Here is a 274,893-nt window from a genome sequence, read left to right on the forward strand (position 1 = left end):
ATGCCCAATCATTCCCCTTCCTGAACAGAGTCTCATTTCTCTCTGTAGTTATATGCTGCTCCCAGCAACCTTAATTCCCTATCCCAGAGTAGCCCTTCAGGTCACTAGCCCTCCCTTGGCAGAACCCTTTTTCCACTCCAGATGTCCCACCTCCTTTCCCAGTACTGGACTGACCATTTTGGAGACATGGTAGATGGTAAGGGGTTAAGAGGCAGCTGAGAAACTAGACAGTTCCCAAGAGGTTTTGAAACCAGCATTATGAACTATAATTTTATTCATACTGCTTAACCTCTCAGATTGCAAAAGCATATATCCAATATACTTATATAATAATAATTTTGAAAAGCCAACTATGGCTCTCCAGCACGTCCTTTCAGCGACCAGGAGGCACTGTTAGACTTCGCTCTCCTCCGTAGCAGTGCTGCTCCTGCAGTTCCCAGCGGGTGATGTCAAGGGCCTCATCTGTAGATCCTTGAAACAGGCGTGCAAATGTGCCTGGTGTAACAGTCTTTCAGCTGTCCCACTGGTTTTTTGGTAAGAAAAACAACATTCCTCTGCTGGCCACAAAACAAAACAAAACAAAACAAACAAACAAACAAACAAAAAACTTTACCTGTCATTGCACACAATCTTTACCACCAGGAAAGGGAAAACCTCCAGAGTTTTCTCCATTTGGCAGGAGATAAAGTTTTTGAAGCTGGAGGGCAACAGGCACCTGATTTTTAAACAAAGTTCTATGAGGCCAGAAGCTGGAAAGAGTGGCAGCCAAAAGGAATAGCTTTAGTGACAGGACTTGCTGGTCCTTAATTGCTTCACTACTAGAATGTGATGGAGTCTATACTGTTAGATTCACACAGTATTGGCAAACATGGATGGGGCTCTATGTGAATTATTGGAGGGAAAACCCACATGGATGATATGAATAAAATGACATATTGGATTATACCGGCACCTATTAAATTTTAAAGATTACAAATAAGAATAGTAGTGTTTGATTTTTTAAAAGCAAACAAGAGGGGCAGCTAGGTGGTGCGCTGGATAGAGTGCCAGCCCTGTAGTCAGGAGGACCTGAGTTTAAATCTGGCCTCAGACACTTGACTCTAGCTATGTGACCCTGGGCAAGTTACTTAACTCTGAATGCCTCACCAAAAGCAAAAAAGAAGTTTCAGAAAATATACAAAGGGTACATTGCTAGGTTCTCTTTTTATATCTGATACCCAGATGTGTTTTCAAAAATGTGGGTACTCCCCACTAGGGTTTGTTCCTCCAGATGAATTATTTTTTCTAGCTTAAAAATGTAATCCTTTGGAAGTTATTTGGTATGGCACACAATAAATCAATTAATTTAGGAAGCAATGTCATTTTATATGGCATGGCATACTCAAGAGCAATTAATACGTCTTTAAATTGTTTAAATCTGTTTATATTTCTATAAACAGTGTTTCATAGTTGTATTCATGTAGTTTCTGTGTATATCTTGATAGGTAGACTCCCAACTACATTCTGTGGTTATTTTGAATGGAATGTATCTATCTCTTGCTGCTGTGTTTTGCATCTAATGTAAGAAAAGCTGATGAAATATATCTTCCAATTTTTCTCATTATTATTTTAATTACTTTACTTTTTAGGTTCTCTAGACCATCACCCCATCTGCAGAAAGCATGTCTTTGTCTATATTTATTCCCTCAATTCTTTTCTTGTCATGTTGCTGTATTTAGCATTTTTAGAACTGTATAAAAAATAGTGGAGGCAATGGATATATTTAATTTACTGCTGATATTATTGAAAATACATCTAGCCTTTTTCCATTACATATAATTTTGGCACTTGATTTTAAACAGGTATTGCTTACCATATTAAGTAAAGGTCCTTTTATTCCTGTGCTTTCTAGTTTGTTTTTTTTTTTTAACAGAAACATGTTGAATTTTGTCAAAAAACTGTTTAAGTATCCACTGCTATAATCATGTGGTTTATTACTTTTTTACTGTTATTCATATGGACCATTTTGTTTGTAGTTTTCCTTATATTGAATCAGCCTTGCATTCCTCAAGGCATAAATCCACCTGTTCACATAATGTCTTATCTTTTAAAAATGACATTGTAGCATGTTTGCTAATATTTTGTTTACTATTTTTGCATTAATGTTTATTGGAGATACTGTTCTATCATTTTCTTTCTCTGCTTTGTTTCTCCTTAAGTTGGATATCAAGCAAGACCACGTTTATATCATAGAAAGAGTCTAGAAAGACCTTTTCCTTTTCTAATTTTGCAAACACTTTACATAATATTGGAATTTAATGTACTTTGAATGCTTGGTAGAATTCACTTGTAAATTCACCTGATACTGAACTTTTGTTTTGGTTTTTTTTTTCCTTTGAGAGTTCATTCATGGATTGTTCAACATCTTTTTCTGATATTGAGATATATTTGAATACCTGTTTCTTGTTATGCTAACCTGGGCAGTTTTATGTTTTTCATAAAAATTCATATAATTTATCCAAGTTATCAGTTTTAGTCTTTAATTGTTGTGAATACTTTTTATTTTTGCTACAATTTCTTTCTACCCTCTTTTTAAAGTGAAATTAGCTATTTTATTCCTTGTTTTAAACTTTTTGTTTCAATGATCAATTTTTCCCAAAATTATTAATCTCTCCCTGTTTCTAGAATTTTATAATTTTGCATTTAATTGGGTTCTTTAATGTGACATTTCTAATTCTTTTAGTTGCATAAGTAATTCACTTATCTTTCTATTGTTGACACAAGTGTTTAGAGATATAAATTTTCCTGTAAGGAATGAATTAGTTGTATCCTGAAAGTTTCTGGTATATTGTGTCACTGTTGTCATTTTCTGTGATGAAAATTTCTATGGTTTCAATGATTGGTACTTTGCCTCATCCATTGTTTAGGATCAAATTATTTTAGTTTCCAATTATTTTTAAGGCTTTCTTCAAAATCCCTTTAATGAATATACATTTTATGTATTGCGATCAGTAAAGGATATGCTTAATATTTGTGCTTTGTGAAGTTTTTATTCCTCAATATATTGCAAATTTTTGTAAAGGTGCCATGCCCTGCTAGGAAATATAAAAATTCTTTCTGGTCCATTTAGTAATTGCCAGAGTTCTATCATTTCTGACTTTTCTAAAGTTCTATTTAGGTTCTTACTTTCTTTCTTTCCTTTTTTTTTTGGTTATATTTGTGTATTATCGTAATTTTACTATTTCTTCCTATAGTTCAATTATGTTTTCCTTTAAATATTTATATACTATGCTACTTGGTGCATATATATTAAGCAGTAATATTAATTTGTTTAAGCATTACATAGTTTCCCTACTTGTCTCTTTGTTCAATTGCCTTTTTTTGGCAATGTACTGTAAGTTAGAATATGAGTCTTGGAGTTAGGAAGATCTGGATTCAAGTCTTGCCTCTGACACATTCTGTCACCACAGATTCAAGGAATTTAACCTCTAAAGTATTCCAGGCAATTCTCGAAGGTTATATGTGTTACAGATCAATTACCTGCCAATATAGGTGTAGGTTATTTCCAAATCAGAAGATTCCTACACTGACGAAATTACAGGTGTGGACCAAAACAACAACAATCAATTTTTTTTTCCCTTCCAAACATTTCATACCTCTCCTCTTTCAGATATATTGAGAACTAATTCCCAATGTCTTCAAAATTTTACCACCTTTTTCATGGACCTGTTCTTTGTAAACTTGGCTTAGTCTAGTTGCTCTTTCCATTTTGGTTTTATTTAATGTCATTCCTATATTTTCATGTAGTGCATCGGGGACTCTAGTATTAGAATCCAAATGAGGTAGGTTCTCTGTTATTCATGGAGAAAAAGTGTTGGCAGGTCTTTTCCTTTTTTTCATTTGTTGCCCGCTTTCCAGTTTCAGCCTTAAATTTTCTCAGGATGATCTGGTTTAATTGGATCTTTTACAGGTTCCTTTAAACTTATTTCTTTTTCTACCACTTCTTCAGAATGTGTTTGTTGAGAGAGAAAGGGAAAGAGAAACAGAGAGACAGAGACAGAGAGACAGAGACAGAGATTTGTTCATAATTTTCTCCATATGAGCTCACAAATTAGATATATTTTAAGCCAGTGTTAGAGTGATACCACCACCCTTGGCTAATGTATTTCTCCACTTGATAAGAAGACAAATTCTTTCCTCCCTAGGGCAGTTTCCAACATCTCCTTATTGTTAGGCTTCATTTATATTCATTAAATTTCCTTAGGAAAAGGTGTTAGTAGGTCTTGATGTCTGTTGTTTTATCCATTTCCTATTTTTTCAGCAATTACATATGATTTAAATATGCCAAGACAAAGATCTTTTCATTTTTTTTTTGTATTTTCTCATTTTTATTCTTTTATTTTGGCATTTATACCTTTGCAACAATAAGTTGATTGTTTGACTTTACATAGATAGTCAATTTAGAAAAACCTCCTGCTCAGGTAACCAGTTTTCCTAGGCTTGTGAAGACCTTGACTGGCGATTTTGGCATCATATTTCTTATCGCTTGGCCTTATCTCAAGTGCAAGCATGGTTACATCACAACTAACCAACTGTGAGTAGAAATCTCCCTTGCTCTGAGATATAACCAATTGTGAATAAATGTAACTGATTCAGGATTGACCATAACTATCAATTAATATAAAAGGATTGACCAACAAGTCACTAGGTGAAGATAAAGGAACAACCTAGCCTATCTACTTGGACCATCCAATGTAGAAGGGAGCTGGTCTGGAGCAGCTTTTTGAGTTAAACTCTTTGTAACACTTAAAGACTCCTCAGTGCCTTGATCTACAAAACACTTTGGCAGAGCAAAGGAGACAGGTTGACTTTAAGCAACAACCAGACCAACTGAGGTCCAACTTCTGAAATTCACTTGCAAATGTCTGGATCTAAGAAGGTCCAGCTTCTAGTCATTGCTTCAAATGGATGGAGATTAAATTTGAAATATTACTACTATTGCATTGAACTGTGAGTACCTATTACAAATTGGGTATAGAAACATTCTGGGAATGTGTCCCTGGGGAACAAGTCTCTAACAGAAAGAGTGCACACAGGAATACAAAAGCAAAGACATTCTCAAGGAGCTTAAATTCTAATGGAGAAGACAATACCCAGAGGTGAGTGGGGCTACAGGGATGTGACACATATCATCCAAGAACCATGGCAAAAATTGATTTGTTCGTGTTTCTAGAGCTGGAAGAACAGGAGGGAAATGTATTTCCACAAGCCAAGGTATCAAAATGGCATGGTAGTTGGCAAGGAGTAGAAAGCCAAAGAGTAGAAAGTGGAATGAAACATGGTGGCTGGGGTTTCCTTGAAAATGTGGTGGGGAGAGACAGTCACCCATCAGGACATAAGGGTCTCAGTGCAGAGATTTCCTCAGGGTAGCAAGGTGCTGGTGAGGCTTGGAAGAGATGGCTAGAAGGTCAGGGGCAAAATGTTGTGATATTACTGGGTTCACAGATGGTGAATGTTCCTGCAGAAGGGTCCCATGGTAATATCAGTAGTTTCCTAACAGTTAAGTTATAGTGCATTTCATTTTTCATGCTGTTATTTGGTGTTCACCAAGTCTATTGCCTCATAATTCTCTTAAAGTATTCAAGTTATATAATTGTGAAGCATCAGTGCAGCATATAAGCTCTTTCCCTTTCTTTTCTTACCCCTATCTCATGTTTTCCAACCTATTTCTTGCAGTTTTTCCCTATGCTCACCTTTGGACTGAAGTCAGAATAGAAAAGAATATGTTAATGTAACTTGGAGGGTTTAATTAAATTATCTGAAGAATTTCTCACCTATAAATCCTTTGCAGTTGGTCTCATAATCAGCAATTATCTTCATAGTGGTCTTAATGTTTTTTAAAAGAAAAAATTCTCTTTGAGTTTTTCCATCATCTTCATTTCCTAATATAGTTCTTCATTTCTTCCACTCTGACAGTCATCCCTTATAACAATGATAAAAGGGGGGAAAAAAACCCCCAAAACAGCTCAGCAATACTAACCAAGAAATGAAATAAATCTGATGTTATATGAAATGTTCATGGTGGTCTTTTTATAAATACTCATCATGACAAAGAGATGACCTTACTAGAGGCAGCTGGTGGTGCAGTGGAGAGGAGTTCCAGGCCTGGAGCCAGAAAGACCTGAGTTCAAACCTGGCTTCATTTAACTGTTGTCTGCCTTGGTTTCCTCATCTGTAAAATGGGGTTAATAATATTACCTACCTGCCAGAACTGTTGTGAAGATCAAATGAGATACTTGTAAAAAATATTTTACAAACCTTAAAGCATTATATAAATGCTATTATTATTGCTTCACAAAGTAATAGTAAATACTAATAACAGGTATAAGCTAAGCACTTATCAATGATGAAATCTATGTAAGATCTAGGATCCATGGAAATCTGCAAAAGCAAAAGGGGGCTGCAGAGAGCTGAAGCCCATTTTATAAAGTTTCTTCTTGATGAACCTCTCTGCTTAAGGGGTGATTTTTCTGAAAATATACATAATGTCACACTGAATCCATTCTAGCATGATATAAAGTAACAGAGTCTGTCAGTTTCAAATAACCTAAGCTCTCTTTCACACCAAAATATGGCATCTTTATAGTTTTTCTGGAATCTTTTTATACTTCATGTATCTAAAAACATCACCACCACAAAGCAACCCTTTAGAAACCACGAAGAAACAAGAGTATAACAAGGAGGGTGAGTCAATGCCATTGACAAACCCGTAAATTTATAGAAATGCTGCTTTTCATTTATTTAAATGGTTTAAATAGAGCATTGAACTAATTTGAACTTGAATCCAGCACTACATGGAACCGATTTGAGGGCACAAATCCCTAAACAAATAAAGATCTGGGGCTGGTTTGGCCATATCCAGAAAATCATATTCTGGGGGTGGGGTGGGGGGGTCTCCTTAATTATTTTCTTTCCTTTTAAAGCGTCCCCATGATTTTGAAGGAATGAACTTTCACCACATCCCCCTTATTTTGGTTATATTTTGAAAATCCTGCTCCAAAGGTGGAACAAATAAGGTACCCTCGCAATCTAATGGTTCTTCCCTTTCTTTCCCCTGCTCATTTCATTTATTCCTTGCACCCTAACACGGACCCCCAAGCTTGCTCCATTCCCAGTTACAAGTTTGAACAAGTGTGGAGGGGTAGTGGTTGGTGAGTCTGGCTGCACCCTGCTTTTCAGCAGTCTCCCGAGGTAAACTGAAGCAGGAAAAATCCTGTGTCCCATTCTTTCCCGGTACCGTTAGTGATCGCGGGGCTCCAGCTTGCTGGCCCCCCACCCCGCATCACGAAACCCGGACGTGGGTCGTCCCCCTCCCTCCTCCGCAGCCTCTTGGGGAAGCCCAGCAGGAGACAGCCGAGTTCGATCATTTTGCCTCCGCCGCCGTCCGGGCGCATGCGCCAAGCGCGCGCACGCGGCCCGACTCTGCACGAAACGCCCACAATCCCCCGCGAGGGCATGAGAACGCGCGCGTCGGCGCGGCGGGAAAGTTCTAAAATTACGGAGAAGGCTCCAGGTGTCGGCTTCCTTCGTTCCCTTCCCCCAAACAGTTGGAGCCTCCCCGGAGACGACCACCCGGTAAGCAAGGAGAGGGGAGGAAAAAGCTGGACTAAAGAAGTGACATTCTACGTTCCCACACCTCCCACCTCCTCCGCATCCACCGCTGACCTTTGTGGGGGGAGAAGGAGAGAGGTCACGCTCCAGACTTCACGCCACCCCCCCTTTCCACCCCCAGCTACTGGGCCTTGGGAGAGAGTGGGGCTGGGGAGGGAGAGAGGAGAGGAGGCTCGCGCTGGGGGCGGGGCCAACCTGCAGGAGGCGGGGCTGGAGGGGGAGGGCGGGCTCTCCGCTTGCTCATTGGACCCCGCTGGCTCATTGGGAAGTAGGGGTGTGAAGGTGGAGCGTTGATTGCATTTCTCTTCTGTGCCAGAGACTTATGCAAAGTGATCCATATTTTTTTCCTTTTACAATCCCTTTACCTTACAACTGTGGTTCCGTCCTATCACAGTGAAAAACGTGGCTGACGTATCTCTAGGCTGTTGAGAAAAAAATGTTCCTTCAGAGAGCAACAATTCTATTAAACATTTATTAAGCCTATGCCATATGCAAGACAGTGTAAATACCAGTTAAGTACCATGCTTTAATTGTCTTGTGAAAACCCTAAGGACTTGAGGACTTGAACCTAAGTATTGCCCTGGCAGCAGAATTCTATTAAAACAAATGCTTATTGAGTGCATGCTTCCCGGGCGTACAAAGACTGATGAGAGATGAAATTGGAACTCTGTAGTCCCCTCATATTATTGCAGGGCACCAGGAAAAAAAAAATAGTTCTTCCTCCCCCGAAAAAGAAGGTGGATTAGAGCAGAATTAAGGGGAGTCTGCGGGAATTCACCAGTGATGGTTCATGTCCAAGTCTCTGCCACCAGCAAAATTCCTTGCCAGAACCCACACTGCTGCTGGAGAGCTTCACTGAAATCTTTCATGGTTTTAGCTTGACCTTGTGTTAGATTTTAATCCATCTTAATTGTTGTGGCTTCAGGGCAATTTTTTTGGCCACCCAGCTGCAGCTGATTTTAGTCTTAAGTAATGTTTCGTTCTTTGAAAACTTTCTTAAAGAGGAAGGAAAGGAGGTTATATCTAAAAGAATTTATGCCATGTGTTGGGTTCAATTCTATAACTTTGAATGGAAAAATGTATCTAGTATGACTATTCATGTAACCTAAACCAAATTGATGTTTCAAAGCTATGTACTTTAAAAGCCTGGGAGGGTAAGACCTTTACACATACCTTGGAGGAAGGAAACAAGATTGCAATGTACCGTCCAAAAAATATCCAAGGAAGCACTTTAGTAAGATTTTATAATTTGGAATTTTAAGATTTATTTCTCCAAGTTACCATTAAGATCCTTTCCCCACGAGAAAATGCTGCCTGTGTATTATCTCCTTTGACAACAAATAAGAGGTTGCCTTTTTTAGAGAATTAATTATACTTAAATATTTTAAAATATTATGTACAATAGAACTTTTTTAAAAAGCATGTTGTCATATCCTACTTACTACTTTGAGAAATAATTATTATAGCTCTTGAAAAAAATTCACAATTGTTTTATTGGTGCACTAATAAATCATAAACGAGTCATTGTGGGGACTTGGAAAATATGTTACTGCCTATGTGTACATATTTTTGAAGAAAAGGAGTTCTTAAGCATTCTCAAATTTCAACAAATATTTCCCAGTAATGATTATAAAAATTTAATATTTATGAAAGCCAGCTACACGGAGACAGCGTTGTCTAGTACACAGCTGGATTATGTATGCTTCAAAAGGAGCTAAAAAGTTGATAGAGGTAAGCTCTCAAGTTAAGTTAGAAATCAGCAGAAAAGATTCTTATGTGATTTTTAGGCTAACATTTGTACATTCTGTAAATTTATGGCTCCTAATTAATGACATTAAAAAAAGAGGGAGATAATTTTTGGTATTTATTGAAAACATACTATAATTTTATAAAGAAAAATTTTAAATTATTTGAAAAAGTTTGAATTAATGTAACTGATTCTTTAGCACTTTATTAAACTTTCTAACTTCTTCATCATCCACAAAAGTTTTATGATGGTAATATATTGGAAGTGATCCTGAATTTCTTTGCTAGTAGACCACAGACTCTTGCAGATCCTACCAAACTAAAAAGATTTGTGTAAGGGCTTGGTGACTATCATTTCAGGACCAGCATAGATAACTTCATAGAACTTATTATTGTAAATTAATCACAGCAACTTATGAAACTGGCAGTATTGCAATATGTAATTTTTACTAGTAGTCAGAATACTCACACTGTTGAAATTATAGATATTTGTAATTATTAAAAGTACTTATAACTTATTCAGGCCTTGATTTAGGTGGATGGAGTGCAACCTTAGGAGTGGGTCAGTAACTATGGTTTTTTGTTTGTGCGCTCACCCAAGATTTCCCCTGGGAACATCAGAATTTGACTCGTGTCCCATTATCCTCAACAAAAAAAATGAGGGTCATGTTCTCAGCAAGCACTTGGACTAACAAGATATTCAACCCAGGACAGACTTTATTTCAGCCGGTAGAAAATGAAGAGTCCTCACAGCTGAACACCGAAACAGTCAAGATTTTCCTTTCTAGTCTAAAGAGCCCACCTCTCAGGACTCTATAAGTCTAGAAGACTTGTCAGATCTCCCCTGGCTCCCATTGCCCAGACTAGCAACAGAAAATCAGTCAAAAATAGGCAATTTTTACTAAATATCTACTCTGTTTGGCGATGTGCTAAGTGTCGTGTATACAAAGATAAAAGTGAAATAGCCCTTGCCCTCAAGGGAAATACATTTTAACAGACAACATGGAAAGCTGCATGTATGTGTTAAAAATAAATACGAGATAGTTTTGTAAAGAAGTCAACTGGCAGCTGGGGGGGTGGGATGGGGTAAGGAGGAATTAGGAAAGCCTTCTTGTATAAAGTGGTACAGTATTTAAGTTAAGTCTTGAAGGAAACCTTGACTGGAGTGAGGAAAGAGTGCCTCCCAGCGTGAGGTACAGCCTGTGCAAAGGTATCTGTGAGAGCAGCTTTAGGTCAGTAGGGCTGGACTGTGGAGTGTGTTGGGGGGAGCAATGATCGAGAAGACTGGAAAGGTAGGCTTTAATTGTCAAATAGAGGAGTTTATATTTGGTCCCAGAGTTAATAGGGAGCCACTAACATTTACTGAATAGTGAAGTAATAGGGACAGAACCTGTATTTTAGGAAATCACTTTGACAATTGTGCGGAGCATGGTTTAGAGTGGGGAGAGACTTGGCAAGGAAACCAGATAGGCCATTGCATTAACATAGGTGAGAGATTATTAAGCCTGAATGCCTGTGAATAGAGAGATAATTTGTGAGAGATATTGTAGACATAGAAATGATGAGATTTGGCAACCGATTGGGTATGTGGGATGAGAAAGCATGAGGATTAGAGGATGATGTAAAGATTTTTAAAAGTATTTAGGGTGTTTAGAGAGTTAAGCACGTATCTCACAGAGATCTGTAAATACTTCATAATAATCGTGTACCACTGTTCTGCCAACTGCCCCCATCCCAGGGGAAAGCACTCATAGTTGCTAGAGAGTTGACCCTTTCTGTTGACCAGCAGAGTCCACATAAATCACAGTATCAGTGAAGTACAAGGGCTAGATTTTTTCTTCAGGTGTGTGGTTCTTTTGTCCCTTGCTGCTCTTTAGCTTTAACTCCTGCTTAGTCCAGGAACTCCGCTGCTGTTTTCGGAGTCCTTTCCCCATAGTCTTCCATTGAACCTGAAAGGTACAGGAGCTCAGAACCGGAGAATTTGAGAGTTGGAAGTTGCAACAATCTATACTTACTCTACACGTGGTCATCCGGTCTCTGCTTGAAGACTTTCAAGAAGTGGGAATCTATTATCTCTTGAGGCAGCCTATTTCATTTTTGGACCTCTCTTTTGTTAGGAAGTTTTTTCTTATGTCAGACCTAAGTTTGCCTATTTTCAGTTCTACATGTTGTTCCTGATCCTGCCCCTTAGGGCCAAACAGAACAAGTGTACTTCCTCTTCCATGTGATGGTCCTTTAAATTCTTGAACAGAGTTACAGTTCCCCTGAGGATTTTTTTCTCCTGGCTAAATAGCTCCAGTTTCTTAAACCAATTCTTCTATTTTTTTTTTCAACTAATTTTCATACAACAATACACTCAGAGTCCTTCACCATCCTGTTTGCCTTCCTCTAGACACTCTTCGTTTTATCATTGTTCTGCTTAATTAAGGTGTCCAGAATTGAACATAATACTATAGATGAGTTCTGATGAGGGCAGAATATAGAGGGACTATTACCTACTTTATTCATGAAAACTATACCTCTCTTAGTGCAGCCCAAGATCAGCTCAACCTTTTTTATCTGCTCCATCACATTGCTGGCTTATTTTGAGCTTGCAATCCACTAAAACACCTAGACCCTTTTGGGCAAATTGCTGTTTGTCCAAATGTGTCTCTTCCTTCATCTTATATTTTGAAGTTGATTTTTTTTTGGTACCTATATAGGTCTTTATTTGTTTCCCTGTTGAATTTCATGTAATTAGATTAAGCCCAGTGCTCTAGTTTGTCAAGATCCTTTTGGATACTATACTCTGTCATCCATTGGATTACCTATTTGTCTCAGCTATTTGTTATCTGCAAATTTGATGAACGTTCCGTTTACGCCTTTATTCAAATAATTGATAAAAGAATTAAAAAACCCAGATTCCTGCTTTACCGCATTGGAGACTTGTCATGTGAACATTGAACCACTAAAGACTAGGCCATCTAACCAATTTTGAATTGTTCTCAATGTTCTCAATGTATTATCATTTGGCCCACATCTCTTCATCTTCTCCACAAGAATAATATGGCATAATTTATGAAAAGCTTTGGCAAAATCTAGGTAAACTATATTTATAGCAGTAGTGTCAAACTTACAGAAATGGGTCCCAGCTGCATAGTTACTTAGAAAACCATGAATTAACATTATCTATGTTTTATTGTATTTTTATTTATTTTGTTAAACATCTCCTATTTACAGTTTACACTTACATTTAAGGCAAGGAGTTTGACACCCTTCTGACCTATAGTATCTATCTCCCAATTTGTACGTTTAGTAATAATACTACTGAAATAGGAAACAAGGTAGTCTTTGATGAGCTACCTGTTTTGGTAATCACTGCTTTCCTTTCTGGATGTTGGTCAGTGATCTCTAGTGATCTGTTCTGGAATTTTTATAAAAATTGAACTCAGGCTTACTGTCTTTACTTTGAAGACTGTTCTTTTTCCTTTTTTGAAAATTAAGCCATCTGCCCTCCAATCTTGCGATGCTTCTGGCTTCTGTGAACTTTTAAAAAATCACTGACAGCTGCTCTGCATCCTCTCTGCAAGTTCTTCAATGCCTGAGGATGTTGTTTGTCTGGGCCAGATGACTTGCATTCATGAAGGGCAACTTGGTGATTCCTTAGGGTAGGCATTAACTCCCTTTCAGCCTTTTTTATCCTGCCATGTCTAGTTATTTTCTTTATCATTAGTCATTTTCTTTGTTAGAGAGAAACCAAATAAGAATGGAGCAGCTGTACCTTCTTTGTGTGACATTTAAAAAGTTTGAGAGACATAATTTCTAGGTAATTAAAAATTTTATTAATCATGCTAACAGTAATTAATAAAAGGGGTCAGTGACACTCTTGAATGCCAAAGACCCTTCCTGGAACCCAGTCAACCTTTATATGCCGTTGGAGGAGTGTGTGTTCCTGAGGGTGGCTGGCAGTTGACTCTGATTGGTTAATAAGTAATGAGAGAGAATGAATATTATGAGAGGTGGACCTATTCTAATGAGGGCCATGGGGATTTAGTCATGTCATTTACTTCCAAATTACCCGAAGCCTTGGGCAATCTAGTCTAAGAATTTCCCCCATTCAAACCCGGAGTAGAACGTTGGGGGCTTCCCTACCTGGGTGGGGTCTGAGCAAGATTGAGGAAAAAGTTAATCCAATCTCATTATCAGCAGTGTCTTTCAAATGCTAGCATGGCTTAGTAGAGAATAATGTTTCTGAGAGAGATAGTCCTGTGTCTCCCCAACATTAACAACTCTTTATTTAATAAACATTTCTCTCACTTGCCATCAGGTGTCATTAGCCTGTTTGTCCCAGGAAGAGGGCCCACCCCTTCTCTGAGTCTCCTTTTTCTCCCAGTATAGCTTTAAAAAGTCTTTTTTTGTTGTCCTTAGTTTCCTTTATTATCTTCAGCTCAATTCTGAGCTTTTGTGATCCTGATGCAATTTTTATAAGACTTGCTCTGGTTTTTTTTTTAACTCTCTTTCTTGTATGCTCTGGCCATCTTCTTGCATCTTTCCTGTTCCTGTCCTGCGCGCTGTGGACAAAACTCCATAACTCCTGCCTTGGGATACATGTTCCCCAGATTAGTGAGTGCCTCTCATATGTGGGCTGGCTGCAGCTATGCTTCAGTCTATATCTTGTTGCCATTCTCCATTGCTGCTCTGTGTGTACCCTTCTTTCCCACCTGCTCCTCTCTCTTGCCTTCTTTCTAGCTGTGGAACCCTAATCAAATCAATACTGCTATTGCTGTTAGCATGAATTTCAGTGTACTTTGATATAGCTCTGTTCACCATTTCTGTGACTTCCTGAACAAAAACTTCCCTCCCTAAACACCATTCCTCTATGTTTTCTCCCCTTATTAGAATGTAAACTTGTAGGAAGAAGAGACTATTTCATTTTTATGTTTGTATCCTTCCTAAAATCTAAGTTGGTTAATGAGTTCCCTGTGCATCCACACTTGTCTGTTACAGATTCAATGTTTCTTCCTCATTGGAATTGTTTCCCCTCTAGTCATTGGGATCCTAACTAACCTATCTTTCCTTTGAACTCTTTGAAATCTGCTTTTCTAAAATCTCTGTTGCATTTTATACTGTGCCTGAACTTCCTTTCCGCAATCACAGACTCCAGGAGGGAGTGGCCACTTACCCCCAGGATTCCCATCTTTCTACCTTGTGAAGATTGTAAAAATGAATTAGTAAAAGAATGTATTAACTGTCTTGACATGCTTGAGCTTCCTTACTATCCGGAAGAAGGTGAAGGCCTGGAAAACTCAGAACAAATCAATCAGAGCCGATCGCAACCATAACAACTAGTTCTTCACTGTTAGTGAGATAAGATTCATAATAGAATTTCCCCTTATTGGGAAAAGGGGTTCCTTTTCCTTTTGAAGGAAGAAATTGTCATTTAAGGCAATCAATCAGATAGTAATCACTATCAAAACAATCACCTGTCAAACAATAAGTGCCTGCTAGGTGCTAGACACGGTGTTAAGCACTGAGTATACAAAAAAGAGGCAAAAGACAGTTCCTGCTCCCTAGAAACTTACAATCTAATTGGTCATCATTATTAGCTGGGACCAGGAGGTTTGATGCAGGAACACTACTTCTTGGATTTATGCATCTGCCATTTTTTCCTTGAATACACAGTTACTTGGTGTTTATAGTTCTCTGGTACAAATAGGTCCTGGGAGGAACTTTTCTTCCTTCTAGGAAAGTTTTTGTGTGCTCCTGTGTGACTTCCCTTCTTTTCCTCCCCCTTTTCCTCTTCCTTAGTGTCCTGCCTTTAGTCAAGCCTCAAGTGTATAGCTGAGTTTGTATAAGTCATGAATCATGATGGGGCAATAAGTTTTCACCTTACTAAAGAGCTAACCTTGTCAAGGGAATTTCACACTTTATTAAGGAGATATCTCAATTCTAGAACAAAGCCCTCATGATGGGGACAATGAAGACTATACCTTGTATATGGAAATATCACCAGTGACTGAATGAATAAAAGGCCATTGGGTCCCAGGACAATGCCTGGGCACACACACTCTACATTTTGAAGTAACTTTTTCATGGAATCATAGATCTGGAAGGGATTTTGAAAAGTTATTTTTTAAAAAAAAATTCTTTTTTTTTGCATTGAATAGTATTTTATTTTATCCAATTACATGTAAAGATAGTTTTGGACATTCATTTTTGTAAGCTTTTGAGTTCCAAATTTTTTTCTCTCCTGAGATCCTTTCCCTCTCCCCTCCCGAAGAAAGCAAGCAATTTGATATAGGTTATACAGGTACAAACATGTTAAACATATTTCCACATTTGTCATGTTGTGAAATAAGAATCACAACAAAAGGGAGAAACCACAAGAAAGAAAAAACAAAAAAAAAGTGAAAATAGTATGCTTCGATTTGCATTCAGACTCCATAGTTCTTTCTCTGGGTGTGGATAGCATTTTCCATCATGAGTCTTTTGGAATTGTCTTGGATCATTGTACTGCTGAGAAGAGCTGTCTGTCATAGTTGAACATTGCTAGTGTTATTGTGTAAAATGTTCTCCTGGTTCTGCTCACTTCACACAGCATCAGTTCATGTAAGTCTTTCCAGGTTTTGAAAAGTCATTTCAAAGAATTTTAAAATCTCAGAATTGGAAGGGACCAATACCTGTATAAGATTCTTTTCTGTAAAGGAATTTTACAAGTTTTTAATCTAGCCTTTACTTGAAAACATCTTTAAGATAGATTATTCCACTTTTGGATAACTCTTATTTTAGGAAGTTTTTTTCCCCCTTAAATCTAAATTTGCCTCATTGAAATTTATACCCTTTGTTTCTAGTTCTTCTTTCTTGGGCCAGGTAGACCAAGTGTAATCCCTTTTTAGCTTGTTAATCTTTTATATCCTTGAAGACAGCTGTCCGATTCCTCAAGTCTTCTCTGGGCTAGTTTTCCCCAGTTGCTTCAGATGATATTTATTCAGCTGATTCATATGATCCTGAGGCTTTTAAAAAAATTTTAGTTACTAACCTTGGGTCAACTGATAAGCTTTCCAGTTTGTCATTGTATTTCCTAAAATTGAACATACTATTACATATGTGGCTTTGACTGGGGCAGAGTAGAGCGGCACTGTCAACTCTGTAGTTCCAGGTATTTTATCCATTTTACTGTCTGCAAACAAATTGCCTATAAAACTATTACATATAAAACCTATATATTACATACATGATATTAGCGTTAGTATTCAATTTTAAGAAACCTTGTGTAGCAGAACTTTGTCCTTTCTTTGATACTACATCCTAAGTAGCCTCTGTTGAACTCAGAAGATCTAGGTTTGAGTCCTTGTTCTGATGATTGCTAGCTATATGATCTTAAGCAATCCATTCAGTCTCTCTAAATGAAATTAAATTTCTCCTTAGTAAACTTGGAATAAGAATGATTTCACTACCTGCCTCATAGTCTTTGAAATGTGAGTGCTTGGTAAAGCTTAAAATATTTTAATAGTTCACATTTAAGTGTGAGTTTTAAAAAAAATTATAAAAAAGCTAAAGTTGCTGCAGAAATTATATTTTTTTAAAATGTAGTATATAGTTCTCTAACATGTCATATGAGCATTTTCTGTTTTCTTTAATGTCTTTCATTTTGGTGTATTTCTTTTTTTTTTTTTTTTGGTGAGGTAATTTGGGTTAAGTGACTTGCCCAGAGTCACGCAGCTGGTGAGTGTTATGGATTTGAACTTGGGACCTCCTGACTCCAGGGCCAGTGCTTTATCCACTGTGACACCTAGCTGCCCCGGTTTATTTCTTTTTTTAAATTCAATTTCTTTTTCAGTTCCAAATTCATTCCCTCTCCCACCCATTTAGAAAGCAATAAATACAGAGCCCATTCACACATGTGAAGTCATGCAAAGCATTTTTTGTATTAGACATGTTCTGAAAAAAAAAAAGTAAAAAAATATGCTTTGGTCTACACTATGAGTTCATCAGTTTTCTATCTGGAGGTGGATAGCATTTATATCATAAATTCTTTGGTGTTGTGGTGGATCATTGTATTGATCAGAGTTAAATCTTTAACAGTTGATTATCTTTATAATGATGTTACTATGTAGATTGTTCTGGTTCTGCTCACTTCACTTAGTATCAGTTCATATGAGTCTTCCCAGGTTTTTCTGAAACTATCCCCTTCATCATTTTTTACAGCATAATAGTATTCCATCACATTCATGTGCCATAGCTTGTTCAACCATTCCTCGATTCATGGGAATCCCCTCAGTTTCTAATTCTTTGCCATCACAAAAGGAGTTGTTATAAATATTTTTATATATGTATGGACCCATTTCCTTTTTGGGGTCTAGATCTGGTAGTGGTGTGGCTAGATCAAAGTATACTCAGTTTTACATCCCTTTGGGTATAGTTCCAATTTGTTCTCCAAAATGGTTGGACTAGTTCACACACAGTTCCACCAACAGTGCGTTAGTGCCTCTTTTCCCACATACCTTCTAACGGTTGTCATTTTCCTTTTCTGTTATGTGTTACATGAAATAATGTGTTACTAAATAGCATCAATGATCTCATTTTGCCCTTATCTACAATTTGTGAAATTAAGTTTTATCTTCTTACAAGTCACCTGATTTGGGGGAAATCATGAGACTACTTCCCCCTCCCAACTCAGAAAGTTCTGATCCTCTCTATCAATAAGAAGCAAGATGACTTAGTCCTTAAAGCCTATTTTTCACTCCCTTCAAGTGTATAAAGCTGTAAAAGCCAAAGTTCAGGGTCCTTATGCTGACCGAGAGCCTTGGACCCATTTTGTTTTTGCAATTGAATGCCCTGCTGAATAAATTGTTGTGTGGGTTAATCTTGAAATCTTTATTTCTCTGTAACAGTTTTGGCAAGCCAGCCAGGAGGATGTTACAAGTCTCTGTGTGATGTCTGGATCTTCTCTGGAGGAACCCAGTAGAATGCTGTCATAAGATTTTTACTGAGGGACTTCCTCAGCATAGGCCCACCCCATCATTAGTCCCTAAACTGTACCTTCAATGTGTGATTATGGGACTCTTATCTCTTGAGCATTCTTTTCTTTTGATCTGTTTGTTTCCCTCAGATCTTCTGGGTACTGTGGGGCACAAAATTCCAACCTGCAACAAAAGTCACTGAGACAGAGCTATGGGCACGGTCAGTCAATTTATTAGGAAGACTGAGGGTCTAAGACCTTGCTTATGGTCAGGGATCCCAATGTGCAGGGGCTAAGGTGTTTTGTAGACCTTGGGGAGTACCCTATTCTTTGGGTGGTTCCTTCTGGAGTGTGGAAACTCCTATGATTAGCTAATCTTCAGAAGTGGAGGGACTCCTATGATTGGCTAAGGCAATGTCCATCAATTACAACCACTTTGTCAGCAGGCCTTTCACAAGTCATTAGCTACAGGTCATCAAGTATCGGCTGTCAACTGCACGCTATCTCAGCAGGAACTTTCCAAAGGTCATAAGATCCTGTCAGCAAGGTCTTGGGCCTCCTTCAGGCCATTAAACACCAGTATTTGAACAGTAGTATCTTAGGGTCCAAGGAAGTTGTGATTTTGAAGCAAAGGTCACTCGGGAGTTGGTGGCAGATGAACAGGAGTGGAGAGGCAGAAGAATCTTATTTCAAGTACTACACTTGGAGAAATGTGCCTTATTTCAAGCACTGAACTTGGAGTGGGGGGGTGGGCAGGGTAGTACAGTAATTCAGTCCTTTGTTAAAGTTATTTTGTTGGTTCAGTCTTGTCTGACTCTTTGTGACTCTTTTTTGGGTTCTTAGCAGAGACACTGGAGTGGTTTGCCATTTTCTTCTCCAGCTCATTTTACAGATGAGGAAACTGAGGCAAGCAGGGTTAAGTGACATGCCTATGGTCACACAGCTAGTGTTTGAGGCTGGATTTGACCTCAGGTTTTCCACTGTGCCATTTAGCTGCCCAATTAAATCCTTTTAGTAAACCTAACTAAGCTGATAAATCATATGCAATTGATATAATCATCAATATATGGTGGATTAATCAATCATGACTCTTACTCTAACAGCATTAACTAATATAACTAACTCAAACTTAATCCTGTTCTGCATTACAATCTCTAATAACCATCAAATCACAATGAACTGGATAAATGTGGATTAAATTGAGTAGGGGTATCAAAATTATTTTCACAATAAGGACTTCCTGTATAAGCTTGGGACCACAATTAAGTGTTCCTCAAAGGGAACCCTTACTTTGGAGATCCCTGATCACTTGTACCTCTCCTTCTCTTCTTGGATCTGTCTCGGAGCCAAAATGGGAAACCGAGGACTCAAACCCTGTGCTCCCTCCTGGGATCCCCAACAAAATAGTTCTTGTGAGGAGTGGGCATCTTAAGGAGTGCATCTCCTGTAGAAATCACCACCAAAAAGGGGAAGCTTCCTTCAGTCTCTTAGTACCCCCTATGTTGAGAAGCAGAGGATGATGTCTCACCCATTACTGACTCCCTTATCCTACAGGGCATGATAGTCCCTTTCATGTCCCTTTGCAACACTCCTATTTTGCCGTAAAAAAGCCTAAGCTCAACCTAGTTGGGAAGATGGGAAGTCATAGCTCAATTTGTATAGGATCTCTGAGACAGTAATGCTTACGTGATTCCAGGACATCCTGTAGTCTCCAACCCTGCCACCATAGTATCCTCAGTCCCCTCCTCAACTCTGCTTTATGGTTGTAGATTTGTGCATTCTGGTGCACCCCCAACTCCCAGTACCTGTTTGCCTTCACCTGGAAGAATTGGGAATGGACCTGGACCACACTGTCACAAGGGTGTGTAGAGAGTCCCACCTCTTTTCTCAGATCCTTAAGGCAGATTTGAACTCTGTCACTGTGCTGGCAAGATCCATTCCTGTCCATTATGTGGACGACTATGCTTGCTTTCTCTGATGAGACTCCTTGTGAGTCTGAAAGTCTCCACTTGTTGAAGCAAATGGCAGAGAGAGGTCATAAGGTCTCTAAAGGTAGATTGCAGAGGTGCAAGTGTGAGGTTTACTACATAGACTTTCTATTGTCACAACTCTAGATGGATCTCTCCAAAAAGAATTTCAGCCCTCCAGACCTTTGCCTCCAAAGAACAAAGTGCCAAGTACATACTCTTCCAGGAGCTACTGTGGGCAGTGGGTGTAATATATCTGGAAGTCCTTTCCTTCTGCTTTGACAGCAGGAGGTGGGGTGAGCAGTACAACATAGAGCCCCTCCCAAGAGGACTTGGTTGAGTCAGTCCAAAAGAAAGTTTTAACCCAGCTTTGGTCATCTGGCTGAAACTTATGGAGGGTGTATTCTGTAGGTCCCAACTCTACTACTGCTCCTGCTACATGGAGTTCCTTCATGCAGGCTTGTAAGGCTTGGCTGTAGGAGGTCTCAGTTGTGACCGAGGCTGGGTTAAAACTTTCTTTTGGACACCCTTCTGAAGGTTGACTGCTGGCAGTGACACCTCACCCCTCTGCCCTTTTTCCAGGACTCATATTCGTGTTACTTCTCATCACTGTACTCTTGTTCTTCATCCTTGGTTGGACTTCTCCTGTCTGTGTTGGCTCTAAGCAATGAATTTCTCAAAACTTGGTTGCCCGGGTCCATGCAGTGACCAGGGAAGTCCTATACCGCCTTAATCTGATTGGACCTGAGAGGTGTTGGGTCTGCCACTACCTCCATGAAAATGGCCCAGCCCCTTGGAACATTGTGCATGTGTCAGAAAATGACATAGTACTTTATAACTGTGGCATCTTGAATACCTCCAGTCCCCTTTCCCCCCAACCTAGTCTGGTGATTCCTTTCGCTGTGACCCAATGCCAAGTATATTCCCCTAACTAAGTAATCAACAGCTACTCCAGTGAAGATCATTTTTTCTTCCCCACGCAATCCTCTGTGTCTGGTACGTGTGAGCAGCGTCTTTATAATCTATAGATCTCACATTGTTATTGTGCCCATCCACTCTAACCTTATCAGTTACACCTACTGTATTACCTGAGGTAATAGCTCTCGTGGGTCAGTCTACATGGGGGAAATGATAAAGATCTCTAGAGAGAATCTCACTATTGAGAATGTGTTGCCTGGTGGGTTGTTTCTATGTGGTTATTGTGTTGTTTACAGTGTGTTTGGGACTCACTTCAGCTCCTCTTCGACATTTGCGGATTTTCTGAAGCTTGTACTGTCTCCCAAAAAAGTATATTATTTTTCCAATCTCATATACATTGGACCTTGTCTTATCTCTAGCCCCCTTAGCCTAATGTTGTTCAGTTATGTCTGACTCTTCATGACCCTGTGGACCATACTGTCTGAGGTTTTCTTGGCAAAGATCCTGAAGTGGTTTGTCATTTCCTTCTCCAATAGATTAAGGCAAACAAAGGTTAAGTGACTTGCTTAGGGTCACAGCTAGTAAGTGTCTGAGGCCCCATTTAAACTCAGTTCTTCATAACTCCAGGCTCAATGCTTTATCCACTGAGCCATCTAACTGTGTCTTAGCCTAATAACTCCAGACCAATTCTTTGTATTTAGGGAACAGACATTTACTTGGCATTTACTTCACTCCCACTAGCCTGGTATGGATCCTGTGGGATTGCCTACCTAGTGCCCTCTGTTTGCACTTGTAACCACTCTACGGGCTCATGAGCCTGTTCCTCAGCTTGCAGTTTGAGTAACTGGTGGCATTGCCATAAGCTTAACACTGACTGCCTAAAAAACCCTGCTGTAGAACATGGGGGTGAGTCATTGTTTCTCTCTGTTGTCTGGGCAGTCTTGCCTTTTATAGGAGAACCAATATATGAGGAGTCCATAATAAATTTGTCCATGGAGATCAAAAAACTGGCTTCTGCATACTCCTTTTCCATTTCTAGCCTCCAAATTGAGAATGATTCCCTGGCAAAGTCATTCAGCAAAACTGTATGGTACTAGACCTCATGCCATCCTCTGAGGGAGGAGCATGTTCTATGATGAATCAGTCTTGCTGCTCATACATCACTAAGTCCCAAGACATACAGACTTCCCTACACACTTTACAAAAAGTAATTGAGGAATCCCACATTAGCAACTGAGGTTTGAGGTTCCTCCTGGTGGGATCCTTTGTCCTGGTTGTCTTGGTTATAATTAGAAGGTGTTGGGAAGAGCATTTTGTGAGTTTTGCTTTTTCTGCTTGTGCTCTGTGATTCTTTGCATTGCATGATTTGTTGCTTATCCCTAGTGACCAGATGATCCTTCCACCCCATTGCTTTGATGCCCCTTAAGCTCTGCCATTCCATCCAGAAATCCCTAATAGGTAAAGTTATTTAGGGGCAACTAGGTGGCACAGTGGATAGAGCGCCGGCCCTGGAGTCAGAAGGACCAGAGTTCAAATGTGGCCTCAGACACATAATACTCACTAGCTTTGTGACTCTGGGCAAGTCACTTAACGCCAATTGCCTCACCAAAAAAAAAAATAATAGATAAAGTGATTTAACTAAGTGATCCTGGGGGTTGAAAACCCTAGGATCAGAGGGGGCAAATTGTTGCTTTAAAATAGCATTAGTAACTGCATTTTGCCCTTGTCCACCCTTTTGTGAAATTGAGTTTCAGCTTCTTCTAAGTCAACTGATTTCAGGGAAATCGAAAGACTATCCCCCTAGTCCCAAAGTCCTAAACCTCTTCATCAATAAAAAACAAGGTGATGACTCAATCCCTACACCCTGTTTTTCTCTCCCTTCGACCATATTATAACTGTAGAAACCCAGGTTTAGGTTCCTTGTACAGACCTAGAGCCTTGGACCCGATTTATATTTGCGTTTGTATACCTTGCTGAATAAATCATTATCTAATTTAGTCTTGGAATCTTTATTTCTCTGTAATATCCGTTAACCAATCTGATGGTTGTGAGATGGTACATCAGAGTTATTTGTATTTCTCTAATTATTAGTGATTTAGAGCTTTTTTTTTTTTTTTCACTATTGATAGCTATGATTTCTTCTTTTGAAAACTTCATATCAGCTCAGATTCCTAAAATCTAGCCACTGCTGGGATTCTTATAAACTAGCCACTTAAAATCTAGCCAATAGCTTACTAATGTTCAGACTCCTTAAGAGTCTGCCCAATATGATGGATGTTCTAATAAACCTTGTCTTTGGCTGAAAGAAGGCTTGGGTCGAATTCTTTTGGGCAGGACCCCCGTGTTGTGATTTTGGGGTCCCAGGACCCTTGAACCCCTAAGCTGCATCATTTTGGTGGCCTGTATGGGGAAACTGCCTAACCCCAAGTTCTTCTCGAGCCAAGACTGGGAGGTGTGTAAGTCTCCTCTCCCTCCTTTCTTGCTCTACAGTTAGGGTTGCTCTCCAAGCACCAAGGCTTGGAGGTGCTTTTCTGGCAGACAGTTATAAGGCTGTCTCTCACCTGGTCTGATGCTTTCAGGCTCTTGGTCCACTGGGTCAGTTGAAGGCCATGGACCTGGGTACATCTTCTGCAGCATAGAGGACAAGGACCGATGCCCTATCCAGAAGTGTATGCTCAATTCTGTTAATTCCCTTGGTGCTAGGGAGTTGGGGTTGCTTTTTGGTTCCCTGAGGCTTACTTACTCCCTTCCCTCTGCACCTCTGAATCCTCCTTCATGAACGTTACAGGGAAAGTTAGAACAGCTAAAAATATCTTGGTAAATTTTGGAGGTTTAGTAATTGATCATTAAGAAGTTTTGAAACACCTCCTTACAACCCTGGTCACTCCTTTCTCCCACTCCCTTCCCTTGAGTCAAGAGGGTATGTTAACCCCACTCATAAGAGAAGAGAGTTTCACCCTTTACCCCTCACTTTTGATTTTGTCCTCCCCCACCTGGGAAAAGAAGGAGGGGTGAGAGGCAGCAGCTATAGTGTGGGCCCCACTGGCAATGGGCTTGGCCCCTAGGGCAACCTTTGCCTGGAAGCATCATCCAGGTTCAGCACATCCTGCCCAATGTAATGAAGCTAGCCTCCAAACTTGGGTAAGCATGCTCTTTTAGATTTGTAGTTTTAACTGTTAATGATGAGATGTTGATTCTCTGTGTAAAGTAATTTGGAAATGCATTTAACAAAACTGAAGTCACCTGATTGGTAATGAGTTTGTTTCAAGGTTCAAATTGGTGAACTTTCTGTATCAGTTATGTCAAGCAACTTTTCATAGATTGGTTACTACTAAAATAATTTAGCTATTGTTGGTTATTGTTTTAATGTGTAAACTAGCCAAAAAACTTGTTTGAGTTATGTATGGCTTGCTGAGAATTTGCAAGTGTATAGAAATCTCTAATGATTGGCTTTTTACATTAGGATAAATTTAAATTTGAGATGTAAATCCTGGAAAAATTTTTCCTAAGCTGTGATTAGTGAAACTTACTGTTTGAGGTAAAAGCTCATAGGATTTTATTTTGAGTTGTCTGATGGGTCATAATCCATCGTAATCAATAATCCACCATCTGAGAGAAATGCCACAAACTACTCAGAGAAGGTGATACTGGTGGGAAGTCAGCATTGGGAAAAGCTGAGAGGACAATTTTAGCCTTAGTCTAAGATGGGATCCTCCTGGCTCAGTTTCTCCATTATGTTCCTTTGAAAGGGAATGTTACCCACCTGGCTATTCCTGAGTCTGGCTATGAGGTGGATTGACACTGCATGGTTGGAAAACTGAATTATCTGAATCCAAACAGAGCTAAGGATGTTTAATCCTCTCAAAGTTGAGCCCTAAATCTAGTCCCTGCTTTATATCTGGGCCCTGCAGTTTTTTCTGTCAGATTTGTGTCTTCCAGACTGTGGGCCATTCACCTATACTTGGTAGCAAACAGCGAGTACGAGCCAATGTCCTCACATCATTTCCTGGATGCACCCTGTGCTCGGTTCCAGTCAACCTCCTCTTTGGAACCCCCTCGAGGCAGGGACAGCTCTGTGCCCCTTGCCAGCAGGAAGCAGTTTCAGAAGCCAAGACCTTCGCCCCTTACTCCAAAAGAATTTGGGTCCCATTTGTTTGAGAGGGGAATGATGAGGATGGGATCTAGACCCCAGAAAGGAAAAACCCTGGACTTTCCCACATGGCCAAATCTCTGGCATTAACCTTAGGCTATAATCCCATCATCTGGCCTTTCATTGCAGCTACACCCAATCTCCCCTCCATTGTCTTACCTCCCTATGGCCCCTGGACATTTCCTACCCTTAATCCTAGCTAGGCTCCATTCTCCTTTGGCCACCACGTCCCAGGAGTTCTGTTCACCCCAATTTACTGGCCACTCTTAGGTCCCTCTCATAATCTTTCTGTATATAAGGTTTACCTTGTCTCCATTAAAATGCTCAGTTTCCTAAAATCTAGCCACTGCTGGGATTCTTATAATCTAGCCACTGCTCAGATTCTTTCTAGCCAATAGTTTACTAATGTTCAGACTCCTTAAGAGTCTGCCCAATATGATGGGTCTTCTAATAAACCTTGTCTTTGACTGAACAAAAAATAAAAGAAAACTTCATATCCTTGAACTATTTGTCAATTGGGAAATGATTCATATTTTCTGTCAGTTTGGCTCATTTCCCTATATATTTGAAATATGAGGTCTTTATCAGAGAAACTTAATGTAAAAACTTTTCCTAGTTTCCTGTTTTTCTTAGTTGTGTGGGTTTTGTTTTGCAAAAACACTTTAATTTTATGTAACCAAAATTATCCATTTTATCTCCCGTGAACCTTTCTGTTCCTTGTTTGGTCATGAACTGTTTCCCTATCCATAGTTCTGACAGGTAATTTCTTCCTTGCTCCACTAATTTGTTTATATCTCCCTATCTAATTCATGTACCCATTTTTAGCTTATGGTATATGGTATGAGAGGTTGGTCTTTGTCTAGTTTTGGCCAGACTACTTTCCCGTTTTCCCAGCACTTTTTGTCAAATAGTGAGTTTTTGCCCTATAGGCTGGCGTCTTTGGGTTTACCAAACACCAGGTTACTGCGTGCATTTACTTCTGCATATTATATACCTCATCAGTTCTGTTGGCCAACCATTCTATTTCTTTTCCAATACCAAATTGTTTAGAAGATTACAGCTTTGTAGTTTAGTTTGAAATCTGATACTACTAGGCCCCTTTCCTTCACATTTTGTTTTTTTTATTTATTCCTTTTATAGGCTTGACCTTTTGTTCCACCAGATGAATTTCTTTTCCTTGCTCTATAAAGTCATTATTTGGTAGTTTGATTGGTATGGCAATAAATTAATTTAGGTAGCATCACTATTTTTATTATATTGGCTTTGCCTACCCATGAGGGTTGGTTTTGACACTTGGTAAGCAGCTTGCCTCTTTCTAATCTAGTCTGTCACCAATCTGCCAAGAGGTGAGGTGGGGAGAATCATATAGTTTCTTTCATAATTATTCTTAAGTTCTTAAACCTTTCACAATTTCCATTTACCATGTTGCAGTCATTGTATAAGTTATTCTCTTGGTTCTACTTACTTCATTCTGCATCAGTTTATCTAAGTCTTCTTTCTTTAATACCAACTTCATCTTGTAGACATTTTCTCCAAAGATAACAAAATATCATTTGGATTCAACAAGTGTAAAATTCTTATTAATAAGCTTTAAGAAAGAATTGAGAATGAAGGCCATGAACTTGAATCCGAAGGACAAATTAAATCAATAGAAGGTAGTGATATTTATAGTACCTTGGTCATTGCCAGGCAAAAAGACATTGAACGTAAGGCTGTCGAGGAGAAACCTGAGACTGTGTATGTTATAAGACTGGTTGACATCCTAAAGTTGTAGCTCAATGACAAGAACACATTTAGTGCCTGTGTGAGAGGCACTATGCATAGTCAATAGAGAGCTGCCCTTGTAGCCAGAAAGACCTGGGTTTAAGTGTTGTCTCTATTGTTTACTGGCTAAGTGACTATTAACCTCTCAAACAACTCTTTTAGAATACAAATTATAGTGAAAGTATGAGGAAGTGCTTCTCTAGGACATCTCTTGTGCAAGTAAAATCATAGGTCCATTTTATATCCTCCCTAGTACCTACCTATGTAATATCCATCTTAACATATGCTTTGGACACAGTAAATTGAATAACAAACCTAGAAGATGTCCAAAGAGAGACTTATATAATACCAACAAAATCAGGGTTCATCACACCAAGTCAGCATCAAAAAGGAGGAAGAAGACTGAAAGAATTTCTCAAAGAACATGATAAGCTGGTTAAAAATGTAGAGAAGTGCTTTTGGAGCAACTTCTAGAGATAGCTGGATGGCACAGCGAAAACCGCACTAGACCATTAGGAAGAACTGAGTTCAAATTTGACCTCAGACATTTGCTGGCTGTATGGGTAAGTTACTTAACTGCTGTCTGCTTTGGTTTCCTCATCTATGTAAAATGGGGATAATAATATTACCTACCTCCTAGAGTTGTTGTAAAGATAAAACAAGATACTAGTTGTAAAACACTTTGCAAACTCTAAGGCACTATAAAAATGCTATTATAATGATTTCACAAAGTAATAGTAAATACTCATAACAGATATAAGCCATATGTACTTTGTCAATTGTAATTAGATTATCTCTGGATGGAATCTCTGCAACATCTAGGATCTGTAGTGATTGAAGTTAAGGTAAACCGAGACAACAAAGTTCCATGTACTTTCAGCTTATTAGTAAGGCTAGCAGTTACCAATAAAGGGAGTCTTTAGCTCATCAGCAAGCCAAAAGACCATGTTTAAAAGACTTCTTATAGTTTAGGGAAAGTGGATAAAAACAGAACAGCAACTAGGCAGGACATAGGATTAAGTCATCTGGTTTCTAGTGGTAGAATGGATGAGATTTTCTTCCTTGCAGCTTATTTGTTGTGTCCACTGGTATCCCTGTAAGGATAGCCAGGAGTATAGAGATAACAGGTTTCCTTTAATTCAAGTAATTTATAGGGAAATTGAACTTTGAAACATAACTAAGAGAGGAAGACCAAACTTCTAAACTTGACTCAGAAACAAAGAAACATGACTTAAGCAGTTAAACAAAATGTTGGTGATTGGTACAGAATAGAATCAATTACAAAGTGGAACTATTTGATTTTCTCAGATGCAAGAGTAGAATAAAAAAGTGTTCCATATGAACTCAATCAAGAATATGTTGATAAAGAAATTGAACAAATGGCTCATTCTTATGGCTTTGTTAATATAAATGCATGAGTTCATGATAGTGATTCAAAATCAGGTCATTTCCATTAGGAAGTATAGGAAGATTATTTTTATAAAACTTGAACTTTTTTTTGATCAGTGTAGATGGTGCAGTGAAATGGAGGAAACTGTAATATATTTTTGCAGGTTACAGAAATTGTGCTTTTACCAGATACCAAAAAAACTTGATAAAGTAGCTAAAATTATACACTTTGACACTTATTATCTTTAATAAACTTCATGACAAATCCTTGTGCTACAAATATAAACCCCTAAACATCATCATTGAGAATGAAATTAAGAACTTCCTTACTAACATACACATTGCCCACAACTGCCCAGACTTAACACTGATCCATAAAATTTTTAAGAACAACGTAATCTCCAAGCTACATGGAATGAAAAGCTTTCCGAATATAGAGACCTAGAGGAAGAAATTAAAACCGTATGGGAACAGGATCCCTGTCATTTTTTCTGTTGCTAGAATTGTCTTTCAGTGAATCCAGAGAAGACTACTTTACTTTCCAATTCTCTTTTTCAGTGACAAAAACAATAATTTTATCCAGTTGCATAATAATTCTTAAAATCCTGTCCCCCTCCCTAAACCATTTAAAAGGAAACAAATACAAAACTTATTACAAATATGAAGTTTTTCTAATCAGATTTCTACACTAGCAATGTTCTTGGGGGGAAAAAACCAAGAAAAAGAAATTGAAAAAAATATGCCACAATCTGCAGATTGTTCTTTATCTGGAGGTGGATACCTTTTTTCATCATAGGTCCTTTAGAATTGTGGTGAGTCATCATGTTGATCAGAGTTACTAAATTTTTCACAGTTGATTATCTTTACAATATTGTTGTTCCTGTGTACTGGTTCTGCCCACTGTACTTTGCATCAATTCATGTAAGTCTTCCTAGGTTTTTCTGAAACCATTGCCTTCATCATTTCTTAGAGCACAATAGTATTCTATCACATTCATATGCTATAACTTGTTCAGCCATTCCCCAATTGATGGACGTCCCTTTAGTTTCTAATTCTTTGCTACCACAAAAGGAGTTGCTATAAATATTTTGTACATATGGGTCCTTTTCCTTTTTCTTTGATCTTTTTGGGATATAGACCTAATAGTGATATTGCTTGGTGAAAGATATGCACAATTTAATAGCTTTTTGAGTATAATTTTCTTTTGTTTTTTTTTTAATAATTTTAGCTTTTATTTAGTATTTTATTTTTCCCCAGTTGCATGTAAAAACAATTTTTAACATTCATTTTTAAAACTTTAAGTTCCAAATTATTTCCCTTCCTCGCTCCCCACCCTCTTTCTTTAAGAAGGCAAACAACTCGATATAGATTATATATGTAGTCATGCAAAACATCTATAATAGTCATGTTGTGGAAGAAAACATAGACAAAAAAATTAAAGAAAAATAAAGTTAAAAAGTATGTTTCAATCTGTATTCAGATACCATCAGCTCTTTCTCTGGAGATGGATAGCATTTTTCATCATAAGCCCTCCAGAGTTGTCTTGAATTGTTGTATTGCTGCGAATAGCTAAATTATTCACAGTTGGTCATCTTAACAGTATTGCCCTTACTTTGTACACAGTACATTTCATTTTGCATCAGCCTATGCAAGTGTTTCCAGGTTTCTCTGAGAGCATTTTGCTCATCATTTCTTATACTACAGTAGTACTCCATCATAATTACATACCACAATGTGTTCAGCCATTCCCCAATTGATGGGCATCCCCTCAGTTTCTAATTTTTTGCCCCCAGAAAAGGGCTGCTATAAATATTTTTGTACATATAGGCCCTTATCCTTTTTGTACATATAGATCCTTATCTCTTTTGGGATACAGACCTAGTAGTGTGGTATTGCTAGGTATTGCATGGTTTTATAGCCCTTTGAGCATAGTTCCAAATTGCTCTGCAGAATGGTTGAATCAGTTCACAACTCCACCAACAGTGCATAAAGTTTCATTTTTCCCACTTCCCCTCCCACATTTGCCATTTACCTTTAAATTATTAGCCAATCTAATAGGTATGAGGTAGTACCTCAGAATTGTTTTAATTTGCATTTCTCCAACCAATAGTGAGTTATTTTTTCATATCGTTATAGATAATTTCGATTACTTCATCTGAAAACTGATCTTATCTTTTGATCATTTATCAATTGGAGAATGGCTCTTATTTTTATAAATTTGACTCAGTTCTCTATATGTTTGAGAAATGAGGCCTTTATCAGAGAAACTTGCTTCAATTTTTTTTTCCCAGTAACTATTGATAACTGTATTTCCCTCCATCTTATCCCCCCCTTTATTGTGTTTTCTCTCTCCTTTCACCTTGTCCCTCCTCAAAATTGTTTTGCTTCTGACTACCCCCTCCCTCAATCTGTCCTCCCTTCTCTCACCACCACCCCCTTCTCTTATCTCTTTCCACTCTTACTTTCCTGTAGGGTAAGTAAGATAGATTTCTATACCCAATTGAGTATGTATGTTATCCCCTTTTTGAGCCAATTCTGATGAGAGTAAGGTTCACTCACTCCCCTTTATCTTCCCCCTTTTTCCCTTCTAAGTGTAGTTCTAAATTGGTTTCAAGAATGATTCTAAAATTTAGTCCCTGAGGAAACTTTGAGTTTCTAGTCAAGACAAGTTAACTGCTTTTAAGCACTAACTATATGTCAGGGACTATACTAAGTTCCTCCCTGTCCTCAAAGAGTTTACATTCTTCCCCGGGTAGCAATATGCAAATAAGAGTTAGTTAAAGGTAATCCCTGAGAGAAGGCGTTAGCCTGGGATGAGATTTGGAACTTGGAAAGGCTTCTTGTGGGAGGAAGGGAAAGAGGAAAGAAGTGAAATAAAACATTTGTTCAGCACCTGCTATGTGCCAGGCTAAGTGCTTTACAAATTTCTCATTTGATTCTCATAACAAGCCTATGAGGTGGGTGCTGTTATTAGCCCCATTTTACAGTTGAGAAAATTGAGGCAGTCACATAGTTGGTGTCTGAGGCTGGATTTGAACTTGTATTTTCTTGACTCCAGGCCCAGTACTAAGGTAAGATTCAAGCTTATTCTTAAACACAGGGATGCCAGGAGTTAGAGATGAGATGAGAATGGGTGCACCCAAAGAAATGGGCAACAGCCAGTGAAAATTCATGGAGTTGGGAGGTGGAGTTTCCTGTGCAAGGAACAAACAAGAAAGTCAGTGTCATTGGATTTCAGAGTACGTGGAAGGGAGTGAGATGTAAGAAAATAGAAAAGTGCGATGGAATCAGATGTGAAGGGCTTCAAAAGGCAAACAAGATTTTAGTTTTAATCCTGTGGGTAACAGAGAGCCACTAGAGTTTACTGAGTAGGAGAGTGATATATTTAGATCTGCACTTTAAGAAAATCACTTTGGCAGCTGAGTATAGGGTGGACTGGATTAGGGAGAGACTTGTGGCAGGGAAACCAACCAGAAGGCTATTGCAAAAGTCCAGGTTTGAGATGATGAAGGCCTACATCAGGTTGGTGGTGGAGGATAGAAAGGAACATCCATGAGAGATGTTACTAAGGTAGATTACAAGAGATTAAGAAGAGACAAGAAGATAGCAAATGACATTTAAATAAATAGATTTTTTCAAATAAGAAGCTTCAGAGGGGTTATTTTTAAGATTTGGGTTGGGTAAAGGTGAGAGATATTTCCATACTATAAAAACCACTACAGACAAAATTGAGTTGCTTCTTAGCTTAATTACAGTTGAGAAATGTTAAGACATAGCTCAACATAAAAGTGCTTTGTGGACTAGATCTAACCTGCCCCGATCTAGTCTTAGATGTTATGAATGTGGACCCCAGAATTTGCTTTTGCTTCATATTTTCCCAATATAGTTCACCTGTAAATCAAACTATGTTGGTTTCATTACCTTTGATCATTTTGTTCACTTAAGGTACTTTTTCAGAAATCCTGAGAAACTGTGGGAGATAGGTAGCATGATATAATAGAAAAAAAAAGCCCTGACTTGGGATTCAGGGGATCTTGGTTCACATCTGTCACTTAGTACCAGTATGACCTTGTACAAATCCCTTAATTTTCTGTGCCTCATTTACCTCATTTGTAAAAGGAGGGAGTTGGTTTCTATGGCCCCTTCTTGCTCCAAAACTATGATGTTATGTTGTAGTTCCTGAGTTTTTTCCTCTCAGTACTTAAATCCTTCCTAAAGTTGTTGTTTTTTTTTTAAGCATGATTAATATTTAATTAAATATTTATTTTCCATTTAGGCCATTCTGTGAATCTTATTTCCCTTGAAGCTCTCATTACAGCTTAGTGGATTTTAATGTTATTAAAATATTTTCCATTAAGGACATTTAGTTTCTTTATTCTTTATGAAAACCTTGTTAGAAAACCAAAAGAAACTGTTTTGATTTATAATTTTTAAAAGCCTTAAAAATGAAGTAATTGAGAGGGCATGTGATGTAAAGGAACAGCATAAGTAGGTTCTGTGCATTTTTAATCTGATCACTTTTCAACTACATTCATATAGACAACATTTTTTTCATCTGAAAGATATTACATTTTATGGCATTAGGTCTTGATCTTTACCATCTTTTAAATTACTTCCACCTTGTTATTTTCCACATCATGGAGCCTGCTAATACATTAAATCAGTATGCCTAATTGTGTCCCACAAATTAATCTAACTGGGAGTGTAATTTAGAAGGCTTATAATACAATAGCTCATTTTGTAAAATAATTTTGTTTCACAACACCTCCTAACAGAATTAACTATAATACACTTCAAAGTATATATTTGATAACTATGGGTATACCTCAAATAATGAATGAAGAGCATTTATTTAATGCTCTAACCTGGTCCCTCTTCTTTTCTCTATACTCTTTCTCTTGGTGACCTTGTTAGCTGCCATAGGTTTACTCACCATTTCTCCGAAGATGATAGATCTGTGTATCTGGTCCCAGTCATTCTCCTTTGTTTCATCACCACCAAAACCCTGTTGGAAATTTTGAACTGACTGGCCTGTAGGCATTTTAAGCTCAACATGTCTAAAAGAGAACACATTAATTTTACACAGTTCCCTCTGCCCCGTTTCTAGTCTTCCTATTTTTGTCTAGGGCACTACCACCCATTCCTCTAGAGTCTAGACAGTTGGTTCCCAAAGTGGGTGATACCACCCTCTGAGGGGCGCTGGAATGATCCAGGGGGGCAGTAGTAGCTTTGGGTGATGCAGATTTAAAAACAAAAACAAAAAGAAAGTTGAAAGGTTAAAGAAAGTAGATTTCCAGGGGGGCGCTGAGTAATTTTTTTTTTAAGGGGGTGGTAGGTTTGGGGAACCTCTGTGTCTAGACACTCAGGTTCAAAATCATCTACATACTCAACATCTCTATTCACATACCTCTCTGGTTGAAGTCCTCCTCATCTCTTGCCTGAACCATTGAATTAGCCTCCTAAATGTCCTTCCTCCCTCAAATTGCTCCTCTCTCTAGTCCATTCAACATACTGTAACTAAATTGATATTACTAAAGCACACATTTGACTATGTTACTTCTTTGTTGAGTAAATTCCAGTGACTCCTTTTCCTTTAAGATCAAATACAAAAGCCTCCATTTGACCATATACCAGCTCCATCATAACCTTACAGTTTTACCGTATTTACACCTTTTCCTAAACTTCTGAGCCACATTAGCATTCTCACAGAGCTCCCTACAGTTTTCATCTCTGTCCATCCCTGGCATGCACTCCCTCCTTACCTCTACATCGTGGAGTTCCTCTCTTCCTTTAAGATCCAAATAAAGTACCATATTCTGCAGGAAACATTTCCCTGATTCCTCCTGTTTCCTAGTTTAGTACTTCCTCTCCTCAGTTACTTTGTATTTATTTTGTATATCTCTTGAGTACATTTATTTATATACATTTCAACTCCTGGAATGGAATGTAAGGTCCTTAAGGGCAGAGATTGCTTCATTTTTATCTTTGTCCCTCCAGTGTCTGGCACAGTGCTTGATACAAAATAGGCACTTTTGATTGATTGATTGATGCCAAGTTCATATAAACTATTAGTTTAAAATTTTTAGGGCTCTAAAAATTTAGTATCTTAATATCTTAAAAAAAAGTGATGTAGTGGCTAGAATTATGTGTCAGAAGCTTGTTATCTTTCATGTCCCAACAGATACCAAATCCTCATATTACAAATATAGACCTCAAAGCATCTCAGAGAACTCAGTCAATGAATCGTCCAGGAACTGAACCATTACCACAGGCTGAACTGTTGCCCTCAATTGTCAGAATGTAATAGTTAATCTATAAAAACTTAGGAGAATCTTTCTGACTAGATATTGCTGAACTAAATACTCAACAATCTCTAAACTACATGGAAAGAAATGCTTTCAAAATATAGAAATTCAGCAGAGGAGATGAAAATCATTTGGGAATAGAATGAGGTATATACATTCCTGTTCTATCTTCTTTTAGAGTTGTAACAAGGATGTTTTCAATCAATCTATAAAGAATGAGCTTACATACTAATTCTTTTATCCAACTACAAAGAAAGATTAATTTTATTCACCTTATAAAAGACTGTGGAGCATTAAGTATAAAATAATATGTATGATAGTGACTTGACTTAACCCTATTGAGAAAGATGAAAATATCATCATCATCATCCTCATCAAAGCAGTAATAATAATATTTGAGAGGTAGATTAGCATAGTGAATAGAGTCCCAGCGTTGGATTCAAAGCCCCTCTCAGACATACTATCTTTGTGATCAGCAGCAATTTACTTTACCCTTCAGTGGTCCAGGTAGCCCTCTAAGATTTTGTTACAAATACATTGCTCATCTGAAGTAGTGAAGGTTGTTTCTACTGTGAGATATTTTCCTCTACAAATCTCGCTCTCCCCTTAAACTGATGTTTATACAGTACTTAAGGTTTGCAAAGTTTTTTGCATGTATTATCTCATTTGAACCCCTAGTTGAAGTTATATTACTATTAGTAGAAAATGTGTAGGTAATAGTATAATATAGGTATTATTATTAGGTAGTATAATAAATATAAGTGAGGAAACTGAGACTTTGAGCAGTGATGTGACAGCATAGTACATTGGGAGGTTAGAATGCTGGATTTGGAATTGGAGGACCTGGGTTCAGTTTTCAGCTCTGCTAATTATTACCTGTGTGACTCAGGACAAATTACTGTGTGTCTACTGCCTCATTTACCTCAGTTATAAAATGAGGGAATCAGACTAGGTGAATTCAGAGGACCTTCCATCTCTAAAGCTGTGATCCTGTATGACTTACTGATGGTCATGCAGGTAATAAGTCTGAAAGGTGATTCTTAAACCCTTGTCTTTCTGATTCCAAATCCAGCATTTTTTCCATTGTTTCACACTGCTTTTCAATTTGTACGCATGATATTGACTAGACCTAAGTTTAAGTAGAGATTCTCTAGCTTTGAAAAATTGAGTACAATATACAGAATAATACTTTTTTATGCTTCCCCATGTTTAGGCAAAACTAAGCGGCCAGTCTCAAAGAGGTAATTTTGTTATTCAAGATGTACTTTATTTCAATCCAGGAGTAGGTATGTAATTTTACTTCACTATGCTTAGAGAATGGGTCCAAAAATAGTAGAAACACACAAAAAAAGGAATTTTATGAGGTATTTTGCATATGTAGTTTTGTAGTAAAACACTCTGATATAGTAGGAAAGCTATGGCACTTGAAATCAGAAGACCTGGGTTTGAGTCCAAGCTTTCTTGTTTACTAGCTATGTGTCTCTAGGCAAGTTACAACCTGTCAGTGCTTCACAGGTTCTCAGTTTTTATGATAACTGTTCTCTCCTGTTAGCCCTCTTATCTGTCTTACTTTTCTTTCTCATTCTTTGCTAGACCTTCATGCAGGTGTTGCCCACTAACTTTGAGTGTCACTGTGGACGTCCCAGAGGACTCTGCTTTAGGACTTCTCTCTGTATTCTGTCTTGCTTGGCAGTCTCATCAGCTCCTGTGTATTCATTTATGGTCTCTATGCAGATAATTCTGATTTACTTGTTTGGCCTAACCTCTTCCCACTCCCCCTCACCCCGCACCTCTAGCCTTGCATCGCCAACTGCCTGTTGGACATTTCAAGCTAGATGTCTCATAGACATTGCAAAATTAATGTGTCCAAAACAGAACTAGTTATTTTTACAAACCTTCCTTCTCCCTTGATCTTGCTATCACCCACCGGTTTGATGTTCATGAACTCTGAAATTCCCTATCTGGTCTACCTACCTGTTTTCTGTCATTCCACTTCTTCCTGTCTTGCAACTGCAAATCATGTTCTTCTTCCACACTGTGACCTCCAATTGACCCCTCATTTCTCTCTGAGGCCATGGCCCCTGCATTAAATTTACTACCTTCTCCTTATTGAATCAGTTCAATTCTACACTGTCCCTTCTTTTGAGTCCCTTGCCCCTTTATGATTTCTGAACTTGCCCTGCAAAAAAATCATGCAAGCCTTCTGACTGGGTCCAGTACAAATTGATGTTACATAACCTTAACTGGGCCCTCACTGCTGCAAGGCCATCCTTCTGCATCTCCTTAATTAACTCACTATCTTACTGGCCATAGCAGTTCTTCCAGACTTTTTCATACCACCTGAAGCTCCCATAGCTTCTCCTTCTCCCTCTCAGCTGAGAACGCTGCCTCATATTTCGTGAAGAACACTGAGGCCATTTGTGCAGAGTTCTCTCTTCTCTCCTCCTCCTTTCACATGCCTTCTTCCCTTACCTCTTCCTTCACCACTGTTTCACATTATGAGGGGGTTTTTCTCATTATCTGGCAAATCCTCTACATGTAAAAGTGATTCCATTCTGTTTCTTCTTCTCTAAAAGATTGTCACTCTATCATCCCTTCTTTATTACTTATCGTCAGTCTCTTCCTTACTGACTGTTTCCCCAATGTCTACAAACATGTCCATCTTCAAAAAAGCCCTCATTTGGTCCTTCTATCCCCACTAGCTATCATTCCATATCTCTTCCATATTTGCCTTTTATGGCTATCTCCCCTTGAGAAAGCCCTCTAAAATAGGTATCTCCACATCCTTTCCTGTTCCCCTCTGGTTTTCTGGTTTTCAGACCTCATTATTCAACTGAAACTGGTACCTCCAAAGGGACTGGCATGTAAGCATTTATTAAGTGCCTACTGTGTTGCAGGCATTGTGCTAAGCTATTTATAAAGATTATCTCATTTGATCCTCACAATAACCTTAAGAAGTAGGTGTTATTATCATTCTCATTTTACAGATAAGGAAACCAAGGCAAACAATAGTTAAATCACTTGCCCAGGTTGACACAGTTGGTGACTGTCTGATGCCAACTTTAAACTCATCTTCCTGTCCCTAAGCCTAGCACTCTATTCACTGTGCTACTTAGCTATCAAGTTACTAATGATCATGTAATTGCCAAATTCAATGGCCTTTACTTAGTCTTCAACCTTCCTGACCTCTCTCTATACTTTGACACTGCCAATCACCATCTTCTCCTCAATACTCTCTTTTCTATAGGTTTTCAGGACACTACTCACCTCTTACCCATTTGATCACTCCTTGGTCTCCTTTGCTGGATCTTCATCCAGATCACAAATGCTTACTGTGAAGGTCCCACAGGGCTCTGTCCTGAGTCCTCTTCTCTCTCCCTCCAAACTATTTCATTGATGATCTCATCAGCTTCCCTGAATTCAATTATCATCTCTATGCTGATATTCTCAAATCTTGGGATCCAGCTCCAACCTTTCTACTTACCTCCAGTCTCATATCTCCAACTGCTTTTTGGACATCTCAAAATGGCTATCACATAAATATCTTACACTCAACATGTCCAAACTTTATTCATTATCTTTTTTCCCAACTACTCCCTTCTTCTTAACTTCCCTATCACTGTTGAAGTTCCTCCCAGTTCCTCAGGCTGGCAACCTCGGTGTCATTCTTCTTTCCTCATTCTCTCTCACCTCCATATCCAATCTGTTGTCAAGGCTGCTGTCAAGGATTTTACCTTTGTAACATCTCTCACATAAGCCCCCTTTTCTCTTCTGATAGTAGGCCTTCGTCCTTTTCTACCCGGGCTCCTGCAATATCCTGCTGGTTGGTTTGCCTGCCACAAGTCTCTCCTCATTCCAGTCCTTCCTCACTTAGCTGTCAAAGTGATCTTCCTAAAGCTCATCTGACTATGTCATCCACCCCTACTCCAACCTTTTCAGTAAACTTTCAGATTTTCCTATTACCTCCAGGATTAAGTATAAAATCCTTTATTTAACATTCAAAACCTTTAATTATATTCTTCCCTCCCCCTTTCCATTCTTCATATACTTTGAAAGTCCACCAATCCCACTTACCTGTGACCCTTTGGCACTGGTCTCCTTGCAGTTCCCTGGACAAGAAGTTCTATCTCCAGGCTCTTTCTTTGGCTGTCTTCTGTGCCTGGATGCTTTTTCTCCTCACTTCTACCATATGGCTTCCTTCAAGTCTCAACCAAAAAAAAAACAAAGCACCTTCTACAGGAAACCTTTCATGATATCTTTAAAGTCTAGTGCCTTTCCTCTGAGATCACTCCTAATTTATCCTGTCTTTGTCTTGTTTGTACATAGTTATTTACATAGGCTCCCCATTAGATTATAAATTCCTTAAGGGCAAGGGTTGTCTTTCTGTGTATCCCCAGTATTTAGAATAATGCCTGGCACACAGTCGGTGCTTATTAAATATTTATTGACTGATAGGTTCTTTTGAACTGCTCTATCACCGTTAAGGGCATTACCATCCTTTTAGTTACCCAAGCTCACAGCTTCAGTGTCATCCTTGACTCTCACTCTCACTCACCCCATCTGTTCAGGCTATTGACAAGTGTTATAATTTCTACCTTCTTTCTATCTTTTTTTTGCTCACATAGCCACTACCCTGGTGTAAACTATAATTACTTCAAGCCTGCTGTACTGGAATAGCCTTCTAAGTAGTGACGCACCCTTAAGTCTCTGCCCACTCCAGTTTATCCTACACTCAACTGCTAAGGTGGTCTCCTAAAGCACATATCTAGAAGTGTTACCCTTCTGCTCAATAAACTCCAGTGACTTCCTGTTACATCTAGGAGACAATACAAAAAGCCATTCATAACCTGGCCATTTGCCACCTTTTGTTACACTTTACTATTTTCCATGTCTTTTATGATCCAGCTACCTGGCTTTCTTATACTCTCATGCACATTGCATTCCACTTATAAACTGTTCATTTTTACATGTCTATCATATCTGGAATGCTCACATGGCTCTTCACTTCTGCCTTCCTCAAGAATTAGCTCAAATGGGGGCAGCTAGATGGTACAGTGGATAGAGCACTGACCCTGGAGTCAGGATGACCTGAGTTCAAATTTGGCCTCAGACACTTAATAGGTGTGTGACCCTGGACAAGTCACTTAACCCCATTGCCTCAAAAAAAAAAAAGAAAAAGAATTAGCTCAAATACCATCTTTTGCATGAGGCTTTTCCCTATCTTCCCACACTACTAGTACCTTCCCTCTAAAATTATCTCCCATTTATACTATGTCATGTATACATAGTTTTTTAGCATGTCTCCCCATTAGTTTGTGAACTCTTTGAGGGTAGAAACTGTTTCTTCCATTCACTGTATCGCCAGTGCTTATCAAAAAGCCAGACACATAATAAAATGCTCAGTAAATGCTTAATGATAATAGAATGTGAGAAGTAATTCATTTGGACTCCTACTCTATTCCAGTCAGTATTAATCAGTTTGATATTTTACATAAATCATATAGGGATAATTAGATGAGATTGGTTCTTATAGGAAGCCTCAAACTTTAATGTAATGTTCACTACTTGTTTGCCAAGTTATGAGGCTCACTTATGTAACCACAAGAATGCTGACAAAGATATCTCCATACAGTTTTGCTCAAATTCCATATCCAACCCAAGCATGAGAGTGATGCCTTGATTCTTTGGAAAGTCCCCCGAATTATTTTTGTACCTCTGGACCATGCTCTCTTCTCCAACATGAGCAGATAACCATCTCATGGCCACTTAGTGTACATGCCTCATGCTTCACCCAACCTGTGACCCCCTTGTTGATATGTCATTTTTGGCCCTCAAGGGCAAGGTCTATCAACCAATGAGATTCTGTATTTCACCATGCCTCTTTTGCATAGTTGGGTATCAAACCCTATAAAAACAAGGTCCTGGAAGAAGGGAGCATCTCAGATCATGAGAAAGATCTGAGGTCCATTTCATTAGAGGAGACCATGGACCCTTAATAAAGCGCCATTGGCTCAGAGCTCTGCCTCAGTGATTTTCTTGCAGATTGGGCAGTTATCCCCAGAAAAGAACAAATTGGATATGAGTGGTTAGTACAAATATGGAGTTGATGTTGACACTGAGTTTGTGATTCTTGATGATTGAGGTTATGATCTTTTTTTTTTTTTTTTTTTTTTGCAGTAGTGGAGAAATTTCGAAGAGGGAAGGGTTTTGGGAGAAAGATAATTAGTTGTATTTGGACATGTTGTGTAGGTGTTTATGGTATATCCAGTTTGAGATTTTCAATAGGTGCTTGGTGGTGCAATATTTGTGAAAGTAATTTTGAGCATTTATTCAGTTCATTGTGATTTAATGGGTATCAGTGGTATTAGTGAGTTAAGTAGTTTAGTATTAAGTTTGATTTAATTATGTTAATTAATGCTCTAAGAATGAGTCATAATTAGCCCAGTTTGTATTGATGATAATTATGCTTATAATTGATTTATAGAATAGATTTATATTTTATTAGTCCTGCTTTAAGGATTTATATTAACTTGTGTTAGAAATTTGCTATATTATTGCTTACCCCCCACTCCCAGGAGTCACTCCTTAAAGTAAACTATGAGTGAACTATGCTTAAAAAACCACAGCTTCCTTGCCTTGTATACTGTCATGAAGGTTTTTACAACTATTACAAGCTATGAAAAACCCCAGAATACTGCTGACACTGTGGAAACCCCTGAGTACTGTTGACAAAGGCCTAGTGATTGATGGACATTTCCCTTAGCCCCCCTTCACCTTCAGAAATTGACTAATCTTAAATTGTAACCCCTTTTTTGTGACCTTTCAAGTTCTATAAATCCCCCCAGGTCTGTGAGTAGAGGATTGAGAAATATCTTGGATCCAATTGCTTAGGGACCACTGGTCCCCCTAATAAATTGATTATGCTTGGAACTCTTCCTTAGTTGCCTTTTGTTGCTGGTTGGATTTTTTTTGTGGCCTACGTACTGGAAGTCAGCTGAATTCCTTTGGAATATTTTAAAGCCCAACCTACCCCCATCCCTGAAGAAAGTGTCATAGAATCTCAGAATTGGAAGGCATCTCAAAGGTTGTCTAGTCCAACTAACATACCTCTCCCCTCTACAGTATCCATGACACCGGACATGTGGTTACACAACTTTTGCTTGAAGATATTCAAGGTTAAAGGAACCCTTAAGTAACTCATGTTACTTCCAGAGGCAACATTTACCAGTTTTTGACAATTCTGATTGTTAGGAAGACTTTCCTTTATCTGGCTGAAATCTGTCTGTCCTTTCCATCAGTGTTTCAAGTTCTGCCCTTTTAGGCTAAGTAAAATAAGTCAACCATTCCATGTGTTTACCCTTCAGATATTTGATGAGAGCTGTCATGTGTTGCCAAAGTCATCTTTTCTCTGTGCTAAACAACTGATATTCCTATGGTATCATTTCCAGTCCTTTAATATCTTCTAAACTTGTTCTGGTTTATTAATGTCCTTTTCAAAATGTGGTACTCAGCATTGAATGCAGTAGTATAACTCCCTTGCCCCTACCATGTGACCATTTTCTTTTCTTTTCCTGTCATTCATTTCACTGATGATGTCTTTTACTTCTGTGCTTTGGTGTTCTTCATTGATTATATATTGCAGACTAACCATACCTGTTTGCCACTTCTCCATTATCCTCTGCGTGATACTCATTTTCATTTCTTCAGAGACTGTTGTATTCATGCCTCATAGGCATATTATAATACTGGTATAATATTGGTGTTAAGAAGATGTGCCTTCATTTTTGCGGGAAGTTTTTAGTCTTTAAAGGAATTTTGCAATTTCTTGAGGCAATCCAATGTCTTCTTCCTACTTTTTAATTCTGGACCCAATTCATTGTTCATTTAATCTGTCTTAGATATACATAATGAGGACAAGCCTTATATGTGTCTCCAGTTTTATGTCATAATCTGGGCTTTGGACATTCTTCAACTCTTTTCTTTTTCTTGTTAATGGTCAGGCCAAACTCTTTTCAATGGTTACGCATTTCTTCCAGGACATTCTTTACTTTTTTTTTTTTTGTCTTAATGTGACAAGCACAGCATCTTCAACAAACAAGTGTACATAGTGAGCCTCAGCCTCCTTAGTAAGTGCCTCTTCACCTTGGACTCTGTGCTGGATCCTCCTAACACAATAAAGATCATCTTTGGCAAGTGTATTTCTTCCTGTATTCTTCCTTTGATGTTTATAATTTATGAACATGGTATTAGCTTTTGTTTTTGTTTTGCTCTTCTGTGGATTCTCATGGTTTATTTTGTTTTTTGCTTCTAAAAATTCTTGGGTTATTTTTCTATGTGATTTTTCTAGAGCACAGTATTTAGTATTTCCTTTTTATGATTTTTTTCCCTCAAAGACCTATGGCTCCTATCTCTTTTCATGTTATTTTCAAGCTTAGCATTCTTGCTTTATAGAGCTGTCACATGATTTTCTGAATCTTAATCTTTTCTAAATCTTTCAGTAATTTGTGCCAATAATTTTCCTTCTGTCTATGCGTTTTTTTCTCTCATTCTGTCTTTTAGAGAATCAAAGGTTATGAAGATTGCTTTTGTCTTTTGTTCTAAGTTCTCTAGTCTTTACTTAGATTTGTTGAACTCATCCTTGAAGTCTCTAATTTCTATTCTTATTTCTTAGATCTTTTCAGTAAGTTCTTTTTTTTTAACCAAAACATTTTTATTCATTTTGAACTTGAATACAAAAAGACCAAAAAAAGAGAGAGAGAACATTTCCATGTATACAGCACAACATAAAGAGAGAGTTCATTATAAAACCATGAATTTCCATTTCTCACTGTTTACTTTTTTTTTTAAAAAAATACTATGTAATAAATTCTATACATCATTCTCAAAGCTACTCTGGTTTTCTGCGCTTCCTTCTAAGCATCTTTTGTTTTCTTCCTCATCCCCACATTGTCCTAGAGAAGACTGTCATTAGAAATATGTATATGTAGGTGTGTATGTAAAACCATACCTACTTCTGTTTATCAGTTCTTTCTCTGAATGTGGATAACATCTTCCTTTATAGGTCCTTTGTAGTTGATTTGAGTGTTCATAATACTCAAAATGACTTAGTCATTAAAGTTGTTCTTAACAATATTGCTGTTACCGTGTTCAGTGTTCTCTTGGTTCTGCTCGATTTACTCTTCATTATTTCATGCAAGTCTTTCCATGTTTTTCTAAAATCAAACAGCTCACCATTTCTTATAGCATAGTAGTATTCCATCACAATCATATGCCCCATCTTGTTCAGAAGAGCATCCCCTCAGTTTCCAGTTCTTTGCCACTACAAAGAGAGATACTATAAATATTTTGGAAAATATAAGTTCTTTTCCTTTTTCCCTAATCACCTTGGGAAATAGACCTAATAGTGATATTGCTGGGTCAAAAGATATACACAGTTTTATTACTCTGGGCATAATTTCAAATTGCTTTCCAAAATGGTTGGATCACTTCACAGTTCCACCACCAGTGAATTAGTGTCCCAATTTTTCCACATCCCCTCCAACATTTGTCACTTTTCCCTTCTGTCATTTTAGCCAATCTGATAAGTGTAAGATGATATCTCAAAGTTGTTTTAATTTGCATTTATCTTCTTAATAGTGGTTTAGAGCATTTTTCATGTGACTGTACGTAGCTTTGATTTCTTCATTAAAAAACTGCCTGTTCATATGCCTTGACCATTTATCAATTGGGGAATGACTCATATTCTTATAAATTTGACAAAGTTCTTTATATATTTGAGATATGAGACCTCTATCAGAGAAATTGTTTATAAGATTTTTCTCCCAATTTTATTTTCCTTCTTATCTTAGCTCTTTGGTTTTATTTGTACAAAATCTTTTTAATGTACTGTAATTGAAATTATCCATTTTACACCTCACAGTGCTCTCTATCTCTTGTTTATTCATAAATTATTTTCCTTTCCATAAAACTGAAAAGTAATATGTTCCATGGTCTTCTATTTTTTTTATGTTTTCTCCCTTTACATCTAGGTCATGTCTCCGTTTTGACCGTATTTTGATAAATGCTGTAAGATACTGGTTCATGTCCAGTTTCTGCCAGACTGCTTCCCAGCTTTCCCAACAATTTTTACCAAATAATGAATTCTTATCCCCAACACTTAAATCTTTACATTTGTCAAACACAAGGTTCCTGTAATCATTTGCTACTGTGTATTATATGTCTACTCTGTTCCACTGATTTACTTTTCTATTTCTTATCCAGTACCAGATAGTTTTGATAATCACTGCTATATAGTATAGTTTAAGATTTGCTATTGCTGAAGAACCAAAATATTTTTAATGATGCTCCATTGTTGTTTCAGGGGAACTTGGAGAATTTATTATGATACCTTCACTTTCCTCAGGGAGTTGTTTTTGACTCATTCTCTTTTGTCACAAAAATGTCACTGTCTATTGGGGTGGCTCTTTTCTCTGAATATTTGTTCATTAAACAACTGCATTAAAACAGTGATCTTTTATTTGGTTTTGTCAGTCACTCTGTTTATTGTTTTTTATGTCCTTTTTGAAAAACATGCTTAACCCCAATCCTGCCCCTTCAGAATGCCTGGTGCTTGGTTTTCTTCTTCCAGCCTTTGCTCCCTCATATCTTTTCTCTCTGATCACCAGGATTGGATAAAGGCCTTTTCCCTCAAACTGTAAGACTGAACAATAGGGACAATGATGTAGGGAGATTCGTAGGGATCATGATGATTGAGCTATTTCTTCACCTTTACCTCTTTTGGATTTCACTGTCCTGATTCCTTCAGATTCTAAACTGATACCAGTCTTGGGGGAGGGGACTACTTCAGGGATATGGTGTGGGGGGTTTGTCAGAGAATACTTTGTTTGGTGTCTCACTCCTTATGCTGGCTTCCTGTTTCATCCTGTGTTTTAGTAAGGGCGTACGTAGGCAGGCGGTGCCCTGGATTGGAGTAATTCCAAAGTTTGGAGAAGTGATCAGTCTGTCCTGCCCCTTCATCAACAGTGTATGACAAATGCTCTCTAAATAAAAAGCTATTTATCATATGCATTACCCCTGAGCCACTAATAGGTAAAGGCATAACTCAGTATGTCTCATGTATATTCCAGTGCAATTTATCGAAAGATATGAATTATTTTTTTTGACATTCCAGTTTGTTTGTACAAGCTTAAGGTCCTTCCTAGTCCTTTGAGTTTTAAAACATAGAGGCCAAAACTGAACAGTGCTGAATATAGTCAAATTACTTCTATATTCTTGCCAGAATTTTTTTAATTTTTCTTATTTCTGTGGTATTTCATAACATTTATAACTTACTTTTCTGCTTGTGGGTCCACAGTGACTCCACAATTTTATTTTCTGCTTTAACCATGCCTATCTAGTCATTTCTCATTTTATGATTTGATATTGTTGAACTTCATTCTGTTTTTGATTGACCAGTACCCCATTTTTTTTACATTCATTTGGAATTACTTTTCCCAAAAAAATGTTCCAAAATATTCTGTAATTTGAATTTTTTAATGCAGTGTTAATCCTGTTTGAGAGAAATTAAAATGGAAGACAAACTATTAATACATAAATTTTAGAATTTTAGCTTGATTTTCTAGTCTGTTCCCTTGCTTATATATGTAGCAGATGGCTAATGTTTGCTGTGGTGGTGTTCTTAGTTACTTGTTTGAGAGGAGCTTCTATCTGCATGTTTATCTTGCTAGTTGTAGCAGAAACCTTGACTACTGTCGAATGAGAGTATGTGCAAATATGATTAGAAATAATCATAAGATGCTCCTTTTTCTGTAAGACTAAAGGTTACATACAATATTTCATGCATATAGTGCCCTCACCAGACTAATGAAACAAAACTAAATGACTCATAGTCATTAGAATTATGTTAATTGTTTAAGGGTGGATGTCTTTGTCAGGATTTTTAGAGTTGTTAATGCCAGAAAGCTTCAGATATGTTGATGTTAAAGACTGCAGAAATAACCCTCTGTTATTTTATTCTATTAAATAAGTTTAACAGAGAAATATTAACACCTCTATTGGAAACAAGCAGAAGTATAAAAGCACATCTCTGGAGCAAGAACTGGTGCTTTTTGGGAGAAAGCAGGGTGACTAGAAAGAAGACCTGTGATTTCATTGGTCTAGGAAATTCCTGGTGAGGAAACTCTTTGATACTGATACTGATGTGTACATTATAATTTGTTAGAAAGAATCAACTTTATCTTGGCTATAATTTAAATATCACTTTTCCCCTGAACATTTTCTTGTTTTATTAATAATCTTCTGACCAAATTGATCAAGATTATAGGATCATAGGTTTAAAGCCACGGCACATCATCTAAATCCACCCTCCCCCTTTTATTTTATAGATTAATACAAACATTTATTAGGCAACTTTTGTGTCTAAGACATTGCTGAAATGGTTTGTCTTTTTTTTTCTCCTGCTGACTGGGATTGCTTTCCTTCAGTTACATTCATGAAATATAATTTACTAATTTCTATTCAATAAAGCTATCATAAGATATTAGACTTGGAAGGGATATGAAAGATCACATAATTCACTCCCTCCTTTTTATAGATGAGGAAACTGATGTCCATATAGGGTTAACTCGGGATTAGATTTCCTATGATGGAGGGGACTTTACAGGCCATCGGGTCCCACTCTGTTATTTTAACGATGAGTAAATTGAGGACTAAAAAGATTAAGTGATGTGCTCAGGATCATACATATAGTAACTGAGACATGAAATTTGAACTCAGCCCCTCTGACTTGAAATCCAAGGTTCTTTTCATTGTACCACAGCTAATTCATTTTGTGATTTGGTTGTTGGAGGACTGGAATCTGTATCTTCAAATTCCAAGTACAGAGAATGTTCCACAGAACTACACTGCCATATTGCTTTGAATAAAAATAATCATTGATTTTTAGTTACGGTAAAAAGCAATTATTTAGATAAACGATTTGGAAAAATAAAATTCTTTTTAACATATTATACAACACCAAGTCTTCAATAAATCAATTAAAAAGTGTTTTTTAAGCACCTACTGTATGACAGGCATTGTGCTGAGCACTGGAGATAAAGGTACAAAGATGAGATAATCTCTGTGTTCAAAAGAGCTTATGTTCTTGGGGAAAGGGGCTTAAACAATTTTTAAAGATAAATATTGGATATAGACAAAATAAAAACATAGCATTGGGGGTTCCTCTTGAAGGAGGTGGCACTTGAGCTGATCCCCAAAGGGAAATGGGAGTTCTGAGAGATTAAATAGCATGGATTGACGACAAACATCCCATTTACGTTCTTAGCCTTTTTCCGCCCATTTGGCAGTCTAATGAAGCTTCTGGTCCATTTTCCAGAATAATTGTTTTAATTAAAATATATAAAAGAAAATGCATAAAACTACAAAGGAAGTTAATTATATTGAAAGGCACTAATTAAAATATTAAAAACAAAACAAAAAAGTTCATAGACACCAGGTTAAGAATCCCTGGGAAAGCTATGTCATTATTTTATGACTAAGTACTGTGGATAAATTTAAACTTGAGGACAATTTCATTGCCTTTTTAGAGAAAAACTAACTTCTGCTGCTTAGTAGATGTTGCTCTTATTACACCAGGTTAACACTAATCTCTTAACTGTCAAATAACCTCTGTCTTTTCTTAATTCTCATCCTTCTTGACCCCATTGCCGCTGCTTTCAGTACTCTCTGCCCTTTTTCTTGTATACTTCCTGTCAGTTGACTTCTATGACATTGCTTTTAGAAAAAATCAGTGGTATGATATGCATAACTGCACCTTCTCAGTCTCTTTTGCTTGTTTATCATCTCTCTTCCATTTCCTGGGGCAGCTAGGTGGCATAATGGATATAGTGCCAGGCCTGGAGTCAGAAAGGCCTGAGTTCAAATCAAGTCTCAAACATTTACTAGCTGTGTGACCCTGGGCAAGTCACTTAACCCTGTTGGCCTTAGTTTCCTCATCTATAAAATGAGCTGGAGAAGGAAATGGCAAACCATTCCAGCATTTTTGCCAAGAAACCCCAAAAGTGGTCTTGAAGAGTTGTACACAGTTAAAAGACTGAACAACAACAGTCCACTTCCTGAGTATGAGTATCCCTCAGGGTTCTGTCTTAGACTCTTTCTCTTAGTGATCATAGCAGTTCCTATTCATTCAGTGATTTTCTCTACGGAGATGACTATGGATTTTACCTTTCTATGCAGCACTAATTGGCACTGCTATGCTTTGTATCTCCATGTCCCCTTGGCATCTCAATTTCAACCTGCCCAAAATTGAACTGAACATCTTTGCCCTTAACTTTCTTCCTCCACATTTCCCTTTTTCTACTGGGCATATTCCCATGTTCCCACTTACTCAGGTTCTTAATTCTAGATTTATCTCTGATTCTTTTTTGTCTCCTACCGCCCATATCTGATCAGTTACCAGATCTGGTTGTTTTTCACTCTGCATGTCTTGGTATTTGTCTTTTCTCCACTCATATATTGATGACATTCTTCCAATAAGCAACTTGAGGGAAGTAACTTTATTTGTTGTCTTTGTATTCCCATTACCTAGCACAGTGCCTTTCATACAGTAGGTGAATAATAAATGTTGAGGTAAATTGAATAAGGAGGCACTAAATGTTTTTATACAAAATAAGAGAGAATGACTTTAGTACTACAAATAGGGCATTTGCCCTTCACCTCGCTGGACTCTCCTTCATCACCTTTCCTGATCGCCCCCTCCACTTTCTAGTACCCCTCAATTATTTTGCATAGCTTGCATATGTGTTTCTTTTATATGATTCCACCCACCCACCCTGCTCCCCCAATTTTGGTTCCTTAAATGCAAAAACTATTGTTGTCTGTGTATCCTCAGCACCCAGCAGAGTGCCAGGCACATAGCAGGCACTTAAATAATATTATGGATTGATTAACTCTAGGTCTGCTTTGTTAAAGAAGGAGGGGGGAGAGAGAGAGAGCGAGAGAGAGAGAGAGAGAGAGAGAGAGAGAGAAAGAGAGAGAGAGAGAGAGAGAACATACATATATCTAAATGCTTCAGTTACATATACATTCATCTATCAGTTGGAGTGGAGAAAAGAATAGACAAGTAAGATATAGTGATTGTTTCTACAGTCTGCATAGCTGGTTCTTTTGTGTATTGTAAATGGAGTGGTGCCAAGTTTAAGTGGTATTGTAATATTATAGAATACTTGTGTGTGTGTCAGGAAGTTCATCTTGGGAGAGAGAAATGGAAACTATTTTTTTTATGTTTGGAAGTATACATTACTAACTTCCTCCTAGATATAAAGGACATTACTGAGAGGAGTAATTCCTTTCATATCTAACAGCCATACATTTCATTCCCTTAATTCTTTTGGACTGTCTATAGACTGTACATACAATTCTTTTGGATTGAAATTTTGTGTTAGTAATGCCTCAAATACACAGATTTTATTTACTTTTGAGGTTTTGTTTGAAATTACCTTTAAATTCCAGTTCCATGTTTTTGATTAGACTGGTTCAGAAACAAGTTTTCTGACTACACAGAGGAAAAGCCAGCTCCTCCTAGTGAAACTTTTCATAAAGGCTTATGTGGGCGAAATAAAGTAGTTGATTTTGGAGGAAGAAAATATGATTAGCATATATTTTGTCTTAACCACTTCACTCAGATAAGGAAAAGAAAATTTGTGTAATTCAGAAACATTTTCTGCAAGAACCAAAAATACATATGTAAATAAATAACAGTTTTAAGTCCAACCTTTCAGCCATTTAAGAATGATCACTATAAAGATTTTAGAGGAGTACAGAGGTGCTTTCAAACTGACAGGTAGTTAAATATGTAGTAGGTTGCTTTTGTACATTGTACATTCCTTCTAGGCTTTAAATAAATTTTAGCCTTTTACTAAAGGGACTGTTGGCATTTGTTTGTCTTATATGTGAGTAAAATTGATTTTAAGGTAAGTATTTAGCTCTTCCTATTTTTAGTCTTACATAATCAGTGTGTTTTGTTGTATTTTGTCCATAAATCTGCACTTGGTACTTTATTCTATGATCTGGGGTGGCATGGGGGGCATGCTTGAATGACTTTATACCAAAAGGGTATACCGAAAAGTTCCCTTTGCAAGGTTACTACTTCAAATGGATGAGTGAGCCATATTTGGTATGTCTAGGCTCAATTCTTGTGTTGTCTGACTGGGAGATGTCAGAGACAAAAGGAGAGCAAACTTCAAATACAGTGTAACTGGCAGGCTTCCAAATATGATTTACACTGGTATTTAAGGGAGATTGTAGTCTGCAGTTAATCTCTATTGTTAAATGGTGATAGTCTTTAGCCAGCCTTAAAAGTTAATACCTATGATGAGTTCATTTAATGTTTCTAAAATTCTATGTCTCCTTTTCAGTGGTTTGCCCTATGACATTTATTGTAATTATCCTTTGCCCATTATCTCATTGACCTTAGGAGTTGGATGAATGGAAAGGGCACTGGACTTTTGTTTGACTCCTTCTTCTTATACCTGTTAGCCACAGAAGACCCTAGACAAATTATTTTACCTTTTAGATTGTAATAAATGCTTCAAAACATGAATTCAAAAAATGCTTGAGTCTTTAGTTACTACTTTAGTTTTCAATGCCACAGCCATTGTGTTATGTAGTGTTGCAGGATACAATAAGATACAGCCCAGGTTAATAGGATCGTAGAGTTAGAGCTGGAAGGCACTTTAGAGGTCCTCAGGTCTAATCCCTTCATTTTACAGATGAGGAAATTGAAGCCTAGAAAGGTTAAGTGACTTACCCAGGGTCTTAAAGCTGGAAGGTATCTTAGGTAAGATTCAAATTCAAGTCTTCCTAACTTAAGGTTCAGTGCTCTATCCACTGCCTCTTATTGCTTCTTCTTTTTTTTTTTGTGAGGCAATCGGGGTTAAGTGACTTGCCCAAGGTCACATAGCTAGTACGTGTCAAGTGTTTGGTCTGAGGCCAGATTTGAACTCAGGTCCTCCTGACTTCAGGGCCGGTGCTCTATCCACTGTGCCACCTAGCTGCCCCGTCTTATTGCTTCTTAATAATGTAGATAAGACATATGCAAATATGGGAGTGAGAATTCACACTACCACAGTTAAACCCAGAAAGTCCAGACTTCTTGATTAAATCAGTTAATCAAAGTTGGAAAGGTATTCACTTAAGTCAACTTGCATTTATTAAGCAAACAACAAGCGTTTATTAATTATCTACTACATGCCTGGCACTGTGCTAAATGTTGGGAATATATAGGGAAAAGAAGGTCCCTGCTCTGTAGGAGCTCACAATCTAATAGGGAAGACAGCATGCAAACAATTATGTATGAAGGAGCTATACACAGGACAAAGAGGAAGTAGTCAAGAGAGGGAAGGTGCTAAAATTAAGAGGGTTTGGGAAAGGCTTCCTGTAGAAGGTGAGATTTTAGCTGGAAAGCCAGCAGACAGAGATGAGGAAGAACGTTCCAGACATGGGAGAAAGCCAGGGAAAATTCCTGAAGTCAGGAGATATGAAGTGTTTTGTTCTAGGAATATCAAAGAGGTCGGTGTCACTGGACCCAAGAATACTATGGGGGAGGAAATGAGGTTAAGATGTAAGAAGACTTGGGGGGAGGAGGCCGGGGGGGGGGGGAGGTTATAAAGGACTTTGAACGCCAAACAGAGGTGTTTATATTTGATCCTAGAGGTAATAGGGAAACCACTGACCATTTATTGAGTAGAAAAATAATATAGTCAGATCTGCACTTTATATTATGATTAAGTAGAGGCATGTAAAAATTAATAACCATAAAAATAGAACATTTATGGGTGATGTAAGATTAAATATATGACAATCTTAGTGTATAACTGAGGTGGAGTAGAGGTAATTGATGATGGGAACAGAGTAGATTTAGAAACCTGGCAATTGGAGTATTTGAGGCAATATAACTATATATGTTGAAGTTCCCTATTATGAAGACAGGATTTGGGGTAGAAAAGACAACAGCCAGGCAATACAGTCATTGAAGAAGGTGAGAGAGTGACCTGGATAAATACATCTGTGAATCAGCTTTATAAAGATGTTAATTCAATCCATGGGAACCAATGAGATCACCAAGTAAAAGACAGAGGGCCCAGGACAGAGCCTGGAAGGACACCCACTGCTAGTAATCATATATCACTATTGATGATAGTGATACCCCAATTGATAGAGACTTACTGTGTTTTACTTTTACATACATACATATACATGTGTATATGTAAATTTATATATATATATAAAATATTACTACTATTTTATTTAACATGTGGGACCTCCCCTCCCCCCCACCATCTCTGTCCCCATCTCCATCATTGAGCTCGTTGGGGTCTGACTTCCAGGTTATGCTTTGTTGTGAGAAAGTTTAAAAAATTCTCAAAGTTTAGTGACTTTTCTTGCATATTGCATGATCTCTTTCAAAAATGTTTAGAACAGTTCACTATACCATGAATAATGTATTTTTCTGTTCTAGTTTTCCCACAACCTTGCTGATATCGATTGTTCATTTTATGATCACGTTTGCCAATTTAGTGGGTATGAATTAAAACCTCAGAGTTATTTTAATGTACATTTGTGATATTAGTGATCAGGACTTTTTTCATTTTGCTGGTGATTTATGTTTCTTCTGAACGCTATTCATATTCTTTGAACCTGTATCTATTAGGGAATGGCATTTAGTCTTTATATATTTGTAGAAATCAATAAATATGTTGAATATAAGATTTTTAGTGATATGTAATGCAAAATTTTTCCCATTGAACAGTTTCTCTTATTATCCTAGCTACATTGATTTTGTTTGGGCAAAAGCTTTTTAATTTGATGTAATTGAAATTGTCCATTTTTAATTTTTTATGGTCACCTTTTTTTCCCTTGCTTGGTTAATAAATCTCACTCAGATATAGATTTGTGAAGTGCTGTCTTCAGTTCTCTAAGTTTTTTATGGTGTGACCTTTCATATTTATGTCTTTTTTCAATTTGGACCTTATTTGTTATAATGTCTGCCCAGCTTTTTTATAATATCTGTTCCAAATGTCTGTTCAGTTTTCCTAGCAATTTTTGTCAAATAGTCTTTTAACAAGTAGTTTGCAATCTTGAGTTTATCAAACATTGGACAAGTAACATCTGTGTTTTCATCGTTCTACTTTTCTATTTTTAAGCAATTCCCTAAATCGTTTTTAATCCTATTTTTATTTTTTGTTTTTTACATCATCTTCATTTAAAAAATCTATTTCACCTCCCCTATCCAGCAAGCTATCCTTTGTAACAAAGAATAATAAAGAGAAAAACAGTTTAGCAAAACAATTTAATACCAAGTATGATGGTGTATGTGATATTTCATATCTATAGTCAGTCCCCACCTCTTTCGACAAGAAAGGGAAAAGATTTTTCACTCCAATTCGAGACTTAGCTTCATCAGTTTAATTTAAAGAATATTCAGTTTCTTTTCTTTCCATTTTCTTTGTTTTGTCCATTTATATTGTTATAGGGAGAACTGTTTTCTTGGTTCTGACTCTGTATCTGTTCTGCTTATTTCATATCTCTGTCAAGGACTTGGGTGAGGATTTCCTGTTCCGCAAGAAGTGTTTAGAAAACTGGAATGCAGTATGGCAGAAATTAGGTTTAGATAAACATCTTACACCATATTCCATGCTTTAGTTCTAAATGGATATGTCACCAAAAAATAATAAATAATATTTTTTAAAACTACAGAACAGAAAGAAATATCTTTCATAACCATGTCTAGGGGGGAAAGTCCTAAGTAAATAGGGATGGAGGTAATCATAGAAGATAAAATAGATAATTTGTTGTTGTTTACTCATTTTTCAGTTGTTTTGAACTCTTTGTGACTCTTTTGGGGTTTTTCTTGGCCGACATACTGGAGTGGTTTGTCATTACCTTCACCAGTTCATTTTACAGATGAGGAAACTGACGCAAAGAGGGCTAAATGACTTGCCCACGGTCACATAGCTAGTAAGTGTCGGAAGCCAGATTTGAATTCAGGAAGAAGCTTCTTCTTGACGCCAGACCTGTCACTCTATCCACTGCACCACCTAGTTGCCCCCAAAATAGACAATTATGTTTACATAAAATTCAAAAACTTTTGCACAAGAAACATCAGGGAAGGTTTTTAGATGGAAAACTTGTGAGGGGAAAATGTAATAATTTTTTTCTGATAAATATCTGCTAAATACATATAGGAAACTGGTGCAAAGATATAAACATATAAGCTATTCCCTAATAGACAAGTTGTCAAAAGTTATGAATAGGCACTTTTAAAATGAATCAGTTTATGCAGTCATTAACTAATGCATAATGACTTAGTCAGGCTAGTCAGCTAGTGATTACTTTGTGCTAGGCTCTGTGATAAGCACTGGCTAGCCATGTGAAGAATACTCAAATTACTGATAATAAGGGGAAAATGCAGATTCAAAGTCTCAGAGGCTTAACCACTACCCATGAGATTACCAGAGATGACAGAAGTTGAAAATAGCAGTTGTTGGAGGGTCTATGGGAAGAAATGCAACACGAATACACTTCTGATGGAGCTATGAATTAATCCAGTCTGTTTGAAAAATAATTTGGAAGTATTCCCAAAAAGTTACTAAATTGTGCATATTCTTTGGTTCTGTGATACCACTACTAGGTATTTACCTATCAAAGAAATCAAAGAAGAGAGAAGCATACCTCAAAAGTCACTAAATTGTGCATATTCAGTTTCTTCAACTGTAAAATGGGCATAGTAATAGCATTTGCCTCCCAAATTGTTGTATCAAATGGGATAATCTTTGTAAGATGCTTAGCACAATGCCTGGTACATAGCAGGTGCTATATGAAAATTAGCTGCTATTGTTGTTTTTGTTATACCTTTTGACTCAGTGATAGCTAGTATTAGGCCTGTACCATGTGAAGCAAAGGGATCCATGAAAATATTTAAGTAGCATTTTTTTTTTGGTAGCAAAAAATTGAAAACAAAGTAAGGGCATGTTATTTGTGAAATGCCTAGACAAAGTATGGTATGTGATTGTAATGGAATATTGTACTCTTAAGAAACGATGAATATTAAGAATTCAGAAAAACTTAGGAAGACATATATGTGTGAAATGAGTAGTGAGAAGTGAGAAGTATGTGTAGTGAAATGGGTAGAACCAAGAGAACAACTTACTCATTGGCCAGTAGGTATTTCCCTAAGGACATTTGAACATTTGCATCAAAATTATAATCAAACAATTTTGGATTTGCCACAGCATTTGTTCAGAGATAAGACGGGGTCACGCACAAAAAAAAATTGCACAAGATGATGTTAATTATTACCATTTCAGTAGTATTGACTTCTCTTATACATTATTTGACATTTCTTTTAAAAGACAGGCTGAAGCAAACTAAATTATTATAGCTAGAAAGCACTTCTCTGTGACATAGCCAGAGTGTGAAAAAGCAAGTAGAATAGTTATACTATTATGCCTGTTTGCATTTACTTATTTAAAACATGACTTCCATTTCAAGTTGAGTACATAGCTTTTCACCAAAGCTATGTAGAAAACTTTTGAAATCCCATTTTAAAAGTTTAGTTATCTTCTTTTTTAGGGAGGGGAGAGGAAGGTAAGCTAAGATTGGACTAATTCTTGACAAAATCTTATTTATTTTTCTTGTCCTTTTTCTTATTTTGATTTGAGAGTAGGCAGTAAGATATTGAGAGAGAGAAACCAGAATGGTTAAAGGAAATAGTGATTTTATCTTGAAGAAGAGAAGAATTTGGGAGGGATGTGATAGGTGGCTTCCAGTATTAGAAAGGCTGCTATGTGGAAGAAGCATTCAGTTTGTTATGCTTGATCCTGGAGGGCAGAAGCAGTTGGTAGAATTTCAAGAGAAGCTGATATAGGCTTGATGTAGGTAAACATTTTCTAATAATTAGATCTATACAAAAGTGGAATAGGAGATAATGGGTTACTAATTAATGGAAGTCTTCACATGAAGTCTAGGTAGTATAGAAGAGCTTGGATTAGATGGTCTAAACCAGAGCTTCTTAAACTTTTAACACTCACCACCCCTTCAGCACTTCTGTGAGCTTCTTTGGATTAAAAGCTATTTTGTACTATGCCTAGATTTTGCAGTACAGTTAACTTCAGTTATTTAAGAAAACCCTTTGGTAGAAATTTTCACATCCATTACTGAGGTACTTACTTTACCTTTTTTTTTTCCCCCATTCTGGGCACTCTAATTGTCAGCAAGTAATCTGTATAATTATTGCTTTGGGGTTAACACCTTACTGCCAACCTTTCTCCTGTTGCAGAGATAGTTAAGAGAAGGCTAGTCCTAGCAGCTATATGACTCAGTGGATAGAGCACTGGGTCTAGAGTCAGGAAAACCTGAGTTTAAATCTGGCCTCAGATACTTACTAGCAGTGTGACCCTGAGCAAGTCACTTAACCTCACTTTGCCTTATCCATTGGAGAAGAAAATGGCAAAACAGTCCTGTATCTTTGCCAAGAAAGCTACGTGGACAGTATTAACATGCTGTGGTACATGGGGTCACAAAGAGTGGGACATGACTAAACAATAATAGTTTTAGTTAAGAAATACATTCTATTTCTAGACTCACATGGTTTCAGGGAATATTAGGGAGTTAGAGCAAACTGAGAAGGACTGTTTAGGAGTCTTCTTCGTAGCTATTTGTTACTTTGTTTGAAATGAATAAACAGAAATGTTAGCCATGTCTCTATGCTTTTTTACTGACTACCCTCCATACTTGGAACACACTCTTTTTGCCTCACACAGTCCCTCTTTTGCTTTAAGATGTAGCTGAAGTACTATTTAAAAAAATTTGCAGCAAAGGTATTTACTCAAATAGCATAATAGGATCAGTAGTTAGAAATCATAACATCAGGCACATACTTCACCATAAATACAGCTGGAGTCCAAAATGGGGTATTAGTAATTCAGGTATACTAGTGGTGAGGCACACATTTAGGGGGCATACGTGGCTTAATACAACTATCAATTCCAGAACTTCAGGATCTCATATGTCTCTTTTCTATTCAGAGGGTCCTCACACAGTTCACCATGAGCAGCTCTGCAGTTTAGCTGAACTGAGCCTTCTCAGTACCTGATATCTCCACTGGATTTACTCCTGGAGTGCAGTGTTTTAGCTGGATGGGCCAGTCTGCCCAACAATCTCAGATAAAAGACGATGCCATTATTTTGCTGAAAGTGAAGAGGAATTAAGAAACCTCTTGATGAGAATAAAGAGGAGAGGGTAAAATATGACTTGAAGCTTAACAAAAAAAGACAAACAACCTAAGATCTTGGCAACTGGTCCCATCACTTCCTAGCAAATAGAGGGAGAAGAAATGGAAGCAGTGACAGATTTTATATTCTTGGGCTCAAAGATCACTGCAGTTGGTGACTACAGCCATGAAATTAAAAGATGCTTGTTCCTTGGAAGGCAAGCTATGGCTAATCTGGACAGCATACTAAAAAGCAGAGACATCACTTTGCTGACCAAAGGTCTGTATAGTCAAAGTAGTGGTTTTTCTAGTAGTAATGTATGGGCTGTGAGAGTTGGACTATAAGGAAGGCTGAGTGCCACAGAATCAATGCTTTTGCATTGTGGTGCTAGAGAAAACTTTTAGATAACAAGGAGATCAAATCAGTCAATACTTAAAGAAGTTAATTCGGTCTATTCACTGGAGGGTCAAATACTGAAGCTGAAGCTAAAATACTTTGGCCACATAATGAGAAGATGGGACTCATTGGAAAAGGCCCCATTGTTAGGAAAGGTTGGAGGCAAAAGGAAAAGGGGGTTGGCAGAGGATGAGATGGATAGATAGCGTCATGGAAGCAATGAACATGAGCTTGGACAGACTTTAAGAGATAGTGGAGGATCGAAGGTGTGCTGTGGTCCATGGGATCGTGAAGAGTCAGATATGACTACACAACAACAATCACTACCAGTCTGCCTATCTTATGCATGAAACTTATACTGATCCCCCGCACCCCCGATCCAACATCCTCCCTAACCTTCTACTCCCCTTATCTCCTAAATTCCCTATATTTAACTAGTTTAACTATTTTATGTCTGTATTAATCTTATTTTTATGCTGTGTATATATTTTCATGTATACTTGTCTCCCCCATTAGAATGTACACTTACTATGAGTAGTGATTGTTTCATTCTTTGTATTTGTACCCCGTATTACATAGTAGGTACTGCTTAACTTTGGAAAAGTCATTTAATCTCAGTGGATCTCAGTTTCATCATCCATAAAATGAGAGGGTTGGACTATATCCCTTCCATTCTATGATCTTATACGTGTGATTTTTTGATTTTCAATAATTTCAGAATTACCAAATTTAGAATTAAATTAGAAGCCTTTGCTTCCTTCAGTAAGTACATGTAATTTGTCTGTTTTACCCAAATATATCCCATTCCTATAAATGATTTTAGATTGATATAAAGTATAGTATATATAATTAATGAAGTAGGTAATGTGGTTTTGCATATTAAATGAACCTTTTGTTATATCTGTTATATTGTATTACAGAAAAAAGTGAAATAAGTAATTTCATTATATAATGATTAGTAAAGAAGTGAGGTGTTTTTTTTTTAAGAATGCCCCAAAACTTCCAATAGTAGACATAAAAACTCTAGAAAAAAATTCTTTTTCTTATAGACTATTTTAAGCTTTAATAATGAAAAGGAATAAGGTTATTATTTTAATTTCAAATTTGGACTACTTAAAAGTAAATAGCTTACTGTATTAATTTACATGTTGTCTTGGGGTAGGGGGAAGGGAGTGATGGGGACAAAATTTGTAACTCAAGTGAATGTTGAAAACTGAACTAAAACTAAAAATAAATTTATTATTTAAAAAAAGTAAATAACTCAATCTTTAAAAATGTGTAAAATATTATCAGCTGTGATTTTCACACAGCATAACTATGTGCATATGGTGATACATTATGGTTTATCAGTTCATTGCTCTTATGATTCTACTAGTGATGAAAATTTTGTATGTAAAAAATCAGATCTCTAGTTGGGAAACACATTCTGAAGCAATTTAATCATTATTCTACCACTGATTTTTTTTTTCTTTTTAAGCACAAAAGGTTTAGTATCTTAGCCTCATATAATTTTACCATTAACTGTGCTATAGTGTATGTAGCAGGGAGGTGGAGGAATATTTTTGACAGGTTTCTGTTTTGCAGATTAGGTATTTGCCAACTGTCATCTTTTTCTCTCTTGCACTGTAGGCAGAACAACATGACTATTTGAAGTTCTGCCTTTTCTCCCATTTGAGATGGCTCAGGATACACTAGACCTTCCTTTGAACTTTAAGTTTTGGCTGAATAAGGCTGTTGCGTGGGACCAGGCCACTACTTTGGAATCCCAGCAAGATGTCTGCCTTCACCTGCCTCAATTACAGAAGTTCCTGCAGCAGATTTATGAAACCTTGAAACATATGGTAAGTAACTTACTGGAAGAATGAAATGTTTTGAAGACAGCTTCAGAAACAATCTGCACCCCAGATTTCAGCAAGTCAGAAAGTTAATGGTAGCAAAGAGGCTTGTGGTATTGACCTAATGTATTACTGGATCAGAGAGGCAAATTGGGGAAACAGCCACAGGTAATGCAAACAAGAATGTGTTTCCTGAGTCCCTGATTTATTGGTAAAGAAGTCTTTTTTTTTTTTTCTTGATTGGTTATATTGTCACATGAGACTTCCTGACCAATCAGGTAGGCTTAAAAAAACCCCTCTCTTTAAAGTAAACAAGAATTTGATCCTGGTTGTCAGGTCATAAATTGGATTATTTAAAGGTATTTCCATGTTATATTGTAACTGATCCCTTAAATCTTGAAGAGTTTGCTGACATACAAACTTTACTCTGTACTATAGTAACTTTAAGCTGAAAATCAACATGCTCAGATCACTGAGAAGTATTATAAATATTATAAGTATTTTTACTGGTATATAATTTTTTAATAATTGTTTATAGGTTAGTGCAAATTTTGCATTTTCTGTTTTTTTTTTATATCTTCATGATGATAAAATAAATTTATGTGTTTTTAGAAACCTGTATACAAAGGTATATTTTGCCCAATAATTTAATACATTCTGATTGTTTCATAGCATTTTGGTGTATCAAAGCTGAAACTTGGTTTAAATTGGACCTTCTATTAAATGGCCCCAAAAAGTCTAAGGTCATCTTTGAATGTGAGACAAATGTTAGGAATTTATTGCAGCAGGAAATGATTATTGTTTCAGTTACTTGTATGTTGTCTTAGTTCTGTCCCATTTAAAAATTTCTCCATTTATTATATAACACTATGGGAATGGAAATGGGAAAATAGACCAAGTATAAAACAACCTATGGAATTTACTCTACCTCTTTTGTTGTTTATAAAAAAAACCTTTTTGATTTGAGCCTTCTTTTCCTCTTCTTCTGTACCCTCTCTTTCCCTCCCCATCTCTTCTGCAAGCTTAACATTATGATTATAATGTCATTTGGCGTACAGTGAGCACACGTAGTAGTAGACAGAAATATTTACCTTTATGCCTTGGGTGCTATGAGATCGTTCACAAATTCCAGGTCAGTGGTTTACATTTCAGTTCAAAACTAAGGTATAGGATTATCTAATTATAAATTATCAAATATAATCTCATTGTATGTTACTATTATGAAATCCTTATTTTCAAATCATGTAACTTCTCATAATTTCTAAGAATGAGGAAAATGAAATTAAAATTTTAACATAATTCATCAATTACCTTATGGAAATATGTATCATGGTTTTAGATGACCTATTTAAAGATGACATTAGTTGCCTGAGAGTCTTGCTTTGATTAACTACCCAAAGGACCTCAATTATTTATTATTTTCTACTTTTCCAAAAGAGATAACTAAGGTTTAAAACTCTTGTTGATACCATTTTAGTCTATCTGAGATGTGTCTTTTTATAGACTTGTAATATTCTTTTTACAGGATTTTCCTATGGCTATTCAGAGATTTCCCTTAATTGGTCAGTTGCTGGGAAGGCTTTGCTGGAATCCTTTCGTCATAGGATATGGTAAGACTTTAGAGAATTATCCTTCTGGAACAAATTTTTGATAAATTTATTTCTACCAAATAACAGATTTCCAAATATCATTTTGAATTTTTATATTGTTAATAAAAATTCATTCCATCAGAATTCAGTGAAATTTCCCTTAATAAGCTTCTTCACCTGTCTTCAAAGTGTAAGTTAAAATGTGAATTGCTCACCAGCCCTGGAGTCAGGGAGGACCTGAATTCAAATGCAGCCTCAGACACTTACTAGCTAGCTATGTGACCCTGGGCAACTCACTTAGCCTCTATTGCCTCCAAAATATTTTTTAAAAAATGTGAATTGCTCTGGCAGAAGAAGATCCTTTATTGTTGTTGTTATGTAATTTTTTTGGCATGGGAAAGAAACCTTTTCTTGAGAAAGATAAATCCTATAAGCATTGTTATATCTAATGTTGCAATCAATGTTTTGTGACTGTTATGATCATACAGTTATTTCTTTGTTCTTCTTTCTACCTGTTTAGGATCATATAATCATAGATTTACAGTTGAAAGGGAACTCAGAGGAAACCTAGTCCAAAATCCTCAATTTACAGAGCAGGAAACTGTACCCTAAGAACTGACTTGCAAAGGTCATACCCAGGTTTTCTGAACTCAGTCCATCTACCTGGCCTCATGTTTCATTAAATTATTATGTTTAAATTTTGAAATCCTTACATTTCATAGCCTATAAACATAAGCCTTCTCTTTACCCCCAACCCAATTCTTAAAAGTCTCTTAGGAAGCATTGTTGTATAATAGATAAAGTATTGGAATTACAGATAGGAGGAGGCACATTAAAGTCCTGCCTCAGAAATTTTTTAGATGTGTGACTCTGGGCAAGTCTCTTAATACCTCAGATCCATGGTTTTCTCATTTGTAAAAGGGATATGATAATAGCATCTATCTCACTTCATTTTTGTAAAGATCAAATGAGATTATGCAAATTATCCTGTATGTAACTTGTTTGTGTATGTATGTTTCACATTAGGTTATGAGCTCCTTGAGGGCCGGGACTGTCTTTTGCCTCTTTTTTTGTATCCCCAGTGCTTAGCACAGGGCCTGGCACATAATAGACACTTAATAAATGTCTGATGATTCATATTAAATGCTGTATAAACCATAAAATACTATATGTTGGCTCTATTATTATTATTGGAGCCTCCCAAACACTGAGCTAGCTCTGGCAGTGAGTGTGTCAACCTCATTATCAATGTGTACATCCCTGGAAAGTACACTGCCAAGGTAAGTGAACTTATCCACAGCATTCAAAACTTCTCCATTTGCTGAGACTTTAGATTTTTAGTTTGGGATGTCCAGTAGGCTGTTGGAGATGAGAAACTGGAGGTCAAGAGAGAAATTAGAGATAAGTAGATCTTGAATCATCTGCATAGATATGTTAATCGAATCCATGGGAGCTTATAAGATCACCAAGGCTGCCAGTATAGAGGGAGAAAAGAGGAGGACCTAGGATAGGGCCTTGGGAAAAACCCATAGTAAATGGATGTGACTTGGATGTAGGTCCAGCAAAGGGGCAGTCAGACAGGTAGGAGGAAAGATAGGAGAGAATAGTGTCATGAAAACCAAGAGAGAAGAAAGCATCAAGGAGTAGAGGGTGATCAACACAGCTCTAAGCTTCAGAGAGATCATGGAAGAAAAAGATTGAGAAAAGGCTATTAGATTTGTTGATTAAGAGGTCATTGGTTTCCTATATAGAAAGCAATATCAGTTGGATGATAAAGTCAGATGCCAGACTGCAGAGAGTGAAGAGAGTGAGAGGAAAGAAAATGTAGGCACGGTTACAGAATGCCTTTTCAAGGATTTTAGCCATATAAAGGGGAGAAGAAATATAGGATGATAGCATGTAGGATGGAGGATCAAATGAGGATTTTTTGAGGAGAGAGAAGACATGGGTGTATTTTTAGACAGTAGAGAAGCAGCCATCACACAAGGAGATTGCAGATTAATGAGCAAATAGAGATGATGGAAGGGGTAATCTGCAAAAAATTGATCCCTTATACATGTAGAAGAGTTTGCGTTGACAAGGAGAAGAGCCACTTATTCATATGAGATAAGGGTAAAGAAGACAAGGGAACACATCTGAGTGACATGAGATGAGGAGAGGGGACAAGAGGGAGCTCTCAGCAAGTGGTTTGTTTTTTTTTTCGGTGAAATATGAGATAAGATTCTGAGGTGAGAATTGGGGGAAGGGAAAGAGAAAGGGAAAGAGCAGAAAGCCATGAGAAGCTTGAAGAGGGATTAAAAAAGTTAAGAGAAAGCACTGTGCCAAGTAGGATAGTGAATTGATTTGGGAGGTACAAAAGGATTGTTTTGCCAAATGAGTTCCCACTTGAGATTATGTATAAATTTATAGTAGACCCAGTCAGCACAGTTTCATGATTTTTCTTTGGTTTCAGCAGCACATGTAGATGAGTAAAGGCAGTGGATAGTAGAATTAATCCATAGCTGAGGCTCCACAGGGCAAGATTGGAGCTATGATAAAGGGGGTAAGGAATTCAATAAAACAGGCCACTTTAGACTTCTGGTTCTGAGCTGGTTCTCCAATGGGCCAAGATAGGGAAAGGAGGAGAGTGTTGCTAGTACAGAAGTGATGACTTGGGAATAGAGAGATTGGAGGTCTTGGTGAAAACAAAGAAGAGGATTACAGGTTACCAGGAGAGGTAGAATAGTTTTGATTAGATAAGGGAATTTCAGAGTTCATGAATATAGAAGTAGAACATTTGTTAGTGGTGGCAAAATCAAGGGTATGATCATCTTTGGGTCGTGTTGAGGTTCTGTAGAGGAGAAATGGTAGAAAATGGGTAAGCTGAAGAACTGGGAGCTTAGGGTTTTTGAGGGAATATCAGTATGTATGTTGAAATCTACTAGTTTAAGGGCAGGAGTTGAGGAAGAGAGAAAGACTGTGAGACAATTCCTGAACTTTTTGAGGAAAGGAGTGTACTAGGGATTGATATATAACAACTGCCAGAATTTTGATTGGGTAAACCCATCCACCAATTACATGTTAGTAATGGATTGAATAAACCTCAAAGGAGGAGAGGTTACTAAATGATGATGGTAGAGGGAGAATTAAGTGGCACTGGGGAGCAAGGAATATTCCAATTTCACCATCTTGATCCATGAGTCAGAGAGTGTGAGTGTGAGTGAAAGTACAACCAAAGAAGGAAAGAGTGGCCAGGGAAGTGTTTTCATCAGGAGGGAGTCAGGTCTCATTGAGTTCAACAAGATGAAAGATGTGAAAAAGGAAAAAAATTAAGATATGTATGTATGTATATATGTATGTACATATGTGTATATATACACATGTGTGTATGTATGTGTATATATAATATAAAAGCCAGCACTAGACTCTGAATTCTGAAGACCTGACCTGTGTTCTGACCTTTGTGACAGTCCCTGAATCTCTCTGTGCTTTGATTGGATTATATAGAGTATAAACTTTAGCTTTCTTCATAGCTCCAGATCTGTGATCTCATACCAGATATCATCTGAAGTCTCTTATAGTTCTATATCTATGATCCTATGTTGATCTAAGGCTAATTTCTTCTGGGTGGGTTTTTAGTATTTATTATAATATTCTCTCTCAATGCACGCACACACACACACACACACACACACACACACACACACACAGAGTATTCTAGTATTCCCAGCTATTTTACCCATTTAGGGTGTTCTTTCCAGATAATTTATATTCTCACATTAATGAACCCTGGGTTATTAAGTTTAATTGTTTCTGATTCTTCTTTATCTAGTTAGTCCTTCCCATGGATCTGTTTTTCTACTTTTTAAGCTAATACTAAATAATTTTAATGATTATTGCTTTATAATATTATTTGAGCCTTGAAGTGTTACTCCCTTTCCATTCCTAGATTTTTATTATTTCCCTTGATATCCTTGACCTCTTACTTCTTCTGAATTAATTTTGTTATTCTTTTATCTAACTCTTATGAAGTATTCTCTTGGGTATTTGGGAGTTTAATTAGAATAGAATTAAATTTGTAAATTAATTTTCATAATATCTTAAGTTTTATGATATAAAGTATTCTAAAAGTCTTAGTGCAGTTTTTATGCAAGTAAAGCTTGTTATTGATACAGTCCAGCCATGAGCACTGGACAACCCCTCAATTATTTGTTATTCTTTATTTCCTTAAAAAGTTGTAAAAGTCTGAATCATGCCTTAGTAGATTGACTTCACAAACTTTGTTAATTTTGTAGTTATTTTTTAAAAATTTATTATTTTGTTTTTTCCCAGTTACATGTAAAAACAATTTTAACATTCTTTTTTCAAATTTTGAGCTCCAAATCTCCCTCCTTCTGCCCTCCCTTAATTGAGAAGGCAAGCAATTTGACATGGGTTACGTATGTGTATTCATGCAAAACACATTTCCATCTAAGTCATGCTATGAAAGAAAATACAGACCAAAAATAAAACCTAAGAAAAATAAAGTAAAGAGAAATTATCTTTGATCTACATTCAGACTCCCAGTAGTTCTTTCTCTGGAGATGGACAGCACCTTTCATCATAAGTCCTTCAGAATTGTCTTGAATCATTGTATTGCTGAGAATAGCTAAGTTATTTACAGTAGATCATCATAAAGTATTGCTGTTACTGTATTTAATGTTCTCTTGGTTATGCTCATTTCACTTTGCATCAGTTCATGTAAGTCTTTCCAGGTTTTTCTGAGAGCATCCTGCTTGTCATTTCTTAAAGCACAATAGTATTCTATCACAATCATATACAATAGCTTGTTTAAAACCATTCCCCAATTGATAGACATCCCCTCAATTTCCAATTCTTTGTCAACACTAAAAGACCTACTACAAATATTTTTGTATGTATAGGTCTTTTTCCCTTTTTTATGATCTCTTTGGGATACAGACCTAGTAGTGGTATTACTGACAAAGACTATGCACAGTTTGATTGCTCTTTGGGTATTGTTCCAAATTGTTCTCCAGAAAGGTTGGATCAATTCACAGTTTCACTAACAGTGTCCCAATTTTCCCATCCTCTCCAATATTTGTCATTTTCCTTTTCTGTAATATTAGCCAACTTGATAGGTATGGGATGGTACCTCAGTTGTTTTCATTTGCATTTCTCTAATCAATAGTAATTTAGAGCATTTTTTCGTATGACTATAGATAGCTTTGATTACTTCATCTGAAAACTGCCTATTCATATCTGAGGTCCAAATCTCCCTCTTTCTTCCCTCCCTTAATTGAGAAGGCAAGCAATTTGACATGGGTTATATATGTATATTCATGCAAAACACATTTCCATGTAAGTCATGCTATGAAAGAAAACACAGACCAAAAATAAAACCTAAGAACAATAAATGTACCGGCCGCGCCGACCTTATGCCGGCCGTGCCGTACCCTCTCCTCCTATAAGGAGCAGGCTGCCAGAGTCATACTCACTCACCAGTCTTCTGTCCTCAACCGGATACACACACAGAGACGAGCCATCAGGAGGCTGCCAACACCCAAGCTTTATTCAGAGGCCATCACAGCAAGCCATCACAGCAAGGCCAAGCAGGAAGGCCAGAGCAACAGAGCAGGAACCGAGAGAGAGAGAGCGTGATCTGACCACGCTCGTTCCTTAGTACCTACTTAGCCCCTCCTCCCCAGCCCGCTTACTAGCCAGTGATTGTAGGGTCAGATACCAGAAGGGGCTGTCTGAGTTTAGCACACCAAGGGAGAGGGAGGAGGCTAGGACCAGATACAGGAAGGAGGCGTCTGGGATTAGTGAATAGACAGAGTACGTGACCTAGGAAGTCAGGAAGGACACAGGAAGGAGGCGTCTAGGGTTGACGTTGCATATGGGGAGGGGACTAAGTAAAGGGAACTCAGTCCTCTGCCGTCCCACTCCGACGTGGCACCGCCCCTTGCCTCAGGAGCAAAAGCTCTGGCTACTTCCTTGCACCCAGCTTATCTCACATAGCACTGCCCACTGCCTCAGGGCTTCTCCGTATCCAGCCCATCCCAGTCCACCACGACTCCACCTACCACAGCCCCTGCCTCGACTTCCAAAATACCCAGATCTTACCCTAATCTTGCCACAGCGCCCAACTGGCAACTGCCAACATCAGACAGTCCCTCACAAATAAAAATCAAGTGAGAAATGACTCTTATTTCTATAAATTTGACTCATTTTTCTACATATTTGAGAAAGAGGTCTTTATCAGGGGAACTTGCTGTAAAAAATTTTTCCACGATAACAATTACCAACCATGTATTCCTCCATCCTGTTTTCCCCGTTTATCCTACTATCTTCTCTCTCTTTTTATCCTCTCCATTTTCAAAAGTATTTTGCTTCTGACTTTTTCCTCCCCCAGTCTGCTTCTATCAGCTCTCCCCTCCCTCTCCCCCACTTCTCTTGTTCTCTTCCCCTCCTACTCTCATGTATAAGATATATTTCTACACCCAACCGAACGTGTATGTTATTCCCTCTTTGAGCCAGTTCCAATGAGAGCGAGGTTCACACGCTCTTCCTTTCCTCCCCACCATCTTATCTTCTACTGTTAAAACTCTTTCACACCTCTTTCGTGTCAGACATTTTACCTCATTCTACCTCTCCCTTTTCCCTTCTCCCAGTGCATTCTTCTTTCTTTTTTTTTAATTTTTTAAAAAAGATTTTATTTCCATGACTTTCTTCCTCCTTGAAAATTAACTTAAAAAATGGAAAACAAAAGAAAATAATGTTCTATAAATGAGAAATTTTCAGACTGTTTCTAAATGTAGCAAAAAGAAAAACAAAAACCCACACAAGTTTTTCACTTTTTATTGAGTAAAATGGCTGAAAAGAGTGACTAAGATTTTCTATAGAGGACAATTTTTAATTTAGTAGAAGTATTCTGATACGATTCTCATCGATCTTTAAGTCATAAATAAGAAAGTACTTTAAATGCTTTATATGGCCCTTCTCAGATTTGAGATTCATTATTTCATTGAACACAAAGTTACAGATCTAGACCAAAGAACTGGGCAACAAAGGTTGCAAACAGTGGAAGCCAATTAATGCCCAATGAATCCATTTATACATATGTTCATACCAATATTTGAGCAAGAATTTTATTAAGTTGACCTACAACCTACCAACACAAGGACCCCACTTAAAATAATTAAATGTTTCACAAGTTTTGAACTCTACTTTGAAAGTGACTGAATTTCAGTTGAAACAAAGAAATTTTAAGCATACTCAATCATGAAAATTTCCTTTTTTGCCTTCTCCTTGAAGACCCATAAAAATAACTACACTCTTGCAGAGTACATAAATTGCACTTTTATAATTTGTTGTTTTAAAAGTTACTAATGTTATTCTTTTGTTCAATCTGAAGGCGATTAGTACCAAATATGTTTAAGAATAGAGAATACTAAATTAGTGGAGTTGATACAGCTCCATACCTGCCTATACCAGTTATACATCTTGAGACATCTGAAAGACACCAGATCAAGTTGTCAAAAAAAAAAAACAAAACATTTGTTTGGATTGATTGATGTATTTTCAAGGTCTTTTTTTTTTTTAATACAGTTTGAATTTCTGGCAATGAAAATAACTGTTTCATTATTAAAGACTTGAGATCCAAATCAATTAAACATAGGAACCATCATTTCACAACTATTCTAATTAGTTTTTTTTTAACAGCAGGTATTTAGATAAAAGCTTAAGACACATGTAGATCCAGATTTCAAGGGGAAATACCCTAGTAAACTTTCCTTATAATTCTTTGCTTTAATTGAGAAAATCTATGAGAATTCATGTTTTTCATAATGGAATCTGAAAACAGTACTTTTCTTGTAACACTCTTACATACAATTTTAGCAATTTCTCTATGTGTACTGCATAGACTGACTTCATAAAGTTGGAAAACATAGTAAGCCACAGATAAAACTGAGTACAAATTGAATTGTCCAGGGAAAACGTGTTTAAAGTATTATTAGATACAAATGCAATTTTTATGAACCCTTGCATAATATCCAACCATTTTTTCAAAAAAATGTTCATTATAGAAATGTTCTCATATAAGGATACAATTTTCCCCCCGAATCACATAGACTGGAACTTGAGCAATCATTTACCAAGTTTGCTTTCTACTGTATGCAATAGAAATACCTCCTGTAGATCAACAGGTGACATAAGGGAATCACATTTACAGAATGCCATTACAGTGGCAGAACTGTAAATAAGGTGAATCATTATGCAGATATCAATCCATTCTGGTATTAACAGTTGCGTCTTAGTTATTTATAGAGAACAACCTTGGTCCATTAACACATAGAATTGAGAACAGCAACCAGGAGTCTTTCAGTCAAGGGACACAGCTGAAAGGGTCAATCACTCTTCCCATTGTTTTCTGTAGGCAAGTGCTTTATCTATAGAAATCTGACAGCAATTAAATTCTGGCATTTTCCTGCTACTGGATGAACAAGATGCTGAAAGCCATTACTATATAGCATACTGCTACATAGGGACTCTTTTGTTCACCAATTCTGGCACACTTCCAAAATATACCCAACAATCATAGTGAGACCTCCGCTACCCCCAGCCACATCACCCTTCCGGGGCAACAGGTGGAAGAGGCATTCTTCTTTCTTATCCCTTAATTTTATTTTTTTTAAATAATAATCATCCCATCATATTCAACTTACGCCTGTGCCCTCTGTCTATGTGTACTCCTTCTAATTGCCCTAATAATGAGAAGGTTTTTAGGAGCTACAAGTATCATTTTTCCCATGTAGGAATGTAAACAGTTTAACCTTATTGAATCCCTTATGATTTCTCTTTCCTGTTTACCTTTCTATGTTTCTTTTGAATCTTGTATTTGAAAGTCAAATTTTCTATTCAGCTCTAGTTTTTTCATCAGGAATGCTTGAAAGTCCTCTGTTTCATTGAATGTCCATTTTTTCCCTGAAGATTTTTGCACCACTTTGCTGAGTAGGTGATTCTTGATTGTAATCTTAGCTCTTTTGCACTCTGGAATATTGTATTCCAAGCCCTCTAGTTCTTTAATGTAGAAACTGCTGGATCTTGTGTTATCCTGATATTTGAGTTGTTTCTTTTTGGATCCTTGGAATATTTTCTCTTTGATCTGGGAGGTCTGGAATTTGGCTATAACATTGCTGGGAGTTTTCATTTTGGGATCCCCTTCAGGAGGTGATAAGTAGATTCTTTCCATTTCTGTTTTCCCCTCTGGTTCTCAAATATCAGGACAGTTGTTCTTGATATTTTCTTGAATGATGATATCTAGGCTCTTTTTTTGGTCATGGCTTTCAGGTAGTCCAATAATTCTTACATTCTCTCTCCTGGATCTCTTTTTAAGGTCAGTTGTTTTTCCAATGAGATATGAGACCAATGAGATTTTCTTCTATTTTTTTTTCATTCTTTTGATTTTGTTTTATTGTTTCTTGATGTCTCATGGAGTCATTAGCTTCCACTTGTTTGATTCTAATTTTAAAGGAATTATTTTCTTCATTGAGCTTTTGTACCTGTTTTTCTGTTTGGCCAATTCTGCTTTTTAAGGAGTTCTTTTCTTCGGTGTATTTTTATACCACTTTTCCCATTGGGTCAATTCTGCTTTTCAAGGCATTCTTCTCTTCATTGGATTTTTGTACCTCTTTTAACATTTGGCCCATTCCCTTTTTTTCAGGTGTTGTTTTCTTCAGTATTTTTTGTGCCTTCTTTACCAAGCTGTTGACTCTTTTTTCATGATTTTCATGCATCAGTCTCATTTTTCTTCCCATTTTTCCTCTACCTCTCTTACTTGACTTTTAAAATCCTGTGCCCTTTTTGCTGGCTCAGGGTTTTTCCTGGGTTTTTCTGGGCTTTCAGAGGTCAAGGAGTGTGAGAACAACTTCTTACTCTGCCATCATGGCTGCCAGAAGCAGAATCTCCAAGTTGTTTTAATGTACCTTTCTTTAATATATTAGTGATTTAGAGCATTTTTTCATATGACTATTAATAACTTTGATTTCTTCTGAAATCTGTCTGTTCATATCCTTTGACTATTTTATCAATTGGGAAATGGCTTTTAATTGGAGAATGAATGAACAAGTTGTGGTATATGAATGTTATGAATATAAGGGAATACTTTTGTGCTATAAGAAATGAGGAGCAGCTGGATTTCAGAAAAACTTGGACTTACATGTACTGATGCAAAGTGAAATGAGTAGGACCAGGAGAACATCAGACACAGTAATAGCAGCATTGTGTGATGGTCAACTATGAATTATTTAGTTCTTCTCAGCAATGCAATCCAAAAGACTCATACTGGAAAATGTATCCAAATCCAGAGAAAGAACTGATGGAGTCTGAATGTTGATCAAAGCATATTGGGGTTTTTTGGGCCCTCTTGGCTCAGAGTGAATGTAAATAGCAACTATTTCTGTTTTGGCCAACAACCCTGAGGGTCTTCCCCTCCCAGTTTGATTTTTTTTTTTTATTAAAGGGACCATCCCTTGACTCCCTTCTTAAAGAGGCCTATTCACTGAATGGGCATTGCCTCACTCAAAGTGAGAATTTGAAAAGACCTTAGCTTAAAAGGGCCAAGATCTCCCACTGCATCCTGGGCCATCTCCAGTTGTCCTGCTGAATATCTGGCCACTGGACCCAGATGACTCTGGAGGAAAAAATGAGGCTGGTGACTTTGCACAGCCCTCCCTCACTCAAATCAAAGTGAATTGCAAGTCAAGTCATCATCTCCCTGATGTTGTGGTCCTCTTCAAGAGCAAAGGACAAACTGCAACCACAACTGTTTTTCGCTTTGTTTATTTTTTTCATAGTTTTTTTCCTTTTGTTCTGATATTTCTTTCACAATATGACTAATATAGAAATATGTTTTACATGATTGCATGTATATAACCCGTATGAAATTACTTACCACCTTGGAGAAGAGGGAGGGAAGAAGAAAATTTGGAACTTAAAATTTTATTAAAAAAAGAATTTTAAAAATTGTCTTTACTGTGATTGAAAGAATAAAACACTATTTAGAAGAGGAAAAAAAACAAAAGAAATTATTTTAGGTTGTATTGTCATATTTATTTCATTCCCATGTTCCAAACATGAGCAGTAAATATTTCTCCATATATTTATCTTCCTTTACATTAAGGATTTTACTGGGGCAATGAGTGGAGACATAGAACAGGTGGTTGACATGTACTTTTTATAAATAATATTAGTATTGATTTGATTACAGTTCTGAGACTGTGAGGTGGAAAATGGGGGTAGGGAGGAATATATAAGCTAATGTCCAGGGTAAAAGATAATGATTTTTTCTGGGCCAGGTAGAGACAGTGAGACCTCACCAGTTAGGTCAGCCCAGCCCACAAGTGGAAGTACCAGAGCTCCTCGTGTGGTCCCTGAGGTGGGGGGTGGGGGTGGTATGGGAGTAGTGGTGATGTTTCCTTGTTTGTTGCTTTTTCTTATTCTTTTAATTTCTTTTTCTTGTCTTATTGCTATAGCTAGCACTTTTAGTACAGTATTGATAGTAGTGGTGATTATGGATGTCCTTGCTTCACCTCTAATTTTATTGGGAAGGCTTCTAGTTTATTCCCATTACAGGTAATGTTTGCTCTTGGTTTTAGGTAGATACTACTTATTATTTTAAGAAAAGTTCCTTGTTCTTTCATGTATTTTTAATAACAATGGTGTTGTATTTTGTCAAATGCTTTTTCAACATTTATTAATATAGTCATGTTTTTGTTTTTGTTATTGAAATGCTCAGTTATGTTTATAGGTTTCCTAATATGGAACCAACCCTGCCTTCCTGGTATAATAGTGTATGTTCTTTGGGATATATTGCTGTAGTCTTCTTGCTAGTATTTTGTTGAAAAATTTTGCATCATTAGGGAAATTGGTCTGTTGTTTTCTTTCTCCATTTTTGTTTTCCCTGTTTTAGTTATCCAAACCATATTTTTGTCATAGAAGGAATTTGGTAGAATGCCTTTGCCTATTTTTTAAATAGTTTACATAGCATTGGAATTAATTGTTCTTTAAATTTTTGGTATAATTCATTTGGAAATCCATGTGGTCCTGGGGATTTTTTGCTTAGGGAGCTGATTGATGGCTTGTTTAATTTTTTCTAACATATGGTTATTTAAGTATTCTGTTTCTTCTTTTGTTAATTTGAGCAATTGATATTTTTGTAAATATTCATCCAATACACTTAGATTGTCAGTTATATTATCATATAACTGGGCAAAATATCTCCTAACAATTGTTTTAATTTTATCTTCATTGGTAATACATTCATCCTTTTCATTTTTTATACTGGTAATTTGTTTTTCTTCTGTGTTTTAACCAAATTAACTAATAGTTTAACTTTTATTTAAATAAAAAACAGCTTCTAGTTTTATGTATTAGTTCAATTTTTTTTAACTTTCAATTTTATCAATCTCTCCTTTTATTTTCAGAATTTCTATTTTGATGTTTAATTTGGGATTTTTAATTTATTCTTTTTCTAGATTTGTTATTGTTGTTGAATGCTTACCTTATTGATCTGCTCTTTCCCTCTTTTATGATGAAGATATTACGAGATCAAACTTTTCCCCTAAGTTATGCTTTTGCTGCATCCCACAAATTTTGGTGTGTTGTCTCTAAGGTTATTATCTTTAAGTTACTGATTTCTTTCTATTGTTTGTTTTTTGACCCACACATTCATTAGGATTCAATTATTTAACGTCCAGGTAAATTTTAATCTATGCCTCAGAAGACTTTTATTGAATGTAATTTATTGAATTATGGTCCCCAAAGGGTACATTTAATATTTCTACTTTTTGGCATTTATTTGTGAAGTTTTTATGCTTTAAATACGTGGTCAGTTTTTGTGAAGATGCAGCGTACAGCTGAGAAAAAAGCTATATCCCTTTCTATTCTCGTTCAGAATTCTCTAGAGGCCTATCATATCTGACTTTACTAAAATTCTATTCATCTTCTGAAATTCTTTCTTATTTATTTATTTATTTTGGCAATTGGAGTCTTGCCTAGGGTCACACAGCTAGTAAGTGTCCAGTGTTTGGTCTGAGGCCGGATTTGAACTCTGGTCCTCCTGACTTCGGGTCTCTATCCTCTGCACTACCTAGCTGCCCCACTTACTTATTTTATGGTTAGATTTATCTAACTCTAAGAGGTCACAGTTGAGGTCCTACACTAATATAATTTTACTACTTCCTCTTATAATTCATTTAACATTTCCTTTAAAAATTTGGATACTCTGTTTTCTTTAAATGTTACAACTTTTTTCTTTTTATTGTCCTTCACTTCTATGCATTTGCATTCTTAATCAATGTCCCCTTTTTTGTTTTTGTTTTTGGTGAGATTTGCAATCATAGATTAATGTTTTTTTCTATTTTGCCCATTATTTTTGCTCTACAGAACATAAATTCTGCTCTCATAATTCTCATTTCTCATTTAAACCACTCAGGAACAGCAGGTTGTGTTCGTACTCTCCTCAAATTAAACAGGGTTTTTTGTTCTATTGTATAGAATTGTTCTCTTGTGTTTTACAATATCTGTTCATTGATGTGAGAACTCATTTACTAAATCTGCAGGTGGTATTTCTTCCTGCTGTTAATGTTTTCCTTGTTGATCTGTCTGCTTATGTTTAAGGTCTTTGGATTTACTTTCTTCTGAGATCATTGGTAACATGAATCTTTTTTCCCTGTATTTATTCCTGTTGCTCTGTTTCTGACTCCCTCTCCTGTGATTGTGGGGTTTCCCTGTGGCCTGAATTTGAAAGGTCTTTGCCTTCTCATGTTGGGCAATTCGAAGTTTTTTAGGTATTTGTCTCAAGTGACTTTTGAAGGGACAAAATTGGTTCTGCAGGACTCTGAGCTGTTTTACACAGGCTTATTGGAGTGCTGCATCACCCCAACCTCATGTGTTTTCTTGATGTCCTGTCCTACTCCCTCGGTTTGTCACTTCTCTGGCCCAGCACCAACAGTTTGGAGAGCTGCCATGCAGGTATCATAGTGTTGATTTCTTTAGTTTTGGTTCTGAAACTCTTGGAGAAGGGACATGGGATTGAGCTCTGTTTCAAGCACAGATGTGTCTCCCGCCCCTCTGTTCCTTCCTTATCCTGCAGAGATCCTTTGCAGTAGAGAATGCTGCCACTGGGGCACTGTCTTTCTTAGCCCGGTTAATCATAAACATTTAAGTGCTTACTATATGCCAGCTGCTGTTCTAAGCATTAGATCAAGCTCTATAGCCTGGAACCCATGTCTCCGCAGCACTAGAATGAGGAAAGAGAGACTGGGGTGAGGGGTTGGGCTTTGTTACAAGCCTGTGTATTATTGGGTCCTTGGGTCTTATGGTCTAGCCTTGCTGCCTCTAGTGTGATAGGAGGTAAGGGTGCTGAGTGAGCTTAGCATAGATCCTAACAGGAGGCCTAATCCAGTGTGATGTCTTAGAGCTTTTCTCCTTGTCTGATTTTGCAAGTTCCTGACCTCGATTTGAGTTTGAGTAATATGATTTTTAGGCTTGCTTGCAGCTCCAATAAACTGCTACCAGAATCAGCCACTTGTCAGCCAGCTGGAAAGCTCTGTTAGGCTTTTTTCTGGGTTTCCTGATCTGATTATTCTACTGCAGGCCTCAGATTGATTGGGTGCTGGATCTGAGACCCTCCTTCTCTCCAAAGGGCTCGAGCCATATTGTGTTTTGTTTGTTTGTTTTTTTAATATTAATTTATTTTTAGTTTTCGATATTCACTTCCATAAGCTTTTGAGTTTTAAATTTTCTCTTCCTCCCTTTCTGCCTCCCTCCTCAAGACAGCGTGCAATCTGATATAGGCTCTACATATACATTCCTATTAAACACATTTTCACCTTAGTCATGTTGTAAAGAAGAATTAGAACCAATAGGAGGAACCATAAGAAAGAAGAAACAAAACAAAACAGAAGGAAAAAAAAGAGTAAATAGTATGCTTTGATCTGCATTCAAACTCCATAGTTCTTTTTCTGGATGTGGATAGCATTTTCCATCATGAGACTTTTAGAGTTGTCTTAGATCCTTGCATTGCTGAGGAAGAGCTAAGTATATCAAAGTTAGCCATTGCACAACATGGCTATTGCTGTGTACAATGTTTTCCTGATTCTGCTTATTTTACTCAGCATCAGTCCATACAAGTCTTTCCAGGTTTTTCTGAAGTCGGCCTGCTCATCATTTTTCTTTTTTTTTTTAAATTAATAAATTTATTTATTTTTAGTTTTCAACATTTACATCCACAAGATTTTGAGTTCCAAATTTTCACCCCATCTCGCCCCTCCCCTCACCCCAAGATGGCATGCATTCTGAATACTCCTTCCCCTTAGTCTGCCTTCCCTTCTGTCTCTCCCCCCCTTCTTATCCCCTTCCCCTTCTATTTTCCTGTAGGGCAGGATAGATTTCTGTGCCCCATTTCTTGTATTTCTTATTTCCCAGTTGCATGTGAAAACATTTTTTTCCAAACATGTGTTTTTAAAACTTTGAGTTCCAAATTTTCTTCCTTCCTCCCTCCCCACCCACCCTCATTGAAAAGGCAAGCAACTCAATATAGGCTGTACAAGTACAGTTATGCAAAACACTTCCATAGTAGACATGCTGTGAAAAACTAACTCTATTTCCCTTAATCCTATCCTGCCCCCCTATTTATTCTATTCTTTCTTTTAACCCTGTGCCTCCTCAGAAGTATTTGCTTCTGATTACCCCCTTTCCCAACCTGCCCTCCTCTCTATCATCCCCCTATTCTCTTGTCCCCTTCCCTCCCATTTTCCTGTAGGGTAAGACAGATTTCCATACCCAATTGAGTGTGTATGTTATTCCCTCCTTAAGTCAAATCCTATGAGAATAAGATTCACTCATTCCCTCTCACCTTCCCCATTTCCCCTCCACTGTAAGAACCTTTTCTTTTCTGTTTTTTTTTGTGAGATAATTTACCCCATTCTACCTCTCCCTTTCTCCTTCTCCTAGTATAATCCTCTCTCACCCCTTAATTTTATTCTCCAGATATGACTCCTTCATCTTCAACTCACCCTGTGCCCTCTATCTTTCTATCTATCTATCTATCTGTCTGTCTGTCTATATATACATACATATAATTTTTTCCCTCCAACTGACAAAGGTCTCATGAGTTACAAATATCATCTTTCCATGCAGGAATGTAAACAGTTCAACGTTAATAAGTCTCTTATGATTTCTTGCTCATCATTTCTTATAGCACAATAGAGAGCCACATTGTTGTTTCCCCACTTCTGTATTTGCTCCTTGCTTAGTACCCAGCAGAGAGCCCATGATGACTCCTTGACCTAGGCACAAGTCCTTGTGACTGTTCCATGCTCTGATTTTCCCCGGACATAGTTCTCTTTTGTAGTCTACTACAGAGCTGGGATCTAATTCTGGCATGTGAGCAACAATTGGGACCTATTCTTGTCCTGGTGCACAGGATAATTTCAGGTCCTGTGTTGGAATGCCTACTATACTTACTACCTCATCCTCAGTGTCTAGGGACCTTTTTCTTTCTCTGTACTCTCTTGGCCTGGGAAAATGATTCATTGTGATTTTTTTCTTATATTTTCCCATCAGGACACAGTCTAGTGCATTTTCAGGATTTTTGTGTAGTAGTTTTGAGAGGGAGGTGGGCTGTACTATTCCCCCTACTCCAACGTATTGATTGGCTGCTATTAACAATGTGTTTTTTCATGGGTTTTTTTTTGTAAATTTTAAAATTTATTTAAACTTAAATACAAAATGAGAAAAGAAAAAAAAACATTGCTAAGTACACAGCAGAATATGAGAAGATTCAGTATTAAATGATAAATTTTCATTTTAAGAAAACCTATATAATAAATACTCTACATTGTTCTCAAAGCTGCTCAGTTTTTCTTTGCTTCCTTCTAGGTTTTTTTTTCTCTCTGCTGTGCACTTTTTACTTTATTTTCCCCTCTCTCCCATCTCTAAAGAAGGCAACAATGGATGTTATATGTCAAAATTTCCCTTAAGTTCTGCTGTTTTTGTCACAAATACCTGAAAGTCTTTCAAGTTCATTAAATGCTCTTTTTTTTTTTCCATTCAGGATTATACTTAACTTTGATGGGTTGTAACCCCATTTCTTTTGCTCTACAAAATATAGTATTCCAAAACCTATGGTCCTTCAACCTAGTAGCTGCTAGGTCTTGTGTAATCCTTATTGTAGTTCCATAATATGTAAATTGTTATTTTCTTGCTGCTTCCAATATTTTCTCCTTAACCTGAGAGCTTTGAAACTTGGCTATGATGTTCCTGTAAGTTTTCCTCCAGGGATCTCTTTCAGGTCTTGATTGGTAAATTTGTTTTCTGCTTTGTATTCTTATTCTAGAATTTCAGGACAATTTTCTTTTTTTTTGTTTGTTTGTTTGTTTGTTTGTTTGTTTGTTTGTTTTTAGGCAATTGAGGTTAAGTGACTTGCCCAGGGTCACACAGCTAGTAAGTGTCAAGTGTATGGTCTGAAGCTGGATTGTTGAACTCAGGTCCTCCTGACTCCAGGGCCAATGCTCTATCCACTGCGCCACCTAGCTGTCAGGGCAATTTTCCATGATAATTTCTTTTAATATTGTATCGAGATATTTTGATCATAATTTTCAAGTAGTCTGACTATTCTTATATTATTTCGCCTCAATCTGTTCTCTAGATCAGTTTTTCTGATGAGATGTTTCACTTTCTTCTGTTTTCTCATTCTTTTGCTTTTGTTTTATTTATTGGTGTCTTAGAATATCATTAGCTTCCCCTTGCCTAATTCTAGTTTTCAAGCAATTATTTTCTTCCTTAAGTTTTTGATTCTCTATTTCTACTTGGTTGACTTTCTTTTCATAATTTTCTTGATTGTCCTGAATTGCCCTTTTTTTTCCTTCTAATTTTTCCTCTATCTCTATTATTTTCTTTTTAAAAGGGTAGTTTTTCCAAGAACTCTTTTTGTGCTTGGGACCATTTGATGTTTCTCATTGAAAAAGGAACAACTTTTTTAGCTCCATTATCTTCTTCTGAAGGCTCTTCTGTGTTCTCATAGTAGTATTGATGATTAGGTTCTTTCTTCTTTGCTTGCTCATTTTTATTTATTTATTTTGTTGTGTTTTTAGCAGTGTAATCAAGTTCTAGCTCTGAAGTATGAGGAAGGATGCTCCATGCCTCAGGTCCTTCTTACTGTTATTTTCTCAGGTCTCTCCCTGGGCCCAACCCTGGGTTCTCCCCTCCAATCTTTAGCCACAGCTAGGGCCCCCAACCCCACTGTCCTGCAAAAATGATCTTGCTCCCTGTATTCCCTCTAGTGGCAGCAAGCTACAGCTATCCTCTCTGCCCTGGAACTAAAACCAGGGACTGTGCTCTCCTGCAAGTGCCTGCAGCCAGCGGGGTCCCCAGCCCTCTGCTACTGCGCTCACTAGGAGTGTGCTAGCTCCTTCCCACAGCCACAGCCCAGATGAGTCTGGTCAGCACAGCTGTGCTTGATGTCCCTTGACTGTGGAAGTATGTGTGTTATTCCCTCTTTGAGTTCAGTTCTGATGAGAGTAAGGTTCACTTTCACCTCCCCCCTCTTTCCCTCCACCGTAAAAGCTTTTTCATGCCTCTTTTATGTGAGATAATTTACCCCATTCTACCTCTCTCTTTCTCTTTCTCTCAGTGCATTCCTCTCTTACTCTTAATTTTATTTTTTAGATATTATCCTTTTATATTGAAGTCACACGTGTGCCCTCTGTCTATGTATACTCCTTCTAACTGCCCTAATAATGAGAAAGGTTTTGAGTTACAAACATCACCTTCCCATGTAGGAATGTAAACAGTTTAACCTTAAGTCCCTTATGATCTCCCTTTCCTGTTCACCCCTTTATGCTTCTCTTGAGTCTTATATTTGAAAGTCAAATTTTCTGTTCAGTTCTTGACTCTTGTATTTGAAAGTCAAATTTTCTGTTCTGCTCTGATCTTTTCATTAAGAATGCTTGAAAGTCCTTTATCTCATGGAATGTCTATTTTTTTTCTCTTGAAGGATTACACTCAATTTTGTTGGGTAGGTGATTCTTGGTTGTAATCTAGCTCCTTTGCCCTTCAGAATATCAAATTCCAAGCCCTCTGATCCTTTAATGTAAAAGTGCTAAATCTTGTGTTATCCTGACTGTGGCTCCACCATGCTTGAATTGTTTCTTTCTGGCTGCTTGCATTATTTTCTCCTTGACTGGGGAACTCTAGAATTTGGCTATAATATTCCTAAGAGTTTTCATTTTGGGATCTCTTTCAGGAGATAATCAGTGAATTCTTTCAATTTCTGTTTTACCATCTGGTTCTAGAATATTGGAGCAGTTTTCCTTGATAATTTCTTGAAAGATGATATCTAGGCTCTTTTTTTTTTTTTTTATCATGGCTTTCCCATAGTCAGATACTTTTTAAATTATCTCTCCTGGGTCTATTTTCCAGGTCAGCTGTTTTTCCAATGAGATATTTCACATTGTCTTCTATTTTTTTTCATTCTTTTGGTTTTGTTTTATTGTTTCTTGATTTCTCATAAAGTTATTAGCTTCCATATGCTCCATTCTAATTTTTAAGAAATTATTTTCTTCAGTGAGCATTTGGACCTCCTTTTCCATTTAGCCAGTTCTGCTTTTTAAGGCATTCTTCTCCTCATTATCTTTTTGTATCTTTTTTACCATTTGGCCTACTCTGTTTTTTAAGGTGTTATTTTCTTCATTATTTTTTGTGTCTCCTTTACCAAGCTATTGACTTGTTTTTCATTATTTTCTTGCATTACTCTCATTTTTCTTCCCAATTTTTCTTCTACCTCTCTTATTTGATTTTCAAAATCTTTTTTGAGCTCTTTGGTGGCCTGATACCAAATCATATTTTCCTGGAGAGTTTAGATTTAGGAGATTTGACTTTGTTGTCTTCTTCTGAGTTTGTGTTTTGATCTTCATTGTCATCATAATAACTTTCTATAGGCAGAAGTTTTTTCCTGTTGCTCACTCATTTCCCTAGCCTATTACTTGATTTTTAACTCTTTGTTAAAGTAGGGCTCTGCTTCCAGGGTAGAGGGAGCACTGTTCCAAGCTTCAGGGGTTTTGTGCAGCTGCCTTCAGAGATGCTTGTAGGGTTCTATAATTTTCACTTCTTCCAAGGAGTTACGATCTAAGGAGAGGTGTTTACTCCATTCCTGACCTGTGCTCTGGTCTGTGAGCCACTACAAGCACTCTTTTCTGCCCTGGAACTGTGAGGAGAGCCCCCTCCACCTCCACTGTGGCCGCAAGCTCTGCTATGCTCATGCTCCTCACCCTAGGACTGTGACCCAGATCCAAGAATGGGCAAAGCAACAGAGTCCTGCCTCAGTGCTAGCTAAAAGACCCCCGTAATCTCCTGACCAGTTAGTTGTTCAATCCCTTTACGGCCTGTGGGCTGAGAGCTCTGGAAGCAGCTGCTGTTTCAGTCACTCCCGCTTGTTGTTTGCTGTGGCCAAGGCTGTGCCGGCACAGCTTGCACTGTATTGTGCTCCACTCTCACCCTGGTGCAACAGCCCTTTCCTTCTGAACTTCCAAGTTGTCTTTGGCATCTGTGGGCTGAGAGGTCTGGAAACTGCTACTGCTGCCAGTGATTCAGTCTCCCGGAGGCCTGCTCTGGGTTGGCCGGGGCCCTGTCTACACTGGCGTAGCCTGTCTGCATTGGACTAAGCTTCTCTCTCTCTGTGGTGCAACAGAGCTTTCCTGCCAACCTTCCAAATTGTCTTGGGCTAGAGATTTGTTTCATTATGTCCTTCTGAGAGTTCTGCAGCCCTAGAATTTGTTTAGAGTCATTTTTTTAAAGGTATTTGGAGGGCTCAGTTGAATCCCTGCCTTTATTCTTCCATCTTGGCTCCATCTCTCAACAGCACTTTTTCTCATAGCAAACGTGTGTGTTCATCAGTTGGGGAATGGTTAATCAAATTAGGGTATATTATTGTAATGGAATACTGTTGTTCTATAAAAAATGACAAAAAAGATCTAGAGAAACCTGTGAAGACTTAGATGATTAATGCAGAGTGAAATGGGTAGGACTAGGAGGATTATTTGTATGGTGACTGCAGCATCAATCATAATGTAAAACAATTTTGAAAGACTTAAGAACTTTGATCAGTACAGTGGCCCATCATAAGTTCAAAGAACTGAAGAGGAAGCATGCCTGCCACAGGGTGATGGACTCAGTGCAGAATGAGAGACATTTTCAGATACTGTTAATAATTTTCTTGGCTAGCCTTATTTATTACAAAGAAGGACTTTTTATTTGGGAGTGAGGAGAGTTATGGGGAAGAATCTGGGGATGTCCTAGTGTTGGAAAAAAAAAACAAAACGAACAAACAAATTACATTTAAAATATATACCGAAGATAAGAGAAGGAAATTTAGAAGAGGAGAAAGACAATAGTTCAATGTTGGTAATTGCATTTTAAATTTAAAATATTTTTTATAAAAAATATAAAAAAACAGTTTAATAGGTTCATAGTTTCATATGCAATTATTGTTCTCACCTTTGTATATAGAAATGTTAGTTTGTTGACAGTTTTCTATTTTATAGTTTAAAAAATTTTAAAAGAAAAAAAATAAATCACTTACCTTCTTTGAGTCTCAAGTTTCTTCATGTGTAAATCTGGGTTTAGAACGAGACCTGTAATTTCATTACCATGGGGAACTCATAGGTGAAATAACTCCCTTTTTCAGTGATGACCAACACTTTTCTCTGCAATTTATGGTCTTAAGAGAGTTGCCTAGAGCACTGAGAGGGTGACTTGCCTGTGGTCACAGAGCCAGGACTTGAACCTAGATTTTCCTAGTTTTGAGGCCACTGTACCATACTGACGAATATATCTGTAAAATGTGCATATTAATATCTCCAGTACTGTCCTTATAGGATTTTATAGGAATGCATTTTGTGTACCTCAGAGCATTTGAATTATTGGTAGTCACATGTATTCTGCACGGAAAGGGATAAAAGTCCACTGCCTTAAGTGACTTAAAATTTTTGTACATAGCTTTCAATGTTGATTTCTATTCCCACCCCCATATTCATAGTTTCTTTAAATTTTAGGAGCAAAGAATCATGAGTTTTAAAGAAACTTATATGCAGTCTAACTTTTTGTACCTGGAAAGATCATATTTTTTTAAAGTGTGCATATATTTATTACAGTTTTAGCATTCAGTTTTTAATAACAGTGTATTTCATTCAAAAGTGCCATGGTGCACAAGCTAAAATATTTCATTTGCAGAAAAAAGGTAATTCAGTGGCCACATGTAGTCATGGTCTCTTATAGAATTTTATGTCATAATCTGAAAAATTGATCTATTAATATGACTTTATCCTCTTAAAAGAAGATTATTATTTTTCTGATAAATGAATCACTACCATAACCTAGAAAGTTTGTGAAGTGATCTATCTGTAATCACTGGTCCTACAACTTGGCTGTAAATTTGGAAAAGATACCACTTTTTTCAACTGCCAGAAGCACCATCTTAGGCAAAGGCTCACCATGTCTCATCTCATACTTCTCTAAAGCTTTCAATAACCTTTAAGCCCTTTTGCCCATAGGGAATGTTCAAATTCTATAGGGTGGCATTTAAGGCCCTCTACAGTCTTACTCCAATATACCTTTCCAGCTTTATTTCTTATTACTCCCATTAATCTCCTGTAAAATCTCAGCCAAGCCAGACTTCTCTTTGTTTCCAGAACACTTAGGATCATAGTATCATATGTGTATAGCTAGAAGAGTTTTTACAGGTCATCTAATTTAACTCCCTCAATTTATAAATGAAGAAACTGAGTTCTGAAGGTCAAATGACTTGCCCAGTGTCATACAGGTATTAAATGGCAGAGCCCACATTCAGATTCAAGTATGATGAGAAATTCAAGTTCATAGCTCTTTCCAAGACATGTGCTTGTCCTATGGCTTTGCAAAAGCTGTTCTTCATTCCTGGATCTCACTCTATTCTTATTTCTTACTCTTAAAATCCTTATCTTCCTCAGCTTAAGTGCCACTTATTCCATTAAGCCATTCCTGACTTCTGAATTGTTAGTGTTTCTCCTCCCTCAAATTACCTTGAGTTTTAAAAAAAATTACGAACCAGAAAGTCATTAATAAATATGAACATTCCTAAACAAAAAAGATCAGAAAATAGGCATTGTACATGAAAAGTTTACTACATATAAAAGTATTTACGAATACTATTAAATTTAACATGTTACTTTTAACATTACCCTGCTTATCATTGTTCCGTCTAAACTCCATCTATGCTCACTTCTTATACATTTTTGAACTGAATGGAGCAACTTACTTCTCTGTGGCTGTTTTCAGATATTTACTGTGTAACGTGTAGAAGTAGGCTTTTCTGACACGTTTCGATTTGCCGTCTTAAGTCAGAATAGTGGTTTTCAAAATCATCGTCTATATTTGGCATCTTAAAATATCGAAATTGGAAATAGTGGCTGTGATTTCCTTTAGAATATCAATTATGATTGAAAGGAAAGTGACTGCCTAAAAACTGCACTTAAAACATATATAGCATAGGAAAGAAAAAATTGAAAGTCAAATGTCTCATGTGATCTTGAGTCTTCTGTAAATTTAGAATAGTTGATTTTTCTTCAGGTAATTTAAAAAATTTGGCTCTACATACTGTGAGTGTGTGTGTGTGATAAAACCTACCTTTCTTTGTTTTCCTTTCTGCAGATGAAAACCAGAAAATTCTAATGTGGTGCTTATGTTGTCTCTACTGCAGCGAACCACAGAACCCTGTAGAGTTGGAAGCCAACATTTGGATAAGGGTGAGAGAATGAATCTTTTTCTGAACCACTTTGAATTAAATTGGTCATTTAAAGATTCTTGATTATTTCATTTCAGAAACTACTTTAGAGTAGTTATGTTTAGACATAATTTATGCTAATACATTTGTAGTAGCTTTAGCCTACTGCAATATTAGCCGCAGTGTCAACTTTAAAAAATTAACTTCAGTTTTTGCTTAATATAGTGTTAAATGTTTCTGTGATACTTACAATCTGAAGTTCAATTGCTTATAGAAACTTTAATTACATGATAATGAATTTCTCCTTTATTCTTGGTAGGAAACAGACCATCCCTCTTTTTTTCTTTCAGAGTGGGTGATGGTTTCTCCCCTGTCATAAATACTTCAGTATTAAAAACAAAAATTTTAATACTGCACAGAGATAACCTCTATTTTATGAGTTAAAGTTGTTGTCCATTCCAACAACTTTACAGGCTAGCACCTGACTACTGTTTGGCAACTATTATCCACACGTTTGAGAGGCAATTCTTCTTTCCTGAATTTTATGTCAGTATCATAGATTTCTAACACACTGATGTGTTTGGATTCCTGTAGCTCTTCAACATCTTCCTTTGATCAGCAGTAACACATTTAGAAGGGTACTTAAGGCCGAGCTGAGGTTTCCACTATCGTAGCAAGTTGGCTGTCTTTTCTCTCTGTTTGAAGTCATCTAGGTGGCACTGGGCCTGGAGTCAGGAAGACCTCAGTTCAAATCTGGCCTCAGACACTTACTAGCTGTGTAATCTTACACAGGTCATTTAACCTCTGTCTACTTCAGTTTCCTCTTTTGCCAAACAGTGATGATAATAATGGCACTTACCTCCCAGGATTGTTGGGATCAAATGAGTTATTTGTAATGTGCTTAGCACAGTGCCTGGCACATAGTAGATAATAAATACTAGCTATTATTACTATTACTATGAAATGATGACAATGATGATGACTTCTAGTACTACTACTACTACTATTACTACTACTACTACTGCTACTACCACCACTACCACCACTAAAACTAATCCATATAATGGTCTTGTGTCTATCATGTCTCTGTCAGGAGATGGATAACATGCTTCCTTTTAGTCTGGAGACGTGTTTGGTCATTGTATTAATCAGAATTCTTAAGTCTTCCAAAGATGTTTTTCTTTTCATTGTTACTGTTCAATGAATTGTTCTTCTGGTTCTGTTGATTTCACCCTGGATCAGTTCATATTATTAAGGATTTTCTGAAATCTCTTTTACTGTTTGTTACTGTGTAATAATATTCTTTTACATTGATATGCCACAATTTGTGTAGTCATTCCCCAATTTTCTAAGATGCAATCTAAGGCCCACCTTTAGATTCTAGTTATTTTCTCCTGGTGCTTTTATTCCCATCTTCATCATCATGTGTTTGTTTTGCTTGAGACTTCTCTTCCTCATATTATCTGCTTTCTTACTCCATTCCTCTCTTAGTCTTTTTCCCTTGTTGAACTTGATGTATTTCTGTTCTAAACTCTTTATGTGTATGTGTGTTTAACCTCCTTTCTCCATTTCAGAAGAATCAGGTTCATCCAATGTCCATTTCCCCCCACTCCTTCTTCCATGTTTCTCCCCTTTCCTCTCATCAAAACCTCAGAACAGAACCAATCTTCCCCCAAGTTCTCTGTTTTTCTTGTTTAACACTCTCAATATTCTTTGAAGATGTAAAAGTTCCGAAGAGACACTTATTTCTTCTTCTTTTAGAATGTTAGCACTGCATCATTATACAGCTCCTTCCAGTTGCTCAAATATCTTGTATTTGTATTTCAAAGTTCCTATTCATCTCTGATCTTTTTACCAGAAATGTTTGAAAGTCCCTTCTTCCATTCAAGGTTCATTTTTTTCACCTGTAGAATTATACTTGGTTTTGAAGGGTAAATTATTCTTGATTATCAGCCTAGATCTTTTGTCTTTTGGAACATTACATTCCCAAGATCTCCTCATGTTTGTAGTAGAAGCTGGTAGGGCTCCTGGGATCCTGACTGAGATCTGACTGAGAACTGCTTCTTTCTTTATATATGTGATATTTTTTTTCTTTTATATGGAAACTCTGGATTTTTTACTATGACATTTGAAAGAAATTAATCTCCCTGTAGATCCCCTGGGTATTGATCTCTGCCTCTAGGAGTTAGTCTTATCCTGGATCTTTGACATCCAGAGTGCTAATATTCACTGTACTCTTTGATTTCTTAGGATAATGTGCCCAAGGCTTTTAAGGCCCTGGGGTGGGGTCCATCTTTTATCATATCCCTTAATGGGATTACCTCACTCTCCACTTGTTTGCAGAGGTGGGTGGGTCTTGTTGTATTTAATAATGCATCTGTTTCAGGTTTTTTAGTATATTGATCATTTTCACTTAATTTTTCTTTTTCCTTTTTTTTTTTTTTTTTTTGCTGTATGAATTTGGAAAGGTAATAGGACATAAAAACCACAGAAGATATCAGTAAAACTTTATTTTTTAAAAGAAATACAATTAGAAAATACACTGACTTTTTTGAGCCCCAAACTTCACCAAATCAAAGCAAAAACAACTGGAAACTAGCAAACAATAGAAAGGAGGCCCACCAGCAGAACTGTTGATAAGCTTCCAACATGACCAGAAATTACCAGAACACTAGTAAACTGCAAAGCTCTGTGTTCAGAGGCAGCAAGACTAGAAGAAATAAAGACCTGGGCTGGGGAACCTGACAGTGCTTTGGAGAAATACCAGCCCAGGGCCTCAAAAGCCCCAGGCTCATTATCCCAAGACATCAAAGGGTACAGTGAATATTAGCACTCTGGATGTCAAAGATCCAGGATAAGACTAACTCCAAGAGGCAGAGATCAGTGTTAAGTACCCTATCCAATCCCCCCAAGAGAGAGCCAAATCCATATTGTTGTTTCTGATTGCCTAAGATTTTCTAAGTTAACCATCATGTCATCAGCAAATTAGGATAGTTCTGACTGCTTTTTGCCTTTCTTTGAACATTTAATGTCTTTTTCTTGCTGCTATTGCTAGCTTTCCTATAACCACATAAAATAATAATAGGGAGAGGTGAATCCCTTCTTTAATTCTTTATTTATTAGGAGGGTAGCTAGTCTCATGAAAGGAGTCTGGTAGGGTGCTTTCTTTCTCAGTTGAGAATAATTTGTGTAGTATTGTCACTAATTATTCTTTTTTGTTTTGTTTTGTTTTGTTTTTAGGCACTTGGGGTTAAGTGACTTGCCCAGAGTCACACAGTTAGTAAGTGTCAAGTGTTTGGTCTGAGGCCAGATTTGAGCTCAGGTCCTTCTGACTTCAGGGCTGGTGCTGTATTCCACTGTACCACCTAGCTGTCCCTAGTCACTAATTATTCTTTAAAAATTTGTTAGATTTCTCTTGTAACTAGGAGTTGTTCCCTTTAAAGATAATTCCTGTTTCCTTGGATTAATTAAGATCTTTATTTGAACATTGGATCATTTAAGATCTTTATTTAGTCTTCTGTTAATTTTTGTATTTTAAACTTTTTGAAAAAATTCTGCTTTTGTGTTTCCAATTTTCTTAGCATATAACTGCAAAGTGGGTTCTGGTATTTCCTTTCATTTTTTCAGGTTTTGTTGTGATTTCCCTTTGTTCATTTGTTATTCTGTTGATTGATCTTCTTCCTTCATTCTAATCAGGTTGAATAAAGATTTATCAATTTTCAAACTGCCAACTGTTAATTTTATCTTTTTCCAAACATAAGGTATTGATCAAATCACATTTCTGCTAGACTGCTTTCCAGTTTTCCTAGCAGTTTTTCCTGTGTAATTTATTTTTCATTTTATCAGACACAGATTATTGAGTTCCTTATTTCTGACTTTCCTTTGTCTAGTCAGTTTCATTGATCTATTTCTCTATTTTTTAATCAATACTGGATGGTTTTCATGACTGCTGCTTTATTATAAAGTTTGAGGTCTACAACTGCTATTTCCATCTTTAACCCTCCCTCTTTTAATAATTTTCCATTATATTCTAGAGTTTTTGTTTTTCTAAATGATTTTGTTATTGCTTTATCAAATTCTATAAAATATCTCTTTGGTCAGTTGATTGGTAGGAACCAGTTATGTGGGGGCATTGTATAGAAAGCTGTGGACTAGGAGTCAGGAAGACCTGCATTTATATGTGGCCTCTGACACTTAATAGCTGTGTGACCCTAAGCAAGTCCCCTAATCGCTGTCTGCCTCAGTTTCCACAGCTGTAAAAGGGGATGATAAGAGCACCTATCTCTTGCAGGGTTGTTTTGAGGATCAAATGAGATAATAGTTGTAAAGTGCTTAGCACAGTGCCTAGCAAGTAGAAGGCACTGTATAAATGCATATTTCCCTGTTCCATTGGTATAGCATTAGAAGTATAAATTAACTTTGATAGTATTGTCATTTTTATTTTATTGGCACAACCTAACAAGGTCTACTGAATATATCTCCAGCTATAAAAATTGTTATTTCTTTTCTGTTGTTTGCTCATTTTCCCAGCCTATTACTTGACTTTTAACTGTTTTTTAAAGTAGGGCTCTGCTGGGCAACTAGGAGGTGCAGTTAATAGAGCACTGGGCCTGGAGTCAGGAGGACCTGAGTTCAAATCTGTCCTCAGACCAAACACTTGACACTTATTAGCTGCGTGACCCTGGGCAAGTCACTTAACCCCAATTGCGTCAACCCCCCCCAAAAAAAAGTAGGGCTCTGCTTCCAGGGTGGAGGGCACACTGTCCCAAGCTTCAAGGGTTTTGTGTAGCTGTTTTCAAAAATACTTATAGGGACCTGTAAGTTTTCAGTTCTTCCAAGGTGAGCAACCACAAGCACTCTTTTCTGCCCTGGAATTGTGACGAGGGTCCCCCCCCTTCCACTGTGGCCACAGGCTCTACTATGCTAGTGCTCCTCCTCATCCTGGGACTGCCACCTAGGACTATGACCCTGATCCGAATGTGGACAAACCAACACAGTCCTGTCTCAATGCTAGCAAAGAGACCCCTGTAATCTCCTTCTGACCAGTTGTTCGACCCCCTAACTCTCTGGGGAATGAGAGCTCTGGAAGCAGCTGCTGCCGCTACTGATTCAGTCACTTCCAAGGCCTGCTCCTGGTTTGCTGTGGCAGGGGCTGTGCTGGCTTGACCTGCTCTGGACTGCATTCCACTCTCACCCAGGTGTGATGGACCTTTCCTACTGACTTTCTAAGATGTCTCTGGCATCTGTGGGCCGAGAGTTCTGGAAACTGCCACTGCTGATTCAGTCACCTGGAGGCCTGCTCTGGGTTTCTGGGGCCAGATCTGTGTTGGCATGGTCTGCGCTAGTCTGCGCTGGACTGTGTGCCTCTCTCACTGTGGTGCAACAGACCATTCCTGCCAACTTTCCAGGTTGTCTTGGGCTGGACATTTGTTTCACACCATCTTTTTGTGGGTTTTGCTGCTCCAGAATTTATTTAGTCATTTTTAAAAGGTATTTGGAGGGGTTTGGGGGATAGCTCAGGTGAGTCCCTGCATCTCCATTGCATATGATGCTTGCTTTTAGTCTTAGAAGCCTTTCATGATCTTATCAAAAAAGGTCCCTTTTTGGCTATGCTTTATAGGATTTTTGACATAAAGGAGTGCTATCCTTTGTTAAAGGCTTTTTTTTTTCTTTTTTTTGGCATCATATTGAGATGATGATATGGTTTTGAATTTTGGGAGTTTTGCTGTCATTAGTTATATTGATTATTTTCGTAATGTTGAACTATCTTGCATCTCACAAATCCAATAAATCCCACTTAATCATAGTGGTTTCTTAGATAAATTGCTGTAGTCTGACAGGATTTTGTTTAAAATTTTTGAGCCAATATTTACTAATTTTATTGAACTTTAGTTTTCTGTCTGTTTTATCCTTCTTGAAGAATTTGTTTCAGAATTGAATTGTTAAATTTAACTGCTTTGTGTTTTGTCGTTTGCATTCTTAGGTTTTTTTTGTTTTTTGTTTTTTTCTGGAGGTGATCTATGAATTCTTTCAATTGGCATTTCCTTTTCTGTGTTCAGAAATTCTCAGCACTTCTCTTGTATTATTTTTTGTATTGTGATCTTCAGGGTTTTTTTTACTTTTCATGTTCTTCTGGAAGAATTAAAATCCTTGGTTTGTTTCTATACACCCTGGCTTCAAGGTCAACTTGTTTTACTTGAATTGAGAGCATGTTTTCTTGAAATGCTTTTCTTTTTTCTTTTTCTTCTTTTCACTTGTCCTTCACTTCTGTGTATTTGCCTTCCCGATTAATTGTCCTGTCTTTTCTCTCTTGTTTTTTGTTTTTGGTGAGACTTGTCATTGCAGATTAAAGTTTTTCTATTCTATTAATTATTTCTTCTGTGTAGACTATAAATTCTGCTGTTATAACTCTCATTTCTTTTTTAATCCACTGAGGAATAACATGTGGTGGTTCCCATGTTCTTCTTAAATTTCACAGGGTTTTCTGTCTCACCAAGTGTTCAGTCATTTTCCTTTGTTTTCCAGTATTTATTCATAGATGCCTGAAGTAGTTTACTAGATATGGGGGCCAAATTTCTGCCTGTTGTAAACATTTTCCTTGCTAAGTTATCTGCTAATGCTTGAATTTTGTCTCAGTGTCTTTGTCAAATGTCTTTGAGTTTTCTTCCTGTCAAGATCTTTGGTAATTTTAGTTCCTCCTGCCACCCCTACCCCTGCTATGCCCCACTTCCTTATCTGTGGAAGCTTTCAACCTCCCCACTTCAAAACCAGGTGTTGGTCCCTGAGGGAAGATAGAATCCAACTGCTACTTGGACACCCACAGCAGCAGTTATTTAGATGCTAGTGTGATAATGTCTTTCCTCTCTAGTTTATTGCACTTTTGCCCCCCAAATCACCTCATTACAGTAATTATAGTAAGTCACACAGAATGAGGAGGTACAACAGGGTTGTGGCCTCATCACATATTTCATTTTGTTTTCTTTCCCCCAAAACCTTGCCTTCTTCTGAACTTCCTTATTACAAGGGCACTGCTGTCTTTCTGGTCATTTAGTGTTCACAACCTCTGAGCAATCTTCACTCTTCATTCTTCCTCCTCTCTTGTAAATCTGATCAATTTTCCTATCTTAATTTTCTTCCTCCACAATATCTCTGGAATCTTTCTTCTATCTACTCATATAGTTACTACCCCATGTCCCTTATCTCCTTTTTCCTGAACTATCTTGATAACCTCCTGTTTGGTCTCCCTGCCTCATCTCTCCCTTCTTTAATTTGTCCTTCATACAGCTGCAAAAACTGTTTTCCTGAAGTATAAGTATGATCATGTTACTCCTGCACAGTAAACACAAATGGCTCCCTATTGACTCTAGGATCAAATGTTATTTTATCTTTATCTTATTCTTTTTCAATAGTTATTTTTATACAATTTTCATGATACACAATTATTAATATAGTAGTAGATATATAGGGATAAGGATAGAGAGTATACTTTTATTTCATTGGTAAAGGAACACTCCTTTACTAGTGCATGTCTCCACATTCTCTGCAAATTATAAACTTAGAATGTTATTTAAAGCAAGGTATCAAACTCAAATGGAAACAGATCCCTCGTGGGCCTGGATGCCATGAGATTGATACCTGTGGTCTAGAGCACTGAAGCTGTGCTCTCAGAAATTGTAGCTTGCCCAGGGTCACATAGCCAGTGCTTGCCAGAGGAGGTACTTAAACCCAGATTTGTCTGGCTTTCTCTCCATTATATCAGCAGTTCTCTAAGTGTTCTGGGGATTCCTGGAGGATCAAACCCATTTTTGCAGTGATACTGACATGTTTTAATTTCTACTACAGTAAATATTATAGATATAGCCCACATAAACAAAAAACTCTTAGTTGTCCTTAATTTTTAAGAGTGTGAATCCTTAGACCAAAAAGTTTGAGAATCACTGCACTGGACAATGCTGCCTCTAATAGAATATCTATATAATTTACAAATAATATACACATAATTTATAAATAAATTAATATACACATAATAGGAGGGTGTGTTCAGAATCTTTTTTTTTTTTAACTGATGGAGAATGTGGAAAACATCTAATTTTTCTTAAGTTTTTAATTTCTCTTTTGAACCATTCTGGAAAATTTTGCTGTTGTTCTATACTCTCTTGGAATTCCATGATTCACTAGGCATTGGTTCAACTTCTTTTGTAATATTTAGAAAAGGTTATAATCTTTTTAGATGTTTTAGTATTCATCTGTCTAATTTTTGTATCTTTTCTGTTGATCTACTTGTGCTTTAGAGTTTTTGATTGAATTATCCATCTTTTGAGACCTCTTCCTCTCATAGGTTGGGGATGATTTGGGATTTCATTGACCCAAGCTGTATTATAGTGCTCTTTTTTTCCCAGGTTCTGTGTAAGCACAGCCACACGCTGCCCCTATTTCTTCCTTTCTTTAGTTCTCTGGCTAGGCTGAGTTGCAATTTGCTATTTTTTTCAGTGTTGATGTAGGACAACATGGATAATCCAGGCAAAGGCTTTCAGCCTAGGGGTTTTCTAATCTAAGGGCTACCTCAGGCAGAAAGAAACCTGATTTGTTCCCTCCTCTTGTCCTCCCCACTCATGTGGCTGGGCAAAACCAATGTCCACTTTTTTTTTGTGAGGGAGGGGGCTAGGCAGTGGGGTTAAGTAACTTGCCCAGGGTCGCACAGCTAGTAAGTGTTATGCGTCTGAGGCCAGATTTGAACTCAGGTGTTCCTGAATCCAGGGTTGATGCTCTATCCACAGCGCCACCTAACTTCCCCTCCACTTCTTATTAACAATGGATTGGGAGGGGAAGGTAAAGTTTACCTGTCAGATGCTTTGCTACATAAGAGGAATGAGTGCATTCCAAACCATAGTAGGTGGATTTATGCCCTGCTAGAGCTTGGATGCTAGTAGGAGAAGGGTGTTGAATGAGTGTGTCACATGTGAGCATTCCTCACTGTGAATTCATAAGACTGTTAACTTTGTTGGGCTTTTTGTTTTCTTCCTCCTGTGAATACAGCTATTGTTATTCTACCTTTAGTACATAATTCCTTTATTTTTAGAGTTAGTGGTGATTGGAGAAAATGTCTAGTCCTTCATCATATTGGTCATGTAACCCATGAGCCTATCTATATTGTTAAATTACTTTTTAATATGTTTGTATTGACTAGCTATCTCAGAGCGCTGTGCAAATGAGTCCAAGATCATGGGTTCTATCCACTTATAGGCTGGTTTACTATGCCATGTTTCAACATCACAGATTTTATTTCTATCTTTGGCCACCTGTTTTGCAAATCCTCATCACTCCAAAGACTTTCCAGGAAGTCCTATGTCAGCCTCAGGTTCAGGCCCCTTTAGTGTAGCCTCTGTCTAAATCCCAGAGTGATGCAGGAATTGCCAGCTCTGCCTTCTGTTCTGACTCCCCCAGAGCACACCTTCACCTGCTCTAAGATAGCCCTGCTAGGCCTCCTAGTTGTCAACATTATTATCTGCTACATGGTTAAACATCAAGAAGGGCCTTGGACAATCTAATCATCTGCTTTCAACAGACCTTTCTCTAGCCATTGTTAATACACTTGGACTCATTCTTCAATGGTTAACACACTCTCACCTCCTCAGTATTCTTCCCATCCCAGTGCTTCTGAACCCCTTGTTGTCATTTCATAAAGCCTATTTCTGATTTCACATTGTCTTCTCCCTTACTCTTCTCTCCCTCAACCCTACCTCCAAAATGTACCACTCTAGATCTATATATCCATTGTTCTCTGCTCTCTGTAATGCCTGCTTCTTAGTTAAAAAGCTTGCCATCATCTTAAAACTTTAGCTTTCTCACTCTATCCATCTTTGGGCTGTCACTAAGACCTGGCTTTTCCCCTTGGCCCACTAGACATCTCCCCAAAGACATGGCATTTCCCATCACCATTTCTAGTACTGCTTGTACTTTCATTTATCTCCCCAGTTCACTGGTCATGGTAGGAGATTATATAGTCACTTTCAGATTTTGCTCCTACCACCATTTTTCTTCTTTGAGATTCATTGAATCCAGATTTATCACCTAGTCAAGATCTTTATTAAAAAGATAAATGATAAATACTAGAGAGGCTCTGTGAAAACAGGTACTGTAATGTACTGTTGGTGGAACTATGAACTGTTCTCATTCTGAAAGAAATTTGGGAGTGTACCCCAAGGCCAATAAACTGCATATACTGTGTATTTTCATTGGTTGACTAACCAGTCAAAATTTCAAGGCCCTTAGGAAATTGTTCCAAAGCTAAGTGATCAAGTTACTCAGGGTATGATCTCAGGAGATCCCTTGTTCCAGATGGAGTAGTAGGTTAGTTGGCAAGGAGATGGCCATGGGATATGGTAAGGTAAGATGTGGTCTGGTGTATCCGTCCAGCTAGTTATAGATAAAATTAAATGCTTATACATCAATATTTTTATACCTTTTACAAGTATTTAGCAGTTATATATATATACACATACATACACACACATACATAATATCCTTTCCCCAATTCCTTTGCTATTCTTTTGATATTCATTTTTAGCTTATCATTTTAGGAAAGTTTTTTTATGCAACTTAATTCTTATACTAGTACTTTTTAAATATTCATAAATTTTTTTTCATATTTTCATATTTTCTGTGTTCTTTTAGCAACAACAAAAAGTATTTATTTGGCACCTGCTGAGTACAGAGAGTTATACTAGGAGCTAGGGGAGAAATTAAATAAGATGTAGTCCAAGATCCCAAGAAGCTTATTTTCTGTTGTAAGAATAAGCCACCAATTCAGATAGCTATACCTTCCACATGACAAGTACATTAGAGAGCTACAAATAAAGTGCTTTTACAGAAAAACTGGTATTTGAGTTGGACTTTGAAAGACACATAGAATATCACTGTGTGAAGAATCAAAAGAGGACATTCCAGACATAGGGGATAATGCAAAGAAAGGCACAGAGACATGAGAGCACAGAGCTCATTGGGATGACAGGGGCTAGTCCAGTGTGACTGTCCCAGAACACGTGTGGAGCAGAATAATATGAGATGACTAGAAAAGATAGACAAATAGAGACTATGGAGGGCCTTGAATGATGTGTGGAGAAATTTGTACTTCATTCGTGAGGCAGTAGCAATCCACTGAATATGAACATGTATGCATAAGAAATATTGTTTTGTCAGCAGTATAAAGGAGGTAATAGTGAGTTTGGGGAGGTCATTGGGGGGATTATTGTGATGGGTGTTGATGAGACTATATAGGGTATTGAGAGTAGAAATACAGAAGATGGGATGGATGGGACAGATATTGGGAACTGCATAAAACTGCAATTAATTGGAAAGGAAAAGGTGAGGGAAAATCAAGTGTTTGATTCAACTCCATAAGTATTTATTAAGTGTGTACCATAGTGCCAAAATTATGCTAAGTGCCTAGGATAAAGAGAGAAAAATGAAATAGTCTGTGACGTTAAGGAACTTAAAATGTACTAGAGGATACAACATGTATAGGGAGAAGTAAAAATAAAATATACATGTAGCAAAAATACAAATTAAATTTGGTGCAGGTGGGAGGAATCAATTCAGGGGATCAGTGATAAAATGGCAGCATTGGATACAGATATTTTCAAGAAGTTTGGTAGTGAAGGAGGTTAAGTTGGCATCTGGATGACAGAGGAGAGGAAGAGAAAAACGGTCGTGTGAAAACACTCATAATAGAGAAGGAAATTGTATTAGAGTAAGGTCTTGAGTGAAAAGTGATGAAATGGCAAGAAACACTTAGGTAAAAGGACTAGTTTGTTTTTTTTTTCTCTTAATTTATTTTTAGTTTTTAACATTCACTTCCATAAGCTTTTGAGTTTTAAGTTTTCTCCGCCTCCCTCCCTAAGACAGCATGCAATCTGATGTAGGTTCTACTATATATATTCCTATTAAGCATATTTTCACAATAGTCATGTTGTAAAGAAGAATTAGAACCAACAGGAGGAACCACGAGAAAGAAGAAACAAAACAGAAGAGGAAAAAAAAGAGCATACAGTATGTTTCGATCTGCACAACTCCATCGTTCTTTCTCAGGATGTGGATAGCATTTTCTATCATGAGGCTTTTGGAGAGGTCTTAGCAATGTCTTGCATTGCTGACAAGAGCTAAGTCCATCAAAGTTAGTCATTGCACAATGTGGCTGTTACTGTATACAACGTTCTCCTGGTTCTACTCACTTCACTCAGCATCAGTCCATACAAGTGTTTCCAGATTTTTCTGAAGTCTGCTTGCTCATCATTTCTTATAGCACAATAGTATTCCATTACATTTTTCCATTACATTCACATACCACAGCTTCTTCAGCCATTCCCCAATTGGTAGGCATCCCCTCAATTTCCAATTCTTTGTCATCACAGAAAGAGCTGTTAAAAATATTTTTGTACATGTGGGTCCTTTTCTCATTTTTATGATCTCTTTGGGATACATCCCTAGAAGTGCTTTTGCTGGGTCAAAAGGTATTCACTAAAGGGACTAGTTTTTTTTAATGTTTTATTAATTTATTTTGAATTCTCAACAATCACTTCCATTAGCTTTTGAGTTTTAAATTTTTCTCCCCCTTCCTCCCTCCCTTTTTCCCCAAGACAGCATGCAATCTAATATAGGCTATACATATACATTCCTATTAAACATATTTTCACATTAGTGATGTTGTAAGTAAGAATTAGAACTAATAGGAGGAACCACCAGAAAGAGGAAACAAAACATGACAGAAGAAAAAAAAATATCAAATAGTATGCTTCGATCTGCATTAGAACTCCATAGTTCTTTATTTGGATGTAGCATTTTCCATCATGAGACTTCTGGAGATGTCTTAGATCCTTGTATTGCTGAGAGGGGTTAAATCTATCGAAGTCAGTCATCACTCAGTGTGGCTGTAACTGTGTACAACATTCTCCTGGTTCTGCTCACTTCACTCAGCATCAAACCATACAAGTCATTCCAGGTTTATCTGAAGTCTGCCTGTTCATCATTTCTTATAGCACAATAGTATTCCATTACATTCATATATCACATTCCCAATTATGATTACTTCTTTCTCTCTGTCCTTCCCTCCCACCCCCTCCTTTCTCCTTTTCCCTCCTCACTAATGTTTTGCTTTTGACCACTGCCTCCCTCAGTCCCACCTCCCTTCTATCCCCCTTACCTTTTCTTTCCCCTTTTCCCTCCTACTGCCTATAGGGCATGTTAGATTTCTATGCCTGACTGATTATGTTTTATGTTATTCCCTTCTTGAGCCAAATCTGATGAGAGTAAGGTTCAAACAATGCTCATCTCCCTCCCTTCTTTCCCTCTGCTGTAATAGGATTTTGTGCCTTTTCCTGTGATGTAATTTACCTTAGTCTGCCTCCTCCTTTCCTTTTCTCTCAGTACATTTTCTTAGTTAGATCAGATTAATTCACTTACTTGGATCCATTTAACCCACTTGATTAGTTTTTTTCATCATTACATCAAAGTCAACTTATACCCACCCCCTTTATGTATACCCCTTTAACATGGTTCAATAACAATACAGTTCTCAAAAGTTACAAATGTCATCTTCCCTCCCAGGGATGTAAACAGTTTGCCCTTATTAATAACATGTTGTTTCTTTCTGTCCCATTTACTTTTTTATGTCTCTCTTGAGTCTTGTATTTGAAGATCAAATTTTCTGGTGAACTCTGGTCTTTTTATCAGGAAGGTATGGAAATCCCCTATTTCATTGAATATCCATCTCTTCCCCTGAAAGATCATGCTCATTTTCTCTGGGTAGTTGATCCTTGGTTGTAATCCAAGCTCCTTTGCCTTATGAAATATCATATTCCATGCCCTATGGTCTTTTAATGTAGAAACTGCAAGGTCGTGTGTAATCCTGACTGTGGTTCCACAATATTTAAATTTTTTCTTTCTGGCTGCTTGCAGTATTTTCTCTTTGACCTGGTAATTTTGGAATTTGGCTACTATATTCCTTGGTGTTTTCATTTTGGGATCTCTTTCAGGAGGTGATCGGTGGATTCTTTCTAGGGCTATTTTACCCTGTGGTTCTAAGACCTCAGGGCAGTTTTTCTTTATAATTTCCTGAAAGATACTGTCCAGGCTCTTTATTTCATCGTGATTTTCAGGTAGACCAATAATTTTTAAACTGTCTCTCCTAGATCAGTTTTCCAGGTGAGTTGTTTTACCAATGAGATATTTTACATTTTCATCTATTTTTACATTCTTTTGTTTTTGTTTGACTGATTCTTGCTCTCTCATAGAGTCATTAGCTTCCACTTGCTCAATTCTAATTTTTTTTTAAGAAGCAATTGGGATTAGGTGACTTGCCCAGGGTCACACAGCTAGTAAGTGTCAAGTGTTTGGTCTGATGCCGCATTTGAACTCAGGGCCTCCTGACTTCAGGGTCAGTGCTCTATCCACTGCACCACCAAGCTGCCCCTCTCAATTCTAATTTTTAACATTGTTTTCTTCTATTAGATTTTGTACCTCCTTCCCCGTTTGGCCAGTTGTATTTTTTAGGGATTTGTTTTCTTCAGTGTACTTTTTTTCCAGTTGGTCAACTGCATTTTTTTAGGGACTTGTTTTCTACAGTTAATTTTTGTCCTCCTTTTCCAAGCTATTGACTCTCTCTTGCATACCTCTCATTTCTTTTCCCATTTTTTTTCTACCTCATTTGACTTTTAAAATTCTTCTTGAGCTCTTCTAAGAAGGCTTTTTGGGCTTCAGACCAGTTCATATTCCCTTTTGAGGTTTCAGATGTGGGTTTGTTGACATTGTTGTCCTCTTCAGAATTTCTGCCTTGATCTTCACTCTTCCCATAATAAGAATCTATTGTACATTTCTTTTTGCTCATGGTGTTTGCTTATTTCCTGGCCTTTAAAATATTGGGCTCTCCTGCTGGGGAGCAGAGAGCACTGACCCAAGCTTCTTGTGTTGGGAGCGTAGGGCCTGGTTGCTGGCTTTGTGTACTGGGACCTCCAGTGCTGGCAGTTGGAGGCTGTAGGATTCTGGCAGCTTACCTGGTGTTGGGCTGGAATCAGCAACACGGAACTCTAGGGGTAGGATTGGGTAGTGTGGCTCTTGGAGATTTCCTGCTCACCCAGGCCTTTCCTTCCTTTTGCTTTCTTCAGCTGCTTTCAGATGGATGTTATAGGGTGTTTATCCACCTGGGGCCCCCTGGAGTGCTGCTTCCCTTAGTTTTGCTGAGGCACTGGGAGAGCTGGTTGCTGTACAATGCCAAGGCACCTAGTGGTTTTCTGAGCTGGTTTCCACCAGTTCCCCCACACTCATTGAGGCACTCGGGGGTCCAGGTGTTGGTGTTTGCCTGCTCCACCACCTGGGCTTCAGGATCTCCTTCTGGTATGCTGAGGTGGGGCTTTCTGCTAGCTTGCTGGGACACCTCCCATTCTGTACTACTACCCTTCCCCCAGGGCAAGAGGGGCCTTTCCCGTTAATCCCTCAACCTACCTGGGCTACTGGACTCCTGCACCCCATCTTCTGGTTCAGCTGTTCCAGGGTTTTTCCTGGAGTCATATTTTCTAGGCTGTCGGGGGTTAATAAGGGAGGGTAAGAGAGACTTACCTCTTACTCTGTCATCTTGGCTCTTGGAAGTGGAAGTCTCAGCTCCCTAAAGGGACTAGTTTTAAGGAGGAGTAAAGATGCAGCATCTTTCATAGTATAATGGGGAAGAAGTGGTGGTGATGATATTGGGAAGATGTGAGAATTAGAGGAAGGGAGATGAAAGAAATCATGATAACATGGCTGTCTTTCCTATGAAGCAGTATTCTAAATTATCTACTGCAAATGTGAAAGAAGAAAAAAAAAGGTTTGGAATAGTTGCTCTAGGAAATTAATTAGGAAGTTAGTAAGACTATATATTGTCAGGCAGTAGCTAAAGTTGGTACCAGAGAGGAGTAAAATGGACTAGAAGAGTAATAACTGGGTCAAAGGACCAAAAGATAGGAAAGAGAAGGAGTAGGTTTAGTGTGAGTCAGAATGAGAGAGTTAGAATATTTAGTAGGTCATTGTAAGAGAGTAGAAATATAAATTTATAGATCTTGGAGGTGGTATAATTCTGAGAGGTAATAGAGACCATATCAATGTGTTACTGAAGTGGGATGAAGAAGTATATTATTCAAAATACAGCACCAGTTCCTGTTAAAAACACTAGAAAGCTTAGGAATAAATGGATCTTTCCTTAAAATGATAAGTAGTAACTATCTTAAACCCTCAGCAAGAATTATCTGTAATGGGGATAAGCTAGAAGCATTACCATAAGATCAGGGTTGAAGGAAGGACATCCATTATCACCACTATTTTTCAATATTGTACTAGAAATGTTAGGTACAGCAATAAGAGAAGAAAAAGAAAGTAAAGGAATTAGAATAGGCATTGAAGAAACAAAACTATCACTGTTTGCAGATGATATGATGGTATATTTAGATAATAATAGAGAATCAACTAAAAAACTATTTGAAATAATTAACAACTTTACTATAATTGCAGGAAATAAAATAAATCTACATAAATCATCAGCATTTATATATATTACCAACAAAACCCAGCAGCATGAGATAGAAAGAGAAATTCCGTTTAAAATAACTGTAGACAATATAAAATACTTGGGAGTCTACCTGCCAAGACAAATCCAGGAACTATATGAGCACAATTATAAAATACTTTTCGCACAAATAAAGTCAGGTCTAAACAACTGGAAAAATATTAATTGTTTATGGGTAGAATGAGCCAGTGTATTAAAAATTGCAATTCTACCTAAATTAATTTACTTATTCAATGCCATGTCAATCAAACAACTCACAAACCTTTATAGAGCTAGAAAAAAAATAATAACAAAATTCATCTAGAAGAACAAAAGGTTAAGAATATCAAGGGAATTAATGGGGAATAAATGCAAAGGAAGGTGGCCTAACCGTACCAGATTGCAACCTATATTACAAAGCAGCAACCATCAAAACCATCTGGCACTGGCGAAGAAATAGAGGGTTGGATCAATGGAATAGATTAAGTATACATGACAGAGTAGTAAATGACCATAGTAATCTAGTGTTTGATAAACCCAAAGACCCCAGCTTCTTCTGTTTTACAAAAATTGTTAAGAAAAGGGGCAGCTAGATGGTGCAGTAGATACAGCTCTGGCCTTGGAGTCAGGAGGACCTGAGTTCAAATACAGCCTCAGACACATGAAATTAGCTCTGTGACCCTGGGCAAGTCACTTAACCCTGACTGCCTCATCAAAAAGCCAAAAAAAAAAAAAAATTGCTAAGAAAACTGGAAAACAGTATGGCAGAAACTAGGTATAGAACAATATCTTATACCATATACAAAAACAAGATCAAAATGGGTATATGATTTAGACATAAAGGGTGATACCATAAGCAGTTTAGAAGAGCAGGGAATAGTTTATCTGTCAGATCTGTGAAGACAAGAATATTTCATGACCAAACGAGATAGAGAGCATTACAAAATGTAAAATAGATAATGTTGATTATGTTAAATTAAAAAGTTTTTACACAAACAAAACCAATACAACCAAGATTAGAAGGAAAGCATAAAGCTAGGGAAAGTTTTTACAGCAAGTGTCTCTAATAAAGGCCTCATTTCTGAAATGTATAGAGAACTGAGTCAAATGTATAAGAATGCAAATCATTTCCCAATTGATAAGTGGTGAAAGGATATAAACAGGCAGTTTTCAGTTGAAGAAATCAAAGCTGTCAATAGTCATATTAAAAAAAATGCTCTAAATCACTATTGATTAGACAAATACAAATTAAAACAACTCTCAAGTACCACCTCACACCTATCAGATTGGCTAACATGACAGAAAAGTAAAATGATAGATGTTGGAGAGAATACGGCAAAATTGGGACATTAATGCACTGTCAGTGGAGTTGTGAACTGATTCATTAAAAATCTTAAGAATTGGCTCTTTCCCCGCGGCAAGGTGAGTGTGTCTGTTCTGCCATCCGTCTCTCAGTGCCTCTGCCTCGGCCCAGCCCAGTGCTCCGGCTCTGGCCCCGGCCCCAACAGATGCCTTGTTTCCCTTCTCTCCTTGCAGACACAGTTCCTGCTGGTGCTGGTGCCATGGGCCGTCGTCCCACCCGCTGTTATAGGTACCGTAAAAATAAATCGCACCCAAAGTCCCGTTTCTGCAGGGGAGTTCCTGATGCCAAGATAAGAATCTTCGATCTTGGTAGAAAGAAGGAAAGCGAAAGTAGATGAATTTCCATTGTGTGGCCATATGGTGTCAGATGAATATGAACAGCTGTCATCAGAAGCCTTGGAAGCAGCTCGTATCTGTGCCAACAAGTACATGGTGAAGAGTTGTGGCAAGGATGGCTTTCATATTCATGTACAGCTGCATCCTTTTCATGTCATTCGTATCAATAAGATGTTGTCATGCGCTGGGGCTGATAGACTCCAGACTGGCATGCGGGGAGTGTTTGGGAAGCCCCAGGGCACTGTAGCCTATGTGCACATTGGCCAAGTTATCATGTTGATTCGAACCAAGGTCCAGAATAAAGAACATGTGATTGGAGCTTTGCGGAGAGCCAAGTTCAAGTTCCCTGGTCACCAGAAGATCCACATCTCCAAGAAATGGGGTTTCAGGAAGTTCAATGCTGATGAATTTGAGGATATGATAGCTGAGAAGTACCTCATTCCTGATGGCTGTGGAGTTAAGTACATCCCTAGCCAGGGACCCTTGGACAAATGGCGGGCACTCCACTCATGAGGGGTGCGTGCCTTTCTGACATATCTACCTTTCACAGAAATAAACTAGATACTGCTAAAAAAAAAATCTTAAGAATTGCCAGAGATCCTTGAAAGAATTGAATGCTTCCCCACTCCAATTTGAACATGTGTTAAAAGAAAGAGATTGAACAAAAACTCTAGGGTCTAAACTATTTGTTGCATTCATAAATTTAAACTGTTATGCATTAGTGAAAAATTTTAAATCAACATCATAAAGAGAACTCCTGAAGAACTTTGAATCTTCAATTTGACTGTATAACTTTGTAGTTTAACTTTTTTTCATTTTTCCCTATGTTGGGAGCAAAATTCATTACTAATTAAGCTTATAGACATAAATTGCTTTATAGCTTTGGGATGAATTTATAGTCCAGACTGCTTTATGTCATTCTTATCTTAGTCCAAACTGCTTAATATCACTTATTGTTTTTCCTAAGGTAAAGTATATATGAGAGCTGTATGTGTGTGTGCACGCACATACACACACAGCTGGAAAAAGGAGAGAAAAAAACATGGAGCTTGTCCCCCTTTTCCTGCTTCTTCTTCGTAGAAATAATGAAACCAACCAGGATTCCAGGGGATATACTTCCAAGAACAAAATGGAAAATGTCGTCTCTTGGGCAGTGTTGTTCAGAGTTAGATAATCACTTTCTAAGACTTAGATTTGTGGTTTTAGTGATTTTATGGGGAGCGTTTTGATATGTTTGGGAAAAAGAAGTCCTCATTCCCCCTTTATCCTGTGCAAAAAATCTTCAAGTATTAAAATTATTGGGAAGATATTATATAGGGATGTCTGTTCTCTAGATAAAAGACCTTTCTTGGAAATAGGAGTATATAAGAGTGTGTGTGTGTGTGTGTGTGTGTTGTTTTGATTATATCCTTGCTAGAAAGTAGTTTTTTTTTTTTAAATTCTATGATAGTTTTGCTTTACTCTTTTTTTTCTCCTTTTCTTGACATTAGAAGTCCTAGGCAACTATGTTTGAGGTCATTAACTCCTAGTCAGCCTCAGATCCTCACCTCTCCCAAAGTGTTCCTTCAGATGTGGCTTGATCTGAATAGGGGTTTGTAGCCAGTATGCACACATTCCTTTATGCTTTGCCTTCTTGTTAATTTTTGTTGAATCTCATTCACTTGTGTAAACTTCGTATCATCTCTACTTATAAGGAGGAAAAGTAGTATTCACAAAATGAAAGCTAGTTTGACCTGATACATTTGAAACATTTTTTCTATTCAGTAAATATAAAATATTTCAGTAAACATTCTTTGTTTAGTACTTATTTTTTGTATAACTCCATGCATTCTATTAAGTTCTACTTGTTTAAACAAATATAAAAGCAGTTCCTTTATTGGCTTCTAAAAGTGACATCCTTAAAAGATGTGTCTACTTTTATGGACAAAATGAGATTTACAAAGTCGATTTCTTGACAGAAAAAAAATTTGTACAACAGTTGTGTTTTCTGGTATTTTTGCATTTAATCACTAGGGAAGCTTCAGCAATTGATTACAATTTAAGCCAGAGTATGTGGCATTTTTGTGCGAGCACATGTGTGTGTTTGTGTACACATACATTAAAAGGATTGAAAGAAAATTTTGGGTGGCATAGTTTTTCATTGAAGTGTTGGCTATACTGTAAGTTAAACCATTTTTTGTAAAAGTTGAAAGCACAATATTAAATGTATCCAGTTTTCTAGTTATTTGTGCAAGTTAAAAATAACTTGCTGTTCAGTGGTTTTCATGTTAGACAATGTAGGGGACTTGCCACAACACATGCAACAGATTATAAAAAGACTGCAAATATAATAATTACAACATGGAGCAGACTGTGCTGGCAGATACAAGAATACAGAACTCTCTTTAATCATAGTGCTTCCCATAGTGTGGGTGGTCACAGTCTGTACTGCAGACGTTTCAGTCAATCTGTTCCCCATGCAGAAGTGATTGTAAAACAGAACTCAAGTAAACAGCATTCCACAGGCTTTTCAGGATTTTTGTTTTGAGAAAGTATAACTATTCTTTTAAGTTGTTTTTGCTTCCCTCTCTCTTCACCTACCCACACTTCTCCCTGCTTTGGTTTTCCAGCCAACATCCTAGACCTCTCACCTTTACGGTGTCTGCTTTTGTGCATAACCACATAGCACGTGCTTTTCATTCCCTTGCCATTTGGCAGAAACAAAATGAAACCTATTACATTTCCAAAACATTTTCTGTTTTTTTGCTTTCAAAGTTGTACACAATCGTTTAAAGTAACAAATGAAAGTTATTTTTCAAATTCTTTCTTTAATTAAATGCTTTTTCTATGTTGCTGTCACTTCCCAGTAGCCCCTCCCCCCATATTTTGATTATTAAGAGTTCATTATTAATAGTATGACACATTAAATTAAATGTAATTAATCTACTTCCTTCTTTGCTGACCCTCATTTTTATACAGCCTAACTTCAGTTTCTTTAATCCTCATAACGTAGGAATATGAGTAATATTTTCTGACCCATTCAAAATGCCCTTGTTTGGTATAAGCAATATTCTCACCCTTGCCTCTTGCAAGTTAGGCTGGTTTTGTTGTTTTGTTTTTTAAAGATATCGAGATCTTGTTCCTTGAATCTTCGTTGGCTCAGGGAGTTAAAGGCTCTGAACACAGAACACCCACAAGGGGCTCCGACTGGCTCTGATGCTTGGCGGGGGGCTCACAACGGAAGACCCAGGCCAGGGAGCTTTGCTCAGCTAAATCAGCTTGAGGTGTATTCACTGCCTGTCCTTGTAAAATACCTTTCTTTTGCTATGACTAAGTAAATCTCTCTTGTTAATTGTTGACTGAGGTATGAGTGTTTCATTTTGTTTCAGTATTGAACCTAAATTCTCAAGGGATTGGTTTGAGTCAAGTCTAGTGTGGAACACCCTAATAGCCAGTTTTGTGTTAGCAATTTGTTCTCTTAATTACAAATCCTTAATTTCTCAAAATTTTCAGAACTATTTATAAATATTTAAGCAAAAATAAATGCCTTTAGTAAGTATACATTTATTCTGTCCTAGGCCCCTACTGTATTTTATTGATTTTAACAGCCCTCATTGGTTTAATTATCATTTCTGTGCATCTAACTCACAAATTGACATATCCAACCTGCCTCTCTCCTAAGTTTCAGTCCTCTCCAGAGATATCTCAAGCTCAGTATCTGCAGAACAGAATTCACTTTATTTTTTTCTGTCCACCATTCTTCCTGTCTCCCAGGTTCATGTTCTCAACATTATCTTCATTCTCTCTCATCCTGTGTATCTAATCAGTTGCCAGATCTTTTCATTTCTATCTCAACAACATGTCTTGTGTCAAACTCCTCTCAACTTACTCAGCCACTATCTTAGTTCAGGCCCTCCTCATCCCTTGACCTAGACTGTTTTAAGGGCCTTATAATTGATCTTCAAGTCTGTTTGTTTTTTTAAAGACCTCTGAAACCTGGCCCAGCCTATCTTTCCAGCTTCATTATGCATTACTTCCCTTCTTGCATTCTACAGTAAAGCTGTTAAACTTTCAGCCAGACCAAGTGTGGCCCAGACCAGATTAAAATGTACTTGGGATATGTTTAACAAAATAAATAAAAACATAATATAACACAGATAATGTTAATTTGTGTTTTTTTTAAGTCAATATGTTGCCACAGGGATCCATTTCTATTTGAGTTTGACCCCACTGCTCTACAATATAGTCCAAACTGGCCTTCTTTGTATTCTTCTTGTACAGAAATCCATTTCTGGTCTCTTGTGTTTTTATATTAACCACCCACCCACCCCTACTACCCCAATGCATCAAAAGCACTCCTTTACCTTTGCTTCATAGAATCCCTCAGATGTCATTACTTTTTCATCATGGATCCTTTGGAATTGTCTTGGATCATTGTCTTAATCAGAGTAGCTAGGTCTTTCACAGTTGATCAACCTTTCAGTATTGCTGTTGTGAGTGTTTAAAATATGTCACCCTAACAGTTTTGGGATTAATTGAAGTAACCAGTCATTTAGTCTAGGGAAGGATCATTTTAATTGATACAATATCATAAAATCATAGATTTAAAACTGGAAGGGATTTGAGAGGTCATCGATTCCAACCGCACATTTTATAGATGAGTCAGAGAGAGTTCAGGTTACTTGCCCAGGGTCACACAGGTAGTGTCTAAGGCAGAATTTGAACTCAGATCTTCCTGATTCCAAGTCTAGCCCTCTCTTTACTGTACCAGGAAATACACCTATTTGAAACTTGTAAAAGAATATAAATGTACTCCTTTTTTTCTTAAAAGATTACTCTTACTTCAGTGTGTAGTATCTAAGTTCCTCGAGGGCAGAGACTGTTTGCATTTTTAATCTTTGTATTACCAGTATCTAGTCCATTGCTTGTTGAATAGAATGGAAATTTGTGATTTCATCTATATAGGTATTCCCTCTATCCATGCAAATTATTTCATACAACCACACACCCCTTACATAGTCTTTATGACTTACTGTAACCCTAACACCAACTTTCTGCTAAAAAAAAAAGATGCATACTGTTTTGTCATTTAATTAAAATAGACAGATTTCTATCACAGGATCACATTTGGCTCACGAGTATAACAGTACTATTTTGCCTTTTTGATATAAATTGAGGATGTGAGCATGAAGTGATAGAAATTATAAATTGAAATGGTAGTGCCAAGAGCATCCATAAAGAAAAGGTTGAATGATTATGAATCTATTTTCTCCCCAGAGATTTAAAATCACTTTCACTTGAAATCATACCAGCACACATCCTAGGCCTGCGTGCACATTTGTGGAGATTGTTGTTGAAGTAATTTAAAATGCTTAAATCCCTTTTTGGTTATAGGAAAACAGTAATCTAATTCTTTATTTGGCTACTACTTGCCAAACTTCAGATCACAACCTAATTTAAGGGAGTGGGGGGTTTAGGGATGGAGGTGGGGGAGGGGGAACTGCAGACTAATCTCCTTTGGTATTTTGAAAGTATTTGGGGCACCTTTTATTCTACAAAATATTACAGTCTGTAAGAAACCACACAGACTGTTTGATGTGGGACTTCCTGAGAGTATTTGAAACTCAGAACCTGAGTGCAATGCTGGGTCAAGTTAAAGATGCTGAATCCAACCATCTCTTAGAACTGTCTTTCATCTATGAATTGGAGGACTGCTCATAATTTTATATGAAGCAGGCATGGATGAAAAGTGGTTTAATTTTAGGGGGGGAAAGCATATAAAGTTCAATGATCATATCAAAAGCAGAGATGTTGGCATTTGTAAGTTTAACATTACTGTTAATGTAGCTAATATAATCTAGGTATTTAGAATCCTTAGTGCTTCACTTCCTTTGCGGGTCTTGTCTTAAGACAGCAGGGAGAACCCTTGTTTTTAAAAAAAAAAAAGTACCTTGGAGTTCTTAATGCTCCGTTTTAGATTTATTTGGAGATTATTGCCAAATAAACTCTATGAAACCCTGTGGTAATTCAGCTGATTTATATTTATAGTGACTATATATAATGTGTTTTTCTTAAGATGAAACATGTCTCTTGAAGCTGCTAAACCAAAAAGACTGAGTCAAAGAAAGAAATGATGTGTTTTAATACAGGGTGTACTGTTTTTGCCTTTCTTTATATCTCCAGTCCTCTTTTTCTCCCTCTATAACATTTCACTTGGTGACCTCATCAACTTCTGTGGATTCAGTTCTCATCTCTATGCTGATTATTCTCAGATCTACTTGCCTTTTGGTTAGTTTCCCTGCCTTAAGTCTCTGTTTCTGTCCATCCTGCACTCCTCTGTCAAACTGATCTTCCGGAAGCACAGGTCTGTTCAGTGAACTCCAGCAGCCTGGCAAAGAATGAATGTTTTAGAAACTGTTTAAGGCAGAAAACATGTTTTAGGATGAACTTAGACCCTTTAAATGACCAGTTTATTCTGCTCATAGATGTCAGTGGTATATGTCAGTCATTCTTCAGATTGAATATGATGCTGCTGTAGATCTTTTCTGTGTATTTCCCACTGTCAGTAAGACACAGGTACATCCTTAAAACTATTACATTTTATATTACAGACATTTGACATGTTGCTCTGTCTTTTACTCAGATCAAACATTCATTGACTTCCTTGAGAGTTTTTGCCCTTGTAAATTATATAGAATCTGGAATAAAATTTAACCCACAAGAACATGATATCTAATTGCTTTTCAGCTGGTTTATATTTGCATGAGCTTCTTCATGGTGCTCCCCTTTATTTATGAAGTAGCCATTAAGTGAAGTTGCTAGTGTCTTCCTCTTGTGAATTTAAGGAGGAAAGCCATATGTTTTCGTAAATGTATTCCATCTACTCATTTAACATATGTTTCTTTGTAGCTTGAAATGATCTTGGCCCATTTGCTTTTTAGTATGGATAATTTATTCACCCTCATGGCTATCGATGTATACAGTAGAGCTCCGTATATCACATTAGAGCTTATGATTAGCATCTCATTAGTTCCTTAATTTTTATAAGCATGGAATAAAATGTTTGTTTGAATTTGATTAGTTTTCCATCCCACTTGTCTAATATGATCCTTTACTTAAATTGCATATATTTTCACAGCTGATTTCAGACGACCATCCTATTAAGAAAAACTATTTCCAATGGAATAATTGAATTATATTTGCTTCTAATAGTGTTTACATGTTTCTAATGGCAAATTTTCCTATTGCTGATCCCCAGAATCAGTAAATCAGCCAATAAGCATTTGTTAAATATCTGCTGTGTTCTAAGTAAGCAATATATTATGCTTTGCAATACAAAGAAGAAAATGAAACAATCCCTGCCTTTATTCCATCAGAATAACAGTTACACAGAAAGGTAAATACAGAATATACACGAAGTACATCAACAAAACTTATTCTTCTAGGAAGGCTTTCCTGATTAAATTCATTTAAGTCTGATCTACCCTTTATTTTGTCCTCTAGACATTTATTTACAGTTTATTCTGTAAGTGTACTCTATGCAATAGTTACACAGAATTCCTGAAAAGTTGTATATAAATCATATTTTTGATTAATCTTCAATTAGCAAGAACTACTAGAACTAATAGGCTTAATTTTCTCATTAACCTCAACTTCTTCAATTAGTGATAGCTTGATGAATAGTTTTTAAGGAACCCTCATGGCTTAAATGAACACTAAAACCTTTTGTTTTCTAATGCAATTATCTACAACATAATGGATCTATTTTTAAAGTTTGGATTTTTGTTTATTAGGTTTCTGTGAAGTAAAGTATATACTTACATCGATGGGTAGTTAGTATACCGTAGTTAGTATTCTGTGTGTGTATGTGTGTTCTCCCCATTTATAATGTAAGTAATTCAGAGATAAGGATTGAGCTGTTTCTAATGTTTTTGGGTTTTTTTTATCTCCCTACAGGGTATTTAGTAGAGAGTTCAATAAGCGTCAAAATCTTACTGTTATCGAGTGTTAAGAAAGTATGCTGTAAATTATTAAACTATGTTCTCCTCTCCTATTGAAGTCTTTTCACATATTGATCATATGATTATAATTATGTTTTCCTAGTGTAAAAACCCAGAACTACTACTGGGCCCAGAGGCACTAGGGGCCCTCTCAAGGGGCCCTGGCTCTGTACTGACCTTTGCAGACCAGAATTGCCTTGGAGGAGCCTGGTCTCTAAAGAGAGAAATCAGGCCCTTCTTCTTAACTCTGGCTCTTAGTACCTCAATAGTGGAGCTCCAGGGAGAATCACTTGAAATTTACATTTGACTCATGCCTAGGGTCTCCTCTTTTCTCCTTGACATTTTTTTCCTCTCTAAGTTTTTATAACTGTGCTTTCCTATTTCTCCTCCAACCTATATGACCTCATTTTCCTTTGGTGGAAGTTCATCCAGATTGTGCCCACTGAACATGATTGACCCTAAGGCTCTGTCCTGACCCTTCTTCTCCCTTTACATTATTTCCCTTGATGATCTCATTAACTCCCATGGATTCAGTTATCATCTCTCTCTAGGTGATTCTCAGATCTCTTTGTCTAGCCTTCATTCTCATATCTCCCTGCTGTCCGTTGGACATCTTGAATTGGATGTCCCATAGATGTCATATATTCAGCATGTCTGACAACTGTTCCCCAGCCTCTCCTCTTTTCCTGATTTCTCTAGTACTGTCAAGGGCACCACCATCCTGCCCAGTCACCCAGGCTCACAACCTAGGCATCATCCTTGCCTCTTCACTATTATGCCCCTGATCCAATCTGTTGCCACATTCTGTTGATTCTACTTTCTTCATCTCTCTCCTGTACAGCTACTTGCCCTTCTCTCCTCTGACATCATCACCATGCTGTTCAGACCATTACTCCACTCCAGGATCAGAATCAGTTTTCTGATTATTCTCACTGCCTCAAGTCTCTCTCCACTTCAGTCCATCCTGCATTGAGCTATCAGATTGGTCTTCCAGCACAGGTCTAACAATGTTATACCCCTATACAGTAAAATCCAGTGGCTCCCTATCGCCTCAGAGGTCAGATATAAAATCCTTTATTTGATTTTTAAGACCTTTAACATCTGACCCATCCAAATTTTGCAGGCCTCTTCCTTTGCAGGCAAACAGTCTTTCCCAATCTTCTTTAATCCTAGTGCCTTCCCTCTACTGATTCTCTCCATTCTCTCCTGCCTATATCTTGCTTGTTCATAGTTGTTTATATGTTGTCTTCCTTTATTCAATAGTGAGCTCCTCAAGAAGTGACTGTTTTTGATTTGTCTTCATATTTCCATTAGCACAGTGCCCAACACATAATAGGTGCTTACTAAATGCTTGTTTGCTGGATTTGTTTATTTGTTATTTAGTAGGACTTCCACCTTCCCCTCAGCTCTGCAGGATCCAAACACCTCCCCCAAGATTGCTGATTTGTCTCTTACATTCAGGCATGGGGCTTCTTTTAAGTCAGGCCAGTGATTCGACATCTCTTGTTGTGAGTATTCATCTTCTCTTCCAAGAAGCATGGTAGTAGCTATAGGGAGGCACTTCTAGTGCAGCCAGCATAGACTGAAGGAACCCAGAAACTCCTAAACACCTGAGGTATACATCCCCCAAAGTCCATCTCTTGTGATCACTGCTTAGTAGCCTATTCTCAGGGGAAGAAACATTAAACAGGGGAGGCATCCAAGGGTCCAGTGTCCAGGCCCAGGAGCTGCCATATGTGAGCAGTTGCCATTTTTCTGGGGGAAAGGAAGAAGGGAAAAATTTCTTCATCTTTTCCCCTCAGCTTGCAGAGAAAGAGTGTGTTCTATGCCACAAGTTCCCAGGAGAGGGAAAAAGAGCCTAGGAGCACTGAGGATGAAATCAAGTCACTTCTTTTAATATCTACTGAATAGGTAGCAGATCCTAGCTGAAAGGCTAATTATCTTTGATACAACTTTGACACTGCCCCCAAGCCATTTGAGAGCCAATCAAGAGGATTTCCCCGATTGCCTCTGTTACACTTGGATTTTACATACTTTTTGGGGAGCATAGGAGAATCTGTTCCACCAAAGGGAGCTATTAAGAAAAGGTAATAATAAGTGACAGTAATAGTAACTAAGGTTTAAAATATTCCATGTTCTAAGCTTCTGAGCTATGAATGTTTGACAGATAAAGCAAGGTCATGGTTTTTCTGTGGCCTGGAGCATCACAGAATCATAGAATCTTAAACTATAAGACAATTTAAGTTCTTGAGCTTTCAAGACAAATGATTGTTGATTCTTTATTCTTTTTTTTTTTTAAGGCAATTGGGGTTAAGTGACTTGCCCAGGGTCACACAGCTAGTTAGTGACAAGTTTTTGGTCTGAGGCCGGATTTGAACTCAGGTCCTCCTGACTTCAGGGCTGGTGCTCTATCCATTGCGCCCCCTAATTCTTTATTCTTAAATGTCTCCAGAAGGAACAACTTGACGGAATGAATAATCTTAGAATCATGGAATCATAGATTTAGAGTTGGCTTGGACCTCAAAGACCATCTCTTCTCATTTTACAGATGAGTAAAGATCCAAATGATTTGCCCAAGGTCGTCACATAGGTAGTGGATCTAAGGCAATATCTGAACCTAGTTCCTATGGTGCCACCACTACAACTTGCATTAAGACCTGGGTTCACATCCTCCTTTTGTCCAAAGCTGATCTACTTAGCCTCTCAGTATTCCAGAGGGACTTTTAAGATTCAGATGAGTTACAGATCTGCATTTCTGAATCTTAGAGAGAGTCCCCATATCAGAAGCTGCTCCCACTGATGAGATTATTGATATCTAAACCTCTACCCCCCCATATGTATTTTACCCACTCCACTTTACATCTGCTGTCCTACCTGATTTCAAATCCATAGAACAAGATGCCCCTTCGCTGCTGTCTCCCCCCCATCCTTTTCTTCCTCCTTGTCTTCCCCTTTAGATTGTAAGCTCCGTGATGGCAGGGACTATCTTTTTATTAATTCTATCCCCAGCATTTAGCACAGTGCTTGGCAGATAGTAGGCTTTTAATAAATGTTTATTAGATTGGATTTCTCCAGAAATCAAATCAATCAAATCAACAGGCATTGCTTAAGTACCTACTATTTTCTAGGCCCTATGCTAGATGCTGAAAATACAAAAACAAAAAAATGAAACCATTTCTACTCTCAAGTATTTTACATTCTGTTGCAGAAGACACCATGTTGGGGTGGAGAGAGAGAGAGAGAAGAAATGAATCAATAGATACAATAAATAGAATTAAATACAATATGTACAGTAAATAGAGGGATGGGGAAAAAGTTTGTATAGAAAGTTGTGGTTAAGCTAAGTCCTGAAGAAGTGAGGGATTCTGTGAGGTAGAGGGAGGACATTCTAGGCATGGGGGATAAGCAATGCAAAAGCAGAGATCCCAGAGATGGAATGCCATGTGTGAGGAAGAGAAACTAGTTTGTCTGGACGATAGAGGAGTAGTGGGGAGTAACGTTTAATGAAACTGCAAAGCTAAAGTCAGGGTTGGGGCCAGAGTATGAAGGCCTTTAAAATCACAGAGCAGTTTATTGATTAGGGGAGTGACATGGTCGTTCCTGTGCTTAAGGAAAACCTATTTACTTTGTGTTTATCTTGGTACTGGGATGTGGGGGATGTGTGTGTGTGTGTGTGTGTGTGTGTGTGTGTGTTTCCCCCATTAGAATATAAGCTCTTTGGGGACAGGGACTATTTTTGCTTTTCATTGTATCCCCAGTACTTAACACAGTATCTGGCACATTGTTAGTGTTGATTTAAGAAATACTTCTTGATTGATTTGAAATCACTTTGAAATTACACAGTTGTGTGATAGATCTATCATTGAAAACTTGTTTGTGCTGGAATTTAATCACCTCTGCTGTTAGACAGCTCTTTCCTGTTTAATCAATCAATATGTATTTACTAAGTACCTACTGTAGTATGTTCTGGGGATACAAATACAAAAATAAAATATCTCCTGCGCTTAAGAGTCTTATGTTCTACTAGGGAGATACAACATGTTTATACATAAGTAAAGGAGATACACAACATACATACATACAGATAGGAAGAGGGGTAAGATACCTTGAGGGGGAGACAAGAGGCAGCATGTGCACATGGGTCACACTACTTCTCAGATCCCAGTGGAGACAGCCTAGGACCCTGAAATCAAAGGCTCCAGGAACAGTAAGACCCACTCAACTTCCACCAATGGACAGGTAAATCTAAGAGCTCTGAGAACTGCAGGGCCAACAAGACCATTGGTTTTGCTTCCAGCCCAGCCCCTAGAGACATGTCTAGAGGAGCAACCTTTGTAGAGATGTATACCTGGCAACTGCCTCTGCAGGTGCTTCACCGTCCCTTCAGTAGCTACTGAAGACCCAGAAAAGTGATATCAAATCATAGTTATGCCAAATAGTCCAATATTTAAAAATCTGTATGATTTAAATGACATTTAAAAAGATATATTATCATATGCTAGCTGTTGCATCTTGATGACCACTGGGCCTTACCCTTTGACTTGGAGCTAAAACCGTGTGCTATCTCCTCTTAGAATGTGATTTTGCTGAGAACAGAAAATGTCTTTTTTTTTTTTTTTTTTTTTAATTTGTATCTCCAGCACAGCCACTTACACAGAAAAAGTGTTCAATAAAAGTTAGGTGGAAATTCCATGACACGCCGTAATGTGTAGGGCTTTAGTGGACTTAATTATGCAAATGTAAAAGTTTAGGATCAGAAGACCAGATTATACAAAAGCAAATTATCCAGTGTTCACAGTGCCAGGCACATAATAAGCACAAAATGCTTGTTGATTGACATAAATAAACAAAAGAAATAAATTGATAAATAAATACATAAATATTGGGTGGCTTGGTGGATAATTTTGGGTTTAGCATTAGGAAGACCTACCAAATGTAACTAGTTTGTTCAGTGACTAGATCTCTGGGCCAGGATTCAGGAAGACCTGAGTTCAAATTTGTCCTCAGACACTTAATAGCTGTGTGACCTTAAGCAAGTCACAGAACCTACCTCACAGAGTTGTTGAAAAATTTAAATGGGATGATATTTGTAAAGCTCTTGGTCATGAAAAGGAGGCGAGTGACAGCTAATGGCAAGATAGTAGAGTCCTAGCTAGGCCCTGGTATCCTGGTAGTTTGGCTGAATAAGACACAGACACAGACACAGACATACACACACAGCGCTTTTCTTAAAGATTGGCCATCTCCCCTGTTTTGCTTTTTATCATTCCCTTTGCGTGAGCAACACTTCTTTAATAATATTGCATGACCTGTTCTTCAAAACTTCCTATGATATCCAGAAGTTTCTCTAATCTTCTTATCAGGACATGTAATTATATGGATAAGGGAATAAGGTTTTCTTCTTTTCAGAGTAATTATAAACAAAGCTAGTCTTAATTTTGATGTATGAAATTTGCATGAAACCATACAAATTAGAGTTTGTGGAGTCTTGCCAAATGCCTAGTCAATTATTTCAATTATCTTCCTAGCTGTTTGCAGGAAAAAAAAAATCTTTCTTTCCATCAATGGAGTGTGAGACTGATTATAAACTTCTTGAGGGCAGGGAGTTTTCTTGTCTTTTTTTCCTGGGTGACTAAGATGGTATGTTACCTGTAGTAGGCAATTGATGTTTATTGAGTTAAATTGAATAAATATGAGGTGGTATGGTGGCCTACTTTAAGCATAATGTGAAATTATCTTTTTTTAAATAGAAAACAATGAAATATACCATTAATCTGAGGTTTGGAATATAAAGGAAATTAATTGATTTTTGGGTGGCTTTAAATTTGAGAACTTTTTAAACCTAGCTATCAGAAAAATAGAGCAGAAACCTTATAAAAACCTTCTGTGTCTTAGCTATTTAGGGGTGTGTTGTTTTTTACTCAGAAACATTTAAATCAACAGGTGGCAAACTAACACATTTCAGAATGGACTAGTTAAAAAACCGTAATTCCTGTTATGAATTAGCATAAATGTTTTTACCTAATTAAGAAAGACTCTCACTTCCTCTCTCTATCTTCATCCTTTTCTTTTTTCACTGAAAGAGAAATGGCAGTTTTGTTTATGGAACTCTTTTAAAGAAAATGAGAGTATTGGACTTGACTTGGGATTACTTTTCATGATTGTGGATAAGTATAGGCTTCAAGGCTTGCCAGTCGCTGAGTTCTTTGGCTTTTTTTCTTACTGTTTCCAAAGGCTTTGTTAGTGTCTTGCAAATGGAACTTCAAGCTTTGGAACTGGTCCATTAAAAAGCTGTGTGGTCTTAGCCACAGTAGCAGCACAGCATATTTTTCCAGTGCAAGTTGCACAGAGGTTAAACTCAGTTGGAATTCTGAGAGACCTGCCCCATTGGGATGCATGTATATGTGTTTTTATGTTTTGGGTTTGGGTTTCTTCTGGTTTCTGAAATTATATTCCTTTTTAAATTGATTTCTTGTTTACCTGGGATTAAAGTATTTATTGTTGTTGGTGGTGATGATGACGCGTGTTCTTATGTTGGACATTCCCAGACTCTTAATTTAAGAAAGTCAAGTCATTCTATATATTTATTCTCCTTTGGGGGGATATTTTACAAATTACTGAGAGCTCACCATTATTTTGCTATGCTTCTTTAAATTCACTCGTTTTAATTGTCTACATATGAAAGAAGATTTGAATATGTACCATGAACTGTTCCTAATCCAAACAGGGTGGTTATTGACTCAACTAAATAACTTGAAGTAAAAATAGATGCATATTCTACATGGATTATTGTGGTTCTTTAAAGCAGACAGCATGCAGGTCAGCTATTAGTATCTGCCTATCTTCTAATGAATTGCTACAACAAGATAGTAAAGAACTTTGAATCTATGTCATCTAAGGATCTGTTAGAATTTTTTAGCCTGGAGAAAAGGAAACTCAGGAGAAGGGAGTTAGTTGGGTAAGACGTGGATCCTGATAACTGTCTCCCTGTATTTGAAGGGCTATTATATAGAAAAGGGATTAAATTTGTTCCATTTGATCCCAGAGGACTGAGCCAGGATCAGTGGATGGAAACTACAAAAAGACAAAATTCACGTTGATGTCAGGAAAATCATCCCAACAATTATAGCTGTTCAGGAGTGGAATGGGCTACCTTGGGAGACTGTGGGCCCTCTTTACTGGAAGTCTTCAAGCAGAGGCTATGTGAGCACTTGTCAGAAATGCTATAGTGGCGATTCCTTTGCACCACATTGGGCTAGATTGGCCACTGAGATCTCTTCCAGGTCTAAAATTCAGTGTCTCTGAGGATAAAATAGTTTATGGTTGATTCCATATGTGGTACTATGCTGGACCTAGAGTCAGGAAGACCTGAGTTAAAAGCTGGTCTTAAACTTGTTGTGTGACTTTAGGCAAGTCACTGAACCTTGGCCTACCTCAGTTTCCTCATCTGTAAAAAATTATGATAATTATAGCAAGTAGTTGTGAGGATAAAAATGTGATAATATTTGTAAAGTGCTATGTAAACCTTAAGTACTATAAAATATTATGACATTGAAGAAGAAAATAGTACTTAATCAGTCATTAGAAGGTTTCCTGAGGATGATAGGCACCTATATCTGGGGGGGACATGGAAAAACCTTTTATAGAAGGCTCAATCTTGGAGAAAGCCAGAGATCCTAAGAAGTGGATTTGAGAAGAGAGAACATTGACAGAATAGGGGAGAGCTAGGACGGAGGCATCTAACTGGGAGATAAAGAGCAGTTTGTGAGGAATGTAAGTGTGAGATTTGTCTAGTTATGGTCAATTGTAAAACATATGAAAGTCTACTCGGTGTTTTCCTGACATCAAGCCAAAATCTGCCTCTTTGTCATTTCCACCCATTGCTCCTGGTGGTGCCCCTCCTCCACGTGACAGATAATTGAAGATAGACTGTCTTCCTAGAGTCCTTTCTTCTCCAGGATTCCCCTAATTAACCCTTCTCAAGGATTATGAGAGATAATAAAGGAGTGAAGTAGCTTCACCAGTTGTGTACTTTTCTTTAAAAAGCTGTCTCTTTTGCCATGTGACACCCCACCACCACCACCACCACTCTCCGCCATCTGCCCATCCTTTCTTGAAAAACAGAAAACTCCAAGCACCTGGTGTTTGCTCGTCCTTTGCCTAGCAAACTCCATTTCCTGTTTCTGAATTTCTTTGATCTGACTCCTGAGGTAAAAACAAAACAAACAAACACACAAAAAACCAAAATAACCCAGAAACCAAAAAACACCCTTCAACATTTCTTAAGCAGCCTGTTAAAAACAAAGCTTTGTACTAGGAGCTGGGGTAATGTGCTAAACGTCCTCCACAGTTCAAAGATCTCCAAAAGTACAGAACCAGCTGCTTCTTCCTGAGATGTCTACAGAGGGAGGAGAGAGTCTTGTGTTTGAGGGAAAGGGAGTTTTTCTTTTTATAGTCCAACACTACAAGTTTATGTTTGGCAGGGTCATAGAAAGCTCCATGTGGGTTGCTTTAAGATAATTTTTTTCAGAATGATAATGCTGCAACTATATGTTGGAACTAAGAGGTCATTTAATGCAAGTACCACATTTTATAGATGAGGGGAAAAAGGCTAAGAGAAAATAGTTTTTTTATTTTATAATAAATAAAAATCAGAAAAGGTGATTTATTTCCTGTAAAGCAAATTTATTTATCTGTAGCTAGGATAGCTATCCTGTATATAAGTTGTCCTATACATGTTATATGGCCAGGTGGTGCAGTGGATAGAGTACCTGGCCTGGAGTCAGGAAGACTCATCTTCCTGAGTTCAAATACGACTTCAGACACTTACTACCTGTGTGTCCCTGGTCACTTATCCCTGTTTGCCTCATTTTCCTCAGCTATAAAATGAGTTGTAGAAGGAAATGGCAAACCACTCCAGTATCTTTGACAAGAAAACCCCAAATGGGGTCATGAAGAGTCAAATAGGACTGAAAATGACTGAACAACATACATGTTATCCATTGTGATGTATATCATTAAGATAACGACATATGTTGCATGAACAGTAAAATTCAATTACAAACAGTTGTTAAGCATCTACTATATGCAAGGCATTATCCTATGTGCTAGGAAAACAAAGATTTAAAAAATGACACAGTCTCTACCATCAAAGAGCATTCAGATTACCAAGAGCAATATGATGTATAATACAAAGGACAGTATGGTTCAGTAGAAAAAGCTCTGTTTGGGAAGTCAGAGGATCTGAGTTCAAATTGCAGCTCTCCTACTTACAATATCTGACATATAGGGCTTTGAAATGTGCTTTACGTACATTTTTCATTTGAGCCTCACAACAACCCCCAGTTACTTATTAATAATAATAATAAAATAATTAATTTTAATATATTAATAAATTAATAAAACAAAGTTATGTGTAATAAAATATTGATAAGAATAATTAAAATTTAATAAAAATAATAAACAGGTTATTATCTGTTTTGCAGATTAGGAAATTGAGGGTCACAAAGATTAAGTGATTCTCCATGGTTGTGATCATAAGGGTCTGAAATTAATATTTGAACCCAGATCTGACTTCTCATCTAGCACTGTCTCCTCTCTTGGGAGACTTAACTTCCCTGGACCCCAGTTTCCATCTCTAAAATGCATGGGTTGAATTTAGTGTCAGATACATTCTAATTTGAAATCAATGCTCCTATGAAAAATACAATTAAAAGGTAGAATGTGAGAAGGGTAAAGGGAAAAACTAGATAAGAGCTCTAGGAAAATTTGAGGAGATAAATCGCTACAAATTTCTTATAGTTCATTTTGCTGTTTAGATTAATCTTATTTTCTGAAGTCTTTTAATGTGGTATGTGCAAAACTATTTTTTATGTATATGAGACAGAAATATATAAAGTATAAATCTTTTTTTTCCCATAACTGAGTGAGCTAGCTAGCAAGCAAGAGATCCTTTAAGCAAAATTAGAAATTGCAGACACTATTATGATTGGACTAGAGTGTGGAAATTCTGTGAATTGTGTTATGTCAGCATCCTGCTCAAGAATAGGCTGTGTAAACAATGGAAGTTGGTACATTCTCTGAATGAGCAGCCTTCCTTCTCACTTACAGACCTAACCACTGCAGTTCTCCAGATTTCTAAGTGTTTATTTCATAGTAAAAAGGGCTCTAAAAATACCAGGGCAGTTAGGTTTTTATTATACATCATTGCACTTAGACTGGCATGGGACATATAAATTTTAAAAAGGAAAAAAAAAAAAGAAAAAACCACTGCATGCAGAATTTTAAAGAAAAAGCTACTGAAATTGGTGTACAGTAATTTGCTTTGGGTAAGGATTTTAAAGTGCAAAAAAGATTAGGAACTAACTTGTCTCCTTTTAATTTAAAAAAATTGATATAAATAATGTTCAGTTAATTTTTAAAGAAATAGCTAGTAGGCCTGTACTTACATACTACGCTATCCCAAGGAAATTTATTTGTGGCAGGTTTTTTAGTTTATAGAAATTCTCTTTCTGTAGCAAATTAAAAATAAAAAATTTTAAACTGAGTTCAAATTTTATTTTGAAATGAAAATAAAGATATTTTGTTTATGCACTCTAGCTTATTCAGAAAAATAATATAGAGATTGTAGAGAGACTACCAGGGGTGGAGAACCTTTGACTCCGAGGCCCCATGTGGCCCTCTGGGTCCTCAAGTGCAGCCCTTTGACTGAATCCAAACTTCACAACCCAAAGTGATTTTTATGATGCCTTAAAGGCTATTTATGGGCCAAAGAACTATGGTGTATCTCAACTACTCAGTGCTGATGGAGCCTCATTGATTAGTGATAAAGACATAATTTTGGAGAGATGGGCTGAACACTTCCATAGTGTTCTCAACAGATCATCATCATTCAATATTGAAGCCATTGATTATATGCCTCAGGTTGAAGTCAACTCCTCTCTAGCTGAACTTACAACTGAAGAAGAGGTGTTGAATGCCATTAGGCTTCTCTCCTATGGCAAAGCACCTGGTGCTGATTCTATTCAAGCTGATATTTACAAGGCAGGATGGTCTTCTGCTTATACAAAAGTTTCCAAGTAGTATTTGAACCCTGATCTGACTTCTCATCTAGCACTCTGTCCACTCTTGGGAGACTTAACTTCCCTGGACCCCAGTTTCCATCTCTAAAATGCATGGGTTGAATTTAGTGTCAGATACATTCTAATTTGAAATCAATGCTCCTGAGAAATTTTCCAAGTTGTATGTCAAGAGGAGGTTATTCCGTAGGAGTTCAAGGATGCCTCCATTGTCCATCTCCATAAAGGTTAAAGAAATAGAATGTCCTGTGACAATCATAGGAAGGTCTCTCTCTCTTAGTCATTGCTGGCAGGATTCTTGCCAGAGCTCTCCTTAATAGGTTGGTACTTCACCTGGAAGATGGTTATCTACCTAAGAGCCAGTGTGGCTTCAGAAAGGACTGAGGAATAGTTGATATGGTGTTTGCTTCCCAGCAACTCCAGGAGAAATGCCAGGGGCAGAACAGAGATCTGTACACAGTGTTTGTAGATCTGACCAAGGCCTTTGATACTGTCAGTCATGAGGGCTTGTGGAAAATCATGGCAATATTTGACTGCTTAGAGAAGTTTGTCAGTATCATCTGTCAATTTCATGACAGTGCACTTGTACAGATTTTGGATAATGGACGATGTTCTCAAGCTTTCCCAGTCACCAGTGAAGCGAGGTAAGGCTGTTTGCTTGCTCCCATGCTTTTTAGCGTGATGTTTTTAGCATTGTTGTCAAACGCCTTCAACAAGGATGAAAATAGCATCAAGGTCAGCTACTACATTGATAGAAAATTATTTAATTTGAAAAGCTAAAAGCCAAGACTGAAGTAGAGGGAGAATTGGTACATGATTTTTTGTTTCCAGATGGCTGTGCACTTTGCAGTCTCTGAGGCTCAGATGCAACAAAATATGCATCTGATCTCTGCTGCTTGTACTAATTTTGCCTTACAATTAACCAGGAAAACAGAGGTTCTCCATCAGCTAGCATCACATTATCCATACATGAAACCACTGGTTACAGCAAATGGAGAGATTTTGAATTCTGTGGATAAGTCCACTTACCTTGACAGTATACTTTCCAGGGATGTCTACATTGATGATGAAGTTGACACATGGATTGCCAGACCTAGCTCAGTATTTGAGAGGCTCCAAAGGAACATATGGGAGACAAGAGGCATTAGGCTGCCTACCAAACTAAGGGTCTACAGATCCATTGTGCTGATCTCATTGTTTTATGCCTGTGAAACTTGGACACTCTACCAACACCATGCCAAGAAACTGAACTGCTTCCATTTGAATTGTCTTAGGAAGGCTCTAAAGATAATCTGGTAAGATCTTACCAGACACTGAATTCATTTCCTGAGCTGAACTGCCAAGCATTCAAACTCGACTGCAGAGAGCGCAACTCCTATGGGCTGGCCACATTGTTCGAATGTCAAATGTAAGCTTGCCTAAAAGACTATTTTATGGAGAACTCACACAAGGCAAGTGCTTACATGGAGGTCAGAAGAAGGGATACAAGGACACTTCAAGGTCTCCCTGAAGAACTTTGGAATCGAATATGAGAATGGAAGACACTGACCCGAGATAGGACCACCCAGCATGGTGTATTCTCATCAAAGAAGGCACTGTGCTCTATGAGCAAAGCAGGATTGCATGAGCTCAAAAGAAACATGGGATGTTCAGGTTTAAGAGACATCTCTGCTCCAAATATTCATATGGACTATTTGTGCCCGACCTGTGGTAGAGCGTTCCACGCCCATGTTGGTCTGATCAGCCACAGTCGGACTCTGTGCCTTGACTCCAACATAGAGATATCACTTTGGTCCTGTTTGAAAATGAAGACAAGAACTGACCAAGATAAAATGGCCAACCTGAGAAGCCCTCCACAGTCTGACTTCAATCTACCCTTCCAGTCTTCTTTCTCAGTAATATCTTTGAGCCATTCTGTGTTCCATCCCAAACCTCTACCCATTTTCACAGGCAATCCCATAACACACTCCTTTCTTCTCTGTACCTTTCACAAACCTTCATTTTCTTCACGGCTCAGTGCAGTTACCAGCTGGTATCTCCCAGTTGTTAGTGTTTACTCCTACCTCAAAATTTCCCACAAATCTTTATTGTTTCTTTACTTCCTTCCCTCTTGCTCCCTGCTTAAGAATATACTTATCTGTATTCAAATTATAGCATTCTATAGACTGTAAATTCCCTGTGAGGATGTGGACTGACTTTTATTCTTGTCTTGGTATCTATGCACGCCTTGCACATAGTAGATGCTTTATAGCTATGTGTTGAATTAAATCAGTAGGAAATGAGAGATAAGCAATTTGGCACAAAGCATTGTTGCAATTAGTAGGCCTATCCTTTCATAAACTTAGTTATCTAAACTATTGTATTTGTGCCTGCCTCCTAGCTGAAATAAGAAGAGGAAGGGAATAAGCATTTCTCTGTGCCAGGCACTATGCCAAGCACTTTTCATATATGTCATTTGAAATCATTTTGGTGCTTTGTGACACTAGCACAGTGGAAAGAACCCTGCATTTGTAGTTAAAGAATCACGGGATCTGGTTTGGAGGGCACGCAGAGCCCATTTACTCCTGCACGAATAAGAATACTTTTGACAGGATATTATATAAATGATTGTCCAGACTTTGAAGACCACCATTAAGGAGAAACCCATCTTCTGACACAGCCCACTCCATTTTTGTACAGCACTCGTTTTTAGGAAGTCTTTACTTACATCAAGTTTAAATCTAGCTTTTTTGGAATTTCTATCCATTGTTCCTATTTCTGCCTTCTGTGACCAAGAAGAACAAGTCTAAGTAATACCTCTTTACATGACAGCCTTCAGATACTTAAAGTAAGTTATCACATTTCCTCCAAGTCTTCTCTTCTCAAGGTTAAACATCTCTAGGTCCTTCAGTCATAATCATATGGCATGATCTCAGAGCTTTTTCCTAATTGCCCTCCTTTGAATGCTCTCTTCTCAGGATCCTTGCTAAAATGTACACAGAATTGAACATAGGACCCCAGATGTAGTATGTCTTGAGCAGAGGACCATCATCTGCCTGCTCCTATGCTTGGGCTTCTCTTAATGAAGCCTGAGATTGCAAACTTTTGTCTATTCTGTATCATATTGTTGTCTCTAAATAACTTGCAAATTGCTTTTTTTTGAGGGGAGGGGAATGTAAAATGTGTGATGTGAATTTAAACACTAAGAAAATAAGCTTATTTTACTCCTTAATTTTGGAAAATGTTTACTAACTCATTTATACATAGTTTCATTTGAAAAGCTTAATTGAGAGGCTGTGTGACATAGTGGATAAATAAAAAGTTGATCTCAGGAGCCAGTCTAAGTCTTTACATTCTGGCTCTGTGACCTTGGACAAATCATTTAACTTCTCAGTGCTCTTGCTAACTCTCTGAAACCTTAGAGTGCAGACGAGGTACTGACCTATATCATAAAGGGGGTTTTTTCATTTCAAGATTTCCCTATACCAGTGAAATTAGAAGTCTAATCCTGTCATTAATTTGACAAAGTAATGTGCCCAAAGGAGCAATACCATAGCAGAAGAAAGTTATATTTATAAAAATATTTGCCCAGTGTTCAAGCCCTTTTCCTGTTCTCTAGATTAAAGAATGAATAAATGCTGTTTACAATAAAATAATAACCTATGGGTTTAAGATAGAATGAGCAATGTTTCAATTAAGGGAAAAATATTTTAAGAATGAAGAATGATTGGGAAAAATGGTGCATTTAAATTTTCTAAACTATTACATTTTACTCTAACAAACAAGGCTTGCTTGTTTTGTTTGAGTTATGAGATTGGCAAACAAACTAAAAATACATAGCAATGCAGTCCCATTTCATTTAAGTGTGCCTCAGAAGGTATTTTTTTCAGGAGAATATCCCTTGCAGCTGCTTCCCATATGGCCTTTTCTGTTTTCCAGAACACATAGTCTCCACTGAGCCCCAACCTCATTGTAAATTTTCTGGTTGATAGGTTAGACAGTGGCATGGAATTATTCTGCTCTAAGATCTATTAGAGGAGTAGCTAGGTGGATAGATTGGATACAGTGAATAGAGCACTGAGCCTAGAGTTCAAGTCTAGCCTCAGACACCTACTAGCAGAGTGATCCTGGGCAAGTCACTTAACCCTGTGTGCTTCAGTTCCTCATCTATAAAATGAGGTGGAGAAGAAAATGGCAAACCACTCCAGTATCTTTGCCAACAAAATCCCAAATGGGGTCATGAAGAGTCAGACACAGCTGAAACAACTTAGTAAAAACAAAGATCTATTAGAAGTAAAAATGTACCTCAACCTCAGGTTCCTTTCAATACTCAGATGCTGTTTTGTAGATTTATAAAGTTCACAAAGAAAAATGTAAGAAAGAAAACTTATCATTTTACCTGTGTGATTTTGATTAAGGCCTCTGGACCTGGGCCTTATTTAGTTCCTCATATAAAATGAAAGAGTTGGGCTAGATGACCTCTGAAGTCCCTTAATGCTCTAAATCTATGATCTTATTCATAGTGGAATAATCAGACTGAAAAGGTTTTCTCTGGGAAGCCTGTCCTGATCCTCCCAACTGCTGCTTACCTGCTCTTTATTTTGCATATGATTGTCTATGAGCATGCTGTTTTCTCAATAGAATATAAACTTCTTGGTGGCAAGGACAATTTCATTTTTGTCTTTTTATTTCAGCACCTAGCACAATACCTGCCACAGAGTAGTTTCTTAATAAATGGTAATTGATTTGGGCACTATAATTTAAAAGGCATCTTTAGACTCTCTTGAGTCAGAACCTTCATTTTTGCATTCACTGCCTTATGTGAACTACCTCTTCTACTTAATAATTTATTCTTATCAAAGTTCTTATCTTCAAAATATCTTCCATTCTTTTCTTTTCTATTTTTGGCCAAATGCCACTAGGTGGCAGTAGAAAAATTATTATTGACAAGCTGAAGACTATTCAGTGGGAAGGCAGCCAGAAAGGCATGGGGCCTTCAGTCTACATGATGTGAAGATTATTTGGACATGATGGCTATTCTCAGTATTTGAAGGGCTGTCATCTGGGATTAAATTTAGGCTATTTGGCTACAAAGAGTCAAAATTAAGCTTGAAGTCAAGAAAAGCATTGTCACAAATAGAGCTATCTAAAAGCAGAATGGGCGGCCTTGTCATCTGTTATAATAGAGATTCCTTCTGGGCATGAGTTGAATTAGATTGCTTCTGAGGTGTCTTCTAGCCATCCATTCAGTGATATTTCAAAATTTCTACTTGTGAAAATTCATCTTCATGCCATTAATATTTTAAGTTCTATTTTACATAAACAGAATTTCCTTTGTAAAAAAAAATTTTCTTTTAAATAGATAAAAGTGATGCTGTAGAAGATAAGGACCCCAGTGCTAATGTGGCCGCTGATATTTTCACTTAGTTACACTGCACACGCTTAAAGTATTTTAGATTATTATGCTATTAATGCTATTAGCCTCTCTGAGTTAGAACCTTTACCATTATTCACTCCTTTTACTGTCTCTTCCATTTCAAATTTTTTTCTTACCAAAGGTCCTGACCCCAAAGTACCTTATGTTCTTCATAATTTTAAGCTTTATGCCACTAGGTGGCAGTAGAAAAATTAGTCTTGCTGTTTTTACATGCATATAAATCTTTTTAAAAGAAATTTAATGTGTTGTTATAGATGTTATATAATGAGGTAATGCTAAATAAAGAAACACAAAGCTGTATATGGATTTATAAGGTTCTTTTGTGATGAATGTTAATGGTTTCATCTGCTGCTGCTGTTTGTTCTTTGTTCTCAAAGAAGACCATGACATCAGGGAGGTGATGCCATGGCATGCAAGTGAATTGTATTTAAGTGAGGGAGAAATGTGCAAAATCACCAGCCTCACTTTCTCCTCTGGAGCCATCTGGGGCCAGTGGCCAGATGTGCATCAGGATGGATCAGATATGGCCCAGGATGCAGTGGGGGACCATGGCCTTTTTAAGCCAAGGTCCTTAACATGTCTGAGTTTGACTGAGGCCATGGTTTCATCTAGATGAACGTTGATTCTCATTCATGTTAGGGCAGTAGGAAAAAACCAGACTTAGACAGGGATATAGACTTAAGACACACTCACTGAGGCCCAGGGAGGTTAAATGATTTTCTTAAGGTTCGACTTCAGAGTTCAAATCTGGTTCCTCTGACTTCAGAGCCAGGGCTTATTGCACTCTACCTCCTATATTGTAGGATCTTTAAAGAAGAAAAAGAAAAATTCAGCTTTTTACCTTATTAGTTTGGAAACTCAGAACTTATTTGCCATTGCTAATAGGGTGAAAAGATGAGGAAATCTAGTTTTTTAATATTCAAGTAAGTTATGAACTCACAAACATTCACTATTAATCACTCAGACAGAAACAACTACCCTACCAAGTAATCCTGGCAGTGCTTCAAACCTTAAAGAAGGCAGACCTTCCTGATGTTTCTACTAAATTCTGTGAGATATCTATATCTACATCCACATCTACATCTAGATCTATATATCAGTTTTCTCATCTATAAAATGGCAGAGGAGGGAGGTCCTAACCAGATCCTCTGTAAAGAAGGCCCCTTCTAGTTTTAAGTCTGTGATCCTATGATCCTGGAACCTCATGCCTAGTTTTTAATAATAATCTCCTGACTCATCACTTCTTACCCCCTCCTCTCCCTGTTTCTCTTCTTCAATCCATTCTGCATACTATTGCCAGATTAATTTGTGACACAGATACAATTTTTATCTTGGCACTCCTGTCCTCATAAATTTAGAGTGACTCCTTATTCCTTAAATATCCACTCAGACCTCCTCTTCATGTTTTCCCTGTCTTATTTGTCCAGCTTTATTTCCTAAGGTCCCTGACATAAAACTTACATTCTAGTTAGTAAAAGTACAGTCTCCTTGCTGTCCTTCATACAGTCCACCCTATTACCAAGTTCTATTGTCTGAATTACACTTTGTTCTCCTGTATTATCTATTCCTTCTGCTTCCCATCTCCTCTCTACCTATCTAAATTTAAATTCCCAAATCCTTCATTAATCCTTTACAGTTATTCCAACCCATACAGATATTTTTCCCCAAAACTTTTCTTGTTCTCTTAAGTACATGTACTAAAACAGTTAATTATTCTCCATTTGTTTCTTATGTGTGAAGGTAGTCTTCTCAACTAGATTCATAACAAACCCTTCCAGCCCAAATGGACTACTTGACATTTTTTATATGTACCCACTCCTTTTTCTGCCTCCATTCTCTCATGCTCATGCCACTGCTTATGCCAGAGATGTCTTCTCTTTTCTGCCTGCCCCTCTTTCTCAGTCTCTGCCTTTTAAAATCTTATCCCCTCTTTCAAGGAATTTGTAGAATTAATGTGCTTTGGATACAGTCTTATATTTTTAATATCTGTTTCCACAGAACGCACCTTTTTAAAATATGATAGAAAAAGGCTCTAAAACAAACAAAATGATTTCTCCGTAAGCTCGTAAAATTTTTGTCTCTAAATTAGTGAAGGGAATTTTATTATTTCAGATTGATGTTAGATCACACATTTTAAAAAAGTGTAATTTTGTCAGCTGAAATTTTTTTAAAATTAAATTCACTGTTATTCAAGTCTTGAATTACACTGTTTTCTGCTTGTAACTAGGTACCATCTGCCAGACAGACTAGACCAGACTTGTCATAAAAAGGGCCCATAATATACACCAAGTACAGCCCAAACTAGATTAAAATGTGATTGGGAAATATTTAGTAAAAATACAGTAAAACATAAATACGGTTAATATGTAGTTTTCTAGGTCAATATGCTGCCCATAAAGATCCTTATGTATGGTTTAGTGGCCTCCATTTCTATTCAAATTTGATGCTACTGGACTAGACCATTTGTATAGACCATAATCTGTCTATAAGGTATAAGAAACATATACTTTTTAAAGATCATTAATTCTTTCTCTTTCCAATAATTCTTTTAGAGTTTATTATGCCATCTGCTTTCATCATCCAAACTTGGACTTAATGAAGTTGGAACTATTAGTCAAGCTCTTGGGTATACGTCTCCAGATTATTATCCTAAATTGCTAAAAAATGTGAGTACTTTATTAGTATTAAGGTTTCCATTGTCAAACACAGAATCAGTAAAAAGGTAAATGGAAATATTTCACTACTCCACGAAGGATGTTTATCTGTGCTCTGTTTATATCTTCTTACCTTGGACATACATATGGCCATTTAAGGAAGAAATTTGAAAGAGGTGTTTATGAAAAGGGAGAAGGAAGCCTGGAAAGACTATACTAAATCTTAAGTTTTTTAAAAATTTAAACATAGTGCATTTGTTCATCCAAATGTTTTAGAATAAGCTTCCTTGACTCATATAAACAGTGCCTGGTAGTATTAGACAAATCCTACATTTTAGAAAACCTTAGGTTTTTTTTTTTAAGATTTCATGTTATGGTAGAGAATAAATAATACTGCTATAAATTGAATCATATAACACGTCTTAGTGATAGTTATGTTCTTTGCTGCAAAAATGTTCATTAAATAATTTCTATGGTGTAATTTTAAAAAAGTACTACAGGAAATATTATTTTATGTAGTTCAAAAAATGTTAGCAGTAGTACTCACACAAGAAGATTAAATTGGGGGAATAAGCGTAAGACAAGAAAAAATGAAATTATAACTCGATTACAGATGATAAGACAACTTATTTCAAGAGCCTAACAACTCAACTAAAACATTAGTTGAAACAATAACTTTAGTAAAGTAGCAGGATATAAAATAAACACGTAAAATCATTAACCACACAATGTTGTCACTCATTTTAAATTTAATATATATTTAATATTCTATATGTAATAGAGTCATAGTTTCTTATACAAGCCTCTTTCTAGTCTTCATATAGGGAAACATTTATACTTCTATTTGTTGGTGTTTATGAAGTTCGTGGTAAAAGAAAATTTGAAAGATAAAATAAAAAGTAAGCTAAGATTTTCATGTATTTGTTGATCAAGTGAGTCCTTTGAAAACTTTAAGCATTAAATATTTACAATTTACTTTTTTTTTTTAGTTCACCAAAAGCATTCCCCTCAAACCTCCCTTGTCCTAGAGAACAAGTTTTTGCCAGTTAAGAAAGACAATCTAATTTTTGTTCATATGCTTAAACAGAAATAAGATAGCATGGACATTAAACAAAATCACAGTTAATCAAATGTATCTTTGTGCAGTTTTCATATGGCTCTGACAAAATAAAACAAATGGAGAGGTTTGGGGAGTGAAACCTCTCCGGAAATGCCACTCACATCAGCAAAACAGAATTAATCTCATCCTGTTTGCAATGTGTATTAACCTGTCACTGATTTTGTTTTACAGATGGTCTTATCATTAGTGACTGAACTCAGAGTGAATCATCTTAATGGATTTAGCATTCAAAAAATGTAGGTACCTCCCAAGTTTTAAAATGAACCAGTTAAATTTTGAGATAGATGTTTTAAAATTCTAGGAAAAAACCATAAATGTACTCATATGATGAATATGTAAAAAGATTCCATTAGGCAATCTGCAAAAGAGTATGGGGCCAGGGGGACAAGAATGGGATCAAAGCAGAGTGGGTTGACTTTGGCAAGGCCACCTCATCATCCAAGTAAATTTGAGTAGAAAAAGGAGATAGTGGGAGAAGGTGTCAGAGTGATGTGAGATGGGGATGATAGTGAGGAGGAAGGGGGAAAGGGGTCAATGGAAACAGCTACATAGGAGTTGGAAGCTTGTTTGCTTCCTGCCACCCCAACTACTACAAAATTTCTACAATTTATGTTGCTAATTATGTTTCTTTAACATTTGACTCCCCCTTTATCCAAAGCAAAAGCTTTGGAACCATTCTTGTCCTTGACCATTCCACTCATTTTTTAATTTTTTCTCTTCATCTGAAGCACCTTCTAGAACATTTAGTGGTTTAGTCAATAGCAATAATAACAGCATTTATATAGTGCTTAAAGGTTTGCAAAGCCCTTTATAAATATTATTTCATTTTGTCTTCACAACAACCCTAGGAAGGAGGCGCTACATTATCCTCACTTTGTAGATGAAGAGACTGAAGGAGGCAGACAGGTTAAGTGACTTGCCCATGTTTACACAATTAGTATCTTATCTTATGAAGCCAGCTTTGACTTCAGGCCTTCAGGTCTGACTCCAGACCTAGCGCTCTATTCTCTTCACCAACAACTATCTAGACAATACTCTGAATGAAGGGGCTTGCCTTTTTCAGAATCTCAGAGTTGGAAGGGGCCTCAGAGGCTGCCTAGTTTAAGTTGAAATTGAAGAATAATCCCTCTACACCATATCCACCCAGTGGCCTGAGTCAGACTCTACTTGAATACTTCTTGTGAGGAGGAAAAGGATTCCCTCCTACTGTGGCCAGTTCCATTTGGGAAGGGTGCTAGTTGCTATACAGTTTCATTTGCAAAAGTTTGTCAGTTCCCTTCTCATTCTTCATCAAGGATGCTCTGGATGAATATGCAGATTATTTTGGTAGAGATTTTATAAAAGATGGGAAAGCAGCCATATGAATTGGAAGGGATTGATGTTTTCTCATTGGCCTTTTCAGGGAATGGGTCCATGCTTTTTTCAAGCATTTGGTCTCTTCTCTTCCGTCACACATCTCGAGATTTCAGTGTATGCTTCAATACTTACCAAACTTTATTGCCTCCATCTTTATTTCTCATTTGCTTTTTAGATTACCACATTCATTTCAGTAACAATAATAGCAGATACTTAACGTAGTACTACAAAGTCTTCAGAATGCTTAATAAATGCCTCACTTTATTCTCCTTCACAACAGCCCTTATAAAAGAAGTACTACAGTTATTGTCCTTACTTTTTTTGTTGTTGTTGTTGAGGCAGTTGGGGTTGAGTGACTTGCCCAGAGTCACATAGCTAGTAAGTGTCAAGTGTCTGAGATCAGATTTGAACTCGGGTCCTCCTGACTCCAGGGCCGGAGCTCTATCTACTGCACCACCTAGCTGCCCCCCTTATTTTTCAAAGGAGAAAATCCAGCCAGAGAGAAGTTAAGTGACTTGGCCAAGATCATTTATTATTTGAAGCAGCTGGAGTCATGGTATAGAGAGCCTGGAGTCAGGAAGATCTGAGGTCAAATCCTGCCTTACACACTTACCAGCCTACGTGTAATCCTGAGCAAGTCACTCCACCTTTGCCTCAAGTTTCTTAAGTTATAAATGGGAATAATAATCATCACACCTATCTAGTGTAGAGTTGTTGTGAGGATCAGATGAATTTATAACTGGAGAGTGCCTAGCACAGTGCCTGGTTTATAGTAGGTGCTGTATCAATGCTTATTCCCTTCCCTTCTAGTTTAGTAAATGCCTCCCATGTGCAGGATGCTGTTCATATCACACCAAGATTCACTAATAATTGAGTTTGTGTGACCCTAAAACTTCTAGAACCTTTTCACATAAACTGTTGTCTAGCCATGTTATCTCTCATCTTACACAGGTGGATTTGTTTTGGATCTAAGTCTTTACACTTAACCCTATTAAATTTCATCTTAAAATATTTGGTGGAGCTTTCTAACATTTTCCTATTGTGTTAGCTGTTCCTCCTAGCTTTGCATCGTCTGTAGAATTAGTAATCATGCCTGCCACCTATGCCTTTGTCCACATCACTGTTAAAAATGTTAGACTTAAGGTCAAGCACGGGCACAAATTCCTGACGTGCTCCATCCAGTAGAGAACCATTGATCATTTCTTTGTTTTTTGGTCTAGTAATGCAGCCATCTTTACATTTGTGATTAGTTGTATAGCACAGTGGATAGAGCTCAGGCCTGGAGTCAAGAAACATGCATTCAAATGCTACCCCAGAAACTTACGAAGTCATTTAACCACTGCCTTAATTTCCTCAAGTGTAAAAAGGGGGTAATAATAGCACCAATCTCCCAGGGTTATTGTGAGATTCAAATCAGGTAAAATTTGTAAAGTGCTTTGCAAACCTTGCAACATGAAATCTCCCTGCTTACATTTCTTATAGCACAATAATATACCATTATAATCATGTACCACAAATTGTTCAGCCATTCCCTGACTGATAGGCATCTTTTCAATTTCTAATTCTTTGCCACCACAAAAAGTTATTATAGCTATGTTGTTGGCTAGCTCATATCTCTCTATCAAATTTATAAGAGATTTTTTTTAAGGGTTCTTTTGTTTATTTGTTTGTTCATTCATTCATGCATGCCAAGAACAAGGTAATTGAGAAAAGAATTGCAGTTTGTCTAGCACTACCCATTTTTGTATTAAAATTTATTTTTTTTAAGTAATAGAAATAACATAAAAGATCAGTGCAATCAATTAAATGTACTTTGAACCTGCTTACAGTTTAAAAAATTAAGTAATTCTTGTAAAATATCATAACTATTTCAGTCTCTCTAAGTCTTTTTTGTCTTTTTAACTGTTTTATTGATACTCTTTCCTATATCTCTCAATTCCCACTGACTCACCACATCTCATTCCCCTCCTTGCCTTGCCCCTTGTAACAAATAAGTCAAGAAAGAATACCTCTCTCTCTCTCTCTCTCTCTCTCTGAAAACTTCGGTCTCATTCCAAACTTCTAGTCTACATGTGTCTGCTGAGAGCCAGGAAACATGCGGCACCATCATTCTTTTAAAGCCAGTCATGGTATTGATCAGAGCGAAGCTACATTCCTTTGTGATCACTTCCTTTTCCGGATGTTAATAGTCATCCATTAAATAATAAGAGTTAGAATTTTGACAAAATACAAGTCAAATGCATTGGTCTATTATTTGTAGACTCTACTCCATTTTTTAAAGTAAGGGCAACATTTGCCCTTTTCTACTTCTTTGATACCCTTCCTTTTTTTTGTGGATCACTGACAGTGACTCAGCAATCTCATAAGTCATTTTCAGTTCATTTGTACTCATCAAAGGAACTAGATGTCCTTTTCCCTAAGGATAATTAGGGCAATGATCTGAGAAATTTTTCTTTAGTATTTTCTAGTCAAAAATTATTCTCTTTGGCAGAGAAAACAGAAGCAAAGTAAGTGTTGAGTATCTTTGCCCTCTTTCCTTCATTAGGAAATCAGGGATCATTGTCTTATTCACCTGAAACAGTGATCCTGCCCCTCCTTTTTAAAAAAAATTTTTTTTTTAAATTTTTTCCCTAATTACATGTAAAAATAATTTTTAACATTCAGGCTTTTTTTTTTTTTAAGTTTTGAATTCCAAATTCTATCTCTCCACCCCCTCTCCCCTCCCCCTTCCCTAAGATGGTAAGCAAGCTGATATAGGTTATACATGTGTAATCATGTCAAACATTTCCATTTTAGTCGTTTTGTGGAAGAAAACTTAAACCAAAAAAAGTGAAAAATAGTATGCTTCAATCTGTATTCAGATACCATCAGTTATTTGACTAGAGGTGGATAGCATTGTTCATCATGATTCCTTTCGAATTGTATTGCTGAGAATATCTAAGTCATTCATAGTTGTTCATCATACAATATTGCTATTACTGTGTATGGTGTTCTCCTGGTTCTGCTCACTTCACTCTGTATCAGTTCATGTAAGTCTCTCCAGGTTTTTGTGAAATCATCCTGCCTGTCATTTCGTATTATATGGAATAATATTCCATTACAATCATATACCACAACTTGTTCAACTATTCCCCAACTAATGGGCATCTTTTCAATTTCTAATTCTTTGCCACCACAAAAAGAGCTGCTATGAATATTTTTGTACAAATAGGTCCTTCCTCCCCCCCCTTTTTTTAATCTCTTTGGGAATACAGACCTAGTAGTGGTATTGCTGAATCGAAGAGTATGCACAGTTTTATAGCCCTTTGGGCATAGTTCTAAATTGCTCTCCAGAATAGTTGGATCAGTTCACAACTCTACCAACCATGCATTAGCGTCCCAGTTTTCTCACAACCCCCTCCAATATTTATCATTTTCCTTTTTAGTCATATTAGCCAATCTGATGAGTGTGAGATGGTATCTCAGGATTGTTTTAATTTGCATTTCTCTAATCAATAGTGATTTGGAGCTTTTTTTCATATGACTATAGATAGCTTTGATTTCTTCATCTGAAAACTGCCTGTTGATATCATTTGACCATTTATCAGTTGGGGAATTACTTGTATTCTTATAGATTTGACTCATATCCTGCCCCTTCTTTGATGCATTTATTTTCCCAACTATTGCTTTAAAATTTCTCTTTGTTACTCATAGTTTCCTTTACTTGTCTCAGTTAACTCTGAACTTTATTACTCTGGACACGGTCCTGGCAAGACTGTTTCATGCTTTAGCTTTTACTCTCCACTTATCTGCTCTTATTTCAATTTTCTGTGTACATATAGTTTTAAAATTGAAGTTAGTCAATGAATTTCCTATGCTTTTACATTTATTTTTAAAGATAACTTCTCCTTGTTCTTCAGAGATAGTAGAATTGCTCAGTGGATATAGCACTGGGCCTTGGAGTAAGGAAAATCTGAGTTCCAATCCAACCTCGGACACTTCCTAGCTGTGTGACCCTTGGCAAGTCACTTAACCTCTGTTTGCCTGACAGAATGGATCCACTGGAGAAGGAAATGACAAACCCCTCCAGTATCTTTACCATGAAAACTCCAAATGGGGTCACAAAGAGTTGGGCATGACTGAAATGACTGAGCAGCAAACAAAAAATGTTTGTTTAATTAACCTTATCTCAAAAAAATTTCTGCTCTCCCTCACATAGAACATTACACATAATAGATAATGTTTGATAAATAATGATGGTATATAGCCATTATTCTGTTTCTTTTAGAACAAAACAAAGTAAAAGTATGAGTTAAATTCCCAGTTACAAGAGTTGTATACATTGCAATGGTCACAAAAGAAGGCTGTAGAATTTTCTTTTAAAAAGTAAGAGAGAGAGATTTTCATGGTTTAGGGATTATCCAACTTGAAGTTGGAAATATGAAACAGATATCTTATGGTTTCTTTTAGTATAAATATTTTGTAATTCCATGATTAAATATGGTCTTAAAGAATGTATATTTGTTTATCTTATTTCTTATTATCAGAATTCCAGACAGACAAATAAAGGCCATGTCCCTGCTTTGTGTCCCACTCCTCACTTTGCCAGATATCTTGCCTCTGCTGGAGGCTTTGCTTACCTACCATGGAGATGAGCCCAAGGAAATCCTGTGTTCTGAGTTTTTGGAAGGTGTAAATGAAGCCTTTTTGCAGTAAGTCACATAAAATGTGTTCTTGTCCCCCATTCATGTTATGTTTCTGTTGTTTTGACTTTATATAGGCAAATGTACAGAAATGTGGAGCTATATTTCCAAATTTAGAGTAATTTTCTTTAGAATTATTTGAAATATTGTTTTCTTTCCTCAAGATAAATAAATGCTGTTTTAGTAAGTACATAATTTTTAACATTCAGGCTTTTTTTTTCCCTAAGTTTTGAATTCCAAATTCTCAAATAAATTGTCAGTCTCAAATAATGAGATTGAAAAAACTCTTCAGGATTTGCTTTAATTATATTTTGTAAAAGATGCCTGTTTATGCTAATAATTATAGTAACAAAATTTTTCATGATTTAATAATACATGATTTAATCATTATTAGAATTTAGGGTTTCTTTACTTCCTTTAATCCTGAATTCTTTCAGTACTTTTAAAATCTTTGGAGAGAACTGGTAGACTGTTATGGACATGTAAAGTTCCCTACAAAGAGTAGTGCTTTGAAAAATAAAAATACCTCAGAATTCATTACTTTCAGTAACAAACCCAGAAAAGTGATATCATAAAAATGTTTTATTTTTTCTTTATATAGTCCTTAAAAATCAGAGAGAGATGCTTTTCTGGAAATAGATAGCATTTTAGATTCATTTTACTTGAAAGATTATGGGTCTGTGTGTTATTAAAGCATATTTATGAAGAGAATTATGGTAAATCAATCATTGTCAAATACTAGAGCAGGCATTTAATGCTCAGAAATCTATCTACTTTTTTCTCTCCCAGCATCCTGAAGTTTCTGTGAAAATGACATAGTAAATTTTCTAAATTTTCATTGAAGTCTGCTTAGCTGTCATTTTTTTTTTTTTTTTTTTGATGTGTCTCATAAGTGCTCATTGAGTCCCGGTAATTGTTTAAGCCTGCCTCATGTACATCAGTCAACAAAGTAAATACTTTTATGTTATCTCTTGTCTGTCTCCCTTTATACATTTACTGAAAATTTTCCAAAGGACTATTGCTTTTAAATAAATTGCCTTCTTTTTTTGTTTCTACCTTAACCTCTACTAGTTCTATTAAACAGTTCATTTTGCTAACTTACAGAAGTATATTTTGCTAAAATACAGATGACTCCTTATTTTTAATTTCAGCAACTTTTCTTTTCCCTCATTTACCAAAACCCTAAAAATGAACCAACCTCAAATCAGAAGAGAGTGCCGCTTCAGCATTCTTTTTGAAACCTAACAAAATTCTTTCAGGACAGAGTGGAGGAAAGTAGGTATTTGCTTAGAAATAACAGAACACTTCACCCACCAATGAACAGACAGAAAATTGAAAACATTGGCTCTACAAAGCAGCCACTAACCTCATTCCTTCTTATTTTTACATATTATAGCAGGTTCTCCACCAGCAATTTATTTGGTTTGGAAAATTATCTCTGCAAATATATAAGGAACAGATTGTTCAGAAATGCTGGGTGGTCTTTCACTTGTCCAATTCCTGCGGCTTCAGCTCAGCAAGTTCCACAAGCAGTGGTGTAACATTCTGGAGACTTTCCATGGATAATTGCCCGTAGACAGAACATCTGAACTGCGTGTTGATTCTATGATGCTGATTCAGTCACTCACTACAAGTCTTTTTTCTCCACCTCCTAAGAACATTGCTTTAAATGTTCTATGTGGTCATTTACAAACCACACAATTTCTCTGATTCATGTACCCTGGCCCGTATTTGGCTTTCTAGCTATTTGTTTACCACAATAAACCAGTGGTATTTAATGTGTTAAAACTGACTGGGTGTCTTTGGTCTTGGCTTCCAAAGAGCAGTCTCATGTCTTCACGTTACTGGAGTCGGACTATCTTTTTTCATCAGCAGATACTTGTTCTACCACTGAGGTTTTCATAATTTTAGAGAACTCTTCAGTTCTCTGGCCAGTCATTTCTTTTATTGCAGTCATGAAAGCATCTGTGTCCAGACTCTTAAAGTATCATTCCATCCTTTCTGGGATAGTTATTGAGAACTCTCCATATATCTGTGGGAAGTATTAGAAGCAGTGTCACTTGTACTTCAATATATTTAAAAACAAAATAACAACTTTAGTTTTTAAATTCCTGGACTAATAGTTTTAAAAATAAAATTTAGCTGAGCCTCAGATAATTCACACATTGTTATCTTTTCCTGTATAAAGCCTCCAGATTCTTCAAGTCACTTAGCTTCCTTTTTGGGACTTGGGCATATTTGGGAGTTCAGCTCAACAAATATTTATCCAGCACCTGTTCTGTGCAAGGCACTGTTGTGCTAGCTGTTGGGGGTACAGAAATAGAACTCTTCTAAGGAGCTTATATTCTACAGGAGGGATTCGGCATGTACATAGAAAAGCAGAATAAAGGTAATCTCTGGAAGAAGAGAGTACAAGCAAATACTGTTTGTGGAAGGCACCTGAACCAAGAATCACTTTAAGGATTCTAAAAGTGTGCCTTCCAGGCATGGCCTGTCATAACTGACTGAAGGGAAAAATGGAATGTCCATTTGGGATAAGAGTTAGTAGTATAATTTGGACAGTACGTGAATTAGGAGTAATATGAAATAAAACTAGAAAGAAAAGTAGGAGCTTGAGTATTAAGGACTTTAAATGTCAGTGTTATATTTTATCTTAGAGGCAATAGGGGGTCCCTAAATGATTTTGAGCGGGAGAGCTCAAACAGTTGAACTCTCTATAGAATTTTTTGGTGAATGGAAGAGAAGAGAGACTACAGGCAAGAAGGCCAATTAAGAACCTATCACATCAGTCCAAGTAAGCAGTATTGAAAGCTTAAATTACGGTGGTGTTCATGTGAGCAAAAGAAGTAAAGGCGTATGAGAAATATTGTCAGGGCAGAACTAATAAAATTTGGCTGCTGTTTGCACATAGGGATAAGAGAATGAGTAAAGGAAGTCCAGTGCTGTGAGCCTCTGCAAGGCTGACGTGCCCTTGGCAGAAATGAGAAATTCAGGAGAGTAACAGAATTAGGTGCGAGAAGAAAATGAGTTTATTTTAGACATGAGTTTGAGATGCTTTTGGGATGTTGAGATAGAGGTGTCCAGCAGATATAGTGATGTAGGATAGGAGTTTAGAAAGCCAGTTACAAAGGGATATATACATCTAGGAGTCATTTGTGTAAAGATGATAGAATGCATAACAGCATGGATATTGAAATTCTTAAGTATGAGGGAAAGGACTAAGGAGAGAGGAGAAGACTGAGCCAGGAACCAGACTTTTTCATGAAGGAAGAAGAGTGACCTAGAGGCCAGTAGATGATGACAACAAAGATCTGGACAAATGACATCGGCAAATGAAATGAACCTCAAGCATGGACAGATGGCTGAGTGATGGCAGCAGGGAAATGGTCTAGAAGTGGTGGTGGGGAGCCAGAAGTCTGCTCCCTTGTCAAACTGGGACAATCATGGAGAATAAAAGAAGCACCAGCACTGGAGCAGTTCGAGAATTAAAGGGTCTTCTGGAGAAAATTAAATTTCTATGAGTACCAGAAAAGGGAAAGAGTATGAGAAGAAGATATCTAAGATGATGGGGAATTTTTAACAAGAGAGGAAAAGTCACAGAAGGCGTAGTGGAAGGAAACGTTATCTTCAGAGGACAGCAGAGCAAATTGAGGTTTAAGGATGGGAAAAACCTGAGGATGTTTTTAGGCAGCAGTGAAGAACATAGTAGGTGAAGGAGGCGGGGGGAAGATGGAGAAACAGGGAAGGGAAGAAACTAGCATTTTTTTCCAATATATTTTTATTTGTTAAACACTTTCCAAATACATGTAAAAAAATTTTAACATTCATTTTTTAAAACTCTGAATTCCAAATTCTCTTACTCTCTCTCAGCCTTCCCCTTTCCTTGAGAAGGCAAGCAGTTTGATATTGGTTATACATAAGAAGTCATGCAAAACATATTTCCATAGTAGCCATGTTGCAAAAGAAAACAGACAACAAAAAAGGACAGAAATAAAGAAAGTAAAAAAAGTATGATTCAGTCTTCATTCAGAGTTCACTGGTTATCTCGCTGGAGGTAGATAGCATTTTTCATCATGGGCCCTTTGGCGTTGACTTGGATTGTTGTATTAATCAGGGCAGCTCACTTTTTCACAATTGATCATACTTAAAGTGCTGCTGTAACTGGGTGTAGAAATATATCTTGCCATGCAGGAAAGTAGGAGAGGAAGGCAATAACAGAAGGGGGTGGGGAGGCTGATGGAAGGGAGGGCAGATTAGAGGAAGTAAAAGTCAGAAGCAAAACACTTTTGAGAATGGACAGAGTGAAAGGAGAGAGAATAGGATATACAGGGAAAATAATAATTATATGGAAAAAATGCTATAAATCACTACTGACTAGAGAAATGCAAATTAAAACCACTCTGAGCTACCACCCCACACCTAACAGATTGGCTAATATGACAGAAACAGAAAATGCCAAACATTGGAGGGGGTGTGTGAGGATTAAGATACTGAAGCACTGTTGGTAAAGTTGTATACTGATTCAACCATTCTGTAGAATAATTTGAAACTATTCTGAAGAGGCCATAAAACCATGCGTACCCTTTGACCAAGCAATATCACTACTAGGTCTAGACGTGTCCCAAAGAGATAAAAAGCAAAAAGGACCTATATGTACAAAAATATTTATAGCAGCTGTTTTAGTGGTGGCAAAGAATTGGAAATTGAGGGGATATCCATCAGTTGTGGAATGGCTGAACAAGCTGTATATGATTTTGATGGACTTCTATTGTGCTACAAGAAATGACAATCAGGATGCTCTCAGAAAAACCTAGAAAGACTTTCATGAACTGATGTGAAGTAAAATGAGCAGAACCAGGAAAACACTCTATACAGTAACAGCATGATGAATAGCTGTGAATAACTTAGCTGTTTTCAGCAATTCAGTGACCCGAGACAGTTCTGAAGGATTTATGAAGAAAAATGCTATCCATCTCCAGAGAAAGAACTGATGGAGTATGGATGCAGATTGAAGCATACTTTTTCTTTATTTTTCTTGGTTTTTTGATCTATGTTTTCTTTCACAATATGATTTACAGGGAAATATGTTTTACATGACTGTACGTATCACCTATATCAATAACCTGTATCAAATTGCTTGCCCTCTCAATGAGGTGGGGCAGGGAGGAAAGAATTTGGAACTTGAAAATTGAAAAAAAAGAATACAAAATTGTTTATACTTGTAATTGGGGGGAAATAAAAACACTAATATTTAATAATGATAATATTTAATCTGATTTTTTAAAGTAAGAGAGCTGTCTCTTCTTCCCAAGACAACATGGGAAGGTGAAGATCCAGCAAAGGAAACCGGATTAATTAGCAGGATGCTAGGAGGGCTGCAAAGGGCCAACAATCTGGATTTAGGGGAAATATCAGTTCATTTATATTTGCATAAAGCACTGACTTTTCCATGTACCCACCACTATCTATAGAATTAGCTAATATAGTTTGCAAAGCATACAGGCTTTAATTTTCACAGTTTTATAGCAAGAGAGGAGAGAATGGGGTTTTCAAGTTGTGTGAAGAAGAAGAGAGAGTCCAGGAGATAAGACTTCAATCTTTTCAGGGGAAAAAAAAATTAATCAATGTCCTTTGCTATGAGATAAAGAGCAGAAAGTAGTGTAGGAGCTTTGAAGAGAGAAAAAGTTTGCATTTGAAACAACTCCTGTTGACAACTGCTATAATAGAATTAATCAGAAAAGAATAAGAGATATCATATAGTAAGGACCCAGGTGAAATTAGATAACAGATATATAGTGGGCCCAGTGCAAATCATTGTATCCTGCAATATAAAGGAAAGTTCAAGTAACACTGGCAGGTAAAATTAAAATTAAGGATGTAATTAAAGATTGGAAACACAGCACAGTTTTCTAAGATATTAAATTCAAGTCTACCTAGTGGTTTTAGCCTTTGATTTATATGAGTAGATGTTGATAGTCTTTATTGTTGAGAAATAAAATTGTATTATCAACTTACATTTTTTAAGAACCATTGTATTTGTGGTATTCTTTATCCAATTAAACCATAACATAGCAGCAGAGAGATCATATCTTAGACTTCTATTGTTTGTGATAAGATGTACTATGTCTATAATATGCACTAAAGGAATACTTGTTCATAGCTACTCTACTATAGTATACCGCAGTATATCTTGAGTTATCCACTGTCTTGTTCTTAGTATTTTGTTTACTGTATTTTCTTATGTTATAAGGAAGAGAACAGTTTCCTTGGTCAGGTCTAGAACTTTAGATATGTAGACAGATAACAGTGATGCTAGCTAGTAAGATTGTCCCTTTTATGTGGGGGACAGGGGACGGGGTGTGGTGGGGAGGAAGGGAATAATCAGAAAATTTTACATTAAATGGGGACAAAGAACATAGATTATCATGGGAAACAGGGACCTAAGGAAAGCATGATCTTTGCCTAGAGAAGGGTTTTCTTTGAGGCACCCCCTTCCCGAAAGGAAACCCATTACAAGGTCCCTGACATCCAGGGTCCCTTGAGTTTGATTTATTTTAATTTTAAATTTATTTTTATTTTCAGTTTCAAATTCTCTCCTCTCCCCACCCTTCTCCCACGCATTGAGAAGGCAAGGAATACAATCTTCATTATACATAGGAAGTTATATAAAACACTTCCACATTAGCTGTGTTGCCAAAGAAAGAAAAGCAAGCAAATTAGATAAAGAAAAAAATATGCTTCATTCTGTGCTCAGAGTTCATCAGTTCTCTCTAGAGGGGGATAACATTTTTTATCATGATTCCTTTGGAATTATGTTGATCAGAGTAGCCAAGTTTTTCACAGTTGATCATACTTAAAATATTGCTGTTACTGTGGACAGTGTTCTCCTGGTTTTGCTCACTTTCTTTTATATAAGTTCATGTACGTCTTCCCAGGTTTTTCTGAAACCATCCTGCTTGTTATTGCTTCAAATAGCAGTTCTTAAACTGTGGGTCACAACCCTACATGGGGTCACGTAACTGAATGTGGGGGTCACGAAAAATTTGGTAACAGTGCAAGTAACGTGCAGTGACCAAATATCAGTATCAAATATTCCACCAAGATTTAATTCTTTATGTAAAAATAAATAAGCACATCCATTTCATTGGTATGCAAATTTCTTTCATCTTTAATAAATGGTAAAATTTATGTATACCAAAGAATTGTTTTAAAATAAATGTCTTTATGATTTATTATCAGTAAATGTTTGATTTTTATGCTTATCTTACATACCTATATACTCTTGGGGTCGCATAAAAATTTCTTGGGCAAATTGTGGAAAAAGTTTAAGCCCTGGTTTAGACATAAAGAGGGGTAACAGAAGCAAATTAGGAAATATGGGAAAAATTATCTGCACATCAGATCAGGGAAAAGTTCATGCATGGCCAAACAAGAGATAGAAGGGATCACAGGAGATAAAATGGGTAATTCTGATTACATTATATTTAAAAGTCTTTGCACAAACAAAACCAATGCAGTCAAAATTAGAAGGGAAGTGGAAAACTGGAGGAAAAATCTGCAGCAACTTTCACCAATAAGTCTCATTTCTCCAATACATAGATAATTGAGTGAAACTGTGAAAAATAAGAACCATTTTCTAATTGATAAATGGTTAAGGAATGTGAATAGGCACTTTTCAGAGAAGAAATCAAAGCTACCAATAGGCATATGAAAAAAATGCTCTAAATTACTAATAATCAGATAAATGGTAATTAAAACAATCCCACAATCTTCAGATTGGCTAACATGGCAGAAAAGGAAACTGACAAATGCTGGAGGCAATATGGGAAAATAGGTACATAATGCACGGTTGGTGGTGAACTGGAGACCATTCTCCAACCATTCTGGAGAACAACTTGGAACTATGCCCAAAGGGCTATAAAAACATATCCTTTGACCCAGCAATACCACTACTAGGTCAGTACCCCAAAGACATCAAAGGAAAAGGACCCATAGGTGCAAAAAATATTTACACCTGCCCTTTTTGTGGTAGCAAAGAATTGGTAACTTGCTGAACAATTTGTGGGAATGATTGTGATGGAATACTATTACTCTATAAACCAGGGCTTCTTAAACTTTTTCCACTTGTGACCCCATTTTGCCCAAGAAATTTTTATGCAGCCCCAAGAGTATATGGATATATAAGATAAGCATACAAATCAAACATTTACTGTTAATAAATCATAAAGACACTGAGACTGAACAAATGGGCAGGGAGAAAAGATCCAGTAGTGCTGAGCATGTGTCATCTACGCCAGGGAATGTGGACAAGAAAAAAAATGTGATCCTGTGTTGGTGGCAGGCTATTTCCAACTTCTGATCACTTACTTCCAGCATGCCCAATTGCACTTTGAGTATGTGCCATCACTCACACAGGAATGAAGGAGAGAAAGGAAGGAAGGAAGCTTATTTATGAATGAACGAGTACCTTGTTCCTAGGATTATTAATTCACTTTTCGCTTTTCCTTTTTTCTTTATCTCCCTATCTGCCAATCTCCGTTTTAGAGCCTCTACTATCTTGGAGATATTATAGTTTCTTCTTTCTCATTTGTCTTATAGAATTTTTCTTTGATAGTTCTCATTTCCATCCTGATTTTAGTCATAATCCCTCTTGGATCCTTTTTCCCTTTTTGAGCTTTCTTTATTTCTTTGTCTTTCAATTAATATAAGGTTTAAAAAAATAACCTTTGCAGTGCCAGAATTACAAGAGAATTGATATAATTTTAAAAACTTTTTTTATATCTTGTTCTTATGTTTCATCCATTTAAAGTGTTTGCATATCAAACAGCCTCTTTGGAGTCTTTTGGAGGAATGATATGGAATGAATGCTCCCGTATTATTTCAGTCATGTTAGCTTTGTAGTTTATGTTATTTTGTGATGCATTTCCAATCTCCTTTTTGGGGAACAACATATTCCAATGCCTTCTTTGGTTTTTCATAAACATATAGTAGTCCCGAGCTATTCAAATTGATTTACCTAGATAACTAAAGACTTTGCTTTTGGTCGTTTGCAATATTTGTTGTGGGACATTGAAATTCTGAAGTTTAAACATTACATTCCTTTGGTAATTGAAGCTTAGGATTTCTTTCTTTCAGTGATCTGTGGCTTCTATCCATCTATCAACAGTATTATGTTATTTATTTTTAATGCTTCTGTGCAATTTTCTTGAATTATTTTTTATAACATGGTATTTAGATTTTTCACTTCAGCCTGTTTTTCTGAGAGACCAAGGAACCTCATATTGTATCAGCATAACCTTTCCTCAAGGTCAGTCCTTTAAATTGTATTCATATGGTTTTTCCATTGCTATAGTTCTTTGAGTGTTTGCCTAGTTTTCTCTCTAGATCTGTGTTTTTGCCTTCCAAACTTGCCATTCTTTTTCTTAGAGTCTCTACTGTCTTGGAAAGATTCTTGTTTATAGTTTCTTATTTGCCTTCTTTTTCATTTGTCTTAGTGAATATTTCTTTGACAGTTCTCATTTCCACCCTGCGTTCAATCCTATTTTTGTCCTTTCTCTTTTGATTTCCCTTTTTCACTTTCCATAGTTTCTTGCAATGCATCTCTTATTTCTGAAGAACTCATAGAATTTATCTTATATCTTTTTTACTGGAAATTTTTTTCCTGCATTTTCCTTTGTTATATGGCTTTATTATGTTGTACCGTTTCCTGTCCCTCTACTAATCTTTTCTTCTTTCTATATGCATCTCCTTCCCTGCTGCTTTTTCCTGTTTGGGAGTTTGACTTATCCCCAAAGGCACTCTCATGTCCTTTTTGTTCTCCACACCTTTCTTGCCTTCTCTTTTTTCAGGTAAAGTAGTGTTGAATCAGGCTTCTACTCTGTCTGGTACCCCTTTCAAAACAGCTGGGGAGCTCTATGGTTTCTCTCCTCTCTATGGTTTCCCTCTTTGGTTTTTTTAGCTCTCCATCCCTTGTCTTCTCATAAAAGTGTTATATCAATCTTCTCAAAACATGGGATCACATTTTTTTTCTTGTCCACATCCCCAGGCATAGATGATTTCAGGCCCTCTGCAGGTTGGTAATTGAGTGCTTGGCTGGTTGCCTGTCACAAGAAAATTCCATGTGGTTAGCTACCAGTGGGTTTAACTTCTCTACCACTGCTTCCTCCCCCACTTTGCCTTCTGACACATGCTCAGCACTACTGGATGTTTTCTCCCTGCCCATTTGTTCAGTCTCTCTAATACAGCAATATTCTCCCTTCCCTCATTAAGTAGTGGGCATGACAGAGCAGGATAATTTGCTGCCATGAGTATGTAGTATTAAAATCCACTTAAACTCCCCAAGGAAGACTAGTGAGGTTGGTATATATGGAATGCAAGATGGATTAGGGTAAGGGACAGTTTGATAGCATAGATTCTTAACTCAATTCTATGATTCTTAATTCTGTCCATAAGTTGTCATCATTGTTGTTCACTTGTTTCAGTTATTTCCAATTCTTTGTGACTCCATTTGGGATTCTCTTAGCAAAGATACAGGAGTGGTTTATCTCTTCCTTCTCTAGCTCATTTTGCAGATGAGAAAATTGCGGCAAGCAGGGTTAAGTGACTTGCCCAGGGTCACACAGTTAGTGTCTAAGGCCAGATTTGAACTCTGGAAGATTAGTCTTTCTGATTCCAGGCCCAGCATACTTCAAATCCTGACTCAGACATGTACTAGCTATGTGACCCTGGGCAAATAATTTAACCTCTCTGTGTCTCCGTTTCCTCATCTGTAAAATGAGGATAATAACAGGACTATCTACACAGAATCATTGTGAGGTTCAAATGAGTCAATATTTGTAAAGCGTTTTCTTAACCTTAAATCCATATGTAAATGATAGATGAGGAGGAGGAAGAGAAGGAGGAGGAGATGGTTTTACATTGTGTAAAGGTATTTTTCTGTATCTTCTTACTATAATTTTAATAACCATTTTTCTGGTGCATTACTTGTTAATTTGAGGTGGTAGATTTTGAGAGTTATGCTGAGACCTGTCTTATACTCTACCATTTTCTTTTCCTTGTTTTCATTTTTGAGAGGTTTGCAAAAGTGATAAATTAGGGGAATCCTATAGTATCCAGGATTTTAACATAGTTTTTGACAGAGTGTGTCATATTATACAAAAAATAAGGTAGGATGTGGGTTAGATGATAATACAATTAGATGTATTTTGAACTGGTTGAATGGTTGAACCCAAAGAGTGGTGGTTAATCAGTTGATTAATTTTGAAGGAGGTCTTCAGTTGAGATCCTAGGAATCTTTGCTGTGCCCTGTAGTATTTAGCATTTTTAAATTAATAGCTTGAATAAAGACATAGATTGCTTCTTTTTCAGATTTTCAGTTGAAATAAATCTAGGAATGATAGATAAATACTATGGATGACATAATTGGGATACAGAAATATCTTGCTGGTCTAGAAAATTGGACCAGATATACTAAGGAGAAATTTAAAAAAGGATAAAGTCTTAAGTTTGGGTACAGAAATCATTTTCACAAGTACAAAAAGGAAGAAATGAAGCTAAGCAGAAGTTTATCTAGAAAAGATTGTGGATTTTAATGGATGGCAAGCTCAATATGAATCAGTAGTGTGAAACAGCCATTAAAAAAGAAAACCCCAGTGTGATTTTTGGCTACATTAAAATAGTTATAGCTTCCTGAAATAAGGAGGTGACAGTCTTAGTGAACTCTGCTTTGGTCAGACTCAGATCTTCATTATTATATTAGGTGAACATTATATTTAGGGAATGAGGTAGGTTATAACATCCCCAAAAGAGCAGCCATGATAGTGAAAGTCCTCAGGTTCATACGGTTGATCCTGGAATTCAACCTAGAAATATATTTCAACTCTTACCTTCTTACCCTGGAAGTTCACTCCCTGTGACCCCCTTCCTCTGATTGATTGTTCCTCTGAGAACTTCCATTTTAAGGAAAGCACACAAACCAACCATGTCTTCATTTCTTTTTGGCCTTTCTCCTTCCATGGCTCATCTGAGGCACAGTGCTTTCTCAATTCCTCCCCATCTCCTACTTTTCAGCTTCCTTGTGTTGTCTTTCCCTCATTACAATGGTAGCTTTTTAAGAGAAGGGACTTATTTTCTTTCTGCTTATATTTTTATTCCCATTGCTTAGCCAGTTCCTGGCACATAGTAAGTTTAATAAAAGTTTGTTGACTTGACTGAAGGAAATAAGGATGAGAAGACTTCAGGTAGACATGAAGAGTATCTTCAAATATATGTAAAGGACTATTATACAAAAGAGGAATTTTTTTTTTATCCTCAGGGAAGAACTAGCAACAACAGAAAGGTGTTGCAAAGGGGCAGATTTAAGTTCAGCTTAATATAAAGAAAAAAATCTGTAATGTCTCTATCCCAAAGTAAAATCATTGTCCCAGAAAACAGTGTACTTACCCTTATTGAAAAAGAAAACACTTTTGTTGAAAGTCTTGAAGCTGAATAACCACTTGTCCAGTACAGTATTGTACTGCATAATTGTACAGTAGAATCTTTCTCTGGTATATGTTGAACAGAGTGAGGTCTCTCCAACTCTGAAAAATTTCAGTACTGTCAAAACCAAAATACAGAGTTTTCATGTCAAAGGAAAAAATACTGTAAGTATTTAAAATAAAAGCTTTTCAAGTACTAGGGAAAACATTTAAAATCACATAAGACTGGCAACTATTTAAGATCATGAAAGACCTGGTAGTGGCTACAGTAAATGAAAGAGATCTTGGAATACAGTATTTCAAAATGCAAAAGACATAGGCTTACAATTAAGAATAAAATCTTGCAAATAATCCTTCAAGGGGAAAAAAAAATTACCTGTAATGAAATTTAAAGCATTTCTGTTGAAAAGATCCCCAGCTGAGTAGAAATTTGGAGTGCAAATGCTAGAGTCAAGAGAAATCTAGACAGTTCAATTTATTTTAACAAGTTGGAAGGGACTCCATGATGATGTCCTGCTAACATTCTGGTAATTGGAAAAGCAAAACAGTCTCTTTAGTGTTTTCAATGGCTCTTTAGAGACTTAAATAAGAAAAACAAAGGTCTTAAGAGTGGATTAGTTCTGTTCTGAGGGTTTGTAGAAAAGCGTAAGAAGAAATAAGAAAGTAAAATGAATACTCCTGTAAAAAGGAGGAATGGGTGGAGTTTATTATCTCATAATTGGATTGCATTGTAAGAAGAGTATACAAATATGAAGGAAGATATGGGGAGAGTGGGCATCAAATGAACCTCTTATCTGAAATTAGCTTTCCTTGATTGTTGGAGGCATCAGCACCTTTGCATTCCAAACTGTTCTAGATCTGAGCACCAGTGTAGATGCTGCCCTTTCATAAAGGCAAATAAGTTTTGGATACAGGTTGTCTGCTTATCTTAACAGAATGCTAACTCTTCAGTCCCATCACAAGATAAGTTTTTGTACTTGGACCTTAATAGAAAAAAGAGCAAATTGTGCCATGGTATCCCTGACACCTATTCCATTAGCTTGTGGGTTTCCTTTGATAATTATGATATTGCCACTGATGCAGACAGATGCCTAACATTTGGCCTTGCTTTTTAATTGTTAACAATGTTACTATGTTTCTGACTCAGTCATTCCCAAAAACAATTGTTGCCATAGTCTTTTTATATATCATTTTATGTACTTTTTCCTCTCCCAAATATACTGTCATTTTACTTGTTTTACTGAACTTAATTTTAGTGTTACTTTTTTGAAAAGTTCTTTGGTAAGTTGAGGTTCCATCCAGCATGTGTTCCAGAACAATGGTCACTCAGTTAATTGATGGCAATGTTAAAAAAAAGTTCATTAGTGAGGATAAGAAAAAATATTTATAGTTGATTATTAATGATTGTGTTTTGACAACTTGTCAGCTTTTTTGTGGACTTAATTTCTTTAAAAACATATATGTGTATAACATATATGTATGACATATATATATATATATATATTTTCTTTTCATGAAAGGAAGAAGATTGTCCTTTCTGAATCAGCTGTACTCTCCCTATGGCTTCGTCACCTTCCCAGCTTGGAAAAAGCAACACTGCATCTTTTTGAAAATTTAATCTCCAGGCACAGAAATTTTCCACAGGAGATGGAATGCTTTATAAAAGATTCATTACTGGTATGTGTGATATTTTGATAATGAGAAAATTTTTTTATATTATGCTTAATGTAGTGCCTTAGCTCAGGGGAAAAAAACCACAAGCAAAAATAGTTGTAGCCTTTAAAATTAATCTTATGCTTTCTACCTTGTACCTAATTTAGAGCATCCTTCCTATGTGCCTTGCACACAACATGGAGAATTAAGTAGAGACTTGCCATGTTAGGCCTATAAGTGTTTAGTAAATGCTTGTTGACTTTAAAAAAAAAGCATCTAAGTATTTTACCTCCCTTTATTTCCCTCTTCTCTTAAACATATACCTCCACTAAATTATTACTTTCCTTTTCCTTCTTTTCTTTTCCTTCTCTTTTTTTAATTTGTAAAACCTTTTTAAATTTTAAAATAAATGTAAATTTGATCTTTTGGTGTTGGATTCTGTGACCTTGGAAATCCATGAAACAGAGATAGGTACAAAATGGCCCTCAGTCCTTTTCTTGCGGGCTAATGGCAGAATGGCTAAAGGAGGGACCATCTGTAAACATTAGCTTTACTATTTACCTTAATGATATCTTAATTGTGATATCTGAATGCTGAATAATGAATACTGAATTGTGAAATCTGTCACTGAATACAGATTCAGTGACCATGAATAGACATATTACTGGAGGAACTGAATCACATCAAACAACATTTTCTCTATAAATGAAATCAGAAGATGAAAAAAGTTATAGCTAAATTGAAAGGTAGCTCACAGGTTCTCTTTGGAAAAGTAAATAAAGGAGTTGGAAGAATTGGTTTATGTCATGAGGCCAAAAACAACAAAAAAAAGTTCATGGGAGTTTGGTCATCTCATACAAAGTTCTCGCGATAAAAGTGTTTGCAAAAAGACTACAATATCCACTGACATCTATAGCAGAAGAGGAGAAAGTAGGGAAATTCGATGAAGAACTCAGGATGTTTCATTTTAAATCAACATATGCTTTAATGCTCACTGACTTCAGTGTAAAGGTGTACCTAAGGAAGAGAAATGAAAATTATATTGGAAAACGTGCCTCAGGAACACAAAATGCCAAAGTTTCACAGAACTAAACAGAATCTTCACATATATGTATCATGAATACTTTATTCAAGAAGAGAGGTAGATGTTAGATGTAGCAAGTGCAGATAAGAGCAAGAGAGATTAGGAACTATGTCATCTAAGAAACACTAACTCTTTGCTAAGTGGAGAGATATATAGCTAAGAGGAAAAAAATTACATATGTAGTTAATTTTATAAGTAAAATTTTATGGTATAAGATGATGGAAGATTATTAGTATCACCTCATAAACCAGTGAGAAGCAGAGGAGGGAAAAACAGAAAAATTATCAAGAGACCTAGTGAAACCAGATCATTCCAAAGGGCATTTAAGACAAAACTGGAAGGCAGTGAAGTGACTTAAGATGGAAAAGATCTGTCAAGATTTCTGTAGCAAATTATTTTGTAAATTGTAGCGAATTATCGTGTTTGAACTCTAATGTCATAGTCAGTCTCCAATGCAATGCATGAGGGAGTAGGAATAGTACTAAATGAAGTAATAGGAAACACAGCTGGAATAAAACAAGTATGCATCAAGGAGGTCTATCTATGTTGTTACAGCCCATTTTGAAAGTATTGAAGGATTCTCAACATAGCTGATAAAGGATGCCAAATGCTGTGTAAAAAATAATGTACCTTCTTATTACCAATAAAAGCTTATCAAGCAAATTTCCCAGCAATATAAAATCTTTATAAATCTACATATTTATTGAGAGCATTATTAATGAACATTTGAGAAGGGAATAGATAGGTTTTCACAAACTGTGTCAGACCACAAGATCCTTCTGTAATTATTGTTAATTTACTATATAAACAATTTTTATATGATAGAGCAAATTCTGCTTTAAAAACTTTTTCAACAAGTTGTCCCTCGTGTATGGGTCAATTGCACAAGGTAATTTAAAAGATTTAACATAATTTTGTTCGGCAACTTTATTATTAATATAAAAACAAAAAATAATCTCAGAATCAACTTTTTCTTTTAAATTAGGTCTTACTTTCTGTAAATGATCCTCGTATACAAAGGTTCTCCTTTCCTCTGCAAAATGGTTTAAGCTATTTTTTCTTTGAAAGATGGCAAAGCTGTGCCTAGGACTTAATTGGCTCAGGGTCCAAGGCTCAAGCTGCACCTGCTTTGATGCTTTATTGACATGGCTTCCTGGTCACCTAAGGGCATAAAAAGGCTTACCCATATGGGGTCAGGGCCCTTAAAACTTGGTGAATGTTCCAAGATCATATAAGTCACCATATCCTTCCCTAATGACCAGACTCCGCTCCATTTTTAGATGGAGGGAGTGAGACAATATGTCCTTTTAATATTTCTCTGTGTGATATAATCAAAGTATAACAAAAATCACTCCAAGGACTTCCATCTTTTATTTGACTCCCTCTATGATCCCTACTGACATAACAATTCTTAGGCTATTATTATATCATCTACCTGCTTCCCCATTAGAATACAACCACTTGGTCCTTATAAAAATCTTTCCTGATGGCTCATTTATATTTGCATTTTTGTGTTTCTTTTTTCTCTTGTGTTTTTCAAAGTTTCTGCTAAGCCTTGGATTTTAAATCAGAATTTCTTTTCTAACCATTCAGTTTTTACTTTGAGTTTCAGATTTTCTCCCTCCTTCTCACCCCTTTCTCACTTACTGGGAAGGCAAGCAATATGATACTCATTGTACACGCGAGTCACACAGAACATTTCCATATTAACCATGTTGCAAAAAATGATAAAGAAAGTAAGTAAAAAAAATATGCTTCAATCTTCATTGACAGTTTATCATTTTGCTCTCTGGAGGTGGAACGTATTTTTCATCACGAGTACTTTGGACTCTTGTTATATCATATTGATCAGAGTGACTTTCATAGTTGATTATAATTAAAATATTGCAGTTATTGTGTACAATGTTCTCCCAGTTCTGCTTACTTCACTTTGTATCAGTTTTTCTGAAACTATTCCCTTCATCATTTCCTATAGCACAATAGTATTCCATCACAATCATATACCACGACTTGTTCAGCCATTCCGCAATTGATAGGCATCCCCTCAATTCCAATTCTTTGCCACCACAAAAAGCTGCTATAAATACTTTTGTCCATGTCCTTTTCCTTTTTCCTTTGATCTCTTTTGGATACAAACCTTGTAGTCAAAGTAACCTTTGACCCAGCAATAAGACCTTGTAGTCTTACTGGGTCAAAGGTTATTTTTAATTACCCTTTGGATATAGTTCCAAATTGTTTTCCAGAATGGTTGAACCAGTTCACAACTCCACCACCAGTACATTAGTGTCCCAGTTTTTCTAATTCCCCACTAGCATTTGTCATTTTCCTTTTTTGTCATGTTAGCCAATTTGATAGGTGTGAAAGTGGTATCTCAGAGCTATTTTAATGACCTTTCCTTAATCAATAGTGATTTAGAGCATTTTTTCATGTGACTGTTGATGACTGATTTTTTTCTTCTGAAAACTTTATCTTCATATCTTTTGACCATTTATCAATTGTGGAATGGCTTTTTTTTTAAGTTTGGCTCAGTTCTCCTTATATTTGAGAAATGGGGCCTTTATCAAAGAAACTTGCAGTAAAAATTTCCCCCTAGTTTCCTGCTTACCTTCTAATTTTGACTGCATTGGGTTTACTTGTGCAAAAAGTTAAATTTCATGTTTTTAAAATTATATATTTTACCTCCTTTGATCTACTCTGTCTCTTTTTCAGTCATAAAATCTTCCCGTATCCATAGATTTGGCAGATAATTTTTTCCATGTTCTCCTAGTTCAGGTGTGGGGAACCTGAAGGCCTTAACGTCACAGGTTTCCCACCCTGCCCTAGATTGCTTATGATGTCACCGCATATGTCTATTACTTTGTCATATGGTATGACATGTCAGTCTTTGTCTAGTTTCTGCCAAACTGTTTCCCATTTTTCCAGTTTTTGTTAAGTAGTAAGTTCTTGTCCCAAAAGCTTGGATCTTTGCATTTATCGAACATTAGATTACTATGGTCATTTACTATTGTGTGTCGTATACCTAATTTATTCCATTGGTCCACCTCTCTTATTTGTTAGCCAATACCAGATTGTTTTGATGATTACCATTTTTAATATATTTTGAAATCTGGTTCTGCTAGGCCACCTTCCTTCACATTTTTTTTTTCATGCATTCCCTAGATATTCTTGACCTTTTGTTCTTCCAGATGAATTTTGTTATCATATTTCTAGTTCTATAAAATATTTCTTTTGTAATTTGATTAGTATGACACTGAGTAAGTAAATTAATTTAGGTAGAATTGTCATTTTTATTATATTGCCTCAGCCTGCCCATGAGCAATTAATATTTCTCCATTTGTTTAGATCTGACTTTATTTGTGTGAAGTGTTTTGCCAATTGTGTTCATATTTCTGGGTTTGTCTTGGCAGGTAGACTTTCAAGTATTTTGTATTTCCTACAGTTATTTTAAATGGAATTTCTGTTTCTCTCTCTTGCTGCTGACTTTGTTGGTTATTTCCATATAAATGCTGATTAAGTGAGTTTATTTTATATCCTGCAACTTTGCTAAAGTGGTTAATTATTTCAAGTAATTTTTTAGTTGATTTTCTAGGATTCTCTAAGTATGCCATCATGTTATCTTCAAAGAGTTTTAGTTTTGTTTTCTCATTGCCTTTTTTAATTCTTTCATTTTCTTTTTCTTCTCTTACTGCTAAAAGTAGCATTTCTAATACAATGTTGAATAATAATAGTGATAATGGACATCCTAACTTCACTTTTTATTTTAATGGGAAGGCTTCTAGTTTATCCACATTAAAGATGATATTTATTCTTGATTTTAGATAGATGTTACTTATCATTGTAAGAAAAGCTCCATTTATTTCTATATTTTATAGCATTTTCAATAGGAATAGATGTTATATTTTGTCAAAAGCTTTTTCTGCATCTATGTATATAATCATATGATTTTTGTTATTTTTTAATGGTATGGTCAATTATGGTTTTGCTTTGTCTGAGATCGTGATTGCTACCCCTGTTCCACTTTATTTTAATTCTTTGTGTGTCTTTCCATCTCAAGTTTGTTTCTTGTAAAGAACATATTGTTGGATTCTGATTCCTAATCCATTCTGCTGTCTGCTTCTGTTTTATGGATTGTCCCATCATCCCAATCCCAGTTATGATTGCTAACTATTACTTTGTTGTTGTTGTTGTTGTTGTTGTTGTTGTTTACTCACTTTTCTTTATTTTGCTCACATCTGTGCTGGTATGGAGGTGGAGAAGGTCACTCTCCCAAGCTTCAAGTTTCTTTGTCCTGCTCTTTTCACAGCTAGTTCTGTGGTTCTGTAAATTTCCAGTGCTTCGAAGGTAGTATGATCTGGGAAGAGGTGTTGTCACTGCTTTTCTGGTCTGTGTAACGTTCTTTACCTAGGGAAGTCCCCTGCTCCTATGAGCAAGCGTGAGTTCTCCTTTCTGCCCTAGAACTGCAGCCAATAATTGGTACCCTTGCTCCTTTGTGTTTGTAAGTGTTCACCTACACCCTGGAACTGGGCAGTGGAGTTGCCAAACAGTCTCCAGTCCTGTGCCCAGTATCTTCATAGGGGTCCCCTGTAATCTCATTCTTTTGTATCCAATGCTTTTGCCTTCTGTGAGTAGTGAAGTCTCCCAGACCTGCTGCTTGTGCTGCTGTCACCACCGCCACCTCCAAAGCCCGCTGCTGGTATTGGTGCCACACTGCCCAATGGATCAGCTTCCATCCTAACGTCACAGAGCTCTTTCTAACTTCCTGAATTGCCTGACCTGAAAAAATGTCTCAGTCTACCCTTTTGATGGCAGTGCACCTTGAGAATTCAATTTGATACCTTATTTTAAAGTTGTTTGGAGGGGAATGTTGGGGAAGTTCAGATGGAATGCTTTGTGGGCCACCTTTACTATCAAGAAAGAATTCTTTAAAGTTATTTCGTGTTTTGCTCTATAGGGTTATATTCAGCTTTGTTAAGTTGGTATGTTAAATGTTTTGCTTTTTGGAATATGGTATTCCATGCTCTCTGCTTCTTTAGAGTGGTAGCTCCTAAATTTTGTGTGAGCCTAGGGTTCCTTACTCCTTAAACTCATCTTTCTGGATGCTTAACGGTATTTTTTCTTTTAGCTGGAAGCTCTGAGTTTTGCTATAATATTCCTCAGAGTTTTCATTTTGGTTTCTTTCTGGAGGTGACTGGTGGATTATTTTCATTTCTTCTCTGCTGTCTGATTCTAAGAGGTCTAGGGAGATTTCTTTTATGATTTCTGAAATATGATGTCTAGGCTCTTTGTCAGGGTTTTTAAGTTGTACAATGATCCTTAAATTCTCTCTCCTTGATGTTTTCCAGATCATTTGTTTTTGGTGTATGATACTCTACAATTTTTTCTAATTTTTTTCAATATTTTTTGTTTTAATATTTTTCTGTGGTCTCATGGAGTCCATTAACTCCTTTGTCCATTCCAATTTTCTTGGAGTCTGTTACTTGGGTAAAGTGTTCTACCTCTTATATTAAGCTATTAATTTTCTTTCTAAGTCCTTCCTCCACACTTCTCATATCTTTTCCAATTCTCGTCTCTATCACTTTCATTTCCTTTACACGACCACTCTCCTTTTTTAAACTTTTGCATCATTCCTTCTAGGAATTCTAATTTTCCTTACAGGTGAGTTCTTTTTCTTTGAGGCTTTCTTATAGGTGTTTTGAAGTTATTTTCTTCTACTTTGTGTCTTAGGAGTCCTTGGCTTCATGATATCTCTTTAACTTTTTTTTTAAGTCATTCTTCCAGCAAGCATTGCTACCCTAACTAGGAGCTCTTTGGAATTCGAGTGTTTCTGGAAACACATGCCACTCTCAGCTGCCTTTTTGGGTGGGTAATTGAATCCAATATCCACTCTGAGCAACCATGAGTTGGGAGCTCTGTGCATTGTATCTGTGCTGATTCTGTATTCCATGACCTTCTGGGATGGGGTAGGTTTTAATACAAGGTCAACTTTGGAACACCCTACACTGCAGGCCTACCTAGGAGCTCTGAATGTCAAGTCCAGACTTCTGGCCTCTCTATGAAACCCCTTAGCTATTGTGTGTGGGTCTGAGTTTATGATATGGTCCAGGAGTCCCTGCACTGTTGGTTTAGCTGGGAGTCTCAGAATCCCCACTTGTTTCACAGTTCCCCCTCTGGTCATTTGCTTGTAGGTTGAATTTTTATTCTTGGGAGTAGAAAGATGACCTATTGTAGTTTCTCCTTTGATTTCCTAGTCATTACTGAATCCAGCGTTCTTAGATCATTGTTGGAACAGTTGTGGGGGGGGAGCTTAGATGTACTGTTCTTTCAGTTCTATCATCTTGGCTAGTCTCTCTGAATCATTACCTGCTCGGTAAATAATAGGTATATTTTTCTTTTGGAGGAATCACAGTTGCTCTTTTTAGGAACTGTGACAAGAATATATATGGACTGTGGAAAAAAATTAATTCAGAAGAATATGGCATGTTACATCTATGTTGCATCTTTCTTCAATACTTAAATATTTTCTTGTTAGTTTTCATAACCAGAAGAGATTGTGGATACCAAAGACTGTTTTCACTAATTTTTTAATTTAGTGAATGAAGTATAAAGAAGAGGATAATTTTTTCACAATCAAATATTAAATGAATTGATGGGGAACCAGGAAGGCAATGTAGATTTCCATTTCCTCTTTAGGACTTAGAGTATACATGATGCACAGTTTTTCATGTGGGATATTCTGAGTCCAGCTGATAAACAAATGGAACTGTTTCCCAAAACTTCCTTTTGGTTTGAACCTAGGCATTGTTTTTTTGGGGTTTTTTTTTTTTTAGTAAGTCATTCATTCTCTCTCACACTTGTCTTTCCTTTGAATCTTTTTTTGTCAACTTATTTGTATTGCTTCTATTTGTAACAATATTTTCTCTCTTGTATCTTACCTTTTACACAACTTATATCATAATATTCTCTGCCTGATCCCTCATCCTGTAGAAATTGATTTTCCTTCATCTGTATGTCTTTTCAGAATTAGAGTTCTTAAATTAATTGAGATAACTGCAATAATTTATAGTTTATACTGCTTTAGTCTATACGCAGATCGAATCAGACCTAGTTTATTTGAAGATGTACATTGTTTTCTAGCTTTAAGGACTACCAAAAAAATATGAAAGGTTAAAGAAAAGCCTTGTTAGAACATCTAGTACTTACTTGCATCTTCTGTCAGGATCATACCGTATTTCATCACATAATCTTCACACCCTGTTTTTTGTTTTGTTTTCCCAGTTCAAAAATTGGTTTATAACCTTTCATCACATAATCGTCGCATGGTATAATTCTGCTTGTCACGCCTCTTACAAGGTAAACAGAGTAGCACTGTATTCCGCTGTGACATGGATACATATTTATCTCTTTCACATTGCAAGCTACGAGCCTAGAATTCTTCCATTGTCAGCATTCAATATTAATGTATATTCATGAGTATCCTAATCTTGCACCAAAGATAGCTTAGTAGTAAATGATTTTTAAGTAGTACTGGCACAATTTAAAAAAAAAAAAGCTTCATATAATGATTGCAACCCCACTTTTTAGGGGAAAATTGGCATAAAATCTGTGATTATGTGGTGAAATACAGTATATAAGTCATCTGAGAGAAGTAAGAATACATCCTATTTTGAAAACATTTCCCCAAGAAGATTGTAGAAGTTATTTTGTGAACCCCTTTGAGGTTTTGTCCTTACTGTAAGAAAATTCTTCTTATAGCTACATCTCATATGTTACAATTTAAGCTGATCTTTTTTTGTTTTGGAATCATTATTGTCTTTCAGTCTTCTCTAAGATAAATTCAGATATTTTAATATTTTTTCATAAGCTTTATTGTTTAGCTCTAGTTATTTTTCTGGTTATTGTCTGAACCTTCTCTTCTCCTTTTTACTTACAGAGCTCAGAGACAGACAAAGTATTGCCATAAAACTATAACACTGCTATTTATATATTAAAGTGGAAATATACTCCCATTAAATAATGCAAACAATTTTTGGCGTCTTGTTTATAATGGAAAATTATCTTCATTAAGTCAGGCAGTTATTTCTACCTAAGACAATTGATTCATACTATCTGCAAAAAATACCAGGTTCCATAGTATGTATTATGATGTTTAAAAGGCCTTTTTTTTTTTTCAAGGAAGGAGAAGTCATGGGAAGTGATATTTGATTTGATTTATTATACAATTGGCAGGATATGACTTTTAGAGTGCATTATGGTTCAAGAAAATAATTACAATACAAAATGATGAGCACAAAGTTACTAACTGATTTGAAAGGTACTTACTAGGACATTTAAAAACTACAGTGCTAGAAAGTCAACTAGAAAAGGAGTTAGTGATAAGACTAAATGATTATAAAGGTAACTTGAATAACCTGTTCCATAATTGTGTCATCTGACTCATTTATCACAGTAAAATATCAGGGAGTAGTGACATGACTATGAATAAATATCAGAGAAATCTATAGGACCCAAATAGCACAAGATTGCTGTACATGTTTCCTCTTACAGCAGAAACCTGATATTCATTACATTATATTTGAATTCTGAGAGTAATTTAAGTGTGATGGTCTAAGTAACTTGTATTTCATATAGTGTACTGTTAATTATGTTTTTATCCTTTGGGAAAATACAGAATTAGGTTGGAAATTCTGTAGGTACCAAGACATAATAAAAACAAAAGATAAAAACTGTTATACAGGTTGCATATTGGGGGATAACCTTCCTAAATGTTCTCTGACCTCTCAGGAACTTGGAAGCACTGCATTTTCCAATACAACTACAAGAAAACAAGAAGAATTATGTGAACAGCACCAACCTTCTAAAAGGACATTTTGCTTCTTAAATTAAAATAATTTTCAGTAACCTATTTGCTTTCTCAGCTCAGCTTGTGGCTTTCTCCCCGCCTCCCCAACTATGTATCTACCCACAAAATTTTGTTGCCCCAAAATGAATAACAGTGTTAACCCTAGTTTGTCATTTACTGTGTAAATTGTGTTAGAAACTCTTCAGAAGCAGATGGCCTTGTATTTCTGTGACAGCCAGGATACAGGAACACTGTAATCCGTAAATTCAGATTCTGACCTTAAAAACTGATGTCACCTAAAGCTCTGAAAGCCATTCCCTAATTATGCAGCTTTCTTGGCACCATCCACTTTACCAAGCCTGGCTAAGAATCAGAAGTACGTTATGTTTTCCAGTTAAGATTCAGTCTTTGGAGCCCAGAATGCTATTGTTTGGATTCGACATGAGAATGGAAAGTGCTGGGTGGGTGGCGTGGCGACACTATGTTGTGCTACCATCCAGCATACCAGGCTTTTAGTATTGTACTCTGGTTCCCATGCCCTTCCATTACCCCACTCCTTTGGCCAATCCACAGCACTGACATTCCTGCTAGATCCAAAAGAACTGCTTACTCACCTTTTACAACTAAATTTGTTCATGAAAAAGAGGTAGGGAACAGTAGATAAAGGAGAGAAACACATATACAAATAAGTGATGCAAATACATTTCATTTTGTAAATACATTTAAAAATCAAATTTCCTCTTATTGTTTTTCAGCTAAAAGTCTGTTGAAGTGAACTAATATTTTTTTTCTCCACTGGTGGCTTTTTCTAAAGTGTTCAAACCAATGTTATCCTTATTTGCTTATGTAAGGGATAGGATAGATTGAGTTCTTTTTGTTCACAGTAGATCATAAAATGTCTTAAATGAAAATTCCTTATTTGCAGAGTTTTTAATCCACCATTTTATTTTCTAATAGCCAAGAAAATATTGTAAAAACTGAAGAATTTATTCTGTCCTGAATGAAATTTACACTTGTTTATGGTTGAATGGCTTTTCAGTAATGCCTTGGTTTTGAATATCTGTTATATCTTTTCATTAAAAGCTTATTAATTCTTAGTCTATAGTATATAATTTAACACAACTCCAAGGAACAATTACACTTGTGACTAAAAGACAGTAATAATCTAAACTCCCCACTCTGGTTATACTAACCAATGTGAGCCTCTGAGGGGCACCAGAGCCTTTGACACCATCCTTTTAAAAAAAAAAAAAGTGGGTTTTATTGATGCCTTTTGCCTGTACACAGTTGTGTCAGTACCCATCCCATTTCAGACTGAACCCAATTCAATAACAAAGAAAAAAACAGTTATGTAAAATTATCTTATGAATGTAACCCTTTAGGTGAAAGAGATGTCACTGGCCACATGTGCCAAACCTTGCTATGGTGACCGCATCTGATAATGTATACAACACTTTGCTAGTAGTCCTCTGCTTTTCTGCCATCAGTAGGGTGATATGTTTCATTATCTGTTCTAAGACATTGATTATTTTTTCATTTATTCAAAATTTGAGGATCTTTTCTTTTTAGTGATCTTTTCTTTTACATTGTAATATTCATTGTGTATATTGTTCTTTTGATTCTGTTTCTTTCATTCTTGACTGTGTCATTAGTCTTCCCATGTTGCTCTGAATTTTTCATATTTATAATTTCTTCCTGCAAAATAATAATCCATTAATCATATATTAGAATTTTATCAGCTATTCCCCTTTTGATTAGTACCTACTTTGTTTTTAGCTCTTTACTACTACAAAGGATGCTGCCCTGAATATTTTGGCATGCAATATATTAGACCTTTATTCCTCTCTTTGACTTCCTTGGAGTAGGTGCCACGTAATGTGATAGTCAGGTCAGAAATTGCTTAGAGTTGTGTTCCCATTCTTGCATAATCTCAAATTGATATGCAGCACACTAAGACAAATACCCAGCTCTACCAACAGTGTATTAGTATACCCGGCACCATCCTTTTGCAAGGTAGGGAATGTCATTTTGAAGTTTCTTTTTTCCTACTAGAATTAGAGAACTGAAAAATAGTCAGAGAGGTAAAAGGAACCAGAGCAGTAGTAGAACTGGTCGTCTTTAGAAGTCAAGGACTAATATTTAAGGCAGCAGAATGCCAAGGGTCCTTCATTCAGAGAAGTCTGCAAAAGTCATCTGGATGTAAGTAACTGGGTTGAAGTCCTGTTAGAGGAAGACTGCTTTGTTCAGACTTTTTTTAGCAATCAAAACAGGACATACCTGTAATAACTGCCATCTTTATCCCCATTCTCTACACCATAGTATTAGAATAAACTTATACACTTAAAAAGCAGAGGTACATTTGGTATTTGTTAAGTTAAACAAAAAAAGTACAGGAGTGACAGATTTATCACTAATTAAACAGTAATTGCATGTACTAGAAAAAAAACAGTCTTCAAGTATAAACAACATCTGGTAAGGATTAAAAAGAAAGAATAATTTTTCCAAACTAAAAGTTGTTGAAAGCAGTTTGTATATTTTGAAACAAATAGATCCTGTAATGTAAAATGGTTGTTTACATTCTTCTTGTTTAGTGTTTTTTAGCACTGGCAGAAATAAAGAAAAGAATAATGGCACAATGAGAAAAATATATCAATAGATATACCTTACTTTAGTGGTACAAGCTGAATTTTGATAAAGTGAATCATTTTAAATGTAATTAAGAACTTCGTTATTTAAAGGAAACCAGTGGTGTAGAATCTTTATTTAAAAGTTGAAGTAGAATCCTTGTTTTTGTTTTTGTTTTTTTCCTTAAAGAAAAAATAGAATCCTTATTTAAAATCCTCTCCTATGATACAGTGAGTTTGGATTTTTGTATAAAAGGTATTCCTAATTCAGTCCATTAATGCACAGGAAAATTATAATTTTAGATTAGAGAGAACAGATGAGCCAAGTATATGTGACAACCTGTAGTATAAATAAATGGTATCTGGATTTGTCTGGTCAGTTCTTACATCCTTACTTCTGGAGTCTGACTTTCAACTCTACTACTTGACTAAAATAAAAATCTTACCTACAAACCCTTACTTGCAAAATCTAATTGTCTAATTGTTTTCTTTTCTTAGTCCTTATCTTCTTTGCCTCTCTTAAACTTTTGACACTATTGACCAACCCCTCCTGCAAATGCCTACCTTGGACTTTTATGACTGCTTTCTTCTGGTTGTCTTCCTACCTGTCTAATCCCTTCTCCATCTCATTTGCTAGATCATTATCCATGTCCCATCACCTAACTGTTAATGCCTCCCTAAGATCTTCTTCTCTTCTTCCCTACAGTCTGTATTGGTAATCACATCAACTATCTTGTGTTCAATTGGCATCTCTATGTAGCTGACTTCTAAATCTATATATCAGCCTTAATCTCTCTCCTGAGGTCCAAAGCACCATCACTAACTACCTCTTGGACCATTTTCACCAGGGTAGACATCTTAAATTCAGCTTGTCCAGAATGGAACTCACTGATTTCCTCTTCCAAGTCCCCAACCTATTTCTCCTCCAAATTTTCTTTTTTTAAAATTTTTCTTTTTTTCCAAAAATTCTATCATTGTTCTCATCACCTAGGTTCACAGTCTTGTGGTCATTCTCCAGGCACTGGGTCTGGAGTCAGGAAGTCCTGAGTTCAAATCTAGCTTTAGACATTAACTAGCTGGGTGACTCTGGATGAATCACTTAACCTATATCTGCCTTGGCTTCCTCGACTATAAAATGGGGATAATAACAACATCTACCTCTTATGGTTATTGTGAGACTCAAATGAGGGAGTACTTGTGAAACGTTTAACACAGTGCTTGGCATATAGTAGATACCTAATAGATGCTTTTCCTCTTCCTTTTCCCTCAATTCTTCCTTCTCCTATAATCAGTCAATTGCCATGTCTTGTTGATTCTACCTCCACAAAATCTCACATCTGTCTCTTTCTATTTATTCACACAGGCCCTCTTCACATTTGCCTGTGTGACTATAGAAGCCTTTTAATTGGTCTTCCTGCTTTCAATTTCTCTCTCCTCCAAATGCTCTTCAACAGGGTTGCGAACATAATCTTTATCAAGTACAGGTTTCATCACATCACTTCCCAGGTCATGAATCTTGAGTCCCTCTTGCCTGTAGGTTAAAATGCAAACTACTTATCTTAACTATAAAATCCTTACTAACCAAACCCTGACCTGTCTTTGTACACATTCCACATGATTCCTCTTCATATATAGATAGATATTCCAGCCAAATACAACTGCTAACTGTTCCTGAACTCAGCATCTTACCTTTTGTTCCTGTGCTTCCCTATAGACCATTCCTCCTAAGACACTCCCTCCTCATTCCCACCTTCCAAAGTCCTTGTTGTCTTCCAGGGTATAGCTCAGGTGTCATATACTCCATGAAGGATTTCCTAATCCCCCCAGAGCGTGCCCTCTTCCTCTTCAAATTACTTGTTGTTTTCTTTTCTGCGTATATATTATATCCCTCCAGGACAGTGTAGTGTTTTTGAGGGAAGGAACTTTTTCCCTTCTTACCCTTAGTACTTGAACGTAGAATAGCAATAGGGAGTGGACTTGAGGGTTCATTGACGCAAGGTTGGCACATTCTCTGCAACTTAGAAAGTTAGCTAGAGCACTTAAAAGTTAATTGACCTGTCTAAGGTCAAATGGCAAGTGTGTGCCAAAGGCAGGGTTTGAATCCAGAGATTTTTTTTTTGGAGGTGGGCGATCTATATCGACTACTAGGATGCTGCCTTTTGCCTTGCCTTCGGCAAATTGAAATTGAAAACTAAGTATCAACAATGATAGAAAAGGTAGAAATATTTTTTCCTTAGATTTCACCATGGTATGTACTATTCTCTTTCATGTGATCTACCAACCTAAACAAACATAGAGTCCAAAGAGTAGGAATCAGTGTTATTCAAGTATGTAGAAAAAATAACAGGTCTTCTTCTCTCACCCATGTACACAAAGGTATAAATGCAACACAATTATTCAGCACTTATTAGAGGTTAGGTCATCTTTTTATATTCAGTTTAACTCAGGTGGGGATAAGCTATCTTTTTTTTTCTTTTTACACAAGAAGAGAAAAAATAATATAATCCTAGGAAAATGGAGAGAGAAAAGAATTATAAGACTATGGAAATTAGGGAAAGGAACAATACCAGTGGGACGATGTAAGCTACGAAGGAAATACCAATGCATATGAACTGAGAAGAAACAATGTTAGTTTTGAAGTCAGTGATGAGTAGTGGGGACAGAAGCCATGTTACAGGGAATGATGAGTGAATAGATGTTCTCAGTGCCTAGCACATAGTAAGCACTTAATAAATATTAAATGGACTCAATTGTCATCTTTCTACATTCCTTTTCAGATACATGGTTATGAAGTAGGAAATGAAAATCAAGTCAACTTCTTTATTACATCCTCAACTGGATTTGAAATAGCTCACAAATGAAAATAGTTATACCATATGGAGAAGATAATATCCTGATAAGCAGCAGATTTGGGGGGATGGAGAAAAACAGACTTGCAGATGGGAAATAGGAAGGGCTACTTTCTCTTCTTATTTTTATAGAAAAGAGAAAAGCTTAATTCTTAGAAATTCAAAATACAATTCAGAAGCTCTGTGTTGTTTGATAATCCTGAGAACATATCTATGTTTCCTTCTTTGAACATTTTTTAAAAAAAATACAGAAATGTTTTATGTCCTCCATATATTTTCTTTCTGATCAACCATCCAGGCTGTCTTTGGCTGGAAATTTGTTTCACTCTGTCTTTTTGTGGGTTCTGCTGCTTTAGAATTTGTTTAGAGTCATTTTTTATAGGTATTTGGAAGGGTTTGGAGGGAGAGCTCAAACAAGTCACTGCTTTCCCTCCGCCATCTTGGCTCTGCCCCCTCTCTCCGTATATTTTCTAATGAAACTGTCAAAGGTACTGAGTGAATTTCGATAAATTAGCTTTGTTCTCCACATAAAAATCACCCTTACTTCAATTAAGACTGTTACAAAAATTCTGCTAATGTGAAAAGTAGCCCGAATTTTGCTTTTGTGATTTGATGTCACCAGACTACTTCATGGACCCTGACGCATTTGAACATACAGCAGGGAATTCATTGACCCTTAAATGATGTGCTTGGGGAACATGGAGAGTTTCATTTTCAAAATGGCCAGTAAAGGATGCAAATAAAGTTCTGTTCAAAAATTCAAGGCAATAGAAAAGAAACTGTTTTTAAAATCTGAACTTCTACAATGACTATTTAAGTAGGTTTTTACCTGCCTCGTGGAAGCTTATCTGTTTTAAGAAACTAAAAAATCATAGGCATAGGTTGTGAACAGCTGAAAGTCAAAAGTTTTGGATAGTAGGACCTCACCAGAGAGGCTATTACACAATTTGAAAACACTGAAAAATATTGAAGTTAATTAAACAGGGTAGATGCTTATCGTACTACAAAGCATTACATAAAGGAAAGCAAAGTTCTGATTGTTTTGGTGAATTGAATGAACCATTTGAACATTATTTTCTTGATTTCTATTTTCTTGATTATTGTTATCATAAGCTTATTCTGTATATTTGGTGAACTTATTTCTTCTTCCATTTGGAAATTATATTAATACTAAATGAATTCTGTATAGGCTGTATGTGTGGTTTTCTTAACATTTAAAGGAGAAACTGAGTTAACTGGAAGAGCACACTGAAACCAAAGCAAAGAATAATTAGATAGTATAGCTAAAAGATATCTTAGAGATGATCTAATTCAACTCCCTTGTTTTACAAATGTGGAAGCTCAGACCCAGAGGGGCTAAATGACTTACTACTCTCTATGAGTCACACAGCAGGCTAGTGACAGAGCCTGCCTAAGGAGCCCTGAGTATAATTCAGTGCTCTTGACTCTTAGTTGAGTACTTATTATACTACACCATTTTAATTTTAAGAAAAATTTCAAAGTAGTTGTTTTTCCCCTTAAATCTTTCCCTTTCCTACCCTCTTTATTACTATAGGGGGCAACTCCATTAGGCTCACAACCTAGGAGTCATCATGGATTCCTTACTATTTCTTACCACCTCATATCCAATTTGTTGCTAAGGCCTCTTTATTTCGCCTTTGTAACAATATCTCAAATATGCCCCCTTCACTGACACAGACACCACTTTAGTACAGGCTCTCATTACTTCACACACATTGATTACTGCAATAGCAGCTGATGGGTCTGCCTCCCTCAAGTATCTCTCCATTCCAATCCATCCTTCATTCAGCCACTAAAGGGATTTTCCTCAAATGTAGGTCTAAACATGTCACCCTTCCCGCCCCCCACCCCCAAATTCAGAAAACTCCAGTGGCTTCCTATTGCTTCCATGAACAAATACAAAATGCTATTTGACATTCGAAGCCCATCATAACCTCCCCCCCGCCTACCTTTCCAGTACTTTACTCCCTAACACATACTCTTCGATCTAGTGACACTGGTCTCCTGGCTGTTCCATGAACAAGAAATTCTATCTCTCAGCTCCAAGCATTCTCTCTGACTTTCCCCCATGCCTAGATTTTCCTCCCTCCTCCACTCCTACTGCCAACCTTGCTGGCTTCTTTTAAGTCCCAATTAAAATCCCATTTTCTACAGGAAGCCTTTCCTGATCCCTCTTAATTCCAGTGCCTTCCCTCTGTTAATCATTTCCTATTTATCTTGCTTGTAGCTTGTTTGTATATATTTGTTTGCATGTTGTCTCCCCTATTAGATTGTAATCTTTTTGAGAACAGGGTCTACTTTTGCCTCTTTTTGCCCAGCTCGTGGCATGGTGCCTGGCAAATAGTAGGCACTTAATAAGTATTTATTGATTGATTAACATACTTATGGATCTATACGCCATCTAAAAGTGCTGATCTTTTCAAATAATTTCTGTTGGAATATTTTGTACAAACAAATCTCTGGAAGAACTTTTACTAATCATAAATGAAACTCATTGACATGTTTCTGTTCAAGTGTGATTTTTTTTTCTGCACTGAGTACATGTTCTTCAGTAAAGTCCTGCTCTAGTACTTTGCTTTTGATGGAATCAGATGCTGCCTTCTTGGAAACAGATGAGCTGTCCTACTGATAAACCCTGTGGAGTTTTCATTTCTCATTTAGTAGCTACAGAATTACCCCATCATTTTCATCGAACCAGTTCTGATGTTTACAGGTATTCTGGCCCAGATGAGCAAATGTGGTGCTGTGCACCGAGTCTCTGAAAGATGTTCATTCCTCTTCCACTACACTACACTGACTGTGTGCCAACTCAGCTTTCCCTCCAAGTCACCAATAAGCTGTGCACACAGGGAGAAATGCTCTACCCTGTTAATGTTGAGTCTCCTGACAGTCAGCTTGAGTTTGAAGCCACCGCTTTTCCTGAATGTGAGGTTTATCTTGGAGAGGATGAGCAAGCTGACCTTTATTTGCCAGTCTTGTTTCACTTAGGGCTGCTAATTGAATACGGTACCTGTTGAGTTCTCTCACAAAGTGCAGATGAAGCTTAAAGAGATACAGGATCCTTCGCTCAGCAAGAAGGCAGAAGAGATTCAATTCTATGCTGACAGCAGTAATCCCAAGAGCTTCTATGATGCCCTGAAGACTGTTTATGGGCTTAAGACCTCTGGTGCATTTCAGCTGCTCAGTACTGATAGAGCCACACTGATCAGTGACAAGGACATCATCCTGGAGAGATGGGCTGAACATTTCTACAGTGTCCTTAATAGACTGTTATCAACCAACGCTGAAACCATTGGTCATATGCCTCAGGTTGTAGTCACTTCCTCGTTAGCCAAACATCCAACTAAAGAAGAGGTAACCAATGCCATCAAGCTCTACTCGAATGGCAAAGCACCTGGCACTGATTACATCCCAGCAGATACCTATAGAGGTCCATTGCTTTTACAGAAGCTGACTGAAATCTTCCAGATTATATGGCAAGAGAAAGTCATCCCCCAGGAGCTTCAGGATCCCTTCATCGTCCATTTCCATAAAAGAAAAGGAAACAGGTTGTCCTGTGACAGTCACAAAGGGGTCTCTCTCTTAGTCATTGCTGGCAGGATTCTTGCCAGAGCTCTCCTTAATAGGTTGGTCCTTCACCTGGAAAATGGTTATCTACCTGAGAGCCACTGTGGCTTCAGAAAGGGTCGAGGAACAGTTGATAATAGTGTTTGCTACCCCACTACTCCAGGAGAAATATGAGGAGCAGAACAGAGATCTGTATACAACATTTGTCAATCTGACAAAGGCTGTTGATACTGTCAGTTGTGAGGGCTTGTGGAAGATCATGGGAAAATTTGGTTGCCCAGAGAAGTTCATCATTATTGTATACCAGTTCCACATGCTTGCACAGGTTCTGGATTATGGATGATGTTCTCACATTTTCCCAGTCACCAGTGGAGTAAAGCAGGGTTGTATGCTTGCTCCCATGCTGTTCGGCATGGTGTTTTCTGAAATGTTGTCAGATACCTTCAATGAAGATGAAAACGGCATCAAGATCAGCTTCCAACTGATGATAAATTATTTAACTTGAAAAGGCTATAAGCCAAGACCAAAGTGGAGAGGGAGTTGGTGCATGACTTTTTGTTTGCAAATGACTGCACTCAGCCTCTGAGGCTGAGATGCAACAGAGTATGAATTCTTTGCCACCTATGCTAATTTTGACCCGCAAGCAATGCCATGAAAACAGAGTTCCTCTATCATCTAGTACCGCACCAACCATATAGAACTATTTACAACTGGAGAAATTTTAAGTGTTGTGGGTATTGACAGTATATTTTCTAGGAATGTCCACATAGGTGATAAGGATGATGCATGCATTGCCAGAGCTAGGTCAGGGTTTGGGAGGCTACAAAGGAAAGTGTGGGAGAGTAGAGTTATCAGGGTACATACTATATTGAAGGTCTACAGAGCCTTTGTTCTGACTATACTATTGTTGTCCTGTGAAACCTGAACAGTCTATCAGTGCCATGCCAGACAACTGAACTGCTTCCACTTCAGTTTTCTCAAGATCACCTGGCAAGATAAGATATCAGCTGTTGAGTTCCTCTGTAGAACTGAATGCCCAGCCATTCAAACTGTTATTGCAGAGAGCGCAGCTCTGATGGACTAGCCATGTATTTGAATGCCAGATATGTCCTTACTCAAAAGACTGTTTTATGAAGACCTTGCACAAGGTAAGCACTCAAATGGTGGTCAGAAGAAGTGGTATAAGGACATTCTCAAGATATCTTGGGAATGGGAAATGCCAGCACAGGACCGTCCAGCATGGCATGCCCACATCACCGAAGGTACTGTACTCCATGAGCAAAGCAGAACTGTAGAAGCACAGAAGAAATGTGAGCTGCACAAATCCACAACAACTTCCACTCTAAATGTGCTAACAAACCACTTGTGCCCTATCTATGGTAGTATCTTCTGAACTTGTGTTGGACTGAACAGCCACAGCCAACCACACTGTACCCTGACTTCAACATTGTGATGTCATTGGTCTTCAAAAATAAAGGACCAACAACAACAACTCCAATACTTCAACATAGCATGGAAGTAAACATGGATTTTTAAAGGTTATGCCAGTGGAAATAATTTGCTATTCCTTCCAATGGGAAAGATTTTTAGTATAGGCCTGTCAGTTGACAATGTCAGTTCTAAAAACCAGCCTATATAAATTCAGAAACATCATGTTGGTTAACATGGGGTGGTTATGTTGGATATAGCAATTTCTGTTGACCATCTACCATGATCTTGCTTAGTGGAAAGTGCACTTGCATCGATGAAATAATCGATGCTTGATGTATTAGAATGAATAAACTGTTCATTGTTATTTTTATAGTCCAACATTTCTTGTTTAAGGGATCTTGAGAAACTCTTTGATCATTTTTCTGCAAAATATGTATTAAGGTTGCAATATTCTTAGAACACTTCATACATAACAGTTAAATGTTGGCATCTCTGTTACATTTGAGGAAACTGAAAAGACAGTAAAGTACTTGCCTAAAGTTAGAGTTCAGACAGTACTCTGGCTCTCTTCATATTTCATAGCTCTAACTTTTTTTTGTCAGATGTTTCTTAAGTAGATAATTTAATTATAGAACATTATAATCATTTTGATATTGATGCTAAGTTCCATGGAAGGTAGGAACAAGGAAAAAGATGACAAAAAAGTTTAGTTCAGATGTTACCAATTTAAGGTGTAGAATCATAACTTAGAAGTCATAAGGCTCTATTCTTAAGTCAAAACCAAATGTTGTACCAGCACATCGGAGGAGTAGCCCTTTTATCGAAGGTTGCTTGGAGACTTCTGTGACTGGGAGCTCTTTGCCTAATGGCTGAGCAGCCAGCTGTGAATGCTCATGAACACTAGATGGCATACATTCAATGCAGCAACTGAAAACTTGATTTTAAAACTGAATAAAATGAGTAAAAACGCTCGTAGAAATGAGGTACATTCATTTTTTAGAGTGTGGTCAAAAACAAAAACAAAAAAAAAACTTGAGAAACAATGTTCTGGCTTCTGGAAACTGGGAAAGTTTTTGTTTATTTTTATTAATTGGGGGCTGTTGGTTTTTTAGAGTTGAGATTTTTTTTTTAAGCCACTGTAGGAAAATGCTTCCTAGAGAAGGTCATATAATTTATAACTCATTAGGACTTAAAAAATGTTTATATCATATGTACCACATGCCAATAAAGTTTGTGTGGTAATAATTTAGATACAACTTTTGAAAATTTCTCTTTTTAGTGATACAATTTCCCTTCAGAATAATCATATGGATGCTGCTGTGAATTGTCAACTGATTTTAGTCCCACTTACAACATAAATCACTTAAGCAAATTATTTTAACCCTTTCATATGTCAGGTTCTTCATTTTTAATCTGGTGATACCACTAGTCACAGAATAATGGCCTTGTTAAGTATATGTGAGATGTTACCTCTAAAAGAATGTTGCTCATTTAGAAAGGTATCATATTACTCTAAGATTACATCACTGTTATCATCACCATTCTATCAACAAGCAGTTATTAAGTGCTTATTATATATAAGATACTCTCCTGGGTGATCCAAAACTGTGAAAGAATCCCTGCATTCTAACAGAGGAGACAACATGCATAAGTATATGTTAATTAAATACAAAGAGAATAAAAACAAATAAAATATAGTACTTCATCTTTATAATAAACTACTTTAGTTAGAAGAACCACAAAGTTGTTTTGTTTTTGTTTTTTTTAATCACCAGGGTGATTGGTTGTTTTTGCTTCCACAGTGCAGAGTTCTTTGCTAGACTTCTTTTATGCATTCAAAGAAATAAAACACATGATCCATGACTTCAAGGAGCTCATAATCTAATTGAGCAAGTAAAATAGAAACAAATATGTAAAACAGTAAATGTAAATGCTAAATTTGGAAAGGACAACCAGTGAGTGCTCATTTCTTCCCATCGTAAGAGTCACTGAATAATTATTTTACTCTTTTCTAACTTAGAAAAGAATATGATTTTAGTCTTATCTAGCCCAGGAGGCTATTTTCCTTACATGGGAATAATATAATAATCCATATCCTTGGTAATGATAATGAATTGTTGATGTCATTTTTATTTTCTTGTTGCTATTTTTTTTTCTTCTTATAGCCTCACGTAGCCTGCCATCCCAGCATATTCAGAATTGTTGATGAAATTTTTCGGTAAGTGTCATTTAATGTTTTTTGGGCACTTAATCTAAAACAGTCAGTTTTAAAACTAAATTTCAATGACTGACGAGAATAACTTCACACCTGACATTTAGAGTTTAAGTCCTTTTAATATTTTTCTGTACTAGCTTTTTCCTCTATTGAGAAAAATACATCCAAAGAAGATATAGGAAATAATCATATTCAGAACAGAAATTTGGAATTTTGAATTGTAAACTTAAGCTTTATTTAAGATATCTGTCTTGTTATTTGCTTTTGTGATTCTATTGATAATGTCAAAGCAGTATTGGATTAATTCACTATGGGAGTTTCTCAGTTCAGAATACTGGGAAGCAGTGTGTTCAGTTCACCACATGGGGGCCAACCATTCATTATGAGCTGATTTAAAGTCTAAGAAAAACCTTTAGACCATAATTGTGCTGATTTTGTTACAGCATTCTTCTGAAAGGAAAACAAGCCATGTGTATAACCTTAAAATTCATGAGCTGTATTTCTTCAGACTGTTCTGCTAATAGAAAAATTAAGTTTCAGTTGTCTTAGTTCCTTGGAAAGTGAATTAGGTCTCCCAGTATAAATTGCAGAGATCAGGTGATCACTGGCATGGCTAGATTATTACTGTTTATTTGGGGGAAGGGCGGGGTGGTTAATCTGATGTCTTGAGACTGAACTGAGGGTAGGAGGTTCTGATCACCTTTATAGTATTTAAAGACAATCCTTTATGTATCAACTGACTTTCTAGAATATAGTTAAGACGTTGGATATTGCTTCTAAAAGTTCTGCCCCTCAACAAAGGAGCTGATATATCTAATGGTAATAAGATCCCACTTATAAAGATTGTATATTCTAAATGAAAATTTTTAAATAAGAAAAGGAACAAAAAACCTTTTGAGTGTAGTTGTGAATTAGATTGATGTTTTAGATAAAGGCATATAGAAATAATAAAACAAAATGTTACTGTTAATTAAAGGCAAACTTCTTACTTTGATTATACATATTTACAGTGGTTCATTTTTTAAAGGAATTCAAAATAGAGGAGTTGGATTGGGGCAACAAACTTGGTAATCAAAGACCTAATTGCTTCACCTAGATTTTTTTATTTACTTGTGTGCAGGTCACTTTGGCTATTTGGGTTTTGTTTCTCAGTTTACAAAGTTAGTAATACTTAAAGTTGCCTGTCTTTTCATCATTGTTAATTGAATGAAGGATCTTGAAATATGTATGATAAAGCTCATCATGAATTACCAAAAAAAAGCACAGAAATAAAGCTATGCCTAACAGGATTTTAGGAAGTTTTTAGGAAATCTGATGAATTGAAGTACTTCAAAGCATAAAAAGAATATTTTCACTATTTTCCCCTCTTCAGTTAATGCCAGTGTGACTTATTAAATAATCAAACCTGTCATAATTTGATTTTACAATACTTAGGAACGCACTACTGGAAACCAATGGAACATCAGAAGTATTGACCATTATACAAATATTTACACGATGCTTTGCTCAAGCCTTCCAGAAAGATAATGAACAGGTTTGTGACATTGTATTATTTCCCTAATTATCAAAAAAGTTTTATTTTCAGTGTTACTGGTGGACTATAGTGTCACAGAGAAGGCAGTTAAATGAATGCATCCATTGAAAGCAAAGCCATTTTAGTGAAGATGCTTTTTTGTCAATCTCCTACCTTCATAGCTAGAGATACTTCTCCACCATTGTGGCGGGAACAGTGCACTATGTAAGTACTCGTTTACATGGAGGATATTGTTTCCTGTGATTTCTTCTTGTGTCTGCTGATCTCAAACAAGCTCATTTGAACTCTCCTTCTCCAACATTAGGAATTCTTTGATCTACCTAGAGAGTGCTTTTTGAGTATGTACCATTCATATTGGAAAGCACTACTGGAAATTCTCAATTAAATTTGTTAATAATCATTCCTCATGCATTTAACTGTAGACATCAAGCTAAATGAGAAATGCTAATAGTAACAAAGAATTAAGTTCAAATGAGTACTAAGCCCCCTCAAGTCAAATTCAGATAACAGATGACCAAGAAAAGTAATAGAGGCCAAAGTATGAATGCCCTTTAGGGAGAATTACACTAGAGAACCCCATTAGCAGAGAAGTGACCAGAAAGCAGGTACACAAGAAGGAGTAACCATAAAAGGCAAGACCACTCCCTATTTAACTTACAGTTTCCTTTAATTTCTGGGAACTTACTTGGCCTTTCTTTTATCTATAACATTCACTTTGATAAATACAGAAACACAGATGCAAGCACATATATAAATTTATACTAGGTGTCCCAAAAGTCTTAGTGCAGTTTTAAGTTTTAATAGCCTAAATACCACTACTAGGTTTATATTCCAAAGATATCTCTTTCCCTCTTCCCCCCCAAAAAAGAAAAGGAACCTATATGTATAAAAAATAATTATAGCAGCTTTTTGTGGTGGCAAAGAATTAGAAATTAAGGAGATGCCCTTAAATTGGGGAATAGTTGAACAAGTTGTGGTATATGCTTGTGATGGAATGCTATTGCGCTATAAGAAATGATAAACAGAATGCTTTCCACAAAATCTGGAAAGACTTACATGAACTGATGCAAAATTAAGTAAGCAGAACCAGGAGAACATTGTACAAAGTAATAGCAGTATTTTACAGTGAACAATTGTGAATGACTTAGCAATACAAAGATCTATGACAGTTCCAAAGGATCTATGATGAAAAATGTTATCCACCTGTAGAGAAAGAACTGATTGAATCTGAATGCAGATTGAAGCATACTGTTGTTTTTGTTTTGTTTTTTACTTTATTTTTTTCTTTTTTTTTGTCTGTGTTTACTTTCACAACATAACCAGTATGGAAATATGTTTTGCATTATTGCACATGTATAACCTTCATCAAATTGCTTGCATTCTCAATGAAGGGAAGGGAGGGATGGTGGGAGAGAGTTTGGAACTCAAAATTGTAAAAAACAAAGGTTAAAAATTGTTTTTACATGTGATTGGAAAAAATATTAAACCTTAAGAAAACAGGTTTTAATAGCTTAATTTGATAGATTGATGGATGAAATTTGCATCTAGGTCTCTTGCTGCTTTTTTCAAAATGAGAGTTCAGATCTACCTATCACCAAAATGCATGCACTTTGCATTTTCAGAATCTTTTTTGGTCATGGAAACCTTCACATTCCTTGTGTCAGATATCATGATCTTACTTATGAAGGACAGGACACCTAATCAGCACTTAATCAGTTCAATTCTGCCCAAGAAACACTGCCAAACGTGCTCCAAAGAAACCTTTTGAGATTATAGCAGATTTTCCTGACTGATTCATATTATCTCAGCCTTTCTTACCCTCAGGGTAGGAGTGCTAAAACTCTTTTGTGCATGAATTCCATAAGCAGTCTGGTGAGGCCTGTGGATTCCTTGTTAGAATAATGTTGGTTTTTTCCCTCCCAGTGGCATTTTTGTCTTTTTTTCCCCTCATAAATTAATTATTTATTTTTAGTTTTCAGCATTCACTTCCATAAGATTTAGAGTTCCAAATTTTCTCCCTATCTCTCACCTCCCTTTACCCCAAGACGACACGTAAATTGACATAGGCTCAGCATATACATAGAATAATGTTTTTAAATGCATAAAATAAAATTCATAGAATTTAAAAGGAAACTAATTATGTTGAAATACATTTGTCAAAATATATTTTTTAAATAGTTGGTGAACACCAGGTTAAAAACCCTTAAATTAGGAAAAAAGGTAACCAGTAGCAAAGTGTCATAATTCTTATCCAAATCAGAATTTAGAAGGAACAATCCAAAAATTTGGGCCTGAAAATGACTGTTAAACTTACTTTTAAAAAACTCTCTCTAAATTATTTTTATCTTTCCTTATACATACTTTGAATTTCCAGTTAGGAAATAAGGTCTGGAAAATCTCTCCCTTTTAACTTTTCTATAACAGCAAATTTGTTAAGCACTTTATGAAGAGCACAATATTAGACTTTGGAGATGTAAAAATGAAATAGTCCCTGCCCGTAAACTTAAATTATCTAGAGGGAAGGGCAACATTATTTACATTGATGAGTAGGTAACAGGTAATTTTAAGAGTGAAATAGCACTGAGAAGTGGGACACTCAAGAAAAAGTTTTGTATGGAACAGGATACGTGAGCTATTCCTTAGAGAGGCAAAGGGGACATGCATTCCCAGCATGGGAGATAGCCTGTGTCTTTACACCCCTGTTAGGCCTGGGATGGAGACTTTCATAAATTGACAGTGTGAGAGAATGTGGAGAAGCCTAGCTCCCCCCATCATCTCAGAACAGCAAAAAATGCAACAAATTAATTACCAACCCCCCCCACTTAATTACAAAATTAATTACCCCCCCAAAAAAAAGTGAAGGGAAAGGAAAGAAATCCTCATAGATTGAGAAATTAGGCAAACAAAGTAAAACTCTTAATTTAAGAAAGAAATATCCTAGGGCAAAAACGCCAGGAGAAAATTTCAGAGGAAGAGGATAATTCTTAATGGATAGCACCATGAGCACCGGGAGAGATCCAGTCTTACAAAAGAATTTAAGAAGACGACTCAAAATGTAAAATTAGAGGTCTTGATTAAGAACTCAGAAGGAAAATTTCAGAACAGGTGTTAGCCTCTCAAAAGGAGTGAACCTCTTTGAAAAAAATGATAGAGGAGAGAGAACTCAAAAATTCAATGATGCAACAAGAATTATTAGAGCACTCAAAAGATAAACCCAAGGTTTAACTTAGCCAGGAATGTTACTGCTAAACTCCAGAGCTCTCATGCCAGAGAGAAAACATTAAAAACCCCAGAGATCTTATACCAACCGAGTCTATCAAAATCACTTATGATTATGCATCATCAGTGTGAAATTAAGGAAGATTAGATTATGTTATGCCAAATAGCAAATGAAAATGACCCCTAATAATAATTTATTCTACAAAATTGAACATAATCTTATGGGTGAGAATTGACTGTTTAACAGTATTAATGACTTTCGTGCTTACCTTTTGAGTTGAGTAAAGTCTGAAATGTAAATAAAGAGAACAGAAGAAATTAGGGAAGGCTAAAAAAAGTTTCAATAACATGAAAGGAATAGTATGCTTACATTCTGAAAAGGGGAGAAATTACTATTGTCCCTGGCGAATCCTGCTTTATCTAAATGTCTCTGATTAAACAAAAAGAGAAGTTCTGTTCTTAGGGGTTTAATGAGAAGTACTCCTAGTGAAAGGAAGCAGCTAGGTGGCTCAGTGGATAGTGCACTGGCTAGAGTCAGGAAGACCTGAGTTCACATCTGGCCTCAGACATTTACCAGTGTGTGACCCTGGGCAAGTCACTTGATCTTTGCCTTAATCCTCTGAAGAAAGACATTGCAAAAGACAAGTATCTTTGCACAGAAACCCCATGCACAGTATGGTCTATGGGGTTATGAAGAGATGAACATGACTGAATGACTGAACAGCAACCCCTACTAAAAGAGAGTCAGAGGAGAAAAAGGAAATTCATATTTTTAAAAAATTTTATTCCGAATTTAATGAACACCCCTATGTGAGAAACAAATATTTGTTATTTGTCTATTACATATAGCTTACTTTAAAAAAAAAAAAAAAAGTTTTTTCATGTCACTTGCAGAGCAGTCTTGCTTGCCTGTTTCCTTCCAAACTTCCTTTAGTTTTCTTTTATATATCTTTCAAAAATGCTTCAGTGACTTTTTTTCTTTTGGGGGTGAAGGGTCAATCCAAATTGTTTCCTCCTCAATTATAAAAAAGAAAAAGAAAAATGGGAAAAAAGGATTGTTAATCCTTGTAATGAACATAAACAAGAAAAATAAATCCACATCATTTTCTGTGTTCAAAAACGTATGAGTTATTCCACACTTAGAGGCTGTCATCCCTCTTTCAGTGGGTGGCTAGCATGCTTCTTCATCAGTCCTTTGGAGTTATTGGCCATTGCATTGTTCAGAGTTCTTAAGTCTTTCAAAGCGGTTTTGATATCTATATATCTATATCTATATCTATATCTATATATAGATATATACACACATACATATATGTGTATATATATACATTATATATGTGTGTGTGTGTATATATATATACACATACATACATATTTGAAGCCATCTTATTTTGTCATTTCTTAGGGCATAATAATTATACCATAATTTGTTAAACCATTTTCCCATTCCCTTAGTTTGTAGCTTTTTACTATAAAAGTGCTGCTATAAATACATTTTTACATATGGGTCTATCTCCTCTTTCTGTGTTCTCTTTGGAGTAAGGCTCAGTGTCATTAGGTCAAAGTATACATGTAGGTTGATGACTTTTGGGGGACATAATTCCAAATTGCTTTCCAGAATGCCTAAATCATTTCATAGCTCTGTCAAGAGTGCATTAATGTACCTGTTTTCCCACAGTTCCTCTTGCATTTTTCATTTTCCTTTTATGTCTGATAGGTGTGAGCTAGAACCTTAGAAGTCTTTTAATGTGCATTTCTCTAATAGTGACTTGGATCACTTTTTTTTCATATGACTGTTGATCACTTAGATTTCTGCCTTTGAAAACTGTTAATATCCTTTTATCATGTGTCTGTTAGGGAATGACTTTCATTCTTATGATTTGAAATCAGTTCATTATATATTGCTGCATTGTATTTCCTTTAATGGAGGTACTACAGATGTAATAGTTATTCAAATCCAGACATGATGGGAAAGAGGAATCTCTTGAAATTCACCCTTAATCTGTGCCAGCTAAGGAAAGTAAAAAGAGGTTACAATCTGCCAGACGTTCATGAGTATGCCAGAATCAGAAACATTGGTCAGGAAGATTTTTGCTAACCAAACAAACCTACAGAGAGAGGGCTGATTATCAAAATAGAATGATAAAAGATATAGTATTTCATGGGTTTGAGTTTGGCCCGAAAGTGAGGAATAAAGAAGAAGATTGGGATTCATTGTTCCTATAAATGCAAACTGCAGATACTAATACTGATTTCTTTTTTTTTAGTTAAGAGGAGGAATGGGATTAATTCACCCAGAAAACAGAAGTTGATGGAAGAATAGATTAGAAAACAAAACCCAACAATTAACTGCATATAGGAAATCCACTTAAAGTATAAAAATGTAAACAGTATTAAAAGGAAGATTTTAAGTAGAATTTATTAGTAAAATTCATACTCTCAACTACTAATTGCCAAAACAAGAATAAAAATGATGATCTCAGGCAAGGCAACAAGAAAAAGTAGGTATGACCAAGAGAAATGAAACATCATACTTAAAGGCACTATAGAGTATGAAACAATATTAACATTAAGCTTATGTAGGTATTAAATATTATAGCATCTAAGTACCTAAAAGAAAAGCTAACCAAATGATAAGACTTGCATTGTAAGAAAATAATTGTGGGCAACTTCTCTGTGCCTCTCTAGACTTAAAGAAGGCTAAAAGAAATCTAAACAAACAAACAGAAAACAAAAGGGAATCTAATAATGATATTAGAAAAGCTAGATATGATATGCTTGTTGATTATTAAATGAGAATCTCAAAGAACATACCTATTTTTTTTTTCATTAAAACAACTAATCACATGCTAGTGCGTAAAAACTAATGCAGAAAGGCAGAAAAATTAAATGGCTCTTTTACAGACCATAGCTCAATACAAATTGAATTCAGTAAGGAAAATAGGGTGAAAAAGACACAAACTTAAATGGAGCCCACAAAATGTTAGCCTAAATAATGAGGGGGTCTCAGAACAAGTTATTGAAATAATAAAAAAAAATTATAACAATGAAACACCATACCAAAATTTGTTGGATGTATCTAAAGCAATCAGAGGAAAATGTGTTTATCTGAATTCTATTAATTCTATTAATGAGAGAGAGAAGAGAACACCAGTGAATTAAGCATGCAACTAAAAAAATTCTAAACATCAACAAATTGTAACTTTGCTAATTGGCAACTATGATGCACAATAAGAGTAGTGTTGGAAGGATTTTAGGCAGATGTATTAGGAAATTAAGTTGATATCAAAGCAAAAGATATTAATAAAAGCATTTCAGTTAAAAGGGAATGGGAAAAATAATCCTCCCCCCAAAAGAGTATTAAAATAACCAATACATTTAATAAACCATTGATTTCATTAAAAGAAAGGAAACTCAAATTATCAAAATTTTTAAAATGAGAAAAAGTAATTCACAATGAATGGAAAAGAAATATATCAGGAATTTCTCTGTCCAATTAGGTACTTTAAAAAATTGAAAACTTAAAGGATATGACTATTTACAAAAATTATTAAATGCACAGACTTAACAAAAGAATAAAAAAAATCTAAATGACTTAATCTCATAAAAAAGAAATTGCACTAACTACAAATAAACTCCCAATTAATATATATATCAAGTGCCTGCTATATAGCAGGAATCATGGTTTTCCCCTTGTCTCCCCCCACTACCACCACCACCAAAGGGAGAAAAATCCTGGCCTATATGAATTTATGTGAATTCTTTTAAACATTTAAATAACAAATAAATCTATGCTACTTTATCCAATCACAAAAATAGAGAAAGAATGCATTTTGTGGGACAAGTATGGTTCTGATATACAAACCAGGTAGGGATAAAGCGGAAAGAGAAAATAATTGATCAGTAACACTGTTAAACAGTTGGAGGGAAAGGGAAGTTGTTCTGGATCTGTGATTTGATTGGTATGGGGAATTCCTGGAGCAGAAACTCTCCAGTGATACAGATCAGTATACTGTTGTATTAGTAAGTATTCCTTACCAATATAGTGGAATTTGTAATCTTAGAAATAACCTAGTACCCTGAGATTTTGAGTGACTGGCTCATGGTCTTATAACTAGTATGTATTTTAGGTACTTGAAAATGGAATTTTCAGACTCCAAAGGTGGGTCTTTATCCACTTTGCAATGTTGCTTCTCATCAATAATAAATAATGAAGTAAAAAGACTGGCAAATATTAATAGTAGCTCATTTTATGAAGCCGTTTAGAGTTTGCAAAGTGTTTTACATACATTATCTCACTTGATCCTCACACCAACCCTGTGAGATAGATAACCATTTATTATACCCATTTTACAGGGGAGAAAACCTGAGTATGAAAGTAAATGATTTGTCTAGAGTCACACAGCTACTAAGTGTTAGAGGGAGGTTTCCAACTCATTGTCTCTTTGACTCCAAACTAGGTTTCTGTTGTTTTAAGGTTGGGTTTCCCTAACTAGCTCAGACTTTTCAAGGGCCATGGGAGGTCCCACTACTAATTGGCAGAGGAACTTTCACCTGCTTCATTTCCAACCTGGGCTGGTTTAGCCTTCCTTAGGCAGCCTAGTGGCCTCTAATCCCAGGGACTTAATATAATAGAGTTAGCCTACTGCACCTCAGAACTGCCAATATCACAAGATATCGTGCAGCCTCAACCTGTCCAGTAGCTAGGATTATAGTTGTGTAACCCCGAAGTCAGCTTTTATATTTTAACACACTATCTTTCAATAAAAGAACTTTTCCAAAGTATGATCAAAAGTTATGGAAAACTCAAAACTAGAATTATTTATATAACTGACCATGAAAGTCTTTCCAATAAGATTGGGTAAAGCAAGAATGCTTACTTTTTCCACTATTATTTGACATGGCACAAGAAAATGCTAGCTATAGCATACAAAGACATTAACTTATATCTGTTTGCAGAGAATGTACTTGATAAAGAGCTAGTCTTGAAGTTATGAATGTCTCATTTCACTCCCCCCCCACCCCCAACATAGGTTTTGTGACCCTGGGCAAATCAGTTAACCTCTTAGTTCCCTAGGCCAGTAGTGTCAAATTCAAACAGGACTCAAATAGAAATGTATCCCTGTGGTGGCATATTGATTTAGGATATCACAAATTAATACTGTTTGTGTTCTGTTTTTTAGAAAACATTTCCCAATTGCATTTTAATCTACTTTGGCCCTGGGACCTCTCTACTCTAGGCAACTCATCAAGACCCTTAGTTTCAGGGAAGGTGCTGACCTAAGAGGGAAGGCTCTCTTCACTGATAGTTCCCTATATGAGTGACATCACAGGTACCTATCCCTAGTACTGTGAGAGTTTATTTAATGAGTGAAATAATTAGTAAATACATTGTTAGTAAAGTAGTAGGATACAAAATGAATTCACAGAAATTATCCTCTTTTTGAACATTAATATTAATACCTAGAATGTGAAATTTCATTTAAGATAACAATAAAATGCTTTATGTAGGTAATAATAATGGAGCCTGTTTACCAGAGTTGTTGTGAGGGTAAAATGAGATAATATTTGTAAAGTGCTTTACAAACCTTTAAGCACTCTATAATAAAAGCTAGCTATCATTATTACTACTCTTGTAGCTGGGGATTCACCTAAAAAATCACACCACAGAAATTAGAAGAGGATTTTTTTTTTACAGTTATCAACAAAAATGGTAATCAGGATAGAAGAGACAATACAACATTTTAGACAGACCTGATAAACTAAAATTTAAAAATATTTTGTACAAATAAAATAGTGCAACAAGAATGAGAAGAGATAAATTATAAAAAATCTTTACATTGAATATGTCTGATTAAAGTCTGACATCTAATCAATCAGTAAGCAAACTGATTGATTTAAAACTATACAGAATTGGTTCAAATATGTAGATTAAAAGTTAATCTCCATTAGACATTCGATCAAAGCATGTGAGTAAACACTTTGGAAAATGTGATAGGAACGATCAAGAAGCACTTGAAAAATGTTCCAGACTACACAAATGCAAATTAAAATAATTCTGAGGTTCTTTTCACTTACCAAGCTAGCAAAAAAAAAAAAGAAAAAAAGAAAAGATGGAGAAACTTATTGTTAGTTTAATTGGGATGATAGACATGCTAATTTGCTACTAAAAATTGATCCCAACAGTTCTGAAAAATAATTTAGAATTATGAGATAACGTAGAGAGTCCAGTATTGAGACTACAATTCAAGAAGGTTATAAACAATAAGACCTAATCACACAGACACACATCTATATGTATTATTTATGTATTTATGTGCTCCCGATCAAATGGATCTATGATTTGAACCGATAAGACACCCATGCTTACCCATCTTGTGTGACTCTTGTCTATTTTCTCCCATAAATTTGCCAGAGGAGGTCTACATGAAGTGTAGAAATCCATCCTCACCTTTTCCTGATATTCTCAAAGTATCATTGAAGTACTCTAACTGTCCATCTGTTATTCTTGCAGTTACCATGTGAACTCACTCATGACTATATCTTCTTTTCCATTCATACAATTCCTTGGTGACACCTTTTATTCTTGTTATCTTTCAATTTGACTTTGGCTTTAAACATTCTAGTCACATCAAACATGTTCCTTTCCTTTGCTCCTTGTGTGACCTTAATTTTTAACTCTTTGAGGATCATTGTATTCCACTGCCTATAGTAGCATTGGGGCATCTAGGTGGCACAGTGGATGGAACACTGGGCATGGAATCAGAAAGGCTCATGCTCATGAGTTCAAATCTAGCCTTAGACATTTACTAGCTGTGTGACAATCCATACAGTATCATCAGAAAACCAGAGAATTTATAGGGCTTCACCCTCCACAGTAAATAATTTATCAACTGTCGTATCACTACTTTGGCCCTGGACTAGTCCTACCTTCCACCTCCTCCTGTCCTACTCATGTTGTTGAACAGAGCTGGGAGAAATTACAACCCAGCTAACGGGCTCTATTATAAATTCATGTTATTCAATTTTAAGTGAACCCTCATTGCATCAAGGCAATCTTTTAATTCTTCCCTAATTGATTCTCTCTCTAATTAATTCTTTATCTCACTCCCCACAAAAGCTTTTCCAAACCACTTTTCTCCTCACTCCTCCCATACTTATGTGTTTTTCAGCTGATGACCTTGCTTCTTACTTTACTGGGGAAACTGAGGCCTTCTGATGTGAACTTCCTCTTTTCATCCCTCTCCTTTACAGTCTGTCACTCACACTACTGCCAATGTTATTTTCCTTACGTGAAGATCTTACACATGTCATTCCCTTACTCGGTAAACTCCAGTGGCTTCCTATTGCCTCTAGAATCAAATACAAACTCCTCTGTTTAGCTATTTAAATTTATATTTATTTATTCACTCATTCATTTATTTATTTTTGTTTGTTTGTATTTATTCTTTATGTCCTTGTCTCCTCTATTAGAATGTAACTTTCTCGCAAGTAGGGATTGTTTCTGTAAAACTAGCACAGGGCTTGACACATAATCGATGTTTAATAGATGTTTATTGATTTCGTTGATCTATAGGATCATCCTCCATGATGATGGCAGTGTCTCTTGGCAAGCACACATTTCTCTATTTTTTGCCTTATTAATAATTGAACAAAAACAGTTATCTCATGTCTTTCAAGGAATCTTACATAATTTTGACATACAGGTATGGAAAAAAGCTTTTAAAGGAGCATTTTGCTCTGCCACATCAAATGTTTTTGTAAAGTCAACAAACAACAACAGTGAGATCTTGTTTTATTTTTACCTTTCAGTCACTTTTTTAACTGTAAAGATATAGTCTGTCACCGAGTATCATTTGCAAAAGCTTTCCTCTTCCCTCTTAATACCCTCATTAAGGTTATTATTAATACATGTGTATGTTTTTCTAATAGAAAAAAATTTTGTAGAAATGGGAACTTAGGTACATGAGTCAGTAATTGTTAATATTTCCTTGGTTGCCCAGGATGGTATATGGAATAGAGAAAATCTTGAAGTCAAGAAACCTGTATTCAACTCATAACCTCTGATAGATCCTGAGCAAATTGTTTGACCTCTCAGTGCCCCAGGTATCAGTTACTGATCTGTACTTGTAGAAGGAATTTCTTCTGTGGGAGTCCCTTATACCAATGAGATCACAAGACAAGATCAAAATGATAATAACAATAATATCTCAAGATTTTTCAAGCTATTGGCATCCTTCACCCCTTCTGATATTTTGAGAATCCACTCTTCAGTACCTACCATCAAAAGGTGTGTCACCTCTAGCAGGAACCTCTCCTTTGTGTATAGTGGGCTTAGTACGGCTGCTTTTCCTGTTTTTTGTTTTTTTGGGGTTTTTTTTTTTGTAAATATTTTATTCATTTTGAACTTATATACAAAATAAGAAAAGAAAAAAAAAACATTTCCATGGGCTCAACAGAACACAAGAGAGGATTCAATATAAAACAATAAATTTCCATTTCAAGAAAACATATAATAAATAATACACATTATTTTCAAAGAAACCTAGCTTTTCTTTGCTTCCTTCTAGGTTTTCTTTTGTTCTCTGCTATGAACTTTCTACTTTATTTTTTCCCTCCTCAAAAAAAAGAAGGCTACAATTAAACACGTGTACACATACACACACATACACACACACACACACAAACGTATATGTACATGTACAGATATCTATAAACACACATATATACACATATGCACTCCATATACATATATGTAAAACCATACTATGCATATTTCCACTTGTCATCACTTTCTCTGGAGGTAGATAGCATCTTCCTTCATTAGTTTAAGTCTTTCCGTGTTTTTCTAAGTCAACCAGCTCCTCTTCTCCTACACTACAGTGATATTCCAATACAATCACATCTTATCTGAGAGATTGTCTATGAAAGTTTCTTCCCAATTTTCTACATTCCTCCTGTTCTTAGCTACATTGATTTTATTTATACACGAAATTTTTTATTTAAAATAATCAAAATTATTCATTTTATACACAATGCTCTCACCTTCTAATATAATTTACAGTCCAATACTACTGAATCTCCCTTCTTTACACTCTTTTTTCCCCAGGTTTCTTTGAAATTCCTGATCTTTTGTTCTTTCAAATGAACTTTGTTATCTTTTTCTAACTCAGTAAGATAATTTTTTAGTAATTTAATTGGGATGGAATTGAATAGATTAATTAGGTAAAATTTTCCTTTTTTATTATATTGGCTTTACCTACACATGAACAATAAATATTTCTCCAATTATTTAAATATGACTTTGTATAAAAAGTGTTTTATATTTATGTTCATGTAGTTCCTGTGTCTGTTTTGGCAGGTATGCTCTCAGGTATTTTATACTATCTAGTTATTTTAAATGGTCTAGAACAATATTGAATAATATTGGCTAGCTGTGTGACCCTGGGCAAGTCACTTAAACCCAATTGCCTAAAACTTTAAAAAATTAATTAATTAATTTAAAAAAAGAATAATATTGGTGACACATAGTGTAGTTTCCCTATTTTTCTTTTTAATTAAATCTATTTTAGCTTTAACTTTGTCTGAGATCACAATTACTCCTGCTTTTTTTACATAATAAATTCTACTCCAGCCTTTTATTTTATCTTTGTGTGTATCTCTCATATGTTGTTGAATTATTTTTAATCTGCTGTCCATTTCTGTTTTATGAGTAAATTCATTCCCTTCACATTCTAAGCTATAATTACTTGTTGTGTATTTCCCACCTTCCTATTTTTCCTCACTATCCTTCTCACCTTATTTACCCTATCCTTATCCTCTTCACTCCTCTAACTTCTACCCACTACCTTGCCCTCTTATTCCTTAACCTACCCATCCCTCTTATGCTGTCTCTTCCCCTACCCTATCCCCTTGCCTTCTTATTTCTTTCTGAATTTGGAAGACTTTTATACCCTTCTAGATATATATGTTATTCCCTCTTTAACCCATTCCCAAGGAGAGTAAGGTTCCAGCACTACTCACCCTCCCCCCAACTTGATTCCTCTGTATCAGTTCTTCCTTTCATGACTCATTTGTATGAGTTAATTACTCATTTTTAATCTGTCCCTACACAGTTTTATTTTTTTTAGACTCATCCCATCATACGTAGCTCAGCACAAGCCTTTCTTTCAAACTACCCAAATAAGGGTGACAGTCATAAGAGTACTGATCACATTTTCATATATAAGAAGTAAACAATTTGACCTTATTGAGTCCCTTAGAATTGGTCTTTAGTGTTTACCTTATATTTCTCCTGGATCTTATAGGTTAATTTTTCCATTAAGTTCTGCTGTTTTTGTCACAAATACCCCAAAAGTCCTTCAGTTCATTAAATGTTCATTTTTTATTTCATTCAGAATTAATCTTTGCTGGGTAAGTTATCCTTGGTTATAACCCCAGCTCTTTTGCTCAACAAATACAGTATTCCAGGACCTATGGTCCTTCAATATAGTAGCTACTGGGTCTTGTGTAATCCTCATTGTAGCTCCATGCTATTTAAATTTTTTTTTCTTTTTGCTTCCAGTATTTTCTTCTTAACCTGGGAGTGAGGCAGCTAGGTGGCACAGTGGATAGAGCTCCAGCCTTGGAGTCAGGAGGACCTGAGTTCAACTCTGGCCTCAGACACATGACACTTACTAGCCCTGGGCAAGTCAGTGAACCCCTATTGCCTCACCAAAAAGGCAAAAAAAAAATGTTCTTAACCTGGGAGCTTTGAAACTTGGCTATGATATTCCTCTAAGTTTTCCTCCTGGGATCTCTTTCAGGGGTGATTGGTGGATTTTTTTCTATTTCTATTTTGCCTTCTTTTTCTAGAACTTCTGGGCAATTTTCCTTGATAATTTCTCGGAACATGGTATCAAGATTCTGTTTTTGATCGTACCTTTCAGGTAGTCTAACTATTCTTATGTTGTGTCTCGATATGCTCTCCAGATCAGTTGTTTTTCTGATAAGATGTTTCACATTCTCTTTTATTTTTTCATTCTTTTGATTTTGTGTTATATTTCTAAGTATTATATAATGACATTATCTTCCTCTTGCCCAGTTCTAGTTTTCAAGTAATTATTTTCTTCCTTAAGTTTTTAATTCTCTATTTCCAGTTGGTTGACACTTTTCATAATTTTCTTGATTTTCTTGGATTGTTCTTTTTTTTTCTTCTAATTTTTCCCCAATCTCTCTTATTTTCTTTTTTAAAGTCCTTTTTAAGTTCTTCTAAGAACTCTTTTTGTGCCTGGGACCATTTGACATTTCTCATTGAAAAAGGAGTAGCTTTTTTAGCTCCACCATCTTCCTCTAAATTCTCTATCCCCATAGTAGCTTCTTATGGTTGGATTCTTTGTCCTTTGCTTACTCATTTTTATTTTATTTTCAATAGCTTATTATTATAATCAAGTTCTAGTCCCAAGGTGTGGGGAATGATGATCCAGGCCTCAAGTCCTTCATGTTATTTTCTGAGCTCTGTCCCAGGGCCCAGTCTTTGGCACTCCTCCACCCACCAGCTACAGCTAGGGTCCCCTGCCATGTTGTCTTGCAAATGCTCTTGCTTCCTGTGGTTCCTGTGGTCCCTCTGGTGGCAGCAAACTATGGCCGTCCTCTCTGCCCTGGAACTGAAAGCAGGGACTCCACTCTCCTGCAAATGCCAGGGTCAACCAGCAGGGTCCCCATCCCTCTGCTACTGCACTCACTAGGCATATTTTAGCTTCATCTCCCCTGCAGCTGCAGCTGGGGATCGGCAGGTCAGCACAGCTGTGCTTGGTGGCCCTTGACAGTGGAAGGTCCTTCAATATTCACCTACTCAGCCATCCAACCCCTACGTTGTCCTTGAGGCGAAAGTTTCTGAGGCTGCCTTCCAACCCCGCCGCTCCCAGAGTTTGGTGTTTGTTGAATGCAGCAGAGTCTGCCTGGAAGTGGTTGCACTTCACTCAGGCCTGACCTCCACCCCTGGAGATCCAGTCTTTCCTGGAATTTTCTCATGTTGTCTTAGAAAGACAACTGCTTTATCCAGACTCCTATTTATTTCTGTGGCTCTATGTTCACTTTGAGGTGATGCTCTGGCTTTTTATGTGGAAGAAATTTGGAGAGCTGAAAGTTTTCTGACCTACTCCACCATCTTCTGAGAATTTTTCCTGTCTTTTGTTCTTCATTGTTATTTCCAGGATTGTGATGTTAGAGTCAAAATGTGATGGCACCACTGCCCTTCAAGGGGAAAAGAGTTGATCCAAAAACTTTCTCAAACACTTTGTACCTCTCATCTGTTTGTTCTGTTCTTTGGTTTATACCTAAATGTCCTGTAGATGACTTTGCTCATTTGGATCTCAACAAACTTTCTTTAAACTTTTTCTGTTTCTCACACCTTTGCCTAGGCAGTAATGCTTCTCATCTGCTACCATTCTTCTCCATGAGGTTTTACACATGAGTTTAAGCTAACTTTCCTTTAGCTACCACATTTCTCTTCTTTGCAAGTAGATCCAGGTTTTGCTGGTTTGTAGGCTCTTTTTATTCTCCTCATTAAACCCTTAGTTTATATCAGTTAAATTTCTATATGAAATTATTCTAAGTCTATGTCAATTCTTCCATTAATTTCCCATTTTTTGGCATCAGTAATTTTGAAATGGACCAAATTAGAGTTGTTTTAGTTGGGCACAGTAGCTTTTTTTATTTTCATTTAGTTTCATAATAATTCTGGTCATTAATTTGTTAGTGATCAGACTATACATACACAGCTATTCAGGATGACACTAGTATCAGCATTGAATTGTTTCCTGTCTATCAAAATATAATCAGTTTTGTAATGTTGTTTGATGTTTGCTATGTCCAGAACCTTCCAGTTCTTTTTTCAAAGAAACCATCAAGCTCTTTAATCAGCAGCAGCCCAGACCTCAGCTACCTTAACCTGTTCTTATGCTGATACCAGCATGGGGTAAAAAGACCTACTAGGAACAGAGTTACAGTAATGCCTGAACCAGTACTCACAACCCCATAATAGCCAGGCTGCCCCTCTGCTGTCTCCTCTACCCTGCTTCATTTGCCTGGGATCCTCAGTTTGGAGACTCTTCCTATCTTCCCCACACACCCTCAATATTCAAAATATTTATGATTTCATAAAACTAAAATCCTTATCCAAAAACAGTATGTATGTCCACCTAAGTTAAAGAAGCCAGAGATCTGTAGTAGTTGGTGTTATTCTTGAATTAGAAGTGTGGGAAAGCCTGGAGCAGAAAGGGGCTGTTAGTCTTGACTGTTCCTCAGCCCACCCTGCCCTGAGTATTTGCCAGTCTTAAGGGTCTGGGTCTGTCTCAGACCACACCTCCTACTGACAGTCCCCATCATGGCTTAAAGTTCAAGGTCCTTGTTCACCCCCTCCCATTAATTTTCTTCTGTTCTCTGTCTAGCTCTTAGCTCATTATTTGAGCTAAAGATGATGGACACACCTCAAATCCATCATATTATTCTTAGATCAGATTTTCAGCTCTATCCACTTCCCTGCGTTTTTATTGACATCCTCCAGATGCCAAAAGGAGAGTGACTTGCCAAATTTCTAAAGTTTATATTATCACAATTGGTCATAATAATGAACATTTACATAACATATGAAGTTTTACCATTATTATTGTTAATAATAATATTCTGTTATTTTGACAGATACATGATATCACTTTCTTGGGTCCTCTTTATATCAATGTAGGTCCCACTATTGACCTTATCATTCAACTGAAACTTTCTTCAAAATTACTAATGATCTTTTAATTGCTAAATTAGATGGTTTTCTCAGCCCTAGTCCTTCTCAGACTATCTGCTGCATTTGATGCTTTTGACCACTCTCATTTCCCAATTTGGGACTCTATTTTCCACTATATTTTTCATCACTCCACCTATGCCTGTTGTTGAATTGAAGTCCCAGAATATCAAAGTACATGTTGATGTAATATGGAGAATCTAATCCTTGACATATATGCTGCAATTCTTTTAATAGTTATCTTTTGACAAACACTTGTCATGAACATAGCAATCCTAGAATACTAAATGCCCCATGAAATGATGTTTCTTACTGCCTTTGAATGTAGATAAAAAGTTAACTCTGCTGTTGTCTTTATTTACATATGTACACATATGTGTATATATATATACGTACATGTATATCTGTATGTGTGTGTGTGTGTGCACGCGCGCGCTTATTTTGTGTACTCATAAGTGTAGATGTTAACTTTTCTTATAGAAGGTAAGTTCCTTGAGGCCGTGTACTTTGATTTTGTTTTTGTGTCCCCAGTGCCTGGCATATTATCATCGCTGTTCAGTCATTTCAGTTGTGTCCAATTCTCTGTGACCCCATTTGGGGATTTTCTTGGCAAAGATACTGGAGTAGTTTGCCATTACCTTCTCCAGCTCATTTTACAGATGAGGAAACTGAGGCAAACAGGGTTAAGTGACTTGCCTGGAGTCATGTAGCTAATAAGTGTCTGAGGCTGGATTTTAACTCAGGTCTTCCTGACTCCAAGCCTAGGGCTCTATTCATTGCACCTCTGGCATATTGTAGTAGATGTTTAATTAATGCTCGTTGATTGATTGCTTTATTGCCTCTAAAAAGAACCTAGTGCCAGCCTTCTATTTAGGGGAACCTCCCTATTCTGGTTTTGTTTTTAGCAACAATGTTGAGTGATTCAGTTTAGTATTTGCAGTAGTATGTGCAGTCACTGGACACTCTCACAGCTAAGTTAATATTTATAAACAGTCTAAAAATGTGCATCCTAGTAACTCTGCCACTACAGATTGGAAAAGGGCCACACATGACTGAGGTTATTTTGTGTCATTCTTTGTTTCAGTGTTTGCGGTGGCTGAAGAATGTATCATCAGGTGGCCAGCCTAGAAGTGATAAACTCTATGTACTTCACTAACCTTGTCCTTGGAAAATAGTTGCATTCCAAAGTAAAGCAGTTCTGAGATTCTGCGTCACACCCATCCAATTTACAAAGGTAGCAGAAAAGAGAAAATGATAAATGTTAGAGAGGTTGTAGGAAAACAGGCATGATTGGTGAACCTGTGAATAGGTACAACCATTTTAGGAAGTGTTTTGAAATTACGTATAAAAAGTTCAACAGTGTGTATGCTTTGACCCAACTATAAAACAAAGGAAAAGGCCCTTTGGGCACAAAAATATTTAAAGCGGCTCTTTTTGTGGTGGCAAAAACCTGAAACCTAACAGGATGTTGATCACTCAAGGAATGGCTAAATAAGTAAATGAATGTAATGGACTACCATTGTGCCTTAAGAAATTAGAGGATAAATGATTTCACAAAGACATGGAAAGGCTTATGTGAACTGATACAGAGTGAAGTAATCAAAATTAGAAGAACAATTTTTACTAACACCTATTTTTTAAAATACATGATTTTGGGGACTTAATAAATAATAAATTAATAAAATGATCAGAATCAGGAGAAAAATTTATACAATAACAACATTTTAAAAACACCTTTAAAAGCTGAAAGAACTCTGATCAATGCAAAGAGCATTCATAGTCCCAGAGGATTGAGGTTTAAATATGCTATCTGTTAGAGAGGTGATGGATTTAAAGTGAAGAATGCGGCATATTTTTGTATGCAGCCATTGAGAGAATTCGCTTTGCTTGACTATGCATATTTGTTACAAGAAATTTGTTTTTGTTTTTTTCCCCCATGGCGAAGGATAGAGGGTAAGAGGGAGAAAAACTGCAATTTTTTTTTTTTTAAATAGAGAGGTGGGAGGCTGCTACAAATGTTAAATGTTGCATGTACTCTCAGATTAGGTCATTATATTAGTTTTACTTAATTGTTATACTGGATTACAAGTGGCCCGTTATGAAGAATCTCTAAATGTTTGTGATGTAAAAACAAAACGTGTAAGTACAGCTTAAAAGAAAAAAAGCAAATGGACACAATCTGTTGTCAAGGAACCTATCAGAACTTGCACTAAGGCATAGCCTTTGAAAACCCAGGGTCATCCACATGCCACAGTGATACATCAGAGTAGGACCCCAGTCTAAGATTGAGTTAACTTTTGGGGTGCCATATCCTACGTATTGACTTACGTCGAGCTTGAAATACACTATGACCTTCAGATCTTTTTCAGACAAAGTCTTACCTAGCCATAACCTCCCCATCTACAAAGTTGACTTCTGAACCCATGTAAGACTTTACGTTGTTTCCTATTAAATTTCATTTTATTAGATTTGGCCTAACATTCTGAACTATAAAGCTCTTTTTGGACCCTGACTCTTCTACCCAATATGTTAGCTATCCCTCCCTGTTTAGTGTCTTTTGCAGAACTTATAAGCATACCATCCATGCCCTTTCCCAGGTTATTAGTAAATATGGTGAAAAGCACAGCTCCTGAACTTCTCCATTACAGATCTCATTATAAGTCAATATCACATAGTGACTCTTCTTTTGGTTTGTCCATTTAACCAGTTCTTGGCCCATATCCCTTAAGTTAAAATAGAGACAAACATTCATTTTCTGTTTTCCAGTTGTTTTCATCCTGCCAGAATTCCCTACCTCTCTAATCTAGCTGATTTTGATATCTAGTTTTTAAATAATTTTTTTTTCTGTTGCAGCTGAAATTTCCACTTAAATCCTACTTTCCTTATGCCTCTTCATCTCTTATTATGGTATTACTTCAAAACCCAAAAGGTAAGTTGAGCTAGATTTCAGGAGTGATGAAATAATTTCTGACAACATTGATGTTAAGATACATGTTTTCTCAGGCAGATTTGCTTATAAAAATAGGGAAAAAAAGCTGCCTAGTATTTAAAATAGTCCCACAGAGCCCTGCTATAATATTTTATAAAATTTACCACCTGAATGTGGGATGTTTTGATGATGACAACAACAGCTATTTAAGGGACAGAAGTGGTGCTAGATCCCTGAAGTCTTCTCCCTGTAATCCCTCCTACTGTTGTGCAGCCTCACATTGTTTTTAAATTTGAACACAGGTTTTCCCAATTTCATTTTTGCCCTGTTTTGGACAGTACATATTTGATATGTGCCTGACCATAGAATTGGGAGGCACAGCTTTTAAAAATGGGGGAAGGGGGGAAGAGGCATGGTTCTTGATCACTAGAAACTTGAAATCAAAAGGAAAGGCAGCATTGACACAGACAAGAAAGGACATGGGTTTTATCTGAACTCAGAAGAAAGGGGAAGTTGAAAAATAAATTAACAGAAAATGTTTTCCTTTTAGTGCTTTGTTTTTTCTTTAACAAATTTAATTACTGGGTGCAGTTGTAGAAAAGAGATAATTCTAAGTATTGCAACATTTATTTAATTCTCTTTCCAGAGGATGTGGCCAGGAGTAGTAGGAAGAATGTAGTAGATAACCTTTTGAAATTCTCTAGGATTTGTTTGATTGGTTTGGGAGTCCCCTCTGAATCCCTTTGATGTTCCCATTATACCATGTTATTAACACAATGAATAAAGGAAAGGTTTGCTTTCTTTGAGTGTGACTGGATGACCTGGGATAGATATTTATTGGTTCCTCTCATGCCAGCTCAGTCAGAATGATTATGTATTGGAAACAAAATAATCTCTGAAGAAAGTGTTCTTCTAAATTCTGATAGCTGGCTGCAAATAAGGCAACATGGATGTGTTAGTATTTATTAGCACTTAGTCTTAAAAGACGCATCAGTTTCCTGGGATCATGAAATAAATAATAAGATGGGAAGCTGAAGGGCGTCAAAATTATCTGTCATTCTCTTCAAATCATTAGCTTATAGGGATTTTAAAGCCTGTTGAGCCAACTCAGGTTCTCTTAGTCACAGAATCTCATGTGCCTTCATAGAGGAATAGATTCCCTAGAGGGACTGATGTCAGATACTAGTAGTAATTTGGTAGTCACAGCAGAAAAGGGATTCAGTGAGAAGAGCTGTCTAGTGACTATCTAAAAAAAAAAACTTAAATGAAAGTCCAGCACCCTTAATTTCCTAAGCTGTAATAGAATGTAATGTTACTGATTTCAGATTTGGGTTTTTGTCTATATTGTGCCTGTAATTTTGTGATAAATGTTAATAACTAAGAAATAATGATAATATTCCATTCTACATACTTTATATAAATTTGGGGGATATTGGTTTTGACTATATGAAAATGCAGTACTTTTTTGTATATAGTTTTAAATTGCAGGTATTGAGGTGTTTGGACATGTTCAAAATCATAGCATAGTCATGAAATAATATATGTTAAACAAAAAAGAAGGCTGTTTTTATATTAGCCTACCCATAGACTGAGTTAGGTTACAACTGTAAAAGAGTTAGTTGGGTGGTTTGTTCCTAATTCCCAATTGAATGTTTTAGAAAGTCACCACATATTTTGATATAATTGGTCTTTTATGATCAGAGGAGGCACAGAACTGGGAAAACAGGGACATAGTAACTCCAAATTCCAGGAAGCTTATACGATCTCTGCCCACACTGTGCCTGATTTGAAGAATCCTTTGAACTCTAGCCCTATGTAATACAGATGAAACTTTGTTCCATGGGCCAACAAGGATACATAATAGATATGACTGGGGAAAAAATGAGTGTGGAGTATTAGATGTGGGTTCCACAATTGAAAAATGGTACAAAGCTTGCCATACACAAGATCTCTAAATTTTAACTAAGAGTTTTATCGCTAATATATTTTAGTTCTCTTTTGATTTTCGCCCTAGATTTGCCTCCTGGACTTTGGTGTCAGCACTTGAATTACATTTCGGAAATACTCCAAAAAATAGTTGAAGACCAGAGTATTCAGTGAGCAATACCTTTTAATTGCTTTTGTGTTTTGCTTCTCTTGTTTTTTTATATTTTCCCCATCTTACTGGAAGCTGGGGTGGGAGGAGGGGCTATAGGAGTTAAGCATTTAATCTTTGACCACCATGAAGGATTTGGGGGGAGGGGAAGTATTCTTTAGGCAATAGGGAGCCACTGAAGGTGATGTTTCTGTTTTTGTTTTCCAGCAGGGAGAGATATGATAGGAGCTATACTTTAGGAAGTTTAATCGAGCAAGATTGAGTAAGATGGATTGGAGTAAGGAGACACCAAAAGCAGAGAGAGCAGTAAGAAAGTTACAGTAAAATCCAAGTAAGAAGTAATGAGAGGCTGAACTGGGATGATAATCATGCAATGCAAGAAGGGGAGAAGAGAATAGTATTATTAGAAGTTTGAAAATCAGTAGGGGGAATTGGATTTTAGGGAAAAGATGATGAGTTAGGTTTTGGAAATGGTGACTTTGGGAATACCCAGGTGGAGGAAAATAGCAACGAGACAAAGTTGCAATGCAGATTTGGAGCAGAGGACAAGATCAAGGTGAGAGGTAGAGAGTTCAGTTCAGTCATACCCTTTGTGGTGATGGTGGAACCTGTAGGCATGGATGAGATCAGCAAGAGATTTAAATAGAGAAGAGAAGCAGGAAGAGATTTGTACCTTAGAGGATAATGCATTTAGTGAGTAGGAGGAGCTAGAAGAACCAGCAAAGGAGGCAAATAACCAGAAAAAAAAAAAAAAAAAAAAGACTTAGGAGAGTCTATGTCACAAAAGCCAAGGAAAGAGGATTAAGTAAGGGGTTGGCAATCAACAATGTCAAATGCATCATAAAGATCAAGGATCAGAACATGATGTTGGATTTCTTGGTTAGTCAGGTATTCATGTGTCACCTTTGAGAGAACAGTTTCAGGGTAGTGGTAGGGGTAGACACCAGATTACAAAGAGTCGATGAATGAAAGCATGCTGAGAAAGTACAGAAATGAGCACCAGCTATTCTTATGAGAACTCAGGCAATGAAGAGGAAAGGACCCCTGGGTAGAGGAGATGAGCCTCTTTGTAAACCAAAGAAAAGGAATGAATGAAGAGAGAAAGATTAAGGAGAGAGGAGATAATTGATGCAGCAAGATTGTGGAGAAGACCATAGGGAAGGGATTATGGACATCAATGGATTATAATTGAAAAGGAGGAGGGCTCCTTCTTCCTCTAAGACTGGAGGAAAGGATAAGAAAGATTTTGAGGCAAAAAGGGGAGAAGATGAGGAAGCTCAAATCGGACAGTCTCAGTCTTAGTAAAGTAGGAGTTAAGGTGATGTGCTAAGAGGAAGAAGGACATGGTGGGATTGAACAGATTAGAAAAGGTTTGAAACGGGCTTTGTGAAGTTATAAAGACTCTTTCTACTAAAGATAAATAAAAGGATTTCAGAGAAACAGACTTTTCTCTCTACTCTGGCCGCAAAATCACTGCTGCCCTAACATGGCAACAGTGCCTCCAGAACATCTGCCATTGTCACTGAACAACTAGGGTAGCTGTTTTCTGGACTCCATCTGAATTGCATGCATCTTCTTTCTCATTGTATAGTGCTTAGCCAGCTGGAAGGCAGACACGTACAACTGGGGAGGCCTTGTTCCCATCCGTGTCTCAGAGCAGTTACATAGCTCAGAGGAGCTATCCACAGAGTTTAATTTCACAACATTTCTGTTCATCATGAAAAGAAAATCCTTTTTCAAAGTTTATGCACAATCATGAAGTCTCTGAAGGTTAAAAATTAGTAAGTACTTAATGGAAATTGTGTGTGGAGTTCCCAAGAAGAGGTATTTTTGAGAACTATCCCTTTGAAGGCCTCAGATTGGGAACAAGCTGGCACTGTTAGTTGTTGACTCAAGACTAAACAGGTATGCCCCTTGAGTGATGGTCCTAAGTACTTCAGTGAGTGAGTAGAACATAAGGCGCTTCTACACACATTAAGTTAACTTTAAGAACTAAGGAGGGGGGAAAAGGTGAACTTGCACAGCTGCCATGTATCTTGATTTTTTTCCAGATCCTGTGGAAATCTCTTTGAGCACTGGTTTTTATTTATTCATTTTGGAGAATGGGCCGATATTGCTGCTGAGGAATTACTGATGTTGAGAGCCGAATCCCCTGCAGCCTTGCTGTGGCTCTTGGCTTTCTACTATAACTCATGTGATCGAAATCAAGAGAGGACTCAGACAATGGTGGGTGGCATAATTGCCTTAGTATTCAGAATCAATTAGGGCTTGAGGGGAAAAGTGTTTCTGTAGGAAGGAGCCAAAAAATGAATGTGACATTCACTGAAATGTCATGGTTTTATCCAAGGTCTGCCTAGATTCTTTTGTTGTTATTGTTGTTGGGTTGTTTTGTTTGGTTTTTTTTGGTTTGTTTTTTTTCTTTTTGGCGAGGCATTCGGGGTTGCCCAGGGTCACACAGCTAGAAAATGTCAAGAGTCTGAGGCCAGATTTTAACTCAGGTCCTTCTGACTCCAGGACCGGTGTTCTATCCACTGCACCACCTAGCTGCCACCCCTCCACTTTTTGGGGGGGGGAAGGGCTCAAGGCAATCAGGTTTAAGTGGCTTACCCAGGATCACACAGCTAGGAAGTGTCAAGTGTTTGCGGCCAAATTTTCTAGGTTCTTTCTGTGGCCACTTTGGTGATATTTAAGTGTTGCTGTCTTCCCTCTCGCCCACCCCCCCATGTGTAAGCTATTCCTGCCTGTCAGTTCTTTTTTTTCTTGTCCCTAAAACTGGCCCAAGGAGCAAGATTTTCTTAAAAGACACTAGAAATTCCTCAGGGACATAATGAAGTCTTTGTGTCCTCATATGCCTTTTTAAAAACTTATCTTGGTCATCTCATATTTGTGCTTATCTTGTTTTTCCTTTTTTTGATATTTAAGTCACAGAATATCAGAATTGTGAGACAGAAATTTTTTAGAGAACTTATTTGTGCTAAATTCTTGGGGTACATAGATAGCCAGCTCCAGCCTTGAAGGAGCCTACATTCTGATGGGGAAAGACAGCTCATAAAGGAAAAGTGGAATGGGGGACTACAACAGCATAGTGGAGATGGCCAGAGAGTGACAAGGAGGCCAGGTTCCCAGCAAGATACTATGAAAGCTCACTGTTAAAGCCTGAGACCCAGAGTCCAAGATTACAGTTATTGATTCAACCATGCCAACCCCCTAATTTTATTGACTCAAAACATTGACTCATAAAAGGGAAACTGACTTTCTGAAGGTCATAGATTGAGTTAGTGGTAGGACAAGGTCTGAAACCCAAATTCTCAGGGTAGAACATTGGTCACATTATGGCAATAATTTCCATTTATCCAGTGGTGGTCTTTCTCACTTGTTATCACTTATAATAAAGTATTCTAGTCCCAAAGCTTTGGTTTTGGAGCACTTTGAAATCACTATTCTTCCCAGATGATATCAATGCTAAATTTGATAATTAAAGGGTAATCTGCAGAGATAGAAGGGTCTTTAGATAGAAAGCAATACCCAAATATGTGTTTCAGTTGCGATCATTTCTTCCCATGGCAATCATGATTCTTAAAACAATGTTCAATATTTTTAAAAAAGAAACTGGTGCCAATTTTGACTTCTTCTTAGTCAAAATTCTCTCTCTCCATACAGCAGGGCAGAGAAACAAACAAGACTAACATACCATTATCTGTATTAGTGTTTGCTTTTTGTAAGCAACAGAAAAGACAAAGCAAGCAAGTACTTTGCTCAACACTCAAGGAAACCTCCTTTACTAAAATTTGCATAAAAACATCAGCAGAAGAAAATTCTGATAGTTTCAATTAAAGTCATATAAGCCTGTGAATGAGTGTCAGCAAGAGAGGGATCAGTACCTTTAATGAAGGCATTACTGCCTTTAATTATCCAATATGATACAAAGTAACTATCGTCTTTGACACAAGTAATCAATATAGAGCTTACTGATACCATACTCAGGAAACCACAGAGCTCATTTTCAGAAACAGAGTGTTAACTATCATGTGATTGCTTTAGTTTCTAGTTCTAAGAAAGGGTTGTAACCTGAGGATCTGTTTACTGATTGAAAAAGCCAGTCCTGGCCTCAAACAGACACAGGCTGCTTGTCAGAGAGAAAAGGCAGATGAATGAGATCCAAGTAGGGTGCCCTTTTACAATAACACTGGGCCTGACTGGACTCACAGGAACACACATTTAGAGCTGGGAAGGTCCTTAGAGGTCATCTAATCCAACCTCATCTTTTTATTTTAAAAAGTTATCAACTTGACAAACATCAACAAACATGAATATTTCCTTATATAAACAAGAACAGAAAAAAAAAATAAAAGATTGCATGTGACACTGTGAATCTCTTTTACAAACAGTTTGGATTTTTTAAAGGAAACATTCAATTTAACTTACTAGTTCCGGCAGTGCCTTGCTCTTAACTTCCTTCTGCTCTCTTATGTGTATATTTTTTAATGTTTCATTGATGTTTATTTCATCCTTTTCTTTTTCTGTTCTTTTTTCCTCTTCACTATATAACCAACCCCCTTCACTCCTGTAACCCCTTCTCTCTCAGAAACGCTGTCCTTTGTAACAAATAAGTATAATCTAGCAAATAAAACTCTACAAATAGGCTATGTCTGATAATGTATGCATCATTCTGCACTTCTAGTCTATCACTTCTCTTTCAAAAAGTTGAAAGCCTGCTTCATTCATTCATCACCATTCTTTTGAAGTCATGCTTGGTCATTGCATTGATCAGAGTTAAGTTTTCCCTTGCAGTGTTGTAGATTGTATAGAAATTGTGCTCATTCTGCTCCCTTCACTCTGTATCAATTCATATAAATCCTGCCAGGTTTCTCTAAATCCATCCCTTTCATGATTTCTTATTGTAGAAAAATATTCTGTTGCATTCAAAACTATTCTTTCTTCAGTCATTCTTCAGCTGATGGGAAATCTCTGCCAATCCCATCTTTTTCCAGAGGATGAAACTAAGGCTAAGGGAGGTTAAGTGATACCCAAGATCAAATTGGTAGCAAGTGGCAAAGATGAGCTAAGAACTCAGGTTCTCTGATTCCATATCCAATTCTCTTTTGACGGTCTGCTTAAAGTGGGTATATACCATGGGGAAAAAATGGGAGATATGACAGCAACAGGTAAGTTTACTTAGCAGTTTACATATTTGAAACATGTCTCTTTTTATCTGAGTGCTTAACAGTAAGGATTTTATACGTACTTCTGTATTGTTGTAAATCCTAAAGCCTTAGCTGTTGTGTCTTTGTCAAAGTGTGCTTCAGAGAGCTAGAGAATTAGAGGAATTTGGCACTCTGAGCACGTTTTGTGACATGCTCTCCCCTTACTCCCACCACCATCCCTTCTTGCCAAGTCATTTTTACCCTTCTGCACCAGCTTTCCTAGTGGAAAGGTTCCCCCTTTCTCCCTCCGCTGATCTCATTTCATTAAAACAGTAGTCCCCATTGGTAATTCTGAATCTAAAAAGAATCAAGACCCTCCATGTATTTTCACCTTTAAGTGATTCATTTCCTTCTCTAGAAAAATTTGTTTGAAAGTCTATGGTAGCAATTTCTAGCAGTGCAGTACATTGTCGGGCACGGGGTTGTGGGGAACAGTATCTTGGTAACTTGTCAGGCCTGGTAGTGAGGAAGAAGAAAGGGACATCCATCCTGGGGAAAAAATGAAATTGCAACAGGAGTTAGGAACAAAGTGGGATAAGAAAACAAAGAAATGTTTTAAAATCTAAAATTGTTGCAGACACATAGATAGCCCAGAAGCCTCTGAATGCAAAACTGAGAAGATTTACAGTAGGGAGATTATGACAGAGAGAAGATAATGAGAGCATGGCAAGTGAGAAGAGGTAATAATCAAAGTACATACTCTGCTTCTCTTGGGGTCAGTCCTGGGCCAACAAAAGAGCATTTCATAGTTTCCCACGGTCTTGTATGGTGTCAGAATGGCTTCAGACAACACCCCTCGTTTGTGACAGTCCTCATCAAGGGAGGTCTGTCTTTCCAACAACAACAACAACAACAACAACAAAAATTGACTCTTTCGAACTACATAAAATTAGTCATGGGAATTCTCAGCCCAGGATGAAGTATTCTTTAGAGCACTGGTTGAAGATAGTTCTCCCAGGATCCCTTTGGCATTTCAGAATCATGTCTCTAAATTTGTGTCTTGTTTTCCATTCACAACTTGATCTGCTTTTTTTGTTGCAAGCATAAATCCCAGCATGAAATTTGTATTTCTTTCTCTCTTGCAATCACTGCTTACAATCTTGCAAGTTTCCCATTATTGTGCTGACTCTTGAAGCCCTTTTTGTCCTGTAAAATGTGTATGTATTTAACTTTCAAAACACATGTATTAACCATTCCGAAGCACAAACTAAAACTTGTGCTGGCACAACAAGCTGGCAAAACACAAAAAAAGAATAACCTGCACTATTATCAGAGTGTTTGATCAGAGAAGGAGGTCAGATTGCATGGGGCTTTAATTGATTTGTAGCTGTGATCCTCAAGTGAGTCCTCTGTTCTTTTTCCCACAATGTAAAAAATCTCACTGCATTCTGCTAAGACTTTCTTCGTTTCCTTTCATTACAAAAAAAAAAAAAAAAGGTTAAATCTTGGCATGATGCCCTGACTGCTTAGCGTGCAAAAGCAAAGAAGTCAAGAAATTTCCATTCTGCCAATTTAGGCTCATGAGGGGGAAGCAGTGTGTAAACTCAGACACGCATTGCTTCTTCCTGTCGTCCTCATATTTTAGTTCTTTTGATTTTATAATGAGGGGTTCCTCAAACAACTTTGGTTGCCTAGTACTGAACAAATCCTAGAAACAGGGTTCAGGCTTGCTTGTCTCTGCATTCTCTAACCTGTTAGTCTTTGTAATTGCTCTCATCAGGTAGACGCAAGAGAAGCGCATGGGTCCATCATGAAACTTTTCAGTAGAACTCCCCTCTCAGTGAAAGATCTGCAGGCTGTGGCTGGTGAGAGCAGTGAGGCAGATACAAGACATCCTTATATTCAACGATTAACCAGGCACCTCCTTCTAAATTTCCTGCTCTTGTCTCCTGAAGGACATAAGATTGCCCAAGAATTCATTGTAAGTATCTATCTTTTTTTTTTGTTTTGTTTTTGCCTTCTAGTTCTTGGTTGCCAATCCAGGGAACAGCTCCATGGATTTAGAGTTGGAAAGGACCCCAGACACCAAACAGAAGGGCCACAGTCCATTGCCTGTCAAGAATGGCACCAAACTGAAGAACACTATGCTGTCCAAGTAGCTTTCTTGAAGAAAGAGGGCTTCTAAGAGGACATTTAGTCACAAAGTGTTCATCTTGCCCTTCACTGTATTGGTCTAGCCCTTTATTATCACAAAGAAATAGTATGTGAATCCTGGACTACAACTTAAAGACTAGGCCAAAGTAAAGCAGAGATCACAATGCCATATAATTAAACGGTGACTACAAAGAGCTACATAGATCTTTCTTCCTAGCATTAGGAATAAACTTTTAGGAAGTTATTTTTCTAGGGTTCTTGGCAGTATCAGAAGAATCCACTCTGAAACTAAAACCCTATTCTTGTCTACCCTTATGTCTCAACTTTGGCATCTCCCTTAAGAGTTCCAGGCCTAGGGGTGCACATAGAAAGGTCTTGCATAAAACCCAAGAGCAAAAGCTCTTTTTCTCCTTCTCTCTTTCTCTGCTGTACATCATCTTTAGGAGGGCCCAGCTTCTACTAAAATTTGGTTTCTGGAGCACTTTGAATTTCTTTGTGTTTGTGGTATGCCTCATTCACTTCCAGAATAATTGAAGGCAGGAAAACTCTTTTAGGTTAGAGCTTGAAAATATATAAAAAGCTAGGCAGCTCCCAAATATCTCACTAGCTATCTCTGAGTCATAACAGTTGCTTGAGCCTGCTGTCAGTGTAAGGTTTATTGGACTATGGTCTATGGACTCTATTCATACTCATATAAGGTTTTCACTCTCTCAGAAGAAAGTGCTGAACATGCTTCTGGCAGCAGTGGAAGAAGATGGGAGCCCAGTGGAGCAGCCATTAGCTAAGGGGGAATAGACTTTGTTTTGAGGAAAGATAGACTGGGAAAAGGAAAATTAGAGATACCAAGGGAGGAAGGATAGTGGTAACAGGAGGTGATGCTCCAGTGAGGGTTCTAAAACATTATGAAACTCTTGGAAAAACAAGAGAAATTGTAAAATGCCAAGAATAATATTCTTTTTACAATAGATAAGTCACAGTGTTGTTGACTAACTTGATTAGCTGGTATGTCTCTGCTTCCAGTTGTCATCTAAAGCTATTTCAGAGATGGACTAAATCAGCTATCATTCAGTGTAGCCAATCCATGTATCTAGCCCTTCTCTCTCCTTGAGCTCTAGTACCACATTTCCCAAATTCCTGCTAGATATCTCCAACTGTGTGTCCCATATGCATCTCATCTCAGTCTGTCAAAAATAGAACTCATTTATGTTTCTCCCTAAACCCATCCTTGCTCCTAACTATTCACCGTCTCACTCCTCAATCTTCTCTCCATTCACACAACCACCCCCCCTAATTTAGGCTGTCGTCACATTTCAATTTGAGCGTTGCAGGAGTTTGCAGATTGACTTCCCTGCATCCATTCTCTCTTTCCAATCCATGCTCTATATAGATGTCAGATACATTTGCAAAGCACTGGTGTGACCATGTTCCTAAAATGTCACTGGCTCCCTATTGCCTCTAGGATAAAATATAAACTCCTCTGTTGGGCATTTAAAGCTCTCTACAATCTGACTTTTTGGAGGCAGCTGGGTTGCACAGTGGCTGGAGAACCAGATTCATCTTCTTTAGTTCAAATCTGGCCTCAGACACTTCCTAGCAGTGTGACCCTGGGCAAGTCACTTAACCCTGTTTGCCTCAGTTTCTTCATCTGTAAAATGAGCTGGAGAAAGAAATGGCAAATCACTCCTGTATCTCTGCCAAGAAAACCCCATGTGGTGTCACAAAGAGTTGGATATGACTGAAAAACTCCTGATCATGAACAGTCTGGCTTCAGCCTATCTTTTTACCCTCCAGGGCTCTGCATATTTTTCCAGGCTGATTGTACATTACTACATCTGATGTATACTGTGTTCCAAGCAAACTGGCCTACATTCTGTTCCTTTTACATGACCTTCTGTCATCTGCCTCCTTACCTATGCCTCCTGGAATCCTTAGCCCCCATTAAGGCATGCCTCCTCATCTTACCAACTCAAGTCCTACCTATTACATGAGGCCTCTTCTGATCTTCTTGACTATCCCCTCTTATTCCCCGTGCCTGTATTTCATTTATTTAATTATTCATTTGTTTGTTCATTCATTTATTTATGCATGTGTATGATTCCTCTCATACACATAAAATGAATATAACCTCCTTGAGGACAGGGAGTATTTCATTTTTGTTTAAATATAATTCTTTTTGAAAGTAGGAGAAATCGAGATTTTTTTAGACATTTTTATTTTAGACATACAAAGACCTGCACCACAGCCTTTCTAACACTTTGGTGTGATGATTTCAATTTAACAAGAATTTATATACAAGGTGTGAAGATACAATGAGAAAAACATCATAAGTTTAGACTTAAGAATACATTTAAATAGGGTCCTTTTGTTATGTAACATCTAATAGACTGCAGTTCCCCCATTTTTTTTAGTTCATTGGTTTTAAATTGGCTAAACTATAAAGTACTTATAAGTGATTTTAAAATTTACCATATGAAACCTCCAAGTGTGAACAGGAATATCTAAGCTGTACCTTAAAGAAAAGGTAAAGGAAAATCTGTTCAATAAAACAAGAAAAGCAATATGTGGTCAAAGGTAAAAGCTGAAAGAACATACCACAGCTTGAGGGAATTGTGAGGGAGGAAGGCATTTATCTTGTGCCAGAAAGGTGGCTTCTCTGTACTCCTCCCAGTTATGTGACTTCATATTGCCATGGCCTTAGCTCATTGGGCAGCAGGAACACTGGATCTGATTGGTCTTTGTTACCTCTTACCTTTCTGGGCCAAATTTATTAACTGCTGAGAGTGAGCTCATAGATAATTTAGCACATCCGCTATAGTTCAGTGGTTCCCCTACAGCTTTTGCAACATTCCAGGTAGGGAATCTTAGTTACTACGATCTCCCTACCTGCCTCTCTTCCCGCCCCCCACCCCAGCCAAGCTCATATGTATAATCCCTAGTTAATTAGTAGACAGTTTATCTTTCTAGCCTTCTTCAAAGCTAGATATTACATTTTCTATCTTCCTTCATCTCCAGTATTATAAATTATATAAAATACCATTAAAATTGAGTATCACAGAACCTTGGGGGTTGGCAAGGGGAGGCCTTTCTTTTAGTGACCCATGTTGCTTCTTAGGAACACAGACATTTACTGACAAGTGAATGCTGCTTTTCTTTTCATTTTTTCTTTTTCTCTTTTCTTATAAACAAAATCCATTCAGATAATTTTTTTTTTGGTAAGTCAACAATGAAGCATATTAGAAGGCTTTGTCAGCATTTTTATCGTTTGCTCCTCTGACTTCCATTTCCACGCCTGTCGGCATCTGTTAGAAGCAAAACTAGCCTTGCAAGAACTCGCCTGCGGGCCTTGTTGCTTATGTAGAAAATATCAGCACAAGGCATTTCCTCCTCTCTCTCTTTGCCCCTTTCATTCCTCCAGGGAAACACACATCCTCTACTGTACTCCTAATCCCTGCCACCCATGGGAATGGGAGAACAGGCCCACAATCTGACCTCAGTTCTCCTAGGGGTCCAGGATAACATGGGAGTTTTATTAGGCCTTGGATTGGGCAGTATTCCATTGATCATGTCCTGCTGTGGTGACACAGAATGGGAGAGAGGGACAGAAAAAGAGCACATAAGAAAAATACATAGACCGCTGCTTTGTTATTTCCATTACATTTATATGTTAATGACTGGGGGGTGGGAGTAGAGGATCCACTTTATTGAAGCTTCCACAGCAAAATTCAGCCTTGTATAGAAGTTCTTGTCAGAAGTTGTTGTAAAAGAAGAGCCCTACACTTCAATTATGTTCTGAAATTTGCTACTTGCAACAAGCAGCTCATTCCCATAGAAAAGAATTCAGTTCTAACTATAAATTAATGCTGCTAAGCTAACCCTGAGACTGAAGGAAAGCAGTAACTCAGTGGAAAATCCCAGTGTATTCTCATTAAATTTAATAAATCGGGTCAGTTGGAAAGAATATATTCACTGAAGATAATAGAGAAGTTCATTAAATGATAAAAAGTCAGCATTTCTCTTCATGCCTTGGCTTCTGAAACTAAATATGCGTCCTAAACAGCTGGGTGCCATCTGGGCATCTTGTTGCTCCTCACAGTAGAGCAGGCCTTCTGGATACCATCCATACAGATGTTCTGAAAACTGACTTTATCGTTACCAGCATTTGAAATTAGGCTTTGCAACAGTGGCTGAACTGACATATCAGAGGCAGCCTGAGTAACGCAACTCAATATAATTGACAAAGGAATTTCTAGGTAAACATTTCTTAAGTCCCCATGACCAGGTTTTCTAGTGACATCTTGTAAGATCATCAGATCTTCTTTTCTGTGTGCTACCCATTCTAAGTAGCAGGTGGTTACTAGCTGGGTTGCTCCACAGAGAGGCTGGGTGTATTATTAATGTTTGTGTCAGCCAGAGCTAGGGCATTCTAAGATTGAAGAAGCCAGAGCTTCTTGTTAGAGCTTTTTTATTTTGATTTAAATGGAAATCTAGGGCCATTCTGACCAGACTGATGTCTCCTCCTATCCATTCCGGCTCTAGCTTCTGGGTTAAATTGAACATGCAGTCTTGGGGGATGTGGAAGGGAAGTGCTGAACACCCATCACTGGACATGAGGGACATGATATGTGTGGTAGGAGTGGCAAGCAGGAGATCAAATGCCTCCTTGTGGAACAGCCAGAGCCTGATTTTGTATCTATTTCATCCTAAGAGCATTCAGTTCCTTCCTAAATTAGATCCCTGAAAAGTCAACCATCTGAGTCTTCCCGTAGAGTAGGGATCAGTTATCTCTCTGCGGGATATTCTGATCTTGCAGGTGAATAATGTCCTCTTCATGGCTCCTTTGTATACTCTACACAACCCTGGTCACATTTTAGAATTTGGTAAACCCTAAACAGCTTGCCTCCATTCTTCCTCTCTTCTGTACACCCTGCCAGCTGTCTCAGCCTCTTTCATGCTGCTTCACAAGTTCAAGCAATCCAGGATCATTTTATTCTTGCCTTAGTCTTTTTTAGTTCGTGTTAACTTTGTCCCTCATTGCCCTGTCTTTATTCCCACCCATACTTTCAATGTCTCTGACTTTTCATTCTCTCTCCTCTTGCACCTTCTTTTTACCTCTTGGCTCTCTAGCTGCTTTTGCCACATCCTTCTCCTTTGGCTAAAAAGTCTTTTGGTTGGTCCTTTTGTTTATGAATCCATTTTGCTTCTTTCTTTCTCTTCTATTGTTTCTGTCTTCTGCTAAGTTCTGGGGATGCAAGGAAAAGCCAAAGGTGGTTCTTGCTCTCAAGGAGCTCACTGTATAATGCGGGGGTGAATGGCAATAACTATGGACCAAGAAGCTATGTGCAGGATAAATAGGAAATAATCAGCACAGGGAAAGCACTAGAATTACAGATGACCAGGAAGGGCTTCCCGGAGAAGGGATAATTTTAGCTGGGATTTGAAGGAAGCCAGTAGTGGAGATAAGGAGAGAGAGCACTCCAGGCATGTAGGCACAGCCAGTGAAAATGCCTGAAGTCGGGAGATAGAGTGTCTTGTTTGAGGAACGGCTGGGAGGCCAGTGTCACTGGATTACAGAGTATGATGAAGGAGTAAGGTTTAAAAAGTCTGGGAAGGTAGGAAGGGGCCAGGTTATAAAAGGCTTTGAATGCCAAATGGAGCATTTTATATTTGATCCTGGAAGTCATAGGGAGTCACTGGAATTTATTGAGAGGATGATGAACTGGGGTGGGGGAGGGCCTTGTGGCAGAGAGACCGAATAGCAGACTTTGCCAGTAGTCTAGGTGGAAGGTGATGACGTCTGGTAGTGACATTGTCAGAGGACCTGGGTGTGAGAGGTTCCAAATGCAGAAGTGGCAGGCCTTGGTAATTGAATATGGGTAGGGGGCAAGAATGAAAGAGTGAAGAGTCAAGAGTGACACCTAGGTTAGAAGTGTTGGCAAATGGGAGTATGGCAGTACCCTTAACAGTAAAAGGAAAGTGAGGAAGAAGAGAGGGTTTGGGGGGGAAAACAGAGGTCTGTTTTAGACATGTTGAGATTAAGATGTCTATGTAATATCCAGTTCAGGATGTCTAATAAGTTAACTGGAAATGTGAAACTAGAGGTCAGCAGAAAGCAGATTTCCCATATCAAATGGTTGCAACAAATGAAAAATTCCTACTGAATCCTGAATCTCCTAACTCTTGTCTTCTGCATACATACTCATGTGACAATGTTACTTAGTTAGACAGTTTTCATCGTTAATATTCATCATTGAAGCCTTTTCTTATGGCACTGTGCTCACTACACATTCTCAAGGATCATCACTGCAGAGCTAAAAAGATCTCAGAGCTGGTAGGGCCCCCGGAGGTCACAGAGGCCAGCCTCTTATTGTGCAGAGGAGACTGAATCGGAGAGAAGCTAAGTGACCTGCCTAAGATCCCATAGAGAGTCAGTGGCAGAGATGGGATTGAACCCAAGTCCTCAGACTCCGGTCCAGTGTTATTTTCACTGTACTATGCTCTCTGTATACCACTGAGGACATGTCAATTCACACACCCCAACTTTAACTCCCTATTCTCCTCATGCGAAGAGGCACCAGACTTTGCCAGGTAGACGTGGTAATAGCAGCAGCTGCTCTCTTGCTTCCCACCATCCACACCCTTGTGCTGCTGCCCCTGAAGTTGAAGGGCCAAAGGAAGAGGCAGCCGTGAGACCCAGAGTCATGATGGGGAGGATGCTGTCCCAGGTTTCTGTGATTGAGAATCTAATTGTACAAAATATCGCATATAGAAATCAGTCTTTTTCAAACCCAGAACTCCCTATTATATTCCTGTGTCTGGAAATCATGTACTCCCACTAATCTCCCCCACAGCTGAGTTTTTATTTTCTTTCTTTGTTTTGTGTGTGTATGTGTGTGTGTATATGTATGTGTGTTTTTCCCCCACTAATTGACATAGGAAAATGCTTTCAGGCACAAACAGAACTAGTTAGTCCTCTGGGCTCTATTACATAGAATAAACATTTCTGTGTTTCTTGTTTCCCAGATGGTTAGCGTGTTAGAAATCTTGGACATGTCGTAAGACATGACCACAGGTGAGTCATTAGCCTAAAAATATCATATTTAAGGCTGCTTGGAAATAGACAGAATTTTCCCTTCTACTTTCAATATTTTTCCCCTTCTTGCTTATGTTTGAACTTTAAAGCAAGGCAACCACACATTCATCTGGCTTTACCATTGCAAATATTCCAAGTGCTTACAACAGAAATTCCATCAAACGTTTTTCTCTTAGAACATTCCTAATTTGTGTGTAGCCTTTTGTGAGCCCAAAATGTTTCACAGTTAAAGCTTGCTATGGAAGAGGGTGATTATTAGGAGATGACTTTGCTAACTTTGTAATATTTCTGGGAGAACTGAGTTTCCTCATTTTAAAAACAAAATAAAGGAACGGAATCTTTTGCTGTGGGTTAATAAAGTAGATTGCTGTTTTTCAGAGCTAGAAATGAATGCCTTAACTAGGTAAAAGATAGCTAATTTGTCCAGGGAAATTTTAAATTGGCTCTCTGTTTTGCTTCTGTTTCAGACAACTCAAACTGATGAAATAGCCAATGAGTTTTTGAATCTCATAGCTCATACAACATACAGATGGAGTCGTCTTGGCATTGAAACCCTCAGGCCAGGAAAATTGGCAAGAGACCTCCTTCAAGAACTACAGTGTTACAGAACAAAAAGTGTATTGTTGTAATAATCTTATCACTATTGCCATCACTTTTTATATGTCAGTGTTTCCTCCATGTTTATGATACTAGTAAAAGGAGTTAAGGTTCATAAAGAGTTATGAGTCTAGAAAATCAATCAGTCAGCCAGTATTTATGAAGCACCTACTGTGTGCCAGGCACTGTGGATACAAGTATACAAGTCTAAAAGCTGTCCTTTCTCCCATGTAGCCTAGACTCTACAGGGGTGGGGGAACAAGTTAAGGTGTGTGTGTATGTGCATGTAATACAAAGAGAATAAATAAAAATCTACACAAGGTAGTTAAGACAAGGTAGTTTGGGAGGGAGGATACCCCAAGTGTTAAAGAGTTAAAGAGATCAGGAAGGGCTTCATGTAGAAGGTGGTGCTTGAACTATGTCCCAAAGGAAGAGCAGGGCTCCATGGAGCAGTCTAGGCCCACTAGACAGTCAGAACAGAGGCATGGAGATGGAATGAGAGGCATGGGGAACAGAGAAAAGGCCAATCCAGTTATGACACAGAGGTCTAATGAGGCTGGAAATACAGGTTTGGGCCAACTTGGTAGGACTTTAAAAGCCAAAGGGAAGAATTTACAGTTTATGAACTAAAAAAAATTTTTTTTCTGTTAGAGGGGAGGGATGTCAAATTGTTAAATGTAAGAGATAATTGTGAAAACAGCAGTAAGATTTGGCAATTGATATGTGGAGTAAGGTGGAGTGAAGAGTCCAGGATAATACCAAGATTAAGGGGAAAGGGAATGAGTTCAGTTTTGTACATGTTTCTGGGATATCCCATTATTGAAGCTCAAGAAAGAGTCTTGAGGCTGGATAGAGAAGTAGAGATAACCATGCACACACAGTGTTGAATCATTTACGTAGAGGTGATAGTTAAGTATATGAGAGGTGATAAAGCTACCAAGAGAAAGATTATACAGAGAAAAGAAGAGTGCCTAAGACAAAACCCTAGAGAATTCTCTTAGTTAAGGGACATGAGGTGTATGATTAGCCAGCAGCAGAGAATAATGAATGATCAGGCAGGTAGGAGAAGAATTATGAAAAATTAACGTAACAAAAAACCAGAGAGGAGAGAGTGTCCAATATGACACAGCTGTCATTTGTGTCAAATGCAACAAATAAGTTGAGAAGGATAAGGAATGAAAAAATATCAGACTTGGCAATTAAAAGTTAAAAGAATAGTGCTTAAAAAAATTAGGAAAAGAAGGGGGTCCTACCATATTCCTTCTATGATTCAAATATAGTCTTGATACCTAAACCAGGGAGATTCAAAATAAAGAAAGAAGACCCTAATGCATATCCAATCAATCCATAAATATTTGTTAATCACCTACTGTGTGTCAGGCACTGTGCTAAGTGCTAGGATACAAAAAGAGGCAAAAGACAGTCCCTGCTTTCAAGGAGCTCACACAAAACTTTAAATAAAATATTAGCAAAGAGATTATAGCAATATATCACAAAGATTACACACTATGATCAGTTTGAATTTTTACCAGGAATGTAAGGTTAAAAAATTATTGACATAATAGACCTATTAATAAAATTCACAATTATATCAATAGATATAGAAAAGTCTTTTGACAAAATACAACACCTATTCCTGTTAAAAAAAAAACCACTTAAAAAAATAGGAGCAAATGTACCTTTCTTTAATGTAATAATACCTATCTAAAGCCAAGAGCCAGCATCACATGTAATGGGAATAAAGTAGGGGCCTTTACAAATCAGGAGTAAACGCAAGGATGTCTACTATCTTCACTACTGTTTGATGCAGTGCTAGAAATGCTAGCTTTAGCAATAAGACAAGAAAAGGAAATCTAGATGTACAGGCAAAAAGGACACAAATTTAGCACTTTTTGCAGTTAATGTGATGATTAATTTAAAGAACTCTTGGAAGGTGAGCTAAAAATTGACACAGTAACTTCAGCAAAACTAAAGGATTTAAAACTTATCTTCATAAAGCATTAGCATTTCTGTATAATACTAATGAAACCCAACAGGAAGAGAGAGAAATAGAAAATCCATTTAAAATAACTATGAAATGTATAAAATACTTAAGAGTATACCTGCCCAGATACAAGTGGGAACTATATGAATACAACTACAAAATAATGTTTATGAAAACACAGACTTAAATAATTGAAGAAAGATAAATTGCTCAAAGGTAGGCTGAACCAACATAATAAAAATGACAATGCTATCTGAAGTTTTAGTTTTAGTTTTAGTTTTTTACTTATCTAGTGCTGTACCACATTATCAAAGGATTACTTTACAGAACTAGGGGAAAAAAAAACAAACCAATAATGAAATTGATCTAGAGGAACAAAATGTCAGAAATCTTGAAGGAAATAAGGGGAAAAAAATGGAAAATGAAAGGAACCCAACAGTAATACCAGACACCAAATGATAGTACAAAGCAGTAATTATCAATACATTTGGTACCAGTTAAAAATAGGCTGATCAGTGGAACAAATTAGATACACAACACACAGAAGCAGATGAAACTAGTAGACTAGTATTTGTTAAACCCAAATATCCCAGCTACTGGTGTAAGAACTTACTATTTGACAAAAACTGCTGGGAAAACTGCAAAGCAGTCTGGCAGAAATTACGTATAGACTAACCTTCCCCAGTGTATAACAAGGTAAAACTCCAAATGGATAAAAGTCATCCAAAGGATGACATCAGAAATAAATCAGAAAGTCAAGGAAGAAATTACCTTTCAGATCTGTGGATAGGGGAACAGTTCCTAACCAAACAGGGGATGGATAAGATAACAGAAGAAGAAATAGACAGTTTTGATTACACAAAATTAAAAGGTTTTTTTTAAAACAAAATCAGTGAAGCTAAAATTAGTCAATAAAAACACAGTCCCTGCCATTAGAGTTTATAATCTAATTAGGGAAGATGACACACAAGAGGTAGGAGTACCTCTCTCTGGGATATATGGAAGGTTCCAAAGAAGTCCAGAAGCAATGTAGTTGTTGGGAAATGGGAAGAAAAACTGTTCTGAGCCCCCTCCTTAAATAGTGGCTCTGGAGTCTATGACCCTTCCCTCTAGTTGTAGACCACAGGCAGTTTGATCTTGCGTCGTAATGAGATTTTCCAGCGATGAGTTTCAGAGGGAAGGAAGGCATGATAGAGAACTCCAGAGAAGTCCAGAAGCAGGGTGCCTGGTGGGGAGTGTGGAGGGAAGTGGAAGGGAAATAGAAAGAAAACCAGTAGGAGTGTGCAGGAATCAGCTTGAGCCAACTCAGGCAGTTGTTAAAATTTCAAGTGTGAACTTTTACACTTTGGAAATTGGCAAATGCTACAAATTAAAGTTGATTTATGTTTTTGTTGATTGTATTTAAGTGATGGAGAAAATGTTAATGCAGATTAAACATAAAAGTGTTAAGCTTTTTTTTTTTCCAGGGAACCAGTCCTTAAAAAAATTCATCAGTACAACCCTAGAAACTCAGAAACTGAGGGGAAGAAAATCTTTGCAGCAGTTTTCCCTGATAAGAGTCTCATTTCCAAAATATGTAAGGAGCTGGTTCAAATTTATAAGAATAAAGACCATTCCCCATTTGATAAATGGTTAAAGGATAAGAATAGGCTGTTGTCTAAGGAAGAAATTCAGGCTATCAATAAAGATATGAAAAATGCTCCAAATCACTAATAAGGAGAATAATACAAGTTAAAGCAACTCCAAAATTCCACCTCATTCATCAGATCGGCAAAGTTGACCCCCCCCACCAAAAAGAAAGAAAGAAAGAAAATGACAAATGCTATTAGGGGCTGCAGACAAACAGGCATCTTCAGTGTACTATTGGTAGAGTTGTGAATTTGTACTCTCATTCTGGATAGCACCTTAAACTTTGCTTAACAAGTTACTAAATTCTGAATGTCCTTTGATCCAGCAATACCACTACAAGGCCAATCTCCCCCACCCTCAAAAAAAAAAAAAATCAAGGAGGGAAAGGACTTCCTAATCAATAAACTCTAGTAGCTCCCTATCACCTCCAGGATCAAGGAATCCTTTGTTTGACATTCAGAGCCTTTCATACCCTACCCCTTCCCACCTTTCCAGTCTTCTTACATTTTACGTGCCTATCTGCCCCACCACCACCACCACCATGTATTCTTCCATCTGGTGACATTGGCCTCCTTGCTGTTCCATTAACAAGACACTTCATCTCCTTCTCCTGACTTCCTTTGAGTTCCAGCTAAAATCCCACATTGTAAAGGAAACTTTTCTCAATTTCTCAGAATTCTAGTACCTTCCCTCTCTTGATTATTTCTTAATTTGTCCTGCACATAACTTATTTGTACATAGTTGTTTATATGTCGTCTCTCCCCATAGATTGTGAATTCTTTGAGGTCAAGGAATGTCTTTTGCCTTTCTTTGTATCCCCAGGGCTTAACACAGTGCCTGGAACATATTAGGCGCTTTATAAATGCTTATTGACTGATAGACAAAAAAGAAAAAGTATGCACCTCTTTTGTGTTGTCAAAGAACTTAAACTAAGAGGATACCCATTAATTAGGGAGGGCTGAATAAATTAAGTTATATGAATGTAAAGGAATATTACTGTGCCATAAGATTTTATTCCAATCTAATTCATTAAATTATAAGCTCTTTGAGGGCAAGAACTGTCTTTTTTTTGTATTGTATCCTTAGTACTTAAGTGCCTTGCATACTTATTAAATTTTTATTGACTAACCATAAGAAATAACCAAAGGGATAGTTTCAGAGAAACTTGTGAAGACTCATAAACTGATGTAGAGTGAAGAAGGGCCAGGATAACAATTTGTACAATAACAATGTTGTGAAGACAAATGACTTTGAAAGATTTAAGAACTCTGATCAATACTATGACCAAACATGGTTACAGAGGAATGATAATGAGACATGTTACCTACCTTGGGATATATATGTGTGTGTGACAAAGACACACACACATACACACACACACACATATATATATTTGGAGACAGAGGAATTTTTTTTTTGCTTGACTTCCTAGTTGTAACAAAAGTTTTTCTTTTTTCCCCCAGTGGAGTGGGGAAAGGTAGATGGAAAAGAAAGTAGATTTTTATTAATTGAAAGAGAATTTCATTTAAAAAAAAAAGAATAATGTCAAATCTAAGGATCTTCTACAGGAGCTGAGACCAGGAAATTCATAGAAATCAACAAAGGAACCAGGTCCAGGGTAGGTCTAAGTTCACAATTCCTAGGAATATGAACATCTTCAGTTGTCTTAATTCCAATTCAGAACACGACTAAAATACTGTAAAGCTCATCAGGTCCAAATACTTCATTTTATAATAAGTAAACTAATTCGTTGGAAGGTTAAGCACTGTCTACTAGTTCATAGCAGAAGTAGGCCTAGAGTCTAGGTTTCCCATTGGACTAAGGTCTGGCAATTTTGTTTTGTTTTTTTATAGATTAAAAGCATTTTTTTTAATCTGACTTGAATTTAACCACTTAGCTAAAATTAATTTATGCCATTTAGATAGTCCTATTTTTTTTTCCTTTTGGAAAGATGCAAGAATAAATCTTTCACCAAATTTAGCCCACATCCCCTTCTTATTCTGATGTTAGCTGACAACATAATGTTCCCTTCCTTCCATTCTCAGACCTACACAGATTTCTCTGGGGAGTTTTGAAAAATGGAGGTTTGCCTGCTCTGTTCACCTGAGTATCATAGTGACTGCCTACTAACCTATCCTGGGTCGGGACGAGCCTGATTTTACTGCAGCCAGACATCTTAAGTGGGCTTTCAGAATAATCAGCCTGCTTCCTGATGTAGGGCACCAGGGGCTTCTTTGCAAGTCAGGGAAGCATTCCTTCAGACCAATGGTAAAATGGACAAGATAGATAGTCAAAAGTTTCTACAGAGACCACTTTGCCCTGACCTGTGTCCCATTGCTTAGTTGTACTACGTTGTTGTTTCTTAGCAGCTTTGTGTTTCTGGCCCTATTTTCTGAGAAAAGATCTTATGTGGTGGGAGAAGCATGTTGGTAGTAATATAGGCATTTAGGTAAGTGATAAATTGCATTTTCTTTTTAAGGAGGGGACCATGAAAAGATGTCGGTCCTATATATTACATTTGAGCCATTAGGCAAAATCAAACAGAAGAGACTGTGCTGTCCCTATGTTACCCAGAGGGGGAGGAAAAACTCTGAAGAATTGTCCAGTGGGAACAAGTGTGAGGAATGCTCTTCCTCAAAAAATCAGGAATCTAAAATTATTTTGCCTTCCAAGGAAGCAAGGAAAACAGTTTTTCTTTTAGCTTCAGCCCCAGTCTCCCGAGCTGGTTCTCTTAATGAAAGTTTTCCTCTGACAATATTTTAGTGTTTATAATTTTCTTTTCAAAAATCTATTTCTTGATGGTATTGATCACTAAGCTATTGGGCATATATCAGATCATAAAGATATAACTAGGGATAGGGACTCAAGCTATAATTTCATTGATGTGACTAAGGAAACTTCCTCTACCAGGTCAGGCTAGCATTTTCTCTGCAGCTTAAGAGTTGGCTAGATTACTAAGGGGTTAAAGTGACTTGTCCAGGTCCCTTCAATGCCAGTTCTCTACACTACTCTGTACTGCCTTTCAAAGACATAATTATCTAAAAATAAATAGGCAATATAAACCACCGTTATAATGTGCTGTTCCACAAGTTTGCTTATGCCTTGAGTCAAAAATCATATTATTTTGGGTTAGATGATCTCTCTAATCCAAATTTAAGTTAACTGTATTCCTTGGCCCTGTCAGGCCAATGGTTCCTTTTATATTTGAGTTTTAGGTAGAAGGACTAGTTTAACCAAGAATGAAATCTTAATCACCCTAGAATATAAAATATTCTGCCTCCTTGAAAGAGTTGAAAATTACATGGATTTTGCACAAAAAAATGGTCAAATGTATGACATTCTGACATTCTGTTGGACCAGAACTCTTAATACACAATAAGGACCCTGAGACCTGGAAGCATTAGGACAGAAAACAGGAGAAAAATGACTTTTTAGACTCCTTTTTATTGGCCCCTAAAGGAAAACATCTTGCTTGCCTGTTCCAAAATAGGGTTACTGTTCAGAGATACTTTAAAGGAAAATAGCCCATAAGCGCCATCTGTAACTTTAAAAGGAGACATCTGCACTCACATTCCTTGAACTTTAGTCAGCATAGTAGTTATAAATCTTTGGTATTTTTATTGCTCATTCACACTGCTTGTCTTATTTCTAGCTTTAAAAATCAAGTTTTTCTCAAAAATGTTATTGACTGCCATCAAATCTAGGTGAATCAGAAGACAGAAAGTGGGAGCCCATTGTTACAGAGGCTGCAGGAGTATCCCCACACTGGAAAAAATTACAGAGCCATGACCCACATTTTCCTAAGCATAAATTTAGAAGTTATAAGTATGAAAGATGTATGGGTCCACCCTCCACCTGAGATCATTATTCCTTCCCCCTCTCTACTTAGCAACCTGTTCTATATATCCTAGTGGAAAAAAAATCTGAAGATTTTCTAAGTTCTCTCTTTAACTTGTTGCACCTCATTGCCAAATCCAAGCTTATTCAGCTAATCAAAACAGTATACTCTTTGATTCTTTTCCCTTAAATTAGCATTTGTCTTTTTTACATGGAAATCTCAGTTGTTATCAGGTCCACCCTATCAGTGAATAGTAATACTAATTCCAACTTACTTTTTAAACTAAAGGAAAATGTCACAACACTTCAGCTTTTGAAGGTTAAAAAGACCTTAGAATTTGGAGAGTCAAGAGATCTTATAAGGCTCGTAGAATAAGAGCTGGAAATAGTTTTAGAGGTCATCAAATCCAACCTCGTTGTATTGATGAGGATCCTGAGGCCTCAGAAAGTTCACTTACTCTAGCCCACACAGTCAGTAAGTGACAGAGCTGGGATTTCAACCCAGGTTTTCCCAACTTCAAATCCTGTCTTTTGTGCCATGCTGCCTACCTGCTGAATCCAAGCGAGTTAGCACTTACTTGTTGGAGCTACCAGTGTTTTAAATGGAAATGGAACTAATTACCCGTCCCTTAAAAAAAAAAAAATTGTTCCCGAACCTCTCTGCACAGTTTCCTCTCCCCAGAGTTGTTGCTTCTCAAAGGAGAAAGAAGAGGCTGGTGAATTTGAGAAAGGCAGTCTTAGCTTTGTTGCTATTGTGGCTGTGAGGATGTTACTGTTTGCTGGGTTATGTAGTTGCTGCCTAATTAAGGATGATTATCTGACAAATTCAACTCTTACCTTTCTTTACCAAATTAAAAAAAAAAAAGCCCTCCTTAATCAGTGTTTTTAATGTGGCTGGAAAGTATCCAAGAGACTCAGCTTAGAAAAATTAGGCACAAGAGGAGAGCAAAGAATGTTTTGGAAAACAAACCACAGCACACTCCCGATCCCTTCTGTACCCCTAAACAAAAGCCAGGAAATAGTGAAGACTTCAAATGTTGCCCTTTACGTTCTGCTGCTATGTAAGGACTTTACCCTTGGTGAGCAGTCTCCGGAAGAATCTGGCCATCGATGCTCTCGTACCCAGGTAAGTAATAAGGATGTGCAATCCTACAATATTGGGGAAAGGGGGTGAGAACCAAGAATATTTAACTGTTTGCTCTGCTCCCCCATCCCCGACTGTTAGACTTATTTTTTACATTTATTATTAAAGCTCTTTCATTAGAGGCTGTGGGGAATCAACTGCATTTCCTTTAACCTCTGACTAAGATGAAACTCTACAATAGCCAGTCTTGTTCCTCATTAGTGATTTGGTGAAATAAATGAGAGGGAGACTGGACTGCTTCTTCAAACCTGTATTTGTGCATATGTAGCCATCAGCCATCTCTGTGCCTCCTTTTATCACCAAAATGCCATCATGGAAGTCAGCAACATGTTTCTATGGTATTCTATCTATGATCATCCATGTAGGCCTTCTCTCTTCTGAAGAGGACTTTTTCTCCTTTTTTTAGGCAATTGGGGTTAAGTGACTTGCCCAGGGTCACACAACTAGTAAGTGTCAAGTGTTTGGTCTGAGGCTGGATTTGAACTCAGGTCCTCCTGACTTCAGGGCTAGTGCTGTATCCACTGCACCACCTAGCTGCCCCCTGAAGAGGACTTTTTTGTGGGGGTGTGGTATAGTTCTGAGGTAGAAGAAGTGATCATTTGCATTTCTTAATCAATTTAGTCTGGTGGGAATTTCAGGTTTTTGCTGGACTTGGTACGTGGGAGTTTGTTAGTTTTCCTCTCAGTCAGCTGTCTTGGCCAGAAGTCCCACTGTCTTTTCTAAAAACAATGAGGACATACAGGTAGACCGACATTTCCGGGCAATTCATGTCTACAACTACTTTCTCCATCATCCATTGAAAAGTGGCAGGTAGGGGCAGCTAGGTGGTCCTGGAGTGAGGAGGAACTGAGTTCAAATGCGACCTCAGACACTTGACACTTACTAGCTGAGTGACCCTGGGCAAGTCACTTAACCCCATTGCCTAGCCAAAAATAATAATAATAGTAATAAACAAAAAAAACAACAAAAAGTGACAGGTACCCTGAAATGTCTTGGTGCATATGCTTAAACTAGCAAAATCAAGCAAGGCAGAAGAAAGTTGTGATCTCCTTTTCTTGTACTATAGTATCTACCGTGTAAATCCAACCCAGGAAAAGACAGTTCACAATATCTTGCCCTCTTGCTGTAGCGTAATGATACATTTTAGTTTGATTCTTTAGAGTGTGTTAGTCCATGCTCATTCCTGTCTTCCCATTCTTCTGTACCAGCACTATAGGTAATATATATGGCTGATGACTAATGTGTTGATGACCAATAGTTCTTTCAGATGGTCTCTGAGGTCTTCCACAAAGGAATCTTCTTTGGAATGGTCAGGAGTCTATGAGGTAGATTCAATAGGTTGACCGTTTGTCATAGCACACATGCAACTCCTGTAATGAGATTCTACTTGTTCTCTTGCTGACCATTCCTCTGGACTTGGAGAGTCACCAAAGTCAAACTCTTCAGTTTCTACTTCTAAGTTTGGAAAAAAAAAATATCAGCCCTCTCATGAAGCTGAATGAGATCACTTGTCCCAATCTTCCTCTATCTGACCCATGTATTTGTGACGTATTACAAGTGTCTCTTTGGTTGTATCCTACTCGTGGTGATCTTTTATCAAACTGTTGTAACCTCTGTTCCTTTGGCCCTTTGGAGAATGGTTTTGTCCATGATTCCATCTTTTAACAGCTGGAAAAACAAAGGGCCAAAAAGGCAAGGGAGATGAGTTTATGACCAAGAATAAATTACCCAGCAAAACTGAGTATAATACTACAGGAGAAAATGGACCTTTAATGAAATAAAAGGTCAGAAGGAACTAGGTTATGAAGGGCTTTGAAGGCCAAAGAGAGGGTTTTGTATTTCATCCTAGAGGTAATAGGGAAATGTTGGAGTTGAATGGACCTTTAATGAAATAGAGAACTTCCAAGCATTCCTGATAAAAAGACCAGAGCTGCATAGAAACTTTGAAATACAGACACAGGATTGAAGAGAAACATAAAAAGGTAAACATGAATGAACAACCATAAGAGATTACACAAAGATAAACTGCTTACATTCTAATATGGAGAAATGATATATGTCTCTTCTGAACCCTATCATCATCAGGATCTTAGGAGGAGTCTAATGAGACAGAAGACTAGTTATGTTCTGTTATGTCTTGATGATCTTAAAATAAGTATGGAAAGAGGAAATATATTGGGTGGAGAGAAGAAAGGGAGGGGAAGGATAGGGGAAGTTATCTCATATAATCAGGGTGTGCAAGTAGAAGTCTATACAAAAAAGGAGGAAGGGGTGGGGGGCATAGCTGACACTTGAACCATACTCATCTAAATTGACCAAAGCACAGAACTGGACACAGGAACAATTTCACTTAACAGGAAAATAAGAGGGGAAAATGAGAAGGGAGAAAGGATGCAGAAAGGGCTAGAGAAGGAAGATTAAAGGAGGGCTTAATACTATGCAAAAACAAACTATAAGGATGTACAAAAATATTTATAGCTCTTTTTGTAGTGGCAAAGAATCAAACTGAGGGTGCCCATTAATCAAGGAATGACTGAACAAGTTGTAATATAAATGTGATGGAATACTGTTATGCTATAAAAAATGAATTTCCAGAGGCATTTAGTAAGACTTGTATGAACTGATGAGTGAAGTGAACCAGGAGATCACTTTATAGAGAGAAAGCAATATTGTAAAGTCAAACAGCTTTGAAAGACTTAAGAACTCTGGCCAGCCAACTCTTCCAGAGGACTAATGCTACCCACTTCCTGGTAGAGGGGTGAAGGAGAGTACAAAATGGCATTTTTTTTTTGACATGGCAAATGCAAAAATGTGTTTTGCTTGATTATTCATGTTTGTAACAGAGGTTTTATTTTTCTTTCTCAATGAAGAGGGAAGGGTATTATGAGAGAGAAGCCTAATTTTTTTTCTTTACTAATAAAATTTAATTTTAAAAAGCTAAAAAGAAAAAGCTCCTGGAGAACAGCTCAAAAAGAGATAATTTAAGAATCACTGGATTCTCTGAAAAAAAAATACAAAAACCTGGACACCATATTTCAAGAAGTTATAAATGAAAACTTCCCAGATCTGTAAGAACCAAAGGGCAAAGTGAGAGTGGAAGAATCCACCATCAACTCGTGAAAAGAACCTCAAACAGAAAAGTTCCAGGAATGTCAAAGGCAAAATCCAGATCTCTCATCAAATGAATGAATGGATGAATACATAAGAAAGATATTGCAAATATCCAGAAAGAAATTCAAGTAGCAAGTAACTACTATCAAGATCTCACAAAATCTTGCAGTTTCTAATATGAGAAAATATCTAGGAATACAATATTCCAAAAAGCAGAGGCTATAGGCTTTGAAGTCAAGTGAATAAATATTTACTATATTCTAGGCACTGTGTCACCAAGAATAACTTCCTTGAAAAGCTAAGTATAATCCTAGAGGGAAAAAGATGAACTTTAAATGAAACAGAACACTTCTAAGCATTCTTAATGAAAACACCAGAGCTGAGTAAGAACTTGGAGACAAACACAAGAGTCAAGAGAAACTTATAAAGGTAAATTTGTTTGAGCAATTGAAAGGAGCTGTATGATAAGGTAGTACTAATCCTCTAATAGAGGGGAAAGAAATTTCTTTCAGAATATCAATGTCTGCAGTTAAACTTAAAAAAAATAGAGGACCTGGGGGTGGATTGGTTCTGTTCTGAGGGTCTGAAGAAGGAAAAAGATAAGGGAGGGAAAAAGGTAGAATACATTAAAGAAGAAAGGAAGGGGTGGAATGTGCTATTTTTCATTTTTGAGGTAAATAGGAAGAAGAGGTATCAAATGAACCTCACTTTTATCTGACAAAGAACAAATCAACACACAAATAGTTTAGTGTAGAAATATATCAAATTCAACAGAGAAACAAATGGGGATGAGGGTTGTTAGGAATGGAAAAGAAAAAAGGGTAAAATTGTTGAGTCATGGTAAATGGATATAATGGAATATTAGTGTGTTAGAAGAGATCATGAAAGAAATTATTTTAGAGAATCATGGGTAATATGAACTGATACAGAGTGAAGTGAACACAATCAAGATTACAAATCAGAACATTCTGAAAACAAACAATTTTGAAAGACTGAACAGTTTTGATTGGTATAATGGTCAACTATATCATTCATCTCCTGACAGAGAGGTGATGGACACAGGGTGCAGAAACCTATACATTTTTTTGGATATGGCCACCTTGTAAAATTTTTTTGATTGGCTGTGCTTATGTGCTAAAAGGCTTTTATTTCTCTTGGGTTTTTTTGGGGGGGGGTGGTAGAGTTAGGGAAAAGAGAGTTAGCAATAGTTACTCAAAAAGAAAGAGACATTGACAAAAAATTTTTTTAATGAACGGAAGGAAGTTCAAAGGTAAACAGACAAGCCGGGCAGTCATGAAAGTAATGTGTGAAATTTATTATATACTTACAAAAAATAAATGGCATGAAATAGAAGTTCATAGTTTCATCTAAAAACCTCCTTTTGTGTTCTACTCTGTATGTGGAAATTATATTTGGTGCTTAGGTTGAGAATTTTAAAATAAAAATTAATTTGAAAAGTAAGATAGTAGGTGAGAAACTAATGAAAGTGTTTGACTAAAGAAAGTTGGTCTAAAGCTGTCAATTGACCAGTGCCAGTTTTGAAGAGCCCCTATCAAGTATTTAGGTCATAGAATTTCTCAACAAGATGTAAGCATCAACCCAGAGAGGATAGATGCACTTAGCAGGCCACATCCAAAGAACCTGAAGGCCACAATCACAAACTTGGTAAGAATATGCTATGCTCTAAACCATTGAATGATCTCTTGCATTAGAGAGAACCAAAAGGAGAAGGGCAAGAAAGGCAAATTGCTCCAAACCTCATGAAGCCATTTGGATATTGTTGGACAGAAAAACGTGAACAAGTTTTCAAAGAGGTGATCAGTTGCCTCACACATGTATCTCAAGAAGCCTTTTGTATTGCATACTTAGACTAGTTTGGAGGGTTTGGGAGGTCTTGAGCCAAGAGAGTGATGATCGCCAGAAACCCATTGCATTTGCCAGCTGACATTGAGATGCACTACCTTGTTCATGTACTGAAGTTCTTGGCTTTGAAGTAGGCTGTCACTGAATAGTTCAAAGATGATTATATAAGCATCCAAATTTCGTATGTGGATGGATATCAATACTCTGACATATCTTGGCAAGTGCCAGATTAGATGTTGTTTGCCAGAGACAGGTTGTCAATATTAGCTAACTATGAATTGATTATTAATGATTAATGAGAACACAGATGCTGTATCCCACAGGCCACGTGACTGAAGCAATGATGAAATCTAAAGGAAGGAATGAAGGCTATCAGTGATGCTCAGGGTGTTGGGCCACAGTGTCAAAAAAGTGCAGGTGAGAATTTGGGACTTCCACGGGGCAGCATGCCAGCAGTGCACCTAAACTTTGTTTCATTAAGCCAACCTTTTTTGCCTCAGTTGTTTATGGCTGCCTAATGGGAAAAGCAGATGGCTAATGAAGGACTCAGGAAATAATATAAGTAGAATAAAAAACAATAACAACCAGCACCAAAACAAGGAAGTGAAGCTAAAGGACTCAACTTCCATTCCCTAGACAACAGCTTACTGTTAAGATAGTAGCAGAAGCTGAAACTAGCAACAGATTACCAGAGTGGACACTAACTAATCCCATACGTGGGACCAGGAAGCAGTGGGTGTTACCAGTGCATATTGCTCTACATCATGACTTTGTACATATGGGTCAAAAGAGAACCCGAGAGCTAGTAAGAACCACATTTTATTAGTCTAAGGTGGCAGAAATCACTAAGTACAAATACTCGATACATCTAAAGATAATGTTATCGATTCATGCTTAATATATTGAAAATATGTGTACTAGCAAACCATTAGAACTTGTCTCTGGAAAAAAGATAGTAAAACTATAAGACATATCATAGTGGAGACTGATCATTTTTTTTTTTAAGTAATGCGCAGAAATATTCAACTAGTGTATCCCAAAGAGATCATAAAAAAAGGAAAAGGACCCACATGTACAAAAATATTTATAGTGACTCTTTTTGTGGTGGCAAAGAATTGGAAATTGAGGGGATGCCCATCAAGTGGTGAATTGCTGAACAAATTGTGGTACATGAATATTATTGTTCCATAAAAAATAGTGAGCAGGTGGATTTCAGAAAAACCTGGAAAGACTTGTATGAATGGATGCTGAGTGAAGTTAGCAGAACTAGGAGAACATTGTACACAGTAACAGCAACATTGTATGATGACTGACTTTGTTAGACTTAGCTCTTCTCAGCAATGCAATGATATAAGACAATTCCAAAAGACTCATCGTGGAAAATGCTATCCACATCCAGAGAAAAAACTATGGAGTCTGAATGCAGTTGGAAGCATTCTATTTTCTTTTTTGTTTGTTTTTTTCTTTCTTTCTCGTGGCTTTTCCCTTTTGTTCTGATTCTTTCACTACATGACTAATGTGGAAATATGGTTAGTATGATTGTACATGTATAACCTATATCACATTTCATACCACCTTGGGGAGGGGGGAAATTTTAGAACTCAAAATCTTCTGAAAGTGAATGTTGAAAACTAATAATAAATAAATTAAAAATATATACAACTAGAATCAAAAAACGTCCACTGTTTCCGAAGTGTTGTGGGAGAATCATTTCTTAGTCCAATTATTTCTGGAGTCCCTGTAAGGATCCATTCTGAACAAGGTACTCACTTTGAGAGTAAGATACTCAAAGCTTTGGCAAGGATCAAGAAGTGAAAAACGATGTTACCATCCACAAGGAGGTCTGAGCATTTCAGTCACACATTAGGAAGAGACCTAATGCCTTTACACCAAACTTGCCGAAATTTGGGTGATAGGTATTCCTACCTTTACATAAAAGATGGAGAAGATACAAGTATTCAAATCTAGTACATCTCAGTTAAGAGATCGAAGAAAGCCTTACAAATAGTTATAATTTCAGTTCAAAAGAAATGAGATAGGAACAAAGTGTAGCATGATGCCTAAGTTCATTAACAATAATTACAGCAAGATGATCAGAGTTTTATTAAAAGACTTTCATGTTTAGGGAACAAAGAAGTTAGCTGATTTCTGAAAAGCTAATTCATATCAAGTTGTCGGGAGACTGTGCAACTTGTCAGCGTATAAAATGATGAAAGAATGGTGGGATCCCTATGAAGACAGTCCATCTGTTTACTGCACAAAGAAGAGTTAAACTCTGATGGATAGAAAAGAAGAAATGATGGACAGTTAACTAAGAAGACTGAGGAGAAGAAACTGGTAGAGACTGTCTGAGCTAGATAAAAGGTCCTTGCCTAAGACTGAAAGGTAATCCACTTTAGATGAAGATAGCAGTTAAGGGCTGAACCCAGAGACAACACATTTTCTGCATAAAACCCCAGCTAGACAGACCCCTGGGGTACAGAAACAATCTACAGAGCTTAAAAATGTTGATAACCTTATGAAAAAAAATTCTCCAAATAATTAAAGTCTCCAAACAATTAAAGTTGAAAATTAGAGCAACTCTGAGGCTATACCCTACACCCATCAGACTGGGAAAATAAAAAATATTGGAGAGGCTTTAGGAAAACAGCACTATTAGTAGGACTATGAATTGGTCCAACCATTTCTAAACAATACCCCCAAAAGATAAAAAAAAAAGAAGAAAGGAAACCATAAGTAGAAAAACATTTATCCTTGCTCTTTTCATAGTGGCGAAGAACTGGAAACTAAGCAGGTGCCCAGCCATTGGGTAATGACTGAACAAATTATGGTATAAATATAATGGAATACTATTGGGCCATAAGAAATTATGAAAGGGACAGTTTCAGAAAAAAAAAACTGGGAAAACTTGTATGAACTTTTGCAGAATGAAGTAAGCAGAACCAGGAGAACAATTTATATACAATAACAACATTGTAAAGACAAAAACTTTGAAAGACTTAAGAACTCTGGTCATTGCAATGACCACCCATGATTCCAGAGGAACTATGATGAGGCATGCAGAAGACAGGAGCATGACAGTCACGACTGTGATAGCTGAGACCAAGATGAACTTGTGATTGTGATGACTGGCAGAAGTGAAATCTAATCAATAACTCCTTTTTTACCTCTGCCTTCCTCAGTGCTTAAATCATATGTTTCTTCAGAACCATTCCTACCCTCCCCCACCCCCTATCCAAACCACCTAGGCAGGTATTTGAATGTTTATCTTTGTTTTTATCTTACTTAATACTTCTAATAAATTATCCACTCTCAGTGTTTTTATCTAATTGTACAAGTTTTAATTTCAAGCTTGAGAAAGGAGAAACTATCCTATGGGAGAAGAGATTCTCTGAATTTTACTTCAGGGTGGGAACAAAAATGATTAGAGAAAGAATGTCTCCAAGTTTGCTAATTTCGGAGGTTATTCCAGAACTAATTTCAGAGGTTATTCTAGTGGGTATCACTAGACTACCTTTGAACTCTAATAGAATTAACAAAGAGACAGGTCTATAGCAGAGAAGGGTGGGAGTCAGTGTGATTGTCTCTGAATTTACCTGAAATACACCCTGCATCACACACCCCAAGAGCTATACATGTATAGTATTCTGTTGACTAAAATTTTAGAATTTTTTCACCTATATTCTTTAGGGAAATCATCTGTAAATTTCATTTTTATTGTTATCTTTGCTAGATTTAAAATCCATACATTTCTCTTATAAAAGATATTGGATAGCATTCTATCTTTTCCCACATTTATAAAAAGGTTATATTATTTATTTGTCAAAAGTCTGGAAGTTTTCTTAGAGTTGTCTTAATTTGCATTTCTCTAATCAATAGTGATGTATTTATTTTTTCATATGACTACAGATAGCTTTGATTTCTTTGTCTGAAAACTGCCTGTTCATATCCGTTGACTATTTATCAATTGGGGAATTACTTGTATTATAAATTTGACTCAGTTCACTATATATCTGAGAAATGAGGCCTTTATCAGAGATACTTGTTGCAAAAAAAATTTTTTTTTTTTTGCAGTTCTCATATGTAAAACCATCAGGGTCAATTTCTACATAGCATTGGTCTCTCTAAGCTTTTGTTCTAGTGTGGCATGGCCACTGGATACGTCTCAGTCACTGCTGGGCTGCTGGACTGGGCCCAGAAGGTACCCCTTGTTCTTTAAAAGGGCCTAATGCTGAAGCAGTCGGCTGTAAAACACGTAACGGACCCCACTACCGTTATCTCCTGGTGACTTGGTCTGATATTTTGAAGCTCCAAAAGCTGTAGTCACCTCCCATCTCTTTTACTGAGATACAGGAAAAATAAATGCAAAGATGCATATTCCTCGGCCACATATTCTTCTTGGATGGAGAGTGCATGAGACTTTTCCCCTGACGGCATTTTCTCCCACCTGAATTTAGTCATATAGGAAGGACCAAGGCGACAGGGTCTGAGAACCAAATACATTCCAAATACATTCCAGTTCTGGCTCCATAGTCAAGGAGGCTCCTAATCACCACTGGTTATCAGATCAGATGAAATTCCATAATGCCTGCACATGCTCTAAAATCTACATGGGGATTGCACTAGCAGAGCCTTTTAAGCAGGGTCATAAGTGTTGAGCTCAATAGACTAGTTCCCTATTAAATATATACATTTGAAATCTATTTTTCTAGATTTTTTAAAGGTAAGATTTAATTTTCTTTAAAGTAGATTATTCTCACATGTGTTTGCTAATATAGGATCTTTCTATATTGAAAACAAGGAAGTAAACTTTGGTGTTTTGGCTTTTTTAACCCCCATGTATTAACATGAAATTCCTATAAAAACAAATGCCTTAAATCCTTTAATCCTTAAAATAGAGGTCAAATCAAAGTAGAGAACAGAGGAACTCCTTAGTTCCTTCACTGATCCCACCCATTTCCTGCCCTTTTCTTTCTGTGAGTCATTCCAGCATTACTCTTTCCTTTACTGGATCTCAAACAAAGCCTGAGTGGGGATTGAGGGTCACGCCAGGGATGCAGGAAGGAAAGGATTTCCGGGAGATGGACACTGGGGGCAGTTGAAGTCTATGGTGCGAGCCTTCTTCATCTTTCCTTCATGCTGCTGCTCTTCAGACACCCTTGCTCCCAGCTGCATCTCACATTTCTCTGGAATACTTCTTGTTCAAAAAATTGAAATAAGAAACAAGTGAATAAGTTTTAACTAGTGCGTGGGTGTAGACAAGAGCTGTCTCCTCTAGAACTCACTGCTATCTCTCCATTTCAGGTTGGCTCATGCAATGAGTTCTTCTATGATGATTAATTGGGAGGTCAGTGGCAAATGAATTTGAGGCAGCCAGAAGAAAGTGTGGGGGAATGAGTACTACTCCTGCTTCCTTCCAAGCATGTGGGAGAACAGCAGGCCCAAGAATGTGCACATGATAGCTTAATAAAGTCAAGGACTACTGCAGTTTCCTTTTCCTTTTGCCTAAAAGTTTATCCTGTTTCATGTTCATAACATAGGCCATGAATTCTGAGGAATAGGGTGATAACATGTGAATGGCAAATACAATCATATTTTTCAGCACCAAGAAGAAAAGCTAAAACCAGTTCCATAAACACTGCTTAATTCTGTTTGCTGCTCGACTGGATTAGTTACTCCAGTTAAAGAGGAAAAGTCTTAGCTATAGCACTGGTTAATTTTGAATTAACTCATGGAGCTTTAAAAAAATAAAAGGATAATTTGGATCACTATTTTTAATTTTTTTTTGGTCATGCTCTTTTTATTTTTTTTAACTTTATAAATTTATTTTGATTTATCAACAATCACTTCAATAAGCTTTTGAGCTTTAAATTTTTCTCCCCCTCCTTCGCCACCTCCCTCCACAAGATGGCACACAATCTGATATAGGCTATACATAATATGCATTCCTATTAAATATATTTTCACATTAGTGATGTTGTAAGTGAGAATTAGAACCAATAGAAGGAACCACCAGAAAGAGGAAACAAAACACAACGGAAGAAAAAAATAGCAAATACTATGCTTCGATCTGCATTCAAACTCCATAGTTCTTTCTTTGGATGTGGATAGCATTTTCCATCATGAGGCCTTTGGAGATGTCTTAGCAATGTCTTGCCTTGCTGAGAAGGGCTAAGTCTAACAATGTTAGTCATCGCACAACATGGCTGTTACTATGTACAACGTTCTCCTGGTTTTGCTCACTTCACTCAGTATCAGTCCATAACACGTCTTTTCAGGTTTTCTGAAGTCTACTTGCTCATCATTTCTTACAGCACAATAGTATTCCATTACATTCATATACCATAACTTGTTCAGCCATTCCCCAATTGATGGGCATTGTCTCAGTTTCCAATTCTTTGCTGCCCCAAAAAGAGCTGCTATAAGTATTTTTGTACATGTGGGTCCTTTTCTCATTTGTATGATCTCTTTGGGATACAGCCCTAGAAGTGCTATTGCTGGGTCAAAGAGTATGCACATTTTTATAGCCCTTTGGGCATGGTTCCAAATTGCTCTCCAAAATGGTTGGATCATTTCACAACTCCACGAACAATGCATTAGTGTTCCACTTTTCCCCCATCTTCTCCAACATTTATCATTTTCCTGTTTTGTCATGTTGGCCATTCTGATAGGTGTGATGTGGTACCTCAGAGTTGTTTTGATTTGCATTTCTCTAATCAATAGTGATTTAGAGCATTTTTTCATATGACTATAGATGGCTTTAATTTCTTCATCTGAGAACTGCCTGTTCATATCCTTTGACCATTTATCAATTGGGGAATGACTTGTATTCTTATAAATTTGACCTAATTCTCTATATAGTTTAGAAATAAGGCTCTTATCAGAGACACTGGTTGTAAAAATTCTTTCCCAGTTTTCTACTTTCCTTCTAATCTTGGTTGCATTGGCTTTGTTTGTACAAAAACTCTTCAATTTAACATAATTAAAGTTATCCATTTTGCATTTCATAACATTCTTTATCTCCTGTTTGGTCGTGAATTCTTCTGTTCCCCATAAATCTGATAGGTAAACTATTCCTTGCTCTCCCAGTTTGCTTACAGTATCAGCCTTTATATCTAAATCATGAACCCATTTTGACTTTATTTTGGTATATGGTGTGAGATTTTGGTCTATGCCTAGTTTCTGCCATATTCTTTTCCAGTTTTCCCAACAGTTTTTGTGAAATAGTGAGTTCTTATCCCAGAAGATGGGGTCTTTGGCTTTATCAAATAATAGATTACTATAGTCATTGATGATTGTGTCTTGCATACTTAACCTATTGCACTGATCCACCACTCTATTTCTTAAACCAGTACCAAGCAGTTTTGATGATTGCTGCTTTATAATACAATTTATGGATCACTATTTTTAACCATTTTCTGCTTCCCCCCCAAAAAAACCCCTCAGAGCAGATAGCCAAAAATATGGTAGTAAAGAAGAAAAGCTGAAGGGGCAGCTAGGTGGGCACAGTGGATACAGCTCTGGCCTTGGAGTCAGGAGGATCTGAGTTTAAATCTGATCTCAGACATATAATACTCACTAGCTGTGTGACTCAGGGCAACTTAACCCCATTGCCTCAAAAAAAAAAAAAAAGGAAGAAAAGCTGAAAACACAGGAATAGGAAGAGAGCTTAAAATATAGGAATATGGGTTTCAGGTGGGCTAGGTAGTGCAGTAGACAGAGTGCTGGGCCTGGAGTCAGGAAGACTCATCTTTCTGAGTTCAAATTTGACCTCAGACACTCACTAGCTGTGAGACCTGGGCAAGTCACTTCACTGCTTGCCTCAGTTTCCTCATTGGTAAAATGAGCTGGAGAAGGAAATGGCAAAGCACTCCAGTATCTTTGCCAAGAAAACCCCAAATGGGGTCATGATGAGTCAGATATGACTAAACAACAACAAAGCTCCAGGCCAAAGAAGGAATATTCCTAACAAAGACCGGTAAAAATGTATTTTTCTATTGTCATGCAAACTTAATCAAGAAGGCTTTAAACTGAAAGTGAAGTGGGAAAAGGGGAGGGAAAGGAAATTCCCTGTGTATATCTATCAAACTAACATGCCTCAGAGAGTAGCTCTAAGGTAAGAAGAGAAGGAAAGCTGCACAGAAATCCACAGGAAACAAAATCCAAGAAAGGAGCCAACAATTAAAACAAACACCTCAGATTTCCCTGCACTTTTGAATAAAGTATAGGTAACTAGCAAAGTGACCTAGAGATTCTAATGAAGGAGGCACTTTTGTCTAGTTATCAATGAGACTTGGTGGAATGAGATCCATGACTCAAAGACTTTAGAAGGATATGCCTGATTCAGAAGGACCAGAATTTGTAAAGGAATATGGAGGGTGTTAAAGAGTAGCATTGTATGTAAAAATATTTATTCATTTAAGTAAATCTAGGCATCAACTGGGAGCCATCTCCAGTCATCCTGATCTCTATCTTGCCGCTGGACCCAGATGGCTCTAGAGGAGAAAGTGAGGCTGGTGACTTTGCTCAGCCTTCCCTCACCTAAATCCAATTCATTTGCAAGTCATGGCATCATCTGTGTGATGTCATGGTCCTCTTTGAGAATGAAGGACAAACAACAAGGAAGCAACTGAAGGGACCACACCAGACACCGTTTGGTGACCCATTGGTGAATCTCAATCAAAGCAGAAACATGAGGTTATGCTACTGGTCACTCAGGAAGGGGAAATAGAGGAATTTGGGAAACTGATCAAAGGGCTGGTTCAGAGGCATAAATAACATAGTGGTAATGGGGGGATTACCTTACCTAGACATTTGTCAGAGCTCTGCCTTTCTCTGCCAAAAGTAGGGAGACTGATCACTTTTTAACTCTTCTTAATTCAAGAGGTGAAGGAGATAACAAAAGAGAAATTCAGTTCTGGATCTGATTCTCATCAACCAATGATGAGAAAGAAACTAGCGTGGAAATGATGAGACCACTCCTTTTAGAATTTGTATCAGAGAAGAGGAAACCTGTGCATAATCTAACATGCGAACCTAGATTTTTGGAGAGATTTAGAGTCAAGAGAAAAGGTAGGACCCTTGATCTAAAATTCTTTGGGAGAAGCACATGGAATCACACAATGTGAGAGACAGAAGTGACTATCTAGAATAACTTCAAACAGAAATTCCCATTACAACATACCTGACAAGTGGTCATGCATCGTTTGCTCAAAGACCCTCCCCACAGACAGGGGGTGCTCCACGGCTTCTTGAAGCAGCCCATTCCACTTTGGGACGACTCTTTAAGTTGTTAGGACATTTTTCCCAACATCAAACCTGTATTTGCTTCTGCAAATCCCACATATGTTCCTGGTTTTGGCCTCTGAGGCCAGAGAGAACAAGTCTAGTCCATCATCCACATGCAGCGCTTTAAATACTCACTGATACCATGTTTCACAATAGTCTTCTCTTCTCCAGGCTAAACATCCAACATTTCCTGACCTATTTATTTAACCTACAGGCTTTGGGTCCTGCCATTTATCCAGGTGCTGAAACCTTAGGTTTTCTGGGAATTCCCATCTGCCTTGCAGCTGAATTTTCTTTTATAAATTGCCTCCCCCACCTAGAACATGAAGTTCTTGAGACCATCTTAACTTTTTTTTTCTATTAGTATCCCTAGTGCTTAGCACAGAGCGTGGCACATAATAAGCATTTAGTGATTGCTTTTTTATTCACAAATGTCACTCCCTTTGTCAAAAAACGTTCATTGCCTTCTTTTGACTTTCCATCTCCTGGCCGGTCAACCAATCCTTATTTGATATGAACTCAATATATCAACAAGCTTTTATTAAACATCTGTTATGTACCAGGCACTCTGCTAGGCACTAGGAATTCATAAAGACAAAAATGAAGTAGCCCCAGTCCTTACAGAGCTTACCTTCTATCACAGAAGACAACACATCCATATGTGAGGACAATGAAATGTAAACAGGTATGATCCCTTTCCCCCCACCCCCTGCCCCCTTGTGATTTGTGGGACCTTGGGCCACTTTCAGTAAAGCCTTGAGTGTTTTGGCTCAGTTTGGCTCTTTGAGATGAAATAGAAAACCCAGAGTGGTATCTTGATCCTTCCCCCACCACCCATCCTCATGAAAATGTGGTGAGTAGATATAGTCCTTTTAAAGGGACAGGAAAACCTCTCAATGTACGTTTGATTTTGTGTTTTAAGCATTTATTTTGGAGGGGTTTGAGGGCGAGCTCAAGCAAGTCACTGCTTTTACTCCGCCATCTTGGCTCTGCCCTTAAGCATTTATTTTGTAAGAAAGAAAGAAATAGTTGTTCTAGACCTCATCTTTACTACATATTGAGTACCTTTCTACTCCCCTTTTTGGGATACCTTAGACACAAGAGAAGCTCCAACTTCTACTCAGGGCTCTTGAGTTAAGGGTGTAAAGAGCCAAAGACTTTGACCTTCTCTTTAGAGGCCAGGATCTGAACCTGGTCAATATGAGTAGGTCTAAAGCTGAGGACCCCTTTCATTAGAAAGGGCAAGTACCCCAGCCCCCGGGGGGTACAGGAATGGTTCTATATCGTTATGTAAGTACATACAAAATCAGTACAACATAATTGGGCGAGGAGGCACTAGACCTATCTTTCTTAAATGGTGGTACCCAGCAGGGAACACAGTACTCCAGATGAGGTTTGATGAGGACAGAGAACAGAGAGACTATCATTACTGCTCTAAGTTATTCTTCTCAATGCAATCCAAGATCAAATTAACTTACTTGACTTACCCAATAGACTGCTGGCTCATTTAGAGCTTTTGCAACCCACTAAAACCCCCGTATCTTTTCCAAACTTCCAACTATGCCTCCTCATCTTCTGTGAAGTTGATCTTTGTACCTAACTGTAAGACTTCACATTTACCTCTTTTTAATTTGATTTTATCAGGAGCGGTCTCATGCTATCGCCTGTTAAGATCTTTTTGGATCCCGATTGTCATTCAGAATCACAGAATTTGGGAGTTGGAAGAAACCTTCCATAACATCTAGTCCATAGACTCCAAAGGAAATCACTGTTGCCTGTTCCAAAGTGGTCACACAACCTCTGCTCTGAGAAGGGGAATTCACCTCTCTAGGGTGTTAGCAATCCTTCCAAGCTCAGTCATCAGAACTAGATAAGTAAGCCATCTACATACCTTTTTCCAAATCAGATAAAAATTTTATACAAGAAAGGGCCAAGTACTCTCAGGGACACTCCAACGGAGACTTCCATCCACATTGGCATCAATACATTAAAGACTACTCTGAATCTGTCTGTTGTTGTTGTTCAGTCACATCTGACTCCTCCTGAGCCCTTTTTGGGGTTTTCTTGGCAGAGATACTGAAATGGTTTCCATGTCCTTTCCAGCTCGTTTTACTGATGAGGAAACTGAGGCAAATAAAGTTAAGTGATTTGCCCAAGGTCACACAGGTCTTCCTGACTGTAGGCCAGGCACTCTGTCTACTGTGCCACCTAGCTGTCCTTTTGAATTTGTACATCCATCCAATTCTATAACCATCCAGTCAAGGGTATGCTGGATCCAGCTCATGTCAGCTTGTAAGAGCCCATTTTTAAATATTCAGAGTGAGCATTTACACCTTGAAAATCAGTACATGCTACAAATCAGGGCTTAATTTATTATTTTATTGATTATCTAGATTAGAGTGAAGAAAATATTAATAACACCTGTAAAACTTAGTGTGTCATGCATACATCTTTTTCTCTTCAGAGAGCTAGTTGTTAAACATTTACTAGCACATTCATACATTTAGTCCACATCTCTCCATCATTTTGACAAGAATACCTTATCAAAAGTACTGCTAGAATACAGATATGAGATAATATCTAGAAAGCACTTCATTCAGTGTTTGGCACATAGCAGGCACTTAATAAATGTGTGCACCCTTCACCAAACTGTATCTAAATTATTGTCCCCATTTAGGTAGACAGTTTCTGACATCTACCCTGTAAAATAAATCAATAAACATTGAAAAAAAAAAAAGAAAAGAAAAAAGATTATTTGCAATGACCTATTCTTGACAAGGCTGCTAGGACTGCCAGGCCTGGAGTCTGGAAGATCTGAGTTCAAATATGACTTCAGATACTTCCTAGCTGTGTGACCCTGGGCCAGTCTCTTAATCTATTTGCCTCAGTTTCCTCTGTAAAATGAGCTGGAGAAGAAAATGACCACTGCAGTATCTTTGCCAAGAAAACCCCAAATGGGGTCAGACATGACTGAAATGACTGAACAACAAATTCTTGACAGAGTCATGTTGCTCTTTGCAATCACAACTTCCCGTTCTAGTTACCAACCAGCTGTTTAATGATTCATTTTAGAATTTCCCAAGAATTTAGGTCAACATCACTGGCCTAGTGGTGTCAGATTCTTCTTTTTAACCAGGACAGTTTCCTTTTTCCAGTCTTGCGGTACCTCTTTATTTCCATGATCTTTCCAATATTACAATGGCTCAGCAACTGTATCCGCCAGTTTTTCATCCTCTCTAGGTGACTTCCTATCTTCTTTCTTATCCCCAGTATCACTTCCCTGTTATCCACTTTTATTTTGTCATTTCCAGAACAAAGGTCATTCTTGGTAGAGAAAAGAGAAGCAAACTAAAAATGAAGCAGCTTTGTCTTCTGTTGCCAGTACTTACTGTTCCATACACTGAAACCAGAGGTCCTGCCCTTTCCTTATCCCTTCAATACACAGCTTTAAAAAGTCTTTTTGGGGGGGGGGGCATTCTTCAGCTTTCCTTGCCAGCCTTGGCTCATTCTGAGGTTTAGCACCCAATATTTTTTTCAGAACAGAGCCATGATTCATTCACTATTCCCTTACTTCCATCTTCTGTATACTTCTCTATTAAATTTGATTATTGAATTCCCTGTGCATTCACATTAATCTCTTTAAACAAATCCCATTTCCCCTCCTAATTGGAATTATTTTCCTCTGTGTCATGTGTTTCATTCATTCTACCATCCCTTCTGGTCTGACTTGCTATGTAGAAGTTCAGTCCATGGGATCCTACCTATTATTCTTCTGAAATCTGTTTTCCTGAAATCTAGGGTGCGAGATAAGCCTATGCTTGGATTTCCTCTGCTCCATCACAAATCTATGAGGAAGTGGTCATTTCTCCTCAGATTTCCCATCATTTCTACCCCCAACAACAGTTCCTCCCTGTTGGTGAGAATCAGATCCAAAGAAGAATTTTCCCTTGTTGATTTCTTCATGTTTTGAAGGATAAAATTATCATTAAGGCAAGTAAAAGAGTTATTAGCTATTCTGATTTTGGCAGACAACTCCAGCAGATGTCTGGATAATTAAATCCCCCATCACTACTATATCATGCTTCGGTGCCAGACTTGTGATCTGTTTCCTAAACTAATTTCCTTTTTCAATCAACCAACCACATTTATTAAGTATCTGCTCAGTGCTAGGCACTGTACTAGGTGACAGGTGGTCTGTAGTATACTTCAGTGACAAAACTGCTTGTTCCCATCTCCATTAACCTTTACCCATATGCCTTCCACTATGCATCCCTCCTATGGTTACTGAATTTTCTTACATGAAATATCTTCTCGATATACAACACAATACCACTCCACTCTGCTCCAACATTGATCTGTCCGTTTCAATAACAGCTATGGGGTCAAATTTTTCTGTAACTAGGAACTGAAATTCCTCGTTTGTTGTATGTGTGTGTGTGGTTTTTTTTTTTTTTTTTGGGTGCTTTTTGTTTTTGGTTTGAGCATTTGAATAGACACAGAAATTTAGGGTAAATTAAAAATTTTAACAAATTTTACTACTGGCTCCTTTTTGGGGTTTTGTTTGCTATGAATTTCTGTGTTCCAACTTCCATTTTTCATGATTGCTACTCTCCATGGTATCTAGCTCAGGGAGTTACAGAGACAGCCTTACCCTCTGCCCACTCCCATCTTTTCAAAGTTAAAGCACTGTTGATTAGAACTATGATACCTGGTAAACATATTCCTATCGGCCTTTGATAGTTAGGTGTGCTTCATCTCTGGCCAGGAATCTGTCATCCCTCCCTATATTTTAAGCTCTGGTCCAAAAGCCAAAATTCTATCCTTAGGCACCACCTTCTTGACCAACTGTGCACTCCCCAAACTAATCTCAGACCATCTATATTCAGGCCATGTTGACCTACCAGACCTTTCCTGGACACAACATTCTCTCCTCCATCTTCTTGCCTTGGGGCTAATGGTTCAAAGGCAGTCCTTGCTCCCCCAAGTCTCAAACGGAAAAAAAAATTTTTTTTGAAGTCTGAATTGGCAACCAACCTAAGTGTATTACATGTGCCACAACGAGCCAATCTTGTACTTTTGTCTCATTCTGCTTTCAAACAGTTTTTATACTTGCTTACGTGTTTTTGTTTTCATATATATTTAAAAAGATCAGGGAAATGATTACTTCTAATTATTATTAGGATTTCATGTTTTCAAATGAATAACATACATATAAAGTATTAGTCTCTACCTATCAGGACAAAGAAACAGGATGGCACTGGTACTAAAGACAAGTAGCTGAAAACAATTTTCCTTTCATACTTTCTTGCACAAATTGAGGAGAATGATAAAAACCTACATGCTTCCACCTTTTACTCCGAGGTACCTGTAATATCACTCTGTAGACAGCCTAAGGCATTACCTCAATATTAAGTTACTTTCTTCTCATCCTTTTCTTTAAAAACAAAATTCTCAGATTAGAGGTGGTCAGCACCTTTATAGTTACTTAGAGGAATGCGTCACACAGATTCTGAATGGAGTCGTTACTTGGTGAAAAAAAAATGGACCAAAAGTTTGAGTTGTTAGCCTAGTCATTTTCCTGGGTCAGTTTCACCAAAAATTAGCCACTTTCCTAAGGTGTCATTCAAAACCCAGTTCAAAGTCCAAATCCACCATAAAGCCGTCCTACTAAAAATCTTACCTCATGAAGGGGATCTCCACTAAAATTTTTCAAAGCATGCTGCCTGCATCCTCCTATTCATTCTCCCCTAAATTATTTGTGTATCTGTCCTTTCCCCCCGGGAGGATGAGATCCTTGTGATCAAAACCTGTGTTGGCTCTATCTATCTCCATTACCTAAATGTGCCTTTCTTGTTGTAGACATTTAACACATAGCCAATGAATTAGGTATAATACATGGAACTTATCATCTTCATCCCCAATAGGTCTTCTCCATGTGCCTGCACATATTAGCTAGTTATCTTTCTACTTTCAAATCATCCACTTCCTATTCCCTCCTTTCTCCAAACACAATTTCAACCTTCTGGTCACTTAGGAGAGCCTGGGCATCCTACACACTCTTTACAACAGGGATTTATATATTCTTTGTTTTTGTGTTTGTTTCTTGCTAGGCAATGGGGTTAAGTGACTTTCCCAGGGTCACACAGCTAGTGAGTGTTATGTGTCTGAGGCTGGATTTGAACTCAGGTCCTCCAGGGCTGGTGCTCTATCCACTGTGCCACCTAGCTGCCCCCAATTTATATTTTTTATATGTCATAAACCCCTTTGGCAATTTGGTGAAGTATGGTCCCCTTTAAAGAATAAAGTTCCTAAATGAGTAAGATGAAAAACAAAAGATTAGCAAAGAAACCAAAAGCTAGTGAAAATAAAGATATTTCCCCCCATCCAAATTCACAGATGCATGCCCCACTTGCAATCTAACCAAAGAACCTCTGCTTTAAAAGTAATTGGGTTGGTTTGAGGGCTACTTTTTATTTGCTGGGTTCAGGTACTCGGGGGGGGGGGGAGGCACTAATAGTAAATTTCCCAAGTTTTCATGCTGTTTAGTTTTTTATTTACACGCACACACACAATATATCTATATGTACATGCACAGATATACATGTGTATATAAATAATATACACATGTATACACACAGATATACACACATATATATATTATGTATGTATGTATAGCTTTGCTAAAAAAAGTGACATATAAATGTTATCTATTAATATCATTGGTTTGTTCTGCTGGGAATGTTTCTATACTTATAGTGCTATTTTCCACTTCATAGCAAATCATCTTCTAAGAGCCCTGGATCTAGGTTCTGTGCCAGGAGATATGGCTTCTCATCCCTGCTTTACCAGGAACTGTCTGTATGGCCACGGTCAAGTTCCTTCACCAATCTGAGCTTCAGTTTTCTCCTACGTAAAATGAAGAGATGGGATTAAATTACCTTTAAGGTTCCTTTCCAGCACTAAAGAATGAGGCTCTGAACAGATCACCTCCCATTTCTGATTACATGTATTCAGACTTAACTATTTCTCAGACCATTCCTAGGTAAGCCTAGTCACCACCTAGTAAAATAAGAGAATTGAATGATTCAATAATATAGTTCGAATATTCTATGACCCTCTGACCTGACCTAAGATGGGAGAGTATGCCATTTTTGTTATTTTCCTTGACACGTTTTAAATCTCAACTTATACCCCTTGGCTTGGTTTTGCTGATTCTCAAAATGTCTCTGCCTTCTGGTCACCCATTTTCAGTCACTTTCACTCCTTCCCTCCTCCCACTAAACATTACTCCATTTATAATGGCTTACTAGGCCCTAAGCCTTACTACCCACCACTCTTCTGTATCCTAATTTTTCCCTATTAGCCTCTCTTGTCTTCAAGGATTCCTTGTATAGTCCTTCCAGCAACATTTTGCTCTAGTTCAGACGGAAAGCGTTGTCTCTAAGGTAATTTTAGTTAAAATTATTTGACACCTTTAATAGACTCCCTACTAGCCTAATGAACCAGTTTGCATCTTCCAACTCACATCCTATTTATTCTAAGAAAGTTACCAATGTGATCTATATGTGATTTAATGTAGAAAATTAATTTCCGGTGAAAGTCAAATGTAGTGCTTTTATATTTGTGTGCAACAGCCCCTCTTCCACTCAGGATACCTGATGTAAAGGAAACAAACTCAGTTCCACAATAAAATACAAAAGTGGTAAAAAAAAAAAAAAAAAAAAAAAGATGAGAATAAAAAGATTCCTGGTCGATTAGAATTCTTTGTCTCGAAAACTACATTGGTTCTCTTCTTATTCCTCAAAGATCCTCGCTTGTTCTAAATCCATGACCCCATGAATCCCTGCCCATCTCTTCAGCCTATTTTATCAGTTTGTTTTTAAAAGTATTTTGATAATTATATTTTGGTATAGTTGGCTTCCTACAAAGGATATTATTTTATGCATTTAAAAAACATTATTCTGAAAGGGGTGCATAATTTTAACCCGACTACCAGAGGGGGTCCATGACACAAAAACATTTAAGAACACTGTGAGTAGATGAGAGCCAAGATCTCCGTACCTGGCATGAATTAGGATTACATTAATGCTTCTTATGAGAAACTCACATCCATCAAGATGGTTTCGGGCTGAGCTGCAGACTTAGGATCAAGTACAAAAGGTTGGTTCTTTGGTAACTTCCAGGCCCTCTATCGTCCTTTTTTTTTTAAAGCTATTCTTTAGTTGTTACCCCCTCTAGTAATATCATAAACTTGGTGATGCATAATTTTTAAACAAGAACAGATATAACTTTTATTGATAATAAATGTTTCAAAAACAAGGTAAAATAAATACTTTTTAGCCCAAAATACTAGGAAGTGGTCCCACTTACTGGATACAATTTTGAAAGTTTTTTCCTAAAATCCTGTCTTCTATTTTGCCTCCAAGAAAATCCTGAGTATATAAAGGCAGCCATGTATGTGTCCTCTCTGAATCCCTTCCTAGTATTTAGACCTGGAAGCTTTTCTAAGTTTTTGCTTTCTGTACAAAGGAAAAGTAGCAAAAGCTGTACTCCACATAACCTCTGTGAAAACATGTGAAATGGGGCATAAAACTCTAATGAACAGCAGTCTGGAAGTCCATTTGATGGCACAACTTCTTTGCTAGCCAGTGCAGGGGCTGGCTCAGCAGGGTGGGGAACTATCTCCTAATCCTTACTGAGTCTGAAAGACTGAACTTTAAAGTTGCTGACTGGCCATAACCCAGGTAATTAAAAGCAAGTTTGGGGACTTTGGTGAAGCATGGCATAAAAGAGAAAGGGGATTAAAAAAGACCCCTGTGTACAATCCTACCCAAATCACCAGCAGGACTCTGCCTTAATGATTGGTGCAGAAAGAAAGGTTTGGCTTTGATTTCTGGAAAGGAAACACTGGGGCGGTTAGTTTCTACCATTCCATTTGAGGTAGGTACTGATTTGGGTACACAATGGAAAAAACTGCCACAGAAACATGATGTCAGATAAAAGTTATCTTTGCCTTATATACAGCATAACCCCTTCCTCATTTCACATCAGAGAGTCAAACACAAAACACACAATAATGAAGGGGAAAAAAATTTATTCTATCGTCATCTTAGAAAAGTAGATTTGTTTTATTTAAAAAAATACAATAACATAAAACCTAATTTACACATTTTCCCCACCATTGTGGCACATAAGATAACTAAAGACATTTGCACATGGTAAACACATAATTATTTGCAAAGCTCAACAGGGCAAATCTTTGGAGGAAAATTCTTCTTTGAGTATTACGGATCAGCAAATTAGTTGAGACCTGATGCTTTGCCCACAAAGGGCTTCTAAAGCAAAAAAGTATTTCCCAGGACTTCATGTAAGTGGGTAATAGGATTGAAAGTAAAGGGTCTCTGGCAAATCCTAGTCTCCTAAAACAAATATTTGGTTTTCTCCCTTTGAGGTGCAGCTTTCCACTTCTGCTCTGAGGCTTAGGAGAAAGCCAGATTCTGGTGTAGTCATCACAAGCTGGGGATTCCTGATAACTCGTAGCATATTCAAAGCACCATGAGTCTACCCAACAGTCCCAGGTCAAGTGCTGTTGCCTTGTTAGTAAGAGAGGAAAAGTGCTTTTTTTTTTGTATTAAGGTTTAAAATCATGTCTTTATCTCTTCCCACAAAAACAGAGAAGTAAATTCACATGTGCTGTTACCCGATAGGGATCCTTTTCAGATGAGAAGAAACTGTTTCCGTTTCAATACAAGTTATCTTAAATAATCCATTATGTTTTTGTTTTTGTTTTTGTTTTCATTTGAAAGGTCTCTAAGAACATCAATAATCTACTAAAACTCAGGCAGTAATGTTTGTAATTAAACATCTTAGAATGAGATGTTTTAGTGTTTCGTAAATTATATTTTACCTGGAGAATACTTTAAACTTGTTCAGTGTATCTGCATAACCCTTTTGAAAAATACCTGGAAAAATTCAGAACAAAATTCCAAATGTGGATATCTACAAAAAAAAATTCGGGAACAAGTGGCTGAAATGGCATGGAGGAAGAATACCAAATACATCTGGCCACTGGCTTACCGCACTAGATAGAAACCATGTGGTTTCTGGAAGTTTTGAACTCTATCTATTCAGTCCCATATGCTGAAGGAACCAGTACTTTTCAGCAGGTTTTACCAGATGCTTGAATATCTGCATAGAGATTGTCATGGCAGATCAGAATCACACGCAAAACTCTGGAGTGGGCATGTTGTATGGAATAAGCTGGAGCTCTCACATTGAGGTCCTGTGTGTGCACATACATGTAAGCTTGTGTGTGGAGTTTCTTTTCCTATATGTTCACTTGAAAGAAGCCTATGGGAGAGATAAGCAAAAAGAAATAAATGTTTCTTGTCAGCTGATTATTTAGTAGTCATATAATCCTTCCTTTGATGTCCAGGGTCAATGAAATCCTAGTACCACCAGGGTTTAGGAGTAGATATATTAAAAGAATCTCTGTGATCTCTCCTGCAAAGGAAACGGCAATAAAATTTATTACTCAGTCCCAACGAAGGAATTCTCGTAAAGGGTCTCAGTAAAGAGGTGTCTTTGTATTCCTCGCTACTCGGCTTTGGGGAAAAAAAGATTCATTGGGGGGCACAGGAAGAGAATGGTGTCTAGAGCCCATACCTCTAAATCTGGGATTTGCAATCCTACTGCTTTGCATTCAAACTACATGGTATGACCTTGACCATCACATGGACTGCTATAGGATGAAAAAAAATTACAGCCAAGGTTTCTTTTGGTACAAATGCAATAGAACACCACCTGTATATGTCTTCATGGTTTTCAGAGGATGTAAGCAACAGGAGACAAAGAAATCCAGTCTATATAGCGCTAGAAAAATCACCTTAAGTTAACCAAATTCAAGTTTTAGGGGCTTATGTACACTCTTTTCAAATCTGTACATCTTTGTGATTCTGCAAACAATATACACAAAAGTATCTCATAGAAGCATTCAGGTTTTTTTCCCCCTTATTCTTTGAACCACTAGCACTTTCCATCAAGTTGCTGCAGTAGGTGCTTGGGGCCGTCTTCACCCCGGCAGGTGTGCTTCTGGTCAGCATCTGGGCCCTTTACAAAAGGGGTGTTGTCTTTTTTGCTCTCGGGCTCGACTCCTGTTCCTGCTGAACTGAGCCAGTGTGTAAAATCAGAACTGTTATCAGCTCAGTAGGCACCGGAGGGCGGGTCCAATCAACAGCTCAGAACAGCAGCCCCTGCTACCTGCTACCTGGAAGCTCCGCTGGGAACCAGCCAATCACTGGAGGAGACCAGAAAGAGTTGAGGCTACAAACACAAAGGACATTTTGCCAAACCATCAAATTGGAAGATAAGCAATCCTCTGAGAAGCGTAAACATACCCATACACACCATTACACAGCTTTCACTGACCTCCATGACTTTATCTGTGGTCTAAAGTTTTCATAAGAATAGTTCTTGTCATACCCAAGTAGGTTTTACCTTCCAGACAAGGCAAATCAGTACAGGTTTAGGTTTCTACGATGGAGACAAGACTAAGTACTTGCAGGTGATCCTTGTATTCTTGACAGGATAAAGGACATTCTTCAGTCTGTTTCCAGTCTCTTTTTGCATGCACATGCATCTCTCAGAAAATGGCCACTTAATAAGTGGTGCAACTCAGCCAGCAATCTCAGTGCCCAATCAGGTTCACACTTAACGTTCCCATCTCACCTTCTCTTCAGGTGCAGAACTTAGCCACTGTGAACAAAGAGGAAATCAATTACTGTTCACCAATCAGCTAAGCTCTGCACCTTGTTAGAGAGGTCATCCTCTGAGCATTATTAAAGGGCTGGAAAGCATCTTCGACGGTTGCTTCTTTCTTTTGTTTCCAAGTAAGCTCTACCGCATGGGTATTTTTCCGCACACCTATGGACATTATCTATGGCTTCTGGAAGAGCAGCCAAGGTCATGGTTGCGTGGTAATCCCTGGCAATGTGATTTTAATCTTAAGTCACAAATCAGCATGCCAGGAACCCAAGCAGCCAGAGCACTCAAGAAAACCGTGGTGTCCTCATGAGTTCGTACTTTCACAACAAAGCGTTCACACTATGTCTGTCTCCATCTTACATTCTTGTCAATTTACCAAACAGGTGAGTGCTTTGGGTTGGGTGTTTTCGTTTGTTTGGTTGGTGGTTAGTCCATGTTCTATGAAGATCTTGCATTGAATTAAAAAAAAGTCAGAGTTATAAATACATCAGTATGACTGTGCAACACAAAAAAGAGGGCACTGACAGGGTTCTCAAAACCAGATAAATTTACAGGCTTTAGCACTTGAAGCACGGTTACTTTCTCAGACAAACATTTCCAAGGAGGCTGAGTAGTCAGTCCATGTGGCACTCTTCTAGGTTGGGAAGAAAAGTTTTATTATTGGAAGCTGAGACAGGTCAACCTGAGAGAAGGAACCCACTTCCCCTGAATCCATCCTCCACCACGTCCCTAATATTATCAGCAATCAACCCCCAATATGACTTCTCATTAAGAAAAAAATGGGCACACAAGGCCCCAGAATTCCCTCTGTGTCAGGCTGTAGTTAAGAGGCAGGGAAAGCAGGAGAGTGGGAATAAAACAAAGATTCTGAAGGCGTGAAGAGCAGATCTGCAAACAGGAATGCTTTCCCTTAAAACCAAACTCCTTAACAATCTAAGGATTCAGTAAGATTTTTGTCCACAAAAGCCTGGTCAAGAAACAGAGCAATGGAATGGGCTCCATGTTACTGTTTTGGTGTAGCTCAAAGAACTTGAAGAAATTTTAATTCTCTGCAGTTAAAAAGGGGCAATCTGATTTATATTAATGGCTAAAGGAAAAACAAAGGGCTTGTGCGGTTGAGACTGTCTCAATTGCTCCTTATTAAAGCACACATTTTGAAAGGCTCACTGAGCTGCTAAGTAAACTTCTTTTTTAGATTCTGAGTTACTATCCCTACTACCCCAAGCACAAAAATCAACATCAAAGAGCCCTTGTCTCCGTGCTAAAAGGATAGTCATTCATAATTAACTTATATTCTTGGTATCCTACCTCTCTGACATAAATAGGCTGTTTTAAAACAATCTCCAGAAAGTCCAACAACCTGAGCATGCCTAAAAGAGGAAGCAGCTTGAAAGGTTGAGGGTGCTTTTCTTAAAAACAAGCCATAATAGACACCTGCTAAACTCAGAAGGCTGAATTTTGATCCCACAAATTAAGTTTTTTTAAAAAAAAACCCAACAACCAAAAAAACCGCCAAAAAAAAAAATCCCCTAACAAGAGGAAAAGACTGTCAAGATGCGTTATATCATTAACCAAAAATGTTAAGTATGTTGGGCTGGAAAGGACTCTCATACCAAATCTAATCAGTTATGTGCTGAGCATGCTGGTGCAAAGGTACTTTCACAACTTAAAAGGAGAAAACATTTTCATGTAAAAATCCCAAGATTCCAGGGTGCAGGAAATAATGTACATTTTTTTTATGAGGGGGAAAAAAATTCTTAATTACATGTGGTAGTTTTTTGCATTTAGGTTCTCATCCCTCCTCAGCATGGCTGCTATTGCTTTTCTCTGGTCCTTTACTTCTAAATATAGCCGGAAGCAAACTTTACTGAAGCTTGAAATATAAGCCATTTCACTGGAAAACATGATCCCTTAGCTTTACCAAATTACCAGAGACTTAAAAAGATATGGTTAAAAATTTGCTTGAAGGCATCCTTTGCCACATATGCCCTCCCCAACTCCTGATTCATTCTAGCAACTTGATGAGAAGGTAAAAGACTAATGTTGCCAGTGGTTCAGTAGACAGACCTCACCTGTTTCCTAGCTTATTAAAGACTTACTTTGTTCCAACAAGGTGGGTGGTAGTTTTATGTTTGCACCAAACAAAGGAGAGAAGGAGGGGAAAATAATTACCTCTTTAAAATAACATCTCTGCCACCACCTTGGCTGATGATCTGTCCATGTGTTCCTTGGTCATCTCAAAACACTTGTGAGCGAGCTGTTGCTGCTTTGCATTCTCGCTCACCATTAATTCTCCATAGAGATACACACCCATAGCCTGCCAAGGAAAATACACAGAACATAACAATTGCTTGAACACTGAGAATATTATGAAATACACACACAACTATCTATATTAATAAATACATGCATATAAATATCTTTTTATGTGTGTGACTAGAGGCCCAAGCTTCTCTTATACAAACTACCCAAATGCAAAAACTGCACCAATTCTAGAGATGAAAAAACACAGGTACATCTGTTCATCTTACAGTCCTATTAAAACCCACTGTTTTTGGTGCTTTTCTCCCCTTCTTTTTTCACCAAGCAGGAAAAAGAAAAAAGAAATGACCAATTAATCAAAGTTGTCTTTCAGTCATTGGAACTTGGGGATTTAATCAACTGTTGAGTTCATTATTTCTAGAGGGATAGCCTTTTTTTTTTTTAAGAGACAGGCAGGAGGCTTAGAGCTTACTACAGTTCAATCCACTCACCCTATGAACACCAGAGAGAGCCCAAGGTCATCTAAGTACTACCAAGAATATACCATATGCTACTTTTGAACAGAAGATCAAGTTCTTACTTTTACTGACGTAGATGAATGCCTCAGTTGAGAGAAACACACATGCACATACTCATGTAATTTAAGTTTCCTTTTTAAAAAAGACGCTCTGTTGGTCTTCATGATTCATAGTGGAGACCAAGATTTCAGACGCATTTCAGCCAGTTCACACATAAGTTAATTCTTCCAAGCTATAACATACTAGAGAAATGACAAATTTCCCATCCAACGCATAATGATGCTAACATGACATCATGTGGCAGCCAGTGCCAGGAAGAATAATCAAGATGCAATTAGGAAAGATGCATTTTGGTTCCTTACAGCCTGATAGCTTTCCATGTAAGCATCCAAAATAGGGCTGCAAACACTGGCTTTTCTGTTTCAACAAACATGCTGAAAACAGTCACATTTGCATTTTTCCCAGACTTTTAAAATAGCCAAGTCAATTATGATCTGGACAAGCTAAGAACCACTTTAATTTCACATGCAATCTTAGTCCACAGCTCATTTATGCCACAGATTGCACCCTGCTGGAGCAAATTAAAAGGATCTAAAAGATAGGAGGATAAAAACTTAGTAGTTATAGTTTCCAAAAATTCTTTCCCTAACAAAAAAAAAGCTTTAAAATGTTCATCTTTATTTGGTTAAAAAATCATTATTCTAAATATACCACAGTTAAACTTATTTTTTAGTATAGACCTTAAGGAGAGAGTTGTTTCTTTCTCTTAGTCTCCTTGTATTCCCAACCACCTCCTTCTTACTCCAGTGGGGCACATGTGACATTTCATAATGGCCAGAAGTTGTATGGTACTCTTTGTGGGGATAATTGGTCTTTGTTTTCTGCTTGCCCCCAAACACTCTGAATGCTATCAAAAGTCTTTTTGTTTCATTCTTTGCTTTTAAAATGGATACATTCTGTCTAACTCCTTAATGGCTGCCATCTCATTCAAAAGCTAAATTCCACCCAAGCCCCAATGCATATCAAGGAAGCAAAAGTTTACATCACTGACAACAACCATGTTAATCATAGCAAAACTAGAAATGGTCATTCGAAATATGGCAGAGCAACCACTTCAAAAGACATGTGCCATAACAGTCACAGAGGGTTCGAGAAGTGGTAGTAATGTCCTAGTGGAAATGAAAAAGAGCATGAACATGTTTATCTAAAGATGAAAGAGAACTACACCTTTTAGATACTTGGGGACATATACACATCTGTAAGCATACATTCCCAGATGGCTGTCTCTATTTACTGAGGCACAACAGACCTAATGGTAAAAGGCTGCTGGTGACCACAAAGTTATCTATTCTGGTGTCTTGTACATAAAGGCTATTAAATAACATTAAAAATAATGATATTAAAGTCACAGACAGCATTCACTTGAAATACTCCTAAAAGTAGATTGAATTGACTGAGTTATGTTTAGTAATAATGGAGGCCAAACAGGAAAAATCCCAATGACCATCATGGGGGTGTGTGTGTGTGTGTGCGCGCACACGCATGCGCACACACATGACACACATATATATTAATAAGTACAGTGAACAGAGAGACAAATATAAATTTGTACAAAAATTCAACAGCTAGATAAAATATTTTAAGTAATGATCTTCATTTTGGGGAACTCTTTTGAAAAGCTTAATAGGTGACATAAAAGAGATATCAAAGTAATCTTACATTCTAGTGTTATATTCTTGAAAGGAAACAAACCTAAACTACTAGTCCTTCCCTCCAAACCTGTCAAATGTAACTTGCCTGATCCTCCAGAAGAAATCTTTCAACATCTTCATACGCTTTAGTGTATTTGTGTTTAATGACAAGTTCACACCAACGATGTCGAACCTAAAAGGACAAGACAGAGAAACTCTTAGGAAGCAAAGTATCTTTTGGTCAAGCAGTTTTCAAGATAAGTGTTTCCAGTACACATATTTTCAAAAGAATTAAAACAAGCATTTGTCACCCAACAAGAAATGAACCAGAGTCCTATTTTTAAAAAATTAGCTAATAAGTGAAAGATATTACGAAACAAACTGGGGTAGGGTAGGTGCACATTTCAGTTCGTTGCTTTAAATGCTTTAAAATATTAATGTAAAACAAAGAAAATCAAAAAGGAAAACAATCATCTCCAAAACAAGTTGCCTACCCTGTTTAATATAGTATGTCACTGATACAATTTTTTTTCCTTCAAGCCAAAAACTGATTTTTTATTTTGTATCACAACATGTGGTTCAATGCTGCTGACTCTAAGACTAAACAGTGTCACAAAGAGTGCCTTACATATTCCCAAGCAAGGGCACATTACAATACTAAATTCTGCATTTTTTTATTTCTAACCAAGGAGAACGCAAACAAAAGGAGAAACATCAGAGTAAAATAGTTCTCTTAATAATGAATACAGTGTGTAATGTACTTAAAAGAGCTAAATTTACATCTTAAAACTTTTTTTCCAAAAAAGGATATTCTTCAAAATTTTGCAAGCATAGGTTAGCCAAAAAAATATACATATATACACAATCTGACAATACAGAAAAGCTTAATTGCTGCAGAGCCTCTGCTTTCCAAGGCTAAAATGAGAAAGTGGGTTTTGAGCATTCAAATCTAAGGCAATCACCTTATAGTGTTGCTGGTTAAACAGCCGGGCTGAGCCGTGCAGGGCCTAACTACCGATTCCTTCTGTTTACATGTTTTGAGCTACCTGAATTTAAAAAGAAGAAAAAAAAAATCTAGTGCTGTGACTTGAAGTGTCATTTCCCACTGCATCAAAGCTTCCTCAATTATAGTCAATGAGCAGTCTAATGTTTTATATTCCATTATTGGTTCAACATCAGCCCTAAAGGGAAGTAGCTAAGTGCATTAAAAACCTACTTACATTACAGCTTGCTTTTACTGCCTCTGAGAGTGGGAGGCACTTTATAATAATCAGCTTTTTGTGGTAAAAGTAAAATGTAAGCAGTTTCAACATTTTTTGGCAGTCCAACCCCAAATTATATTATTATCTACTACCTCAGCAAGATTTTCCTTGAAGGTAAATTTATGGACAAACGATTAAGAATGAAGGAAAGAAAACTCTTTGAAAGTTTCATTTTTCTCTGGGGCTCTTTCCACGGTCCGTATCTTAAACAGGGATGATGATAACCCGGGTCTGCTGCTCTGCATTCTCCTATAAAGGAGAAGAATGCTCTGGATTTTCAGGAAAGGGATGCCATCTTCAGTAGCTTCATTTATACTGATGGAGAAATTTCAGAAGCTCATGTGAATGAACAGACAGTCTCATTATAATCATTTAACAAGGGAAGAATGGTTTGGGGAAGCAAGGAATGTGAGTGAGATCTTTATGTCTTTAACAAATGGTCCCCTTCTACAGAACTAATGGAAAACAGCTAAGGCATACAAAGAGAACAAAGACCCAACTCCTAAAATAAAAGTTTGAGTACAACTTCCACATGAGCAGCCTGGGTAAAAAAGGTACAGCAGTCATGTCTAATTCAAAGGGAGCAAGAACCTCTACCTACCCCACTCAACCCACACACCTTTTGCCTCCTATTCAAAAATCAAGTACCATCTTGCCAAAAAAAAGGGGGGGGGGTGTGCCTTCTCTTGTAGTTTATATATATATGTATGTGTGTGTAAATATGCACATACTGCAGACACAAATCAACCAAATAGAAAAAAACTTAATATTTGTTGATGGATTGATTTGTTACTGTGGCCTACAGCTATCTGAAACAGAGAAGAAAATGATGTAAGTTTTTGAGATCTACTTGGCTTTAACTTGAAAAGAATGAGGACTTTTTGTTTTCTCCCACTGAATTTTTCTTATTACTGCCACGAAGGTTTTGACCCTCGTCTTCTCCCCTTCCTCCTCGGGAATGGCAAGTTCTAAGGCAAACAAAATAGAAGGTGCGACAACCTTGCTGGTAGTGACATAGCAGGTCTCTGACTCTTAGACTGTCCTTCAATTTTATTTCACTTAGGGAAAGTGCTAGAAGGATATGGAAAAGCTTTGGGAGGTTTTCCGCAGCAAGTGAAATCACTCTCCCTTCTCAGACAAATAAAATGATTTCTATTTGTTGTTAATAAGAAGTATACCTTATTATGAATTCTGTGCAGTATCTGGAGACAATACACCCTACCCCACCTTAGTTCCCAACGTTACAACAGGAAAGGCAAGAACAAGATCCCTACATAGAGCTAAAAGTGTTACTAGGGACAGGACGTTTAAAAATAAGTCACAAGGATGCGGTATGGACAACTGAGTGCCTACCAGATATTTCCTGTTTGGATACTCAGTATTTTACTTTCACAAATATCTGAGATAAAAGCTTGGGAAAAATGAGGCAAAACCTGAATTGGTCATTCCCCACCACTCCAAACGAGCAGTATGCACCACTATAAATCAGTTAATGATATTCAAAAGTATTAAGAATGAAATTCTCTGCAAATCATACCCGTTTTCCCCAATTTCGTTGATAAAATTAGAGATATTTTCCTCTCTTAAAAAAAAATATCCATCATATCTTAAAAAGGAATAGTGTGTGGAGGGAAGGGAACAAGCATTTATTAAATGCCTACTATGTACCAAGCACTCTAACAAGTGCTTTGTAAATATTACCTCATTTGAGGTAATGTTTGGCACAGTGTCTTCAGCAGAGAGGGAGAAAATCTGAAGAAAGAACAACAGCGGTGGTGGCGGTGATGGTGGTGGTGGTGGCGGCAGCAGCAGCCAACCAATGATACAGTGAAAGATCTAGACCCACAGATCCTGCTTCCGAACTCCTCTATTCCTATTTTTCCACTTCCTCATGCATCTGGGAGGGCTTTGACTGACTTCCTTTGTGATTAATTCAGAAACACAAAATCCCTTTTAGAGCCAAGTTAACATAACTCAACTTCTTTTCTCAATTTACAAAGTCAGTAAAAAGTTCAAAATTGAGCTGACCCAGAAGAGAGGATACCTGTCTGTTCATTTACACCCACCCCCCGGGTGTACCTTTTTTCTGTGTTTGTTCTTAGGTTTTTATTTGTTTGTTTGTTTTTTTAATTTTCCCAGGGAGAGCATAAGCTCCCTTTAGGACAGGGATTCTGTTGCCTATTTCTTTAACAGTGAGTAACACAGAAGAGAATGCCCTTCACAGAGCAGTCAGTTATTAAACCAAATGATCCCCCACTGTTCCTCTTGTGGATTTTTCAGATCTAAAGAGAGCTGGTGACCCACGAGGCAGATAATGTAACGAAAAATTCCTTTACATGAAGACAACCCAACTCCCCCTCCCCATTCTAAATGGTCTTCAGCAATCTAGCTTTACTCCTCTCATCCTTGGGGAGGGAGGGACCCTGAAAGCCAAACCTAACCACAGACAGTAATTAAGAGAAAAGTTTCATTCTTTGCCGCTGGCAAAGGAGCTGATTGCATCATGGGCTTCAGTTCTACCCATAAGATTCAGTGACTCCCAAAATATAGCCAGGGGCAGACAGACCTTCCGTTATTCGCATATCCTGCCTGTGACAGAAAACTACATGACAAGGAGCAGAAGAGAAGTGATTTTTAAAAATAAAACTGCATGTTTGTATTTATTTGTCCTTTGAGTTAGATCTATCCACTCACTCTCAGTTATCTGGAAGGACAATGAAAAGCTGGAACCTATTTGGAGAACCAGCAGTTACTATTGTAGACTTCTGCGATAGATGCTCCCCAGCTTGGGGGGAACCCTCCCCCCAAACCACATTGGCTTCTTCCAAACATCATTCTCACCTCCTCACAAGAGAGTTCTCCTCCCTAGCCTAACTACATTAGAACCTTGTTGATTATGAAATCTTGATAAATGCACTGCTGTGACTTAAGAGTCACTTTTTAAAAAAATCTACTTCCAAAATTTCTGAAGTTATCTAAAAAGTTTATACTTGAAATGATCTAACAGGACAGCAGGCATAAAAATGAGGTAAGGGAAGAAAGGAAGAATAAGAGAGGATTTGAGAAAATAAAACAATGGAGGGCAAGTGACAGAAATAAGAGAATAAGGGGAAAAAATGGACATACAGCTGAGAATTGGTGAAGTCTCTGAAGTGTCCAGACTTCCCACTCCTCTAACTGACCCTTCCTATCAAAGAATAAGCTAAAAGAGCAATAATGATGAGGATACCTCACGTTTAAAGAATATTTTTTATATTCTGCCCATTCATATTTATTTTCTCCTTCAATTTGCACATGCCTAGGAAGTTAAGTGCAGGTATTATCTCAGTGTTAGAGAAATGGAAGTCAAGCACCTCACAGGTAAACTGACTGACCAACTTTCCTGTACTAATTTGTAAGAGGAAGGAGAGAGGGCCACTAGAACCTCTCTTGATTCTTAGTAGAGTGTGTTTTCCTCTACAACACAAGAACTGCCTTACATTTAAAATAATATAGCCCAAGATTAAGATATTATTTTAAATCAGCCTAACTACTTCTGGTAATACTTAAAACATATTTTGTTCTTCAGGAATGGTATGGGGCCAATTTGTTCTGTGAAGTCTGGATTCAGTCAAAACGCTGCACTTGAGGGCCTAGAGGGACACACACCCCCACCCCCACACCCACACCCACACACACCCACACCCACACACACACCCACCCACACACCCACACACCCACTCTGGACTTACTACTTAAATTCAAAAAAAAATCAAGGCCTCCTATTTTCTTATGTATTTATTATAACTGTTAGCAGAACTAGTTTGTTTCTAAGCCAAATCTTGGAGTAAAACACTGAAGTTCAGTCTTGAATGATGGGTGGGATCAAACCCTCTGTGTACTTACTGTTCAGTCCAAGAAAAATAAATTTGCTTTTCAAAGCTCTCTATTCATAAATTACGGGAATCTGTAATGTGTAGTCATTAGTACACAGGTGGTATTTTTAATATATAAATTCTATTTCCATGGATGGAAATTTATTTGAATAAGATTTTCCAGGTTGTTGAATCATTTAAGAACAAAGCATTGGTGATAATGAGAGCACAAATGCTCTGACGGAATATTGGCTCAGCATTGTGACCTATTCTTACTGTTCCAAATCCCATTAAAAGCAATTGGAACAACAAACAAGACACAATGGGGAACGGAATCACCATTCAACAAAAACTGGGAAAACTGGATGGCTATGTTTTCGGGTTAAAAAAAAAAAAGTAAATCTAATTCTGCCTTTCATACAGGCAACACAGTAAACTAAGTGGATTAGCCATTTAAAATTTTTAATTATGAAAAAAACTCCAAGAAAAGGGGAAAACTGTCTCATCTATAGAGAGAAAGGACATTCAAAAAAATCAATAAAACAAACCAACAACAACAACAAAAAACTGGAAATGATAAGAGTGACAACTGGAGGCAGGAAGAACTTAGTCTAAATCCTGTCTCAGACACACTTAGTAATTATGTGATTGTGAGAAAGTTAACTTCTTTCAGCCTCAGTTTCCTCATCTGTAAAACGGAGAGAGCAATAGCAGTTATGACACAGAATTGTTGTAAGGATCAAGTATGTATAATCCTCTGCAAACCTGAAAGTGCTATATAAATGTCAGCTATTATTACCTGTAGCATACAAAGATAAAAAGATTCTGTACAACAAAAATAATTTCTAAAATTAAAAGAAAAGAAGCAGATTGAGAAGAAATATTTGAAGGGCCTGATAACATCTATATGCAAGACTAAGGTCAAACGACATAAAGAGAGTTTACAAAGAAGGAAATAAAGAATGTTAATGGCCACTTTAAAAGAGTAAGTTAATTCAAACACATTAAGAAATATAATCATTAAATATAATATCATGTTAACATATTATGTGCAGGACACTGTGATACAACATGAGGACAAAACCCAGAACAGCTCCAGTCTTCGAGAGGATCATATTCAACTGTGAGGCTATAACACATCCTCCAGTGAGTAATAAAGTCAGTTCAGGAAGGAGCAAATGCTGAGGGGAATGAGGGTGGTGGGAGTGAGGGTGAAGGCTGGAGAAGGGCTCCCCTAGGAGATGGCAAGTCAGCTGAGCTCTTACAGAAGACAGCGAGAACAGAAGTAGCGGATGCCACACGCAAACACAAAAAAACGGACAGGGAAGACAGAATATCCCATATGGGCAATAGCTAAGAGTTCGACAGAGCAGAAAGTGTGTGAAGGGGAGAATATCATCAAATATGAATAGAAAAAACAAGTAGGAGATATTGTAGATGCTTTTAAAAGTGAGGCTGAGCAATTATGAGTTTTATTCAGGAGGCAGAAGAAAGCCAACGAATCCCTGACAAAGAGAGGGAGAGGGAAGAAGGAGAGGGAGGAGACAGATCCGTGTTTTAGGATCAAAAACCAGAGTCTGGCAGCAAGAAGACCAATGAGGCTACTGCAATAGCCCAAGTGATATGTGATAGGGCCCTGAAAGATGGTAGACTAGGCTGAGTAAATAAAGAGGTGACTGATAATATTGTACAGTTACTATGAACAAGACTTAGAAACTAATTTGATAGTTAAGAAAAGACCCAGGTATGGAATTAGGATCAAGTCCTTGACCTGGCTTTTCATCTTGTCCCTTGTGCTTCTGGGAGTATGGACGGTTTTGGGGGCCAGGGTAAAGCAGGGGATAGATGTCTGTATCCTGGAACTGGGGTCTTGCTTTGGAGATGACAGACCCCAAAGCTGAGCCTCCTGCTAGTCCTCAAGGGCAGGCTCTGAGTCTTTCCAAAGGTACATGGTAGCACCTAGGCCAGGATGACAGCAGAGCCCCCAGCCAGAGGTCATAGCGGTTACAGTCAAGAAATGAGGCAGCACCCAACAAAGCAACATATGGCAGTCACCAGTAGAGTCCAGCAAGGCCAAGGTCAGTGGAGCGGTCAGAGGACATCAGGCACCTGGTAGCCTTGCAGTATCAAAAGCATGAGCTGCCCTGGGCACTGCAGCACGTAGCAGAGCCCAGGGAAGCAATGTCTGCAGGTCAGTGGGAGGAGCGTAAGGGGCAACTCCCGCCTTCAATGCTGCAGAGTCACTGATGGGGGCCACCTCGTTCTACTACTGAGCTTCACTGCTTGGCCTGAGTTACCACCATCGCTCCAGCTTTGGGCTTGCTGACATCCTGGCCCAGGGTGGCTCGTGGCTTGTGGAAAAAACATGAGGCCACTCCCTAAGAGCAGAAGTCTTGGCCTCTAAACCTTTTTGATGTCATGGATCCCTTTGGCAATCTGACAAAGCCTTTGGGTCCTGTCTTGGACACTTCCTGAGCAAGATCTCGGCTATAACCCAGAACTCTCCATTTCTTGACTTTTGAGCTGTAGTGTGGCACTACTGCTGATCAAGGTGGGGAGTGTGAGAGAGAACTTCCCTCTGTACCTTCCTTGCTGCCCTTCTCAGAAGCAAGGGAAAAAACGGAGGGCAAACTTGTGAGGATTTCTTCAAGTGTCTGGTTGCTCCTCGATGGGTGGCTCTCTTTTTGACTGTGTCAGAATTTAAACTAGCTAATTTTTTAATCTAGGGGGATCTTGGCCAATTGTTAGTTACCTTCATCAATGCCCTATTAATACTAGCTAACATTTAGTAAACACCTACTATGTGCCAGGCCCTATGCTAAGCACTTTACAAATATTACTTCTTTTGATCCTCACAACAACCCTGGGTAGTAGGTGCTATTATTATCCCCATTTTATAGTAGAGAAAACTGAGGCAGGCAAAGGTTAAGTGACTTGCCCAAGGTCACACAACTAGTAAGGGTTTGAGGCTAGATTTGAACTTGGATTTTTTTACTCCAGGCCCAACGCTCTATCCACTGCACTGCCAGTTGCCCCTATTTACAAGATGTCTGAAAGGACCACACCCTTACATCTTATTGCCTCTGTTATCTGTGCCTTACCTCCTGTAATTCAGTCAAGTGAATGGGGGTGGAAGGAGCTCACATTTTTTCAGGGGTAACCCCAGCTGTAATTTGTTTTATCCTTTAAAAAGCCTAGGGGTTTGGTTAGTAATTTGTACTTTGTTCTGCATATTTATTTGAATTACTTTTTTGCCTATAGTTATTAAGTTTATAATATGTTTTAAAAGAAAAAAAAGCAAATTAACATGCTTCTCATTCCTTTAATGGAACATTTGGGATAGGGAGAACAAAAGGTGTGAAGAAGTAGAAAAAGTCATCGCACACTACATTCCCCCCTCCCCCCCTTTAAGACTCAAATGCTATAAACATGATTGGATTACATCGGTACAGTCAATGCTTGGTGATCCATGCAAATGTAAGGGAATGCAAAACCTTGAATAATCCAGGCAGCTGCTTTAGGACTGTGGCTCTATTTCCTACAGCCACTAGGACATGCTGAGCCAGCCGGGGGAGGAAGAGCAAAAAATTCAGCCCCAAGGACTACTTCTCCACCTCCTGCCCATGGTTTCTTGTAGCCCATACCTTCCTGAGGAAGCCGTACACGGGCACAAGGACTAACCTTAACAGAGCTTCCAAACCACTAAGTTACCCCAAGTGCTCCAACACCACAACCCAATTAGAAAGTTTCTAATCCTAACCTTGAGAGACCCCAACCCTAAAGCCAGACTGGCTCCATAGCACAGAGATTCTCAGATATCAGATAATGGGGAAGATGCCTGAATCTAGACCAGGATTTCTCATCCTGAGGTCCATGAACAATATATATAAATATATATGTATTTATGTTATATCTGTAGATAGATAACTTTATCTTAATATAATTGGTTTCCTTTGCAACCCTATGTATCTTATTTTATATATTTAAAAATAATATTCTAAGACAGGACCCAAAGGCTTTGCCAGACTGCCAAAGGGATCCATGACACCAAAAAGGTTTAGACAAAAATCTAAGAAATGAACAGTTAGTGTAACAACATCAGGGAACACAGTATTTGCACTAACATGTGCACAGTGCTAAGCTTCAGGCTGAACAAGGCAAGTTAAAGCACACAACTTGAGAATGACATAAGCCAAAAGAGGTAACACTGATGTGACTATTCAAATATGTATTTTTATATACAATGGGGGAAAGCTTTAAGACATCAATAGAACTAAGCTGACAATTAATCCTTCCAAGGCTACACACAAGTGTTAACAGGTATGGCATGCTTGGAATGTAAGAGTGAATTATTAGAGCAGTGCACAAAGGGAAGCAGAAAGCTACACTGGGTGTGAGGCCTGGAAAAGACCTTCCAGAGTACCCAGTTCAGCCCGACAATGTAAGAACAAGCAGGAAACAAACTGTGTGTTGTGGCTAGCTATTCCTACAACCACCGTCCTAAACCCCAGAAGCCCAAAGGGATTATCTGGGGTAAGGAGGGTGTGGGGCCTGCTTAGACCCACAGAATTTCAAAACTTGAAGGTCCCTAAGAAAAAGCCTCTAGTCTGAGCCCTTCATTTCACAGATGATAAAACTGAGGCCCAGAGACAATGGTCAGTGAGAGTACCACAGTATCCCTAAAAGCAGGGTTCTTTGTTATACTAAGCCATCCCTCTGATTGGATTATTAGCACACTACTAATTCAGCTCGGTGTAGTCTGTGTTACTGGAAGCTGATGGCATTTTTATGCTTTAAAAGGGAGAAGATTTTTCAGAAGAAATGGGATTTCAAGCAGCACAGTTTGAACAGACAGAAGGCACTCCCATTCCAGAAAGCAGTATGGTCTCAAGATGACGGGTGGTTTCTTGAAAGATAACTAGCCAGTGATGGACCACAAAAAGTACATAAAGTACTTGGGTGCCAGTTAGAAAGTTTTAGAGAAAAACAGGTCATGAAAAAGAGTCATACAGCAAAGGAAGAAACGGAAGGCCAAGAAGGTTTACACTGACATTAGTGAAGACCAGTGAGAAGTATGATAATGGTTTTACAGGAACCAGTTTTTCTTCCAATGATACTTCATCATTACTATAAGAAAAGGTTACAAAGTTAAATGAAGTATGTGATAAACATCTTAGCATAGAAAAAAGGAAGAAAACTGAGATAGAGGAAGGGATCAAATAATAAGGGGGAAGCCTGATGGAAGTCTTGAAGGTCAGAATAATCAACCAGAAATCTCTGTAGATATTCATAAAGAACCAATGCTGGAATGAAAAGAAATAACTGATGAATTAATGCAGAGCAAAATGATTTCTCCAACAGCATAATGGGAACATGGCTGGGCTCAAGGGATGTAAAAATGCTCTTGGAGGTGCAGGTAGGTGGTGCAATGGATACAACACCAGCCCTGAAGTCAAGAGGACCTGAGTTCAAATCCAGTCTCAGACCAAACGTTTGACACTTACTAGCTGTGTGACCTTGGGCAAGTCAGTTACCCCAACTGCCTAATTAAAAAAAAAAAAAAAAGAATGCTCTTGGAAAAAGAGCTATACTAGGATTCATGATCTGGTAGATAGAAGATATGAACTCTGTGTGTGTGTGTGTGTATGCGCGCGAGCATGTATTTTAAGTGACCCAAAGATTCCAGTGCTAGGGCTACATATACCCTAAGAAAGGTTAATGACAAAAAAAAAGGGCTCCAAAGCCTATACACCAAGATTTATAGCAAGTATCTTTTCACAGTATCAAATAACTATAAAGAACGTTGATAGCCATAAAGTAGGAAATAACCAAACAAGACATGTTACATCAATGTTGTGAAATATTACTATGCTCTAATAAACAATGAACATGATGAATAAAAAGAAGCATGGGAAGACAATATTGACTGATGCAAAAAAAAAAAAAAATGAGTAAACAGAACCAGGAAGACAATACACACAAAGACAACAAAAATGTAATGGGAAAGAACAACAAAATGAATGAGATTTTAATGATTCAGTTTGGGCCCCAAATAAAAAAAGTGAGATGGTCTTCAAAATAGCTTGCATGCCTGAGAACAAGAACAAAACCATCCACCCTTACTTCCATTTATTCCATCTCTACCCTCAACCCTAGCAATATCCCAACTCCAGATCTGCCTACCTCTTCCACTGTGCCCTCTGAATTGCCTGTTCCACAATGAATACACTTCTTTTCATTTTAAACCCTTTCCTTTCTTACTCCTTCCATCTTTTGTAATCGAGCTCTGCCTCTCTCCTGATGACACCATTTCCTTTGCTTGCTATACTTTCCTGGACTGGCTATGCTTTTTATTAGAACCCCTGATTTAATGGTCATGGTAGAAAGAGTGAGAATACTCCTCCTTTGCTACTTCCAGCTCTCCTTTTAACCACCATCATGCAGCATCCTCTCTTTTAAGATTCACATTATCCAAACTTGTCACCTAATCCAGGGTCTGGTAGTGATTCTCTAACAACCCCAAAGACATGCTCTTTCTTCCTTAATGAGTTCAACATCTGGCTCTTTCTCTCTTCCCCAACTCTTGCCCTCGACTGGGGGACACTAACCTAGTGACACTCACCTCCGTGTTCCTTGCATAAGACACTTCATCACCTGATTCCATGCCCGTGGGACACTAGCTGTCCTACATACATGGAATGCCCATCCAATCTGTCTCTACCTCCTACATTCCTTTAAGTCAGCTAAAATCCCACCTCATGCCTTGGTCCTCCTTAATGCCAGGACCTTCCTTCTGTGATTACCTCCAAGTTATTCTGCAGGTATCTTGTTTGTACACATTTATTTACATGTTGTTTCTCCCATCAGACTGTGAGCTCCTTGAGGGCAGGCACTGTTTTTTGAGTTTCTTTGTACTCCTAGTACCTACAGCTCATAGTAGGCACTTAAACTCTTGCTAACTTGACTTCAGTACACATACTGATGCTTCCTCAGCTACCCTACCTTCTCAGTTTTTCAATCTACTCAATTTCTATCATCCTCTCTTCTACTGCACCTCTACATCTAGAGATGGACACACTCTTGATTTTGCCATTACCTACAGCTGTTCTACTTCTTGGTCAAAGAACTTCAAACTTCCTTTATCTGATCAGAATCTTTTATTGAGCAGATAGGTGGTATAGTGGATAGAGTGGGGAGGCTGGAGTCAGGAAGACTCATCTTAAGTGCAAATCTGGCCTCAGACACTAGCTATGTGGCTCTGGGCATGTCATTTAACTCCATTTGTCTCAGTTTCCTCATCTGTAGAATCCCCTGGAGAAGGAAATGGCAAACCACTCTAGTATCTTTGCCAAGAAAACCTCAAATAGGGTCACAAAGAGCTGGACACAACTGAAAATTACTGAACAACAAAATAATTTTGTCATTACATGTTTTCCTGTGTCTTAATGATCCCTAACCTTGTTGTTCAATCTGTGAACTTCATTCCTCCATCCCTCAGTTCTTTCCTAGGCCATCCTCTCCTGCATTAGCTTTATACTCATCTCTTCCCTATCTAATCTCCTTGGTAAACCAGTTCAAGTCTATACTAGCTTCTATTTACGAACCCCTTGCTCTCCTGCCTTGCCTAACCTCAAACCCACCTGTCTCCTTTGTTTCTATTCACATATACTGAACAGATTTGGAAGAAACCTGAAAACCATGCTGACTGGGTCTCCTACAAATTTGGGTTATCTGACAGTAACTGAGTCTCCCTCTTCCCCTCCCAACTCATACTTCACCAAAACCCTCTCTTTCTTACCTCAAATCACTCAGGAATCTTCCTCCCCACCTTAAAGCCTTGAGTTCAAGTCCCATTTCTGACTGGCTCTGTGACCCTGGGCAAGGCACTTAATTTTTCAGTGCCTTCCTGGTCAAATGTGTCAAACACTCCTCAGTGTGGTCAGAACCATATTAAAATGTAATTGGGAAAATACTTAACAAAATATATAAAAATACAACATAGATAACATTACATTTTAAAACTAAGCCCAACATGGCATCCTTATACATGGACTAGTAGACCCTTCTTCCGAATGAGTTTGACACTACTATTCTAGGCAACTCTCTAAAACTCAGGAGCCAACCTGGGTTGGTCCAATCCTTATCTCTTATCCTTATACTAAAATTTAAAAAGTAATAGTAAAACTGCCCTGTTTGTCTGTGTCCCCTTCTTTTTTTCTGCTTTCTTTTTTTAAAAAATATGTTCAAATTGTATAATCTATATCAAATATCTTATTGTCTCAGGGAGGGGGGAGGTGAAGGAGGGAAAAAGAAAATTTGGAATTCAAAAAAAATGGGGGCAGCTAGGTGGCGCAGTGGTAGAGCACTCAAGTCAGTTGGACTTGAGTTCAAATCCGGCCTCAGACCAAACACTTGATACTTAACTAGCTGTGTGACCCTGGGCAAGTCACTTAACCCCAACTGCCTAAAAAAAAAAAAAAATTTTTTTTTAAAATGAATATTAAATGCCTAAAAAATTTTTTTAAATGAGTATTAAAAGTTGACTTTACATGTAATGGGAAAAATAAAATATTATTTTAAAATATGTTCAAATGATGCTCTGTTGAGCATCATTTTCTCCTTTTATGTTTTTGCATCTGTATTACTACTTATCAATTTCCCCACCTTCAACTCTCCCCACCCACAAATAAAAGCCTTCCCTTATAATAAATAGTAGCAGTAGTAATAATAATAGCTAGCTAACATTGGTGTATTTTATCCTCACAACAATAGAAGTCAGGTGTTATTATTATCATTCCCATTTTGCAGAAATAAGAACAGTCAAGTAAAACAAATGGGCACATTGGCTGTGACTGAAAACCTTTGCCTCATTCTGCACCTCTAGTTTATCACCTCTCTGCCAGGAGGTGAGAAGCATGATTCAGCATCTTCTGAAGTTATGGTTGGTCATTATGCGATCAGATTTAGCCTTTCAGAATATGTCTTTCAAAGTTGTTTCCTGCATGCTGGTTTCTCCCTCCCTTGCCATTTTCCATGTGGGCAGGCTTTCATTTCTGTCTTTGTATCTCCATAAAACAAGATCTTAATAAATACTTACTGATTTCTGCCTTAGTGGAGGGAGTTCCCTACATGAGGCCAAATTTTTAAAAAATGTGCAAAGTTAAATATCTGCATAAAAGGAAGAGATACTCTAAAATCAGCTGGATCAGAATAGGACAAAATGACCTTTTAAAAACATATATTGGTTATTCTGTTAAATATTTCCCAAGTACATTAAAACATTTTTAGCATTCATTTTTAAAAATTTTGAGTTCTAAATTCTATCCTTCCCTCCTATTTCTCCTCCACCCCTTGAGAAGGCAAGCAATATGATGTGGATTATGCATGTGAAGTTACACAAAACATAATTCCCTGTTAGCCATGTTGCAAAAGAAAACACAAACACACACATACACACACTCCCCAAGAAAAATAAGGAAAGTAAAAAAAGAATGCTTTAATCTGCACCCAGAGTTCATCAGTTCTTTATCTGCAGGTAGATGGCATTTTTCATCATGGGTTCTTGGGAATTCTCTTAGATCACTGTCTTGATCTGAGTAGCTGTTACTGTGTACGATGTTCTGGTTCTGCTCATGAAGTGACCTTTTCAATGTATACCTCAATTTGCAATACACCCTGGAACCTATGTAACTAAAAATCCTTATAATAAGATTGTTACCAATAATAGCCTGTTCATTCCTCTATAAGCCAACCTCCTCAAGTCTTATAAGACCATTATATCCTATAAAATAAATGAAATCCTCACAGGCCAAGTTGATATCCCTTCAGGTTCATAAGGTAAACAGAAATTAGACATAATAGCATAGGAAATTCTCCTGAGCTATTAGAGCTCTTTTTGTAGCCATCACATGATTAGTAGAGTTCAAATATACAATAAATTTCTAGCTCCAGGATAATAAAGACAGCCTGTCCTTCATTAATGGTTTTTAAACTGCATCTGGCTAGAATTCTGGAACCATAACACCCTCCAGAGAAAGAAATTAACACCCTAGTCCAAAGTTCCTCAAATCCTTTGACACTTATACTGCTAGAGACCTCTGTGTATTTAGAAATTGAATAATATTCATTCCCAATTTAAAGTGCTTCACACAGCTGCCTCGTTTATCTTCAAAACTCTCTTCCCACCCCCACCCCCAATATCCAGTCAATTTCTTCTAATTATATCAGGAAGACTGTCTCAGGTGCTAATGGTTTTTAATTCCTAATTAGAAGGTTGCTCTAATGCTTTAGGGCAGTGTTCAAGAACTGAGCTGAAATGGGGAGGGGAAAAATGAGGGAGAGAGGAAGAGGGCTGGAGAGGCAGCAGGTAGTATCTGAGATACTGAATCTGTGAATCAAGCAGATTTCCCTATTTTCATTTTACACATGATGAAATTCTCATTTTGCCCAGATTTTCCAACACCCTTAATTGGGCCTCTCTGCCCTACTCAGTTTTTTAACCTCCTCACAGCGTTCCTCATTTTGAATTATTTGCATTCTTTCCACAATTTAGGAAATTATATTGCACAGTCAACTGATAAAGTTTTCTGAAGAAAGTTGGGTACCACCCATTCAGTCTGAAAATAGGATACACTTTCCTCTTCTTCTAGGACTTTTCATTTTTAAATGTAACAAAGAAGAGAAAACAACATACCAGGGGAATTGATCTGGGAAGACTCTTAAACCTCATTATGAGTCCCATTTGAAATACATGTTAAGCTGAAAATTAAAGCTCATGGCTTAGAGAAGTTAATCATTCTATCATCATAATGAAAAAACCTGCTTTTTAAACTTGTGTGCCCAGATAAGATTTAATTTTGCTTTAAAGTTAATTTACTGATGTTGAAAGGTGCCTGCATTAAAGCCCTAAGTCATTTGTAAAGGAGGTACAAAGCAAACAGGATTCCCTAGTTAAGTACCTAGGGTTCAGGGCTATAATTATGTATGGACTGTTTATAGTAACAAGTCAACAGGGTGGGTTCGGTGGTATGATCCCTTATCTCTTGAGAGTTGCAGCTTTAATAATTTGTTGAATTTCACGACCTTGCCCTTTCCCAGCCACATCTCTTCTCAAAGGGCATATTTTTAAGACATATTTTTAAAATTAAGGTGAACTGAAATTAATTTTGTTTTGACCATTTCAGGACACTTTTTAAGATAACAGGAAACATCCTGCTTTCTTGTTCTGTTTTTATTAATTTTAAATTCCATCAAGTAATAATATATCCCCAATTAAGATTCTGTGTTATAAAGGCAAACAGCATGGGCTTAGAATCCAGTAATCCAAATTCACATCCTAGAGGAGCTAAACTTTCCTGAGGTACCAGAAACTGCGTTTACTTAGAATCTCCCAAATTTAATTAAAAGGGCTTTTAATGGAAAAGAAATGGGTAGAAAGAGAGAAAAGCTACTTCTATATATCCACTAAGCTACATCCCACACAAAGGCGCTATAGGGTAATGACAGGCACACCCATTAAGTCTACAAAAGACAACATCCAAGAAAGAAGCTAGCAAATACAAAACCTCAGCTGCCTATGCACACGTGTACCAAGCACAGCAAGATGAAATCAGAGAACAGATTGCAAGGAGGCAGATCTGACCCTAAAGATATCACTGAGACTTGGGGGTAGGTAGGTGGGACATTTTGAAAAAAAAAAAAAAAAAAATAGATGAGTTTGGGAAACAGATCATAAGACTGGAATAGAGGCATGAACCCAACCTATCCAGACATCTGCTGCTAAAAGCAAAGCAGGCAATAATTTCTTGACTTGCTTTAATGATAATTTCATCTTTCATAAGATAAAGTGAAGGAATTTCTATTATGGCTTGGGTAGGGAAGGGAAGAGTTGGTGGGATGAAAATTATTAGAACTTTAAGAGTGTGCACTGACTGCTTCATCTTAGAATTTGTGATAAAAGAAATGGAAGAAAGTGTGTAGTCTGACTTGTATCCTATACTTAGGGCAAGATTTCAAAGGATTCAGAGAAAAGATATGTAGGATCTCATGGAATGAAATTCTACAGAATAAATGTGGCCGGGAGGGATGGGAAGTTATTATGAATAAAATTCAGAAGGCAGAAAGAGAAATGATTCTATTGAGGAAGAAAAGGAAAAAAACTCAGCATGGTGGATATACAAGAAACTTGTCAACCAACTTAGATTTTTTTTTCCAACTTAGATTTTTAAAAGACAAATGTATGCTTAATTGGTTCAGTTGCTGAAAGTAAGTATTATACGTAGCAAAACTAGTCTACTTCTTAGACAGACAAAAGGAGTGAGTGAAATTATAAAACCAAATAATTTTTTCATGAACTCCTTCCCATTTCCCCAAATTCCCTTCCATTTGAGGGGAAGAAAACACATTTAAATAACTCTTCATATGCTGATTAGCACAAACCCCTTAAGTTTAAAGGGTTTTGCTACCTATTTAACCATTTTGCATATTATCTGTTTATCTCATGCATGTAGATGTTATTATAAAATTAGATAGAATAAAGTGAGTTAACTGTGAAGAAATAAAAAACGCACAGAGGTCAGAAGCAAGTAGACGTACCAGAAACAGAGAAAAAAATAATTAGACACAGAAGCGAAAATCACAATAGATAGAATAGGTTCAAGATTGCCAAATCTCAGAATACTCTGCGAGTGGCAAGGAAAGCTCAGGGAAACAAAAAAGCATTGTTTGTTTTAAAGCCGTATCAGTAGAAAACAAGAGGATCAAAGAAAAGGAGAGAAATCACTGCCCTTCATGGCTGGGACAACGATAAGAAAACATGGAGAGGAGACACAGCTCCTTAATTCTTATGTTACTTCTGTGTTTTTGTTTTTGACAAGAAGAATGATCTTTGGGTTGGTTTTAAATTTAATATACACTTAGAAAAACCAAACTGAACATAACAGAAATTCAATTTCAGGAAGAATCCTTTTTTTTTTTTTTGGAAATGTTCACGTAGATGTTTCTCTAGTTAATAAAAAGACAATGGAAAAAAATAATAAAGTACCTTTTGGAGTAATTTCCTATGATTAAAAGTTAATTGATAAACACTCTTTCTAAAAACTCAGTAACAATATTCATGGCTCCAAACATATAAAGTAGATAATCAATAGATGTTGAATTGAATTCATATATTCATCTCCCTGATTTGATAGTGCTCCTGTAAATGTTATAAGATTATAACTTTAAAAATAATTTTAGTGAGTTTATAACTTAAAAATTATTAGAAGTGAGTCGGCTGACAGACTTTATCTACCTTGCCTCGTGCTACATCCTTTTTTGATGAGGCAGCAAGGTACAGGGAAAAGAACACCATGCTGGGACTCTTAATTATAACGCCTACATTCAATTAGCTGTCATAAACTTGAACATATCAGTTAGCTTCTTTACGACTCAAATTTCCTTGAGTCTTAAATGTAAAAAAAAAAAGTAGGTTGGTTATTATTATTATTATTAGTTAATTGTTGAGCACATCTCACTGAATCTTTTTATTTTCAATCTACTAAATAAACTCCTGACATTCAGATCACGTATCATGTATTTTCCAACCTCACATGGTTTATAACAAAGTTAAACAACTTATTGCTAAAGCAATATGGGAGTGCCACCATCTGAACTGTGAGGAGGTACTGTGACAATTACATGCTGACACTTGCTACCTGTGTGGTCTTGGGCAAATCATTTAACCTACCTGGGCCGCAGTTTCCTCATTTATAAAATGAGGGGGTTGGACTAGAGGACCTCTGAAAGTTTCTTCCAGCTCTACATCTTTCATCCTAAGATAATGGATAAAAATTTAATTTTAAAATCTAAAGTTCCCTTTTGGTTTAGAACTCTGTAAGGGTCTGTGTGAAAACACATGCATGCAGCCAACCAAGCCTGATGCTGTAAAACCTAAAGCCACAGCACAATACTCATGAATAAATAATGCTAAGTGGAAAACACTGACGTGACCCATGCTAAAAGCAAATCTACTTAGTCAGACTACGTGAACCAGAGGGAAGACTCAAGTGATCAGGGAAAAAAAAATACTTTTCTGTACTACGTTACCTTCTAAAAGGCAGAAAAATTATCTTCCCTACCAATCAAAAGAAGTAGTCCCTCACATGATTATTTGAGCCCATTTGTTTTGAGCCCAAAGCATGCATTTTGATTTAATACTTTCATCCCTGTTATCCCTTGATAGCATGTATCAAATGCTTTCACACTTTCTGAAAATAATCCATAGCCAAATCTTTTACCAAGGATACCAGTGGTAGTGGTCACCACCAGTAGCACCAAATCATCACCAAATGTTAAGAATACTCTCCACATAATTCTTGATTGATAAATCACTAGCTTTTAATTATTTGGAAATAGGAGGGTGCGATATTGCCTCCTCCTACATGTTAATACCAGTCATTCTTAGAAAGAGGGGAAGCAATGAATCGTATCACTGGATTGGGGTCACCTGAATAGATATGGCTGTTTGGATTTGGACAGGACTATCTCCATTGGAAACTGCTCTTCTTTTTCTTTCTTTCTTTCTTCTTCTTTTTTTTTTTTTTGCTTTTTGGTGAGGCAATCAAGGTTAAGTGACTTGCCCAGGGTCAAACAGCTACTAAGTGCCAAGTGCCTGAGGCTGTATTTGAACTCAGGTCCTCCTGACTCAAAGGCTGGAGCTCTGTCCACTGTGCCACTTAGCTGCCCCCTTTTTTTCCTTTTTTCTTTTTTTGCTGAAACTGCTCTCGTCTTGAAAAAAGGGGTAGCATCCCCAAAATGGAATAGATAAGATTTACACAGCACTTCAGTACTTGCAAAATGCTTTGCATAATCTCATTTGCGTTTCACCACGACTCTAAGAGATAGGGGCACAAGAACTATGGAGTCTGAATGCAGACCGAAGCATACTATTTTCACTTTTTTTTTGTTTTTTCTTTCTCCTGGTTTTTCCCTTTTGTTCTGATTCTTCTTTCACAACGTGACTAATGTGCAAATATGTTTCACATGATTGTACATGTATAGCCTGTATCAGATTGCTTGCTGTTTTGGGGAGGAAGGAGAAATATGTGAAACTCAAAATCTTATAGAAATGAATGTTGAAAACTATCTTTACATGTAATTTAAAAATAAAATACTTTTATGTAAAAAAAAAGGTAGGTATTATAGGAATAATTATTTCCATTTTACAAATAAGGGAAAGAGATTAAGTGACCTGTTATTGGTCATTCATGCACCTAGTGTCAGTACCAGGATTTGAACCCAAGTCTTCCTGACTCCAAGTCCAGCATTTTGTGAACCATCTCCAAAGCTTGGTTTACAGAAGGCAGTGCTTTATTCTCAACTATTGCTGGGAATTGTGGTGAGGGCTGAGCACATACAAAATGCCCTGCCTGATTCTAATCCATGGGAAGGCTGAATGAGTCTGCTTCTGAAAGGCATCTTACAGAGCAATCACATGCATTTTCCAACTGTTTACTGTTCATTTACTGGGTGGTGACAAAAAGCATTCTGACTGGCTATTGAGCTGGAAATGACTGTTCATACAAAAGGTGGATGGCTTTCTTGCCTGGCAATTCCTAAGTAAGGAAAAATCAGTGGGAGCTGCCAGGTGGGGGAAGCTGCCTCCCTGCCTGGCTACCACGAGTCTTGTCACTTAGTGCACGATGCCTTTGTTTCTGCTGCTTCTTTTTTCAGATTTTAGGTGAAGTGCTCCGAGATGGCAGTGTCCAGGCGATCAGTAAGAGCCACCAAAGACGGTCCACTGACAACCAGAACCAGCAGCGGCCAAGTTCTGAGAGAAGCCAGAACAGCAGCTGTGCTATCCGTGTAACCTAGCCCAGCAAAGGAACAATTCATATAATAGCTATGCCACACTCTGACATGAATTTGGTGGGAATCTAAACAGAGAGAAAAGGATTCCCAGCACAAGAACTCCCTTTTGGTTTCACATGTTCGCGATGGGGGTATTAGTGAATGAATCACAATGGTCACAGTCTCCACCGGTGGAGGTTGTAGTGCAAAGACTAGGGGCCCTGAGCCTTGCTTGCTTGCTTGAGATAGGCTGGCTGGGGGCAAAGCCAGTGGGACGCAGGGCAGGATGAGGACATGCTGGAGCTATCCCTCTTTTTCAAAGACAGTCATGTTCATTTTTGTTGAGTGATATTCATTCTATTACCCTGCTCTACTTACCAAATGCTGAAAAGATATTAGGAATTTCTTGCTGAAAACGGGAAAAGAAATGAATCCTGAATGCCTTCCCCCAAGTAAGGTTCATAACATACACCTAACTTCAACTGAAAGGCCAAGATCTAAATAGGGTTAATGGACCCTGAACCTCTTTATCATACTTTGAGGTTAAGCCCTCTGCAAACTATCAGGGGAAAAAGATGACCAAGCTAGAAATTCAATACAAAACCAACACTGATCAATGGATAGAGTACCAGATGTTTCTTTATATTTTCCTCATTTCAGCATGTTTCCTTGCTATATAAATGGTTCATCCAATATCCTACCTTTAGGGGCTAAAGAATTAAAAATTTTGCAATAAAACTCAAAACTGTCAAAATTTGGAGTATTGGGATTCAAAGGCGATTTATTCTAATCAATGCAGCAATAAGAAAAAATAGTGATATTACAACTAAGGTAATGTAGAAAGGTTTAGCTATGGCTAGTGGCTTCTAGTCAATTTGTTCACTGTGGTGCCTTGAGAGATTACTATGCTCAGAGAGGGTATCATATTTGACCAGCATGTGGGTAAAGCTAGTTGGACCAGGAAAAAGCAGATCTTTGCAGTTCAAAACCTAGTGGAATAAAATGCAGACCAAGCAGTTCATAACAGCTTTGAGAATGTATTTTTAGTGGGTCTCCATAAAGAAATGTTTTTCTCTGTAATTATATTAAAATAGTTATACCTACCAACACAAACATTAGTGAAGTCTCAAAGCTGTAGTTATCAGAAAAAGTTGCTCCAGGTTGCTGAAGGTTTCTTCATAATGTGTGTTTTAAATTCTACATTCCCCCTGACGTGCTCACAGCTATGCAAATATCATCACATATATAATACACACACACACACACACACACACACACACACACACACACACACACA

At 37.2% G+C, this 274,893-nt stretch overlaps 2 protein-coding genes and 1 pseudogene across 4 annotated transcripts in view; 2 read left to right on the plus strand and 1 right to left on the minus strand.

Annotated features, from left to right (window-relative positions):
• Nucleotides 1-7,519: 7,519 nt before the first annotated feature.
• Nucleotides 7,520-214,979, plus strand: FANCC (FA complementation group C). Its single transcript, XM_027875129.1, has 15 exons — nt 7,520-7,614; nt 60,123-60,334; nt 61,854-61,938; nt 85,645-85,739; nt 131,008-131,121; nt 132,401-132,465; nt 138,112-138,276; nt 152,264-152,420; nt 174,977-175,029; nt 176,461-176,560; nt 196,407-196,482; nt 198,497-198,578; nt 200,629-200,803; nt 205,502-205,702; nt 213,433-214,979. The coding sequence occupies exons 2-15, from the start codon at nt 60,170-60,172 to the stop codon at nt 213,592-213,594; spliced, it is 1,695 nt and encodes a 564-aa protein (XP_027730930.1). The 5' UTR covers nt 7,520-7,614; nt 60,123-60,169; the 3' UTR covers nt 213,595-214,979.
• On the plus strand, nt 103,832-104,510 carry LOC114052488 (annotated as a pseudogene).
• A 31,039-nt stretch (nt 214,980-246,018) lies between the features above and the next one.
• Nucleotides 246,019-274,893, minus strand: part of AOPEP (aminopeptidase O (putative)) — a 568,440-nt gene continuing 539,565 nt past the window's right edge. For all 3 annotated transcript variants that reach the window (XM_027874398.1, XM_027874399.1, XM_027874401.1), the window contains 3 exons: nt 252,759-252,845; nt 250,354-250,498; nt 246,019-246,768 (listed from right to left, as the gene is read on the minus strand). In XM_027874398.1, coding sequence (XP_027730199.1) covers nt 250,358-250,498; nt 252,759-252,845 — 228 coding nt within the window. In that variant the 3' untranslated portion in view covers nt 246,019-246,768; nt 250,354-250,357. The remainder of the gene's footprint in view (nt 246,769-250,353; nt 250,499-252,758; nt 252,846-274,893) is intronic.

This window comes from Vombatus ursinus, unplaced genomic scaffold (assembly GCF_900497805.2).
Source record: "Vombatus ursinus unplaced genomic scaffold, bare-nosed wombat genome assembly UNPS02014807.1, whole genome shotgun sequence".
NCBI lineage: Eukaryota > Metazoa > Chordata > Mammalia > Diprotodontia > Vombatidae > Vombatus > Vombatus ursinus.

Bases quoted from the DNA above. Each gene is read 5' to 3' on its own strand.
- FANCC (XM_027875129.1), top strand. From the start codon at position 60,170: ATGGCTCAGGATACACTAGACCTTCCTTTGAACTTTAAGTTTTGGCTG. The intron at 132,466-138,111 runs GTAGGTACCTCC...TCTTATTATCAG, and splicing joins GGATTTAGCATTCAAAAAAT to AATTCCAGACAGACAAATAA. The intron at 205,703-213,432 runs GTAAGTATCTAT...CTTCTGTTTCAG, and splicing joins AGATTGCCCAAGAATTCATT to ACAACTCAAACTGATGAAAT.